The sequence below is a fragment of the Triturus cristatus genome, chromosome 1_1 (genome assembly GCF_964204655.1).
Source record: "Triturus cristatus chromosome 1_1, aTriCri1.1, whole genome shotgun sequence".
Classification (NCBI taxonomy): Eukaryota; Metazoa; Chordata; class Amphibia; order Caudata; family Salamandridae; genus Triturus; species Triturus cristatus.
The window spans coordinates 685,568,744-685,857,101 of record NC_140579.1 but is presented as its reverse complement, the minus strand read 5'-3'; the positions used below and the strand labels follow the sequence as shown (position 1 = coordinate 685,857,101).

General features: G+C 47.7%; 1 protein-coding gene across 1 annotated transcript; it reads right to left on the bottom strand.

The window, feature by feature from the left end:
• Window positions 1-136,374: 136,374 nt before the first annotated feature.
• LOC146870883 (uncharacterized) lies at window positions 136,375-265,146 on the bottom strand. The gene is made up of 10 exons (XM_085644966.1): window positions 265,092-265,146; window positions 253,749-253,900; window positions 252,501-252,545; window positions 252,340-252,408; window positions 251,963-252,028; window positions 246,791-246,879; window positions 246,489-246,597; window positions 245,423-245,531; window positions 244,089-244,156; window positions 136,375-136,527 (listed from the first exon to the last, which is right to left on the bottom strand). Exons 1-10 carry the CDS (start codon window positions 265,144-265,146, stop codon window positions 136,375-136,377), a joined length of 915 nt encoding a protein of 304 aa, XP_085501092.1.
• Window positions 265,147-288,358: the final 23,212 nt, after the last annotated feature.

Sequence of the window (288,358 nt, the reverse complement as noted above, 5' to 3'; positions counted from 1 at the left end):
ATTTAGATTTTTTGGTATTTACAAAATACATTTTTTAGATTATTAAGTATTATTTTGAAACTATTTTATTTTGTTTAAGTTAATTAGTCTGTTTTTAATTTTCCACTGGTGTGGGAATTAATACATTTTACAACTCTGCAATACAACTCCTTCTCTATTGTTGTGCTAAATGGAGTTTGAATAGTAAATTTTACCCGTACACCTTCTAACAATTTCCATACTGGTGCGCTGACTGGAATGGGAATACTTAATTTTACCACTACGCAATCCAACACTTTCACTAATGTTGCATTGACTGGAGTGGGTATAGTATATTTAACCCATCATGAGTATAACATTTTGCCTACTATTTTATACATTGCAGTGGGAATAGCATATGTTTCAATTGAAACATATTGGTGCCGATTACGATCCTGTAAAAAAATTCCCCGTACGACTCGTATCCGGTCTTTTTACCGTACGAATCGTACAAGTGCCGTACAAACTGCCAAGTACGATTCGCATGGGAAAAAGACCATACGAATCGCATTGGGAATTATTCCCCACACGTCCTCGGGTCGGAAAATGTGTCCGACACATCCTCGGACGATTTACCGTACAAATGTGAAAAGTGAAGTCCGACCGCGCTAGTACGATCCATCCCGTGCCTCCGATGTTACAACCGGATGGAAAAAACACCGTCCGCACCGAACTCCCATAGCAACCATGGAGACATGTGCCCGCATACGCGCCCAACACTCCCCCCAGCTCTCCTATGTACGAGTCGAATCCCCACCCATGTATGTACACCCGTGTATGTACGAGACGTACCCCCACCCGTGAATGTACACCCGTGTATGTACACCTGTGTATGTACGAGACGTACCCCCACCCATGAATGTACACCCGTGTATGTACGAGACGTACCCCCACCCGTGTATGTACACCCCCGTACGTACGGCCCGTACCCCCACCCGCATATGTATGGAGCGTACCCCCACCCCAACAGTGTATGTACGGCCCGTACCCTCACCCGCGTATGTATGGAGCGTACCCCCACCCCAACCGTGTATGTACGGACCGTACCCCCACCCGTGTATGCATGGAGCGTACCCACACCCGCTTACGCATGGAGCGTACCCCCACCCCAACCGTGTATGTACGACCCGTACCCTCACCTGCGTATGCATGGAGCGTACCCCCACCCCAACCGTGTATGTACGACCCGTACCCCCACCCCAACCGTGTATGTACGACCCGTACCCTCACCCGCGTATGTATGGAGCGTACCCACACCCCAACCATGTATGTACGACCCGTACCCTCACCCGCGTATGCATGGAGCGTACCCCCACCCCAACTGTGTATGTACGACCCGTACCCCCACCCCAACCGTGTATGTACGACCCGTACCCTCACCCGCGTATGTATGGAGCGTACCCCCACCCCAACCGTGTATGTACGACCCGTACCCCCACCCCAACCGTGTATGTACGACCCGTACCCTCACCCGCGTATGTATGGAGCGTACCCCCACCCCAACCATGTATGTATGAGCCGTACCCTCACCCGCGTATGCATGGAGCGTACCCCCACCCCAACCGTGTATGTACGACCCATACCCCCACCCCAACCGTGTATGTACGACCCGTACCCTCACCCGCGTATGTATGGAGCGTACCCCCCACCCCAACAGTGTAAGTACGACCCGTACCCTCACCCGCGTACGTATGGAGCGTACCCCCATGCCAACAGTGTACGTACGGACCGTACCCCCACCCCGTATGCATGGAGCGTACCCCCACCCCAACCGTGTATGTACGACCTGTACCCTCACCCGCGTATGTATGGAGCATACCCCCACCCCAACCATGTATGTACGAGCCGTACCCTCACCCGCGTATGCATGGAGCGTACCCCCACCCCAACCGTGTATGTACGACCCGTACCCCCACCCCAACCGTGTATGTATGACCTGTACCCTCACCCGTGTATGTATGGAGCGTACCCCCACCCCAACAGTGTAAGTACGACCCGTACCCTCACCCGCGTACGTATGGAGCGTACCCCCATGCCAACAGTGTACGTACGGACCGTGCCCCCACCCCGTATGCATGGAGCGTACCCCCACCCCAACCGTGTATGTACGACCCATACCCTCACCCGCGTATGTATGGAGCGTACCCCCACCCCAACCGTGTATGTACGACCCGTACACCCACCCCAACCGTGTATGTACGACCCGTACCCCCACCCCAACCGTGTATGTACGACCCGTACCCTCACCCGCGTATGTATGGAGCGTACCCCGACCCCAACCGTGTATGTACGGACCGTACCCCCACCCCAACCGTGTATGTACGACCCGTACCCTCACCCGCGTACGTATGGAGCTTACCCCCACCCCAACATTCTAAGTACGGAGCGCACCCCAGGCCCCAACACCAGCACCTTCCCCAACATCGCGCATGTACGAGTCGTACCAAGCCAGACACAAGGACAGCACTGTACAACAAAATTGCCGAAGTACACACCGTACACACGCTAAAAACGCACGTACACAACCAGGACAAAGCACAACAACACAAGAATACACTATTCGAATGGCACAAAGCCACAAAACATGTCCAACAAGCACAAATACAACACATTCACTGACCTGCAACTGCCAAAATCCCAAACAGAGGCCCAAAACACAACCACTCCTTATAACGCACCCACCCAAAGTTCAAACACAGCCACACCCACCAATGGACCAATAAAAAGGGCCCACAGACACAAACCATGAGCCTTTGCAACAGACTCACTGCTGCCAGACCCCACAGACAACCTACAGCACCATACTTGAACCTTTACTACACCTTACACTTGCACACCTTCACACACACACCTTCACAAACACCCCCTCATCACATTCACACACACACCTGCACAACCACACCCACACACCCACAACCATCCACACCCACACCCCCCACAACCATCCACACCCACACCCCTCACCATGCCCACTAACAAGAATCCAAAGTTCACTAGCCAAGAGTTGGAGGTCCTTGTCGACGAAATCCTCAGAGTCGAGCCACACCTCTTTGGAACATTGGTCAGACAGACCAGCATTTCCGAAAAAACAGCCATGTGGCAGAGGATTGTCGATGCTGTGAATGCTGTTGCGTCCACCAGAAGGACCAGGCTTGAATGCCAAGCCAGGTGGTACGATCTGCGGAGGAGGGTCCGAGCCAAAATGACCTACGACCACAACCAGGCCAACATCACTGGAGGAGGGCCGCCTCGCAGACCCGTACAATACCATCCCTGGGAGGAGAGGGTGATGGCCATACTGCCGGTGGTGGCAGTGGACGGATTAGAAGGACTCCGAGACCCGGGTGAGTACACAAACAACTCACCTCACATGGAGGGAACGTCATCCACAACCAAACTCACAATCAGTCACGCAACCACCCCAAGCTATCGCATGACTCAACCACACTCCATGAACACGCACATGCCACTAGCGCCACCATGCCCCATGCACCCAGCTGGACAATGCCAAGTCACAGGCCACAGAAAACACCAACACAAGACACGGTAAGCCGGATGGCGGGAGTGTGGGCCCCAAAAATCACATAGTGCAACTCAGAAGCAGACAACAATGCCCTCTGCCCATATGGCCTAGGTCACAGCCAGATAAACAGTGTGTCCCCACACAGGAAAGACTTGTCAGCAAATGGCGGACGCCTTGCATTAAGACATGGGGGTGAAGGCACGTTTTTGCACATGACAGCAGCTAATGAACAGCCAACACTGTGAAAGAGTGGCAGCACACACCACCACAGCAGGAGCGCAGACACAGACACTACACCCAATGGGTGCCTGGAGATCAGAAACAAACTCACATCAACAAGCCAAGGGCCATTCAAAGATCTGCTAAAAGTGTGTGCCTAGGAAGCTGGGCTGAGGTGACAGAGGGTGACACACAGAGGGAGGGAGAGGGGGAGAGAGAGGGAGGGAGACACAGGGAGACGGACAGAGGGAGGATGCTGACACAGGGAGGGAGGGAGAGGGGGACAGAGAGGGAGTGAGAAAGGGACACACAGGGAGACCAATTCAGCCTTGTGGGTGTGGGAATGTCTGCTCATCAGCAGGTGGACAGCGTGCATGTAGACAAGGGTGGCCAGTGCCTCAATCCCCCTCTCTTCTCCATGGCAAAACACAGGGCCATGTCTCAACCTGTGCACGAGCACAACGCCAGCTACCTGCATTATATAAGTGTGTGGAATAACTCCATGTGCTCACGTACAGTGCAACACGGAAGGCGCCAATGCATGGCTCGCCACACCTGCTCACTCCACTGCTGACTGCAGTCACAATTGACAAAGCAAGTAAGACTGTGCCACACATAGGTAAAGTCTCAAAAGCTGTGGCCAAGGGACATACCCATGCACAAGTGCACTGTGAGTGGAATGCAAGACATATCCAAATTCCCAGAGGAAATGTGCCAACTTTGAAACGAATGAAACATGGATGTTGCATGGAACATAAATAACATTGTCTCTCTCACACACAGGTCAACGTCGTGGATCACCCCCCAACACTGGGGGGGAAGACTCACAGGACCCGGCTCTGCGGGATGCCGATCCCACCGGCAGCGACGACTCTCACCACTCTGTGGACGACCCCGACCAACCTGGCCCCTCTGGTGTCCAACCACCTGCAGCACCTGCGTCAGGTACAACTGGGCCAACCACCACCCCCACTCCTGCCACATCCCAGGAGACACCCAGGATCCCTGCCCCACCACCACAATGCAGCCAGGCTCACCAGGAGGGACACGGTGTACCGAGCACCCAGGAGGAGGCAGGCGACAACGCTAATGCCACCCCTCAGGGGTCCCGGAGACCCGATGTGCCCACAAGGGCAGGCCAGGTGCAAGTGGGCAGGGGTGGTGGGAGTGGAGGACAGCGGAGGCGCGAGCCTGACCAGTTGGCTGCGGAACCGGTATATTCCCATGTCAGAAACATCCTGGATACATACCGGCAGGACACCACGGGCATGGCCCAGGTTGTGTCCATCCTCGAGGAGATCAAGACCCAGCAGGCCCAGCAACATGCGGAGCAACATGCCTGTCTACTGGGACACCAAGGGCGGATGGAGGACAGACAGGCTGAGCTCGTGACGGTGTTCACGGGAATTCACAGTACACTCCGTCGGATAGCCGACAACATGGGCAACCCTCCCTGTGCCGCCAAGCGTAGAACATCACCACCCACAGGGAGGGATCAGGAGGAGGAGGAGACATCCGACGGAGCATCCCAAACATCGTCACGGCCTGCTTCTGAGGGTTCCCGCAGGAGGGCGGGTCGTCCACGGAAAAGACCGTGAGGGTCGGCGCAACAGCACCATCTCCCAGGACACCTGGCCTGGCACCTGGCCCACTGGACCAACAGCAGCACATCAGCAAAAGACATTCTCTGCCACATGGACTTGCTGGTCACTGTCTGACCAATGTTGACAAAGACTGTGGCATGGACTCTGAGGATTTCCAATGGCAAGGACACCAACTCCCCTAGTGAACTTTGGATTCCACACACCCGGAAAGCCCCTCATGTCATACCCCCCCCCCCACGTACCCCAACAAAAATAAAAAGTTACACGATAAAGAGATGATGCCTACATTTTGCATTATTAACTTACATGTGTCTTGTTAAGTCTAACCATGCCTGAGTTCTCATATGACTCCAACCATCCACACCCTGGGGCCTGAGTCTGGCACAGGACACACATGGGTCACAATGTATTAGGCAAGACACACATGGAGCACCATACACACCCGTGATGGGCCCAACCAGCTGAGGGGGTGGCCGCACAACCGTGCCGACAGACATATTGAGTACAGCGACAGCCATGCGCAGAGGTCAGGGATCATGTGGAGTGTCCTGGGGGGCACCCAGGTATGTGTGGACAGGTGGCAGAACCATGTCCTGCAAGCTTGAGTCAGGTGGATGCAGAGAATGGTGGCCTGGCCAACGTTGGATGCATGGGGATGGCACATGTCACAATACCCACACAGTCATGGACATCATGCACAATACAGTCTAATCCCACACAAACAGTTGCATCTTGCTACTCGACACATAGACACATAGCCACTATCACGGAAAACCATGCCAGACATGCTGTATGCACCGTGGCAACACACCAGCATTGACTGAGAATAGGCACCTTGGAGGCATAGGGACACCTTTATTATTCATGTATTCGGGAATGCAGAGGCAACTCAGAGTACACATAAACAGGTCATGTGGAGTAACATTTGGGTCCAACACTGGAACCCCCCTTCTGCTGCACAAATGCGTGATAGCCATGGAACTGGCACACAAGTGTCGGCTAACAGCTAAACACCCCCTGCTGCTCACGGAGAGGCTGCCATACACCATTGATCCTCTGATGTGGAAGTCCCACACCATGTCAAGCCAATGCAAACCGTATGTGTCCGAGGGCAGTGTTACACACATTGAGGCCATCATCACAATCCACTATCCCATCACAGATGACTGTCAACAAGTCTGACCATCTATTCAGGTGTACCCAGCTACATGTCATGTGTACCATGGTGATGCGACATGTCTGCAGAGGAACCAAACATCGACAGGGGCAGTGTGCACACATCGGAAACAACAGCCACACCCAATACACCCCTGATGCATCCCTTACCCTAAGGAGACTTCCAAACTTGTCCGTGCGTGTAACGCTGAGTCAGCACACGATGACGTGTCCATGAGGAATAGCAGTGCCACAACAATGCAACCAGCAGACGGCATGCGCAAGTACCTGGGGATGAGAGACACACAAGAAGTCAGCCACAAAAAGCACAGCCACTTGCATGTGCATGTACTCGACACATGTAAGGATGACAACATGCTAGGTCACAATTATGACTGGGGAAATACACTCATCACTGGCACCATCACTCCAGTGACACATCCACACACACCTCTGACTCACGTGGCATACATGCAGATGGACACACACATCGCAACACATGCCACACGGGGACCAATGCGTGCACACACAGACACTGGTACTCACCACTAAGCAAAGAAGTCGCGTATGAGCCGACTCCGGATGTCCTCTTGCGGAACCACATCCTCCACATCACTAGCCCCATTGCCAAGCCCTTCGTCCTCCACGGGTGGATGGTCCTGATCATCTTGATCCAGGATGAGTGGCACAGCTTTCTCAACTGCCATGTTGTGCAGCATGCAGCAGACCATGAAGATTTTGCAGACCTTCGCCGGGGCATATGGGAGGGCGCCGCCGGTCTTGTGGAGGCATCTGAATCGGCTCTTCAGGAGGCCAAATGTCCTCTCTATCACTCGCCTTGTCCTGCCATGGCCGGTGTTGTAGCGGAGCTGGGCCGGCGTGATGGGGTTGCGGAGAGGTGTGATCAGCCATGGCATGTTGGGATAGCCAGCGTCCCCTACATGGAAACCACATGGACATAAGTAGGACAGGAGAAGCGGTCGTGCTGGAAGTCTACGCAAAATACAGGACAGACAGAGTGTACCCACCAACAACACATGCTCGTTCGTTGCGCAGCTGCGTCATCATTTCAGGCACCCTGCTACGCCTCATGATGTAGGCATCGTGTGCTGATCCTGGAAAACGAGCACAGACATGTGAAATCACCATGTTGGACAGACACACCACAAGGGCATTGATGGAGTGGTAGTGTTTGCGATTCCTGTACGCTACCTCCTGTGCCTGTGGTGGTACCAAAGCCACATGTGTCCTATCTATGGACCCAATGACATGGGGCATCCCTCCCAGGGCATAGAATCCACGCTTGACCCCAGTCAACAGTTCAGGAGTTGGGAAATGGATGAACTCATCCAGGTGAAGCAACATGGCCTCTAAGAAATCATGCAGCACACGGCTGAACATGCTCTGGGACATGCCACCAACATGAGCTATGGTATATTGAAAGGTACCCGTGGCAAGAAAATGTAGGGCAGCCATTACCTTCAGCTTGGGTGTCAGTGCCGTAGGATACCTGTGCAGTGGTTGCAGGTGTGGTGCCAGCCTTGCCGTCAACTCCTCAATCAACGGTTGGGGGAAGCGGTAGCACCGTATACAGTCATTCTCCCGCATATCAGCCAAGTCCGGAATTGGTCGGGGAAGAGGCGGCGCTCTGCAGTAATTTGGAAGTGACAAGGAAGAGTGAGTGCACTACAACAACAATTGATTTGTACTGAGCACATGTTAATCTGTCAATACACATATGCTACATACGGAGTCAGGTATGTGCCACATGCCCTGGACACGTATGGCTGCTAGGTGACACTCCTACCAAGACCCAGCTACACACGGAGATTGTGAACCTCCACATGCCATGGCATGGGATTAGCTGTGTCCCAGTGTAAGTGAACAGCCAGACGCAACACAGGAGTGACATACATCAACACATCAGCAGAAGTAGGATGTCGATTTCAGAGACAGGTAGCGGAACACTAGAGCCACAGGTCACATGACATTACACTAGGACAGCCCACACACCTTGCCAATAAGGTGTACATGTAATGACTCACCACACATACATTGAGAGGATGCAGACATGTCCTTGTTACGCTACTCCGTGTCCCATGCATACATACGCACCTCACATCCGATACCACATGTGGCCTGGTGTGCGTAACAGTGTGCCATGTCCATCTACACACAGACACATGTTGGATGCTGCAACAGCTGATGCTTTTGAGGGAGCACCAACATCAAGCTAATGGGAACACACAACACATACATGGCATAGACACATCGTGCACCGTGGGTCGTGACATGTCTGGTGTGGTAACCCCTGTAGTGGGCATCAGGGGACACTTGCATGTGTTGTTGACTGTGCCATGCCAGTGACGCTCATCCCAAGTGTGCAGTACGACATGCACACATGTCAAAGGAGTTAAGGGCATGCCTGGCACACATTGCACCGTCACACATAACATCTGTACACATCTCATCATACATCTGTTGCCTTCTCGACTCAGGAGTAATGTGCCACATTACAGCCTTTCACACCTGTGCCCCACACATGTAGTAATGCCCAGACAATGCCTTGATGTCCATCCATGGACAAGTATGTCAGCTCTATTCCTTCCTGTGTGCTGCCTGTCACCACTGTGATGTGTGAAAGGCACCGTACATTCGCTCAGAGGGCCTGTGTACGTTCCCTATCACTATGGGTGTGCTGGCGTATGCGTACCCATAGTGATACGGACCGTACACGCGCCTGTACGCTCACTATCACTATGGGTGTGCTCGCGTATGCGTACCCATAGTGATACGGACCGTACACACGCCTGTACGCTCACTATCACTATCAGTACGCATACGCGAGCACACCCATAGTGATACGGACCGTACACACGCGTGTACGGTCCGTATCACTATGGGTACGCATACGCGAGCACACCCATAGTGATAGTGAGCGTACAGGCGCGTGTATGGTCCGTATCACTATGGGTACGCATACGCGAGCACACCCATAGTGATAGTGAGCGTACAGGTGCGTGTACGGTCCGTATCACTATGGGTACGCATACGCCAGCACACCCATAGTGATAGTGAGCGTACAGGCGCGTGTACGGTCCGTATCACTATGGGTACGCATACGCCAGCACACCCATAGTGATAGTGAGCGTACAGGCGCGTGTACGGTCCGTATCACTATGGGTACGCATACGCCAGCACACCCATAGTGGTAGTGAGTGTACAGGCGTGTGTACGGTCCGTATCACTATGGGTGTGCTCGCGTATGCGTACCCATAGTGATACTGAGCGTACAGGCGTGTGTACGGTCCGTATCACTATGGGTGTGCTCGCGTATGCATACCCATAGTGATACGGACCGTACACACGCCTGTACGCTCACTATCACTATGGGTACGCATACGCGAGCACACCCATAGTGATACGGACCGTACACACGCCTGTACGCTCACTATCACTATGGGTACGCATACGCGAGCACACCCATAGTGATACGGACCGTACACACGCCTGTACGGGCCGTTGCTATGCATTTGGGGTGCCCTAGGGCCCCAGTACACACCGTACCTGTGTGTGAAACTCCAAATTACATAGGGGACACATGAGGGACAAGTATAAAGGCCTACATGCATGCTGGTTGTCATGGAGACCAAGTTTAAAGTTTGAATTTTTTTCAGCAGGTGCACAGCAGAAGTCAGTTTGAATGAATCTACTTTGTTGCAATGTGGTTCTGGAGTTGACATCATGCTCAAGAAAAAAACACAATAAGAACCCACTGACTGTGCTAGGTTTGAAGGGATTGGAGGAAACATAGGATGCAAATGTGAGTGACCAATCACTCTGTACTCCTGTGCATGAAACAGGCCAGCAAGGCAGATATAAGGCAGCCAGGTCCCATGAGGGAGCACTTGCCTGCACATCTTTGGATTCTACGACCCAGCTGCTGCTACTGATTCCCTGGAACCATGTCAAGGTCTGTGGAGAGGGCACAGCCTTTCACCCTGGAGGAGAACCTGGCATTGCTGGATGTGATCCTCCCACAGTACCCCCTGCTGTATGGGCGACCAGGGTATCAGGTGAGTACAGAGTCTACTAGCACAGACTGTGTCCCTTTTTTGTGACTGTGACTTCTGGCATTGTGTCCAGGTGTGACACACATGCTTTGTACTGTAGGGGGGGTCCCAGGGGGGGGAATGCCTGATGTCTCCCAGCCAGAGCATGCTGTGGTGCATGTCTGCCATCCTCACTTGCATTGTGTTTACTGTGACAATCACTGCATGGTGCATGCCACATTCTGCCTGTCTTGTCCTCCTGGGAATGTAGCCTCTACAGTCCTCATTTGATTATGTGGTCGGCCCAGTGTGACAGGTGACTGTACCCACAGATGTGTGTTAGTTCTGTGTACCTGTGCTGAGAGTGTCCACATGATGTGTTCGTACCCTGGACATCGGTGTGTGTGTAAGTCCCCTGTCATGTGGGTGGGTGCATATGTGGAGTGTGGCACCCGGGCTGCATGAGGGATGGATATACCCTGCCCATGTGATGTGAGCAGGGAGCAGTGCTGTGTGTCTGACGTGCAGAGCCAGCCCCACACCTGTGAGCCCCCCCCCGTCTAGTGGCACATGTGCAGTGAGGTTTGTCGCTGCATTTGGCAATGGCAGGTGAATGTCCTGTGCCTGTGTGTGTCTGTGTACTCTGCTGAGGTAGCGTCAGTGGCCTGTGGCATGTGACTGCTTAGAGGTGCTGCACATAATCCTGGTGTAGCTTGTGATGCACAGTGTGAGCCTGGATCATTGATTGTGTCGTTGCCCTCATTCCACCTGTGTACTTTCAATGGCACGTACTGCTTTTGCCCTTCCCCAGAGGATCATGTCCCTATGACAAAGGTGCCATGCGTTGGATGCATACTATGCCTTGTTGTAAACAGCAAATTTGTTCTAATATGTGTCTCTGTGACATGTGCCAGGTGTATTGATGTAGTGTCACTTGTTCATCCTCACAGGTCGGCGCCTCTGTCAAGAAGCAGATCTGGATGAACGCCGTCAGTGCCGTGAGGAGGACGGACGGTCGCAAGCGGCGCCTGGCCCAGGTGAGGAAACGCTGGCAGGATATCCGGTGCTGGACGCGGAGGATCGCACGGGTCCTGCTGGGGGACTCACCTGAGACCCATAAGAACCGCGGGCGCCGCCGTCTGACCCACATCCACAAGCGTGTGCTGGCGGTGGTATTTCCAGACTTGGACAGGCGCTTACAGGAGAAGCAGCAGCAGGAAGGGGGTAGGTACATGTGTGTTTCTTGTGTGTCACCAGCATTTGTAAGTGCACAGTTGCATGGATACACTGCCAGGGTTTAAAGGTGCTGTGCAGATCCTGTTACCCACAGTATAGCGGTGCTCTCCTGCCTCCCTTCCCCTCCTTGCAATGTGTTCCCTGGTCTGTGTGTAGCCATCCCTCACAAGGTTATGTAGGCTGGCACTTTATCCATGTGAACTATGCCTGTAGCATCATGTGTGGGGGTGGTGTGTAACAGGTTTTGGGACCTTGCCTGTGCCCTGTCCAGTTCAGTACTTGTGGGTTCCATGTCAGTTGGCACTGATGCTGAGTCCAGACATGGGAGTTAGTCTCTCAAGTGTCATGCCTTACAGCACGCATGTCCTATGTTGTGGCCTGTGACATGATGTGCATGAGTGTGCGATACTCATAGTGCAGGGATGGTGGCGTGTGTTGCAGTCATTCCCATTCAGGACCATGGAGTTGTGTGGCCACTACTGTCCCCTGGGGCATATTTGCCTAGGTGTCATGTGTGTCATCACAAAATGTGGACACTCTCAGTGTCTACAGCATAGGTTGTGCTCTGTGCCATTGTCCCCTGGCACCATGTATATTGACGTAAAATGTAGTACAAGTGTCCACTGTACAGCCTGACCTGATTTTCCTTGTTCATACTCACGGTGGCCAGTGCCTGTGTGTCTTGTTACGATCATCTGATGATGACCATTTGTACATGATTATTTGGACAGGCGCACCTTGGGTATTTGGTGTCCAATCTTGCATTTATCCAGCCCATGTGTATTTCACCCAGACTAAGAGATGTAAGTGCTTCCTGTGTCTCAACAAATTGTCTCATGTAGGGGGTGGTTGGTGCGGGCAAAGCCTACATGTCAAAACCTGATATCTCCTTGCTAGGTCTGGCCAGTGTGTGATGTTTGTCTGCACATACACTCAAGGTGCATTGAGCCAGTCATGGTGGGCATGTTTTCAGTATTACCTATGCAGCATGTGCCTCAAGTTCATGGATATGGTCCCTGCTCATCCCTATTTTCGGCAACGCTGTGTGGTGCAGATGCAGTGCTGGATTGTCCGCAGGGCCTGGCTCCTCTGTCAAACTCCATTTCATGTCATTTGCTATTGTGTCATGCTCTCCATAGTTTTTCCGTGGCATGGTGGGTCAACCAACTGTGTGTTGCATGCCCTACATCTGTACCTTGTTTTGTAGATGTTACTCATCTTTCTTTTCAGGCTATGCACTGTAACCTATGTAGATTGGACTCATGTGACATATGTATACAGGTGTATGATTAATTGCTGTCTCTTCACCTTGCCCACAGCATCGTCGGGGGACACGGAGGGAGACATCAGCACAGACGGAGCGGAGGGACCGAGCACCAGTGCCAGCGGTGACATCGTGGCTGGCACATCGAGTGGAACTGAGGCGGAGGAGAGTGAGGAAGAGGACCTGTCCACTGGCACGACAGAATATGAAGCTGACAGGTCCGAGGATGATCTCTCCGAGTGGGCGGAGGCTGCACCAGCAGCTGACAGCGGCACAACAACTCTCCCCGCCCCCTCCATTGCCATCAGCCGCCTCCCACTTGCTCGTGTCCCTTCCCAGCGTGCCCAGTCACCACATGTCTCCTTCCTGCCAGGCACCGCACCCCCTGCCCCTTTCTCCACTGCTGCCGCCAATGCCGAGTCTGTGGACATCCAGCGGCAGTTGCAGGTTGGTCAGGCCGTGATGCTTAATGTCCTCCATGGCCACAGCCAAGTGCTGAACAACATGGAGGCATACTTGGAGGGCATTTTCTCATCGCAGGCTGACCAACGCAACTTGCTGAGGTCCATTGACTCGACACTGACTGCAGCAGTGGGTCTCCTGCAGCGCTACGTCCAACCCCCTACCCCTGACCCATCCACACTTCCCACTCCCATGCCTGTCCCACGTACACCCAGATGTCAGCATGCACCCACCACAACAGACACTGGCACCACACCAGCAGGGAAGGTCAAACGCACACCTCCTGGCACGCACACACAGGGTGAAGTAGGCACACCCACTGGGTCGGGGGGCAAACGTAAGACACGCAGCCAGAGTGGGAGTCCGCATTCCACCAAATCCACTTCCTCCAAATCCCCTCCCCTCAGCTCTCCTGGCCACATATCCGGCAAAGACTCCTTCATGGCCGCTCTGTCCCTGAGCCCCACAGTGACACCACCCCGCAAGCGGTCAAGGGAGTCCCCGGTCAGGGTGGTTGAGTCCCCCCCCTGTCCACACCCTCCCCCAGTGGCGCTGCGACCCATCCCTCCAACCCCCCCCCCTCCTTGGGGCCTGTGGTTCCTTCGGGTGCAGGGGAGTCGCTGGAGGACCTTGCTAAGGTGTGCAGCGCCATCCTGGCCTCCGCCTTTGGCCCTGCCCCACCCCCTGCGGTGGAGTCCTCCATCCCTGCACCCACGACGCCTACCCTTCGCCCTCATGTCCCTGCGGTGCCTGGTCCTTCCCCCCCACATGATGCCCTCCCCCCTCTGGAAGACGAAGGAGTCTGACTGTGCAGGCAAGCTAGGGGACACGCGTCCCACTGTGTCCCCCACCTGGATTTGAACTTTGGATTGCCCTATGGGCATTGTACATTTTGAACTTTCAAGGGACAAACAGATTTTTGGATGCTGAATAAAGCAATTTCTTTTTCCTTAGTACACTACTGTCTGTCCGGTATTGCTGTTGGTGGACCTGCACCATTATTTTGGGTGGTGATTATGTGTTGAGTGTGTGGGAATTGTAGTCTTGTGCTGGTCATAGGGTGGATCCTGGTATCTGTGTGCCATCACAAGCTGTTGGCTACATAACTTTGTTCATGTAAGCAGTTACTGCATGGTGACATCGTCCCAAGGTGTGTTCCTTCCTCTGTGTAACCTGACATCTTCCCTGCAGGGTCTTTCCAATATGTGGTGCTGAGCTGTGTCTACATTGGCTGGGTGTGTGACGGACTCGTTAGACTTGGGCCATGCATGCTGAGCAATGTCTCCACCTGCATCATTCGTGGCGTCCTTGGTGGTCACTGTACTTGTGTATGTAGACTGTTGTCATGACTTCATGTGTACATGTTTTCTTTTTGGCGCTATGCATGTGTATACTCCCAGCCTCGCACACATGTGGTACATGTACTGCAGGATCTTTGTGCACCTGGCTGACATTTGTGGGCATTGGATCTGTGGGTACTCCACCCTTTTCTTTGCAGGGCACTGCTGTGAGTGTTAGGCACCCACCCCTCCTGTGTCTGGGCACTGCTGGGAGGACTCTGCACACACCCGTCTTGTGACTGGGCACTGCTTGGAGGCCTCTGCACACACCCCTCCTGTGACTGGGCACTGCTGTGAGTGTTAGGCACCCACCCCTCCTGTGACTGGGCACTGCTGGGAGGACTCTGCACACACCCCTCCTGTGTCTGGGCACTGCTGGGAGGACTCCACACACACCCCTCCTGTGACTGGGCACTGCTGTGAGTGTTAGGCACCCACCCCTCCTGTGTCTGGGCACTGCTGGGAGTGTTAGGCACCCACCCCTCCTGTGTCTGGGCACTGCTGGCAGGACTCTGCACACACCCCTATTGTGACTGGGCACTGCTGGGAGGCCTCTGCACACAGCCCTCCTGTGACTGGGCACTGCTGTGAGTGTTAGGCACCCACCCCTCCTGTGTCTGGGCACTGCTGGGAGGCCTCTGCACACACCCCTCCTGTGACTGGGCACTGCTGTGAGTGTTAGGCACCCACCCCTCCTGTGTCTGGGCACTGCTGGGAGGACTCTGCACACACCCCTCCTGTGTCTGGGAACTGCTGGGAGGACTCTGCACACACCCCTCTTCTGACTGGGCACTGCTGGGAGGACTCTGCACCCACCCCTCCTGTGTCTGGGCACTGCTGGGAGGACTCTGCACACACCCCTCTTCTGACTGGGCACTGCTGGGAGGACTCTGCACACACCCCTCCTGTGTCTGGGCACTGCTGGGAGGACTCTGCACACACCCCTCTTATGACTGGGCACTGCTGGGAGGACTCTGCACCCACCCCTCCTGTGTCTGGGCACTGCTGGGAGGACTCTGCACACACCCCTCCTGTGACTGGGCACTGCTGGGAGGACTCTGCACACACCCCTCCTGTGACTGGGCACTGCTGTGAGTGTTAGGCACCCACCCCTCCTGTGTCTGGGCACTGCTGGGAGGACTCTGCACACACCCCTCTTGTGACTGGGCACTGCTGGGAGGACTCTGCACACACCCCTCCTGTGACTGGGCACTGCTGTGAGTGTTAGGCACCCACCCCTCCTGTGTCTGGGCACTGCTGGGAGGACTCTGCACACACCCCCCTTGTGACTGGGCACTGCTGGGAGGCCTCTGCACACACCCCTCCTGTGACTGGGCACTGCTGTGAGTATTAGGCACCTACCCCTCCTGTGTCTGGGCACTGCTGGGAGGACTCTGCACACACCCCTCCTGTGCCTGGGCACTGCTGGGAGGACTCTGCACACACCCCTCTTCTGAATGGGCACTGCTGGGAGGACTCTGCACCCACCCCTCCTGTGTCTGGGCACTGCTGGGAGGACTCTGCACACACCCCTCTTCTGACTGGGCACTGCTGGGGGGACTCTGCACACACCCCTCCTGTGTCTGGGCACTGCTGGGAGGACTCTGCACACACCCCTCTTATGACTGGGCACTGCTGGGAGGACTCTGCACCCACCCCTCCTGTGTCTGGGCACTGCTGGGAGGACTCTGCACACACCCCTCCTGTGACTGGGCACTGCTGGGAGAACTCTGCACACACCCCTCCTGTGACTGGGCACTGCTGTGAGTGTTAGGCACCCACCCCTCCTGTGTCTGGGCACTGCTGGGAGGACTCTGCTTACACCCCTCTTGTGACTGGGCACTGCTGGGAGGACTCTGCACACACCCCTCCTGTGACTGGGCACTGCTGGGAGTGTTAGGCACCCACCCCTCCTGTGTCTGGGTACTGCTGGCAGGACTCTGCACACACCCCTATTGTGACTGGGCACTGCTGGGAGGCCTCTGCACACAGCCCTCCTGTGACTGGGCACTGCTGTGAGTGTTAGGCACCCACCCCTCCTGTGTCTGGGCACTGCTGGGAGGCCTCTGCACACACCCCTCCTGTGACTGGGCACTGCTGTGAGTGTTAGGCACCCACCCCTCCTGTGTCTGGGCACTGCTGGGAGGACTCTGCACACACCCCTCCTGTGTCTGGGAACTGCTGGGAGGACTCTGCACACACCCCTCTTCTGACTGGGCACTGCTGGGAGGACTCTGCACACACCCCTCCTGTGTCTGGGCACTGCTGGGAGGACTCTGCACACACCCCTCTTCTGACTGGGCACTGCTGGGAGGACTCTGCACACACCCCTCCTGTGTCTGGGCACTGCTGGGAGGACTCTGCACACACCCCTCTTATGACTGGGCACTGCTGGGAGGACTCTGCACCCACCCCTCCTGTGTCTGGGCACTGCTGGGAGGACTCTGCACACACCCCTCCTGTGACTGGGCACTGCTGGGAGGACTCTGCACACACCCCTCCTGTGACTGGGCACTGCTGTGAGTGTTAGGCACCCACCCCTCCTGTGTCTGGGCATTGCTGGGAGGACTCTGCACACACCCCTCTTGTGACTGGGCACTGCTGGGAGGCCTCTGCACACACCCCTCCTGTGACTGGGCACTGCTGGGAGTGTTAGGCACCCACCCCTCCTGTGTCTGGGCACTGCTGGGAGGCCTCTGCACCCAACCCTCCTATTTCAGGATATGTACGCTTAGAACATACACAGGTGTGGGTTCGCTCCATGCATACGAGGTGGGGGTACGGTCCGTACGTACACTGTTGGCATGGGTGGTACGCTCCATGCATACGTGGGTGAGGGTACGGGTCGTGCATACACGGTTGGGGTAGGGGTACACTCCATGCATACGCGGGTGAGGGTACGGGTCGTACATACACGGTTGGGGTGGGGGTACGCTCCATGCATACGCGGGTGAGGGTACGGGTCGTACATACAAGGTTGGGGTGGGGGTACGCTCCATGCATACGCGGGTGGGGGTACAGGTCGTACATACACGGTTGGGGTGGGGGTACGCTCCATGCATACGGGGTGGGGGTATGGTCCGTACGTACACTGTTGGCATGGGGGGTACGCTCCATACGTACGCGGGTGAGGGTACGGGTCGTACTTACACTGTTGGGGTGAGGGGTACGCTCCATACGTACGCGGGTGAGAGTACGGGTCGTACATACACAGTTGGGGTGGAGGTACGCTCCATGCATACGGGGTGGGGGTACGGTCTGTACGTACACTGTTGGCATGGGGGTACGCTCCATACGTACGCGGGTGAGGGTACGGGTCGTACTTACACTGTTGGGGTGGGGGGTACGCTCCATACGTACGCGGGTGAGGGTACGGGTCGTACATACACGGTTGGGGTGGAGGTACGCCCTATGCATACGCGGGTGAGGGCACGGGTCGTACTTACACTGTTGGGGTGGGGGGTATGCTCCATACGTACGTGGGTGAGGGTACGGGTCGTACTTACACTGTTGGGGTGGGGGGTACGCTCCATACGTACACGGGTGGGGGTACGGGTCGTACTTACACTGTTGGGGTGGGGGGTACCCTCCATACGTACGCGGGTGAGGGTACGGGTCATACTTACACTGTTGGGGTGGGGGGTACGCTCCATACGTATGCGGGTGAGGGTACGGGTCGTACATACATGGTTGTGGTCGAGGTACGCTCCATGCATACGCGGGTGAGGGTACGGGTCGTACTTACACTGTTGGGGTGGGGGGTACGCTCCATGCACACGGGGGTGGGGGTACAGTCCGTACATATCTGTACCCACGCTATGGAATGCTTGTGCGGGCCGTCCCCAGGCCTTTGCCACGTGGGTACAGCCGTCCCGCCATTGTTGGGGTGACGTAGGTGTGGGCGTGGTACGACTCGTACCCACGCTCTTAAGGCGTGGGTAGAGGACGTACCTGTATTGTTGTGTTGCCGGTTCGCGTCGTCAACCACTTCCGTTGTGGCGGACGCTGGCTTTGCTGGACACGCCCCCACCCCCTCGTAGTGACCAGGGCCTGGGGGTCAGGTATGTCCAGGGCATGTGTGCTGTGTGACTTTGGTGGGGGTTTTGTGGCCTGCCCCTGCTCCTGCCCCCCCCTTTCCCCCCTCCCTTTGTTGTTCTGACCTTCTGCGGCGTCTGTGTCGTAACCTGCAGAGGAGGTCGACTGCTATGAGGGCCGGGATGACACGTAGGTTCGGGTCCATGTCTGTCCGTCGCGTGCAGGTACTCCTTGTTCGCGTCGTCCTGATTTCCCGGCAGTTTTTCGCTGCCGGAAAATATTCTCCGTGCGGGATGACGTCGGTGCGAATCGTACTTCCTGGTTCGTGAATGGCAGGCTGCGTGCGTCCCGACGTCACGTCGGCGCTTTCCCGGATCACATTTGTATGTTTATTTTCGTCGGTCGGGGTTTTGTACGATTCGTACGGAAATAGTATTTCCGTGCGAATCGTACTTATATGTTTGTATATTGTTACGACCGGGTACGCTTCGGACGGAGAATATGCTCCGTCCGACGGCTCGTACCCGGTTTTTACAGGATCGTGATCGGCACCATTATAGTCTAATTTACATTGTTTACAATTATATTATTTATTTATGATTAATTAGAATTATATCTGAAATTATTATATTTAATATGTAATACATGTTTACTAAAGTGTAATTTTTTATTTAGTGTAATATATATTACTAATTTAAATGTTTTTTTAAAATGTTTTTGGTTATTGTGTATATATATATAAATATTATATTACATATATATATATATATAGGTTATATGATTTAAGCAAACTATACCATTATAATAGTAACTAAAATTAGTTTCAGAATATTTTAAATTAGATATTTCTCAACTAATAAATATATTAATTTATATGTTTGACTTTCTGAAAATAATTTTTAGCTTTTTAAAAAAAGCATTATATAACTTTTATTATTACATTAGTGTTGTCATTTGACTCATTTAATGCTTAATATTGAGATTTTTATATAAAAAAAAAATTGTATTCAATGCTGTTAGTGACAATGATAAATTATTCATTAATAATTTTGAAATTATAGCATGACGATATTTTTGGAAAAGATGTTTGTCATGATATTTTTGGATGGGGATATTTTGGGGGTCGATATTTTTTCCTTAAACTCTAGATTACCAACCAGTCTGAGAGAGAGCAGCAACTAGTTGATATGGGAACGTGTGCCATGGATGCATGAGCTGAAAGTGAAATCCCTAACGCTCGTATGTGTCAATTACCAGTGATCTGTCATGGCATAACAGGTATATTGTCAGATAGCAGTAATCTGATCCGAGGGTGTTGGTCCGCACGATTTCCAGAGTTGTCAAAGGTCAAGGTTACTAACCCCCCAGGACCTCCACCCATGTGCACCCTCGCCATTGCAAATAGCCGTTGCAAAAGAAAGCCGGAGATTGTTCAATGTGGGAAGGAAGTCCGCCTTGTCACCTACTAAAGCATATAAGGAACCTATGTTCAAGACCTTATTGTGTCTCCGGATTTTGCATAACACATACCTACCCATTCGTGTGGAGCACCAGTGATTTACAAAGCGGATGGACGCCCTCTGTACCATAGGGGTAGTCGGGTGGGGGGGGGAGTCAGTATCTTACTTGCATGTATCATAACACCCATCCAATCCCATCTAAGATGCCAATTCCGATCCGTTAAAAATTTTCCCCGTACGAATCGTATCCGGATTTTTTTCCGTACGAATCGTACAAGTGCCGTACAAACTGGCAAGTACGATTCGTATGTGAAAAAGTCCATACGAATCGCATTGGGAAAATTCCCCGACACGTCCTCGGGTCGGGAAAAGTGTCCGACACGTCCCCGGACATTTTTACGTACGAATCAGAAATGAAGTCCGAGCGCGCAAGTACGATCCGTCCGTCCGAATGTACAACCGTATGGAAAAAACACCGTATCGAGCGAACTTCAATAGCAACCATGGAGACGTCCGAACAAGTGCCCGCATATGCGCCGAACACCCCCCCAGCCCCACCCCGTACGTACGCGCCGTACCCCCAGTCCCCCCTATGTACGCGCCATACCCCCAGCCCCCCCCGTATGTACGCGCCGTACCCCCACCCCGTGTATGTACGGAGCGTACCCCCACCCCCGTGTATGTACGAAGCGTACCCCCACCCCGTGTATGTACGGAGCATACCCCCACCCCCCTATGTAAGGTGCCGACCCCCACCCCCCCTCCCCCGTGTATGTACGAAGCGAACCCCCACCCCCCCAGCTACGCGCTGGGGGTCCGCACCGTCCATACGGGTTGGGGGTATGTACCGTCCATACGGGTGGTGGGGGTACGCACTGTCCATAGGGGGGGGTGGGGGTACGCTCCATACATACACGGGGGTGGGGGTACGCTCCGTACATACACGGGGGTGGGGTACGCTCCTTACATGGGGGGACTGGGGGTACACCGCGTACATACGGGGGGCTGGGGGGTATGTTCCGGGTGTACGGTGCGTACATACGGGGGCTGGGGGTACGCACCGTCCACACGGAGGTGGGGGTACGCACCGTCCATACAGGGGTGGGGGTACACACCGTACCCCCAGCACCCTGTATGTATGAGCCGTACCCCCGTTTCCCGTGTGTACGGCCTGTACCCCCAGGCCCCTGCCCGTGCCTGTACGCACCCTACCCCAGGCCCCTACACCAGCACCCTCACCCAGCATCGCGCATGTACGAGTCATACCAAGCCATTGCAAATGTGAGCAATGTACAACAACATGGCCGATGTACGCACCTTACAGACGCGAAAAACACTCGTACTGAACCAGGACAATGCAAAACACCACACGGAGAGTCAATTCGAATTGCACAACACCAGAAAACACGTCCAACAAGCCCAAATACATCCAATACACTGACCTTCAACAGCCAAACAGCTAAACAGAGGCCCAAAACACAACCACTTTTTATAACACACCCACCCAAAGTTCAAACACAGCCACACCCACAAATGGACCAATAAAAAGGGCCCACACACACGAACCATGAGCCTTTGCAACAGACCCACTGCTGCCAGACCCCACAGAAAACCCACTGCACCATACTTCAACCTTGAATACACCTTACACTTGCACACCTTCACACAACCACTTTCACAAACACCCCCTCATCACATTCACACACACACCTTCATAACCACACCCACACACCCACAACCATCCACACCCACACCCCACACCATGCCCACAGACAAGAATCCAAAGTTCACAAGGGAGGAGCTGGACATCCTTGTCAACAAAATCATCAGAGTCAAGCCACAGCTCTTTGGAACATTGGTCAGACAGACCAGCGTAGCAGCAAAATCAGCCATGTGGCAGAGGATCGTTGAGAGGGTGAATGCTGTTGCGCCCATCAGGAGGACCAGGCATGAGTGCCAAGCCAGGTGGTACGATCTGCGGAGGACGGTCCGCCGAAAAATGACGGACGAATATAACCAGGGGAACATCACTGGAGGTGGCCTGCCCCGCAGACCGGTACACTACCATCCCTGGGAGGAGAAGGTGATGCGCACGCTGCCGCCGGTGGGAGTACAGGGAGTAGAAGGAGTCGCCGAGCCTGGTGAGTACACAAACAACTCACCTCACATGGGGGAAAACGCATCCACAACCCAACTCCCAATAATGCACGCAACTACCCCAAAGACAGCACCGGACACAACCACACTCCAAAAACCCACACATGCCCCTAGCGGCTCCATGCCCCATGCACCAAGCAAGGCCATGCAAAGTCACAGGCCACACAAAACACCAACACAAGACAGGATGTCCGTGATGCCGGGAGGGTGGGCCTCACAAAACACATTGCGCAACTCAGAAGCAGACACCAACGCCCTCAGCCCATATGGCCTAGGGCAGAAATATACAAACAGTGTGTCCCGACACTGTACTGTGTCGCCTGCAAATGGTGTCCGCGTCGCAGGAGGACATGGGTATGAAGGCCCAATTTTCACATAACAGCAGCTAATGAAGAGGCATCACTGTGAAAGAGTGTCAACACACACCGCCGTAGCAGCGCAGACTCTGACACACTCTGCCCAATGGGGGCCGGGAGATTCTAAACAAAGCCACATGAACAAGACAATGGCCTTTGAAAGACCTGCAAAGTGTGTGTGCCCAGGAAGCTGGGCTGAGGTGACAGAGGGTGACAGACAGACGGAGGGAGAGAGAGAGAGAGGGAGGGAGACAGAGGGCGACAGAGGGAGACAGACAGAGGGAGGAGGGTGACAGAGGGAGGGAGAGAGGGAGACAGAGGGAGACAAAATCACCCTTGGGTGGTGTGGGCATGTCCGCTCGTCAGCAGGTGGACTGTGTGCATGTTGACAAGGATTGGCAGTGCGTGAACCACCCCTTTTTCGCTTGGAAATCACTGGGACATGTGTCAAACTGTGCACGAGTAGATCCTTGCTGCAGGCACAAACCTAACCTTACACCCAGTGTTGGAAATGGCCATTTTTGCAGGGTCATCCCTAAGCTTTTTGCCTCCCTCCTGGATTTTTCCTAACCTGTTTTTGTTGGCTTTATGACTCTGGGCACTTTACCACTGCTGATCAGTGCTAAAGTGCATATGCTCTCCCTTTGTAAATATGACTATGTGAATTGGTATATCCCTGATTGGCTTATTCAGTTTACCTGTTAGTCCCTAGTAGCGTGGCCGGTGTGTGCCCAGGGCTGGTAAACCGAATGCTGCTGGTGGGCCTGCAGCACTGGTTTGTGCCACCCACAGAAGCAGCTTGTAAAGTGTGTCTCAGACCTGCCACTGCAGTGTCTGCGTGCAGTCCAGAACTGCCATCTTGGCTGTGAAGTGCACCCACTTCCCAGCCCCTAAACCTTCCCTTGGCATCATGTAAGCCCCCCCTTATGATAGGGTGCATTGTATGTGTAAGGTAGGACATGCCCTGTTGTATGTAGCACGTCCTAGTAGTGAATTACACCCAATTTCGTTTTTCACTACTGTAAGGCTACCTGTTCTCCATAGGCCAGAATGGGAGGTCTGGGCTATTACATCCTATAGTCCTAACTGACCCACAGAACATGGTAGAAAAACGAATTTAGTATGCCTGAGCTCAGAATATTAAAATACATCTTTTAGTGAAGGTTATTTTTATATTCTGTGTTTGAAACTACCACTTTTAAAGTATAGGTACTTTCTTGCCTAAGCCTTCCAGTGTGCTCTGCTATGATGTGTATTGGCTGTCTGGTTTTGGAGGGACAGGGCAGGCTGAGTCAGACCTGGGTTGAATAGAGTGACCTGCCTTGGTGTGAGGGGAGGGGTAGCTCCTGCACTTGAATAGGACTGTGCCTGGCAAAGTGAATGCTGGCTCCACCTCCCACTGTGCGTCTGAGGCAGACCCCCTCTTTCTGAAAGGAAGGATGCAGCCTGATCAACAAAGTGCTCCAGGGCTGAGCAGAACTGGTTCTGGCTGGGTTCAGAGACTTGGGACCCCTAAGAACAAAGACTTTGGGGGTATAAATATTTGTGCACAAACCCCTACAATTGGTATTGCTCCTGGATAACAAGAAGAACCTCTGTCCGTGTGGCTACAGGAATCTGCAAGAGAAGGACTGTCCTTGTGCCTTGTGTGCTGTTTCTGGGACTGGCCTGCAGCTGTTACTACTGGACTTCAAGAAGAGGAAAGGAACTTTGATTGGACTTTTATTTCTTTTGCTACAGCAACTACCCAAGGGCTAGGAGAGAGCTAGCCTCCTGCTGGAGTCTCAGGCACATCAGACTCCACCATCAGCCTCCTGTTTCCTCCCAGCGAGGATTACTATCTGCAGGTGAGGCTCCTGTGTGTTCCAGGACCTCTATTTCTACTGTTGAGAAGAGAGCGCTGAAAATCGTCGCTAACCTCCGTTAGCGAGCCGCTGCAGCTGGTGAGCGTGAGAAAAATCGCCGCTCCGCTGTCGCCGAGCGCTCGCTAACCTCGAAGATCGTCGCAGTATCTGTCTGCGGGCCTGAAAACGCCCGCTATCTGAAATCATCGCAACAAGATCATCGCAGCGCGGACGCCGAGCGTTCGCCATTTTCCCCGCATCGAATCCGGATCGTCGCTCCCTCGCGGAGCGCCATCTTTGTCAACGCAGCAAGATCGCACACGCAACAGGCTCGGTGCATCATCCTCCCTTCGCGGCAAGGATTTCATCGCATCACCGGCTTAGCGTGAGGAAGTTTGTCGCTTTGTCCTGCCCGCAACCCAGCGCATCATCCTCCCTCGTGGTAAGGATTCAACGCATCGCTGGTTAGCGTGAGGAAATTTCTCGCTACAACTCCTTAGCGACATTTTTGTTGCTTTGCTCCAGGAACCAGATACTTTGTGAGTAAAAGGGTCGCAGAGACCCCTGCCTTGAACTAAACATCATTTTGTGCATCCTGAACTATTTTTCCTTGCAGCATTTCTAAAGTAATTATATTTTTATAGTATTGTGGATTTTTACTGTTATTGGTCTTGTGATTAAGTCTATATAAAAATACCTATTTTTCATAACTACTTGAGTGGTGTCCATTTGTAGTGTTCCTCATTATATTACTGTGTATGGTCATAAATGCTTCACACACTGCCTCTGAGATAAGCCTAGCTGCTCGTGCTACGTTACCACAAGGTTGAGCAGGGGTTGTCAAAGGGTGTAGGCTGCTTACTCTGACTTAGGAAGAAGGGTCCCTACTTGGACAGTGGCCAGCCATTGCCAACTAGAGACCCCCATTTCTAACATTGGTGGTCAGCGGTGAGGATCTGGACTTGCATTTATGATTGCATACAGTAATTATAGTGTACACTACTAGTGAGTGCAGACCATAACATAACCACGTACGTTTTTGAGATTTTTGATTCTATTTTTGATCGATATTGCCAGTTATTGCTACAATGGGTCTTGCTGAAATGAGACCTACCTTTTACATAGATGACCTGTTGACATACAGTCTAGAGGAGCTAAGGGGGTTCTGTGAGGAGAGAGGTATAGCAGTGAGTAGGAAGGAGACTCAGCTATCCTTGCAGACATCCCTGAGGCTTTGGCAACAAGACAGATGGAGATTCTTGGAGTCCCAGTACACCTACCAAGAGGGTAGTTGGTCTGAGGGTGGCTCTGGAGAATTTGAAGAGGATGGAGAAAGTGCTATGGAATATCTCAGAGATGGGGAGTCCCTTGCTGAGTTTAGTGCCTATGGTGGTGATCGATTCCCTTTATGGTCCCCAGAGGAGTTGGTGGACAGGTGGGAGGGTCCCATAGGTAGGGAGTCCCTTGCTAGGTCTAGTGCTCAGAGTAGTGCCCAATCCCCTTCATGGTCCCCAGAGGAGTTGGACAGACAGAGGGAGAGGGAGAACCAGCTGGAATTAGAGAGGCTCCAAATGGAGATCGCCCAGCTGGAGGCACACCTAGCGCAGGTAGCAGTAAAGGAAAAGTTAGCGCTGGAGGGTAGGTTATCCCCTGAGCGCAGTTTTAATTGTCTGGATTCACCAGTGAGGGTGGGGTCCAGTGGTGGCAGCAAAATTGAGTTATGTAATGATGACAGTGTGGTACACCCACCCAGAGATGTGGCACCTGACTCGAAGAAGGGGGTTGATCCACACCAGGGGATTCAAGGATATGAGGTAGCTCCATTGGTGTGCAGTGTCCCTGAGGTGGATTGGGGAACTAGCGCAGGGGCCCATAGTCCTAGTGAGGGGAAGGACGCCGTACCGACTCTAGATGTGAGGTGCAGGGAGAGGGGTTCCCCCGTGGTAGAAGTCCTGGTGTATGAGTGTGAGAACCGCCCAGAAGAGTGTGGGTTGAGTGATAGAGACAGTCATGTAATGTCTCGCCCATTTCAGGAGAGTGGTGTGGGGTACGTATGTGAGGCACTGGATTGTGAGGTGAAGGTTAGCACCTGCGTGGAACTGTGTAATCCAATTGTGGGAGAGCATATTGTGAGTTCCTATTTTCCAGAGCTAAACCAACACCTGTTAGAGCGCAAGTTCTCTGGTCATAGGAAGCTTGCACAGGAGGCAGACCTCTGGGTGAGTACCAGAGGCTCTGTAGAGGCATTAGGGAATGACCCTAATAGGAGTGGTTCAGAGGTCTTCCAACCCAGAGTGGTGGGAGAGGTCCGGAGTGATGCAGCTAGGTCCCCTTGTTGTGAGGAGGTTGTAGGGCCTCACATCCTGTCTCGTGGGAGCAGGAGTGAGACTGGGATAGGTTCCGAAGTGCCCCCACCTCAGTCTCCAGTACTGGATGGTTCCATGAGGGAACGCCAGGTAGGGAATCTAGTCTGTCCGGATGGACCGTCAGTTGTGGGGAATATCCCTGTGTTAGGTGAGCTGGGAGTGCCTGTAGTCAGGCCTCCATCAGTTCTTGTGTCTGGCAGTTCCACTCCTAGGGGGAGGGTGCAGAAGTCCAGCTTGAGGGGTGAGAGGGGGAAGGAGCCCCCAGTGGGAGAACCAGTGGGTCAGGGGCCAGTCAGAAGGACTGAGCACCAGAGGAGTGACCATGGTGACACCATTTCTGTCCTGGGAGATCTTCGCGCCCTGTCAGGTGGGCAGGGACCGGGAGATCTGCGCCAGGCAGACTGTCACGCAACACCGGAGTTATGTGTTACCCTCGGGGAGGGTGTTAGTACTCCCCAAGAAGTCCTGGTTTGCCGGGCAATTGCTCAGCCGCAGGGGATGGTCCCTGGGTTGGAAGGCCAGGTACAGGCGATTCCTGACCTGGAGGGAAGGACATCGATGGGTGGTGTCTTGCCCGTGGGGTTGATGTTGTGTGCACCCCTTGAAGTCCTGGTTGGCCAGGCAGTTGTTCTGCCGCAGGGGTTGGTCCCTGGGTTGGCAAGTCAGGTCCAGGTGTTATCGGACCTGGAGGGAGGGACAACTGTAAGCAGTGTCCCAACAATTTTTTTTCTAAGGGCACCACTCCAGGTGGGAGGGTGCAGTATGCTGGAAGGGGGTGCAGAGGGAGGGAGTCCTCGCCTCTGACCCCGGTGCCACCTGAGGGGTTTTCCAGGTTGGTAGATCGGTTGCAGGATCAAGGCCCTGATCTGGTGGAGGGGTATGTTTCCCTCAAGGGGGGCCTGTGTGCTCCCCAGGAAGTCCTGGTGTGCCAGGCAGACTGTTGCACAACTCTAGAGGAGTGTGTTTTCCTTGGGGGGAATTGGAATACTCCCCCAGAAGTCCTGGGTTGCCAGGCACAGGCCCAGCCTAAGGGTACAGACCCTGGGTTGGAGGGCCAGGTTCAGGGTGTCCCCCCTGACCTGGAGGAAGGGGCCACTGCTAACAGTGCCCCTCCCAGTTTGTGTTATGGGGGCACCTCTCCAGGTGGGAGGGTGCAGGGCCCCAGTAAGGGGGGCAGGGAGAGGGCAGCCTCCCCCCTGACCTCCGCCCAGTCTAAGGGTACAGACCCTAGGCTGGTATGCCAGTTGCAGGATAGAACCCCTGAACTGGTGGGTGACTTGTGCAGGACACCCGCCACAGGTGCCCTGACAAGTCTGGAAGGGGGTACCGCTCCAGGTGGGAGGGTACCGAGCCCCAAGGAGGAGGACCGGGTGTGGGAAAGCCCACCCCAGTCTCTCACCCAGCTGCTGGATACAGGCCCAGGGCTGGTGGGTCCGAGTCAGGGTGATATGCCTGACCTGACAGGAGGGAGAGTGGACAAAAGGTGCCGGGCACCTGGGGCTACTGTCCCCCGTTCTCTGATGCCACAGAGGTTTGAGAGCCCTGAGAGGTATAGGGCCTGGGTCTTGTCGCTGACTACTGTCCGTGGGAACTGTGGCTTGCAGTATCTCTGTTGGGACACACCTGTGATCAAGCTAGGGTTAGGTGCTGCACAGGTGGTGTCCACAGGTGAGGGGAAGAGTTCCCCATTGGTTGTTTTAGTGGGCCCTGAGAGTGTGGACAGAGGGCTCCACCAGGATTCAGATTGGCGTAGAACTGGAATATGCCCCTGCAGTCGCGGGCCAGTTCCGTGTTCTATCGCCCAAAGCAAGGAATCCCATCAAGGTGGTGATTGGTCTCCCCTGCGTTTTGGCTGGAAGGGGGTTGTGTTGCAAATGGCCCTTTTTGCAGGGTCATCCCTAAGCTTTTTGCCTCCCTCCTGGATTTTTCCTAACCTGTTTTTGTTGGCTTTATGACTCTGGGCACTTTACCACTGCTGATCAGTGCTAAAGTGCATATGCTCTCCCTTTGTAAATATGACTATGTGAATTGGTATATCCCTGATTGGCTTATTCAGTTTACCTGTTAGTCCCTAGTAGCGTGGCCGGTGTGTGCCCAGGGCTGGTAAACCGAATGCTGCTGGTGGGCCTGCAGCACTGGTTTGTGCCACCCACAGAAGCAGCTTGTAAAGTGTGTCTCAGACCTGCCACTGCAGTGTCTGCGTGCAGTCCAGAACTGCCATCTTGGCTGTGAAGTGCACCCACTTCCCAGCCCCTAAACCTTCCCTTGGCATCATGTAAGCCCCCCTTATGATAGGGCGCATTGTATGTGTAAGGTAGGACATGCCCTGTTGTATGTAGCACGTCCTAGTAGTGAATTACACCCAATTTCGTTTTTCACTACTGTAAGGCTACCTGTTCTCCATAGGCCAGAATGGGAGGTCTGGGCTATTACATCCTATAGTCCTAACTGACCCACAGAACATGGTAGAAAAACGAATTTAGTATGCCTGAGCTCAGAATATTAAAATACATCTTTTAGTGAAGGTTATTTTTATATTCTGTGTTTGAAACTACCACTTTTAAAGTATAGGTACTTTCTTGCCTAAGCCTTCCAGTGTGCTCTGCTATGATGTGTATTGGCTGTCTGGTTTTGGAGGGACAGGGCAGGCTGAGTCAGACCTGGGTTGAATAGAGCGACCTGCCTTGGTGTGAGGGGAGGAGTAGCTCCTGCACTTGAATAGGACTGTGCCTGGCAAAGTGAATGCTGGCTCCACCTCCCACTGTGCGTCTGAGGCAGACCCCCTCTTTCTGCAAGGAAGGATGCAGCCTGATCAACAAAGTGCTCCAGGGCTGGGCAGAACTGGTTCTGGCTGGGTTCAGAGACTTGGGACCCCTAAGAACAAAGACTTTGGGGGTATAAATATTTGTGCACAAACCCCTACAATTGGTATTGCTCCTGGATAACAAGAAGAACCTCTGTCCGTGTGGCTACAGGAATCTGCAAGAGAAGGACTGTCCTTGTGCCTTGTGTGCTGTTTCTGGGACTGGCCTGCAGCTGTTACTACTGGACTTCAAGAAGAGGAAAGGAACTTTGATTGGACTTTTATTTCTTTTGCTACAGCAACTACCCAAGGGCTAGGAGAGAGCTAGCCTCCTGCTGGAGTCTCAGGCACATCAGACTCCACCATCAGCCTCCTGTTTCCTCCTAGCGAGGATTACTATCTGCAGGTGAGGCTCCTGTGTGTTCCAGGACCTCTATTTCTACTGTTGAGAAGAGAGCGCTGAAAATCGTCGCTAACCTCCGTTAGCGAGCCGCTGCAGCTGGTGAGCGTGAGAAAAATCGCCGCTCCGCTGTCGCCGAGCGCTCGCTAACCCCGAAGATCGTCGCAGCACCTATCTGCGGGCCTGAAAACGCCCGCTATCTGAAATCATCGCAACAGGATCATCGCAGCGCGGACGCCGAGCGTTCGCCATTTTCCCCGCATCGAATCCGGATCGTCGCTCCCTCGTGGAGCGCCATCTTTGTCAACGCAGCAAGATCGCACACGCAACAGGCTCGGTGCATCATCCTCCCTTCGCGGCAAGGATTTCATCACATCACCGGCTTAGCGTGAGGAAGTTTGTCGCTTTGTCCTGCCCGCAACCCAGCGCATCATCCTCCCTCGTGGTAAGGATTCAACGCATCGCTGGTTAGCGTGAGGAAATTTCTCGCTACAACTCCTTAGCGACATTTTTGTTGCTTTGCTCCAGGAACCAGATACTTTGTGAGTAAAAGGGTCGCAGAGACCCCTGCCTTGAACTAAACATCATTTTGTGCATCCTGAACTATTTTTCCTTGCAGCATTTCTAAAGTAATTATATTTTTATAGTATTGTGGATTTTTACTGTTATTGGTCTTGTGATTAAGTCTATATAAAAATACCTATTTTTCATAACTACTTGAGTGGTGTCCATTTGTAGTGTTCCTCATTATATTACTGTGTATGGTCATAAATGCTTCACACACTGCCTCTGAGATAAGCCTAGCTGCTCGTGCTACGTTACCACAGGGTTGAGCAGGGGTTGTCAAAGGGTGTAGGCTGCTTACTCTGACTTAGGAAGAAGGGTCCCTACTTGGACAGTGGCCAGCCATTGCCAACTAGAGACCCCCATTTCTAACACCCAGTATACCCACTCACTGTGTGTGTCAGAACCCAGTCACAAATGCATAAGTTACCTACCTGCATTCTCCTATAGATATGAAAAAGCACCATTTGCCCACGTACAGTGCAACACGTAAGCCGGTTCTGCAGCGCTCGCTACGCACGCTCGCTACACTGCATACTGCGTTCCAAAATGATGCAACAACAAAGAGTGGGTCACGCATAGGAAAAGTGTTGAAAGCTGTGGCCAAGGGACATACCCATGCACAAGTGCACTGTGAGAGGAATGCTAGACATAGCCAACTACCCAGAGGAACTGTGCCAACTTGAATATGTATGATACATGGATGTCGCATGAAACACCATTAACATTGTCTCTCTCACACACACAGGTCAACGTCGTCGATCTTCCCCCAACACTGGGGGGGAGAATCACAGGACCAGGCTCGGCGTCACGATGATACCACCGGCAGCGATGACTCTCACCACTCCGTGGATGACCCCGACCAACCTGGCCCCTCTGGTGCCCAAGCACCTGCAGCACCTGCGTCAGGTACAACTGTGCCAACCACCACCCCCCTTCCTGCCACATCCCAGGATACACCCAGGAGCCCTGCTCGCACACAACAACGCAGCCAGTCTGACCAGGAGGGACAAGGAACTCCGGGCACCAAGGAGGAGGCAGGCGACCCCGCAAATGCCATCCCTCAGGGGTCCCGGAGACCCGATGTGCCCACAACGGCAGGCCAGGCTCAAGTGGGCAGGGGTGATGGGAGTGGAGGACGGCGGAGGCGCGAACCAGACCAGACAGCTGAGGAACCGGTTATGTCACACATCCGCAACATCCTGGACACATACCGGCGTGACACCAGGGGCATCAGCCAGGTTGTGTCCACCCTCACAGACATCAAGGGGACCCTCGAGGAGATGAAGACCCTGCAGGCCGAGCAACATGCCAGTCAACAGCGACACCAAGGACGGATGGAGGCAAGACTGGCTGAGCTTGTGGCGGTGCAAACGGACATGAGCCGTTCACTCCGTCGGATTGCTGAAAACATGGGCAACCCTCCCTGTGCCACCAGGCGAAGATCACCACCAGCCACAGGGAGGGATCAGGAGGAGGAGGATTCATCCGACGGAGCATCACAGACATCGTCACAGCCTGCTTCTGAGGGTCCCCGGAGGAAGGTGGGTCGTCCACGCAAAAGACCGTGAGAGTCAGCGGAACATCACCATCTCCCAGGTCACCTGGCCTGGCACCTGGCCCTCTGGCGCAACAGCAGCACCTCATCCAATGACATTCTCTGCCACATGGACTTGCTGGTCACTGTCTGACCAATGTTGACAAAGACTGTGGCATGGAGTCTGATGACTTCCAATGGCAAGGATACCAACTCCCCCTGTGAACTTTGGATTCTAGACACCCGGCGAGCACCTCTTTTCATCCCCCCAAACACGTACCCCACCACTAATTAAAATCATCACAATCACGAGATGATGCCGTCATTTTGCATTATTCCATAACATGTGTGTGTTGTAAGGTCAAACCATGCCTGAGTTTTGAAGTAACTCCAACCATCCATACCCTGGGGTCTGAGTCTGGCACAGGACACACATGGGTCACAATGTATCATCCAATACAGACATGGAGCACCATACTCACTCGTGATGGGCCCAACCAGCTGAGGGGGAGCCTGCACAACTGTGCGGACAGACATATTTTGAAGAGCAACAGTCATGCGCAGAGGTCCGGGATCATGTGGAGTGTCCTGGGGTGGGAGTACCAGGTATGTGTAGCCAGGTGGGAGAACTATGTCCTGCATGCTGGAGTCAGGTGGATGTGGAGAATGGTGGCCAGGCCAAGCTTTGATGCATGGAAATGGCACAATGGGGTCTTGGATGACAGTGCCACAAGGTTGTGTTGGGGTAGTGGTCGTGGGCTGCATCCTGAGTGTGGGCGTGGATTGTGAAGGTCATCCTGCAGCTGACAGTGATCCATTGCAGCTATCTCTGTTGGACGGTGATGTGGCTTGGTCGCCAGATGTAGAAGCAGAGCTGTGCAGATGCACCCTGGATGTGGACAAGTATCATGGGAGTTGTAACGTACTTGTCCGTAGAGGGCAGGGTAGGATTTGAGACGGATGTTGTAGTTGACCTGGGGGATGGTCTGTCTTGCCTTGAGGTGGATCGAACTGTGGATTTTGTGCAGAATGCAGATTGTGCTGCAGCCTGAGGTACAGATGCTGGTGATCAGCATAGCACATGTGAGCAAGCAATCCATGATGAACACCAGCTCGTGTGCGTGGACACTGTGTGCCTGTGCAGGGCCCTTGCGGGTGGGACACAAGCAGTTGACCCAGCTGTAAGGTGACAATCCGCAGATGGACACCTCAGTCGTGTACAAGTCCAGCATCAGGTGGCCGATGTTCAGCCATCTGCCAATGGATACCATGCATTATTCAATATGAGAACTGGCAAGGACTGCGTCTTTGGGGAGGGTGAGGAGCACCTGGCTGTCAATGGGGCACCAGATGATGATGAGATGCAGTAAGCATGTCAGGGTGTAGAGGGGGATCCTGGACACATTGTAGACTGACACGCTGAGACATGATACCTGTGCCATGTGTCCCACAACGACACCATACTACATGCAGAGGCCTGGAGTACCACTCCCATGGCCTTGTTGGGGTACAGAGCTGGTGGGGAGTAGGAGGGACATGACCTGGTTGGTGTGACAGGGCCTGGAAGGCATGCCAGCGCTTTGTAGCCAGTTTGAGTTGCACACTCATTATGCAAAGGTGTTGTGTGGCCGATTAGTGCATGCCTGAGTGCATGCAACAGATGTATTGGATGGACATTGCTTGGTGGGTGGCATCAACATCATGGTGTAGCGTGATGTGGCACATGCAAGGACATGAGGCACGTGCAATGTGCATGTAGCATGTGCACACGGTCCATGCTTTGCCCCCGCAACTGTGTCACACACAAGCTGATTACACCCAAATGAATGGGTGGAGGGAGGAAGGGGGGTGCATCTTAGAGGCGTGTGTGTGAGGCCAAATATAGAAACTCTGTGTGACATTGCTGCAGGGCCTGCAGCAGCATGCGCCATGTCCTGAAAACCATGCCACAAGTTGCACACAAAGACAAGGATGTCAGAAAGGACAACTGCAAAAGGTGTATGTTAAGGAAGGAGTGTCTTGTTCAACATGGCACACACACAGACAATGGATGCACATGCAGCAAAGTGGCCGTTGTGGGGACTGACATGGCAAAATACCTACACAGCCATGGACATCATGCACAATACAGATTCTAATCCCTGACAAACAGCTTGCATCTTGTTACTCTACACATAGACTCATATGCACAATCTGTGATAACTATGCCAGACATGCCGCATGCACAGTGGCAAGAGACCTGCATTGACAGAGATGAGGCACCTTGGAGGCTGAGGGACACCTTTATTAGTCATGTTCGCACGAAGGCATATGCATCTACATTAACTGATGCACAGGTCATGTGGATGAACATGTGGGACCGATACTGGCACCCCCCTTTGCACCACAGATGCTGGAAATCCATAGAACTGGCACACAAGTGACGGCTTTGAGCTAAACACCCCCTGCTGCTCACGGAGAGGCTGCTATTCACCATTGAGCCTCTAATAGGGATGTCCCACACTATGTCAACCCGGTGCATCCCGTATGTTTCCGAGGGCAGTGTTACACACATTGATGCCTTCATCACAATCCACAATCCCATTACAGATGACTGTCACCAAGTGTGACTATCAATTCAGGTGAATCCAGCTCCATGTCATGTGGCCCATGGTGATTCTACATGTATGCAAAGTTACCAAACATGAACTGGAGCAGTGTACACACATTCCAAACAAATACCACACCCAAAAAGACGTGCTGCATCCCTTACCCTAAGGAGAATTCTCAACATGTCTGTGCATGTAACGCTGATTCAGCACACGTTGCTGTATTCATGAGGAATAGCAGGAGCACAACAATGCCACCAGCAGACAGCAAGCGCAAATACCTGGGGATGAGAGGCACACAAGAAGTCAGCCAAAATAAGCACATCCGCATGCATGGGCATGTACTCGACACGTATTAGGTTGTCAACATGCTAGGTTAAAATAGTGTCTCAGGAAAGACATTCTTCTATTGCACCATCACTCGAGTGACACATCCAAACACACCTCTGACTCACTTGACATACATGCAGATGGACCCACAACTTGCAACACATGCCACACAAGGCTCAATGCGTGCACACTCAGACACTGGAACTCACCACTAAGCAAAGAAGTTGCGTATGAGCCGACTCCGGATGTCCTCTTCCTCCTCCTCCTCCACATCACTTGCCTTGTAACCAAGCCCCTCATCCTCCACGGGTGGATGTTCCTGCTCATCCGGATCCAGGATGAGTGGCACAGCTTTCTCCACTGCCATGTTGTGCAGCATGCAGCACACGAGGAAGATTTTGCAGACCTTCACCGGTGCATATGGGAGTGCGCCGCCGGTCTTGTGGAGGCACCGGAATCAGCTCTTCAGGAGGCCAAAAGTCCTCTCTATCACTCGCCTGGTGTGCCCATGGGCGTTGTTGTAGTGGTGATCGGCAGCCGTTCTGGGGTTGCGGAGAGGCGTCATTAGCCATGGCATGTTGGGATAGCCAGAGTCCCCTACATGGAAACATCATGGACAGAAGTGGGTCAGGAGAAGCAGTAAGACATAAAGATGACGCTAAGTACAGGAGAAACAGAGTCTACCCACCAACAAGACATGCTCGTTCGTTGCGCAGCTGCAGCATCATTTCAGGCACCCTGCTACGCCTCATGATGTAGGCATCGTGTACTGATCCTGGATAACAAGCACAGACATGGGAAATCACCATGTTAGCAAGACACACCACAAGGGCATTAATGGAGTGGTAATGTTTACGGTTGCGAAAGGCTACCTCCTGTGCCTGTGGTGGTACCAAAGCCACATGTGTCCCATCAATAGACTCAAAGACATGGGGCATCCCTCCCAGGGCATAGAAGTCACCCTTGACACCTGTCAATTGCTCGGGAGTTGGGAAATGTATAAACTCATCCAGGTGAACCAACATGGCCTCTAAAAAATCATGCAGGACACGGCTGAACATGGTCTGGGACATGCCACCAACATGAGTTATGGTATATTGAAACGTACCCGTGGCAAAGAAATGTAGGGCTGCCATCACCTTCATCTTGGGTGTCAGTGCAGTAGGATACCTATGTAGCGGTTGAAGGTGTGGTGCCAGCCTTGCGGTCAAGTTCTCAATCAACCGTCGGGTGAAGCGGTAGCGGCGTATACAGTCACGTTCCCTCAGGGCAGCCAAGTCTGGCATTGGTCGGGGGAGAGGCGGAGCCCTGCAGTAATTTGGAAGGGACAACGAAGAGTGAGTACAGTACATCAACAATGTCAATGTACTGAGCACATGTTCAACAGCCAATACACATATGCTGCATACAGAGCCAGATCTGTGTAATATATCCTGGACACGTATGCCAGGCAGGTGACACTCCTACCAAGAGCCAGCTACAAACGTGGATTCTCAAGCTCAACATGACATGGCATGAAACTAGCTGTGGGCCAGTGTAAGTGAACAGGCAGACGCATTACAGGTGTGACAGACATCCACATATGTGCAGAAGAAGGATGTTTATGATACAGACAGGTTGCGGGACACTAGAGGCACAGGTCACATGTCCTTGAAAAAAGTACAGACCACACACCTTGCCATGAAGGGGTACATGTCAAGACTGATCACACATACATTGAGACTACGCAGATATGTCCTTGTCTTGCAAGTCCATGTCCGATGCATACATACACACGTTACGTCTGATTCCACATGTGTCCTGGTGCCACATGTGTCCTGGTGTGCATAATAGTGTGCCATGCCCATCTACACACAGACACATGTTGCATGCAGCAACTGCAGATGCATTTGACGGAACACCAACAGCAAGCTGATGGGAACACATGACACACACATGACATAGTCACATTGTGCAATGCCGGTAGTCACATGTCAGGTGTACTTATCCGTGTACCTGGCATCAGGGGACAGTTGCGGGTGTTGGTGACTGTGCCATGCCAGTGACGCATTGCTCAATGAGTCTGTGCTACATGCACACATGTCAAAGGTGTGAAGGGGATGTGTGGCACATAGTGCACCATCACACATGACATGTGTACACAGCTCATCACACATCTATTGGGTTCAAACGTGAGGAGATATGTGCCACATCACAGCCTGACACACCTATGCCCGAGACATGTAGGACTGCACTGACAATGACTTGATGTTCAGCCTTGGCCAAGTATGACAGCTCAATTACTTTCTGTGTGCCGCCTGTAACCAGTGTAAGGTGTGAAACGCACCGTACACACGCTCTGAGGGCGTGTGTAGGGTCCGTATTACTATGGCGTACGCCTACGGCCACACTAGCATAGTGATACGGTCCGTACACGCATGTGTAGGGTCCGTATCACTATGAGAGTGTTGCCGTAGGCATACGCCATAGTGATACGGTCCGTACACGCGTGTGTAGGGTCCGTATCACCATGGCGTATGCCTACGGCCACACTAGCATAGTGATATGGTCCGTACACGCGTGTGTAGGGTCCGTATCACTATGGGAGTGTTGCCGTAGGTGTACGCCATAGTGATACGGTCCGTACACGCGTGTGTAGGGTCCGTATCACCATGGCGTACGCCTACGGCCACACTAGCATAGTGATACGGTCCGTACACGTGTGTGTAGGGTCCGTATCACCATGGCGTACGCCTACAGCCACACTAGCATAGTGATACGGACCCTACACACGCGTGTACGGACCGTATCACTATGGCGTACGCCTACGGCAACACTCCCATAGTGATACGGACCCTACACACGTGTGTACGGACCGTATCACTATGCTAGTGTGGCCGTAGGCGTACGCCATGATGATACGGTCCGTCCATGCGTGTGTACGGACCGTATCACTATGCTAGTGTGGCTGTAGGCGTACGCCATGGTGATACGGACCCTACACACGCGTGTACGTACCGTATACCCGTGGCGTACGCCTACGGCAACACTTCCATAGTGATACGGACCCTACACACACGTGTAAGGACCGTATCACTGGAGTAGTGGTGCCCTAGGGGCATAGAATGCATCGTACCTGTGTGTGTATAGTGAAATTACATAGGGGACACATGAGGGACAAGTATAAGGGCCTAAATGCATGCTGGTTGTCATGGAGACCGAGTTTCAAGTTCAAATTTTTTCATCAGGTGGCCAGCAAAAGTCGGTTGGAGACAATATACTTTGTTGCAAAGTGGTTGTTGACTTGACATCAAGCTCATTTTTTAAACCATGCAAAGGCACCCACTGGGGTAGGTTTAAAGGGATTGGAGGAAACGTAGGATGCAAATGAGATTGACCAATCACTCTGTACTCCTGTACATGAAACAGGCCAGCAAGGCAGATATAAGGCAGCCTGGTCCCATGAGAGAGCACTTGCCTGCACAACCTTTCATTCCACACCACTGCTGCTGCTCGTGATTCCTCTGGCACCATGTCCAGGTCTGTGGAGAGGGCCCAGCCATTCACCCTGGAGGAGAATGTGGCGTCGCTGGACGTCATGCTCCCACAGTACCCCAGCCTGTATGGGAGACTAGGGGAGCAGGTGAGTGCTGACTCCACTAGCTTAGACTGTGCCCCTTTTTTGTGACTGTCACTTCTGGCATTGTGTCCAGGTGTGACAGACATGCAATGTTCTTTAGAGTGGGTCCCAGGGGGGGGAATGCCTCATGTCTCCCATGCAGAGCATGCTGTAGTGCATGTCTGCACTCCTCACTTGCATTGTGCTTACTGTGACAATCACTGCATGGTGCATGCCACATTCAGCCTGGCTAGTCCTCTTGGGAATGTTGTTTCTACAGTCCTGATGTGATTATGTGTTCCCCCCAGTGTGACAGGTGACTGTACCCACAGATGTGTGTGAGTTGAGTGTACCTTTAGTGAGAGTGTCCAAATGATGTGTTCATCCCCTGGACATTGGTGTGTGTGTAAGTCCCCTGTCATGTGGGTGAGTGTCTTTGTGGAGTGTTTCACCCCAGCTGCATGAGGGATGCATATTCCCTACCCATCAGATGTGAGCAGGGAGCAGTGCTGTGTGTCTGACGTGCAGAGCCAGCCCCACACCTGTGAGCCCCCCCAGTCTAGTGGCACATGTGCATAGTGAGGTTTGTACCCGCAGTTGGCAATGGCAGGTGATTGTCCTGTGCCTGTGTGTGTCTGTGTACTCTGCTGAGGTTGCGTGAGTGGCCTGGGACATGTGGCTGCTTTGAGGTGCTGTACACAATCCTGGTGTAGCTTGTGATGCACAGTGTGAGCCAGGATCATTGTTTGTGTCGCACCCCTCATTCCACCTGTGTACTTTCAATGCCACGTAGTGCATTTGGCCTTCTACAGAGGATAATGTCCCTATGACAAAGGTGCAATGAGTTTGCTGCATGCTCTGCCCTGTTCAAACCAGCCAAATTGTTCAAATGTGTGTCTCTGTGACATGTAGCAGGTGTATTGATGTTGTCTCACTTTTTCATCCTCACAGGTAGGTGCCTATGCCAAGGGGGAAATGTGGAAGCAAGCCGTCAGGGCCGTGAAGTCGGTGGAGGGTTGGAAGCGGTGCCTGGCCCAGGTGAGGAAACGCTGGCAGGATATCCGGTGCTGGACGAGGAGGATCGCCCGGGTCCTGCTGGGGGACTCACCAGAGAGCCATAAGAACCGTGGGCGCCGGCACCTGACCCACATCATGAAGCGCGTGCTGGCAGTGGTCTTCCCTGACTTGGATAGGCGGTTGCAGGAGAAGCAGCAGCAAGAAGGGGGTAGGTACATGTGTGTTTGTTGTGTGTCACCAGCTTTTGGAAGCGCGCAGTCGCATGGATACACTGCCAGGGTTTATATGTGCAGTGCATATCCTGTTCCCCAAAGTAAACCGGAGGAGGCATCGCCATCGCACACAAAAGCTCCATCCGCATCTCGATCCACACCGACGACTCACTCCCCGACGCCGAACATCTCCACTTCACGATCCACAGCGGCCCCAAGACCACCCTCAGAGGCACCCTCATGTACAGACCACCAGGACCTCGCACCAAGTTCAGCGAAGACATCGCAGACCTCGTCAACCCTCACGCACTCTCATCCACCGACTACATCCTCCTAGGAGACCTCAACTTTCACCTGGAGAACCTCACCGACAACAACCCCACCCACTACGCCGGACACACGCTCGACCCCATCTTCTCCTCCAGCAAACACATCACCTTCAGCCACACCACCGAACTCACCTGGTCGGACCACAGCTGTGTCCACTTCAGCTTCAAGAAGACCACCATGTACCACCACACCCAGCAACCACCAAGAAGACACTGGAATCGTATCACCACTGAACAGCTCGCATCAACCCTCTCCCAGAACCAACCCACCAACACCACCGACCCCAACGAAGCCGCCAACAACCTCACAAGCTGGATCTCCGACTGCGCCAACCTCCTGGCCCCCCTGAAGACTCAAGCCAACACCAACAACCACAAGAAAAACTCCTGGTTCACCCCCGACCTCAAGGACTCCAAGAAAGAATGCCGCGCCCGCAAGAAGAAGTGGCGCCTCAACCAGACCAAGGAGAACATGTCAGCTCTCAAGGACGCCACCCGCCAACACCACCAACACCTCCGCCCACAACAGCAAGGAACTATTTGGCATCGTCAAAGAGCTCTCCAACCCGGACTCAGAAAACAACCCCATCCCTCCCTCACAAGACCTCTGCGACTCCCTCGCAACCTTCTTCCACCACAAGATCACCGATATATACAACAGCTTCACGACCACCAACGCGAACCCCCCCCCGGAACCCGCCACCGACATCACCACCATCCTCACCTGGAGCCCAACCACCACCGAGGAGACCACCCGCGTCATGAACTCGATCCACTCCGGATCCCCATCGGACCCCTGCCCGCACCACATCTACAACAAGGCCGACAACATCATCGCACCGCACCTCCGAGACGTCATCAACGCCTCCCTCACCACCGCCACCTTCCCGGAGAGCTGGAAACACGCAGAGCTCAACGCCCTCTTGAAGAAACCCACAGCAGACCCCACCGAACTCAAAAACTTCCGTCCCATCTCTCTCCTACCGTTCCCCGCCAAAGTGATTGAGAAAATCGTCAACGCTCAACTCACCAGCGCCCTGGACACCAACGACTCCCTCGACCCCACACAGTTCGGTTTCAGGGCCAACCACAGCACCGAAACCGCCCTCATCGCAGCCACGGACGACATCAGAGCCCTGACCGACAAGGGAGAAACCGTGGCCCTCATACTCCTGGACCTCTCTGCAGCCTCACCGACAACCCCACCTCAGCAAGGACCAGACTACATGACGGCATGAAGGAAGTAGCGAACTGGATGACAGACAGCCGGCTGAAACTGAACACAGATAAGACGGAGGTCCTCATCCTCGGCCCTACTCCCACCGCATGGGACGACTCCTGGTGGCCCCCCGCCCTAGGCAGCACTCCCCAACCCACCGACCACGCACGCAACCTCGGCTTCATCCTGGACTCATCCCTCTCCATGACCAGACAGGTTAACTCGGTGACCTTGGCATGCTTCAACACCCTCCGCATGCTCCGCAAAATCTTCCGCTGGATCCCCACCGACACCAGGAAGACCGACACCCACGCCCTCGTCACCAGCCGCTTGGACTACGGGAACACTCTGTACGCCGGCATCACCACCAAGCTGCAGAGGAAACTTCAGCGGATCCAGAACGCTGCCGCACGACTCATCCTGGACATACCCCGCCACCACCACATCTCCGGACACCTGAAGAGACTCCATTGGCTCCCAGTCAACAAGAGGATCACCTTCAGACTCCTCACCCACGCACACAAAGCCCTTCACAACCTCGGACCCAAACTCATCAACAACCGCGTCTCCTTCTACACTCCTCCGCGCACTCTACGCTCTACCGGACAGGCCCTGGCAGCCGTACCCCGCATCCGCAAAGCCACCGCCGGAGAAAGATCCTTCTCTTTCCTGGCAGCGAAGACCTGGAACTCTCTACCCAGCCACCTTCGTGCCATACCTGATCACCTCTCCTTCAGAAGACAGCTCAATACCTGGCTCTTCGAGCACTGACCCCCCCCCACCAGCGCCTTGAGACCCTTTATGGGTGAGTAGCGCGCTTTATAAATGCGAATGATTGATTGATTGACTGTTCTTCCTCCCTTCCCCTCCTTGCCATGTGTTCCCTGGTCTGTGTGTAGTCACTCTTGCACAAGGTAATCTAGGCTGGCAGTTAATCCAAGTGCCCAATGCATGCAGCATCATGTGTGGGGGTGGTGTGTGACATGTGTTGGGACCTTGCCTGTGCCCTGGCCAGTTCAGTCATTGTGGGGTCCATGTCCGTTGGCACTGCAGCTGAGTCCCGACATGGGAGTGTGTCTTAAAAGTGTACTGCCTTACAGCATGCATGACCAATGTTGTGCCCTGAGACATGATGTGCATGAGTGGGAGATATGCATAGTGCAGGGACGGTCGCTTCTGTTGCAGTCCTATCCATACAGGACCATGGAGGAGTGTGGCCACTACAGTCCCCTGGGGCACCTTTTCCTAGGTATCATGTGTGTCATCCAACAATGTGGACATTCTCTGTTTCTGCAGCACAGGTTGGGCTCTGTGGCATTGTACCCTGGCCTAATTTGTATTTACGTGAAGTGTGCTACATGTGTCCACTGTACAGGGTGACCCAATTTTGCTTGTGCATACTCACAGTGGCCAGTGCCTGTGTGTCTTGGTACGACTATCTGATGATGGTTGTTTGTCAATTATATGTGTGGACAGGCGCACGAGGGGTAGTTTGTGTACAATCTTGATTTATTGAAGGGCATATTCTTTTATCCCAGAGTAAGAGGTGTAAGTACTTCCTCTGTCTCAATCACATTGTCTCAGGTAGGGGGGGGGTTTGTGCGGGCAAGGCCTACATGTCCAAACCTTATGTCTCCTTGCCAGGTCTGGCCTGTGTGTGATGATTGTCTGGACATACACTCAACATGCAGTGACCCAGTCATGTTGGGCATAGTTTAATGTATTTGCTAAGCAGCATGTGCCAAAAGTTAAAAGACATGGTTTATTTATTTATTTGAGATTTTTATAGAGCGCGGACAAGACCCTTGCGGGTATCAGAGCGCTTAACAGAAGTAAAGTTTTTATACATAAACAAAAGACGAGTTGAAGCATCAATACACAAAACATGTTACACAAGCAAGGTGAATAGGTACAACAGCACGCTATCCTCATGCGATAAGCAACAGGAATATGGAATGTCCAGATTGCTTAGCCGGTTCCTTGTCCTAGTCAGGGAAATGGCCGCGCTGTGGTAGTTCGTCACAAAACATTGGGCCTTATTCAGGTGAATTTGGCCATGAGGATTGATTTTACTTCCTTTTTGAATGAGACAGTAGAGGGATTAAGTCTGGTTTCAGCTGGTAAAGCATTCCAGATTCTTGGGGCCATTCCTGAGAAGGTTCGGTTGTATGTTTTTTTCTTGTTGAATCGCTGTGGTTTTAGTAATAGTTTTTCCGTGCTTCTGGAGGATCTGAGCCCACCAGAGATAGTCAGCTTCTGTGTTAGATATCTAGGTGCGTTGTGGTGCATGGCTTTGTGCGTCATACACGCTATCTTCAAGTGAATTCTGGCTTCCAGGGGGAGCCAGTTCAGTGAATTGAGGTCTGGTGAGATGTGTACATTTCTTTTCGAACCGGTGATAAGTCTCGCTGCGGCATTGATTGAGGCTCTTAGTGGTGCCGTAGTTGCTTTGGGAAGACCGCAGAGAGAGACGCTTCCGTAATCCACTCTGGGGATAACTAGTGCTTGTACTGCTTGCTTGAAGTCCTTGCTTGGTAGGAAAGGTTTCAGCTTCCTCAGTGTGTTGATCTGGTAGTTAGCTCCCTTTGTAGCATTGCTGATATGTTTTTGCATATTGAGGCTACTGTCAAGAGTTATTCCCAATGATTTAGCTGAGTCAACGATGGTAGGTTGAACATTGAGTGCCGTCAGGTGTTTTATCCACTCTTGCATTACAGGGACTTGGGTGGGTGGAGCTATAAGCAGGAATTCGTTTTTTTGGGCATTTAATTTTAGATGGTTTTTTGCCAGCCATATCTGAGTGTCCCCAAGCGTTGTGTTGAGCAGTTTGATGTCTTCTAAAGTGTTGATCTTGAGGTATAGTTGCGTGTCATCCGCGTACATGTGGTAGTGCACGTTAGATGCTTGAAGAAGTTTGGTGAGGGGTTCCATGAACAGGTTAAACAAGGTCGGGGATAAAGAGGACCCTTGCGGTACTCCTAGTGTAACTGGTACGGGTTTTGACATGGTGTTGTTGGCCTTGAGTTGTTGTATTCGATTTTGGAGAAATGAGGTAAACCAGTGTTACACTGCACCTGATAAACCCATTCTATGCTTCAGGAGATCCAGCAGGTTCTCGTGCTTGACCGTATCAAAAGCTGATGATAAGTCTAGCAGGATGAGTAGGCAGGCTCCGTTTTGATCCAGGATTTGTAGCGCGTCATCAATTATGTGTGTCATGGCTGATTCAGTACTGTAACCTACTCGGAATCCTGATTGGAATTTATTCAGCAAGTCAAAGTGGTCAATATGCCTTGTCAGTTGGAGGTGTACACATTTTTCCAAGAGTTTGGCTAGTGTAGGGATGTTGGAGATAGGGCGATAGTTGTTTAGGTCTGTCGGGTCCGCCGTGGGTTTCTTTAGAATGGGTGAGACCTGCCCCATCTTGAGGGTGTCCGGGATGCAGCCTTGTTGAAGTGAACTGTTTATGATCTTAGTCCAGAGGGGCAGAAGTAATGGTGTTAGGTCTTTAACGGCGTTTGCGGGTAGAGGATCGGCAAAGTGATTGGCAGGGTTCATGTCCCCAAGTATTTTACTTATGGCTTCTTTGGAGTATGTCGCAAAGGATGACCAGTTGGCGTCGTTTTTAGGGTTAGGCTGTGATGGGAAGTGGGCTAGTGCAATTGGTAATTCAGGGGAGGACTTTGAGTGCGATCCCATGTGTAGGGTTAGATCATTGATGAGGTCCATCTTGATATTATCTGTCTTCAGAGTGAAGAAGGCAGAGAAATCTTCGCAGTTGGGTTGCCGGCAGTCTAAGTGTTGTGGACGTTGAGGGGTGTCCTTACATTGGGTTTTAATTAGTTCGAAGAGTTTTTTGGGACGATTTCTCGCCTGGTCTAGTTGGTGGCTGAAGAATTCTGCTTTAGTGCGCTTGATCTTTCTGAAGTATGCATTTCTCTTTTGCCTTAGTGTATTTAGGTGGCTGGCTGAGGGAGATGACCTCCAGGTGCGCTCCGAGGCTCGGAGGGAGCGTCTGTCATTGTTGAGCATGCCATTGAACCACGGTTTGGAGTCCTTTATGGAGGCTCTCTTAAGTTGCAGGGGGGCTACCTCATTTATTATCCTGGTCATGGTATTCAGGTAGTGGTTGGTAAGGTCATGGACTTCCGACGATCCAGTGGGTGGCAGGAGTAGGTTGTAACTGGACGATGGGAGGGTGTTAGGGTTTATTTTTTTAGTATCTCTTTTCCAGACTTTAGGTCTTGTGGGTTGCGTCGGGTTCAATTTCATTACTTCCTTGATAAAGAAGGTGACGATATGATGATCTGACCAGTCGCAAGGTTGGATCGAGTCTAGCTGAGTGCAATCTCTTTTTGAGATTATTATATCCAGTATTGAGCCTTTGTCGTGTGTGGGGCTGTTGCATATTTGAGTAAGGTCTAGGTCCTCTAAGAAGTTTTTGAGGCTATTCACCATTACATCCTTGGAGTCGTTCCAATGGAGATTGAAGTCACCTAAGAATATTTGTGTATTTTGGCGCCCGGTGTTTGTTGATATCATGTCCATGACGTGTTCAATGAAGGCCAGGTTGTTACCTGGAGGATGATATATCGTGTGTAAGGAACAGAGTGGTTTGTCATTACTAGTGATGTTGAGGCATATGTATTCGCAGGAAGGGAATACCGGGGTAAGTGATCTGTTTACTGATATACTACTCCTGTGTATACAGGCGATGCCCCCACCTGTTTTGTCAGCTCTATCCAATCTGATGATGTCATAGTTAGGAGGTACTAGTATGTCAATGATAGGAGAAGAGGATTCATTTAGCCAAGTTTCAGTAAGCAGCTCGAGTGTCCCCAGAGACTGGCTCCTCTGTCTAATTTGTAATCAAGTTATTTGCTGTTGTATCATGCTCTCCATTGTTTCTCAGTGGCATGGTGGGTCAACCAACTGTGTGGTGCAGGGCCTACATATGTGCCTTGTATTGTAGATGTTACTCATGTTGCTTTTCATGCTATGCACTGTGACCTATGGCTCCTCTGTCTAATTTGTAATCAAGTTATTTGCTGTTGTATCATGCTCTCCATTGTTTCTCAGTGGCATGGTGGGTCAACCAACTGTGTGGTGCAGGGCCTACATATGTGCCTTGCATTGTAGATGTTACTCATGTTGCTTTTCATGCTATGCACTGTGACCTATGTATGTTTGAATCATGTGTCATATGTATACAGGTGTCTGATTATTTCCTGTCTCTTCACCTTGCCCACAGCATCGCTGGGGGAAACCGAGGGAGACACTGGCACGGACCTTGAGGAGGGATCCAGCACCAGTGCCAGCAGTGCTGTTGAGTCTGGCCAAGCGAGTGGCACGGAGGCCGAGGGGAGTGAGGCGGAGGACCTGTCCGGTCCCACCACCGACTATGACGCTGACGGGTCCGAGGCTGAGCTCCCAGAGGGGGCGGAGGCTGCTCCCAGAGCTGAAAGCAGCACTCCATCTCTCCCAACCCCCTCCATTCCCATCACCGGCCTCCCACTTGCTCGGTTCCCTTCCGTCCGTGCTAGGCGACAACATGTCTCCTTCGTGCCAGGCACCGCACCCCCTGCCCCTGTCTCCCCTGCTGCCGTCAATGCCGAGTCTGTGGACATTCTGCGGCAGTTGCAGGTTGGTCAGACATCGCAGCTTAATGTCCTCCATGGGCACACCAGAGTGCTGACACAGATGGTGTCGTACATGGAGGGCATGTCAGCAGCGATGTCTGACCAACGGATGTTGCTGAGGTCCATAGACTCGTCACTGACTGCAGCAGTGGGTCTCCTGCAGCGCTCCGTCCCCCCTACCCCTGCACCATACACACTTCCCACTCCCATGCCTGTCCCAAGCACACCCAGACGTACCCATGCACGCACCCCACCAGACACAGGCAGCACACCACCAGGGAAGGGCAAGCGCACACCTCCTGTCATGCAGCCACAGGGGGAAGTAGGCACACCCACTGGGTCGGGGGGCAAACGGAAGACACGCAGCCACAGTGGGAGTCCGCAGTCCTCACGCCCCACTTCCTCCAAAACCACTCCCCTTAGCTCTCCTACCAAAGAGTCGGACAAAGAGTCATTCCTGCCCAGTCTGTCCATCAGCCCCAGTGTGGTACCACCCCGCAAGCGGTGGAGGCAGGTCCCGGCCAGAGGAGTTGAGTCCCCCCCCCATCCACACCCTCCCCCAGTAGCGCTGCAACCCATCCCTCCGACCCCCCCTCCTTGGGGCCTGTCGTTCCTTCGGGTGCAGGGGAGACACTTGAAGAACTTGCGAGTGTGTGCAGCGCCGTGCTAACCACCACCTTTGGCGCTGCCCACCCCCTGTGGTGGAGTCGTCCGTCCCTGCACCCACAACACCTACCCTTGCCCCTCCTGTCCCTGGTCCTTCCCCCACACATGATGGCCCCCCCGTGGATGAACAGGAACTGTGAACTGTGCAGGCAAGCTAGGGGGCACGCGTCCCAATGTGTCCCCCCCAGGAATTAAAATATGGACTGGCCTATGGCCCTTGTAAATAGTGTACATTTCAAATACAATCATTTTGTATGCTGAATAAAGCATTTTGTTTTTCATTTGCACACTAATGCTTTTCTGGTCTTGCTGTTGGTGGTGCTGCTCCATGATTTGGGGTGGTGATAATGTGTTGGGTCTCTGGGAAATGTAGTAGTGTGCTGCTCATGGGATGTACCCTGGTATCTGTGTGCCATCACAAGGTCTATGCAAATAATCTTTGGTCATGTAAGCTCTTACTGTATGGTGACATTGTCCCAAGGTGTGTACCTTCCTCTGTGGACCCTGACATCTTCCCTGCAGGGTGTTTCCCAATTGTTGTGCTCAGCTGTGTCTACATTTCCTGGGTGTGTGACGATTCCCTTCAACTTTGGCCATGCATGCTCAGAACTGTCTCCACCTGCATCATTTGTGGTTTCTTTGGTGGTCACTGTACTTGTGTATGGAGTATATTGACATGACTTCATGTGGACATGTTCCCTTTTATGCACTATGCATGTGTGTACTCACAGCCTCACACACATGTGTTACGTGTTCTGCAGGGTCTTTGGGCACCTGCCTGACAATTGTGGGCATTGTATCTGTGGGTACTCCACCCTTTTCCTTCCATGGGAGGCAACAACTTGTTGGCTGCCCCAGCACCTGTACATTGCTATCAGTCCTGGAATGTGCGTGACAGTGTGTGTTCCCTTTGGGTCTCTTAGTTTAGTAGGGTGGCACATGAATATACAGTCTTGTTGCATGCTCTCAGTGTGTGTATTGTGCTGCCAGCGCCAGGGGTGGGAATGCATGTGTAATTTGTCATCACACCCACATATGGTTTGTCATGCAGTGGGGGATGGACATCCACCCTCATGGGAGTAGGACCCTGCTGTCAGTGATGTGTTGTCATGGCACTCTCAATATAGTCGCACTTTGTGGATGCCTTCATGCACCCATGGAGTTTTGCTAATTGTAGGATGGTGTACACACCACCATGGTGCCGATTACGATCCAGTAAAAAAATAGCCCGTACGACTCGTATCCGGTCTTTTTACCGTACGAATCGTACAAGTGCCGTACAAACTGGCAATCACGATTCGCATGGTAAAAAGTCCATACGAACCGCATTCGGAATATTTCCCCACACGTCCTCGGGTCGGAAAATGAGTCCGACACGTCCTTGGACGATTTACCGTACAAATGTGAAAAGTCAAGTCCGACCGAGGAATCACGATCCTACCCGTGCGTCCGATCTCACAACCGTATGGTAAAAACACCGTCCGCACCGACCTCCCATTGCAACCATGGAGACATGTCCCCGCATACGCGCCCAACACTCCCCCCAGCACCCATACGTTCGAGTCGCACTCCCCGTTAATGTACACCCCCCTGTATGTATACCCGTGTACGTGTCGAACCCCCACCCGTGCATGTACACCCCAGTTCGTTCGCGTCGTACCCCCACCCCTGTACGTGTCCTACCCCCGTGCATGTACACCCCAGTACGTTCGCGTCGTACCCCCACCCCTGTACGTGTCCTACCCCCGTGTATGTACACCCCAGTACGTCCAAGTCGTACCCCCACCCCTGTACGTGTCGTACCACCGTGTATGTACACCCCTGTACGTTCGCGTCGTACCCACACCCCTGTACGTGTCGTACCACCGTGTATGTACACCCCAGTACGTCCGAGTCGTACCCCCACCCCTGTACGTGTCGTACCACCGTGTATGCACACCCCAGTACGTCTGAGTCGTACCCACACCCCTGTACATGTCGTACCACCGTGCATGTACACCCCAGTACGTCCGAGTCGTACCCCCACCCCTGTACGTGTCGTACCACCGTGTATGTACACCCCAGTATGTCCGAGTCGTACCCCCACCCCTGTACGTGTCGTACCCCCGTGTACCTAAACCCGTGTACGTTTGAGTCGTACCCCCACCCCTGTACGTGTCGAGCCCCCACCCGTGCATGTACACCCCAGTACGTTCACGTCGTACCCACACCCCTGTACGTGTCCTACCCCCGTGCATGTACACCCCAGTACGTTCGCGTCGTACCCCCACCCCTGTACGTGTCCTACCCCCGTGCATGTACACCCCAGTACGTTTGCGTCGTATCCCCACCCCTGTACGTGTCGTACCACCGTGTATGTACACCCCAGTACGCCCGAGTCGTATCCCCACCCCTGTACGTGTCGTACCACCGTGTATGTACACCCCAGTACGCCCGAGTCGTACCCCCACCCCTGTACGTGTCGTACCACCGTGTATGTACACCCCTGTACGTTCGCGTCGTACCCACACCCCTGTATGTGTCGTACCACCGTGTATGTACACCCCAGTACGTCCGAGTCGTACCCCCACCCCTGTACGTGTCGTACCCCCGTGTACCTACACCCGTGTACGTTCGAGTCGTATCCCCACCCCTGTACGTGTCGAACCCCCACCCGTGCATGTACACCCCAGTACGTTTGCGTCGTACCCACACCCCTGTACGTGTCCTACCCCCGTGCATGTACACCCCAGTACATTCGCGTCGTACCCCCACCCCTGTATGTGTCCTACCCCCGTGCATGTACACCCCAGTACGTTCGCGTCGTATCCCCACCCCTGTACGTGTCGTACCACCGTGTATGTACACCCCAGTACGCCCGAGTCATACCCCCACCCCTGTACGTGTCGTACCACCGTGTATGTACACCCCAGTACGTCAGAGTCGCACCCACACCACAACCTCCTAAGTACGGAGCGCACCCCAGGCCCCAACATCACAACCGCATGTACGAGTCGTACCAAGCCACACACAAGGACAGCACCGTACAACCAAATGGCCCATGTACACACCGTACACACGCTAAAAACGCACGTACACAACCAGGACAAACCAAAACAACACAAGAATACACCATTCGAATGGCACAAAGCCACTAAACATGTCCAACAACCACTAAAATAACACATTCACTGACCTGCAACTGCCAAAAACAAACAGAGGCCCAATACACCACCACTCCTTATAACACACCCACCCAAACTTCAAACACAGCCACACCCACCAATGGACCAATAAAAAGGGCCCACACACACAAACCATGAGCCTTTGCAACAGACTCACTGCTGCCAGACCCCACAGACAACCTACAGCACCAAACTAGAAGCTTCACCACACCTTACACTTGCACACCTTCACACAACCACCTTCTCAAACACACCCTCATCACATTCACACACACACCTGCACAACCACACCCACACACCCACAACCATCCACACCCCCCCCCAACATCCACACCCACACCCCTCACCATGCCCACTACCAAGAATCCAAAGTTCAGTAACCGAGAGTTGGAGGTCCTTGTCGATGAAATCCTCAGAGTCGAGCCACAGCTCTTTGGAACATTGGTCAGACAGACCAGCATTGCAGCAAAATCAGCCATGTGGCAGACCATCATCGATGCTGTGAATGCTGTTGGGGACACCAGAAGGACCAGGCAGGAATGCCAAGCCAGGTGGTACGATCTGCGGAGGAGGGTCCGAGCCAAGATGCTGGAGGAACACAACCAGGCCAACGCCACTGGAGGAGGGCCCTCCCGCAGACCCGTACACTACCAGCCCTGGGAGGAGAGGGTGATGGCCATACTGCCGGTGGAGGCAGTGGACGGATTAGAAGGACTCCGAGACCCGGGTGAGTACACAAACAACGCACCTCACATGGGGGGAACGTCATCCACAACCAAAATCACAAACAGGCATGCAACCACCCCAAGATATCGCATGACTCAACCACACTCCATGAACACGCACATGCCACTGCCGCCACCATGCCCCATGCACCCAGCTGGACAATGTCAAGTCACAAGCCACAGAAGACACCAACACATGACACGGTAACCCGGATGGCGGGAGGGTGGGCCCCAAAATTCACATAGTGCAACTCAGAAGCAGACAACTATACCCTCTGCCCATATGGCCTAGGTCACAGCCAGACAAACAGTGTGTCCCCACACAGGAAAGACTCGCCAGCAAATGGCGGATGCCTTGCATCAACACATGGGGGTGAAGGCACTGTTTTGCACATGACAGCAGCTAATGAACAGCCAACATTGTGAAAGAGTGGCAGCACACACCACCACAGCAGCAGCGCAGAGACACACACTAAACCCAATGGGTGCCTGGAGATCAGAAACAAACTCACATCAACAAGCCAAGGGCCATTCAAAGGACTGGAAAAAGTGTGTGTCCAGGAAGCTGGGCTGAGGTGACAGAGGGTGACACACAGAGGGAGGGAGAGGGGGACAGAGAGGGAGGGAGAGGTGGACAGAGAGGGAGGAAGAGGGGGACAGGGAGGGAGGGAGACACAGGGAGACGGACAGAGGGAGGAGGCTGACACACGGAGGGAGGGAGAGGGGGACAGAGAGGGAGGGAGACACAGGAAGACGGACAGAGGGAGGAGGCTGACACACAGAGGGAGGGAGAGGGGGATAGAGAGGGAGGGAGACACAGGAAGACGGACAGAGGGAGGAGGCTGACACACAGAGGGAGGGAGAGGGGGACAGAGAGGGAGGGAGACACCGGAAGACGGACAGAGGGAGGAGGCTGACACACAGAGGGAGGGAGAGGGGGACAGAGAGGGAGGGAGACACAGGGAGAGCAAATCAGCCGTGTGTGGAAATGTCTGCTCGTCAGCAGGTAGACTGCGTGCATGTAGACAAGGGTGGCCAGTGCCAGAACCCCCCCTCTTCTCCATGGCAAAATACAGGGCCATGTCACAACCTGTTCACGAGCACAACGACAGCTACCTGCATTATATAAGTGTGTGGATCCACTCCATGTGCACATGTACAGTGCTACACGGAAGGCGCCAATGCATGGCTCGCCACACCTGCCCACTCCACTGCTGACTGCAGTCACACTTGACGCAGCAAGTAAGACTGTGCCACACATAGTTGAAGGGGCCAAAGTGGTGCCCAAGGGACACACCCATGCACAAGTGCACTGTGAGTGGAATGCAAGACAGATCCTAATTCCAAGAGGAAAAGTGCCAACTTTGAAACTGATGAAACATGGATGTTGCATGGACCAAAATTAACATTGTCTCTCTCACACACAGGTCAACGTAGTGGTTCACCCCCCAACACTGGGGGGGAAGACTCACAGGACCCGGATCTGCGGAAGCCCGATCCCACCGGCAGCGACGACTCTCACCAGTCTGTGGACGACCCCGACCGACCTGGCCCCTCTGGTGTCCAACCACCTGCAGCGCCTGCGTCAGGTACAACTGTGCCAACCACCACCCCCACTCCTGCCACATCCCAGGAGACACCCAGGATCCCTGCCCCACCACCACAATGCAGCCAGGCTGGCCAGGAGGGACACGGTGTCCCGGGCACCCAGGAGGAGGCAGGCGACAACGCCAATGCCACCCCTCAGGGGTCCCGGAGACCCGATGTACCCACAAGGGCAGGCCAGGTGCAAGTGGGCAGGGGTGGTGGGAGTGGAGGACGGCGGAGGCGCGAGCCTGACCAGTTGGCTGGGGAACCGGTATTTTCCCATGTCCGTAACATCCTGGACACATACCGGCAGGACACCACGGGCCTGGCCCAGGTTGTGTCCCTCCTCGAGGGGATCAAGACCCAGCAGGCCCAGCAACATGCGGAGCTACATGCCTGTCTACTGCAACACCAACGGAGGATGGAGGACGGACAGGCTGAGCTCGTGACGGCGTACACGGGAATTCACGATACACTCCGTCGGATGGCCGACAACATGGCCGACCCTCCCTGTGCCAGAAGGCGGAGAACATCACCACCCACAGGGAGGGATCAGGAGGAGGAGGAGGAAACATCCGATGGAGCATCCCAGACGTCGTCACGGCCTGCTTCTGAGGGTCCCCACAGGAGGGCGGGTCGTCCACGGAAAAGACCGTGAGGGTCGGCGCAACATCACCATCTCCCAGGACACCTGGCCTGGCACCTGCACCACTGGAGCAACAGCATCACAGCATCAAGAGACATTCTCTGCCACATGGCCTTGCTGGTCACTGTCTGACCAATGTAGACAAAGACTGTGGCATGGACTCTGAGGACTTCCAATGGCAAGGACACCAACTCCCCTACTGAACTCTGGATTCCAAACTCCCGGAAAGCCCCTCACGTCATACCCCCCCCCCCAAATAAAAATTCACACCATGAAGAGAAGATGCCTGCTGGTTGCATTATTACCTTACATGTGTCTTGTAAAGTCTAAACATGCCAGAGTTCTCTTTTGACTTCAACCATCCACACCCTGGGGCCTGAGTCTGACACAGGACACACGGGCCACAGTGTATTAGTCAAGACAGACATGGAGCACCACACACACCCGTGATGGGCCCAACCAGCTGAGGGGGTGGCCGAACAACCGTGCTGACAGACACATTGAGTACAGCAACAGTCATGCGCAGAGGTCAGGGATCCAGTCCAGTGTCCTGGGGGGCACCCAGGTATGTGTAGACAGGTGGCAGAACCATGTCCTGCAAGCTTGAGTCCGGTGGATGCAGAGAATGGGGGCCTGGTCAACGTTGGATGCATGGGGATGGCACATGTCACAATACCCACACAGTCATGGACATCATGCATAATACACAGTCTCAGCCCACACACACAGCTTGCATCTTGCTACTCAACACATAGACACATAGCCTCTATCAGGGGAAACCATGCCAAACATGCTGGATGCACCGTGGCAACATACCAGCATTGACTGAGAAGAGGCACCTTGGAGGCATAGGGACACCTTTATTAGTCATGTTTTCGGGATTGCAGAGGCAACTTGAAGTACACATGAACACTTCATGTGGAGTAACATGTGGGTCCAACACTGGCACCCCCCTTCTGCAGCACAAATGCGTGATAGCCATGGAACTGGCACACAATTGTCGGCCAACAGCTAAACACCCACAGCTGCTCACGGAGATCCTGCCATACACCATAGATCCGCTGATGTAGAAGTCCCACACCATGTCAAGACAATGCTAACCGTATGTGACCGAGGGCAGTGTTACACACATTGATGCCATCATCACAATCCACTATCCCATCACTGATGACTGTCAACAAGTGTGACCATCTATTCAGGTGTACCCAGCTGCATGTTATGTGTACCATGGTGATGCTACATGTCTGCAGAGGAACCAAACATCAACAGGGGCAGTGTGCATACATCGTGAACAACTGCCACACCCAATACACCCCTGATGCATCCCTTACCCTATGGAGACTCCCAAACGTGTCCGTGCATGTAACGCTAAGTCAGCCCACGATGACGTGCCCATGAGGAATAGCAGTGCCACAACAATGCAACCAGCAGACGGCATGCGCAAGTACCTGGGGAAGAGAGACACACAAGAAGTCAGCCACAAAAAGCACAGCCACTTGCATGTGCATTTACTCGACACATGTATGGATGACAACATGCTAGGTCACAATTATGACTGGGGAAATACAACCATCACTGGCACCATTACTCCAGTGACACACCCACACACACCTCTGACTCACGTGCCATACATGCAGGTGGAGACACACATCACAACACATGCCACACGGGGACCAATGCGTGCACACTCAGACACTGGTACTCACCACTAAGCAAAGAAGTCGCGTATGAGCCGAGTCCGGATGTCCTCTTGCGGCTCCACATCCTCCACATCACTAGCCCCATTGCCAAGACCTTCGTCCTCCACGGGTGGATGGTCCTCGTCAACTTGATCCAGGATGAGTGGCACAGCTTTCTCAACTGACATGTTGTGCAGCATGCAGCAGACCATGAAGATTTTGCAGACCTTCGCAGGGGCATATGGGAGCACGCCGCCGGTCTTGTGGAGGCACCGAAATCGGCTCTTCAGCAGGCCAAACGTCCTCTCTATCACTCGCCTTGTCCGGCCATGGGCGGTGTTGTAGCGGAGCTGGGCCGGCGTGATGGGGTTGCGGAGAGGTGTGAGCAGCCATGGCATGTTGGGATAGCCAGCGTCCCCTACATGGGAAGCACATGGACATCGTTAGAAGTGGTGAAGCGGTCGTGCTGGTAGGCTATGCAAAATACAGGACAGACAGACTGTACCCACCAACAACACATGCTCGTTCGTTGCGCAGCTGCATCATCATTTCAGGCATCCTGCTACGCCTCATGATGTAGGCATCGTGTGCTGATCCTGGAAAACGAGCACAGACATGTGAAATCACCATGTTGGACAGACACACCACAAGGGCATTGATGGAGTGGTAGTGCTTCCGATTGCGGTACGCTACCTCCCGTGTGTGTGGTGGTACCAAAGCTACATGTGTCCCATCTATGGACCCAATGACATGGGGCATCCCTCCCAGGGCATAGAATCCACGCTTGACCACAGTCATCTGTTCAGGGGTTGGGAACTTGATGAAGTCATCCAGGTGAATCAACATGGCCTCTAAGAAATCATGCAGCACACGGCAGAACATGCTCTGGGACATGCCACCAACATGAGCTATGGTATTTTGAAAGGTACCCGTGGCTAGAAAATGTAGGGCTGCCATTACCTTCAGCTTGGGTGTCAGTGCCGTAGGATACCTGTGCAGCGGTTGCAGGTGTGGTGCTAGTCTCGCCGTCAACTCCAGAATCAACCGTCGTGGGAAGCGGTAGCACCGAATCCGATCATTCTCCCGCATGGCAGCCAAGTCCGGCATTGCTCGGGGAAGAGGCGGCGCCCTGCAGTAATTTGGAAGTGACAAGGAAGAGTGAGTGCACCACAACAACAAATCATTTGTACTGCGCACATGTTATTCTGTCTATACACATATGCTACATACAGAGTGAGGTATGTGCCACATGCCCTGGACACGTATGCCTGCCAGGTGACACTCCTACCAAGAGCCAGCTACACACGGAGATTGAGAACCTCCCCATGCCATGCCATGGGATTAGCTTTGTCCCAGTGCAAGTGAACAGCCAGACGCAAGACAGGAGTGACATACACCCACACATCAGCAGAAGTAGGAGGCCGATTGCAGAGACTGGTAGCGGAACACTAGAGCCACAGGTCACATGACATTACACTAGGACAGCCCACACACCTTGCCATGAAGGTGCACATGTCATGACTCACCACACATTCATTGAGAGGATGCAGACATGTCCTTGTCATGCTACTCCGTGTCCCATGCATACATGCGCACCTCACATCCGAAACCACATGTGGCATGGTGTGCGGAACAGTGTGCGATGTCAATCTACACACAGACACATGTTGGTTGCTGCAACAGCTGCAGCTTTTGAGGGTGCTCCAACATCAACCAAATGGGAAGCCCCCACACATACATGACATAGTCACATCGTGCACCGTGGGTAGTGACAAGTCAGGTGTGGTAACCCCTGTAACGGGCATCAGGGGACACTTCCGTGTGTTGGTGTCCGTGCCATGCCAGTGTCGGTCATCCCAAGTGTGCAGTACGACATGCACACATGTCAAAGGAGTCAAGGGCATGCCTGGCACACATTGCACCGTCACACATTACATCTGTACACATCTCATCATACATCTGGTGCCTTCTCCACTCAGGAGTAATGTGCCACATCACAGCCTGTCACACCTGTGCCCCACACATGTAGTAATGCACAGACAATGCCTTGATGTCCATTCATGGACAAGTATGTCCATCCATGGACAAGTATGTCCATCCATGGACAAGTATGTCCGCCCTATTCCTTCCTGTGTGCTGCCTGTCACCACTGTGATGTGTGAAAACCATTACTGCTGCTAAGAGGGCCTGTGTACGTTCCCATATCACTATGGGAGTGCTGCCGTATGTGTACCCATCGTGATGGCGAGCATACAGGCATGTGTACGGTCCGTACCACTACGAGTACGCATACGCAAGAACCCCCATAGTGGTAGGGGCCGTACACACGCCTCTACTCTCCGTATCACTATGGGTGTCCTCGTGTATGCGTACACGTAGTTGTATGGGCCGTACACACGCCTGTACTCTCCCTATCACTATGGGTGTCCTCGCGTATGCGTACACGTAGTTGTACGGGCCGTACACACGCCTGTACTCTCCCTATCACTATGGGTGTCCTCGCATATGCGTACACGTAGTTGTACGGGCCGTACACACGCCTGTACTCTCCCTATCACTATGGGTGTCCTCGCGTATGCGTACACGTAGTGATAGTGAGCGTACAGGCGTGTGTACGGCCCGTACCACTACGAGTACGCATACGCGAGATCACCCATAGTGATAGTGAGCGTACAGGCGTGTGTACGGCCCGTACCACTACGAGTACGCATACGCGAGGACACCCATAGTGACAGTGAACATAGGCACGCGTGGCTATGCATTTGGGGTGCCCTAGGGCTCCGGAACGCACCGTACCTATGTGTGAAGCTCCAAATTACATAGGGGACACATGAGGGACAAGTATTAAGGCGTACATGCATGCTGGTTGTCATGGAGACCAAGTTCAAATTTTGATTTTGTTCAGGAAGGTGCACAGCAGAAGTCAGTTGGAATGAATCTACATTGTTGCAATGTGTTTGTGGGGCTGACATCATGCAGGAGAAAAAACTGATTGAGAACCCACAGACTGCTAGGTTTGAAGGGATTGGAGGAAACATAGGATGCATATGTGAGTGACCAATCACTCTGTACTCCTGTGCATGAGATGGACCAGCAAGGCAGATATAAGGCAGCCAGGTCCCATGAGGGAGCACTTGCCTGCACATCTCTGTATTCCACGACCCAGCTGCTGCTACTGATTCCCTGGAACCATGTCAAGGGCTGTGGAGAGGTCACAGCCATTCACCCTGGAGGAGAACATGGCTTTGGTGGATGTGATCCTCCCACGGTACCCCATGCTGTATGGGCGACCAGGTTATCAGGTGAGTTCAGTGTCCACTGGCACAGACTGTGTCCCTTTTTTGTGACTGTGACTTCTGCCATTGTGTCCAGATGTGACACACATGCTATGTACTGTAGGGGGGGTCCCAGGGGGGGGAATGCCTGATGTCTCCCAGCAGTGCCCTGAGACAGGAGGGGTGTGTGCAGAGTCCTCCCAGCAGTGCCCTGAGACAGGAGAGGTGGGGGCCTATCACTCCCAGCAGTGCCCTGAGACAGGAGGGGTGTGCGCAGAGTCCTCCCAGCAGTGCCCTGAGACAGGAGGGGTGTGTGCAGAGTCCTCCCAGCAGTGCCCTGAGACAGGAGGGGTGGGGGCCTATCACTCCCAGCAGTGCCCTGAGACAGGAGGGGTGTGTGCAGAGTCCTCCCAGCAGTGCCCTGAGACAGGAGGGGTGGGGGCCTATCACTCCCAGCAGTGCCCTGAGACAGGAGGGGTGGGGGCCTATCACTCCCAGCAGTGCCCTGAGACCGGAGGGGTGGGGGCCAATCACTCCCAGCAGTGCCCTGAGACAGGAGGGGTGGGGGCCTATCACTCCCAGCAGTGCCCTGAGACCGGAGGGGTGGGGGCCTATCACTCCCAGCAGTGCCCTGAGACAGGAGGGGTGGGGGCCTATCACTCCCAGCAGTGCCCTGAGACCGGAGGGGTGGGTGTGATGCACAATGTGAGCCTGGAGCATTGCTTGTGTAGTTGCCCTCATTCCACCTGTGTCCTTTAAATGGCACGTACTGCTTTTGGCCTTCCCCCAGAGGATCATGTCCCTATGACAAAGGTGCAATGCGTTGGATGCATACTATGCCTTGTTGGAAACAGCAAATGTGTTATGATCTGTGTCCCTGTGACATGTGCCAGGTGTATTGAGGTAGTGTCACTTGTCCATCCTCACAGGTAGACGCCTCTGCCAAGGAGAAGATATGGCTGGACGCCGTCAGCGCCGTGAGGAGTGCGGATGGTCGGAAGCGGCGCCTGCCCCAGGTGAGGAAACGCTGGCAGGATATCCGGTGCTGGACGCGGAGGATCGCACGGGTCCTGCTGGGGGACTCACCTGAGAGCCATAAGAACCGCGGGCACCGCCGTCTCTCCCACATCCAGAAACGTGTGCTGGCGGTGGTCTTTCCTGACTTGGACAGGCGCCTACAGGAGATGCAGCAGCCGGAAGGGGGTAGGTACATGTGTGTGTTTGTTGTGTTTCACCAGCATTTGTAAGTGCACTGTTCCATGGATACACTTCCAGGGTTTATGGTGCTGTGCAGATCCTGTTACCCACAGTGTTGCAGGCCTCTCCTGCCTCCCTTCCCCACCTTGCAATGTGTTCACTGGTCTCTGTGTAGTCACTCCATCACAAAGTTATGTAGCCTGACACATTCTCCAAGTGCCCAATGCCTGCAGCATCATGTGTGGGGGTGGTGTGTAACAGGTTTAGTGACCTTGCCTGTGCCCTGTCCAGTTCTGGACTTGTGGGTTGGTTCCATGTCAGTTGGCACTAATGCTGATTCCAGACATGGGAGTTAATCTCTCGAGTGCGAGGCCTTCCAGCAGGCATGTCCCATGTGGTGGCCTGTGACATGATGTGCATGAGTGTGCGTTACGCATAGTGCAGGGATGTTAGCGTGTGTTGCAGTCATTTCCATTCAGGAGCATGGAGTTGTGTGGCCACTACTGTCCCCAGGGGCATCTTTTCCTAGGTATCATGTGTGTAATCCGAGAATGTCGACAATCTCTGTGTCTACAGCATAGGTTGTGCTCTGTGCCATTGTCCCCTGGCACATGTTTATTGACGTGAGATGTATTACAAGTGTCCACTGTCCAGCCTGACCTGATTTTCCAAGTACATACTCACGGTGGCCATTGTCTGTGTGTCTTGTAGCAATCATCTGATGATGCCCATTTGTACATGATTCTTTGGACAGGCGCACCTTGGGTATTTGGTGTGCAATCTTGAATTATTGCATCCCATGTGTATTTCACCCAGACTAAGAGATGTAAGTGCTTCCTGTGTCTCCACAGATTTGTCTCATGTAGGGGGTGGGTGGGGCGGCCATGGCCTACATGTCAAGACCTGTCATCTCCTTGCTCGGACTGGCCAGTGTGTGATGTTTGTCTGGACATACACTCAAGGTGCAGCGTGCCACTCAGGGTGGGCATGTTATCAGTATTACCTATGCTGTATGTGCCTCTAGTTCCTGGATTTTGTCCCTGCTCATCCCAATTTCCTGCCACGCTGTGTGGTGCAGATGCAGTGCTGTATTGTCCCCAGGGCCTTGCTCCTCAGTCAGAATACCATGTCATCTCATTTGCTATTGTGTCATGCTCTCCATAGTTTTTCCATGGCATGGTGGGTCACACAACTGTGTCTTGCAGGGCCTACATATGTACCTTGTTTTGTAGTTGTAACTCATCCTTTGTTTCAGGCTATGCACTGTAACCTACGTAGATTTCACTCATGTGACATATGTATACAGGTGTATGATTGATTTCTGTCTCTTCACCCTGCCCACAGCATCGTCGGGGGACACGGAGGGAGACATGGACACAGACGGCGCGGAGGGACCGAGCACCAGTGCCAGCGGTGACATCGGGGCTGGCACTTCGAGTGGGACAGAGGCGGAGGAGAGTGAACCCGGGGACCTGTCGACTGGCACAACAGAGTATGAAGCTGACGGGTCCGAGGATGATCTCTCCGAGTGGGCGGTGGCTGCACCACCATCTGACAGCAGCCCTACATCTGGCACCGCCCCCTCCATTGGCATCAGCCGCCTCCCATGTGCTCGTGTCCCATCCCAATGTGCCCGGTCACCACATGTCTCCTTCCTGCCAGGCACCGAACCCCCTGCCCCTGTCTCCACTGCTGCCACCAATGCTGAGTCTGTGGACATCCAGCGGCAGTTGCAGATTGGTCAGACTGCGATCCTTAATGTCCTCCATGGCCACAGCCAGGTCCTCAACAACATGGAGGCATACTTGGAGGGCATTCATTCATCGCAGGCTGACCAACGCAACTTGCTGAGGTCCATAGACTCCACACTGACTGCAGCAGTGGGTCTCCTGCAGCGCTACGTCCTACCCCCTACCCCTGCTCCTTCTACAATTCCCACTCCCATGCCTGTCCCACATACACCCAGACGTAAGCATGCACCCACCACAACAGACACAGGCACCACACCAGCAGGGAAGGTCCGCCGCACACCTCCTGACACGCACACACAGGGTGCAGTAGGCACACCCACTGGGTCGGGGGGCAAACGTGTGACACGCAGCCAGAGTGGGAGTCCGCATTCCACCCAATCCACTCCCTCCAAATCCCCTCCCCTCAGCTCTCCTGACCACATCTCCCCCAAAGACTCGTTCATGGCCGCTCTGTCCCTGAGCCCCACATTGACACCACCCCGCAAGCGGTCAAGGAGGTCCCCGGTCAGGGTGCTTGAGTCCCCCCCCCCTGTCCACATCCTCCCCCAGTGGCGCTGCGACCCATCCCTCTGACCCCCCCCCCTCCTTGGGGCCTGTGGTTCCTTCGGGTGCAGGGGAGTCCCTGGAGGACCTTGCTAAGGTGTGCAGCGAGATCCTGGCCTCCGCCTTTGGCCCTGCCCCACCCCCTGTGGTGGAGTCCTCCATCCCTGCACCCACGACGCCTACCCTTCACCCTCCTGTCCCTGCGGTGCCTGTTTCTTCCCCCCCACATGATGCCCTCACCCCTGTGGAAGACAACGGATTGTAACTGTGCAGGCAAGCTAGGGGACACGCATCCCACTGTGTCCCCCATCCAGCTGGGACTCCTGGACTGCCCTATGGCCTTTGTTAATATTGGACTTACGTCATACTAGTTTTTTGCTCATGCTGAATAAAGCTATTTATTTTTTGCCCTTGGAACACTCCTGCATTGCTGGCATTGCTGTTGTTGGGGCTGCTACATGGTTGTGGGTGTTGGTCATGTGTTGGGTGTGTGGGAAATGTAGTAGTGTGCTGCTCATAGGGGGGACCCTGGGATCTGTGTGCCATCACACGGTGTTAGCTACCTTTCTCCATTCATGTAAGCAGTTGCTGCATGTTGGAATTGTCCCAAGGTGTTTTCCTTCCTCTGTGTACCCTGACTTCTTCCCTGCAGGGTGTCCCCTGACTTTAGCGCAGAGCTGTGTGTCCATTAGCTGGGTGTGTGACGTAGTCCTTCACCTTTGCACATGCATGCTGAGCGATGTCTCCACCTGCATCATTCGTGGCATCCTTGGTAGTCATTGTACTTGTGTATGTGGCCTATTGACATGACTTCATGTGTACATGTTTTCTTTTCTGCGCTATGCATGCGTATACTCCCAGCCTCGCACACATGTGGTACATGTACTGCAGGGTCTTTGTGCACCTGACTGACATTAGTGGGCATGGTATCTGTGGCTACTCCACCCTTTGCGTTCCATGGGCACTGCTGGGAGTGATGGGCACCCACCCCTCCTGTCTCAGGGCACTGCTGGGAGGACTCTGCACACACCCCTCCTGTCTCAGGGCACTGCTGGGAGTGATAGGCCCCCACCCCTCCTGTCTCAGGGCACTGCTGGGAGGACTCTGCACACACCCCTCCTGTCTCAGGGCACTGCTGGGAGGACTCTGCACACACCCCTCCTGTCTCAGGGCACTGCTGGGAGTGATAGGCACACACCCCTCCTGTCTCAGGGCACTGCTGGGAGGACTCTGCACACGCCCCTCCTGTCTCAGGGCACTGCTGGGAGTGATAGGCCCCCACCCCTCCTGTCTCAGGGCACTGCTGGGAGGACTCTGCACACACCCCTCCTGTCTCAGGGCACTGCTGGGAGGACTCTGCACACACCCCTCCTGTCTCAGGGCACTGCTGGGAGTGATGGGCACCCACCCCTCCTGTCTCAGGGCACTGCTGGGAGGACTCTGCACACACCCCTCCTGTCTCAGGGCACTGCTGGGAGTGATAGGCCCCCACCCCTCCTGTCTCAGGGCACTGCTGGGAGGACTCTGCACACACCCCTCCTGTCTCAGGGCACTGCTGGGAGTGATAGGCCCCCACCCCTCCTGTCTCAGGGCACTGCTGGGAGGACTCTGCACACACCCCTCCTGTCTCAGGGCACTGCTGGGAGTGATGGGCACCCACCCCTCCTGTCTCAGGGCACTGCTGGGAGGACTCTGCACACACCACTCCTGTCTCAGGGCACTGCTGGGAGGACTCTGCACACACCCCTCCTGTCTCAGGGCACTGCTGGGAGTGATAGGCCCCCACCCCTCCTGTCTCAGGGCACTGCTGGGAGGACTCTGCACACACCCCTCCTGTCTCAGGGCACTGCTGGGAGGACTCTGCACACACCCCTCCTGTCTCAGGGCACTGCTGGGAGTGATGGGCACCCACCCCTCCTGTCTCAGGGCACTGCTGGGAGGACTCTGCACACACCCCTCCTGTCTCAGGGCACTGCTGGGAGGACTCTGCACACACCCCTCCTGTCTCAGGGCACTGCTGGGAGTGATAGGCCCCCACCCCTCCTGTCTCAGGGCACTGCTGGGAGGATTCTGCACACACCCCTCCTGTCTCAGGGCACTGCTGGGAGTGATAGGCACACACCCCTCCTGTCTCAGGGCATTGCTGGGAGGACTCTGCACACACCCCTCCTGTCTCAGGGCACTGCTGGGAGTGATAGGCCCCCACCCCCCCTGTCTCAGGGCACTGCTGGGAGGACTCTGCACACACCCCTCCTGTCTCAGGGCACTGCTGGGAGGACTCTGCACACACCCCTCCTGTCTCAGGGCACTGCTGGGAGTGATAGGCCCCCACCCCTCCTGTCTCAGGGCACTGCTGGGAGGACTCTGCACACACCCCTCCTGCCTCAGGGCACTGCTGGGAGTGATAGGCACACACCCCCCCTGTCTCAGGGCACTGCTGGGAGGACTCTGCACACACCCCTCCTGTCTCAGGGCACTGCTGGGAGGACTCTGCACACACCCCTCCTGTCTCAGGGCACTGCTGGGAGTGATAGGCCCCCACCCCTCCTGTCTCAGGGCACTGCTGGGAGGACTCTGCACACACCCCTCCTGTCTCAGGGCACTGCTGGGAGTGATGGGTACCCACCCCTCCTGTCTCAGGGCACTGCTGGGAGGACTCAGCACACACCCCTCCTGTCTCAGGGCACTGCTGGGAGGACTCTGCACACACCCCTCCTGTCTCAGGGCACTGCTGGGAGTGATAGGCCCCCACCCCTCCTGTCTCAGGGCACTGCTGGGAGGACTCTGCACCCACCCCTCCTGTCTCAGGGCACTGCTGGGAGGACTCTGCACACACCCCTCCTGTCTCAGGGCACTGCTGGGAGGACTCTGCACACACCCCTCCTATTTCACAATATGTACGCTCATGGCATACACGGATGTGGGTACGCTCCATGCATTCGAGGTGGGGGTACGGGTCGTACTTACACTGTTGGGGTGGGGGTACGCTCCATACGTACGCGGGTGGGGGTACGTGTCGTACTTACACTGTTGGGGTGGGGGTACGCTCCATACGTACGCGGGTGGGGGTACGGGTCGTACTTACACTGTTGGGGTGGGGGTATGCTCCATACGTACGCGGGTGGGGGTACGGGTCGTACTTACACTGTTGGGGTGGGGGTACGCTCCATTCGTACGTGGGTGGGGGTACGGGTCGTACTTACACTGTTGGGGTGGGGGTAAGCTCCATACGTACGCGGGTGGGGGTACGGTCCGTACATATCCGTCCCCACGCTATGTGATGCTTGTGCGGCCCGTACCCAGGCCTTTGCCACGTGGGTACGTGCCGTCCCGCCATTGTTGGGGTGACGTAGGTGTGGGCGTGGTACGACTTGTACCCACGCTCTTCAGGCGTGGGTACGGGACGTACCTGTCTGGTTGTGTTGCCGGTTCGCGTCGTGACGGACTTCCGTTGTGGCGGTCGCTGGCTTAGCTGGACACGCCCCCACCCCCTCGTAGTGACCAGGGCCTGGGAGTCAGGTATGTCCAGGGCATGTGTGCTGTGTGACTTTGGTGGGGGGTTTGTGGCCTGCCCTGGTCCTGCCACCCCCTCCCCCACTTTCCCCCCTCCCTTAGTTGTTCTGACCTTCTGCGGCGTCTGCGTCGGAACCTGTAGAGGAGGTCGACTGCTATGAGGGCCGGGATGACACGTAGGTTCGGGTCCATGTCTGTCCGTCGCGTATGGGTCCTCCTTGTTCGCGTCGTCCTGTATGTCCGTCGCGTACTGGTCCTCCTTGTTCGCGTCGTCCTGTCTGTCCGTCGCGTACTGGTCCTCCTTGTTCGCGTCGTCCTGTCTGTCCGTCGCGTACTGGTAGTCCTTGTTAGCGTCGTCCTGATTTCCCGGCAGTTTTTGGCTGCCGGAAAATATTCACCGTGCGGGATGACGTCGGTGCGAATCGTAATTCCTGGTTCGTGAATGGCAGGCTGCGAGCGTCCCGACGTCAGGTCGGCGCTTTCCCGGATCGCATTTGTAGGTTTATTTTGTTCGGTCGTGGTTTTTTACGATTCGTACGGAAATCGTGTTTCCGTGCGAATCGTAATTCCATGTTTGTATATTTTGACGACCGGGTACGTGTCGGACGGAGAATATGCTCCGTCCGACGGTTCGTACCCGGTTTTTACAGGATCGTGATCGGCGCCCATGTCTCTGTCCACTGCTGGGAGGACTCTGCACCCACCCCTCTTATGTCTGGGCACTGCTGGGAGTGATAGGCACCCACCCCTTCTATGTCTGGGCACTGCTGGGAGGACTCTGCACCCACCCCTCCTATGTCTGGGCACTGCTGGGAAGCCTCTGCACCCACCACTCATATGTCTGGCCACTGCTGGGAGTGATAGGCACCCACCCCTCCTATGTTTGGGCACTAATAGGATGACTCTGCACCCACCCCTCCTATGTCTGGGCACTGCTGGGAGGCCTCTGCACCCACCCCTCATATGTCTGGGCACTGCTGGGAGTGATAGGCACCCACCCCTCATATGTCTGGGCACTGCTGGGAGAGCTCTGCACCCACCCCTCCTATGTCTGGGCACTGCTGGGAGGACTCTGCACCCACCCCTCATATGTCCGGGCACTGCTGGGAGGACTCTGTACCCACCCCTCATATGTCTGGGCACTGCTGGGAGGACTCTGCACCCACCCCTCCAGTGTCTGGGCACTGCTGGGAGGACTCTGTACCCACCCCTCCTGTGTCTGGGCACTCCTGGGAGGACTCTGCACCCACCCCTCCTATGTCTGGGCACTGCTGGGAGGACTCTGCACCCACCCCTCCTGTGTCTGGGCACTGCTGGGAGTGATAGGCACCCAGCCCTCATATGTCTGGGCACTGCTGGGAGGACTCTGCACCCACCCCTCCTGTGTCTGGGCACTGCTGGGAGGACTCTGCACCCCCCCCTCCTGTGTCTGGGCCCTGCTGGGACTGATGGCCACACACCCCTATGTGTCTGTCCACTGGCGTGGTACGACCCGTACCCACGTCGTAATGGGCTGGGTATGGCCAGTACCCCTACGTCACCCCACCAATGGCGGTACGGCCCGTAGCTACGCCCCTAAGGCATGGGTACGGGCCGTACCGCCATTGTTGGGGTGCCGTAGGGGTACGGCCGGAACCCATGCCTGTGGGACGTGGGTACGGGCCGTACCGCCATTGTTGGGGTGCCTTAGGGGTACGGCCCGTACCCATGCCTTTGGGACGTGGGTACGGGCCGTACCAGAATTGTTGTGTTGCCGGTTCGCGTCTACACCCACTTCCGTTGTGGTGGACGCAGGCCTTGGTGGACACGCCCCCACCCCCCGAAGTGACCAGGCCCTGGGGGTCAGGTAAGTAAAGGGCATGTATGATTTGTAACTTGGGTGGGGGTTATGTTTCCTGCCCCTGCACCCCCCTTTGGCCCTGGGTGTTGTTCTGACCTTCTGCGGCGTCTGCGTCGGTTCCTGTACACCAGGTGGACTGCTATGAGGGCCGGGATGACACGTAGGTTGGGGTCCATGGCTGTCCGTCGCGATCAGGTGCTCCTTCTGCGCGTCGTCCTGATTTCCTGGCAGTTTTTGGCAGCCATAAAATATTATCCGTGCGGAGTGACGTCGGCACGGAACATACTTGGTGGTTCGTGAAACGCTGCCTGACTCCGTCCGGACGTCACGTCCGCGGTGTCTCGGATCAGAATTGTGGGTATATTTTTGTCGGTCGGTGGTTTTTACGATTCGTACGGAAATGGTGTTTCAGGAAGAATCGTACTTGCATGTTTGTAAGCTTTTCTTCCCGGGTACGAGTCGGACGGAGAATACGCTCCGTCCGACGATTCGTACCCGGTTTCTCCAGGATCGTAATCGGCACTTAAGTGTCAAATACCGACCTCGTCAGGAAAGCCCTCCGGACGACTCCAATCCGGAGAGCTTTCCGAACGACTCGTTCTCCGGGAGTCCGTTTGAACAATTCTGATGTATCCGTATAGTGAAAGACAGGTTCGGTTGGACTCCCAGCCACTGGCTGCCTCATTCAAGACAAAAGAGTAAAGGTCCATAAATCGGATTGGAAGCCTAGCATTGAAATTAACACTTATGAAAAAGTAGAACCCATGTATAGTTTGCTATCAGAGCGCTCATTAAGCAGGTTGTCTATAGCCATATATTACAAAGATAATGGTGTCTGCACCATGTCTTCTTCCTCCGAAGCGTTGGGCAGAGTCACCATAGAGGCAGCCTCACAGAATGGGAGTTGGTGCATGGACTTCGAATTGGGCTTGGAATTGACGACAGTCAAGTCATCCATGTCGAGGTAAGAAGTTGCTGCCCTGGTGAATCAACGGTTCTGAATGGGAACCTCCACATACCAGCCCCTGGAAGTAGGAAGAGGGGTGCACCGCTGGCGTGGAACACCATGACTGGGCTTTAGGGGCGCTGGGGCAGCAGGGCACAGAAAGCACTAGGCCTGCGCATAGTGCTAGGAAGGAGGGAAGTGGGCCAACCTGGTATCACGAGAAGGGTGATTGACGTTGACGCTTGGCTCCGCTTTAATTCCAGCAACGTTGGGGTCTGTAATACATAAGCTGTACATCCCCGTTCCTGGAGCATAAACAGTGGTTGCTTGAAATGCTCATAGCATTGTGGCAGCACTGCTCTCGCTGTCCGCAGAAGAGTCCCTGGGGTGACTCTCACTGTGGGGACACACTCAGACCAGGCCTCATTGCCAATCCAATCTTAGGGACTCATTACAATGGCGTACGGACATCGTTGGGGTGCTGGGACCGCCTGCCAGATGTGCGGCAGTCCCACCACACATATTAGGATGCGCCCGCCATTCTGGCGGGTTCATTCCGGGGTCTTAACATTGCAGACGGTGTTGCTGCATGCAGCACCGTTCGCTATGTCATATTGGCATGCACGCATTTCCCTGCACTGCGTGCCAGGCACCATGCGGTGCCTGCGGTACTCATGGTGACCCCCCTGCAAACAAGGGGGTCCACAACGGGCCTCCAAACCCAATCCTAGCCAGCCTTTCCATGGCGGCATCACCTCCATGGAAAGGCCTTTTTCTACCCCATCCTAATTTGGTGGACGGTGCCTTCTAGGCACCACCACCATTTTAGGAGCCCTGCACCGTCCGCCAGGCAATCGGGACAATTGCCTTTGGCGGTGAAGCGGGGGACAGGCTTTGCGTCTGCCGTGGTACCCACCGCCATCCTAATTGGGCAGTGGGTAAAATGCTTATTGATGGTGGAAGGACCGCCTCCGCCGGCCCCACGGTGGCGGTACTTCTGCCATCATAATGAGCCACTTAGTTTGCAAAACAGACCTAAGGTGTCAGGGTCCGGGGCCACGCCCCTGCTGCTCTCAGCAAAACTGGACTTAGCAGGCTGTGGCCTCAGTCTTGGCCCAGCATTCGGGGTCACCTAGCGCCTTCCTCTAGGAAGCTGGCTCCTTATATACTATATCATAAAGATATATACTTTGCAAAGAGTCCAGGTATTCCTTTGAGTGGACAGGGGCTTGCTCTAGCAAACTCTAGGTGCTCTTCTAGGGGCTAGTGTGTTTGAGCACCCTTATGCTTATCAGAGAGGAGTGTTAGACATCTGCAAACACACGATAGTCAATAAATGATGCAGACGTCTCAAGGAGATCCACACCAATGTTTAGAAAGAATATGTATCTTTATATATGTATATATATATATATATTGGCCTGAGAATCAATACGATGAGGTAAGTACATTTTGCAATAGAAACATTTTTGTTTAAAAAGTCAACACTGCAGTTTTCAGAGGCTGCAATGTTGTCATATGGGAGGAGAAACAAATACGGCATACAAGTTCTTTGCTGGGACTTACAAGACCAACCTCCTGTCATTTAAAGCGAGTATAGGGCAAGATCCAAGGCAGAACCAGCAGGTCACCTCCAGCTCCACTAGGGCTCCCAGGTTCAAATGGTACAAAACAGTGTTGGGTGCTCAATGCAAGTTAATGGGGATCGATCATCATCAAAAGACGCTGCAGGTTTGAACTGGGAAGCCAGTAGGTTTGAACTAACGGTGGTTCAGGCTTCACGATGCTCAGGGATTTGAGGGCAACTTTGGTCCTCTTCTCTGCTGGCCACAGGTGACAGGTGCAGAGGTGCCCTTTTGCTTCAGGTTTTTGTCACCGGGAATGGTCACAGTAGAGGGGGCCTGCAAACAGAGGCTGCAGGCGGCTTTGAGTAGTCCACAGCGGGGAAACCCAAAGTAGGCTTCAAGTTGGTATTCAAACAAAATATTGAGTAACAGAAACATTGTGTTTAAAATATGGTAATGTAAAATATCACGATAGGTAATATTGAAGTCAAAAATATCGAAATTAGGTTTTGTATCGTATAAAATGTCAATTTATTTTTGAAAAAAAATATTTTGTATTAATATTTTTTTATGTATTCCTATACTAAAATAATATAAATCTATGTACATTTTTTGTGTAAATTACTATGTTGTAAATAATTTAAATTATAGAATTATTTGAATTTTGTGTTTATAAATAATTTTAGGAGTGGGATGTTGGGGTTATAGGTGGAAATGATGGGGAATAATTTTTAAAATTGTTAATAATTTTCAATTCTTTCATTAAATTTATTACATTTATATAGAATTTGTAGAAATATAGGAGTGGGATTTGGGGATTTCAGAGGATAAGGTTGAGAAGTAACTTTATAATTTGAAAAATTAATTGTATTTATTTTTTAGCATTTTAATATTTTAAAACTTTATTAACATTTTACTTAATTAATTTAGGAATGGAATGTTGGTAGTATAGGATAAAATGAGGGGTAATTCAAAAATATAAAAAAAAATTGTGTTAAAATTTAATTTTTTACATTATTTTTAAATGTGATATTTTGAAATTTAGGAACTGATGGTGGGTAATAGTAGAAAGGGATGGGAAGTATTTAAATACATTCCAATTGTTAATTTTTTTAAGGATAGTTATAAATGTAATTATTGTTATGATAGGCAGTAATATCAGATATGACATTTTTTTAAACATATTAAAAATTGTGTGAAAATTAAGGGCCTCATTATGATGGCTTATGTCCAACCGCCATCATATCGGAAACAGGACCGCCCAACTTGCTGTCAGTGGTCCCGCCAAACAAATCGCAATGTTTATGTTTTGTATTGCGGCGGATGCTGCGTGCTGCAGCACATGCCGCAGCACAAAAAATAAAGATGACATATCTCTGCACTACGTGGCAGGCACCATGCAGTGCCTGCTATGATGCCCCCCTAAACCTAAAACTGAGGGCCAGGGGAGAAGGGGGGTCCGCATTGTCCCTTTCCGCTAGCCTTTTCATAATACGTAAACCGCCATGAAACGGCCGACGGGGAGGGACATCATAATCCCTACGGCAGTGCCTGGCAGGCTCCACCACCATTGTAGTGATCTATAATCCCTCTGACGGTCCCAAGAGCTCTTTGAGCATGTTGGATCCATGGCGGTCCGTCTCTCCGACCACCACCCATCCACCCGCCACCCTAATGTGGCAGGCAGAAAACAATATTGCGATGACGGTGGGACCGCAACTGACAGGCTGTTGGAGGTGGTCGCACCGTTATCATAATCAGGCTCGAAGATTGTTTTTACGGCGATTCATAATATATTTGTTTAAAATAATTAAGTAGAGATATGTATTGTTTCAATGGAAAATATTGAGGTATATTAAATTATAATTTTTTCCAAAAATATTTTTTTTCAAAACATTTCGGAATTTATTTGTATACTTGTCAGTTAATTTATGTTTTTAGTTGTAAATTATTATTACATTATTTTATAAGAATCACAATCTTAATTTGTAAGAAAATGAAATTTGTGAAGAAATAAAGTAATTTTTAAATGTGGGTGTTATGTTTATATTTAAGAATTGTTGGTATTATTAATAATAGGGAGATGATGTGAAGTACATTTTGGGGCTCATTAGGATGTCGGTAGGAGGCTTTCCTAAGACATCCATGGTTTAAAGTATGACCGCCTAACCAGCCCGTAGGACCGACTGGTTTCCGACAGCTGCACATAATACCCTATGGACGACGTTTCCGCCGTTGTGATTACGATGTCATTTTCTGACAGGCTTCTCATGTTGGGCTTTCCAACATGAAAAGCATTTCGGAAAGTGACTTTGGGGGCACCTAGCAGGACCCCCATGCCTCTGAAGCCTCAGGTTGGGGGCCGGGAGGCAGGTGCCCTCCTGTAAATTCCTGCAAATTGTGGAAGGCACTGTAAGGGGTCTGCCACATGGTGCAGGGAATTTACACAATGTCACATTTCTCTATGGGAGCTTGGGATGCTAGCGGAAAAGGCCAGCAGCACAAGCTCCCATACAGAAATGGTAGTTTGTGACCGCACCATGTGTGGTCGCATCATAATACAGTGGCAGAACCACCGTCTTATGGTCGGTCAGTTTCAACAGCGAAACTGTGTCGGGTGGACTTTATGCGCCCAACATCATAAGGTCCTTTATTGTTTTTTGTTGAAACTTTATAATTTTTAATATTATTTTGTAAGTTTTCCAATTATTGTATATTTTCATATAATTGTTCTATTTTTTGGTTATTTTTGTCTTATTGTTTTGTAGAAAATATTTTATTTTATAATTAAATAATTCTGTTTGATATCTTTAATTATGTGTTGTATGAACTATTTCATAAAATGTTTGATTAGTTATATGTCAATAATATATAAAAACTAGGTGATTATTATGCATTAAGTTTTAATATTTAATTGTTAAAAAATTAATATTTAATTGTTTGTTTAATTTATAATAATGTCTTAGTTTTTGTTCATGAGGTGTGTAATAAATGTATATCAGTGAGGGCCCGTGCTGCGGTCTGAAACCTCCCGCAGCACAAGCTCCATTGTACAATGGAAGTTTTTGCACATCCCTGCAACGTGTGATGCCAGCCACACGGTGCAGGATTGTGTATGGTGCGCCCCAGGTCCCCTGCCGGAGTCTGCAGAGGCATTGGGATTCTGCTAGGGTTTCGCAGTTTGTTTACACTCCGACCGCCAACATTGTAATTCGACGGTCGGAATGTAAACCTTCCATGTTGCAGATATATTTTTAATTTGTTATACACAATATACATTTTAATATATAATAAAATAAATTATATATTTTTATTTGGACAATCACATTTTTCAAATGATTAACAGCATGAGACATTTATCCAGTATTTCATGGCATTTCCTCATATGTTAGCCTACATTGCATACAAATAAGTGATTTCAATCAGTCACAGCGCATAAACATTGCATTTGTGTACAGAGGTTAACATCGGTACAGTTAATCTAATTGATACGTCCATTTGCCCCAGACCTTTTTATACTTGTTTGGGCAGCCCCGGGCCTCAAAAAGGGTTGTTCCTGTGCAGCACACCCGTCTACCCCTTGGCCCCATTTGGTTATACTTAGGGGTTTAGAATGCGCCCAAGCAGCTGCAATTTCACGCCTGGCTACCGCGATGGCTGTACCAAGGAATATCCTGTGAGCTCGGGAACCATCTAGGCCGTCCGTTACTCCCAGGATGAGACGTACGGGATCATGGCGAACCTGCCAGCCCAGGACCAGTTTGAGTTCAGACTTTATTGCTGTCCAGTATGGGATAAGGCTAGGGCAGGACCAGATCATTTGGTAAAATTCATCCAGTACTTGGCAGCAGCGTGTGCAGTCTGGAGAGGGATGTAACCCTGCTCTATGCAGGCTTTCTGGGGTGAAGTAGGCGGCTTGCAAGTAGTATAGTTGAATTAGGCGGACTCTGGCTGAGGTTCTGATGGTTTTGGCGGCTGTAAGGGAGTCACGCCAGTCCTCCTCCAGGGGGCCCAGCCATCCCTCCCATCTGGTCCTCAGTGGATCGAGTGTTGTAGGGCCGTTATTGATAAGGGTACAATATATCCGGGATACCCATCCTCTCCCCAGGTTTCGCATCATAAACTGGGCTTCCAATGGGATAAATTCAGGAAAAAGACGTGCCTGTTGAGATGTGTGCATTAAGGGCATGATGCTGCCGGTATCTGTAAAATTGTGAGGCATGAAGGGTGTATTTCCCCTGCAGGTCTTGGAACGTCCTAATGTGGTTGCCTAACCATACATCACCCAGCAGTGATATGCCAATGTAATCCCATTGTTTCAACCCAAGTGCCGCCACTTCTTTTAACCACATGCCTTGCTAGAGAGGTGTGTGCTGGCTCAGTTGCATAGCAGAGGTGGTGGACTCTTCAAAGCCCCCTCTCACCCCCGTTTTGGAATATTATTCTGCAGGTCACCCTGTGGCATGGGGGTGAAAACACCCTCTGCACGAGCAGGCTTGGTTTCTGGCATTCTGAGAGCAAAGGGCCTCAGAAACTAGTCTATAATGGCAGGTTGGTGAAAAATAGCCCAGTGGCTGGTAGCAAATAGCTATCCTGCTCGATTAACTGTGAGGACATAGAACTATGGGGTGCAGAATACTCCCCCTTAGCAGTAAAGTAGACGAGTGGTGAACAAGGTGTTTTATTTGTGAACACCCCTTTTCTAAGCCCTAGCAGCTCAACCATTGGCCATCTCCATCTGCTGCAATCCTGCTATTGTGGGCATCTCCTTTGGTGGCTGAGATCATAAGGTTAACTTGTTTGCAGATCATCCCTTGCTTACTTCTTTTCGACCACTACCTCCCTACTGGCTATAGTTGACAGACGTGCCACATTTGCAGCGGTATCGGTTTTCAAAATCACCATTACTAAATCTTGCATGCTCAATCTAACTATAGCCAGGTAAGACCTCCCTACTCTGCAAGCCCTAGCGCAGTTACAATGGGCACCCAACGCGATTAGATATTCGGGTGATAATCTAGCCCTACGCTGTCCTCTTGGACACAGGCCAAATGGAAGCAAATCCGAAGGTCCATCCTAGCAGATTTAAGTCACTGGAAACCCTTCATTGTTTCTTAACTGGGTCACATTAATGTCATAAAAATCAATGTCATCACATGGGCCATATATCTATTTCCAGTCCCTGCCTACTCAGATCACCCAAGATTATAAAACTCGCATACAGAAGGGCCTTCACTCTTTTATCCAGAATGGGAAGCAGCCAAAGGATCTGTAACTCTTCCCTGATGCGGCCTAGAGAAAGTGGTAGACTGGTCTGCCCTAATATTCTCTAGCACTATTGGGCCACCCACTTACATCTCTTGGGTGGTCCGCTAGAGTGTGAAAAATGGGGTCCACATGGATCTGGCAGTGGCCTCCCGGCCACTCAGGGTTCTAGCATGGCTATGCCAGCACGCTCGACTGTGCAGCACCTATAGGTATGTGTGTGTATATATGTCTATGTTGGTAGCACCAAAACAGTCTGACCAGCTATGCCCACTAGGACAGTGCTCAACATATGGGACAGATTGGGAATCATGGAGGGGCTTACTATCTTCTCCTCCCCCTCAGTCGTATTGCATGCAAATTTGATCTTTGTGGGAGCCTCCATAACTTTTTTTGAGCAATTTAAGGCTGATTACCATCACCCCGAAACGACCACGCTTGAGTATTGCCAGCTGTATCATTGAGTGTTGCACCCCTCTTATTATTATAGGGCTACCAGATTGAATATTCCTTCAGAAAAATGAGTGTGAACATGACGGTTCTAAGGGACTAATTGCCAACATATACCGGACCATTCAACACTCCATACCCCCTCAAACCCACACATTTCAAACTTTCTTGCAGACTTCCAATATAGAGGGCATTTCGTCTAAGCAATAAGAAACCCTTTGGTGAGACTCCTAAAAACTTACCGCAGTTTATCCCACAGGTAAATGGCTTACAAGTTCATGGTTCAATGGTATTATACACCAGCTTATTTGTCCAGCATATACCCATCAACATCTTCCCTCTGCCATCAGTGTGTGCTAGTAGTGGGATATACTTACCACCTCCGGTGCTCCTGCAGCCTCATTACCACATATTGGAAAGTGATTCTGGAACAAGGTCACCATAGGGGAACCATTCCCTGCCTCTTACCTCACAGTTACACTAGGTGTGCAATACCTTGCCTTGGAAGCGATGACCCACGCTGACTGGAAGCTTATTAGCTACCTACTGAATGCTGCACAGCTGGTATTAATATAGTTGAAGAAGACAACTGCCCTCCCAATAACTTAATGTTTCACCGCCCATGGGGGGTGATGGTGATGCAACAACTTTCCCACAACTTACCTCGCATAGAAGTTACATTTCATTAGATTTGGCACCCGCTGATCTGCTATCTCACCCGCTTGGAGTTCACCTGTTTCAACCCAGCAAAGCTTGGAGCATTTCAGCATTTTAATAACTTTTCATCCATGCTTAGCTTCAATCGAAAGGCCATGTCCCCCATCCACCATGAGCGTCAATCCTGCGTTCTCTATTGCACGACTTTGCTTATATTGTGAAGCTGTATGTTAACAACATTGACCTGCAAACCTATGACGATTCCCCTCTCCCACCCCTCAAATGGGACTGGAGACACTGGTAGATGTTTCGCATGGGAGCCGGCAATTAGGACTTTGTGGGATGTGTTTGTTAGGACCTGCTCTGCAGTCAACAGCTAACACTTGACAGTTTTCATGCTGGCTTCAGTGTCTCACAGAGCCTCCACCTGTTAATGGTGTCCCACTGTCTATATCTGGAAGAATTTGAAAGCATGTTGGATTATGGTTCTTTTCCTCTATCATCCATGGAAACTAGGGTCACCTCTGCCTGTCAACCCCAAAAGTAACTGTGACTACCTCCTTCAAGATCACTAGACTCGACAACCCAGGTGTCTGCCCACAGGTAAAGGGGTGTGCCCTTATGGGACATTTGCGTTCACCCTTGTTGTGCCCATATTTGTAGCACACTGTACATTGGGGTGCAACCATCCTTTTCCTATGGTTAAGGAAGCCATTTCAGAGAGTAATCCTTTATTTTAGGTTTTTCTCCTCTGTCTTTATTTTGTTGGAAACCCTGAGCACCTGTGGATGTCACCACAATATACCTTATTTAATCTTTAAACTAAAATATATTTTTGAACTGATGAACATTCACCTTTAGGAAAGGGAATTCATTTTAATACCTGTGTACTAATTAATAGGCTTTTAACAGTAATTTTAAATAATTATTAAACATACATTTTTTTAAACCCAACTTTAACACTTTTAGGGACAAAGTGCAAATAATATTAGGGTAACGGAAGATGAAATTGTATTAATACCCAGGCATAACTTTTAATTCCAGAGTACTAATTACTAAGGGCACGATTACGATGTCAGACACCGCTATTACGATGAGACCGCACCATGCGTGGTCACACTCTCCGGTTTCGCTATGGGAGCTTGTGTTACGCCCGTAAACCGAGCATAACACTACATCCCAATCAGATATTGTGTTAATCCCTGCACTCCTTAGCAGGAACCTCAAGGTGGAGAAGCAAGGGCAAGGGGGCCCCCAAACTCCCTTTCCATCAGGCTTCCCATGTCAGAAAGACTGTGGGAAACCAAGAATCCTAATACTGAAGGTGGAAATGCCTTCCTATGGGACTACGGCCGGTCTCCGAATGGCCAATGGGCTCCTAGAGCCTGTCTCAATCCAGCTGTAATGACCAGCCAGTTTCAATTCTGACCGGCTGCATTGTAATCAGCTGGTCAGAACTGAAACAGGCGATATCGTCGTAAAGCCTCTGCCCTAAGGTCGGAGGGTTTACGATCGAGATCGTCATAGGCCCCTTGGTCTTTAAATACATTTCATTTTAGCATTAAACTTCAATAATTTAATTGCACTACTATATTCACCATTAGTGACAGGATATAAGGGATATAGGGGTAATGGGCAGGGTAGTACATTAATACCCAGGTAATAATTAATTTTTACATACTAACACATTTATTTTAAAGGGAAAAATGAATACAACAGTGAGATTTTAACAGACATTTAAATATTAAACCACAATCATTATGAATAAATAATAATTACAGAGAAACACCTTATTTTAGAGTGAGCAACAGGAAACAAATAAACACCACTTTTTTTTATTTCTTTGCAATTAGTTGATGAATTGACAATTTGCAAAAATAAATATATGTACACCTTTTAAGAAAAAAACCAAGCCTTTATTGCAATAAAAAAAATCTTTAAAAAATGGTAGTAGTAGCCCATGCATTTACATTATTTTAAATGTTGAAAATGGGCCTTTTTGCCGTTGTTACGCAAAGCCAGACTCTCTTTCTCAGTGATGACGAGGAAAATCACCTTGTCGTTGCATATAAAAAATTATTGACTCACCCAAGACAGTATAAATGAAAACCACAATTCACTTTTCAAAAGTTTACTGTAATCTTTTCACTTTTGTACAAAAACGGTGCTACAATTGGTAGATAAATATGAAACTAAACTTTTACTTATAAAACCAGAACAATGAGCACAACAAATATTTATATTATTGTAAACACATTAAGATTCTACCTCCTACGTATCATGATATTTGTATTCGATCCACTGAGAGCATAATGGGGTTATACTTCTGCATTCAATACTCCAAAGATTATTAATAACTACATTGAAAGCCTTATTGCTTTAGTAAGGTTGCCTCTTCTTTTTGAAAGCATTATAAATGTAACCATCTGAAGAATTAAATACATAGTACCTGCTGGGAAAAGGGAACAAATAAAACAAAAATATGTTAGACAGTTTGCTTATTATGCATAACAAAAGTTTTAGCTTTTCTAACTAAGGGCCTGATTACAAGTCTGGCTGTCTTGCGGTGGCACAGGAGGAGGGTGAGGGATGGGGACGGTTCACTGTACTGCAGATTACAACTTACAAAGTCGTAATGGTGCCGGTGGAACACCTGCTGCGCCAGGGAACAGTGGCGGTGGTGCTGCAGCACAGCAACAACGCAATATACTGAGCAGGGACTGGCGCAGTCCGACGCAGCATATTTTTAGTTCTTGCACCACCAGCATTTTCATGGCACAGCCCCACCATGAAAAAGCTGGTGCTGCAAGTACTACAGGTTGTACATTTGGGGGGCAAATCATGTCCCCCCCCCACTGTATTTCCCACAGTTCCAGCACAGCATGGAAGTCAACGCCCATGCCATGCTGGAACTTTTTGGCAGTTCCTATTGGGGTGCATCACCATGGAAAAGGCCAAAGAACTGCCGACCATATTACGAGCTGCACGTTTGCAACTCGTAGTACGGTCGGCGGTGCTTGTGCAGCAGAGGCTGCATTGTGCCGTTGCTGCTGCGCTAAAGTTGTAATCAGGCCCCTAGTCATGTTGAGGAGGTTTTTTTTTTAGAAATGCCTGTATGAAAGTGCCCCTTTTGGACATGGTTAGCCCCATGATTTGCATGATATCTGATGCATCTTTGACAGAAGAGCACTGGGTTCCTGCTAACCAGGTTCCCCAGTGCCGGTATTATTTCCCAAAAATTGATGTAAATGCTTAATTGTGCCACAATTGGCAAGGCCCTTTGCACCGCTGTAAGGGCTATCTTTTGGTATGTGGGGCATGGGTCCTGAGGAAGGCCCCTTATAGCTGCAGCATGTATTGTGCCGCTCTAAGGTTACTGGGTCTCTGAATTTACACAATAAATTACTTGCTAAACTCACGCATGTGCACAACACAGCAGTCAGCATTCCAGTCCACTGTACAGAACGGCTCTCCATAGCTGCTGCTGGTGAATCTGCGTACTAAATTACATGCCTAGACGCGCTTGCGTACCAGATAGCAGTTAGCATTTTAGTCACCGGCCGCTTTCCAGGCTTTTTGAACTATACTGTCAATACAAACCACTGCCAGGTTACCTGACCGGTACAAAAGGGGGTGGTGATGGACGGAGCATCAGAACCAATCAAACACTCACACCCAGTCAACAGATCTGGGTTTAATCCATCACCGTTCTTTAGCCCACTCTGCCACCCCAGTTCAGACACGGCCATATGCAAATCAGTCTGACCCTGTGCCTCATGGGAACAGTCCAGCCCGAACTGCCAAGCCATGCCTTCCCTGGACCGGAAACAAGCTTCCTAGGACCGGTTTCTGGCATTTCAGCCGTCTTCAGCCAGGCTTGCTTGAATCCAGTGGCAAAGTGAGCAAGGGACTCACGTCTGAGCATACCCTGCCAACTTATGGCGAACAAAGCGGTACAAAAGGGGGTGGTGATGGACGGAGCATCAGAACCAATCAAACACTCACACCCAGTCAAGAGATCTGGGTTTGATCCATCACCGTTCTTTAGCCTACTCTGCCACCCCAGTTCAGACACGGCCATATGCAAATCAGTCTGACCCTGTGCCTCATGGGAACAGTTCAGCCCGAACTGCCAAGCCATGCCTTCCCTGGACCGGAAACAAGCTTCCTAGGACCGGTTTCTGGCATTTCAGCCGTCTTCAGCCAGGCTTGCTTGAATCCAGTGGCAAAGTGAGCAAGGGACTCACGTCTGAGCATACCCTGCCAACTTATGGCGAACAGATCTGTTGACTGGGTGTGAGTGTTTGATTGGTTCTGATGCTCCGTCCAGGTGAAGTTCCCTCTGGGCTCCCACTGTTTCCCCCACACATTTCACCCTCTGTCCTACCTTGAAAGCCTCCCACTCTATCAGCGTATTGGAGGCAGTCTGTCTGTTGCTGTTGAAGTAGAAGTCTATAGCCGTGCCTATGGTCACTCTGAAACAAGTATCTTAAAGACCCAGAGTGTTCAACCGCCACACTGGAATTGGCGGGCGGTGTTCCTCCGGCTGGACTACGAGCAAAAGGGGACTATGGTCATAAAGCGTCCGCCCCAAATATTCTGTGTGTAACTAAGCGACTCAGGCCCAGTGTACCCAAGAAGAAGTTCAGTTTTGTTTGCAAGTGATGTAAGGGCGAGTAATGAGAAGTCTCGGTCTCTGGCATGTCCTCTCCAATCTCTGAACCCCGCCGCAGTTTTATGTATTTGGGTACTCGCCAGTGGGGGGTGAGAGCGATCTAGAACCATGTCAGCAACACAATTGAAGCCCCCTCCCAGTAGTACGCTTGTGGTTAGCACTGCAGTCAAGGAGCCTGAAAGCCTATGGAGGAACTGCACTTGATCTTGATTAAGGGCATGTATACTACCCAATGTGAGTTCATGTCCATAAATTGTGCACTTCAGCACTACATATCTACCCTCTCTACCAAACAGTACGTGCAAGGGATCGAATGGTATACCAGTTCTGATCCAAATCAATGTCCCTTTCGCGTATGCAGAATAAGAGGTCGCAAATACCTGCCCTCTCCATCGTCTGCGCAGCTTCTCACCCTACCCACAGGTAATGTGTGTTTCCTGGAGGAGTGCAATCTGCGCCCCCTCCTGCGCAGATATCTGTATATTGTGATGCTTGACGGTAGAGCCCATTCGACTAATGTTCTATGTTACACATTATATTGTAAGCCTTTCCATGGGCATTGTAAGAATCGAGGCATCCAGGTCTGCCTCCCCTCCCCCCCCCAGCCACAGAGGCGCTGGGCCAGGGCCCCACTTGCACATAAAAACCCAAAACATGGATATGAAAACTAAAATTCCCACAAACCAAAACTCCCTTCTCCCCGGAGCAGCCTGGCAACGGCCAGCCGCCCAACCTACAGGCCAATTGTCCAAAACTTCGGCAGGCTCCATCCATGGGTGGGTGGAGCTTTCCACAGGGGCAGGCTATTGATGGACAAAACACTGTTTATTTCACGAAGTCCTGTGTCCGACGTAGCCAATGCCAGGCTATGCATTCAACGTTTCCAGTAGTAGTGTCCTTTGTCATGGTGAGACGATTCATGATGTCTTCTCCTTTTGGTCCCCTAATGTGGAAGTTCTTCTTGGCTATAGGTCATCACCTGTTCTAGCGGTAACATCTCGCATTATGGCACTATTTGCTTCGGAACTGTCAGAATCTGAGCTATCATTTCATTTGAGGGATCTAGTTCCGGGCTCTGAGACAGTCAGTTGGTTTCATGAGGTCAGCCACCGCTTGTAGGGCTGCAGCTCTCTCCTTCACAGTTTGGGGAGGGCTCGGTCTTTTTGGTGGTTTCCGTCTTGAATGGGTCTGTGTTCTTTCCTGGTTACGCTATAGTTTGTGGGCGCACAGCAAAGACTGTACCTGGGTCTTTATCACCTTTGTAGGATTCGAACCATTCCCAGGCTGCTTCCGGTTGTTCGCAAAAGTAAGTTTTCCAATCCAGTACTATACGAAGCCGAGCTGGGAACTTCAAAGAGTATTGTAAGCCTTCATCTCAAAGTGTTTTCTTTTTTGCCAAATATGAGGCTCATCTTCTCTGTACTTCAGTGGTATAGTCGGGGAAACTTGAGACCCAGGAGTTGTCCACGGTGAATGGGCCATCCGTACATGCCTTCTGCAGGAGGATATCTATCTTTATAGTTAAGGGGTTTCGCTACCGAAGCCGGGGGGAGGGGAGGGGGGGGGGGTTGGAGGAGGGACCCTGTGCAAGGTAAGTTTGGTGTCCGCTATCGCTTCCAGGATTTTAGTTAGTCGCTCATGTACTGAGTCGGCCATTGATGGTGGTGCCTCCAAGATCTGTGGAGGGTCTGCTGGGTCTTCACCTTTATCCGCCTTCGTTCTGGGTTTACCCATGTTAGGGTCTTATCGTGTATTTAAGAGTGCCATCAAGCGGGGCTAGTCTCCACGCACCAAGGGGGCAGTGGTCGACCAAGGGGGGGGGGAGGGGGGAGGGCAATAACTCCAAACAAACAATATGTATCGTGGTCCCCAAGGGCTTATGCGAGTGGACGTGCCCCCAACAATTCAAGCTGACCCTCCTTCGCGGTGTATTCGAGGCAGGGCTAGTTCTCTGTCCTCTGAGCCCGCCCCCCAGTTTCACAGGTTGTGGGGGTCATGATGGAGATCGAGGTTGAGCAGTATGGAAGGCGCAGGCCTGCCCCTCCAGGCCACGCATGGGGTTGGATGAGTACTCTCACATTCCAGTTACTAGGTCCAATGAGGCACACCGTTCCTTTCCCCCACTAGTGGAGTCCAGTGATTTTTCCAGCTTGCAGGCCCCAGTATCTTGCATCTCCTTGAATTTGTGGAGGGCTGTCAGGTCTTGCCTCCCTCCACCTGGGCCAAATTGTCAACTGGGCGGTGAGGTTTGAAGTCTCTAGTGCAGGCCACCTCACCCGCCCCAAGTCCTACTTTCTTTCTGAGGTGTTTGGGGCAGGGCTCAACTTCTCACTCAGTTGAGGGTTGCAGACCAGTACAGGCCTCTCCCCTCAGGCAGATCGGACTGATGCCGTTTTGGGCGGTTGTGCGGCTCCCCAAGGTGCATCACCTTTTTCCGGTGCGGGCGGTGTCGCAGGAGCTAATCGGGTGGCTAATCTCTCCTCCCTCCTGTCGCAGATCCGGTGGTACGCACCAGCAGCAGGCCTCAGCCCTCCGCTCCCAAACTGGTTCTGGGCCGGTGTCCCATTCAGGTTCCCAACACTCACGGCGTGATCTTCGGCAAAGCGTGTGGGTCACGGGATCCAGGCAGTCAGCTCAGCAGTCCTTCAGGCCCTCAACAAGACAACCTCATGTTACCAGCAGGGAGGGAGGGAGGGCCGCATCTCTACATCCACACATCACTGCCACTATATTGTGATCAGTGGCGACGGGGCAGATGAAGCCTCGTAATAATGTGTCTCTTCCTCTCGCCCTGAATCAAAGCGTCTCAATTGATGCGGCAGACTTTCCCCTTCCTGCGCCACAGTTTCAATCTCAGGCGTCGCGGGCTAGGGCTTGATTACGGCATGAAAGTTGTGGGGCCGGCGCGGAGCTACAGGCTCACACGCCGCCATTCGTGGCTCCCAAGACACGCCTTCAACCATCTATTGCATGGATACTTAAACTGAAATATTCAATCCGTAATTCAACTAGTTGCGGCAGAATTAGCTTCAGAAATAGGTGTGTTAAACCTTATCCGTGACGATTAGCACCATGGCTCTCTAATTGGTAACAGGACGGGTGGAGGACTACTCAACGCTCCTCCCAGTTTTGATAAGCGATCAATTACAAGTAACAGCCTCATTACGATGTCAGGCGTAAAGCCTTCTCCCAACAGTTGGATTCCCCTAGACAGTGTCAGAAACCTTCCGACCACTTACAATGTTCACAGTGGGATTTCAAACCAAATGGTCTTTCCGAATCGGTTATGATCAGCTCTCTGAGCATTCATGTCGGTCAGACCCGCATCATACAACTCTACAGACTGCATTTACAGATGAGCAATTACGATGTTGGCTTCAAACAGCATGTCCGAGTCGGGCTGACACGAAAAGGCTGTGGTAAAATGACTAGTAGGGCCCCCCTCATCCTGAGTCCTCCGGTTTGGAGTCAAGGGGGTAGACAAGGGACCCCCCTGTAAAATAATGCCGTGTGGTCACCGCCACAGGGTGCAAGGTTTTCTGCAAACACCCATTTTCCCCATAAAGGCACCTGTGCTGTTGGTAGGAACACAGGCTGCCATTTAAGTCCATGGGAGTCCTTCCAAACGGTGTTCGGAAGCATCATAATCAGTCAGTCGTAACAGCTAACCAAGAGTCGGTTGGAACCGTATCAGACAAGAAGTCAGGTGGTTTAGTTTCCGACCGAGATCGTAATGTGGCCCCAATTAATAAATAAAATAAATTATTTTTAATTTAGCTGCTAAATAACTTCCCACCTTGTTCACCTACAACCACAAAAAAACACCAAAACGTACAATGTAAAAAGTGCAAATAGAAATTAGAAAATCATCACTAAATTGAATATTTCAATAAAGATTAATTACTAAATAAATTTAAGGCTCCCGGTTTTATGGTATTTATTTTTGGGCCATTTCTGTCTGTATTTATCCATATTTATTTTTAGGCCATTTTATCTGTATTTATCCATATTTATTTTGTACTTTACGTATAAATGAAGTTGTAAAACTGTACATTTCCATATCTATTTAACTGATAGACGCACACTCATACTATGATGTCTGTCGGTTTTTAGCTATTTAAGCAGCCAAATATTACATAACAGTACACCCACTGTAATATACTAGCATTATACCATAAATGTAAGTTGACATATGCTGTTATTTAAAGAAATGTCATCCTGTTTTTAATTTCACTTGCTGTCCATCTGCTCAGCTGCTGGCCTATAGTTCATGAAAGGCTGCACGGAGAATCACTTAAAAGAAGCACAATTTTCTGTATTTATCCACTTTAAAAAATAAATGCAGACAGAAAACACATTGCTTTCTGTCTGTATTTATCTGTAAAAATCCGTAAAAACGGAAAACAGGGAGCCTTCTAAATAATTATTTAACTACCTGCCAAGCCATGTTGCCCTACAAACTAAACCTGCAGCTAAAATGTAACTTTAAAAATATGATAGTTACACAATTTACATGTTATTCAATTAAAAATCAATAATTACTTAACTTCCAACCCAAAATCTCCATCACAACCCACATCTAATATAACTTAAAAAATATAATTTCAAAAATTACATAATTATTATTAAATGTTAAATATTTATAATTACAGTTTCACCCTGTACCCCTACAAAACCAAACAAGCTGCGTCTAAAATATAACTAGAAAAATAGATTACACAACTGACATAATGATCAATTAAAGAATACATCAATATTTAATTATTAATTATAGGCATTAACTTCCCACTGTTTACCCCTGGAAACCTCACAATCTGCTACCTTACCATAAATTACAATTAGCACTTAAATTAAAATTATAAATAACTTAAAAATACAAATAATATTTAATAAAAACTTAGTTTATAACCTACAATTAAAATGTAAACTATAATATATAAAAATAATTTTAAAACATTTTACAACTATATCATTGTAAACGATATTTACAACTCAGTTTTGACAACCATATTAGTTACCCTAAAGAATTTTTTTAATTTTTAATCAATATTTCAGCATCACAATATTTAAGTATCACAATATTAGAAACTTGACATTTGTGTAGCTTCATATTTTGGATTCAATATTTTGTCAAAATACTGATTGAATGATTGGCTGAGTACAGGGACGTAGTTGTAAATGAAAATGCCGGTTTCAGCACTGTACACAGATGAGGGTGCGATAGCAAGTTTGAGTCTGTGCAGAATCTTTATGGTGGAGGTGACTGAGTACAGAGGATAAGGCTTTCTTCCATTGGGAGCGCCTGTTGGTAAGCGTTTGTTGGTAAAAAACAAATTAGATCGTTGATTATCAATTCCTTATTTTTAGCAGAAATTTGAATCTATGAATAGTGCTTCTCTATTCAATTTGAGCATTTTTGTGAGATATTTTTTGCTGCATTTCTGGTAAAGTTAGGCGGAAAAATGATTCGGACCGAGATGTGCCCAGCGGGAGATAGTAACTGGTTCAACATAATGATGGGGAATGACTACATGGTGAGTTCACTGGGCAGGAAGGAGCTAGTGTAGTGAGTAAGGGAATAGTTGTAGGACCGTAATGGAAGAGGACTTGTTCCAGGATGTCTGCCTCCTAAGAGGAGTAGGGAGTTTAGTCCTCTATTTCTTTTAATGTCTATCCCAAAAGGAAAGGTCCTACCTAGGGAAGAAGCCCTCTTGATTTCTATGGCTCATTCATGTAAAAATACCTTAACCTGGGAGTCACAAAATGTCCACTACAAAGAGGACATCCCTGAACCCCAATCAAAGGAACATGCAAGACTGCACCAACTCGAGGCATTGGATGCAAATGGAGGATAACCCACAGCATCTATGTGGAAGGAGTGGCCCGTCGCAGCCACATCTCCGGACACCTGAGAGACCTGCACTGGCTCCCGGTCAGCAAGAGAATCACCTTCCGTCTCCTCACCCACGCACACAAAGCCCTACACAACCAAGGCCCAGGATACCTCAACAGCCGCCTCAACTTCTACGCTCCCAAACGCCAGCTTCGATCGATCAGCCACGCCCTCGCCGCCGTCCACCGCATCCGTAGAGCCACCACAGGGGGACGGTCCTTCTCCTACCTCGCCGCCAAGACATGGAACTCCCTCCCCACCCACCTCCGCCTGACCCAGGACCACCTCACCTTCAGGAAGCAACTCAAGACCTGGCTGTTCGAGCAGTAGCGGACCCCCCCAGCGCCTTGAGACCCTCCGGGTGAGTTGCGCGCTATATAAATGCGATGATTGATTGATTGATTGATCGGGTGTGAGAGGCCTGCAGACACCGTGCTCATATTCAGTCCTTCATAAAGTGAATCACTGTGATACTAGATTCTGGTAAAGTCTGGTGAGCACTGAGCTCTGCATTAGCCCTCTAGGAAGAACATAATACGTCGGGGCAAGGCTGAGCAGTAAAACATTGGAGATCTTGGCAGGGAGGGGTGGTGCTGGGTTACCCATTAGGCTACAGTTCGGGAATTCATGGGATGGCTGCATACTGCCTTCTGAACCTCAGCAGTCTAAGGACCGGATTACAATTTTGTTGCAGTTGCGCCGACTCTCCGCCAACACAGCAGCGCAAGGACCACCCACCTTATTACGAGTTTAAATTATGTAAGGCAGATGGTACTTCGACTTTCCCATGGCGGTGCCTATAAACGAAGCACCACAATGGGAATGGCAGAAGAGTTCCAGCACAGCATGGGGTGGTGATGTCCATGTTGTGTCGGAACTTCGGGGGAATAAGCAAGGGGGCACCTGTTGTGCCCCCCTAAATGTATCCCCATGGGGCTGTAGGATCCCCTTTGTTCCTCCACCCCCAACTTTTACATGGGGGGGGGGGGTCTCCTGCCATGTAATGGCTGGCGTAACTCACAATATGCTGAGTGGGACTTGCGCTAATTCTGCCCAACATGTTACACTGGGACGCAGCTCCACCACTGCCAGGCAACTATGGTTCCATGGCACAGCCGGTGGTCCTCCGCTGCAACTACTTTTGAAGTCGTAATGTGGCGGACGGACCAACGTGAGTCTGGGGCTCTTACGACCTCCATATTCGTAATCAGCCCCTAAGACCTCAGCAGGGTCGACTCTATAATGGATTGTTCATCACACAGATCCACTGCCTAAAGCAGAGCCCCACAGTGGGGGATATCGAGCTATGAATTTCTCTGTCGAGTCACAGAAGGAAGGACATGGGGCATTGCTGACATTCAAAATCATAACAAATAGGGGGTCCAAGAAAGGGGAGAAACAGGGATCATCATGCACTGTGCCCAATACCGTTCCATACTACCATGAACAGTTGCCGTGTGACAGCACTGCAAAGCAAAGTGTTGGTCAGATGCAGAAAACCGATGTCGGGCCACAGCCGCTCCCCACCATGCTGTTCCAGTGGGCAGCAGCCACCAGCCTGTTGGACCACCAGCATCGACCAATGGATTCTAGGACCTCTTAATCCGCCTGTAGAGTAGTGGTCTGCTTTGAGAAAGCCTATGCACAGGCAATCGGAATAAACAGATGTCGCTAGGGTGGGGTGAGGGGGCAGTGCATACTCTAGGGCACTTTATCTATGCCTCCGGGAGTACAATTCAGACCACTTGATGGACAACGTGGCGATCTTATAGGCGATCAGGTACTGTTGCAGATCTACATCAGGTCTATAAAACTGCTGAGCAGTTAGTAATTGGGTTGCAAAAGTGGGAGGGCACAAAAGGCTGACTTAGTGGGTATTTAATCAAAAAAGGTCATCCATAGCCCTGGAGCCTCTGAAAGTTACAGCCCTGTGGTGGCCATCTTGCCCCACGCCAGACCTTGGAGATGCATCCCCTGCTGTCTACATCCCCACCTAGCAGGATCACCTGATCCAACTTGGAAAGAACCTGGAGGGTCTGCAGGTTGCAGGCCTCACTATCAAGGTAAGCAAGTGCCAGATAGGGCAGGGCTATGTTGTATACTTCAGCCACCGTTTCTGCAACCAACGCTTGTTGAAATACCAGTCAGGACTCCAGCGACAGCACCGACAATCAATCTATGAGTGACATCGGCACCACAGAGGCCAGGACCAAAAGTGGCCCAGCTGTTCATTTTTATTCATTCCTACTGGTCTTATCCAAAACCAGCAAGCGCCTTGACAGACAAGTTCCAGCTGACAAAAACACGCTGCACCTCAGCTGTCCAGCCTAAAGAAACTGCCAGCTTCCCCCATGTGCCCAGACCCTCACGACTCCACCCGATCCCAAGGTGGGAGCTCTCGGAATTCTCCACTTGCAGCCTTTTTCCAGGTGGTCCCTCTTCCTTTCTAAAATATCGATGTGCAAGAATATTGATTCTAAAATATCGTGACATGGAACTATCTATGTCAAGAATATCGATTTTAAGTTGAGTAATGCTGATTTTTTTAAAATATCAAAGTCATTAATATCATTTGCAAAAATATAGTTTAAAATATTTGTTAAATTATTGTTATGCGATTTAGTTTATATGCATTATGTTGTCATTTTTGTATAATTGTTTATTTTTTAAAATATATTGGCTACATTTTTAGTAGTTATTCTATCAAATGTATTGAAATTAAATTGTTTTTAATACCGTAGCAGGTTTTGGGTTTTATAGGGAAGGAAGTAATTTAATTATTACACATTTATAATTTTTTTACAAAGAAAAATATTTATTTTATTGTTATTTATGTAAATTTTTTTTTTTTTAAACAGACTTTTATTGAACTTTACAGAGTAATACAAGCATATCTCTCGTCCCACAAGGCATCTGTGCCATAATGCAGATCGTCCATAAGAGTGGTCCATTAGCACAATGCAGTACAAGCAAAAGGCCCCCCACCCCGATCCCCAGTAAATCTCCCCCAACAATGCTTGTTATTTATGTTAATTGTGTTCTTTTTCTAATGTCAATTTTATGTGCAGGTATGTGGTTTTTTGGGGGTGAAGGGGGTGAAGGGGGAAAATAATTTATGTTTCAATTATTACTAATTGTTTAATAAATTATAATTATATTAACTGTTTATTTGTTGGGGTTGCAGGGTTATAGGGGTGATGGTTGGGAAGAGATTTTTGTTAATTTGAAATAAAAATTAATTATGTTTAATTAATGAAATATTTTTAGGTGAGAGTTGTGGGGTTTATAGGGGTAAAGGGTGGGGAGTAAATTAATGTTAATTATTAGTTAGATACTAAGAATTATTTAATTGAGAATTGTTTTAATTGTGTAAAAAAAAAAATCTTTGATTTTAGGTCTGGGTTATGAGGTTTGTATGCATAAATGGTGGGAAATATAATTCATGTTAATGAATTAATATTAAGGGGCTTATTAAGATGTCGGTTGGAGTTGCCTCCGACCAACACGGTCTCAGACTCGGGACCGACAGACCTCAGGTCGGCGGTTCCGACAGCCTGATTACGATGCGATCAAACACTGTTCGGTCGGATTTCCACAGTTCTCTATGGGAGCTTGTGTTACAGTTGTAAACGGGCCGTAATACAGTCTCCTACTGAGAAATGGGTGTGTATTTGAGAAACCGTGCACCCTGTCCCAGGCACCCAATGGTGCCTGTAACAGTGCGGGGTTTTACAGGTGTATTGTGCCTAGTAAAGTACATATAATTAATATTTTATTAATGATATTCATTTTTAAATTACATTTTATGGTGTAGGTTGAGTTTGGTGGGGTTGTATGGTGTGAAGTAAAAAAAATATATATATTTAAAAAAAGAATTTCTATAAAAATTATTTTACATTTTATTTCTAATGATATTTGTGATCTGAATGTAAAATTATAACATGTTTATTTTTTGGATTAATATTTGTATATTTTTTTAACATGTATATTTTTTAACATTTGTTTTTGAAGTAAATTAATTTTGTTGAAGATATTTGGTTTCTTTTTATTGTTGCACTAATTGAAGTGGGAATAGTAAATTTTACTCCTCCGCAATCCAACACTTTCCCTACTGGTGTTTTTATTGGACTATTAAAATTTTACCATTCTGTACTGCAACATTTTCCCTACTGTTGTAGTGTGTCAAATGGTAATAGCAAATAAAACCTATCTGCAATTAAACATTACCTCTACGTCCCTTTAGCTTATCTCCATTACGCAATGAGGTCCCTGTGCCTCGTAGACACACAGCCCTACCAAAATAAAGGCACCGCCCACTCCACAAAACCTGTTCTTTTGGTTCTAGACACAGTAGGATGTGTGCAGAGCACTCACTCCAGCGTGAGTTTGTTTGGCGGTGTCAGTTGCTAAATTTTTACCGCACTGGGTGGGGTGTGGCTCCTGCTGCAAGATGTTTATTCTGGGTTGAGCACGCATGACGTTCCTTGTGGCTTGGTTTCCTGCCGCTCTGTGCCGGTGGTGGTGTGGACCGGCTTCCGCGTTCTTCTCTTCTGGTTGTCATGTCTTGAGGCGTGCTGGGTGGAGGGGGGAGGGAGATGTCGTTCAGGTGAGGTGGGGCAGTGGGTCGGCTTGCGAGCGTGGGGCACCTCTCTCATTCCCTTTTCCTGCTGGGATGGAGGTCTGCAATGCTTACCTCCGTCTGGCTTGCGGTGGTGTGCAGGGACTCTGTTGTCCCGCTGTGTCGTCCTCACTTTCACATTTAAAAAAAAAAAAAAACACAAATGCCTGTTTTTCTTTCTTACATGGAGGTAGACTGCTTTCCTCCGGTCTAGGTGGCTTGTTGCCAGGGCTGGCCTGTGCCTCTCGTTTGGTCATCTTTTTTGTGGTGTGTATAGCTGTGCATTTTTTTGTGTGTTGTGTTTGGGTTGTTTCCTAACCCGTCCTTTTCCCCCTCGCCTGACGGTTTTCCTGTGCCTTGCCTCTGCGCCTACGGTGCAGTGCTTGCAGGCCTGGTGCTGCTTCTTCTTGGGCATCCCCCAGGCTGCTGGTTGCAGGGCAGAGTCTTGTGCCAGCCCTTTCCCTGCACTACCTATGTTTTCAGCTTCCTATGGGCTGTGGGTGCCTTTGGGGAGGGGTGCGCTCCTGCCAGGGTCCCTGTTTGTGGCTTTGGTATCTGTAAGAGCTGTTGCACGTCGTTTTCGGGGATTCTCTATTGTGCGATTTCTCCGCCCTTTGTATGGCGGTGATCATTTTCTTCGGCTTCCCCTGCGCGCTGCTTCATGGGTGCCGTGGCTGCTTCTTTCTGCGTGGTTCAGTCTTGATCCCGCCTGTTGGCTGCTTCTTGTACTGGAGCTCTTTGCCTGCTGTTCCGGTGGTTTGCCAGCGAGTGGTGGCTTGTGCTTCGTTTGCTGACCTCTGGTTTTGGCCTGGTCTGCTTTGTTGTGACAGTGGGGAGTGTGCTGGTCTCCCATGTGCTGTTGTCCCGCCCTGTGTTGGGGGTGTCTGTGTCCTTTGGCCATATAACCCTGCAAGCACCTGCCCTTGTATGTTCCCGGATGTTCTGCAACATCAGGCCTGGTTCGTTCCTGGTTGGGAATCTGCCTGGGATTGCCAGGGGCTGTAAGCTTCGCTGGCTCCTCTGCCCTCCTGGCCTGAGGGCTGCGTTTTGTGGTTTGGTTTGGGATTTGCCCTCTTCGGTTCCATGGTGGGGCAGGGGTCTCCAGCTCCTGCTTCTCCAGTTTCTGGGTGGTTGGGGAAGGTACTGTGGCCTTGTTCAATCAATCAGGGGTTTTAAAGCACGTGGGTAAGGGTCTCAAGGCACCAGGGGTGGGGGAGCAGCTCCGGTCAGTCGAAGAGCCAGGTCTTGAGGGCATTCCTGAAGATGTGCAGAGTGGGGGTGCGTCCGATGACATTCATCAGGATGTTGTTCCAGGCTTTGGCCATGATATAGAAGGTTCTGACACCCGTTCTTGTTCTATGGATGCGCAGGGGTTCGGTAAGGGTGAGGTCGGCTGTTCGGAGGTTCCTCTAGGGTACATGGAAGGAGATTCTGTAGTTGAGATTTTGGGGTTCGGTGTTCTGTAGGCATTAGTAGGCGTGGGTGAGCATCTTGAAAGTTACTCTTTCGTCAACGGGGAGCCAGTGGAGGTTGCACAGGTGATGGGTGATGTGTTGTTGTAGGGATGCCAAGGACGAGTCTGGCTGAGGTGTTCTGTATGGTTTGGAATTTGCGGAGGAGAGACTTGTTTATCCCAGCGTAGAGGGCTTTGCTGTAGTCCAGTCTGCTGGTTATGAGTGCGTGGGTGATGGTCTTCCTTGATTTGGGGGGAGATCCATTTGAAGGTCTTTTGGAGAATGCAGAGGGTGTTGAAGCAGGTGGTGGTGACATTGTTGACCTGCCGGGTCATGGAGAGAGAGGAGTCAAGTACGATGCAGAGGTTTCAGGCATGGCCTATCGGGGTGGGGGTGGGGGGCTGCCGTGAGCGGTGGCCCACCAGGTGTTGTCCCATGCAGAGGGGGAGGGTCTGAGGATGAGAACCTCGGTCTTCTCCAAGTTAAGCAGTCGCTGCCTGAAGCTCATCCAGGCTGCAACGTCCTTCATTCCTTCCTGGAAGTTGAGTCTTGGTGGTGATGGGGTCTTTGGTGAGGGAGGGATGAGCTGAGTGTCGTCGGCATAGGATACTATGTTGATGTGGGGGGCTGAGTGACGATCCCTGGGGTACAGTTGATTTCCGTGGGTTCTGAGAGGAAGGGTGGTAGTTGGACTCTTTGGGTTCTGCCGGTGAGGAAGGAGCGGAGCCAGTTGAGGGCGGTTCCCTGTATGCCGGCGTCGTGGAGTCTTGTTGTGAGAGTGCGGTGGTAGACGGTGTCGAAGGCTGCAGAGAGGTCGAGGAGGATTAGGGCTGCGGTGTGTCCCTGGTTGAGGAGGGTGCGGATGTAGTCTGTGGCGGCGAGTAGAGCGGTCTCCGTGCTTTGGTTGCTGCAGAATCCGAATTTGGAGGGGTCGAGGATGGAGTTTTCTTTGATTAATTTTGTGAGTTGGACGTTGACGGTCTTCTCGGTGACCTTGGCTGTGAATGGGAGGAGTGAGATGGGTCAGTAGTTTTTGAGGTCCGTGGGGTCTGCAGAGGGCTTCTTTAGTAGGGGTCTGACTTCTGCGCATTTCCAGTGGTCGGTGAAGTGGTCGGTGAAGTGGTCGGTTTCGAAGGTGGCGTTGATGCGTTGGAACAGGGCGATGTGCAGGGGAAGGGGTCCGTGGGTGCTCCTGAGTGGATACTTTTCATTGTCGACACAGTGTCTTCGGTGGTAATTGGGGTCCAGAAGGAGATGGTGGGCTGGTTGACATTGCTGGAGGAGGTATGGGGGGGCGTGGAGTGGTTATGGAGTCAGGTGTCTGGTCGTTGAAGTGGTCGTAGAAGCACTTGATTTTCAGATGGAAGTAGGAGCCGAGGTAGTTACCGAGGTCCTGAGAGGGGGTGATGTTTGGTTTTGCTGGGAGTTTTTGTGAATTCATGGATGACGATGACGCTTGGAGTTGGCGATGATCCTGTTTTAGATTAAGGTCCTTTTGGTGGATTTAATGTGTTGGCGGTATTCAGTCATGGCGTTCTTATATAGTGAGAGCGACATTCCGAGGATTTACTGTTTCTCCAAGTTTTTCCTTGAGACTTCTGCGGGTGCGTCTGGCTTCTTGTAGGTCAGCGGTGAACAAGGTGGCCTTTCTGGAGCGCTGTCGGTCAACGTTGCGAGCTCGTCAGTGCAGTTGGTGATCCATCTGTAGAGCTCTTTGGTTGCAAGGTTGGAGTCAGTTAGGGTGATGGGTGCATCGCACTTGAAGGTGGAGTTGAGCTGCTCCTCAGTGACCTTGCTCTAGTTTCTGCGTGGAGGGCGGGGTGCAGTTTTGGGTGGCATGGGTTTGTTGGCGAGGAAGTGTATGCATTGGTGGTCCATCCATGGGGCTTGCGTGGTGTTGTTCCCACTTGTGAAGAGGAGGTCGAGGGTGTATCCTGCCATGTTCGTGGGGGTGGTGATGAGCTGTCTCAGTCATATATTGGCTTGGTTGTCCAGGAGGGTGACAGAGTTGGTCGCTGGGGCTGTTGAGGTGGAAGTTCAGGTCTCCGATGAGTATGTAGTCCATGGAGGCGATGGCGTGGGGTGCGATGAGGTCGATGATGGTGGTAAATGAAGCTTGAGGTCCGGGGGGTCTGTAGACTAGGGTGCAGCGAAGTGTGGATTTGGGGCCAGTCTGAATCTCTAAGTGGAGGTGTTCAGTGGAGAGTCGGCGGGAGCTCGTGTGTGATATGGAGAGTCCTCCTCCTGGGCAGTTGAGGCAGTCCTTCCTCTGGATCTTGTATTTGTCAGGGTTGGCGGTTGTGATGTTGGGGGCGGAGGCAGTGTTGGTACTGGTTTCTGTTAAGAAGGCGACGCCTGGCGAAAGGGTGTCGAGAAGGTCCCAGATTTGTACGGGGTGACTGCAAGGAGCGCACGTTGAGGATGCACTTCAGGGCTTCGGGGGTGTTGGGGTCCGACGGGGGGGAGGAGACTGTGGGGTTGCGGAGGGTGGTGAAGGTCTGTCAGGAGTGACAGCAGGACTGGGTGTGTGTGATGTTCGGCGTAGGCAGCTGGCAGTTGTTTCTCCCAGGGAGTGCAAGGAGGGCTCCTGAGTCGTAGTGGCTCAAGTTCAGAGAAGCAGGGTTCCTGCCACTGGTCGCAGACGGGCTTGCCTTTGGAACACTTTTGGCACACCAGCAGCGGGCAGCAGTCATTAAACAGTGAAGGTGGAAGGGAAGCGCAGCTGGAAGGTGGGAGTCGTCAGGGAGGGGGGCTGCGGGGGCAGTTGCGGCAGGAAAGGGTGACAAACTGGCACGGGGGCACAAGGGCAAAAGCAGCATCGCAACAGAAAGATAATAAAATCACTCCTACAATTACAATACAGGAACAATTACAAATTCAGGCAGAACAACGTTCACCGGGCACAACACGGGAGGCAGGACTCGAACACCAACACACTAGGAGAGGCGGGGGCAGCGGCAGACGAGCAGAGCTGCTGGGGCAGGGGGCAGAGTCCCTTAATAGGAGGTCAGAGATCTTGCTTGCGCGCCCTAGCAGCGGCTGACATTAAATAGGGAAGTGGGGGGGGGGGAAGCGCAGCTGGGAGGCGGGAGTCTGCAGGGAGGAGGGGCTGCAGGGGCAGCAGCAGCAGGAAAGGGCAACAAACAGACACAATAATGGCAAAAGCAGCGAGGCAACAGAAAGATAACAACAAAACCACTATTACAATTACAATACAGGCACAATTACGAATCCAGGTGGATCAACGCTCACCAGGCACTACACCTACTCACTAGGCGAGGTGAGGGGGCAGCAGCAGCGACACACTAGCGGAGCTGCTGGGGAAGAGGGCAGAGTCCCTGAACAGGAGTTCAGAGGTCTTGCCCTGGTTTGTTCTGCCTGGTTCCTTCATGGCCCCTCTTGTTGCCACTGCTTCTTTTGGGTTCGTGGGGCATCGGTGACAGCCTCCTCTGCTGTCCTGGCCTGCTGGTTCCATGTTGGGTGTCCGGTTGTTTGGTTTACCAGGTTGCCAGGCTTGGTTGCCCTCCTGGTCCTGTTGGTCTTCTCTCTGCTCTTTTTCTAGCTTGGCTGCCTGCATCCCCTTGGTTTTTCCTGCATGCAGAACCCCATTTCTTTTCCTTCTGTGGGGCGGTTTCTGCCCAGATGAGATTGGCGTCTGTTTTTCCGCTGTGCTGCAAGGTCCCTCTGGCTGTGTGCCTAGTCTGGGGTGACCAGTGTGCACCTGTCCTGTGGCTGGTTGGTTGGTTGCCGTGGATAATACTGCTGGGGGCTTGCCTTTCCTTCTAGTGGGTGTGTTGGATTGTTCTGGTCTCCCGGCTTTTCCTCCAAACTAGTTTGTAGTGCCTCCCTGCTTCCGTACCCTGGCAGGCCGCCTTGGTTCCGCCGGCTTTGGGTCAGGGGAGGGACATTTGCCATTCGCACTTGGGTCTTCGTTCCTGCTTCTTTTTGCTGGTTACGTTCCTGCACGTCCCCGTTGGTCCATGTCTTCTGCGTTTTTTGGGGGTCCGCTGTGATCTCTGAGCCTTTCTGGTTCCTGCCAACCAGGCTATTTCCTGTGATCACCTGGGTGTGGGTTGCCCTAGGGGCTGTTCAGGCACCTCTTTTACATGGTTTACCGCTTTGGTTTGTGGATGTGGAGGGTTGCTCTGCGGTTTCCTTGACCTGCGGGCCTCTTGGTGGCTTCTCTCTCTAGGACTTGTTCCAGGGTTCTGTTTCAGTGGGATGGGAGTCCGGTTTTCTGGTGCCTCTGGCCTGTCCTGTTCCTTTAGTCCCTCTGTTATTGGAGTTGGTGGTGGGTCTGAAATCTCCGAGTCCGTTGGTGACTGTGGCCCTGTGGTTTCTTTTTTCCTGGTGCCCTCTCGGGTGTTTCCCAAGTGGGCGTCTTGCAGATGGAGCATGGTGGACGATGGTGCCCGATGGTGCCTTGGTCTCTCGGCTTTGGTCGCCTCTTCTGTGAGAGTGCCTTTTGGGGGTCTGTCTGGTCTTCAGGTGCTCTGCGTAGACTGTTGGCTGGGATGTGGTGTGCTCGTGGTTCCTTTCTGTTTCTCTGGCACTCCAGCTGGACTTTAGGGGCTTAGCGGTCCTCTTGCTGGGGTCTGTTGATCAGTCTGGGTCTGTTCTTCCGGTCCTTTTGTTGCTTTTATCTGTGGGGGTTGCACCTTCTGGTTCTGCTGGTTTTCTTCCTTTTGTTTTCGGGTTGCCTTTTGTGTCGGCTTGCAGGCTCGGGGGTCCTCGGCTCGTTATCTGTGGGTCTTCTTCTTTCCGGTGTTTGAGGCCGGGCGTACCTCCATGATTCGGTCCACTGTGTTGGGACTGGCCTATCTTTTCTGTTTGTTTGCCCTTCATTTGGGCATCTTTTGTGATGCTCTGGGATGATGCTTGGACCCTTGGCCTGGTTTTTTCCTTAGCTTGGTATGGCTCATTGCGTAATGGAGATAAGCAAGAGAGACGTGGAGGTAATGTTATTACTTACCGGTAATTACATTACTCTTAGTCCTGCTCTCGCTTATCTCCACTGCGGCTCACCCTCCCTACTGGTGGCCCGGCCAACTGTCTATGTTGGCTTGGTACATACAGGTATTGTGTACTGGGCGATGTCTTTTTATATTGGTAGGGGAGTGTGTCTACGAGGCACAAGGGCCTCATTGCATAATGGAGATAAATGAGAGTAGGACTAGGTGTAACGTGATTACCGGCAGGCAATATAAGCATTTTCACTATTATCGTATTTATTGGAGGGAGATTTGTAAAAAAAAAAAAATAAAAAAAAAAATGTGTTGCGTAAAGTTGGAATTGTACTTTTAACTATATTTATTATAATAGCTAGCGTAGTTTTAAATACATTTTAGTGTGAATAGTATATGTATTAAATGTTATATTTTATTATATATTTTTTCAATTTATGTTTTTTTATTCCTAATGATAATTTTAATTATTGTTTTTTCATGAGTGAAATATCTTTTACCAAGTTTTAAAAAAGTTGTTTTGTTTTTTAATTAGAATAGTGTTTTTTAAAGATTTTATTAGTATATGTTTTTTTTAGAATATATAATTATTTTTTAAATTGATCTAAATTAAAATTATTAGCTTAAAAAATGATATATAAATATATATTATATATGTGTTTCACTTTGTTGAATGTTTTTAACTTATTTTTTAAATGTCTATAAAATAAATAAATAATATTAAGTATAATGCTAGTAATTGCATCAATTTTTTGGGGGGAAATTTCTGTACTTCACATTATGAACATAGGATGAGAATATTTTTGTAATCGATATGTTGGTTGCAATATTTATGTATCGCAATATTTTGTTGTCGATATTCTGTCAGCGAACCCTCACCAGGGCAGATATGACCAACCGGATGATGAAACTTTGGTCCTGGTCCCTCCACCGTTTCAGGTACGAAATGGGTCCCACGGAAACGTATTACAAGTATCTGTATGCAGTAAATGTTATTCGTCTCATAGGAAAGCATCACACGTAAAGACGCAATGTATTTTATGTTTGACTTACCTGCTAAAATCAATAACACAAAGTACATACCTATATGCGAAGTTTGTGGTATCTAAATTGATATAAATGCTTAGCAATACCCTCTGATAAGCCTAAACTTCCCACCCACACTGCCACAAAATAGAGCATGTAGTGGTCGTCATTTGAGCCCTGTAAAGCAAGAAGGGCCATCTTCACTCTACACATTATACCTTACTTTGGTGCACTATATAGAGATCCAGGTTCCTACAATGCCAAATCAAAATAGGTTTAATATTTTCCTAATATTGACTTGTAGATTAATTAAGGCTCTTCACAAGGAGGAGGGAGCATGTCCGACTTCAAAAGCACCATAGGTAACACATCCAGAACCTTACGACGTCTGTGCGACATCCTTGAGTCAGCCAGAATAATCGCCCCTTCTTCAATAGTGATTTTACATGTAATTTCCAAAGCACAATTCCTTGATTTAATGATGGCTACATTGTGACATTGTGGCCATGACCTAATAGTAGTACAGAAATACTAGGTCTATTTGATTTTTAAATACATTTTTACACAGTCTAAGGAACAGCCGTGGACACTGATCATGTTGTCCTGTGGAGTGCGTTATTAACCCCCTAAGTAGTTATCCAGATGTCCTGGAACCCATCCTTGTTTGCCTGTACTTACAATGAAACCCTTTAAAACGTTTTTAACATCTGAACCCTTGGATGACCATGAAAAACATGCAAAGTATATTTGTAACATTATCATTACTATTGCTATACCACTAATCTACTTCAAGATGAAGTCCTTGAATGTGCTCCTTAATGCAAAAGAGAAAAACTTTTACAAAATGTAGAAAAATGTAATGCGGTAACACTGTACATTGGGCAATGAGTTTTACAATAAAGGGGCCGATTCCGATCCGGGTCGGACAGCACTCCGACCAAGCCAGATCCGGAGTGTTTTCCAAACGAGCCGGAGTCCTGCAGTCCGACCGAGCGAGTACAATGCGGCCGTATGCTGTCGGACTCGGTTCGGTCGAACTCCCATAGAAGTCAATGGGAGCCGGTTGTACGATGCGTACATGGGCTCCCATTGACTGAATGGGTACGTCGCAGACAAGTGCGCCCCCTACAGTGGGTACGCGTCGGTGCCATCCGCACCGTACATGCCTGTGTTGGGGAGACCCATGGATCTCTCCCTGTGTCCGAGTTGTAAGACTGCGGGTGATGGGGGGTCCGACGCGGACCCCTGAAGTCCAACTCCGGGAGCTATTGCGAGCCGGATGCTCAGACTCGATCCGTCTGTCCGAATCGAGCATCATACTAGCTCGGTCGTGTAACGTCTCCATTGCGCGCCACGGTTTGCTTGTGACCAAGTTGTACCGAGCGGTTCGGAACCGGAAAAGATTCGGACTGAGATTTCACACTTGTTCGCATCGTACTTCGACATCCGGACCCGTGTACGACTCGGACGGAAAATCAGCCATTCGAATCGAATCTGCTAATGCCGTAACCTGATTCGGTGCCCTTCCGACCGAGATCGGAATCGGCCCCTAAGTGGAATACCATATAAAGAGCAAGCTTCTGCCAACATCCAACTTTTTAAATAGGACCACACTCTGCTCTGGAGATTTTTCTAAATATACACTGGCGAAAAGCAAAAATACTGCTGTTCAGTTTCATATTGTCATGGGAACCCTAGGTCGTTTGGGCAGGTCATATGGTGCAGAGCCAGAACATCATGGAAAAAATATTGTTGGTCAAGGATATCAAAAGAAAAATATCGTGGTGCAGAATATCAATTTTGTGTATTTAATATAAATGTAAAACATATCTAAGTGTTTAATATAGTTTGCAAAAATATAGATGTTAAAAATATCTTTTTGTTTTATTAATGTTATGTATTTTAGTATATATGCTATGTTTGTGATGCATGTATTTTTTTGTATAAGAATTGTTTGTATTTTTATTATTTGTGTTAACATTTTAGTACTTATTTCATTATTTTTGGTTTGAATTTTGCAGTTTTTGTTCCGTTGCTGGTTGTGGGTTTATAGGAGAATAGGGTGGGAAGTAATTCAATTAATTAAGATTTATTGATTATTTATAGTAGTCATTTTTTTCAATTAGAATTTTGTGTTTTGTAGTACTGTAGCAGGTTCTGGGTTTATAGGGGAATAGGGTAGGAAGTAATTTAATTATAGTAAATGTATTGATTCACTCATATTTGTTGAATTTAGATGTGTTAAATGTGTAAATTACTTTATTAATTATTTAATCATTAGTTAATTTTAATTAATTGATTGGCAATGTATATTAATTGTATGAATATTTTGAGGTGTGTTGTGTTTATAGGCGAAAATGGTGAGAAGAGTGGGAAGTAGTTTAATTTTAATTGATAAATTAGTTAACTATTTTGAATTAATTAATTAGTAATTAATTATGGTAATTGTGCAATTAATGTTAGGTGTGTTGTGGTGTGGTGCTTATAGGTGTAAATGATGGGAAGGGTGAGAAGTAATTTATTTTTAATTTATGAATCAATAATTAGTTAATAAAAATTAATAAGTAATTTTGGTAATTGTTTAATTTATTTTCGGTGTGTTGTGCATATTATAATGTTAAAGAATGTGCATTCAACGAATGTTTATTAATCTTTTTTGATACTAATTTGTAAAATTATTAATTACGTTAAAATTTGAAAGACAAAAACACATTTAAAACATAAATGTATTTATTTTGTTCCCTACCATATACCACCACCACTTTCCCTATGGTTGCACTCACTGGAGTGAGAATAGTAATTTTTACCCCTCTGCTATCCAACATTTTCTCTACTGTTGCACTCGCTGGAGTTGGAATAGTAATTTTTTCCCTTACACTATCCAACACTTTCCCTACTGTTGCACTCACTGGAGTGGGAATAGTAAGTTTTACCCCTGTGTTTTCAAACACTTTTCCTACTGTTGCAGTCAATGGAGTGGGAATAGTAATTTTTACCCCTCCGCTATCCAACATTTTCCCTACTGTTGTATTTATTTTACTGTGAAATGTATGTTGTAATTATTTTTATAACAGTTAAATGTTAGAATTACTTATAAAATGGTATTTTTAAATTTAAAATTATTGATATTACAATTAATTTTGTTTATGTAATTTAAAAAAGTTTACAAATTCAATAAAGATAATTGTTAAATTATTTTTAAGTAAATATATGTATAAATTATTGTTTGTGTGTTTATATTTTTTAAATTAAGTTTATTTGTAATATTTAGTTAAAATGTAAATTAAATTTAATTAGCTTGGTTAAAAATAATATTCATATTTATTACATTATATTTTATGTTATATATATTATAAAAAAATCTATATTATTTCCATCTATATTTTTGTACTTACCTGTTCAAGTTTTTGGTAGTCGATATTTTTGTATTCAATATTTTTACTGCGATATTTGTTATCGATATTTTTTACATCGAATTTTTATCAGTGAACGGGTCATATTCTTCCTCCTTGGACCTTTCTGTAGCTTTCAGCTCCCTATGCAACAGCTTAAACATTCCGACATATAATCCTTGCCAGATCTTTTCTGTGGTGGACAACAGATTGTGTGTCCCCATCTGTTTTGTCACCATGTATGACAACTTTTTTCAAATCCTTTCTTTCTTTGAACTCCGCTATTTTGACCGTACCTTTCTACCTCTCCTCACAATCTGTCCCACAGCATCAGTTCCCGTGTTTGAACTTGCCCCCTCGTTGTTCTCCTGCTGACTTACCTGTCAGTGCACAAGATCCTCCATCTCTTTGTGCAGCCTCCTTTTTTTGTGTACCTTCTTCTTTTGTATCAGACCTTCGCTCCTCCGTGCCTAACCCAGTGTCCTTAACATACCAGTACATCTGTAGACATGTTTACTACTTTCCATTCCCAGCCTCCACCCCAATTGAAAACATAACAGTGGCAGAGAAAGTGGCACTTACATCCTTACCTGGCATTAAAGTCAGTACCCGCTCCGTAGTCTGCTGCCTTGCTTCTGTTGCCTTGCCAGTAGAAGTCACCTGCCCGCCAACCTTGTGTCAGTGGATCTGACCAATACTGTGTCTTAAACCTGTAAAACACTAGGTGGACACTGATTAACAAATCCAGCCCTCACCACCCACTGACCTTCCTGCCCCTTGCTGCCACCACCTCTGACACGCCTTATCAACTACATAACTGCCCAAGACCTCGTCCTCCTCCAGGCGCTCCTTCTCATAGACAAAGTCCATACAACCCACCAATTCATCTGCCCTTGGCGTAATCAGCGTGTGGTGGTACCTCCACCAGATATTGCACATTATACACCACCTCGGGTCTACCCGCCCCCAAGTCACCTCCACTGGCCATTGTACATGCAGACCTTGCAGCAACTTTCAAGCCACTCTTGCATCCTCAGATGTACCCTCCAACCACTGATCTTCACATCCTACTTTTCTGATATACCAATCCTCTTGGGAAGACCCTTCCACTACCACACATCTCTCATCTGACATCGCTACACTCAGTGCCTAAAACAGAGATCACCCTTTCCACTCCTGCTTGCTTCTGAATCACTATAATCCAAAGGAGGGACAAAGAGCAGATATAATTGGTCCAGCATCAGAGCTCCTAAATGGACATCTAGCACAAAAAGAAGGTGCAGTTCCTCATTGGGGGTGGGAGGGATGTGAAGGATGTCAGAAGGAACTGGCTGGTAGATAAGTGGGATTCTGGGGGGGAAGCGAGTGATCAGATCTGAATCCCCTCACACACCCAGAAGGGTCTCATGCTTCAGCATTGGTCTGCTCCGCGGCGGGCCGATCCAGCAATGCCTGACAGGCCCCTTAGTGGGGGCTCTTTAGCATCAATCTTTTGTTCTTAGCCATATTGATGAATTCAAGTGAGGGGCTGTAAGTGTATGGTGGTGTGTAGGTGACTAAGTCCAAAAAATTGCATCAATTCTTGGTACACCTTGGTTTAGGCTCTCATGAGGAGTTGGAGATAGAAGGCTAACCTTTGGATCAAAATTAGGGCGGTCCCAAAAGTCTCATGGTGGGAGTGAGCAAAAGAAAGAGTTTGCTATTCCCTCAACTAGAAAGATGTGGAACGGTCTAAGAAAAAAAAAGTAAAGAGTCTACTAAAGTTCCACAAAAAACCTGTTCCGGAGGGTGGGACCAGAGGCACGTCACAATCCCAGGGTGGGTACCATAGTAAGAACGGGGATTTCAAAAAGGCTGATGTTTCAATTCTAAAGGCCAACGGACACCTAACTTGGGGCTGTTCATGTTCCAAAAAGGCTTCCACTAGTGCACCCCCAATTACCAGTGAGGGATTCAGATGGGATTCTTGGTGTACACTGACCAGGTCAGAGAGCACACTGAAGCTACCTTAATCACAGAGGGCAGGGTTGAGGCAACTGCCCTGGCTGTCTGGCCCAGTAACATGGGGAAATGTAGACAACATCCACATGTCAATGGGGCTAGAGTAGAAGCCTTGAGGGATATAGGTAAAAGGGTCACCAAGGCGACTAAAAGAACTGCTATCCCCAGAGCAGTATTTGGCTGGACAAACTTAACCAGTCACCAATGCTGATAACTATACTAAAGTTCATGTCATGGCTATGGTGTCCTTAATGTGGGGAGGGGTTACTGGCCATAAAAAGGTAGTTGGGTACTCTGCCATCCCATTACAGTGTCTGCTAGGGAATGACCTGGAGCCCACAGACTGGGCCGAGGTAGAGCCAAGATTCCAAACAACTATGCTGGGAATACCTGAATGGGTGTGTGTAAAAACAAGGAGAACAGAGCAAAACCCAGGGCGTTGAAACGGGAGTTGTAGCCTGAAATAATGCCCCAACCGTCCAAGAGAAAAGGTAAAAATGTTTGGAAACCTAATTCAGAGCAGCCACAAGTTCAGTTCTCCTCTCCTCTCCTCTGGGAGAAGACCTGTCAGCCCTAGAGGGAACTGAGCCCTGGGTATCCAGGCCTTCCTTTAGGGAAGAGCAGTGCCATAGACAAAGAACCCGAGACTGCACGCTGCCTAACAGTGAAAGGAATATGTCAGTAGCTCCCACAAAACCTATTGGGAGAAGGGGCGGCCCCTCAGTAATACAGATTTCTCCCTCTCATTGGACCATGAAATCCCCTTAGCTGGGCATCTTGGCCAGGCAAAGACTTGGAGTAGGAAAGGTGCCCACTTATACTGCCCAAACATGCCCCAGAAAGTGAAGGAGTTTTGCAACACCTGTCTTACCCGTCAAGCCAGTGGCAAAACAGGTACCCCCCCAAAGAACCCCTTAATTCCACTTCCAGTGGTTGGGGTTCCCTTTGAAAAGGTAAATCATCAACAAACAGATTTATAATGTTGCTGGTGGATAATACCACCAGGTATCCTGAAGCAATTCCTTTTGGGACAGTTACTGCTCCTACTGGTGACAGGTCCCTAATCAGTATCTGTACTGGAGTGGGCTTTCCTAAGGAGGTGGTGTCAGACAGAGGTAGTAACTAATCTGGCCACATAAAACCCATGTGGGCTGAGACTGGGTTGACATAAGTTTACAACCCCATGTCACCCACAAACCAATGGTCTAGTTGAACGATTCAACAAGACCATGAAAGGTATGATCATGGGGGTGGGGGGGGGGGAGGGTTTGCCTGGTCTCAAGATGGCCGCTGTCTAGGTGTGCTCCGTATGCCATTCTAACTATCAGGCAGAAATCCGGCAACATCCAAGAAATTACATGCTCGCTGCCGCTCTGTAAAGCACTTGAGATTCATTGCCCATTGGCGTGCTGATCGTGTATGTCCGAGTTGCTGGTGTACGGGGCAGCGCTGCGGCCTCCAAGGGCCTAGTGAAGACGAGTGCTGCAGTCTATTACCGGCTGAGACGTGGCAGCACGGATACCAGTAGTCTCAGGGCCTGTGGCCTGTACTGACCTCCGCTGGTGAGCGGAGCACATACCTTGCTCTGATGGCATCCTTGGGGCTGGCAGCGTCTGGCTCGTTGCTGGCCGGTCTGGGCACGGACAAGCTGCTTGTGAGGCGAGGTGTGGCTTGCTTGTGCATGGCTGCCCTGTAGCCCAAAACCACAACCTTGTGCCCGCGTTGGACGTGAGCGATCTTTGTGCCTAACCGGTGGACGGCGGGTGGTGCTGGGTCCTGGTTGTCAGCGGCTGGGCAATATCCACGAGGGTGTGACGTTGTCCAGATCGAGCGCGCTCCTGCTGGCAGACAGGGAGTGCACTGCGAGTCGCCAGCGGACGGTCCCCAGCCGCCTCTCTGACAGCAATTGCAGCGATAACAACTTGGACCCTGTTATACTGCTTCCGGATTGCTGGGGAGGCCTGGTGAGACTGCTAGGGATCGGTGAGTGGGGACTTAAATTGCTGGCCGGCGGATGAGGGACATGTTTAGACGTTATCGCTGCACACAGAGGGTCTTGTTACTCTGTCCTGTCTGGCACCAGAAGATAGACTGGGGAGTTCCCATGCCCACTATCAACTGCTGTGATCTACTAACGACTCCGGGTTTGGTCTTTCCCCCTATGGTTTTCTCCTGTTTGTATCCCTGCTGTGCTACCCGTGTAGGCTTTTATTAAGCAGAGGACTCTTGCCTGGACCTGAAGATTGAGCTGATTGATTTGTGGACCCTTGCTGACGTGGGCAGAGTACTACGAGACTGGGAGCCTTGTGGCAGCTGTGGTGGGGCTTGGACATTTAAAGACTATTGGCAAGATGGACAAATCACAGTCCAAGCTGCAGTTTGAGCAGCGCAAGTAGAGACAGAGGGATATAGGTGCTGAAAAGTCTCCCGATGTGCAGAGTGGTAACACCAAGGAGTCTGAAGGTGATATCTGTCAAATTGTGAGGGCAAGGCAGAAAAGCTTGTCTACGATAAATGGCAAAAGGGACTCTCTGGCCTACAGGATGGACCGCATGTCTGGGCATAGTGAGCACCTAAATATGGTGGAGAGACTGGTGTTCGAAGCTGAAGACGCTGAGATGGAAACAATTAATGCCCAGAAACAGATGGGGAAGCTCATTACAGTCCTGCAGGACAAGGGAGAGGATTTGGAGGCTAGATCAAGGAGATGTAATATCCGCATCACAGGCCTTCCTGAATCTCCAGCAATGGGCAATATGGAGGCGTTAGTTGAGCAGCTCTTGGTGAAACTCCTGGGTCGCGACACATTTTCAGCCATATTTGTCGTCGAGTGTGCCCAAGGCTCCCTGGGTCCTAGGAAACCACCTGGTGCTCTCCCCACATGCTGTTATTGCTAAATTATTGAACTAAAGGGACAGGGATGCTGCGTTGAGGCAAGCTAGAGAGAGACTCGATATACAATTTGAGGGTTCCTCGATCTTGCTTTTCCCGGACTTCACCATGAGGGTGCATGAGGAAAGGCAACAGTTTGCTCCCTTGAAGACTTGCCTACGGGAGCATAATTGAGGGTCATCGTGGATGGCGGATCAAAGATTTTCACTGACCAAAAGTCACTGCAGAAGGCCAACAAGGAGTACATCAAGACTGATGGGCGGAGAAGAGACACTGAGGAGCCGGCCGGGGAGTTTGGGTTGATCTGGAGGGGCAAGTATAACACGGTTGTCCTCTGGTTTTCTTACATTTCTCTGAACAGGTATGTAACATATGGACTATTGTTTGAAGTGCACTGGAGGTGATTCATGGATGTCTCCTGCCCAGAGTTTGAGGGGATAACTTCATACGCTTGTTTGGGGATGCGGTCTGCGTTGATTGAGATCGACATTGAGACTTTATATCTGCCGCAGCTTGCGGATGGTCCTCTCTGGCCTGGCAGGAAGGCCTCTGAGTTGGCGGCAGTGAGACTACCTCAACTTTTAGGGGATCCAGTTAACTGTTGCTCGATGGATGTATAAACAGTGTTCAAATGGCCACGTCTTATTTCTGACTTTGTGGATTTCCAAGCGGTGAGCTGGTAACAGTGTGCATACAGTACTTACATAATTCTGGAGCAATGCACTATTATATGAGAGAGGGGCGGAGACGCATGGATCCTATAGATAGTGCAGATCCAGTTAATGTAGCTTGAAATGACGCAGAGCCAGGGCAATAGAGCTCGCTTCCTCACATGGAACATTTGGGGCCTTAATGATTTTAGAAAGACGCGAAAGGTGATAGCTCATCTTACTAGGCACGAGATTGATATCGCCTTATTACAGGAGACCCATTTGCCCATAGATAGTAAAATGCTTACACTTAGGCGTTTACATGGTCCCTTTCATACGGCGGGGTTCACTACGCATGCCATGGGGGTGCTCACCTGGGTCAACCACAGATCAGGGATACATTTGGAGGCGCTTGAGGCAGACCCAAGGGGGCAGGTTTGTGATCTCTAACTGTCTAGGGCAGGGAGCTGACCTACTTATAGTTAAGATCAATGGACCTAACTACGATAATCAGCAATTCTATCACAACTTGTTAGGGGGGTCTGGAAGGGGAGTCCTCTCTACCGCAAATATGGGGTGGGTGATCTCAACTGCGTGCTGCACCCGGCATTGGACCGATCCTGGGGACCTGCTCGTTGCCCTTCGGCTGCAGATAGTGATTACTGATGTGGGTTGAATATTGCTGGATCAATCAATCAATCATGGTATTTGTAAAGCGCGCTACTTACCTGTGAGGGTCTCAAGGCGCGGAGGGGGGGGCGGAAGTAGCGCTACTGCTCGAAGAGCCAGGTCTTGAGGAGTCTTATGAAAGCGAGTAAGTCTTCGGTCTGCCGTAGCTGGGTGGGTAGGGTGTTCCAGGTCTTGGCGGCGAGGTAGGAGAAGAATCTGCCGCCGGAGGTTGTTCGTTGGATGCGGGGGACGGCGGCGAGTGCGAGGCTGGCGGAGCGGAGCTGGCGGGTGGGGGTGTGGAAGCTGAGTCTGCTGTTCAGGTAGGCTGGTCCGGTGTCGTGGAGTGCTTTGTGTGCGTGGGTGAGGAGTTTGAAGGGGATCCTCTTGTCGACGGGGAGCCAGTGTAGGGGGACGTTGACGATCAGTTGGGCGGAAGCATTTTGGATGTCTGGCAGACATTCTCACCGGCTGCCGGGGGCCTTATCCACTACTCAGCCCTGCATGACCTCCATACCAGAATGGATTATTGGTTGGTCGCTAGACCTTTGTATCCTCAGATTTGCACCTGGTTGACTCACCCCCACTCCTTTTCAGATCACTCTTCAATAATGCTGGACATAGAGAGACCTCAGAAGAGGCCTGCTCCCTTCACATGGCGGTTTCCGCCATACTCGTTGTTAGACAGTGTCTTCAAATCCGAGATGGCTGCGGACATAGAGCTTCTTTGAAACAAATATTGGCTCCATTCGCCAGTTTTCTACGGTATGGGAGACTTTTAAAGTCTATATACAGGGGATAGCCATGCCCAAGCATTCTCGGGTCCTCTGTTCTCTTAGAGGGAGACTGGCCGTGAGAAAGTGCCCTCTTTCTGCATGGTTGTCCCCACTTTTTCTGAATAGATGATGTGCTTTGACTGAGTGTGCCCTGGGCTTCTGCTAATCAGGTACCCAGGGACTATGTTCTTTCCCTAAAACTGCATTGAAGCCTAAACCCAATTGGCATCTCTTGCCAAAGGTCAGCCCCTGGTAAATGGTACCACAGGTACCCAGGGCACTGTGACCAGAGAGGGCCTCTAAAGGCTGCAGCACTTATTGTGCCACCCTTAGAGGTCCTGTACCATTTCACTCACACACTGCCTTTGCAGGCTGTGTGTTTTGGTGCAGAACAAAGTGAAGAGTCGACATGACACACTTCTCTTTGTGCCATGCCTGCAACCCACTGCCCCGGCATAGGTCAATCTCCCCTCTAGCTGGGTGGACTATACCAGTGGTGAGGATACAGGTGCATGTGCCATGTACCCCTACAGTGTCCAAGTCCATTCTTAGACATTGTAAGTGCAGTGCTGCCATTAAGAGTATATGGTGCTGGGAGTTTGTCATTATGAACTCCAAAACGCCATAATGGCCTCACTGTAAACTGAAAAGTTTGGTATCAAACTTCTCAGCACATTAAGCACACACGGATGCCAGTGTGGGACTGAATGAAAAATGCACACAGAGGGCATCTTAAAGATGTCCACTGAAAACTAACCTACCACTAGTGTCCAGGCTGAGTGGCTGCTTTCAGCTGCCACCACCAGACATGTTTCTGGACCCCTGGGGCGAGAGCTTACTGCTCTCTGGGGCCTGAAACAATGCACATCCTGGGACGAGGTGCAAAGCCTTCTCCCCCAGGATTGGCAGGGTTCACGAAGAGGAAGTGTCAAAGGCTTGCCGCCTTTGTAAGCTTCCCTAGGCCAATTGCTGCTCTCAACAACTGGCCCCCACTGGTTTTGACCCCCACTTTGGGCGGGAAAACCGGCAGGAACAACAAGTGAGGAGAGAGGTGTGCCCACCTCTGCCAACTTCACCCCTCAGGTGGGGGAAGCGAGGTGAAGCACAAATCTCAGTCCCCGCCATCTTGCAGATGGGGGGACCCAGCTAACCAGGGATAGGCCTATGCCCCCTCCCACTGTAAGGTAGCATAATAGGGGGTGCACCCACCCCAGGGAAGGGAGCCATTGGTCCCAACCTTTTTACCAAACTGTAACGCCCCTGAATCTAGTATTTAGGGGCTCTCCTGAACCTTGCTTCCTCAGACAAGATGAAACTACAAGAAGAAGAAGGACTGAACAGCCTTGCAGAACCTCACAAGAGGAAGACGCCCACTGACTTGGCCCCAGCCCTACTGGCCTGTCTCCCCCTCGAACCTGCTCCTGCAAAATCCCGTTGTGTCCTGCAGCCAGCAACCTTGAAAACCCCGGAGGACCTACCTACCTTCAACCCCAAAGACTTTGTCTCCCCTGAACTCCAGATTTGTTAACCTGCAATCTCTGGCCTTGGCCAAAAATTGTGAATTCGCACAAGTTTGCACCCGCCGTCCACGGCCGGAGCTCGAGTGGGCAAACAGCACGAGGTGGTCCCCCTGGTGATCCTGACCCGAGATCCAGTGATGCCCGACCTGCCTCAAGCCTCCAGCCGACGCCTGAAACCTAAATCTAAAAGGACCCCTCAACCGCGACCAGGAACTGGTAAGATGACCCAACCCCAAAAGGGACCCCAAAAGGCATCCCTGCAACCGACGCCGCGTGGCCTTGGGTGGCCCAACCAACGGTGCCTACCCAACCCCCAACTTACCTTTTGAAGTGGTGGTCGCACCCAGAAGACCTTCTTCCCTGCAGTGCCTTTTCAAACCGGAGGTTCCCCATAGCAAACAACAGGGTGCCTGACGTCAAAACAGCACCCGGCCAGCCCAGTGCCGCTGAGGGTGCACCTTTGTTTCCCTATTTGCCCTGAGCTAAAGTTCAGGAGCTTTGCTCACACAGCCAAGTGGCCTGCTAGCCAGTAGCCACCAACCGGAGAACCCCCATCCCCCATAAGATAATATTGTGCCTCAGCACTCTTAACCCGGCCGCCCTAGTGCCGCTGAGGGTGTAACAAGAGTGAATCCTTGACCCTGGGGGAACATTTGTTCTAACCCAGAAGCTCAACTCCAAAGACCGATTACTTACCTGGTAACCATTAACTTAATTTCTCTCCATAGGAACCTATTGACTGTTTTTCTCTGAAAAATGTTCCAAGTGTGGAGTGGATTTGTATGGAAACCTGAAAAATAACAATTGTGCAAAACTGACTGAACTTACTTTTTCTCTTTGAAATGTCCCAGTGTGATAGCTAGGCATATCACACTGAGTAGAAAAATTAATTTAAAAAGTAATCTCAAAGTAACGTAAAAGTAACTTACCTGTAATTTTAACTGCAAGATCGATACAAAGTACATGTACAGCAGTTCCCAGTATTGCATAACCATTAGTTCAAACTGTAACCATTCCAAAGTACATTTGCAACGGCATTTCAAACTGTATATTTACTGCAAAGTAATTATCAACTTACCTGTGCCAGGCTTACTTGGTTCTAGGAAATAAAACAAAGAATATTTTTATACAAAACCAATTGGTCTGAAGTTCAGTCTTTGAGTGTGTGAATACATTTGCTGACTGGGTGTGTGCAACAAATGCTTAACATTGTCCTCTGATAATGCCTTCCTGCTTGACCACACTACCACAAATAGAGAGTGAGGTGCTATCTAACTTTACCTCTGCCTACCTTTGGGGTTCCACTGGACTGTGCACATTATACCTCACTTTGGTATAGTATATACAGAGCCAGTTTCCTACACTGGCTAGCCTTGAGAATAGTTTGGTTGATCGAGATGGAGCAAGAGGCTTTGGTGAGTTGGGATGCTGAGGTAGCGGAAGAATTAAATTCATTGGAGGAGTACCACGAAATCGCTGACATCGAGGTTAAACACATGGGGAAATACACAGTTGCCAAAACATATGGGGAGGGGAAAGGCCGGGCTCAGTGTAAGAAGCTGTGCTGAGAGATTGGTGGGAGTCGGGCTGTGTGTCTGAGTTGCGTGCAGAGAGTGGCGAGCTACTGAGAGACCCAACAGCAATAGCAGATAAGTTTGATCAGTACTGTTCCTATCTGTCCAACTCTAGAGTGACTGCTGATGATGCAGCGATCAAAGAATACTTAGAACATATTTGGATGCCCTGGTTGACTGATGAGCATAGGGAGCACCTAATGAAGCCGTTAGATGCAGGTGAAGTGCTTGTTGCGCTAAATGCAATGTGTGCTGGAAGCACCCCAGGGCAAGATGGCCTTACTGTTGCTTTCTTTAAGGAGTTGCTTACTCCACGCCTGATTACTCTTTTTGAGGAGATAGGTGGTGGGGGGAATGCCCCCTCAATGAGGGAAGCCTTAATAGTTACATTATTAAAGCCAGGCAAACTCCCTAATGAATGTTCATCCTTTAGGCCCCTGTTACTTTTTAATGTGGATACCAAGCTCTTCACTAAAATCTTAGCTAACCAGCTGGCCCGCTGGTTGCTTTATTTGTTGGTCCGGAACAATCAGGGTTTGTCCCAGGGCATACCTTGACATACAATCTACCGACTGAGTTTGGAACAAAACAGCATATTTGTGAGAAAGTGGCTCTGTATATACTGTTCCCTAATAGGTACAGGGTGTACAGAGTCCACAGTCCCCCAGAGGCTGATAGAGGTCAAAGTTAGTTATGACCTTACTCTCAAAAGTGGTAGCTTGGTCGAGCAGTAAGGCAGTACCAGAGGACAGTGTAAAGCATTTATTGTACACACTCAGTCAGCAAATGGTTTCACACACTCAATAACTGAACTCTAGGCCAATGGTTTATATATATATATAAAATATATGCTTGTTTTATTTTTAGAACCACAAAGGGGGTAAAAATATACTTTCTCAGAATGAGAGGTTGAATATAAATACTTTTGTCTTAAGCAATAAATTTGTGTAAACAGTCACAGTTGGTTGCAATAAACAATCCTATTTCCTAAACATAACAATGCATTGAGCTCAATGGTAAATTCAGGTTATTTGTAATAAATTACTTTTCAGATTACTTTTGGAATTCCAGGTCTGGCTCCTCGAACCAGCCTTGGGTCAGTATTCAGAATCAAGTGATGAAAGTCGACTTAATAACTGTAATGATTTTTAAATAATATTTAGCTATTTCAAAAGTTAGCACTTAGAAAATATTTCAAAGAAAACATTCAATGGATCTCTATGGCAAGAAATTCAAATTGCTGGTAGAGTACTTTATCGTTACTTTAGTAATCCAGGACTGGGTACCTAGACCCAGGACTGGGGTCCTTATCAAAAACAGGTAAGTAATTTCGTTTGCAGAAATGGTACGATTTTAAAAGAATATTTCAAATTTGCAAAAATAGACACTTAGAAGAAATTTCACAGAAAAGCAGACAATGGTTTCCAATGGGAGAAAAATGAGTTAGAGGTAAGTATAGTTGTGAACACTTTTCAGGGTCAGGGCTGGGCACCAAGATCCAGCACTGGGAGCTCACCTAGGAGCAGGTGAGTAAATTCGTTTTTGTCACTTGGCTGATTTTTGGTGAATTTTTGCAGTTTTGAAAAGTTCACACTTAGAAGATTTTTGAAGAAGAAGCCAGTCAATGTTACCCTATGAGGAAAATGAAGTTAGCGGTTTAAGGGTAAGTACTCGACTGGCAGAGTTGAAATTCCGGGCATGGACTCAGGGGTCCCCCAGTGTCAGGTAGGTACAGTTGGTTCACCCTCAGCGGTTTCAGGACGGCCGGGTGCAGAGAGAGTTAGGCCCAATGTTATCCTATGAGGGATAGGGGGGCCTTGGTTGGTGGCTGCTGTCTGGCAAGCCACGCGGCTGTGGGAGCTGGGCTCCTGGTCACTTACTCAGGGCAAGTGGGGAAGTAGGTTAGTGTAGAGAGGGCACTGCCAGGGCCACTCGGGCGGCTGGGTGCAGGGTGCTTTTGAGCCTTCGGGCGCTCAATGGAAATCAATGGGAATGTTCCGGTTTGGAAAAAGGCTGCAGGCTCGGGGACGAGGATGTTTCAGGTGCCACCACCACTTCGAGAGGTAAGTTGGGTAGTTGTAGGTTAGGTGGGTACCCCGGGATTGGGCACAGGGGGCCGCAGGGCGCCGGGTGCAGGGGTGCCTTTTGACGTCGGGAATCTTACCCTCTGGTTGATCGCGGTTGGGGTGGCACTTGGTTCTGAGGCTGCAGGCTTCTTCCGGGATGTCGAGGGGGGTCCTTGGGTGCCGGACTCGGGGTCACAGTCGCCGTGGGGTCGTCCTCAGGGTCTTTGTCCACTCCGGCACTGGCCAGGCTTGGCTGGTGCAGAGTGTGTTGGGTCCGCGGTTCCGGGCTGCTGCCAGGGGTTAAAAATAGGTTTCTTGAGTAGAGCCTCTACTCATGGGAGTCCCAGGGGCTTAGAGCCAAAAGGTAGCCAGGTCCTCCGGGGTTGGTGAGGTTGCTGGCCACGGGAGATGCCGCGCTGGTGCAGGTTCGAGAGTCGACAGGCCGGTAGGGCTGGGGCCTAAGCAGTTGGTGTCTTCTTCTCTTTTTAGCAGCTGCAGGGCAGGTCTTTGTTCTTCTTGCTCTTCTTGTAATTTTCTATCTGGAATCTAAGGAAGGAAGGTTCAGGGTGCCCCTAAATACTAGATTTAGGTGCGTTACAGGTAGGTGAAGGCCAGGGACCAATGGGTCCTTGTCCTGGGGTGGGTACACCCCCTATCCTGCCTCTCTCCTGTGGGAGGGGGGCAGTAGCCTAATCCTGATAGGGTAGGGCCTCCCATCTTCAAGATGGCGAGAGCCCGGAGATGTGCTTCACCTCGCCTCCCCCACCTGAGGGGTGGGGTGGGCAGGCTGGCACATCCCCTGTCCTTGTATGGGGTTTCCGGCCAAGCTTCCCGCCAGAGTGGGGGGTTGCAGTGGCCTGGGGAAACTCCAAATGGCGGCCTGCCATTGAAGCTTCCCTTTGCTCATCCTGGGGGAGGAGATTTCTCACCTCACCCAGGATGTGCATTGTTGCAGGCCCGGGAGAGCAGGGGCTCTCCCACCCAGGGGTCCAGCAACGTGTCTGCTGTGTGGCAGCCTGGGCAGCCTCAGAGCAGACGTGGATTGTAAGTTAGCTGTAAGGGGGCATCTCTAAGATGCCCTCTGGGGTGCTTAGTACATTAAATCCTACACTGGCATCAGTGTGGGTTCAATGTGCTGAGAAGTTTGATACCAAACTTCCCAGGCTTCAGTGTTGCCAATATGGTGCTGTGGAGCTCGTGTTTGACAAGCGCTCAGCACCATGTACTCTTAAATGACAGCACTGCACTTACAGTGCCCAGGAATGGACCCGGGTACTGTAGGGGCACAGGGCTCCTGCGCCCACACCATAGGCGTAATGCACCCAGCTAGAGGGGTGGCTGACATATGCCTTGGCAGTGTAGGTGATGGGCATGGTACACAGTGATGTGTGCCATGTCGACTCTTTGTTTTGTCCTGCACCCAGACACTCAGCCTGCAAGGGCAGTGTGTGTGTAAGGGTACAGGGCCTCTGAGGGTGGCACAATGAGTGCTGCAGCCCTTAGAGGCCTTCCCTGGCCACAAGGCCCTGGGTACCTAGGGTACCATTTACTAGGGGCTGACATGTGGCTAGGGTTTGCCAATTTGGAGTTTGTGTGGTTTAAGGAAGGAACATAGGCCCTGGGCACCTGATTGGCAGGAACCCAGGGTACACTCAATCGAAGTACATTCAGCAATTTAGCAAAAAGTGGGGGCATACCATGCAAGAAAGATGGCACTTTTTCACACAACCCCCCCCCAAACGAAAGGTGATGAGACTAACCTTGTCCTATGGAGTCTTCATTGTCTAAGTGGAAGAACCTGGAAAGTCCATCTGCATTGGCATGGGCAGTCCCTGGTCTGTGTTCCACTTCAAAGTCCATTCCCTGTAGGGAGATGGACCACCTCAGTAGTTTTGGATTTTCCCCTTTCATCTGCATTAGCCATCTGAGAGGTCTGTGGTCAGTTTGAACTAGGAAGTGAGTGCCAAACAAGTATGGCCTCAGCTTCTTCAGGGACCAAACCACAGCAAAGGCCTCCCTCTCAATGGCACTCCAACGCTGCTCTCTAGGGAGTAGTCTTCTGCTTATAAAAGCAACAGGTTGGTCTTGGCCTTCATCATTGGTCTGGGATAGGACCGCTCCTATCCCTAGCTCAGAGGTATCAGTCTACACTATGAACTGCTTGGCATAATCTGGAGCTTTTAGAATTGGTGCTGAGCACATTGCTTCTTTTAGGGTGTCAAAAGCCTTTTGACAACTAACTGTCCAGTTAACTTTCTTGGGCATTTTCTTGGAGGTGAGTTCTGTGAGGGGGGTCACAATGGACCCATACCCCTTCACAAACCTCCTGTAGTACCCAGTCAAGCCAAGGAATGCCCTGACTTGGGTCTGGGTTGTTGGAGCTATCCAGTCCATGATGGCCTGGATTTTGGGTTGTAAGGGCTGTACCTGGCCTCCACCTACAAGGTGGCCCAAGTACACCACAGTGCCCTGCCCTATCTGGCATTTGTATGCCTTGATAGTGAGACCTGCACTCTGCAGAGCCTCTAAAACCTTCCCAAGGTGGATCAGGTGATCCTGCCAGGTGGAGCTAAAGACAGCAATATCATCAAGATAAGCTGCACTAAAGGACTCCAACCCAGCCAGGACATGGTTCACCAACCTCTGGAAGGTGGCCGGGGCATTCTTTAACCCAAAGGGCATCACAGTAAACTGATAATGCCCATCAGGGGTGGAGAATGCTGTCTTTTCTTTTGCTCCTGGGGCCATGCCAATCTGCCAGTACCCTGCAGTTAAGTCAAAGGTACTGAGAAATTTGGCAGCCCCCAATTTGTCTATCAGTTCATCTGCTCTTGGGATAGGGTGAGCATCTGTCTTGGTGACAGAGTTGAGCCCTCTATAGTCCACACAGAACCTCATCTCTCTCTTTTCACCCTGTTGATGAGGTTTGGGGACCAGAACCACTGGGCTAGCCCAGGGGCTCTCTGAAGGCTCAATGACCCCTAACTCCAGCATCTTGCTGACCTCAGCTTTGATGCTTTCCTTGACTTGATCTGACTGTCGATAGATTTTGTTCTTGACAGGTGCACTGTCACCAGTGTCCACATCATGGGTACACCAGCTTGTCAGACCAGGGGTCAGGGAAAAGAGGCTAGCATATTGTTGCAAGACTTGCTTGCAGTCAGTCTGCTGTTGGGCAGAGAGGGTGTCTGAAAAAATCACACCATCTACTGACCCATCTTTTGGGCTTTAGGATAGGAGGTCAGGGAGTGGCTCACTCTCTGCTTCCTGTTCTTCATCAGTCACCATCAGCATGGTGATGTCAGCCCTATCATTGTAGAGTTTAAGGCGGTTCACATGGATGACCCTTTTGGGTGTCCTGCTAGTGCCCAGGTCAACTAGATAGAGTGAGGTCACCTTTCTCTCTAGGATAGGGTAAGGGCCACTCCATTTGTCTTGGAGAGCCCTTGGTGCCACGGGCTCCAAAACCCACACCTGTTGCCCTGGTTGAAATTCAACCAGTGCAGCTTTTTGGTCATACCAGTGCTTCTGGAGCTCCTGGCTGGCCTCAAGGTTCTTGGATGCCTTTTCCATATACTCAGCCATTCTGGACCTTAGGCCAAGCACATAGTCCACTATGTCCTGTTTGGGTTCTTGAAGAGGCCTCTCCCAGCCCTCCTTTACAAGACACAGTGGTCCCCTTACAGGATGACCAAACAGAAGTTCAAAGGGTGAGAAACCTACTCCCTTCTGTGGCACTTCCCTGTAAGCGAAAAGCAAGCATGGTAACAGGACATCCCACCTCCTTTTGAGTTTCTCAGGGAGCCCCATGATCATACCTTTCAATGTCTTGTTGAACCTCTCAACAAGACCATTGGTTTGTGGGTGGTAGGGTGTAGTAAACTTGTACTGCACTCCACACTCTTTCTACATGTGTGTTAGGTAAGCAGACATGAAGTTGGAACCTCTGTCTGAAACCACCTCCTTAGGAAAACCCACTCTGGTGAAGACACCCAGGAGGGCCTTGGCTACTGCAGGAGCTGTAGTAGTCATAAGTGGAATTGCTTCAGGGTACCTAGTAGCATGATCCACTACTACTAGAATGAATTTGTTCCCTGAGGCTGTGGGAGGTTCAAGTGGACCCACAATGTCCACACCTACCCTTTCAAAGGGGACCCCCACCACTGGTAGTGGAATGAGGGGGGCCTTTGGGTGGCCACCTGTCTTGCCACTGGCCTGACAGGTAACACAGGAGCTGACAAACTCCTTCACCTTTTGGTGCACCTGGGGCCAGTAAAAGTGACTCACTAACCTTTCCCAAGTTTTGGATTGCCCCAGATGTCCAGCTAGGGGGATGTCATGAGCCAAAGTTAGGAGGAACTCCCTGTACTTCTGTGGCACTACCACCCTCCTGGTGGCTCCAGGAGTGGGGTCTCTTGCCTCAGCATACAGTAATCCCTCTTCCCAATAAGCTCTGTGGGTACCACTGACATCTCCCCTGGCTTCTGAAGCAGCTTGTTGTCTCAGGCTTTCAAGAGTGGGACAGTCTCGCTGACCCTGGCACAGCTCTTCCCTAGAGGGTCCCCCTGGGCCCAAGAGTTCAACCTGGTAAGGGTCAAGCTCCATGGACTCAGTTCCCTCAGGGGTATCTACATCCTCTCCAGGGGGAGAGGGGTTCTGAGTGTTTGGCTGTACAGAAGCTGGTCCCCCAGTCTTCTTGCCCTTCCTCTTGGTTGGTTGGGCCATTATTCCAGGCTCCAAACCTACTTTTTCACCCTTCCTCTTGCTCTGTGCTCTGGTTTGCACACACACCAATTCAGGGATGCCCAGCATGGCTGCATGGGCCTTTAACTCAACCTCAGCCCAGGCTGAGGTTTCCAGATCATTTCCAAGCAGACATGCAGCTGGCAACTTTGGAGAGACCACTACCTGTTTCAGGCCAGTAACCCCCCCCCAGCCTAATGTTACCATGGCCATGGGATGACTAGTGGTGACACTGTCAGCGTTGGTGACTGGGTAAGACTTCCCAATCAAGTATTGCTCAGGGGAAACCAGTGTGTCTTTCACCATAGTGACACTGGCACCTGTATCCCTCAGAGCTTCTACCCTAGTTCCATTTACCTAGGGGTACTGTAAGTATTTCTTTAAGTTGGGGGGCCACACCGCCACAGTGGCAAACTCCACTTCTCCCAAGGAGACTAAACTTGCTTCAGTGTGTTCCCAGATTTGCTCAGGGTACACCTCTGATCCCATTTGTATACTTGCTGCCCCAGGAGTGGCTGTACTGGGTGCCTTAGGGGCTTTGTTTTGGGGGCAAGTTACAGTTAGGTGTCCCTGCTTCTTACAGGTATTACACCAGGCCTTTAAGGGATCAAAGTTCTTCCCCCTATATGGTTGGGGCACATAGGGAGTAGTTTGGGTCCCACCCACCTGAACAGGTTTTTGGGGCCCTTTGGAAGACTCAGACTTTTTATCTTGGGGATTCTCACCACCTTTCCCCTGGGGAGGTTTTGTGACCACCTTCTTTTGGTCACCCCCAGTGGTTGTCTTGGTCACCCTAGTCTTGACCCAGTGGTCCGCATTCTTTCCCAATTCTTGGGGAGAAATTAGACCTAGGTCTACCAAATGCTGATGCAACTTTTCATTTGTGCAGTTACTCAAAATATGTTCCTTCATGAATAAATTGTACAATCCAGTAAAATCCTGCACACCATGTCCAGCTAACCAACCATCCAGTGTCTTCACTGAGAAATCTACAAAATCAATCCAGGACTGGGTCTGGGTTTTGTGAGCCCCCCTGAATCTAATTCTATACTCCTCAGTGGTGAATCCAAATCCCTCAATCAGAGCTTTCTTCATGAGGTCATAGGATCCTGCTTCTGGCCCAGAGAGAGTCCGAAGCCTGTCCCTGCAGTTACCAGAGAACAGTTCCCACAGGAGTGCCCCCCAGAGAGGTTTCTTTACTTTCCTGATATCACAAGCCCTCTCAAAGGCTGTGAACCATTTGGTGATATCATCACCTTCCTCAAATTTAGGGACAATCCCTTTGGGGATTTTAGGGTCAGAAGTTTCCTCCCTATCCTTGTTTTTATTATTGCTGCCACCATTGATGGGTGCTAAACCCATCTCTCTCCTTTCCTTTTCTAGGGCCAGGAGTCTGGACTCTAGATCTATTCTTCTGGCCAGCCTCACAAGGCTGTCCTCTTCACTGGGGGGTCCCCCAGTGTTGTCTCTGGGACCAGAGCCACCTGTGTGGTCTCTAGGTGCCCAGATGCTATGTCTTGAGTTGGAGGGTATGGGTGCAATCTCCTCCCTAGGGAATAGTATGGGGAGGTTGCTGTCCACCTCCCCTGTTTCCCTTTCCTCATCTGACTGGCCATCACCATGTTCAGATGGGTGGTCTTTAGCATACTCAGCCAGGAGCTCCTGGAGCCCTTGTTTGGTTGGATGCTGACCCATTTGTAAGTTTTTGAGTTTACATAAGGACCTCAATTCCTTGAAAGACAAGTGTAAGTAAGGTGTGAGGTCGAGCTCCTCCACCAGGTCCATGTTATTATTATCACTAATAGCTGGGTTTGTTTGAGACATTCTAACCTGACAGTTCTAACCCTCTACCCTGACTATAGTGACTTTTATTTTTCTAAAATTCTAATGGGACTTAAGCAAGGCCCTAGCAAGACTTTTAGTAATTTTGGAAAAAACAATCAGAATTCTAAAGGCAATTTTTAAGAGTTCTGTCGTGTGATCAGATGGTAACCAAGTAGTCCAACAAATGCAAGTTTGTATCCCACCGCTGATCCACCAATGTGAGAAAGTGGCTCTGTATATACTGTTCCCTAATAGGTACAGGGTGTACAGAGTCCACAGTCCCCCAGAGGCTGATAGAGGTCAAAGTTAGGTATGACCTTACTCTCAAAAGTGGTAGCTTGGTCGAGCAGTAAGGCAGTACCAGAGGACAGTGTAAAGCATTTATTGTACACACTCAGTCAGCAAATGATTTCACACACTCAATAACTGAACTCTAGGCCAATGGTTTATATATATATAAAATATATGCTTGTTTTATTTTTAGAACCACAAAGGGGGTAAAAATATACTTTCTCAGAATGAGAGGTTGAATATAAATACTTTTGTCTTAAGCAATAAATGTGTGTAAACAGTCACAGTTGGTTGCAATAAACAATCCTATTTCCTAAACATAACAATGCATTGAGCTCAATGGTAAATTCAGGTTATTTGTAATAAATTACTTTTCAGATTACTTTTGGAATTCCAGGTCTGGCTCCTAGAACCAGCCTTGGGTCAGTATTCAGAATCAAGTGATGAAAGTCGACTTAATAACTGTAATGATTTTTAAATAATATTTAGCTATTTCAAAAGTTAGCACTTAGAAAATATTTCAAAGAAAACATTCAATGGATCTCTATGGCAAGAAATTCAAATTGCAGGTAGAGTACTTTATCGTTACTTTAGTAATCCAGGACTGGGTACCTAGATCCAGGACTGGGGTCCTTATCAAAAACAGGTAAGTAATTTCGTTTGCAGAAATGGTACGATTTTAAAAGAATATTTCAAATTTGCAAAAATAGACACTTAGAAGAAATTTCACAGAAAAGCAGACAATGGTTTCCTATGGGAGAAAAATGAGTTAGAGGTAAGTATAGTTGTGAACACTTTTCAGGGTCAGGGCTGGGCACCAAGATCCAGCACTGGGAGCTCACCTAGGAGCAGGTGAGTAAATTCGTTTTTGTCACTTGGCTGATTTTTGGTGAATTTTTGCAGTTTTGAAAAGTTCACACTTAGATTTTTGAAGAAAAAGCCAGTCAATGTTACCCTATGAGGAAAATGAAGTTAGCGGTTTAAGGGTAAGTACTCGACTGGCAGAGTTGAAATTCCGGGCATGGACTCAGGGGTCCCCCAGTGTCAGGTAGGTACAGTTGGTTCACCCTCAGCGGTTTCAGGACGGCCGGGTGCAGAGAGAGTTAGGCCCAATGTTATCCTATGAGGGATAGGGGGGCCTTGGTTGGTGGCTGCTGTCTGGCAAGCCACGCGGCTGTGGGAGCTGGGCTCCTGGTCACTTACTCAGGGCAAGTGGGGAAGTAGGTTAGTGTAGAGAGGGCACTGCCAGGGCCACTCGGGCGGCTGGGTGCAGGGTGCTTTTGAGCCTTCGGGCGCTCAATGGAAATCAATGGGAATGTTCCGGTTTGGAAAAAGGCTGCAGGCTCGGGGACGAGGATGTTTCAGGTGCCACCACCACTTCGAGAGGTAAGTTGGGTAGTTGTAGGTTAGGTGGGTACCCCGGGATTGGGCACAGGGGGCCGCAGGGCGCCGGGTGCAGGGGTGCCTTTTGACGTCGGGAATCTTACCCTCTGGTTGATCGCGGTTGGGGTGGCACTTGGTTCTGAGGCTGCAGGCTTCTTCTGGGATGTCGAGGGGGGTCCTTGGGTGCCGGACTCAGGGTCACAGTCGCCGTGGGGTCATCCTCAGGGTCTTTGTCCACTCCGGCACTGGCCAGGCTTGGCTGGTGCAGAGTGTGTTGGGTCCGCGGTTCCGGGCTGCTGCCAGGGGTTAAAAATAGGTTTCTTGAGTAGAGCCTCTACTCATGGGAGTCCCAGGGGCTTAGAGCCAAAAGGTAGCCAGGTCCTCCGGGGTTGGTGAGGTTGCTGGCCACGGGAGATGCCGCGCTGGTGCAGGTTCGAGAGTCGACAGGCCGGTAGGGCTGGGGCCTAAGCAGTTGGTGTCTTCTTCTCTTTTTAGCAGCTGCAGGGCAGGTCTTTGTTCTTCTTGCTCTTCTTGTAATTTTCTATCTGGAATCTAAGGAAGGAAGGTTCAGGGTGCCCCTAAATACTAGATTTAGGTGCGTTACAGGTAGGTGAAGGCCAGGGACCAATGGGTCCTTGTCCTGGGATGGGTACACCCCCTATCCTGCCTCTCTCCTGTGGGAGGGGGGCAGTAGCCTAATCCTGATAGGGTAGGGCCTCCCATCTTCAAGATGGCGAGAGCCCGGAGATGTGCTTCACCTCGCCTCCCCCACCTGAGGGGTGGGGTGGGCAGGCTGGCACATCCCCTGTCCTTGTATGGGGTTTCCGGCCAAGCTTCCCGCCAGAGTGGGGGGTTGCAGTGGCCTGGGGAAACTCCAAATGGCGGCCTGCCTTTGAAGCTTCCCTTTGCTCATCCTGGGGGAGGAGATTTCTCACCTCACCCAGGATGTGCATTGTTGCAGGCCCGGGAGAGCAGGGGCTCTCCCACCCAGGGGTCCAGCAACGTGTCTGCTGTGTGGCAGCCTGGGCAGCCTCAGAGCAGACGTGGATTGTAAGTTAGCTGTAAGGGGGCATCTCTAAGATGCCCTCTGGGGTGCTTAGTACATTAAATCCTACACTGGCATCAGTGTGGGTTCAATGTGCTGAGAAGTTTGATACCAAACTTCCCAGGCTTCAGTGTTGCCAATATGGTGCTGTGGAGCTCGTGTTTGACAAGCTCTCAGCACCATGTACTCTTAAATGACAGCACTGCACTTACAGTGCCCAGGAATGGACCCGGGTACTGTAGGGGCACAGGGCTCCTGCTCCTGTGCCCACACCATGGGCGTAATGCACCCAGCTAGAGGGGTGGCTGACATATGCCTTGGCAGTGTAGGTGATGGGCATGGTACACAGTGATGTGTGCCATGTCGACTCTTTGTTTTGTCCTGCACCCAGACACTCAGCCTGCAAGGGCAGTGTGTGTGTAAGGGTACAGGGCCTCTGAGGGTGGCACAATGAGTGCTGCAGCCCTTAGAGGCCTTCCCTGGCCACAAGGCCCTGGGTACCTAGGGTACCATTTACTAGGGGCTGACATGTGGCTAGGGTTTGCCAATTTGGAGTTTGTGTGGTTTAAGGAAGGAACATAGGCCCTGGGCACCTGATTGGCAGGAACCCAGGGTACACTCAATCGAAGTACATTCAGCAATTTAGCAAAAAGTGGGGGCATACCATGCAAGAAAGATGGCACTTTCTCACAATATTAAGCCGGAAAACAAAGCTGCTGAGGTCTTTCTCGACGCTGAGAAATCCTTTCATGCAGGTAGTGTTGAGGCAGATGGGTGTGGGAGAAGTTTCCCTGCAGTTAGTGGTGGTCCTATACAACTCCCACACAGCCAGGGTAAGAGTCGGGGATACTGTCACTGCCCCTTTCAAGATATCACGGGCACTCTTCAGGGCTGCCCCCTATCATCTTTGCTATACGCTCTGGTGGCGGAGCCCTTGGCACGTGCCTTAAGGGAATATCATGGGAACAGGGTGACCCGCTTCCCAAAATGTAATCTCTGTGTCGTCCTACGCGGATGATACTCTTCTGTACATTAGGGATCTGGTGTCTAATCTGTCCCCAGTGCTGGATAAGGTGGTAAGACAGTGAGCTATCATGCCTCAAGATTAATTGGGCTAAGTCAACTATTTTCCCATTGTCCCCAGCCATGGAGCCCATTGAATTAGTCTACCCCCTAACATGGACTACTGAGCCTGTGCGCTACTTGGGAGTAAAAGTTGATACAGACTCTGAGCTGGTTCTCAGCAAGGACTATGGCAAAGCGATTGCTAAATTAGAAGAGGTGGAATGCTGAATGCGCTTGCCTTGGTCTCTATTGGGTCGCATATATCTCATGAAGATGGTGGTGCTCCCAAGGTTTTTATTCCTGTTTTTGAATGTTCCGATGGTGCTCCCTGCACACATCTTCAGGATCATTTGTTCATTATTGGTGAAGTCACCCTGGGCCGGGAAACAGGCACGTGACAAATGGGATATTCTCACACTACCCTACTCCGGTTGGGGGGGTGGGGGGGGGGTGGGGGCTTGGGCCCCGGACTTAGAATTAGATTATTGTGTGGCGCAAGCTTCTCATGCGTACCACAGGTTACACCAGCAAGATGGCCTCCCACATGTACAGATTGAAAGGGTTGCGGCTGCGCCCCCTCCTCTCTCATTGTTGTTGTTTCAGGCGAGCTGGTATTTTGGACTCCATTAATTCGGGTACTCATGCATGTCAAAATTTGTTAAAAAGGCAGGCGGGCACTATCTGGTATTTCCCTTCAACCCCGCTGGAGTGATGCCATTGGCTGCTAGCATACCGTGAAAGAGAGGTGGTGCACGCACTGGTATCAATTAACATTGTTAAAATTGGGGAGCTACTTTCTGAAGGCATGGCTCGAGGATGAGCTGATATTGAGGCGGAAGGGCATGTTCACACACCGCTTGTGAAGTTTCACTTTCACAGGGTGAGGCATGCCCTTCGCAGAACACTTGGGGAGGACATGACGAAACTGCCCGAGATAGCCTCCTTTTCTTTCCTTCTGTGTACGGAATCACCTAGTAAGATAGTCTCCAGTATTTAGAACATATCACAGGACTATCATAGGAATCACTTCACCAAGGCTAGCTGGAATGGCAAAATGATCTTGAGGAGGCTCTCCATGACATCACCTGGCCATATTGCTGTGAGGTCACGCAGAATGTCTCCTTGAATGGGATACATGGTGTCATACATTTTAAGTTCCTTAATACATTTTATTATACGCCTGACAGGCTGCACAGATATGCCCTCCGTGACACTGCAGAATGTGAGCGGTGTAGAGTCCGGCCAGCTGTGTCGTGCCCAGTGATTGCGAACCACTGGAGATTAATTTTTCGCATGCTGAGCGAAATCACAGGGTTGCCACTGCCATTGGACCCACTATTGGCTTTGCCGGGTTGTACAAGGCGACTGCTGAAAGACACATGCCAATTAATAGACATGGGTCTACTGCTTGCAAAACGCAGGGTTGCGATGCGCTGGGCTCGAGGACCAGCTCCTACTGTCAAAGACTGATCAAAAGATATGGTTTAATGTACTACACAATCTGAATTGTATAGTGAATTACTATCGCCCTAGAATCACCCTAAACGTTTTTGGGGTCTGTATCAGCACTATATAGCTGGAAAAGAGATGGATGTGACTGAAGGGGATGGCCCTGCCTGATGGTGCAGACTGAGACAAGGGTTTCACCCTGTGGGATGATTTGACAACAACCCTGTTATTCACTGCATGTGTTGTAGCCCTGTGCGTACTAGATTCTGCTCGTCGTTGATCAAACATCGTGTCTATTTATGCACCTAATTGCATTGATGTATCTCCATGTAACATATTGAGTAGATGCTTTGCATTCTTTATATTACTGCGTCGTCTGCTCAACACTGATGTACTACTAGGATTGCTTTCTGTTATCGTATTCACGAAAATGTAAAAAAGGTATGATCACGAGACTCTCTGATGAACTCAGAAGGTTACGGATGTCCTTTTGCCATGTCTATTTTTTACCTACAGAGAAGTGCCACAGAAAGCAGTGGTATTTAGTCCCTTTGAGCTTCTGTTTGGTCATCCTGTGAGGGGACCACCATGTCTAGCAAAGGCTGGGAGACACCTCTCAAAGAGGCCCACCTAGCTATTGTGGACTATGTGCTTGGCCTACGTCAGGCAGATCCCACGTCACCCTTTTTGAAGCTATCTTGGTACATAATTACCCGTGACAGCTCCATTGTTTTTACTTTGTCAAGGGGACCACTTTAGTAAAAGTCTCCTCGGCACTCCTTAGGCTATTTTCGATCACCGAGACTCCACCCTTCTCTTACACCCCCTCACTTGAATTCATCAATACGGCTAAGATCAAAAGATCAAAGCTAAAGAACCCAACTGAGGAGCCGGTCAGGCACTGCAGCATCAGCCCAATGAGGAGCTGCTCAATGATGAAGCTGGACACCCTTCTGGGTGTTTGATGGCATTCAGATCTGATCACTTAGACCATCCCCCCTGCAACCGAATCCCAGTACACCCGCCCGTTCCTTCTTTCAGCCATATCACCCCCTCACCCTATATGAGGAACTGTAACCTTATTTTGTGCAACATTGCTTGTGAATTGCTTTAGCCTGCTTTCTTCTGTGGCCGCACAACAATGCATAAGTCTTTGTTTACTACCCTGGGCAAGACACCTCTCTGCCCGGGCTCGCTTTCCATGACTTTTGCCCGACCCCCACATGCGCTTCATTATGCTAGCTATCTCTGTTTCTCTGCGGGCCATGAGTCCAAGCGGGAAGCGTCTTGCACTGTAAGTGCCTTGAGTTATGCCACTTGTCTGCGATCCTGCCACCCTCACTTCACTCAGACATCTCCCTGCTTTCAGAGGCCCTCCCTGGACCCACAAGCGGCCCACCCAACTACCTAGGCTTCATAATGTCCACTGGCTCTGCCTTAGAGTGCATGCCAATACTGCGGCGGCTAGCCGGACGAACTGACACAGAGATCGCTCCCCTGTCCAGCAGGGAATCAAGGCACCCTGCTTCTCGCAATAAGCGTAGCAACTCCTGCACTCTGTCTTCTGCCATGAAGTCTGAAGAGGTCATGTGACAGACTGTAGTCAAAAAAGTCTAATAATAATCAACAGTAAATAGCACTAAGTTCAGATGTCAATCAATAAATCTTAAAAATAGAAATGTGGATTGCATTTTATCACACTGGAAGCGAAAACACTGGGTGAAGGGAGAGCAAGGGTCTGCCCTGCATTTCAAAAGGTAACTATCATTCGTAAGGAATCACTGGTCAAAGGAGGCCTGAGCACATCTGTCGAAGAATATAGGACTGATAAGGGAATCACAACAAGTGGGACCAATGTCACGGGTAACCTTTTAAACCACATATCACTGATGAAAACATCAAGGTGGCCTGTGTTGGGAGCTCCCAAATTTGAAGACTGTTCTTAGTGATAGATGACTTACAGTGTCATAAGATGTGGGCATTTCCAAATAGGCCACCCGTTACAGGAACATGAAAAGCAGAGAGACAAAATCTAACAGTGTATATGAAAAATGTTTAAATAGGAGGCTTGAGACGAAGACTTGGTCAAATGAAGCTGATCATCAGCATGTAAGAACTCAAGAGTTCAGCTTGTTGCAAACAGGATTGTGACCCAGAGGGTCGTCCAATCTCCCATGCTTGCTGAGGAAACATCACCCAAGAGGATCAAACATTCTCACCTAGTGCACAACCTTCTACCTAACCCAAGACCAGTGAACTCTGTGAGGTTCAGGACAGAGCTAGGCAGTAGCAAGATCTAGAAGTCATGGTGCAAGAATCTGAGAGGCAGAATGAATGATTAGGGTGCATCGGACCACTGCACCGATCGGACTACCTGTCTGCATGTGAGACATGACACCTGAATTAGAAAAGGGGGGACTGAAACTTTAGGGCCATCGCGTTTTAACAATACATCAGAGACTATAGGGCTGCCATAAATGTGAGAGACAACCACTGCACAAGAGTGAGCAACAGGAACTTAGGATGTTGAAATAATAGGGCTACAGCTTTGACCCCAAGCGGCTTGCCTCCTTAGGTGAGTAACACAACCTCTGTATACCAGGAAAGGCTCATGGGGATTCAAGGGCCATTGCCATTGGTACACTGCTGCTGGAGAAGACCGGTTTGTCACCCTAGGCAGTGATGTGACCAGAATTGGGACATCGTCTTGAGTTTGTGAAAGACACCTCAGATTTGCAAGAGGAGATCTTGAACACCAGCGTGGGTCGAGACTCACACAATAAGTGCATCTGCTCAATCAACTTTGTAAACACTGACGCACTCAAAATCTTTGTCAGAAACCAAAGGAACTTACTGTCAACTCTGAAGAGCAGCGTGAAGATCCAAGTCCAGAGATGGTTGCAAATAGGCGGGTATTCTTTTCCAGCACCAGCCGCTGTAGATTTGTAAGCCAGACGATGTTTCTGGGCCTGCTGCTAGGTCTCCTGGGGTGCGGGCAAGATAAAACTTTGTGGTGCACAGCCCATGGGTTGCAGCTACTTTAACTTTAGCACTGCCGGCACTAGGACACATTGTCCTTATCCAGAAAACTGTGGGACTTTAAAGCATCATTCTTTTTTTGATACCCAAGTTCTCAGATTTCGTCATTTTCCACAAAATTTTACAAGACTACAAAAAAATGCATTAGAGATATAGCCATAGTAAATACATTATCATCAACATCATTACCCATTCAGGCCATGATTTATCCACCACCCGCTCCACATCTTATAATTTCGGTGGCAAAATACGGCCTCGTAGATCGGCTTCTCATGGCTGGCACACCAGTCCACCCCCCCTCTACCCCTCGAATGAGGCATGGTTCCAGCGACTTCCAGTTACGGGCGATATCTTGTTTGCCCAACAATGTGGCCATGCCGATAAAGGTTCTCTCCAGTCTCAGTCAACCAACTTCCTCCAAAAGGCACAACCGGGCTGTCCTCGAAGGATTGTGTGATGGAAGTTCACAATGACATACAAAAAGCGGGAGGCACATCTTCTTAAATAAAGCTACCCGCCCCATAGCGCTTAAAGGCAGGAGGCCCCATTTCTACAGGTCCCTAGTCAAGGTTTTAGTAAAGGGGCTGAAAATTAAGAGTCCAGGCCAGGGCTGGGAGGTGTAGAATATACAGACATCAAACTATTTGAAGGAGTAAGCATATCGGGATCGCAGGGCACCAAGAATGTCCTCCTGTGTCTTCAACTGGTACCAACAGTGACTTGTTCATGTTTATCTGCAGACCAGAGGCTTCACCATATAGGTGGAGGTTTCTGGGGCCGAAAGACTGCATGTAAACCAGAAGTAATAGGATGTTATACACATACAGAGCTGTGCGCTCTTCAGGATCCTCCTCTTAAAGCCATCCAGAATTTGGGAGTCGCATCTGATAAGACGTGCCAAGAGTTCAATTACTAAGCCAAGAAATGAAGACAGAGGACAGCCCTGGTTGGAGCCTCTGACTACTGGGAAGGGCGGGTATAGGACTCAGTTTACCTGGACTTGGATGCAGGGGCATTGTATGGCAGGCTGATGAGCCCAAAGTAGTAAGTTTTAAAAACTGCATGCTTCAGCACAACTTCCAAGAAGGTCCACAAAACAGTGTCAAAGGCCGTTTCAAATTAAATTCGGTTGGGGGGGCTGCTCAAACGGCACGCCTGGGGCAGGGTAAGTTGTACCCTCCGTATGCAACAGAGGGTGCTCCTGCCCGGCATGAACCAACATTTGTTCTGGGTAGACTAGGTAACTCAGTGTCTGACAATGTAGTCACTAGGACATTCGAAAAAATGTGATGTCTGCGTTTTTGAGAGAGATAGGCATATACGAGGAGCAATGTTCCCCGGCCTGGTTTGCCTTAGAAATCACCACAATAATGGCAGTGCCAGGTCTGGGGGTGAATGATCAATGCTCTGCCCCCTCAGTTTAGAGGGCCAGTAGGTGAGGGAGCGAACGGGTCGGGTAACTTTTAAGGAATTCCATGCTGAACTAGTCTGTGCCAGGGGTCTTTCCCAAATTGAGATCTGAAATGGCCATGTTTATCTCCTCAGTTGTGATCGTTTGGTCAAGTTTTTTGGCTAGAAAAGGCAGGGAATCGAGTGCATGGGAAGTCTCCTTTAGCAGTGGGAATGCAGACTCCTGTGGGGGTACAGGGGTTGCACCATAGAAGTCTTTTTTACGCTGCAATGACATGAGCAACCTCGGGCATACTTTCATGAAGGGTTCCATGAAAATTGCGAATGGCCTGTACAGTTCTAGTCGAGGCAGCATAAGCTGCCAGCCAAAATAAGAGCTTGCTAGATTTGTATCTATGCTCGTAGACCAGCTGGGCCAACCCTCTCCACACTCCCTCTAGGAAGATCTGTTTCAGGGTGGGCAGTCCAGATCCTCTATCTAGAGTGGTGGACTTGCAGCTGTCGCTTAATGTCGCCGAGGTGCAGCCACAGGTCCACCACTCCAAGGAGAGGATATGGGCTCCTAAATCCATTACCTGTACCAGTTGGCGTGTATTCTTTCCCCCTACATATCCCTTGGTCAGACCCCCTCAGGGTGGGTTTACTGGACACCCATAGGGGTTCCAGCAGAGGGCACAGTATTACAGCTGAGATTAAAGAAGATCTTTAGTGCTCTATAAAGTCAATACAGTCTTGGTCTACTAGATGCCAGGCGTTGATGCGCTACATAGGTCATAAGGTGCACAAAAGGGTTTCCATTTTAAAGAGGAGGGGTGTGTGTTCTGAGATGCCTCAGGTCAGGATCTTTTTGCATTGTAATACAAGGGAGGTCACTGGCTGGGAGCCAAATCAGACGGATTAAATCAATCATGATTTGTAGAACACAGATGCTTCACCTCTGAGGGTCTCAAGGTCTTTGACCCAGTTTATGAGCTGCTGACACGCAAGTGTACAGCCCTTGTGAGGGGTTACAAAATCTCCAAGCATCGCATAGGCCAATTGAGTTGGCCTACAATGTAAGTTGTTCTGAGCGCGCCATTCGGCCTGGGCGAAGGGACTCGGAAATATCAAGACTGGGGTCTGGGACGGCATTAAAAATAACCCACACCCCCAATCAGATAGCCCAGGGGGTTGGGAGGCACCACAAGGTCCTGGAGAGCCTGTAGTGTCCAGTGCAACCTCTGTTGGAGAACGTAGGCCGATATGAAGTACTGGTGTCTAGTCTCTAGAGGGCCCTCCATCCCCATGTACCTCCCGTGCGGGTCAATGTATGAGGAGGACACCGCAACTAGGAAGGACATATGCAGCAGGATCACGACCCCTCGTGAACCTCTTAAGAAGCCAACATGAAAAACTAAGTCATAGCCAAACATGATGCGAAGGGACAGTGGGAACCTAAAAGATGCGTTTCTTAAGTCAGGACCACATCGTTGCTAAACCGGTTTATATAGCAAAGTACTGCCGATCTCTTATAAACTGAGGACATGGTTTACATTCCAGGAAATTACCGTAGCCATTTGGGGGCTGTACTGGAAAGTGGTGAACTGGCCCCTCTCCTCATGAGAGGCCTCCTGGTCCAAAGGGGGATAGACTTAGTGGAGCCGTAGAGCATTTGGTATGCGAGTGCCCGCAGTGGACGAAATTTGTTGTAAATGCCTGCAAAAGAAAGCCAGAATAAAAGGAAAACAGAGCAATATCCCATTTTTCCCAACAGCCCCACCTCCAACACATACTTACAACTATAAAGTATCTGTTGCCCAACATTTCAACATAAAGAAACTAGTAGGGTGGGTCAGGATCCATCAGAGGCCCCTGTTGCTCAATTGAAGGATCACACTGGCCGACAACAATTTCTAATTCATACAATAAAACAAAAGAACACAGGAAAACACTCCCTCCACCCCACATCCAAAACATTTTTATGCAATATAGCAATAGAATAGTTCACAGCGTCTGCAGCAATGGTTGGCTATCCATGACCGGGTCATTCTGCACCTCTCCACCTGCCAGGGTTCAACTGAGTGGCTCATGATCGCCATCTTAGTCTGAAAGAGAGTGGGGGTGCCCGAGAGCGACGCCTTTGGGTCCAGAGCTCCTGGTGGACTCCCAGCATGAGATTGGTTCAATAACCATAGTCACCTGTGCTGGTTCGGTCTGTCTCTGCTTGAGTGGGTTCTCTTTCCCCAGGGGGTACCTGAGAGAACTCACGGGGGACCCAGCTGTCCTAGAGTTTGCTGCCTCCCCAACTCTGGTGGGCCAGAGTACCCATTGCTCCATCGCCCACTTCCATGCTTGTTGGTGAATTTCAAAGAAATAGGTGGACGGGTTGAAAATAACTTTCAGATGGACCGAGAATAGGAGCATATATTGGATCTGAAGGGCCACGAGTTTATGTTTAACGACCTAAAGAAAGCATCTGCATTGCTGGGCTGCCCAGGTGTAGTCTGGGAAGACCATGAGCTTGGTGGTGAAGCGCAGATATTGGTGATTTGAGCCTCCTGGAAGATGACATACTGACAGTGGTGGTTGAAGGTGTGGTAGATAAGGAATGAGCAGTTCCTAGGGGTACTGTCTAGGACAGGGGAAAGGGGGGGAAGGGGAAGCACAGGTGTTTCTTCAAAATGCCCTCACACACCCCAAGGGATGTCATGCTTCATCATATGGGCATTTGCCCCTCGTCTGGCCGGCGCTGCAATGCCTGACGGGCTCCCGAAACCGGGGCTCTTTATCGGGGATCTTTTGAAGAAGCCGTATGGGTGCGTGTGGGTGTGAGGGCGGATTGGTGCACTAGGGGTGAGGTGGATAAAAAAGGTTATAAGAGCAATCCTGCCAATTACAGTTTTAATTCATGAGGTAGCTCCAACCTTATTAAAAATGTGAAGAAGCCCTGTATAGGAAATAATGTTCCCCAAGGGCTAAACTTGAGTGAGTGTGGTCAACATATTTCGTGCCCCATCTGCCCCAGAAGGGGTCAATGGCACTTCGTCAGGACCGATTGAATGAGAAATGAGTGCACCGCCGTATCGCAAGAGTCGCTGATTACGGCAGGAGGAGTTTGATGGAGAACTGGTACTTGGGATGTACCAAAACCCCCAATGGCCTAATTCGGGCTGACGGGGAGGTACAGAGCACTACAGTTGCTCCGGAGTAGCGGTAGACAAGCAACTTCGCCGGTGTCCTACCCTCGCTCTGGGCCCCGTTCTCCATCAAACTCCTCCTGGAGCTACCTCATGAATTAAAACTGTAATTGGCAGGATTGCTCTTATAACCTTTTTTATCCACCTCACCCCTAGTGCACCAATCCGCCCTCACACCCACACGCACCCATACGGCTTCTTCAAAAGATTCCCGATAAAGAGCCCCGGTTTCGGGAGCCCGTCAGGCATTGCAGCGCCGGCCAGACGAGGGGCAAATGCCCATATGATGAAGCATGACATCCCTTGGGGTGTGTGAGGGCATTTCGAAGAAACACCTGTGCTTCCCCTTCCCCCCCTTTCCCCTGTCCTAGACAGTACCCCTAGGAACTGCTCATTCCTTATCTACTGTTCCATTGGGGCCTATGAGCAGGACCTCACAAACTTGGCTCCGCGTCCCTCTTTTTGATCATAAGGTTGAAGGTGTGGCCCATCATGGGATGAGAAAACCCTTGGGGAAAGACACTTAGCCATTACCCGCTGCGCCCTCTCCTCCACGAAACTAAGAGACAGCTTATCCAATGGGACACAAGAATGGAACCATTGCTCCAGAAAGCAGTCTGTCACTGAGGTCTCAACTCCTTCTGCGAACCCAACGAGCCACAGGCTCTTTCTCAGGCATTGGTTTTCAGCACCCTCTGCTCGTTCTTCCAGTATATCCATTGTGGAGAGCAACTTGGAGGCCTGGAGTTTAAGGATCGTCACTTCATCTTCAACCGTTGAGACCCCGGCTTCAGCCTCAGTCAACCGGTCTGCTATTTTGTGAGTATATTGGCACAGGAGGCTGACATCCATCTAGACCTCATTCACTTTTGTCTCTACTGCTACCCGGCGCCTTGAATTGCTTTGAGAATGATGGGCATGTCTGTTTATTGTTATTGATGGGGAGGTGCTCTACGGTCCACCGGGTATCTACAGTAGGTTCAATGTACTGGTCCATTTGTCTTTGGGCCAGCTTCGGCTGTGGGAGCTAGTCACACCCCTCTCCAACAGCATAGCCATATTGACCTTGGGAGGGTATAGGCACACCCCAACCGGCCCGCTTGACTCGAGCAGCCCGAAAAGGCATCCAAGAGGTGTTCCACAGAGAGTCATTGCTGCTGTGCAAGGCTCTGAGTAGGTACAGAGCAGGATTCAGGCTTCTGCAGTTCCCTACACTTATCCAGGTGCCACAGAGCAATTGAGGGGACAGTCTACGACCTCTTAATCAATCAAGGATTTATAAAGCAAGGCATCTCACCTGTGAGGGTCTCAAGGCACTGGACTTGCGGAACTGCTTTGTGGTGCTCTTTTCATTTTAACAGTCAGGACTTGAGCCATTTTCTGAATTGCCGGAACGGCCAGAAGGTGCAGGGGAAGGTCATTCCAAGCTTTGGCCACCAGGTGTGAGGAGCGTCCTCGACTATTAACCATGGGGTATCAGAGGGCTTGTCTGCGAGGAAGAGGGAAGCCGATCGCAGGTGTCTGGTCTGTTAGTGGAAGGTTATGCTTTTGTTGATGTATACTGATCCTTCATTGTGCAGGACTTTGTACGAGTAGATCAGCATCTAGAACCGGAATCTCTTCCGAAACAGGAGCCAGTGTAGTTTCTTGATGTTGAGTGTAATGCTGGTCTGTCTGCGAGATGAGGAAGAGTCTTGCCGCTGAGTTTTGTATTGTCTATAGTCTCTTCAGAAGATGTGCGGTGACTCCTTTGTAGAGTGTGTTCCCGACTGCTGGTGACAAGGGCCTGCATGACGGTCCTTCTGGTGTTAAATGGGAGCCAACTGAAGACCTTGCCAAGCTGGGTAGGGTGTGGAAGCAGGTGGAGGAGACTGCGTTTACCTTTTTCTTCATAGATGGTTTGCTGTTCAAGATGACGCAGAGGTTGCGGGCATGGTCTGTCGGGGCGGGGCATGGGCCAAGTTAAGCACGCCACCATGCATTGTTTCATGGTGAGGTGGTGTCCACAAAGATGAAGACTTCAGTCTTATGCGTGCTGAGCTTGGGAGAGCTGCCATTCATCCAATCAGCGGAGTTTCTCATACATCTGTGGAAGTTGTCTCTGTGGGGGGAGAGGTCTTCGGACAGTGTGAAGATGATCTGGGTGTCAATGGCATAGGAGATGATGTGGAGTCTGGGCGATCTGACTGTGTTGGCTGGTGGGGGTGCGGGTCATATGCATGTTGAAGACAGTGGGGCTGATGAACGATCCAAGTGGGATGCTGCATATCTTCTCCGGCTCAGAGGTGACTGGTGGGAGAAGGATTCTCTGAGTTCTTCTGTGAGAGGTGATTCATTTAGGAGCGTCTCACTGGATTCTGATGTGGTGAAGTCTGTTGATCAAGATGTGATGGGTGACTGGGTTGAAGACAGCTGACACGCCCAAGAGAATGAGGGCCCGATGCCGTTGGTGGCTTCAATGAGGGCTGTCTCTGCTGTGTTTGATTCGTCATCCAGATTCAGAGGAGTCCAGGAGACTGTTGTGTTCTAGGTGTTTGGCGAGTAGCTGGTTGAATGTCTTTGAGATCCTTTGCTGGAAACGGGTGCAGAGAGATGGGCTGGTAGACCTTCAGTTCTGCTGGATCAACAGATGGTTTATTCTGGAGAGGCTGCACTTAAGTGTGTCTCCAGTCTTCAGGGAAGAATGCTGAGGTAATGAAGGTGTTCAGGACCTTCTTGAGCTTGTCGCCAATAGTCTTGCTCCTGAGGGTGAAGGTGGGGTGGTGACAGTGGTCTGTGGGTAAACCTTTTTACACAGAGTTCATAAGGGAGATTGTGGCTTGAATTGTGAAGGTCCCAATTGGTGATCAGGTGTTGGGGGTTTATGTTTGTGGGTGTGAGCAGGCTGATTATGTCGGCAGCTGGGGGTTAGGCTTTTGAAGTTTTCGTTATTGACTGATCTGGTCATGGAAGTAGTTAGTCAGGGTGTCACATTTCTATGGAGGGGGTGGTGTCGTTCTTGGTGGCTGGGGAGTTAGAGAACTCATTCACGATGTCGAAGAGCTCCTTGCTTCGTTTTTTACTGGCCTCTATGCGGTCAGCTAGAGCGTTCTTTTTTTTCTATCAGGAGGGGGTGGTACTGGTTTAGAGCTGTCTTGTAGGTGGTGCGATTCCCCATCTCTTTGCTGATGCGCCACTTCTTTCTACTTGCCAACAGTTGCATGTGGTGGATTTTAGCTCAGCGATTAACCAGCTATCTCTGACAAGTTATCTGGATCTGGCTTGCTTGGCAGTGGTAATTATGTAGACGGATTCTATGAACCACTGGGAGAAGTTTTTCACAGCTTATTGTGGCAGGTGAGAGTATTGTTCCACTGTTCTGCTATATTTTTCCAGTTTCTGCGCATGGAGTTGGGGAGCATGGTGCCAGTGTTGGTAAGTCTTGAGATGGTGAAGTGGATGCTGTAGTGGGTGACCCAGGTGAGCTGCAAGATGTGGTTGAACTTGACCAGGTCTTTGGACGTGAAAATGGGGTCAGGCGTGTGTCCGGCTATGTGGGTAGTGTGAGAAGATGGCCTGGTATATGCTGTCCACTAGTTCTAGTGGGCACCTTGCACCAGTCCAAACAACCCTTATTGATGCTAGGTTAAAGACAACCTTTATTGAAAGCTATCCTAGTGGTAGCTATGGTGTACAGCCTTCAAGCTAAATTTTGAAGGAATGTAAAGCAGCTTGTTTTACCAGTCTATAATCTCTTAAATAACCAAATGAAAGGAGATCTACACCAGGTGTGTGAGATTATATATGTATTTATTTCTGAACACTCCCTACTAATCTCTTTATGAGATTAGAGGTCAAAGCACATATGTTGCAATCAATATAACAAAGTAAATAAGCACAATATACTACAGGCCCCGGGGGGGGGGGGGGGCCGGGGGGAGAGACCATATCATAATAAAGTGGTACAAGAACCACGACTTGGCTAGACACATTGCCTAGAGCACGTAGACTTGCTGGGACCCCACGGAACCACCCAAGGTAGTGACACAGGAGACCCACAGGGGACAGGTGCAGTGTCTAAACACAGGTGCGAGCCCCGTACAATGCTATGACAAAGTTGCGGTTGAGAAATTAGAGTTTAAGGACACTTAGAGGAGGACTAGGAACAAACCCTTTTGGACTTAGAAGGTTCTAATGTCAACACCCACGGGAGCACCGGAGTACTCGTGTTAACTAACCCAGGGAAGCCGGGTGCATGGGTGTCAAATGGTGTCGGAAGTCGTCCTCGTTTTCAATGGCGAGATGCTGTAAAGTGCTGCTGCCGTGAAGAGGAGAAGTGTCCGAGGAGATCCAAGCTTGGATCCGAGATGGGAAGAACCTAAAAGCAGAGGGGACAGAGTCTGGGTCACTAGCCAGTGACCAGGGGCAAGATAGGCGAATGCCCACCGATGTCATGTGCTTCAGTTGAAGACAGGTGAAGCTGGACTCTGCTGCCACGAGGACCAGGAGAAGTTGACGATGACCAGGATCCGCAGGCGAGCTGTCCCACAAAGGATGTCCAGTGATGGGGTCTCAGTTACCAGATTGGAACCAACAAGCCTTGGCAGTGGCAACCCACGCGGTGAGAGAACAAAGGCTTCGGTGGGGACCAGCGAGGTCCAGAGGACTCCCCAAGCAATGGAGAGTCAGGGAACTTGTAGAGCAACCAGGAAAGCCTGCTAAAACTAAAATTGCCCTTCTCAAGGACCCACAAGTCGACGGACAAGAGATCTCGAAGGTGTGTTGAGAGAAAACACTTGGAACCAGTCCACGGAACACTCGGAGAGTGTAGGCCAGTGATCTTTAGTGCAATCGCTGCTCGGGGTCTGGACTACAAGTAGCCCAAAGCACAGCCTCGGGGAATGCCGGGAAGAGTGTGCAGCTGCAAATGGTCACAGTGTCCAGGGGTTCGGGTTGCACGGTCCCCACAAGGGCTACGGGTCTCAGGTTTGCTGAGGAATCATGTCAGCCTCATGGACGCTTGGAAACCCACCTCCTGTGTGGCAACAGTATTCTGTTGGCATCTCTGAAGCTCCTGAGGACTCCGAACAGATGCGTCTTTTTTGTGCCTGACAAGCAGGGGAGTAACTCCTTTACTTCAAGGGAGATTCTTCAGTTATCTAGTCTTGTAGATCGTCGAAGATCCAAGATTCAGTGTCAGAGTTTCTTCCAGGAATATCTAAAGTCCTGTAGCCAGGAGTTCCTACTTTATACCCAAAGGAAGGGATTGTACATACTCTGTGGACCCACCTATGGGAGGGTCAGGAAAGAGGGGTGGCTACACCTATTTCATTTGTCCAGTTTTGCGCCAGAGCAGGGGCTGGTAGCCCCTGGGACCGGTTTGAACTGGACTATGCACAGGGGCACCAAACGTGCCCCAGTGCAGACATCAAAGCACTCTTGGAGTGCACCCACCCAGCCCCAATACAATAAAGCCTGTCTGGGAGGTGGTCACACCTCTCTGTGACAGGGAACCGATCGTCAGGCCTTCCCCTGCCAGAGTTTCGTCCAGCAGCAGGAGGGCAGACTTGTGTCTGCAGCATCCATTTTGTGGTGCCCGGGTTCTGTTAAGCTGGTACCAGTGTAGTCATGTTTCTCCCTCGAGTAGGGTGGAATCATACCTCCCACGCCAGTTACTGGCAGGGAGGTATGATTCCAAAGTGTTTGACACCAAACACGACATGTTTCTGTGCAGCCATTCCAAAGTTAGCATTTACCACGAGGTTATAATGCACTTAAGAGTATATGGTCTGGCTGTATCACATACAACCCCGGGGAATAGATTCCGAAGGCTGCAGAGGGGATCTGCTCAAGCATGGGCACCCTCTCACATGAAAACCAAGCACCATGCCTTCAGGATTGTTAAGACTTATAGGTTTATATGTGTGTGATCAAAAGTTATATAGGTAACCTATACTACAGTAAGGGGTGAATGCACCACCTTACCCAGGCTGCAGTAGCAGACCTGTGGTGTCATTTTGGAAGGCTGGGGTGGCATAATATATGCTGCAGACCCTGGTAGACCTATGCCCTTGGTACATAGTGTACCATATACTAGGGACTCATAAGGGTACCCGAGTATCCAATCTGGAGCGTACCTAAAGTACATGGAATCAATTTAGAGGGAAATCAGATAGTCTGACTGGGATCCTGCCAATCAGGACCCCAGCATAAGTCAAAAAACAGTGAAACATCAGCAAAAGGTGGGGGTAACTATAAGAAGCAGATCTTACTCTCCTACAGGTAGAGTTGGTGACGAGGGAGGGAGGGAGGGGGAAGAGAGAGGGAGGGGTGAGAGAGAGAAATAATGAGGGGACACAATGTACCAGATTTTTAACAAACACAGTCTAACAATAAGGAGTGGAGAGGCCAAAGCACAATGAAAGGGTAAACAGTATTACCGTCAGGTCAGTAGGGAGACCACGGAACACTAGGATATCTAATAATCAGGCACGAGAAAACGCGGCACACTTGGGAGGTAACAGCAGTATAGCAAACAGGCAGAGGAAAGAGCGAGGCATAATGAGGATATGCGGTAGGGGGCAGCAGGAGCAGAACCTTGGCAAGGTAGCTGCGTTAGAGCTCAGAATAACTCCTAGAGGGGAGAAGAGACCTGGAGAAGAACAGGGATGGACGCACCAAAGCCCTAGCAAGATGACAAGAAAAGTGTCCTAGGTCTTACAGGGCCCTCTCTGGACCCGAGGCAGAGGTCGCTCCACGTAGCCTCAGTGGTGAATCGAAATCGGCAGCAACCGCCTACGCGTCCATGCTGGCCTGTGTCTGTGGGCGAAGATGTGCCGATAGAGTGGACCTGCAGGAGCCCACCAGGCATGAATTGCTGAATCAGAGTGCTGCACCCACCCAAGTCATGGCAGGTCTAGGCCCATGACTGCTTAGCTGTCAGTTGTGGCCATCCACCAGTCGGGCCACAATGCGAGGCTTGCCAAAATACAACAGGCTGCTAGGGGTCAATTACTAGGGCTCATCTGTGAGGCTGCATAGACCTGGTGATATCACTATATCGGGGGGAACACAAAGCAGCAACACAATATAAAACAGGCAAGAGAAAAATCTAAAACTCTTCATGTGGAATGGGCAAGAGAAAATCTAATGTAAAAAGTTGAAAATACCCATGTTTAAAAAATAAAGTTGGAGGAATTTTGAAGATCAATCATCTGCTGCATGTGGATTCTGAACCGTCATGCTCAAACACAAATAAGGTGCAACCGTGAATGTACAACGTGTATGAGAAAATCTAAGAATAAGGTGAAAATCTCCCGCATTTTAAAGAAATGCAGAGAGAAATACCAAAAAATACAAAATTGTTTTCCATGGAAAACAAAGCAACAAGAAGTGTGGTTATGTGAATTTTGAAGAGACTTCACCTGCTCCACATGGCTTCTGCCTGCCACACTCAAACCTCACAAAGCAGAATCCCTCAATGTTTATCAGGAGGATGGAAAGCCTGATGTACAAAGCTAAAAATAATATACAGGTTTAGGCCGCATGTTTTAGTACACATATTTACATACATGTTTGAACATCAAAGTAGCATCCTTCAATGTAACACTGGGGTACTGGACTAAGGCCAACTCTAAGACTGCGGAACTGATGGCCTCCAGCACATCAAGTGGCAAATGTGGGCTCTGGAGCGGGATCGGAAGTCTCAGTGGCCTTAATATCAAGGGGACATCTCAGACTAAATTGATATTTTGGAAGACACTGCAAAAGATCTTCAGTGATTCTTACTGAACTGTGATTGAGTCAGCAGTAGAGCCTTCTTGCCTTCCCTACCCAGAGCTGACAGTGACCAATGCGTTGATTCTGGTTTGAGGGTGGCCATCTGTGAAAGGTGAGGGGGGATCAGTGGCCTCTGGCGGAGTCCCAGCCCCACATCAACCTTCTGGAGTAGAGGGCCATCAATCAATCAAGGATGGTAAAGCGCAACTACTCATCCGAAGGGTCTCAAGGCACTCGGGAGGGGCAGGGGGTACGTACAGGTCCCGGATGTTCACTGAGTCGAAGAGACAGGTCTTGAGGTCCTGCTTGAACTTGGAGAGTGTTGGTGTCTGTTGGAGGTGAGGAGGGAGGATGTTCCATACCCTGGCCACATGGAAGGAGAAGGAACTGCCTCCTGTTCTAGTCTTCTGGATGAGCGGCACCATAGCAAGGGAGAGCTGAGCTGAGCGAAGGGATCTTTGGGGTGCGTAAAACAAGATAGGTAGGTCTGGTGTTGTGGAGGGCTTTGTGGGCGAAGCTTCAAGGGGATTCTATACTCAATGGGGAGCCAATGTAGTGTCCGCAGGTATTGGGTGATGTGGCGAGGTAGGTTGAGTAGTAGTCTAGCGCAGGCATTCTGGACGTTTTGTTTGGGGTAAGATTCTTGTTGATCTCAGCGTAGAGTGCATTGCCGTAGTCCAGACTGCTGCTAGGGAGGGCGTGGATGACAGTTTTCCTGTGCTCAAGAGGAATCCAGTTGAAGGTCTTTCGTAGGAAACGGTGGGTGTGGAAACAGGAGGAGAAGGCGTTTATTTGGCGGTTTTGAGTCCAGGATGATTCAGAGGTTCCGTGTGTGGTGGTTGGGGGGAGGGGGGGGAGGGAGGGTTCCAGAAGGTGGGGGCCACAAGGAGTCATTACAGGCATCTGGGTGTGGGCTTATGAGGAGTACTTCGCTTTTGTCCGCGTTGAGTTGTAGGCAGCTGTTCTTCATCCACCTGGCGACAGCTTCCATTACTTCTTGGAAGTTGTGTTTGGAGTTATTGGGTTTATTGGATAGTGAGTCCGTGGGATCCGACGATGGGTGCGAGCGGGGCCATGTAGATCTTGAACAGGGTGGGGCTGATGGGGGATACTTGGGAAACTCCGCAGGTGGTCGGTGTGGGATACGAGAGGAAGGGTGGGAGTCTGACCTGCTGCATACTGACAGATGGGAATGAGCGGATCCAGTAAAGGGACTTGTTCTGGATTTCTGCATTGTGTAGTGTTTGGGCTAGGGAGTGATGAGATACAGTGTGGAAGGCTGCGGAGAGGTCCAGGAGGATGAGGGCCACAGTCTCTTCTCTGTCGAGGAGGGAGAAGATGTCATCTGTCACAGCGAGAATGGCGGTTTCGGTGCTGTGATTTTACGTGAAGCCAGACTGGGAGGAGTCGAGGATGCTGTTTTCTTCTAGGAAGGAGGCAAGCTGGCTGTTGAAGACGTTTTCAATGACTTTTGCCGGGTAAGGGAGTAAGGAGATTGGTCTGAAGTTTTTGAGGTTGGTGGGGTCCGCCGAGGGTTTTTTAAAAGGAGAGAGTTGATATTGGCGTGTTTCTAGTCACCGGGGAGGGAGGTCTCGAAGGAGCGGTTAATGATTCGTAGAAGCTCAGTGGGTCAATGATGTTGGCAGCTTTGTGAGAGATGTGGTGGGGGCAAGGGTAGGTGGGGCCCCAGGGTGGACTGACTTCATAGTCTTCAGGGTGTCATTGATGGAGAGGGCGGTCCAGCTGTCGAGTGTAGGCCGCATGGGGTAGGGAATGGTGGGTGTAGGTTCCGTGTGTAGGTTGTCCTGGAGGTTGTCCTAATTTTGTGGTGGAAGAAGGCGTGGTTGGGTCGTCGTCCACGGTGGTGGGAGCAGAGCAGATGAGGGATGCGGTGAGCTGTTCATCGGGGATGTGGTTTCCAATTTCTGCATTGGAGCTGGTGTGGACATTTGCGAGTGATGTTGGGTTTGAAGGTGAAGTGGACGCAATGATGGTCCATCCATGGGAGTTGAGTGGTGGGGCTGAAGGGGATGGAGTTTCCTGCTGTGAAAATGGGGTCGAGGGTGTGTCCTGCTGAGGGCGTGGGTTCTGGTACGATCTGTTTAAATCCGATGTTGATGAGGTTGTCCAGGAGGGAGGAGGAGTTGGGGTCTTGGAGGTTGTCAACGTGGAAGTTGAGGTGTCCCTGCAAGGTGTAGGTTGGTGGAGGCGATGTCATGCGGGGTGATGTTGGTGATGGGAGTCGGAGAAAGGTGTGCGGGTCCTTAGAGGAGGGTGCCTCGGAAGATGGTGGTCGGGTTGGGCTGTATCTTTAAGTGAAGGTGTTCCATCATGTCTGTGGGCCCGTCAGTGTAGGTGCTCAGTCGGAAGTTGGATTTGTAAGCGATGGCGATGCCTCCTCTGTGGCGGTCCTTCCGGGTGATCTTGGAGCCTTCAGGGATTACGATCACGATGTCCGGTCCCAAGACTGCGCTCGTCCAGTTTTCTATGAGGAAGGCGACGTCAGTGGAACTGCTGTCACGGAGGTCAACAATATGTTTGTGGAGGGAGCCGCGTTGAGGAGGATTCATTGCATGGTTTGGGGTGCGGTGGAGTTGTGGCGGGTGGGTTGACGTGGGTCCTGGGTCTCAGTGAAGGCGAAGAAGTGTCGACAGTGGCAGCAGGTAAAAGGTCTGTGTGTGTCGATAAGTGAAGAATGCTTGTAGTTGTCTTGGCTGGCCTTGAGTGCGTAGAGGATAGGGGAGCTGTAGTGCTGGTGGGTCGAAGGACCAGGGTCCCTGGCACTGGTCGGGACGCGGACCGGCTTGCCTTTGGTGCGCCCGCTGCTCCCATTAAGTATTGGGACGGTGGGACAGCTGAGAGGCGGGAGCGCAAACACGTGGGGGCAGCAGCGAAGAAAAATGCAGGAAAAAAAGAAGAAGGAATTGGGAAGAATAAAGAAAGGAACAAGAAAAAGGCAAAAAAGAACATGAAAAGAAAAATTAAAAGACAAGAATAAGGAGGAAAGAATCAAGCACAGAAGCGGAGACTAGCGGGAGGAGGCACAGAAGCCTCGAGCACCAACCTTGCAGCGCTGGGGGCAGGCACTCAACGGGGGTGCTGCATGAGGGGAAAAGCAGTATTCTGACCAGGAGGCCAGAGGTCTTGGCGGATTGGCTCAGCAGACAGCGCCTAGTAGATCACGAGCGTCAATTACACCTGGAGGCAACAGCAGGTTCTCTTCCACGAATGGGGAGAAACGTGGCTTGATCTATTTGCCACCATCAAGAACGAGCAATGTCAGCACTTCTGCAGAACAATGTTTCCAAGGCATCTCTCACTCAGATGTGCGTTCCGCCTTATGTGGGACTCCTGTTTGCCTTCCTGTCAATACCACTCCTGTCTCACGCTCAAGAATATTAGGACCAACTTGGATAACTTGGACCCTGAGGACCCCAATTGGGCACGGAAGGTATGATAATCAGAATTCCTGGGTTTAAGTTTCTGTCCTCTGATGTGGCTGTGTCCACAGGAGAACCTGCTATTGCTTTAGCAAGGCTGGGTTCTCAGCCTAGGCATTTGCAAAATCCATGTCCATGCATGGAGATTGAGCGGCGACAGCTGAACACGTTTGATCTTACTCCAGAGGTGGTTGATATCCTCTTGGCAGCCAGGCATCCCTTAACTAAAATTAATAAAGCCAGTTGTTAGGACAAATGTGTCGCCTGGTGCAGTACTTGGAGCACAAGAGAGTGCGGACTTTCTATACAGATTGTACCAAAGACCATCTGGTGAGTTATCAGCTCTTTGTGGAGTTCACTGGAGTGAACAAGCATCAGCATAGCCAATAGGTTGCGCTTATGGGACCTTATAAGTGTTCAGTTGTGCAGCACATTATCCGGGGTGCTGTGCCGCCAGAGATTGAAGAGCTATACAATTATTACATACTGGGTCATGCAGTCTTGATTCAGGAACTCATGCTTGCCTCAGGAAACAATTATGGACACATTGGAAGGCTTTTTAATGCACTGACAGAAAGGCAAGTGCATTGATGCAAGTCAACCACTCAATAGAATCCTGTGTGCGACTGAATAACAAGAGTATTGAAGAGTTAATGATAGACTTTCCAATGAGGGAAACATCACATCCCTCCTTCCCCAGGCCCCTATTTATCAGTCGCCCTTCTCAAGAGTTTTCCATTTAAAAGAATGCACGCACCAGCCGCTTACCAGCAGGCCACACTCCCGCCCTGTGTCCCAATCCCCTCGGTACGGGAGCACTAAACATGGCAACAACATCAAAACGCTCCCATTTGTCAGGTACAGGACAAATAATAAATAAACAGGGGTGGCAATGGCTGGGAGTCCTAAACAATCCAAAGGAAAAGGGGAAAATGAACAACAATGAGAAAAATGGCTTAAAATACCGGACAATCTACAAACATTGCAAAGACCAAGAATTTAGGGAAGTAATGAATCATATCAGCAGACCACATAACTAAAGGGCGGTCTATGTGATCCTTCCCACAGTGGCAGGACCAGTATTTGTAGTTTCACTGCACCCAGTACACACCAGACTGTTCTAGGTGAGTGTTCCCTATAAAATCTGGTTTCCTGGCCTACTTTTCCCCTCACAAACAGGGAAGCTAATTAACTCTTTGGCAGTATCCACATTCCCACCGAGTGCAGGTGGTGTGAGATTAAACTAAAATGTGTGCGAGCCACTGAGAGCTTTGAGCCAGATCTCAAATAATCTGAGCTTCGTTGTGGCTTTTGGATGTCACACACGTTGTAAACTAAAGCGACACAAATTAAAGAAAAACACATTAAAATTAACCTTTAATGTAAAGTATAAGAGGGCAAGACATGATAATCTGGTAGCTGAATGAGGAATGTAAAAAACGGAAAACTTAGTATTTTTTCCTGGCTTCCCTGCTAGAACAATTAGTTAAAAGTGCTTGTGCCTGAAGCTTGCAAGCTTAGATTGGTGTGCGTGCAAATCCTGCATTGCCAATCCCTGGTGAGTTGCACTGCTGAAACAATGCCAATAGAGGTACCAAAGGGTGAGGCGGACTGGCATAAATGGTCCTGTGACCTCAGTGACAGTCACTGTTGCTCTAGGATGTGCTGCTTCGTAGGATTGCCCGGAAGACTGCAGGTCAACTGCAGTACGGATTTTAGTGGACAGGCCTTCAAGATTAACCCACAATCGCCAACGCTAGGGTCCACCTGTTGGTGCTATGAGACAGTAGCGCTTCTAAGGTGTAGTGGGGCCTTCTAAGGTCTAGCATAGGAATGTGCTCCCTGTGGGGAGTGGTCTGGTCATGAAGGCTGAACCATAATTCATCCGTTCCAAATTCAACAACTCTGGCCATAGTGCTACATCCTCTCCCCACTGAACACCATACTGCCCCACTGAGAGAAACTTGCAGTTCTTTTAGCTACAACCCTATTGTGCCCCGCTATAAACAACTAGATGAGACCCTATTCAAATTACGCACTAGACAAAAGTAATATGCTGCCTGAAAGAAAAAAAAAACAGCCTTCGGAAAATTAAACACTTATAATGAATGCAAGTTTAAGTAACGCGAGTGAAATGTAAGCAGGAACAACGTGGTGAACTTTTTTTTACATTATACAGAAATCAATGAGTATTCTTGCCTGAAAAGTTAACATGACAGCAGTATGGTTTAAAAGGACCACATCCCTGAACAGAGCAGCGGTACACATTTTATAAACTAAAGTACGAAAAACAGCTGACACAGATCACATTAAACAATTTCCACTCCACGCATCAACTAAGTATTTCAGTACCTCCAGGAATGGTGCGCTTCCCCATACGGGGAAAACAAACTGTTCAAACTAACATACCAGAAAACAAAAGTTGCGCTTCACTTGCAAATCCGTAAAGTGGCACTAATGTGTTTGGGTGTGAATAATAACCAATCTGGCCAGTTTGCGACCACTCTAACTTGCTTTACTTAATTATGTTGAACCTTTTTTTTCTATCCGTCGCCACGCTGCACTTTGGAATTCAAAACTGTCATAAAAGGACAACATTTCCAACAAGTGTTTTTCTTTTTTGGGTCCATTTCATAGGGGAAAGAATAGAGAGAATATAGGGTAAGAGTCGGCGGTTTTCACGAAGTAAGGAGCGAGACAGAATTATGGAGAGGGATGGCCAGCGGCAGAAGTGGAGACTGTCCTTGTGTGATCTGGGAGAAAAGGAAGAGACAGACCTTTTTGTTCTCAGCCCTCCCCGCCCGTCCTCGAACGGCCACAGCTCACCTGGGTACTGTGATCACTAGGGTGACAGACAGGTAACGCCATGGGCGTAGGAAGTGTGGGGGACGCGGGGGATATATCCCCCCCAGATTTTGGAGTGGGGGGGACACGGGGGACAAGGGTGGGGGGGACGAGGGGACAAAGGAATTTCCCCTCTCCCTTCTGTTATCGCAGGGCCATTAGCGCACGAAAGCGCTACCTAATGGCCCTGCACTGGACCTGCCTGGAGTCAGAGGCCACCCGCCCTCTGCCTTTTGTTATGCTGCAGGAAGGCTCAGCCGTTCTGGGAAGGGGAGAGAACGGAGAAAACGCTGTCTCTTTTCCTTCATGGCAAGGACCGTGTCCACTACTCCTGATCTGTCTCCGGCGGCTGCCCTCCTCTCTTTATTCCTCCATCTCTTTCTGTCTCTGTCTCGCTCCTGCTTACGTGCTGATTTCAAGAGGCAGCTCTTAAGGTACTCTCTCTTGCCTCTCCTTTTCTTTATTTGTTCCCCTGTGAAATTGATCCAAAAGAGGCTGAACACTTTGGCTGTAAATGTCCTCATTTTCTGACCGTTTTCTATTGAAAAGAAAAACCTCGGAATGGAGAGAAAAAATAGTTAAATACCTAAATAAAGCAATACAGAGTGGACAGCAGACAGGCCAGACTGTTATTTACACCCACTCACATTAGCGTCACTTTACAGAGTTTGCCAGTGAAAGCGCTACTTTCTTTTTATCTTCTTTCTTTGAACAACATTGTTTTCCCAGGGTGGGTAAGTGTGCCATTCCTAAAGGGACTGCAATACCTGGTTGATGGGTAGATTGAAAACGTTTAATATGATCGTTTTCAACTGTTTAATTATTTTAGCTTATAAAATGCGGCTCTGTGTTTGGGGATGTGGTCTTTTTTAAACCAAACTGCATACATTTTGAAAGGATATAAGCAATGGACATTGAAAGGGGTCCCTTCCTGGTCCTGTAGCCATGTCTTGAACTTTTCAGGCAAAATCACTTACTGATTTCTGAATAATGAGTTTAAAACCGTTAAGGTAACCATGTTTTTTTCTGATTAGAGTTCATATGCTTTGCTTATTCTTGCATTCCCTATGAGTGTTTGCTTTTTCCAGGGTGTTATTCATTTTTTTTCAGGCAGCATTTTACTGTTGTCTAGTGCATAATTTGAATTTAGTCGCAGCACAATTGAGTTGTGCTGAAGGCAGTGCGAGTTTCTCTCAGTGGGGCAGTATGGTGTTCAGTGTGGGAGAGAATGTGGCACTCTGGCCAGAGCTGCTGAATTTAGAACTGGAGACCTTCATGATCAGTTCATCATACCACACTCCTGACAGAGCTTATTCCGATGCTACACCTTAGAAGGCCCGACAGACCTTAGAAGCCCAGGTGTCTTAGCACCCGCAGGTGGACCTGTCTACCACAATCCATACTGCAGTTCACTTCCAGTCTTACGGGCAGGCATATGAAGAAGCACATCCTAGATCGACAGTGAATCTGTCAGTGAGGTCACAAGACCCTTGAGGCCAGTCCACCTCACCCATTAGTACCTCCATTGGCCTTTTTCCAGCACTAGCAGTGCAACTTGCCAGGGGTTGGCAATGTAGGATTTGCATGCACACCAAACTTAGGGGGTGATTATAATGGCAGTGGGACCGCCACGTCACCCCGTCGGTGGCGGTCCCACCGCCATTGGTGACTGCATTACAGCCCGCCATATTACAATGGCGGGTGGTTACCTGGCGGTCGGAAAGACCAACCACCACACACCCGACGGGCTTCTTGAGCCCGCCGGTGTGGTGGAGGGGCTCGTGGTTCCTACAATGCTGGTGGTGTCTACCATGCACCGCAGCAGGGATTATGATGTCCCTCACGCGGCAGCTTATCAATGGCGGTTCACCTGCCATGGAAATGCTGGCGAAAGGGACATTGGGGGCCCGTAGCAGGCCCCTTTACCCCTGGCCCCCAGACATGGGTCCTGGGGGGCATCTATGATGCCCCACAACATATCACTGCACCATGTGGCAGGCACCGATATATTTAACATGTTCCTTTTTTTTTTACTTTGCGGCGGATGATGCAGCCAGCAGCACCTCCTGCAATGTAAAAGATAGGCACTGCGAACACCGTAGTGGCAGTCGCCTTGTAATGCCTATCGCGGGGCCTCCACCTTGAAGGCAAGCGGTCCCATTCCACGATTCGATGGCAGTGGTACTGAAGTCCGCCTGCCATCGTAGTCAGCCCCTAAGTTTGCATTTTATGAATATGATTCAGCGGGAAATAAATTGATGTTTGCAATTTAATTGACTTTGGTTGGCCTCTTATCTATGAGATTTCCCTGTTGAATGTGCCTTTACATTATACATTTTCGGTTGTATGAATTGATTGCATACTACACTCTCCTACAGGTATTAATTTGAGTGTCATTAGGAGTGTCTGGGACCAATTGTTTTCTTAGGAATTGTTTTCTTTACTAACCTTTGCAAAGGGCCCTAAACTTCACAGCAACACAAGTCACATTTCTTTTAGTAATTTGGGACCCGTTTGAGCTACAAAATTGTTTTGGAGGAAATCGTTAGCTTATGCAGTAGATGATGTATTATGTGGCAAATATGATACAGCCATAGTTAAGTGGAAAACATTTTTCCACTTAATTTTGCCCCAACATTGTAGTTGATCAATTTGTAAGTTCCCCAAACCCAAAAGTCGAGTTTGGGCACAATTTGCATTTTAAAAGCAGCCCTATAACACAGGGCTACTTTTAAACTGACCTCAGGCTTCAGCAGTGCACACATGCAAGCGCAGAAAGGGCTGCTGGCCTCTAAACTGCCATGCCTTATTATATTCTAGGGACTTAAAAGTAGTTCTAATCCCCCTGCCCTATTATGTACTAGGGCCTTATAGGAGAGGTCATGCCAATCATAGGGGTACCCTAACCCATAGTGCACCCTAGTGTATGTAGGTGTTTTCACTGTATTTTTAAGTGCCTCTTTCAGAATAGCACTGGCTGTTTAGGCAGAGGCCAGGGTCAGTCAGTCAGGTACCACCAGTACCAGTCAGCAAAAAGTTGGGGAGTGCCCAGGGCAGCTTTGCAACACTAGAGAAACACAAACTCAGAATGTAAAACATAACACCATGGTTGGGGGGTTCTCTTCAACAATCAGAATTGATTTCTATCCTAATGAACCCATTTTCCAACATTAGGATAGGGAAAGACTGGGGAAAAATCATAACGTTCTAATCTATACATTGAAGTTTTTATGCAGATCTTTGATGACGGTTAATAGCTCACTGTTCAATGTTAGGATTTTAACTTATAAACTTCAAATACCAAAAGAATATCTCAGACAAAAGCAGTAACTCACTGACCTTTTGAATTAAAACTTTCACTAGACAAGCCTTCGATCTCTCTCAAAAAAAGAACATTAATCACCAAAGTTATCTTCACATTTTTATTGTTGCCTGAAAATTGCTGGAGACCAGGAATGCAGCAGCAGGTACTTTTCAAACCATAATGCACTTGCAAACACGACGCCCCCACCCTAAGTCAGCGGCCTTTGTTTGCTTTGTGCATTAAGATGCAAGATTCATGTATATAAGGTTTTTTTAAACATTTGGTCTCATTACTATATGAATGTAAATAACCATAAAGAACACATGCAAACTGTGACTACATGCCTGATTTTCTCAATATTTCACTTCGAAAGTATGCGATTGTATTTGTTTAACAGGCGGTGATTTGTATAGGGTCACTGGAAAGTGCACAAGGTTGTCCCTGTCCCCCCCAGAATTTTAGTGTCTCCTACGCCCCTGGGTAACGCTGCCACCACGCACCAACATCCACAATCACTGGTAGCGGTTAGGTAACGCTGCCTCCGGAGCTTCGAATGCATGACAAACGTAGTGCTCATGCGCACAATGACGAATGCGCAGTCGAAAGGCAGAAGACAGGGTGTTCTAAGGAGCTACGCTTCCCCATCGGTATGTGCTCCCCCTACATCATAGGGGAGCTGACAATTATAGCATAAATCTATCGAGCTGTGCTTCCCCTATCGGTATGTGCTCCCCCTACGTCTAATGCTTGTTGGTGCCTGGCCATAAGTCTATGCCTCCCCTAAAGCGCTGCAGCTATTTTACCTACCTGACCGAAAACTGTTATGGCATGGGTAAAGTAGTCAAACCTTTACATTTTTAAGCAATACTTTTGAATATATTTTCATATGTAGCATATGCATCAGGCATTTGAACTTTTTTTTCCCCCGAAATTTTTGTAATTTAAAGTATTTTTAGATTTTGAAAAAAGGAGTTTATTCGTGTTTGAATAATGCCATAATTTTTGCCAAAAATATGTATATATTTATACATAAATATAATAGGGCCTTTCCCCAACCCCCTGTGCTCATCCTTCTTTTTTTTATTTTTGTGTTATTTCGCACTTAGGCCCTTGTAACTTTTTGTCCACATAAGGTATCAATGTTAATTTTTTCCCCTTTTTCCCAACAACCGCAGTATTTGAAAGGTACGCAGTGTTTTTTTATTTCCCCTGGAAGGTACCCATAAATTTTCTATATATTTTAATTTTTTGCCTTTTTAAATAAAAAACTTCTACATTCGAAAGCGTCTGGTGTGTTTCCTTTAAATGGCATCAACAATGTGCTTGTGGTCATAAAATCCTCATCATCTCTGATTTCTGGGGCAATTAAACTTTTGACAGTAATTTACAATTTCTTTGCAGTTTTTAAATTTTACTGTGGTAGGATTTGTTTTTCATAACAAAAATTGAGCCCCGAAAACTAGACATTTCTGAAAAGTAGACAAAATTATGAATTAAGTAATGGGGACATTTGTCTAAATCGTTTAATGATTTCATATACAAATTTACATTTGATAATAGAAAATATTGCACTAATGTCGAAAAAAAAATAGCCATTTGTGTCAATGTTTTCACCTGTAATGTAAAGTATGCCAAATAATATAACATTTTAATCCGCCTAACCCTTCTTTTTTAGGGATATGTAGGACTTATAGGTTCACCAACAACCCGCGGAACACAGATCCAAAAACTGAGCTGCATCTTCTACTTGTTTCATTGTGTACTGTGTTTATCGCAATTCATTTGGTAAATATAAACACATAAATATAGGTACAAAAGAAAGCCTATTATTTCTTAAACAAAATATAGATTTTAGAAGCAGTGTGTTTTGCACATCTCCTGTAAGCAGCACAAAGTCACAAAGTCAAAGTGGCATGTCTTGCATTGCCATGCACAACTTAGCATGCACCTCGTTGTGCCTGCCACCTTGTAGTTGACAATGAGGGTGGTACCATAGGTAGCCCCCAAGTGCAGCCCCCCACCCCTCAAACCCCTAGACCCCCAAAGCAATTCCCGCCAGCCTTTTCATGGCGTTGAAGCCGCCATGGATTGGTCCTCTAATTACACAATCCTAATATGCATGGTGGTGCCTTCTAGTCACCTCCACCATATTAGGGGCCAATTCTGCCCAGTTGGCATTTGGAATGATTGCCTGACGGCGCAAAAGCGGCAGACGCACTTTGCATCTGCAGGGAACCCCCGCCATTGTAATATGACGGTTGGTTTAAGTTGTTACGATGTGGTGGTGGTCGCCACTGCAGGCTCGGCGGTGTCTAACGTTACGACATACTAATGAGCCCCCAAGTGAAATCCAGTATGGGGTCACTTCTGTGTCTCTCTTCATGTTCTATGTCCCAGAATCCCTTGCAAACCCTAAACTTTAAAAAAAATTAAACATATTTTCCTCTTATTACTGGGATGTAAAGTTATTGAATCTGCCTTGGCCCACAAAATTTTACCCACCCTGTATTCCACAATTCTCCTGATAAAAACGGTAGCTGACGTGCGTGTGTAGGCCTAGTGCCTGCAGCAGGAAATGTCCCAAAATGCAATGTAGACACACCACATTTTCAAAGTGAAAACTGACCCTTAGTTTTCCAAGTGCCAAGCTTTGGATTTTGAAACCTAGCTCTGTCTGCACCTAGCGAAACCTAGCAAATTTATACATTTATTAAAAGTAAACATGTCTCAAAACTAGACATCTGGGCGAATACAGGGAGGTATGGCTTGCGTGTATCCCCCAAAAATTTTTCCTGACCTTAATTCTGTGCAAACCTCAATTTTAGTTTTAAAAATCAAATTTTCCACATATTTTGTGTGTGATCACCATGCTGGCACAAATGTCTTGCCACACAGCGTCCTCTCAGTCTACCGAGTAAAATGATACCTCACTTTGTCGGGTGTCCAATACAGAATTAGCATAATTTTTTTTTTTTAGGCCTCTAAGTTAGCCTGAATGACCGTTTGAATTCCATTACGACTGCTATCATGAAAATGAGCCACTCGTAAAGTAATCTTACAGGCATATTACGATGCATCTTTAAAGGCTCTGATGAAGGGTTGGAGTCTTTTACAGCTGCATGCTAATCATCCCTTAAATTATGTTATATTTTTAAATAATTTTTTTTTTAATTTATATCTTGAACCTGAAATACAGCTTTATACATTATAATTTTTTTTTTCAGAAATTTTATTTTATATATATTTTTTTTTAAATAACTTTTGCAACATTTGGGTATCATTTTTGTTACAAATAATCAACAACCAATTAATCAAACCTTTTTGCTCTGAATCAGCATTACATGCACGGACATGGTGAAAAGTCTCCTTTGGGTAAGGGATGCAGCACGGCTTTTTTTGGTGTGGTATTTGTTTACAATGATTGTGCACTGCTCCTGTGCTTGTTTTGTTACTATGCATACATGTCGACTCAGCATGGGGCACATGACATGTCGCAGGATTCACATGAATTGATAGTCACACTTGGTGACAGTCATCTGTAATGGTACTGTGGATTTTGATGAAGGCATCAATGTGTTTTACACTGCCCTCGTAAACATACGGGATGCACCGGGTTGACATAGTGTGGGACATCCCCATTAGAGGCTCAATGGTGAATAGCAGCCTCTCCGTGAGCAGTAGGGGGTGTTTGGCTCAACCCCGTCACTTGTGTACAAGTTCAATGGATTTCCTGCATCTGAGGTGCAAAGGCGGGTGCCAGTGTAGGCCCCACATGTTCATCCACCTTACTTGTGCTTCTGTTCATATTGATGCATTTGCCTTCATGCGAGCATGAATAATAAAGGTGTCCCTCAGGCTCCAAGGTGCCACATCTCTGTCAATGCAGGTCTCTTGCCACTGTGCATGCTGCATCTCTGGCATCATTATCAGAGATTGTGCATATGAGTCTATGTGTAGAGTAGCAAGATGCAGGCTGTTTGTCAGGGATTAGAATCTGTATAGTGCATGAAGTCCGTGGCTGTGTAGGTATTTTTGCATCTCTGTCCCCACAACGGTCACTCAACACCTGCTGAGTGGTTTTTTTTCTGTGCGCAGCTCGCCCTTCAGTTTCCTGATCCAGTGTCAGTCATCTTTGCTGATTGTGCATCCATTGTCTCTGTGTGTGCCATGTTGAACCAGACACTCCTTCCTTAACATACACCTTTCGCAGTAGTCCTTTCTGACATCCTTGTCTTTGTGTGAGACTTGTGGCATGGTTTTCAGGACATGCCGCCTGCTGCTGCAGGCCCTGCAGCAAGGGCACACAGAGTTTCTATATTTTGCCTCACACACATGCCTCTAATATGCTCCTCCCTTCCTCCCTCCACCCATTCATTTGGGTGTAATCAGCTTGTGTGTCACACAGTTGTGGCCACGCGGTGCAAAAGGCTGGACCGTCTGCACATGCTACATGCACATTGCACGAGCCTCATGTCCTTGCATTAGCCACATCACGCTACAGTATGATGTTGCAGCCACCCTCCAAGCAATGTCCATCCAAAACATCTGTCGCCTGCACTCAGGCATGCACTAAGCGCCCACACGACACCTTTGCATAATGAGTGTGCAACTCCAACTGCCTACACAGCGCTGGCACGCCTTCCAGGCCCTGTCACACCAACCATGTCAAGTCCCTCCTACTACCCACTGGCTATGTACCCCAACAATGCCATGGGAGTGGTACTCCAGGCCTCTGCATGTAGTATGGTGTCGTTGTCAGACACATGGCAGAGTTATCATGTCTCAGCTTGTCAGTCTACAATGTGTCCAGGATCACCCTCTACACCATCACATGCGCACAGCACCTCATCATCATTTTGTGTGCCATTGACAGCCAGGTGCTCCTCACCCGCCCCAAAGACGCTGACCTTGCCAGTTCTCATATTCAATAATGCATGAGATCCATTGGCAGATGGCTGAACATCAGCCACCTGATGCTGGACTTGTACAGGACTGAGGTGATCTTCTGCAGATTGTCCCCTTACAGCTGGGTCAACTGCTTGTGTTCCACCCGCAAGGGCCCTGCACAAGCACACAGTGGCCATGCACACTATCTGGTGTGTATCATGGATTGCTTGCTCACATGTGCTATGCTGATCACCAGCATCTGTACCTCAGGCTGCAGCGCACTCTGCATTATTCACATGATCCCCAGTTCGATCCACCTCAAGGCAAGACAGACCATCCCCCAGGTCCACTACAACATCCGTGCCAAATCCTACCCTGCCCTCTACTGAGCAAGTACATTACAACTACTATTATACTTGTACACATCCAGGGTGCATCTGCATAGCTGTTCTTCAACATCCGGCGACCCAGCCACATCACCGTCCAGCAGAGATAGCTGCAATGGATCACTGTTTGCTGCAGGATGACCTTCACAATCCACGCCCACACTCAGTAGGCAGGCCACGACCACGATCCCAAAACAACCTTCTGGCACTGTCATCCAAGACCCCATTGTGCCATCTCCATGCTTCCAACCTTTGTCTGGCCACCATTCTCCACATCCACCTTACTCCAGCATGCAGGACACAGTTCTCCCACCTGGCTACCCATACCTGGGACTCCCACCCCAGGACACTCCACATGAGCCCTGACCTCTGTGCATGAGTGATGCTCTTCAAAATACATCTGTCCGCACAGTTGTGCAAGCCCCCCCTCAGCAGGTTGAGCCCATCACGGGTGAGTATAGTGCTCCATGTTTGTATTGAATTATATATTGTAACCCATGTGTGTCCTGTGCCAGACTCAGATCCCAGGGTATGGATGGTTGTAGTTACTTCAACATTCATGCATTGTTTGACATTACAACACACACATGTAATGGAATAATTCAAAATGACGGCATCATCTCATTATTGTGAGGATTATTATTTGTGGTGTGTTACGTGTTTTGGTGGATGAAAAGAGGTGCTCGCCGGGTGTCTAGAATCCAAAGTTCACAGGGGATGTTGGTATCCTTGGCATTGGAAGTCATCAGAGTCCATGGCACAGTCATCATTGGTCAGACTGTGACCAGCAAGTCCATGTGGCAGAGAATGTCATTGGATGAGGTGCTGCTGTTGCGCCAGAGGTCCAGGTAACATGCCAGGTGACCTGGGAGATGTTGATGGTCCGCTGACTCTCACGGTCTTTTCCGTGGACGACCCACCTTCCTCTGGGGACCCTTACATGCAGGCCGTGACGATGTTTGTGATGCTCCGTCGGACGAATCCTCCTCCTCCTCATCCCTCCCTGTGGCACAGGGAGGGTTGCCCATGTTGTCGGCAATCCGACGGAGTGAACGGCTCATGTCCGTTTGCACCGCCACGAGCTCAGCCACTCTTGCCTCCATCCGTCCTTGGTGTTGTCGTTGACTGGCATGTTGCTCGGCCTGCAGGGTCTTCATCTCCTCGAGGGTCCCCTTGATCTCTGTGAGGGTCGACACAACCTGGCTGATGCCCCTGGTGTCACGCCGGTATGTGTCGAGGATGTGGCGTACGTGTGCCATACCGGTTCCCTCAGCTGGCTGGTCAGGTTCTCGCCTCTGCCGTCCTCCACTCTTACCACCCCTGCCCACACGAGCCTGGACTGCCGTTGTGGGCACATCAGGTCTACGGGACCCCTGAGGGATGGCATTTGCGGGGTCGCCTGCCTCCTCCTGGGAGCCCGGAGAACCTTGTCCCTCCTGGTCAGACTGGCTGTGTTGTCCAGTGCGAGCAGGGCTCCTGGGTGTATCCTGGGGTGTGGCATGAATGGTGGTGGTGGTTGGCACAGTTGTACCCGAAGCAGGTGCTGCAGGGGCTTGGGCACCAGAGGGGCCAGGTTGGTCGGGGTCATCCACGGAGTGGTGAGAGTCGTCGCTGCTGGTGGGGTCTTCTTCACGCCGAGCCTGTTCCTGTGATTCTTTCCCCCCAGTGTCTGGTGGAGATCCATGACGTTGCCCTGTCTGTGAGAGAGAGACAATGTTAATGGTGTTTCATGCGACATCCATGTTTCATGCATATTCATGTTGGCACAGTTCCTCTAGGTAGTTGGATATTGCTAGCATTCCTCTCAAATTACACTTGTGCATGGGTATGTTGCGGGGGACAGATTGATATGTACTCCTTAGTCTTTGGCCTGTCTACTGAGTGCTTATTTGGCTATGGATTGGTCTGGTTGTGTCACATGTCCATTGTGGTAGTGTCAAAATCTGTTGCCTGCCACGGGGGTGTGTGCTTGTGTAAGGGGTTGGGGGGGTGTTTGACCGGGCATGCAGTTGGGTGTGGTGTGATTTGTCATTGGGTCTACCAGGTCATGCGTCTATCCCCTCATGGTGCATGCTGGCATGACAGTGAATGTGAGTTCCTGTGGTAGGTAGGAGGCATGTGGAGTTGGTGTTTGAGTGTACAGTGGTCACATGAGTGCCTTCTGCTGTCTACAGCAGGGCCAAGTGTCATCTACTTTGTCTGTACTTGGCAAGTCCCTGTGCATTGATCATGGTGCATGGGTAGGTCCCTAGGCCACTGCTTTCCACACTTTTCCTGTTGGTGACACACTTTTTGTAGATGCATCATTTTGGGACGCAGTAAGGCAGTCTAGTCAGCGAGCGTAGCGAGCGAGGGAGTACCGCCTGACGGTTTGCACTGTAAGTGGGCAAATGGTGCATTTTCAAGTCAATTAGAGAAAGCAGGAAGGTTACTAAAGCATTTATGAATCAGTTCTAACAAACACATTGAGTGGCAAAACTGGGTGTAAGGTTAGGTTTGTGCCTGAAGCAAGGATCTACTCATGCACAGATTGACACATGCCCCAGTGATTTACAACACAAGAAGGGCTGGTTCACGCACTGCCAAACCTTGTAACCATGCACACAGTCCACCTGCTGACGAGCGAGCAAGCCCAAACCACCCAAGGGGGATTTGGTATCCCTCTGTCTCCCTCTCTCCCTCCCTCTGTCACCCTCCTCCCTCTGTCTGTCTCCCTCTGTCTTCCTCTGTCTCCCTCACTCTCACTCTCTTTCCCTCTCCCTCCGTCTGTCTGTCACCCTCTGTCACCTCAGCCCAGCTTCCTGGGCACACACACTTTGCAGGTCTTTCACAGGCCATTTGCTTGTTCATGAGGCTTAGTTTTGAATCTCCTGGCCCCCATAGAGCAGAGTGTCTCTGAGTTTGCGCTGCTGCGGCGGTGTGTGCTGACACTCTTTCAAAGGGATGCCTCTTCATTAGCTGCCGTTATGTGCAAAATGGCCGTTCATACCAATGTCATCCTGCGACGCGCCCACCATTTGCAGGCGACACAGTACTGTGTCGGGACACACTGTTTGGAAAGCTCTGCCCTAGGCCATATGGGATGAGGGCATTGGTGTCTGCTTCTGAGTTGCACAATGTATTTTGTGAGGCCCACCATCCGGGCAATGCGGACATCCAGTCTTGTGTTGGTATTTTGTGTGGCCTGTGACTTTGCATGGCCTTGCTTGCTGAATGGGGCATGGACCCGTTAGTGGCATGTGCGTGTTTTTTGAGTGTGGTTGTGTCCGGTGTGTGCTTTGGGGTAGTTGCGTGCATTATTTGGAGTTGGCTTGTGGATGCGGTTCCCCCCATGTAACTTGAGTTGGTTGTGTACTCACCAGGCTCTGCGACTCCTTCAAGTCCATGTACTCCCACCGGCGGAAGCGTGCCCATCACCTTCTCCTCCCAGGGATGGTAATGTACTGGTCTGCGGGGGGGACCGCCTCCAGTGATTTTTGTCTGGCCGTGCTCTTCATTCATTTTTCTATTGACCACCCTCCTCAGATCGTACCACCTGGCTTTGCATTCATGCCTGGTCCTTCTGATGGGCGCAACAGCATTCACCCGATCGACGATCCTCTGCCACATGGCTCATTTCTCCACTATGCTGGTCTGTCTGACCAATGTTACAAAGAGCTGTGTCTCGACTCTGATGACTTCGTTGACAAGGATGTCCAGCTCCTCCCTTGTGAACTTTGGATTCTTGTCTGTGGGCATGGTGTGTGGTGTGGGTGTGGATGGTTGTGGGTGTGTGGGTGTGGATGTGACGGTGTGTGTGTGAATGTGATGAGGGGGTGTTTGTGAAAGTGGTTGTGTGAAGGTGTGCAAGTGTAAGGTGTATTCAAGGTTGAAGTATGGTGCAGTGGGTTTTCTGTGGGGTCTGGCAGCAGTGGGTCTGTTGCAAAGGCTCATGGTTCGTGTGTGTGGGACCTTTTTATTGGTCCATTTGTGGGTGTGGCTGTGTTGGAACTTTGGGTCTGTGTGTTAGAAGATGTGGTTGCGGTTTGGGCCTCTGTTTACCTGTTTTGATGTTGCAGGTCAGTGTATTCCATGTATTTGGGCTTGAAGGACGTGTTTTGTGGTGTTCTGCGATTCTAACTGACCCTCCTTGTGGTGTTTAGCAGTGTCCTGGTTCCGTATGAGTGGTTTTTGGGTCTTCAGCCATGTTGTTGTACAGTGCTCACATTTGCAATGGTTTGGTACGATTCGTAAACCTGCGATGCTGGGTGAGGGTGCTGTTGTAGGGGCCTGGGGTAGGGTGTCTACAGGCACGGGGATGGGGTACGGTGTTGGTGTACAGTGCGTACAGGCACGGGCATGGTGTAGGGGCCTGGGGGTACAGGCCGTAAATACGGGGTGCTGGGGGTACGGTGCGTACATACGGGGGACTGGGGGTATGGCGCGTACATACGGGGGCTGGGGGTACGGCGCATACATACGGGGGGGCTGGGGGTACGGCGCGTAAATACGGGGGTGGGCTGGGGGTACGGCGCGTACACCCGGGGGGTGTTCGGCGCGTATGCGGGCACATGTTTAGACGTCAAGATGGTTGCTATTGGAGTTCGCTCCATACGGTGTTTTTTCCATACGTTTGTACATTTGGACGGACGGGACGGATCTTACTTGCGCGGTTTGGCTTCAATTTTACGAATTGTACGTAAAAATGTACGTGGACGTGTCGTGGACTAGTTCCGATCTGACGACGTGTCGAGCAATTTTCCCAATGCGATTCGTATGTCGTTTTTCACATACGAATCGTACTTGCCAGTTTGTACGTGACTTGTACGAATTGTACTTAAAAAAATACGGATCCGATTTGTATGGGGAATATTTTTAACGGATTGGAATCGGCACCTAAAAGTATTAGGTAAGTACTATTTTTTTTAAATTTAGAGGTGGCTTTTCAATTTTGTAGTGTTATCGGGGAGGTAATAAAAATAAGTACGTTTAAGTAAAAATTTATATTTTTCTTTCTTTTTTTTGTGTCAAGCCAATTTCTTAAGTTTTTTAAATTCAATATAATATTTATATTCATGTGTTATATGCATTTATCCTTAGTATATGTTTTGCTCAATATGTAATATTAAATATATTTTAAATTGACTTTTGAATCAGATTTATATATATATATTTTTTGTGAATAAGTTTGCTGTTTTTTGATATTTTTATTCTTTTTAATTTGATACTGACTGTAGTGATAATATTAATTCTATTTATTGATTGCAGTGTTAATATTAACATTTAGCTTGCTACTATCCAACACTATCCCTACTGTTGCACTCATTGCATTTCTAATTGTAAATTTCTACCCCTCCGCTATCCAACACATTCACTACTGTTACACTCATTTTATTGTGAAGCTTAATTGTTACCCCTCTGCTTTCCAACACTTTCACTACTGTTTCAATTATTGTAGTGGGAATACTAAAGGTTATCCCTCGAAAATTCAATTTTTTCCCTACTGTTGCACTTATTTTGTTGGCAACAGTACATTTTACCACGCCACTATCCAACACTTTCACCACTGTTGCACCCACTTGGACTGGAAATATTAGTTTGTACACCTCCGATATCCAGCACTTTGCCAATTGTTGCACTCATTGTATTGTGAATATTTACTTTTTCGCCGTACGCTATCCAAGCCTTTCCTTATTGTTACACTGAGGGCCAGCTTCTGATGCTGTTATTAAAGCATTCCCAACCAGGGCCTGATTCTGATGCGGTTAGGAATGCCTCCTAATGGCATTTGCTCCTTCCAAATCGTATTGGGAAAGTTTTTTCCTGACCGAGGGTCCAATTATGATGCAGTTAGGAACATATCTCCCATTTAAGTCAAGGGGAGTCCAACCATATTGTATCTGGATGCATCCGGATGCATCGTACTCTGCCGGTTGGACTCTCCCGATCCGAGTGAGTAGTAAACTATTTCCAAAACGATTTGTTTGGGAAACTTTTCCAACCCGCATAAGAATCGCGCCTTTACTGGAGTGTGAACCGTAATTTCTACCCCTCCCCTATGTAACACTTTCACATTCTGATACACTTACTCGAGTGTGAAAAGTATTTTTAACTTCTCCGCTATCCAACACTTTTACTATTGTTGCAGTCACTTGAGTGTGAATAGTATTTTGAACTCCATTGTTATTCAACATTTTCCTCACTGTTGCACTGACTTTATTACTATATAAAAGTTAAAAGACTTTTATATTTATTGTTTAATTTTGTTATATTATTAATATGTCTATATATATATATATATCTATATGTGTGTGTGTGTTTATAGTTTGATAAAAAATTAAATTTAAAAAATCACAAATATAATTTTTTTTTAATGTAAAAACCTGTACAATTTTTGATTATGTATGTTTGTTTTACCTTAATTTTATAGCGGTATATTTGGTTAAGACTCTATAACTTTTATTATTTAATCAAAAAAATATTTTTTAAATATATATATATATACATATATGTTTGATTTATTTCACACACACACAGATATATATCTATATATATATTATATATCTATATAAAATATTATATATATATAAATATATATATAGAAAAAAATATATATAATTTTCAATTCTAATTACTTTTTTGACAACATTTCTTGAATGTACCTGTTAAGCTACAGCTAATTAATATGTTGCCATTTTATTTAAACTTTTTTTAAATAATCTATATTTCTTACATTAATTTTTTGATAGGCATCCAAATAAGGAAATAAGCCCCCTACTTAATAATGCACGATTATCTGGGATGCTGGATATACACAGTATCAGTTTGATCTAAAACAATGCTTTATAATGTGTTAAGTCTGTTCCGTGAATGCTTTTGGAAAAAAAAAAATTCCGGTGTCCTTCACAGTTGCCTTCTTGGAAATTTTATTTTGAAACTTCTTGAAACACTAGTTTTTTTTAAAGAAGGTTACTGCCTAGGTAAGTAGGCAAGTGCCTTGCTAATAATTGCATATGTACGCAATTTTTCGTGATTGCCAGTTACTGGCATATCACGTTTATTTTATTTCACACGACTGAGCATGGTAAAACTCTGCAGCTAATTAACATCCAGCGTTTATCCTTTTTTTAAAAGTCACATTTTGAAGAAAAAAGTTATTGTCTCTTTTAACTCCTTGCACTAAGTCATTCTATTGATCTTGGTTTTTCAAATTTAAATATGTATGACGTGGGTTGATAAACTGTTATGTGCCATACTCAGCCAAATGATCATGCCAGTGAACCACTTGCATTGTTTCAACCAACGTAGCTTGCAGGCTATTGATTTTCTCAACAAATTTTCTCTCACGGATTTATATCTGTCTGTAGAGAGTACCTGTCTAAAGCACATTAATACAGCATTCTAATACCAAATAGAATCTCAGTTAGTGGCACAACCAATGCTTGTCCTCTGGTGCCTTGTACTGTATATTGGTCCTAATCCAGGGCTTCTGGTCGGGTTACAGGAGACACAGTTCAAGTTACAGCAACAAACAGTCTTTCTCAGATCTATGCTTCACTACAAATCTAGGCATTTAATATATTTTGTTTTTTTAATACTATATGTTACATAAAATACTGCCATGCATAAACCTCTAGGATTACATATTGTAACATACAAATAATTTGTGCTAGAATATAAGAATCAGAATTATTCATTTTGTTGGAATTAATACAGTTGTTATTATTACTGAAATTATTTCTATATTTTACATAAATTTGAAATTTAAGAATATTAAAGATTTATTTTTAATATCTTTTCTTACTTTATCTGTTCTAAAATGTGTTTTCTTATTTTTATCTCTATTAGTCTTTTTAAAATATAATTCATGTTTTTAATTACATTTTATTATTTTTGTAATGTTAATATACACAATGGTTGTGTGGTTCCTAACCATTTATGGTGGTTATGAAATAAAGTACAATTCATCAGCAAACTGTTATTATATATTATTTATTACATATAAATAAACATTCATTTTTTCTAATATAATTACATGGTATTTCGGAATAAAGATTATTTAGCGGCATGTGTTTTTTAGGTGTATAGATAGTGAAGGTATGTAATGAATTGGAATTAATTATTATGTTTTGGTTAGTATTACTTATTTATTTTAGAACTATGTATGTAAATTGTATACTACAATTTTTCACAATGGGGGTCATTAGGATGCAGGTCGCAAAATCACCCCGACCTTCATGGGAGCGGGAAAAGACCGCCCACAAGGACCGCGGCATTACCGACGGTCCAATTTGTATGCTCCGCAGTACCAATCCAACCTCCGCGGTACAATCCTGGCCTTTAACATTGCTCTGGTTGCTGCTGCCAGCAGCACCGCCGCAATGTCAAAAGGAGCATGTCCTGATTTCCATGCACTGTGTGGCAGGCACTGCACAGTGCCTGCCACCTGGTACAGGTACATATTAGCCCCCCAGCGCACCCACACCCCCCCCCCAAAACATTTGGGGCACCCAATTGGCCCCCGGAACCTGTCTACGCCATCCTTTCAATGGAGGTTCCAATGCTGTGTAAAGGCTGGCTTCCACTGTCATCGTAATAGTGCCGGAAGAGCCTCCCCCTGCGTATGCACCATTTTAGCGGTCCATCTCTGCCCACCATGCAAGCGTGAGGACTTATAACTGCGGAAAAGTGGCCTGTGGAATTTATCACCGCCACTCCCATCACCGCAATGCTAATGTCACCATCCGTTTTTCGTGTTTCGCTCACAGACGTATGTCCGCCGCTGGCTTGGTGGCTGTGCTATCCTAATAGAACCCTATCTTTTTTCACAGTTTTTTGTGTAGTGCAGTTTCATATGATGTTTATTCAAAGATTATTATTAGTTGATTATTAATGTTAGCTTGAAAATGTATTGATTCTATTCTGTAATACGTACCCCAAGCAAACCCCAAGGATCATCCCTTAGCCAGACACTCTTTAACATCTACATGCCACCTCTCACCAACATCACCCTATCACACCACCTCAACATCGTCTCATACGCTGACGACACCCATCTGATCCTCTGATTCACCAAGGCCCCCACCACCGCCAAATCGACCAACACGAATGAATGAAGGCCAACTCCCACCGTACGACGAACATCCGCCTTAAACTGAAATCGGACAATACGGAGTTCCTCATCACCGGATCCACCCCCTCTGCCTGGGACGACTCATAGTGGCCGTCCGCACTGGGAGCTGCACTGAAGCCCTTTAACCACGGACACAACCAGGGAATCCTCCTCGACTTCTCATTGTCAATGACCCATCAAGTGTACGCCGTCTCCTCCTTATGTTTCAACACCATCCGCATGCTCCGCAAGATTTACAGTTGGATTCCCCCCGGTACCAGAAGGACAGTCACCCATGCCCTCGTCATCAGCAGACTGGACTACGGCAATGCTCTCTACGCAGGAACCTCACCTAAACTCCAGAAATGACTACAAAGCATACAGAACGCCTCTGCACGCCTCATCCTCAACAACCCACTCAACCGCCACATCACAGCCCACCTGAAAGATCTGCACTGGCTCCCTGTCAACAAAAGGATCACCTTCAGTCTCCTCACCAACCCTCACAAATTAATCCACAACTCTGGACTCAATGAACCACTCACCTTCTATACCCCGAACCGCCAGCTTCGCCATGCTGACCTCGCACTCGCCACAGTCCCTTCCATCTTTTGATCGACATTCAGTGGCAGATTGTTCTCCCACCTCGAGGCAAAAACCTTGAACACCTTCCACACACGCCTACGACACACCCTGGACCTGCTGGCCTTCAGCAGACTCCATAAGACATGGCTGTTGGAGCATTAGCAGCAACCCCGCCCCCCCCTAGCGTCTTGACACACTCACAGTTAAGTTGTGTGCTCTACAAATGTACTGATTGAATAACTCTAATACAGTAAGTTTTTCCTGTATGTTTCAAGCCTCTGAATTAATTTAATTTTAATAATTAAAAACAATGTTGATCCCTAATAAATAATGAAATGTTAAATGGTTATGCTTATTCTGTACTTGTGAAAATGTTTATTTGATATAATCGTTGTGACATTTTGCATTTGTCTGAACATTTTTTAAATTAAGTTAATGTAATATAATTCATTTTCTCTATTTAATCAATCATAATAATCATTTTACAGGTAATCAACTAAACAGCACTGAATATTATCTTAATTTTTATATTAGGTTTTGGTGGATTTTTATTCTATCCTCTACCTGTATGTATGTTCATAATTAGAAATAGTGGGTTATATTATTAGTTGCAATTAATATATTCACAATTACAATTTTCATAACATGTTTATATTACATCATTTGAATACTTTTTTAAAGATTCTTTTTGTGTACTTTGTATATGTAAAGTGTATACATTCTTTAAACTAATATTAAAGGTCTTTAGAATTATTTGTTTTTTTATAATTTTTGGTTATTTTATATTTTTATTGACGTCTGCTTTTGCATGAAAATAACATTATTTCTTCTTATGATTGCATTTGGAAGACTGTCCTGGCGCCATTGTTGCAAGAATGTGACGGACCAACAGTTACTCATTAGTCCCACCATACCAAATTTATAATCAGACTGCCTTTCAGTCAATCCTAAACATGTCTATTTTATAAAGGATTGTGCTGAATCATGGCAAAGTACCGCATCACCAGCTTCAAACCAAGGATGCCTGTTTTCAAACATCCCTGTACCACATGGCAGGCACGGCATGCAAGTATGTTTAGGTGTTGCACCATGGAAGGATTTAAACATTGCGGAGGGCCATTGGTGGCACAGCCCCCGATACGTACCCCCAAAAAAAATTTCCAACAGCCTTTTTAAGTCAGCACAAGCTAAGCGAAGTGGTTGGCAGAATGTTGCTTCATAATCCATTGTGCTGGAATTCAATTGTACCGTCCGCTGTTCTACTTGAGCCAATTGGAAGATTTTGCTTGGTTGATCCTTCGGCAATTCTTTCGGACTGCATCTGAATGTGGCTCGAGCCAGTGTGTAGAGATCAAAGTACTACAGATACTGACGGTCCTACCGATGTTATAATCATGCACATTATTTTTACAGTTATAACACATATATGTAATATCGTTTTTGACATATTTATATTTTCTGGTTATTATTGTTCGCTATAAATGCTTAACTTATTTTTTATTTCATTTTAAAACTTTTGTTTGATATTATGTATTTTCACATTTAACTTTTGTGTGTATTTAGTATTATTTCAAATCAGTATTTTTTTTAGGTAATTTACTCTGTTTATAATATTCCACTTACTGGAGTAGTAATTAATAATAGTTACCCCTAGTCAATACAACTATTACCTTGTTATTGCGCTTACTAGAGTCTCAATAGTACATTTTACCCCTTTGTCTAATAACTCTTTCTCTCCTTGTGTGCTTATTGAAATTGAAATACTTTTTTTATGCCTCGACAAATCCTACTTTGTTACTAATGTATGATTTTCTTTTGAGGTATGCGTACATTTTACACATTACAATTTTTAAATTATTACACCTTTTTGATACCTTTTAGTGGGAAATTTATATCGTTCGATTTACAGATTTTATACTATAATATACATTGATCAAAATTGTATTGTTACGTTTATGGCTAGAACGATTTTTCAATTCTTAAATTATTCTTTTAATATGTAATTTTTTTTTCTTATTATTTTTTTTGGTATTTCTTATACAATTCAAGATCAATCAAAATTGGCAAAATGTTTTACTGTATAATAGTTTTTATTTTGAATCTACATCCTTAATTCAAGTTTTAATTTATTGTTTTTTTGGTTGAAAAAAAAAATATATAGATATAAACATATATATATATATATATATTCAGTGAAAAAACCATAGGTTTCACACACGATATAGTTAGCGGACATTTCACTCATAAAAAACCATTGAAATTCCCCCGTTATAGTTAGTTAAGCTAACTATAACTCGCGCACCCGCAATCCACTGCTGATGACGTAACATATTACATCACTCATGACATGGTCAGTGACATCACTCATGACATCACTGATGACATCTCAAATGACATCACTGATGACATCATCCAGTGAATGTGTGTTTTTCTGAAAATTACATATGTTTTATATATGTATATCTCAAGGTCGATGGAAGAATAAATGGGTATATAAGTGTGTAAAAGGATGATTTGTTTTTGAAAAATTGATTGTGTAACTGACTGATTAAGTGTATCTTAGTGAATACATGGCTTAGTGAGTAATGTTTAAATATGTAAATATCTGTATCAGACTCTCACGTTGTGTATAAGTGGCTGCATGGGTGTGTGAGTAGCTACATGGGTGTTTATATTGGATTTTAGGTTGTTTTTTGAGTATCAGTCTGAGTGTCTGCATGGTTCGGTGGGGGGTATTACGTAGTGCATAGGTGCATGTATGATTGACTCTCTGGTTGTATGTGTTGAAGACAGCATTTGTGCATGACTGTATGGTTGGATGAGTGTGTGTATGGGTGTGTTAGTGAGTGAATGACTGTCTCAATAGTGTCTTTATGAGTTACTAAATATGTTTTAAAGAAGTATATTTGACTATTGGTGTATATAAGTGAGTATGTGTGAGAGTGAGAGATTGAAACAGTTCCTGTATGAGTAACTATGTGTTTTTTTAGTGATTATTTAAAAGAGTAAGTATGTGTAAGTTTCTGTAGAAGTACGTGTTGAGGTGTGTGTATAACTGAATATGCAAGTACATGGATGTTTGATTCTTTATTAGCATGAGTGACTATGTGTGTGAGTAACTCTATGGATGAGTGGCAATGTGTAACAGGATGTATAGCTGTATGAGTACATATGATGAGTGAGTACATGTATGAGTGACTGTACAGCACTGTTGGTGAATGAGTGGATGTGTATGTGCATCTAAGAATTACTGAAGAGGTTGTTGTAACTGGTATTGGTATGTCCATTGTTTTGAAAATTTTAGTTTCTATTTTTTAATGTTTGTATCAAAGGTTATATTAGGGTGAGAGGAGGTCTGTCACTCTATCACAAGGATGATGTCATCAGTGATGTCATTTGAGATGTCATCAGTGATGTCATGAGTGATGTCACTGACCATGTCATGAGTGATGTAATATGTTACGTCATCAGCAGTGGATTGCGGGTGCGCGAGTTATAGTTAGCTTAACTAACTATAACGGGGGAATTTCAATGGTTTTTTATGAGTGAAATGTCCGCTAACTATAACGTGTGTGAAACCTATGGTTTTTTCACTGAATTTGCAAGGTTTTTTAAATGCTAAATCCTAACTATAACGTGTGTGAAACCTATGGTTTTTTCAGTGAATTTGCAAGGTTTTTTAAATGCTAATTCCTAACTATAACGTGTGTGAAACCCATGGTTTTTTCAGTGAGTTTGTATGGTTTTTTAAATGCTAATTCTTACCTATAACATGTGTGAATCCCATGGTTTTTTCATTGATTTTTTATGATTTTTTTTATACAAATTCTTATATTATTTATTTATTTATTTTTTTTATTTGCAAGTTTTTTTTTTTTGTTTTTTTTTACTTTATATTCTCTTAATACACTATGCTTAATTTAAAAAAATTCTGCAATATATTATTTTTTTTCATTTTTTTTTTTACTAAACAGGTAAGATATATTAGTATAACATAGAGATTCTTTTTTTCCTTTTTATTTTTTTTTTTTTTTTTTTTAAGTGCGCGTACGGTAAGCTTACGGTAAGCGTACGGTTTGCGTAATGTACGTAATATTTCTACTCTTTTTGCGTATGGTTACGCAATTTACGTAGCCGTGCATACTGCGTATGGGGCGCGTAAGCGTGTACGCTACACGCACACGTTACGCGGAAGTGTTGGGGAGTGCCTGTTATGCGCATGCGCGCGAGCGCGTGTCTTTTTTACGCGCATGCGTACTTTTACTGTAAGCGCACCGTAAGCGCTCCGTAAGCGTAACGTAAGCGTAACGTACTCGCACGGTGGGTCATGTGATCATGAAACAAAACTTTTGATTGGTTCAAAGTAGTTTCAGTTCTAGAACTCTCCTACACCACACCCATTCCCCTCATTTCTGCTTGTGATCCCTTAGGAGAAGGAGCTGAGTTGTCTTTGGGATACGATGGCAGACCAGCACTCTTCTGCTGAGAGTGAGGCTAGCAGCACCACCATCAGGCAGAGAAAGAGGAAACAGAAGAGCTCTTTTATATGGGAGTATTTTACTTTTCCTGAGGGCGAGAAAAAAGTCAATGCTGCCTTGGTGACTTGCAAGCTGTGCCAGCGTGTACTTTGGAGAGGTAATCCCAACAAGAAGTATTCCTTCGGGAATCACACTATGTTGAGACACCTTGAGGATGTACATCCTAGGACACATGCACGACATACTAGAGGCAACCCTTCAGTAAGTCGAGCAAGCACATCCACAGCAGCTCAGCCGAGTCCTTCTTCGGAAGCTCAGCAGAGCCCTTCATCTGTGGGGGCAGATTCACCTTTTTCTGATCCTCTGGAAACGAACCATCGGTTTGCGAGGGTTACTATGCGGTGTTCATTTTGCCATGGTCTAATTGTTCATAGGGAGACCAGTCTTCCCCTCATTAACAACAAAATAGACCAGCACATTTGTCCTACCAGCTAATGTTCCCATTCTTCCTTTCCTCTGCCCCTGCATGAACACAACGGCTCTTTTAAGAGCCAACCTTACCTCTCAATTTTTTTTTATTTTTTCTTAAAAACCTTTTTTTTTTTTTTACCGTAGTGTTACCGTAAAAAAAAAACACTAAAAAACAATTACCACATTTCAAGATCCTTGAGGGATTAATAACTAAACACTGTAAATCTGTTTGAGGAGAAGTGGAAGAAAGGGACCATCTAATTTCTCACTTACCTGACCCACCCAACAATTTAATTTTTAATTAAAATTTAAATTGAAATTACTTGTAAAAATGGTTGTTTTTTTTCGAACATTTTCTTTCACAATCTGAAAAAAAAGAAAAAAGTATTAATATTTAATAAATCATTATATAACACAGTACACGTATTTACATATTTTCCAAAAACACTTTTTTGCCTTTTTTTTGCTGTTTTCAGAATATATTGCATTTCACTATAAATCGTGAAAGCAATTGCATTCATCACTTAACAGCGGGCAAAAAAAAAATAACAATCTCAAAGATTGTTTTAAAAAAGCCCAGAATCTATTCTCACTTAAACATAACATTATAGAAATGCAAAATATTCAAAAAAAATATCATCTAATAACAATAACTATTTCTTTAAAATACCGTCTGACAATTTTGTTACAGAAGCATAATCACAAAAATAATATATCTCAAATAACTCCACAATACATCTGGTTCCCTTTCATTTAGGCCAAATGGTAATTTTAAAATTCTTTTTTGATTAAATTTCCAATGGTAATCCAATAAAATTCCAAAATTTAAATTGGACAGATGTTACCGATTCTCTCTAAAATTTTGGTTTCCGAAAGATTAATTAGGAATTAAATAAGTCCACAATACAATTGATTACCTTTCCTTTAGGCCAAATGGTATTTTTAAAAATCTTTTTTGATGAAATTTCCAATGGTAATCCAATAAAATTCCAACATTTAAATTGTACAGGTGTTACCGATTCTCTCTAAAATTTTTGGTTTCTGAAAGATTAATTAGGAATTAAATAAGTCCACAATACAATTGGTTACCTTTCCTTTAGGCCAAATGGTAATTTGAAAAATCTTTTTTATTTGTAAATTCCAATGGTAATCCAATAAAATGGTAAAATTGTTTTGTACAGATCTTGCCAAGTCTGTCTAAAATTTAGGTTTCAGGAAGATTAGATAGGAATTTGCTAAATCAAAAGGCAAACGTTGCTTGAAAATCAATTGGGAATCATTACACAGTGTCCAGCCTTTTTCACATTTAAGATAAACTGTGTAATGTCCAGAAGTTACAGTAGGTCCTTCATGGAAAATTATTGCAACTGTTACAAAAGTTTTTCCTGAAATTGATAATTGCTGTCCTATAAACTTCTTTATTAAAGTATCCAATTTTGAACCATCAGCTTTACATCGTTGCATCATTAAAATTACATACTGTCCGTATTCCTTTAAAATTAACGTTGAAAACATGTCAGATTTACACTCACCGCATTCCATGCTATGATTAGCATCTTTAACTAATTTAGCAAAAGTGACTGTTTTACTGTCTGGCAATGTTAAATAAATAAACCTTTCAGAATCAACATTAGAGCCACATGTATTGAAACAGTTTTCACAACTATGTTCCCATTTATAAGAGACACCAAACATATTTTCAATTGGCACCCCTTCTCTTCCAGTACCTGAAGAAAATACATCAAGAATTCCTGTGCGTCTTGCTGTACATTTTGAGAAAACTGTGTTCGTCCTGTACATACATCTAAATGTTTTCTAATTTCAGTAGCACTTTCTATTTGAGTTTTATCATTACTCAGCTTTTGAAAAAGGAGACTCAACTCAGAACAGAATCTTTTTCTCTGATTTACTATTATCTGCTCTTGTAAACTTTCCAGATAAAATGCAACATTCAGCACTACATTAGCGTAGCAGTTGACACCAGAGCTATTTTCAAAATGGCAACCTACAACCTCTTCAACATTTTCCTTTTTCTTTTTGCTTGCAATTACATCACTCCTCTTTTTTTTCCTCCTCTCTACATCCTCATTACAGATATTCTCAATTCTCCTTTTTCGAGAAACTACACGTTTCTCCAACACAGGATACTGACCTAAATGAGGAGCATAGGTTCTCCTTAATCTATTATACTCCTTTACACAGTTTGTATCAGCACTAACTTTTGAATCATCAAAGTCTATCATGAATAAACCAGATAATGTTTTCACTCGTGACAAAGCTACATAAGCCATACCTTCTTTGAACACAGTTGAACCAATGTTTACAAATGCACAATCTACAGTCAATCCTTGAGACTTGTGAATAGTTACAGCATATGCTAGAGAAAACGGAAACTGTTTCCTTTGTACATATAAGTCTTTCACAAGCATGAAACGAACTGTACAACGACAAATGTCTATAACTTCTTCAATCTGATCAAATTTTATTTTTAAACATTCAATTCCATCTTTTTTCTGATAATTAATAAAACCCACAACTCTTCCCATAGCTCCATTTACTAAGCCTTTTTCAACATCCAAATTTCTCCTTAAAAATACTCTACAGTTCATGCAAACATATAGATTTTTTTCTAATCCAGCAGTTTTGGAAATGTTCTTCTCTAGTGAATCCAATTTATTTTTCAGTTTGCCTGTTAATGTGATAGTAATTCTTCCATCCTGAATTTTGTCAACTGCTTCCAATTTCCTAATCTCTTCCTTTTCCAATTTCAAAAGCTCCTCATTGAATATTGAGCATTCACGTAGAGTTGGCATTAAGCAGATGACACTTTTCTTTTCTGCAATGTTCTTGTATATCTTCTCTGCAACTATTTCTTCCTTTGGAAATAAATTATGTAGCAACCGACTCTGTAATGCTTTTGTGCCAGCTTCAGTGAGTAGTCCAATTCTGATATCTTTCAGAATACTTCCATATTCTTCATCGTTTGCTTGCCTCATATTAGTAGTAAGTTCCTTGTACTCAAAGAAGGACCAAATATTTGCATTACCAATGCTTCCCAATGACTTCTTTGTGTCTTCATGTGTCACAGTATTAAACACTGGTTGTCCTTTAACTGGAGTAAGCTGTAGAAGATCCCCAAAAACTATGACATGTTTTCCACCAAATAACATGTCATAGTCTGTCCTTAGAACTTGCTGCATTATTAAATGCACAAAGGCAAGCATTAAGTTTGATACCATGCTCACCTCATCAATAATGAGAACTTGCATCTTCTTCAATACTCTTGAAACTTCCAAGCATGCTTCTCCAGTTAGCTTGTGGTATTGTATTTTGTTCTCATGCTCCACTGGTAACATTAGCAAACGATGTAAGGTGATTCCTTTTATGTTATATGCTGCTAACCCAGTTGGAGCAGTAAACACACAAGACAAAGTTGAATCCGTTTTTTGCTGTAGGTAGCTTCTGATGACTTTTATTAAGAAACTTTTTCCAGTTCCAGCTTGTCCGCTTACATACATCCTGATTGGATGAAATGATGTGCATGAGCACTCTTTTTTTTCATGTAGTAATCCGTGATCAATTTTGTTTCTGATCTCTTCATAAATTTGATGCTGCTCTTCATTCAGTTGTCTTTCCAAATTTGGTAAGTCTATAAATTCTTCTTGAGCTTGATTCATAGCCGTTTCCACTTCATTCATGGCTATTGCAGCTTCATTTTCAACGATTGGTTGTCCTAGGGGATCTTGACTGAGTGTTCCTGAACTTTGGCTGTCTTGAGAACTGTCTCTAGCTACTTCAGCTGCAATTGTAGTTTCCTGTTCAATTTCTTCATTTAACATTTGCACATAATTTGTGAAAGTACTGCATTCTATGCTGTCTTTGCAAGCATTAAAGGAATCTTCATAGCTTTGAAATTCTCCCAGTAGTTCATCCTCTGTACGCCATGGTTTAAACAGCTGTAAAAGAGCCAAGTAGTAAAATTCCTTTTTGTCAGTAGTGTCGCAACTCAGCTTCCTGTGATTTATCAAACTTCCTTTTGTTTGCTTCACCAAACATCCTTCCTCACCAATGACTTTATATTTTCCATTGTTGATGTCTTCTGTGGCTTTCCGTGAATAAATGTAGTTCTGCAGCACTTCATAAAGACACATGTTCTCTAGATGAAGACTTCTCTTGGGATAATATGTGTCCAACATGTTTGATTTCAAAATATCTGTACTTTCTGGGTCACAGTATTAAACACTGGTTGTCCTTTAACTGGAGTAAGCTGTAGAAGATCCCCAAAAACTATGACATGCTTTCCACCAAATAACATGTCATAGTCTGTCCTTAGAACTTGCTGCATTCTTAAATGCACAAAGGCAAGCATTAAGTTTGATACCATGCTCACCTCATCAATAATGAGAACTTGCATCTTCTTCAATACTCTTGAAACTTCCAAGCATGCTTCTCCAGTTAGCTTGTGGTATTGTATTTTGTTCTCATGCTCCACTGGTAACATTAGCAAACGATGTAAGGTGATTCCTTTTATGTTATATGCTGCTAACCCAGTTGGAGCAGTAAACACACAAGACAAAGTTGAATCCGTTTTTTATTGTAGGTAGCTTCTGATGACTTTTATTAAGAAACTTTTTCCAGTTCCAGCTTGTCCGCTTACATACATCCTGATTGGATGAAATGATGTGCATGAGCACTCTTTTTTTTCATGTAGTAATCCGTGATCAATTTTGTTTCTGATCTCTTCATAAATTTGATGCTGCTCTTCATTCAGTTGTCTTTCCAAATTTGGTAAGTCTATAAATTCTTCTTGAGCTTGATTCATAGCCGTTTCCACTTCATTCATGGCTATTGCAGCTTCATTTTCAACGATTGGTTGTCCTAGGGGATCTTGACTGAGTGTTCCTGAACTTTGGCTGTCTTGAGAACTGTCTCTAGCTACTTCAGCTGCAATTGTAGTTTCCTGTTCAATTTCTTCATTTAACATTTGCACATAATTTGTGAAAGTACTGCATTCTATGCTGTCTTTGCAAGCATTAAAGGAATCTTCATAGCTTTGAAATTCTCCCAGTAGTTCATCCTCTGTACGCCATGGTTTAAACAGCTGTAAAAGAGCCAAGTAGTAAAATTCCTTTTTGTCAGTAGTGTCGCAACTCAGCTTCCTGTGATTTATCAAACTTCCTTTTGTTTGCTTCACCAAACATCCTTCCTCACCAATGACTTTATATTTTCCATTGTTGATGTCTTCTGTGGCTTTCCGTGAATAAATGTAGTTCTGCAGCACTTCATAAAGACATATTAGTAGTAAGTTCCTTGTACTCAAAGAAGGACCAAATATTTGCATTACCAATGCTTCCCAATGACTTCTTTGTGTCTTCATGTGTCACAGTATTAAACACTGGTTGTCCTTTAACTGGAGTAAGCTGTAGAAGATCCCCAAAAACTATGACATGTTTTCCACCAAATAACATGTCATAGTCTGTCCTTAGAACTTGCTGCATTCTTAAATGCACAAAGGCAAGCATTAAGTTTGATACCATGCTCACCTCATCAATAATGAGAACTTGCATCTTCTTCAATACTCTTGAAACTTCCAAGCATGCTTCTCCAGTTAGCTTGTGGTATTGTATTTTGTTCTCATGCTCCACTGGTAACATTAGCAAACGATGTAAGGTGATTCCTTTTATGTTATATGCTGCTAACCCAGTTGGAGCAGTAAACACACAAGACAAAGTTGAATCCGTTTTTTGCTGTAGGTAGCTTCTGATGACTTTTATTAAGAAACTTTTTCCAGTTCCAGCTTGTCCGCTTACATACATCCTGATTGGATGAAATGATGTGCATGAGCACTCTTTTTTTTCATGTAGTAATCCGTGATCAATTTTGTTTCTGATCTCTTCATAAATTTGATGCTGCTCTTCATTCAGTTGTCTTTCCAAATTTGGTAAGTCTATAAATTCTTCTTGAGCTTGATTCATAGCCGTTTCCACTTCATTCATGGCTATTGCAGCTTCATTTTCAACGATTGGTTGTCCTAGGGGATCTTGACTGAGTGTTCCTGAACTTTGGCTGTCTTGAGAACTGTCTCTAGCTACTTCAGCTGCAATTGTAGTTTCCTGTTCAATTTCTTCATTTAACATTTGCACATAATTTGTGAAAGTACTGCATTCTATGCTGTCTTTGCAAGCATTAAAGGAATCTTCATAGCTTTGAAATTCTCCCAGTAGTTCATCCTCTGTACGCCATGGTTTAAACAGCTGTAAAAGAGCCAAGTAGTAAAATTCCTTTTTGTCAGTAGTGTCGCAACTCAGCTTCCTGTGATTTATCAAACTTCCTTTTGTTTGCTTCACCAAACATCCTTCCTCACCAATGACTTTATATTTTCCATTGTTGATGTCTTCTGTGGCTTTCCGTGAATAAATGTAGTTCTGCAGCACTTCATAAAGACACATGTTCTCTAGATGAAGACTTCTCTTGGGATAATATGTGTCCAACATGTTTGATTTCAAAATATCTGTACTTTCTGGGTCATTCTCGGCCAAATATTCAATTTCTCCAACAGATTTCAGTACCCGATTTCTCATTGCTGCAAGGCCTAAACTTACCCAAATTATTCTTCTTGATTTCGAGTAGAGACTTGCAGAAGATAACCTATCTGAACATTCGTAGGATCCAATTTCTCGATGCGATAACATCTTTAAACTGAAACTGTACAGCTTCTTACTGACAGTCTTCTCGTGAGAAATCTCTTCCCACATTTCCTTCAATTCAGTTTTTTCTGATTTAGTAATGTAAGACGTTACATATCGAGCAACAGCAATAGAATTGTCAGCTACATACTGTATATCCATGTTAGCATTCCACATGGATAAAATGACGGGGTTGTAGTCATTTATATTTTTTGATTCTTCTTTTCTTTTAAGGTTGTAGGTATTCTTAGGTGATTTTCTTGTAATAGTATGTCTCACAGATGACATAAAACTGTTTACTCTTCCATTTGAAAGAACAGGTCTAGGAAATCCAAATCGACATTTAGTGTAGTATTTATCTTTGCTCTTGTATTTCCGTCGACAGTATTTTCCACACCGATGACTTTGGAAACGTAAAACTTGCTCCTTTAACTTTTTCTCTTCTGTGCTTTTTGGTATAGCACATGTTGCATATTCTTCAATGAAAGATAACACTGCTTCATCAGTATCTGTTCCAAACTTTGGGGCATCCTTGATCCACAACAGCATATGAATATGAGGAGCACCTCTTGCCTGGTACTCTTTTCTCCAAAAGAAATCCACTACTTCTCCAAGAGGTGGATTTTTTTTATTGCAGATGAAGGACATCATAGCCTCAAATCTATGATTGAAATATCTGCAAACATTAACCGGATCCAATGAGCACAGTTCTCCTGCTGTCTTGTATTCGATGTTTTTAATGTTTGAATTTGCCTCTCGTAGAAAATCCAGTAAATCATCCCAAGCGTACTCAGCACAGCTTAGGGTAAGGAACCATGTTGGTGTTCCTAAATTCCGTAACATGCATTTTAATTCACCATGGCGTCGGTACCAATATTCATTTGTCCCACGCTGACAAGCCATCAGATTGATCAGTTGTGTTTCCAAATGATCATCTCGGTGCTGCACTTTCTCCATAAAATCCTTAGCAGACACATTTTGTAAATGTACTCCACTTTTTAAAATGTGATTTACTGCATATGATATTGCAGACAAGTCGCTTTCAAACAAAAGATGGAACAAATAAGGAATACTTTGTCGAAATCTGGGATCTTCTGCATATAGTCTTGTAGTTCGATACTCAGAAGCTGGAATCTGTTCTGGACGTTCATCGTATCGTCCTCCTTTTCCTGTAGGAAACAGCTGGGGAAAACATCGAGCTTCCAAGCTCTCCTCCCATACACTCACGGGAGTTCCTTTTGCTTTCTTCATCTGAAACAGATCAATATTGTCTCCCATAACTTCTTTTGAGTGAAGAGGATGTATGCTAAAATGTTCATAAATTTCTTCTTCCTTTGACTTGTCCACTTTTTCAATTTGTCCAGTTGGTGTTTCTGTGTCTTCTTGTAAATCTTCTTCTTCTTCTTCTATATAAATTGATTCATACCATTTGTTATTCCTTTTCAAATACAAATTTGCTCTTTGTACTTTCCGTACATCTACCAGCTCCTGCCAAATCTTCTTATTCTTTGTAGGTACACCATTAACCAGAATAACTAATGGTTCAGTTTCCAAAGAATCTGCATCAATAGTTTCCATATTTTTTTTAAAATCCAAGGGCAAATACACTACTCTACCTTTTAAACCTCTCAGTAAATCTGAAGGAGGTAATTTACCAGTTTTGGGCTCCATACGTACTATGGTCTGGAAAGGATGAACACATTGAATAAGTATAGACTCATATGTATTTAATTCAGAAAGTTCGGCAGGAATAGCATCCAATTCTAAATTATTATGTACAGCTCTGGTCGGCATTCTATTTTCCTCTAACTTGTTGTAACAGTATTTACAAATACGCTGATCTTCACCCAATTCAAAACAATTTTCAAGAAATATATATGTGGCAAAATCTTTCCACTTATAATTATCTTCATTTTCACTTTTTCTGTAGAGATCAACATTCCTGGTTTGTTTTCTATAATGAGTTCTGCGGCAACAAATACAAGTAATATTTGGTCTTTCATTAGAGATTATTGCAAATTTTGTTATGTGATCATTAAATGCCTTACTTACAGAGGGTTCTACATTCTCTTCCACTTCTTCCTCATTTACTGTGTCCTTTTCTGCACTTTCTTGTTCTGGACCAAAGTAACAAAACTGAATTTCATCAGTAACCTTCTCTACATCTGATACCGATCCACGGAACAGAGCCCTATTCAATTCATCTAACTTTATTGCTGGACTTTTAGCAAAATACAACCGTCTCACAAACTTTCTCATTTCAGTATGATGAACAGCCAGCATCCTAAAATGATGACAAAACACTTTTACACACTTTTCTAGATAGACAAGCCAGAGAATGTCCCTGCAAACCAGTATTCTCTCTCACTCTGCATGGATCTAGACTTTGTAGCACCTTAATCTTCTGTTTAACACTTTTTTTTTACTATATTCTCTTAGAAACTCACGAAATTTATCAATAGATTCCTGACGCACAGTGCAAATACTACTACAATTCCAAGTGTACACTGGGGCTTTAGGACGTCTCCCCATAGCCTCATCCGCCATCACTTGTACCTCATCTCTTGGAACCATTTTCTCCTTCTCCATTATACAACCATTTTTCACTTCATAAGCACGACCTCTGGTGTCAACTGCATGCAGCAAACTATTACTTTGAAAATAACTCTCTTCATTAAAAAAAGGTTCACTACTTGAACTATGCATCCATTCTCCTAAAAACACTTTACAAAAGTTTGTTCTTTTCACTAGTCTTTTCCTTTTGCTTTGTGATTTCAGTACATTGACCATTTTATCTAATGTACGCATCCTGTTCAAAATTAAAATGAATAGTTTCCTTTTTAATTCTAAAGCCTTTGCTGCAATGGCTTCAATTTCTTTTTTTCTTTTATAAAATTTAGCTTATTTCTTATATTTCTTCACATCCTTTATCAAATTGGACATAACTCTTCTCAGAAACATTTTTCTACGAATCTCTTTAAACGCTGTTTTTCTTTTTAAGTTAATCTTTATTGTTTCTGAAGGTACATTTGCATTAACTAAATGCTCAATTTTTTCCTGTTGTTTTCTATTTAAAACATTCTTTCCAGTACAGACATTTTGTACATTTTTCCTTTTTTGGAAGATATTGCTTAAAAAATCTTTTGTCTGCTTACCAGAAGACTTTCTCTTTTTCCCAACATGAGCATCTCCAACTAACTTAGGTCCTCCAGTTGTCTTCAAATATAGTTTTTTTTGTGGTTTTTCCTTAGTCTGGATTTTGTAGGCATCTTAAATTTTGTTCACTGCTCTTCAGCAATACCTGAAAAAACTAAAAAAAAATTCCTTTATTTTATTTAAATATATTACTACATTTTTTATGATCTTTTCAAATCTTAAAATACTATGTACCCCTTTCCTACAAGTGAAAATCACAATAACACCATCACAAATTAAATATCTAAAAACAATTCCTGTGTGCACACAGAGTCATGGTTTGAAATTAGGCAGAAAACGAAATTTCTTTGCCAATTTGAAAGCACACTTACTACTCTTTTTTTGGCAAGTGATATGTACTTTTACAGTCTGACACATTTTGAATCCACTTTTCAGATTCTGCAAAACATCACATGTCCAAACCGCTTTTTGAGACCAGAAACATGTGTAACCTGGGTGACTGACTACACTCCAGCAAGGGCAACCAGCCTTAGTGATGCTGAATGTATTTGCATTACTGACTGCAACCTCAAACCCCACTCGGTTGTGAATACTATGCATGATTCCACAGGATAAGCAGCTGGGTGTGTGCTAAGAGTCTGCTTCTGCAGAAAAAATAGCTCCCCCTTTCCTACTAATGCAACTGTAAAATTACCAGAGTAATACGCAATACATCTCTGTCTATAATTCCTCTTTGCACACAGAGTCATGGTTTGATATTAGTCAGAAAACGAAATTTCTTTGCCAATTTGAAAGCACACTTACTACTCTTTTTTTGGCAAGTGATATGTACTTTTACAGTCTGACACATTTTGAATCCACTTTTCAGATTCTGCAAAACATCACATGTCCAAACCGCTTTTTGAGACCAGAAACATGTGTAACCTGGGTGACTGACTACACTCCAGCAAGGGCAACCAGCCTTAGTGTTGCTGAATGTATTTGCATTACTGACTGCAACCTCAAACCCCACTCGGTTGTGAATACTATGCATGATTCCACAGGATAAGCAGCTGGGTGTGTGCTAAGAGTCTGCTTCTGCAGAAAAAATAGCTCCCCCTTTCCTACTAATGCAACTGTAAAATTACCAGAGTAATACGCAATAAATCTCTGTCTATAATTCCTCTTTGTACACAGAGTCATGGTTTGATATTAGTCAGAAAACGAAATTTCTTTGCCAATTTGAAAGCACACTTACTACTCTTTTTTTGGCAAGTGATATGTACTTTTACAGTCTGACACATTTTGAATCCACTTTTCAGATTCTGAAAAAAGCACATGTCCAAACAGCTTTTTGAGACCAGAAACATGTGTAACCTGGGTGACTGACTACACTCCAGCAAGGGCAACCAGCCATAGTGTTGCTGAATGTATTTGCATTACTGACTGCAACCTCAAACCCCACTCGGTTGTGAATACTATGCATGATTCCACACGATAAGCAGCTGGGTGTGTGCTAAGAGTCTGCTTCTGCAGAAAAAATAGCTCCCCCTTTCCATCTAATGCAAATGTAAAATTACCAGAGTAATACGCAATAAATCTCTGTCTATAATTCCTCTTTGCACACAGAGTCATGGTTTGATATTAGTCAGAAAACGAAATTTCTTTGCCAATTTGAAAGCACACTTACTACTCTTTTTTTGGCAAGTGAGATGTACTTTTACAGTCTGACACATTTTGAATCCACTTTTCAGATTCTGCAAAAAATCACATGTCCAAACCGCTTTTTGAGACCAGAAACATGTGTAACCTGGGTGACTGACTACACTCCAGCAAGGGCAACCAGCCTTAGTGTTGCTGAATGTATTTGCATTACTGACTGCAACCTCAAACCCCACTCGGTTGTGAATACTATGCATGATTCCACAGGATAATTAGCTGGGTGCGTGCTAAGAGTCTGCTTCTGCAGAAAAAATAGCTCCCCCTTTCCTACTAATGCAACTGTAAAATTACCAGAGTAATACGCAATAAATCTCTGTCTATAATTCCTCTTTGCACACAGAGTCATGGTTTGATATTAGTCAGAAAACGAAATTTCTTTGCCAATTGGAAAGCACACTTCCTACTGGTTTTTTTGGCAAGTGATAAGTACTTTTACAGTCTGACACATTTTGAATCCACTTTTCATATTCTGAAAAAAGCACATGTCCAAACAGCTTTTTGAGACCAGAAAGATGTGTAACCTGGGTGACTGACTACACTCCAGCAAGGGCAACCAGCCTTAGTGATGCTGAATGTATTTGCATTAATGATTGCAACCTCAAACCCCACTCGGTTGTGAATACTATGCATGATTCCAGAGGATAAGCAGCTGGGTGTGTGCTAAGAGTCTGCTTCTGCAGAAAAAAATTGCTCCCCCTTTCCATCTAATGCAAATGTAAAATTACCAGAGTAATACGCAATAAATCTCTGTCTATAATTCCTCTTTGCACACAGAGTCATGGTTTGATATTAGTCAGAAAACGAAATTTCTTTGCCAATTTGAAAGCACACTTACTACTCTTTTTTTGGCAAGTGATATGTACTTTTACAGTCTGACACATTTTGAATCCACTTTTCAGATTCTGAAAAAAGCACATGTCCAAACCGCTTTTTGAGACCAGAAACATGTGTAACCTGGGTGACTGACTACACTCCAGCAAGGGCAACCAGCCTTAGTGTTGCTGAATGTATTTGCATTACTGACTGCAACCTCAAACCCCACTCGGTTGTGAATACTATGCATGATTCCACAGGATAAGCAGCTGGGTATGTGCTAAGAGTCTGCTTCTGCAGAAAAAATAGCTCCCCCTTTCCATCTAATGCAAATGTAAAATTACCAGAGTAATACGCAATAAATCTCTGTCTATAATTCCTCTTTGCACACAGAGTCATGGTTTGATATTAGTCAGAAAACGAAATTTCTTTGCCAATTGGAAAGCACACTTCCTACTGTTTTTCTTGGCAAGTGATAAGTACTTTTACAGTCTGACACATTTTGAATCCACTTTTCAGATTCTGCAAAAAAGAACATGTCCAAACAGCTTTTTGAGACCAGAAACATGTGTAACCTGGGTGACTGACTACACTCCAGCAAGGGCAACCAGCCTTAGTGATGCTGAATGTATTTGCATTACTGACTGCAACCTCAAACCCTAAAAGTATTCCTCATTTATAACAATACACCTTATTTTATGGTGAAAACATAGTCCATATTATTTTACATGTTCCTTACATTTAAATTTCTCCCAAAACACAAAACGATAAACACAACTTCAACAAAAGGAATTCCAATTCTATTATTCATTTCTTAATTTACCATATACATCCCCTCTCAAACTCATAACTCACCTTTAAAATTAGTTAGTTGTGAAAGAAATGTGGCACTCAAACAGCAGATTATCAGAGCCAGGATCTCTGTTCTGTACACCTCTCTCCTCTCAGCAGAACCAGATAATGGCAATGTTTCCCTCTCTTTTTCCACACATATACATGTTCATTTCAAATCTCAGTGCTTCCCCCTTTTTTCAAATGTAATCACACATTTCTATTGGTTGAAAACCAACCCTTTTCCAAAAGTACCCTTCCCCCAACTTGACTTCAGCCTAGTACCCTTCCCCCAACTTGACTTCTGCCTGCTACCATAGCAACAGCTCTTGAAACACTGCTGTGTAGAGTTAGGTCAGAAGTTCACCACACAATGTTTCATTTCCAAAGAGCAAGAGTGCTTGACTTTTCAAACCTAACAGCAAATCCATAGTACTGTTCTTTGGTAACACATTTTTCTGTACCAATACAAAACATGCTTCTATATATTGACACATACAGCCTAGTTTTTAGTGTAGATTGGTATGAAACAGCCAATGAGTTATTTTTATTTTTAAAAAATATGTATGCCTCCATTTCCAAACTGTCTTTCATTACTTTTTCCCATTCTACTGAAATACACCTCCTGAGTGCATCCCGATCTCCTTGGAAGATGTTCACAGTGTGGATTGTAGGGCACAGCTATGTCTTCTGGAGTGAAAAGTATGCAGAGAAAACAGGTATGGTGAGAGACCTTGCTTTGCCAAATGTAGACATTAAATGGATTGGTCAGAGAGGGTTAAAGTGGCACCAATTGATGCCATTGGTGAAATCCTTCATGCAAATCCAACACCCTGACCTCATAATAGTGCACTGTGGTGGCAATGACCTAGGCACTTTGACTGGGGTAGGTCTGGAAATGCTTATGAAGGAGACCTTTGCACAACTGTTTTCACTTTTCCCTAAAACTGCCTTTGTGTATTCTAACATATGCCAAAGGCAAAAATGGAACTGGTCCAATCATTTTTGTCCGCAGATTGACAAAGCAAGAAAGCACGTCAACAAATCTGTTTCTGCTTTCCTCCGAGACTATGGTATGGGTTCCATTTACCACAACAACTTGCGTTCGACATGCAAGACATTTATAGAGGAGATGGTGTACACTTCACTGATGAAGGGAACAGAGTCTTCCTCTTGAACCTTAGACTCTGCATCGGTACTTACTTGTAGGTACCACTAAAAAATCAAATCACTTCATAAACACAACGGCTCTTTTTAGAGCCCCCTAATATCTAAACACTTAAATCTGAATTTTATTTCTTTTGTTATTTTTTTTTTCTACCGTACGCGTACGGTAAGCTCACCGTAAGCTTACCGTACGCGTACCCCGCGATTTTTTTTTAAAATTATTAAATGTTTTTTTTGTACTTTTCTGTCCTTCTTTGACCCCCTTTCAAATGTTAGGGGGTCTGTAACTCTCTTCCTTGCCCCCTTTTCAAGTTATCTCCCTTTTTTTTTCTGTTTGAAAACACGAAATGGCGGCCGACACTTCCTCATTTCGTCCGATTCGAATGTTTACAGTCATGTGACAACCAATCAGACTCGCGCTCGCGCACGGCACCGTACGCGTACGGTAAGCTTACGGTAAGCGCACGGTAAGCGCACCGTAAGCTGCCACAGATATATATATTGATTTAAATGCTATTTTCTCAGGAACTACTGAACAGATTTACACCAGACCTACAAAAGGCACTTCCTTGACCTGTAGACTACCTCTCTGCCAAATTTCAAGTAACTCTGTTCAGCCGTTCGGGCTGTAGCTGTGTCTAAAGGTCCTATGGAAAAATGCATGGGAAAAACGCGTTTTGGGACCCCCCTTTTTTCTCAGCCCCTGCTTGACGAATCCCCCCGAGACTTTCAGGGTAGGAGCGGAGCGTAGCGCCCCATTAGTTTTGAAAATTTCGCGAGGATTCGTCGACCGGCGCCAAAGTTATTCCAAATAGAATGTTGCGGTTTTCCTATGGAAACAGGGTCCTAACTATAACTACCTACTGGCGACTGCCAGTAGGTAATATATATATATATATATATATATATATATATATATATATATATATAAAAAAATCTATAAATATACACATGTATACACACATATTTATATTTACACATAAATATATATGCTTATATATATATTTTTCTAGAATTATAGATATATATATTTATAAATATGTGTGTGTTTCTGTGACGTTCTATAATTGATGATATTTAATAGATATTTATATAATATAATATGCATGGTATTTAAATTTGTGTTCTTATTTGACTTACAATTGAGATTTTCAGATAAACTGAAATATATATTTGCTCAAATGCTATTATTAGCAACAAACAATTAACTTCAATCATTCTCTGATTTTCTGTGCTAATATATATTAGGAATAGTTTTTACATATATAAATTTTTTTGATGAGATGTTTATGTGAGGATATATTGGTTTTTGGTATTTTTTCTGTAAAATCTACCTTAACAAGCAGCGCGCTAGGGAGTAAAAGGAAGTCGGTATCGGAACCTGTGCATTAACAGCTCTAATGTCAGATAACTGGAATCTGTTCCGCTGGGGTAGCACTATTAAATTACCATCTGTGTTAATGTCCCTCCCACACAGAAACACACAACCATCAGCACTCTAGCCATTGCAAATAGCTCTTGCCAAAAACAAAGAGGTAGTTTGTGAATTTTGGCAAGGAATCCCACTTTTTCACATTAGAAAGCAGAAAAATTACAATTTTTTCAGGACCTTATTTGTTTTCCAGATTTTTACTTAGACATATCTACCCATTGGTTCTATCCGTGTCCACAATGAGCTGAGCACCAGGGATTCATAAAACAGGATGGTCACACCTCTTTTTTTCTGTGCCAAGTGGCTAATCGTGTTCTGGGATTTGTCTTAATTGCATGTATCACAGCACCCACACAATCCTGTGTGACGTGCATAGTCCGATGCCTGACAGACCATAGACCATCACACATTGGTTATGAACAGTAACTGAATGACCTTCTGGATTTTGTTACAGCTTCGCAAGTACAATGCCATTCAACTTTTGTTCGGTCGAAATCCATTGCATTACAATTAGAGCTTGCATTAATTAAGCAATGCATGCTCTCATTGTAAAGATCATGGGTGCATTTCATTTCTGCACCCGGTCGCAGGTACCTTAAGTTACCCCCAATTGTATCCATAGATCTCAACTAGTGAGTCACAGGTATCGCCTAGGTTGCCAATCTGCATCCTTTCACTCATATTGTACATCCTGGGGGGCACCCAAACAGAGATTCCCAATGATTTTCAGTGTCAGAAAGGCCTGCACAGAATGGCAGTGGTAATCCTCCATTGTAATTTCTCTAAAGTAATATAGCATGGGGTGTGATTACTGCAGGACTTCTCAATGGCTGACGGGCTATCGATGCCCGTTGTTAGTTATTCTCAAAAACAAATTGTACTCACTTTCAAAATAATTTATTGAAATGGGTCTCTTTACTGAATCAAAACTGAGAATACTATCTGGGCTGTAGTTCTTTGCTCGATGTTCGCAGCCCTGACAGGCCGCATCGTAATTGGTCCCTGGGTTAGTCATGCTCTGTGTGGGACAGGTAACCGCTAGCAAGGCCACATCAAGGAGGTGCATCCAATGAACAGAGAGTATTATCAACAAAGTGCTGGTTACACCATGTTTTGAGGATAACATATGCAAGGATTCTGTGTTAGGGAAGGGATAGTTTACGCTTACAAGGGAAAAAAGTACCTCAATTCAGTGACCTGTGGAGAACTAATGACTATACAAAATTTCGTATCCAGTTCCCCTGCCAGTGTGTATTATAACTAATCTAGAATACTGTCAAGTGTATGCCTACCAACGTAAAGACCTCTACTGGTATCAAGAAAGCTACAGACTAGATACATAATAAAAATGCTGGTCAGCGGGTTTTAGTCCCTGGCTCATAAATTGACATATTCATCAAACGAAAGAGGTTCAACACCAGCATATTTGCTGTATAGGTAAAGGGGAAAAATACGTCTAAAACACATGTAAGTGTCCACCGCATCCAAAACAAAAGAACTAATGTATATAGCTCACCTTTGAAGCCAATTTAAAGAATTTACACTTATCTCACTTTTAAACACATGTATTATTTCATATCACTGTGTTTACAAAGCAGGTTTTCTACAACCAACAATGAAAAAATGGTGCTGCCAGAAGCATGTGTTCTGCTTTTGAGTCCGTGTGCATAGTCACACAGGAGACAGCTTCACATAATCAGAGTTTGTGTATGTACTTCGACTTGAGCTTGGACATCAACGACAGTCAAGTCACATCTAGGGGTAAGAAGTAGCTCACCTGGTGAATCATATGTTCCGAAATGGAATCTCCACTTCCAAACCAACAGAATTAGGTTTATGGGTGCACTCCTGGCATAGAACACCAGTGCGTGACTCCAGGGGCAGAAAAGCACTGTCAGCAGGGTACAGAAACCACTGTGCTTGCCCTCAATCTAAGGAACGAGAGCATGTATGCCAATCAAGTTTCAAGTGAAGAGTGGTTGACATTGACATTTGACTTGGTTTTGATTCAAGCATGTCAGAAGACTGTAATATATAAGCTGTTGTTCACCCTACGTGGACTTTAAAATGCTTTTTTTTTCAATTTCCCTGACATTGTGGCTGGACTGCTCTTGTCTAGTGTCAATGACCGTCCACAGTAGCAGCTTACCTGGAGCGATCCTTCCTGTGACAGGCACACTGAAATCCATAGCTAATTGCTAATCAAATCTGCAAGACCTTTAGGGCAATGCAACGTGTTGGTTTAGAAGAGAGTTAAACACTATTCATAAAATCAACTTACATGTTGGGTCTGAGGGTGATGGGCATCTAACTAGCCCAAAGACTCCAGCTGCGGTCTACAACTGTCCTCAGAGCCCCTAGTCGCTCCACATGCTGTTTGGACACAATAGCTGGTGCCCCTAAGCAAAGTGCAACATTTTTTTATGTGCCCCCAAATGTTTGAAAGAATTAGCCACATTGTTAAGTTTGGCATGTCTTCGTGTTTCAGAAGTCTATATTATAATAATATTGACAAAACAGATGTTGTCACTTAGATGCTGGGTTGTGTCCACGCCGCTCGCATGCAACTTGGACTTGTTGTGCTTCTGGTCTTGCTCTTGACTTACAATTTTAGATGGCCTTGCCCCTTCCTTTAGGAAGCTGGCTTTTTAAATAGTATTTCATAAATAGATGTTCTTTACAAAGTGTCCTAGTATTCAAAAATAAATGGCCATGGCTTGCTCTATCAATCACAAGTTTTCTTTTATGTGGTAGTGTCGTACAGTATCCTTATGCTCATAACCGAGTAGTGTTAAACAATTGCAAACACACACAATATTCAAAAATGTATTTATACGACTCAAGGAGATCGTTAAAAATGTTTAAAAAACATGTACCTTTATATATATTTTGGCACAAAAACAAATAAGATCAGTTAAGTACGGTTAGCAAGATAAACATTTTTACGTTTACAATGTTGCCAATGCATTTTTCACAGGTTGCAAAGTTGTCCTATGGCAGGAGAAACACATATTCAATATAATGTCTTTGATGCAACTTACTACAGAACCCACTTTCTGTTAAGTTTAATATGGGCAAGTTCAATAGCAGCAACATCGGTTTACTTCCAGTGCCAGTAGGCTTCAAAGAAGAAATTCTTCAAATTAAAATTTGATTTACTATGCAAGTCATTGATTTTGGGACACCTTTGGTCCTCTTCTCCACAGTCCAGAGTAGACAAGTCCAGACTTCTCATAAGGCATGGGGTTGTTTGTCACTGTGAATGCCCACGGTAGAGGGGGCATGCAAACAAAGGCTAAATGCTAAAAGCTGCGTCGGTAACTGCACTGCGTAGAAACACAATTGGTCATGAAGTTGGCATGTTAACAAACTTAACAGTAACACATTTTTATAACCTAAATATCTTCTAAATAATATTGCAATGTTAAAATATCCTGAAATCCAATAACTAGTTAAAAATAATCAAGATTAAGTTCATCATTATTTTCTTCTTCTAAAAGCATCTGACATACAGTCTCGTTCCCATCGCCTGACTCATAACCCATCTGCCCGAGTAGGCCCTAATATAATCTTCATAACCTATTCAAATGCTCACGGTCGGAAGGGAAACTGTTTGGTCATTCTAAATTGTTCATGGATGTAAATCGAAGATACTGACTTGGTAAGAGGTGATCCGTACAGTTCTGCATATACAGTTTACGACTGCCCCATTACGATTTGTTATTCAAACAGCCATTCTTACTTGGTATGTCCAACACGTACAAAGGATGTTGGAAACTGACTTTTGGGACTCCTATAAGTACACTTGTCATAGTCTATGGTTTTGCACAGATATTTATTTCACCTACAGTAGTTTGTGTTGTTGTTGGGAACACAGGCTCCCTTAGAAGCGAACGGGAGTCCTTCTAAATTTTTGGGGATGCATTGTATTATGTCATGTTCGACCGCCGACCCGTAGTCGGTCTAATCCGTATCATATATTGGTTTTGTTTGCAAAATTCCAAACTGACATTTTAATGAACTCATTGATGTTATGTCAAATAAGTCTGTTAAAAATAAAATATAAGGAAAATGAGATTTAAAAATGTAATAATAGTCATAGTTTTGTTATGTTTTCATATTGATTTTAAATTTATCATAATATTTTTTATATTTTGGGGTAAATTTATATGTATTTATAAATTTTAATTCTACTGTTATTGGTTTTTCGGAGTTTTATTTGTTTTTTTCTCAATTTTTTTTGGGGGTTATAACATTATTGAGTTAGTAAAAAAAAAGTGGGATAAGATATATATTTCTTTAACATTATAAATAGATTATGAGAACTTTTTCTGAAGGTTTTTTTTTTTTAATGGTGGATAAACAAGGGGACTAATTAAATACACTATAAACATGTTTGTTATAAAGAAAATACATTTCAATTCACATTTTTCCATTTAGCTACATTTAGTTTATATATATCATAGTGGGATGTTTGCTGTTTGAGGTTCATTGAGTATTTTTTTTTTTATTTAACATTTGGAGGTTATTTACATTAAACTTTTTTTTATGTATTGTTCAAAATACGGTTTTAATATTTTTTAGCTTTCAAAACTTAGTTCAAATTATTTATATTATTTGTCGAATAATTAAAAAATTGTAATTTACTTTTTCAATCTATTGCAATTTTAACAAATTTAATAACTTATTTTTTGTTTGCATATGTTATTTAGAGAAGTCTGATTAGGTGACATTAATATTTGGTTTTGGACTGGTTGATCACATATTTTATTCAAAAATATTTGTTTTTAAAAATATAAAGAGAAAGTTAATTAATGTTAGATTAGTATTGTCATAATATACATTTTTTTCAGTGACAATTACTACCTCAAAGACAATATTTTCATTTTTAAAAAATGACCTACTTTCCAATAGTGATTTTGCTTTTATTTCTTTGCCAATAATTCTTTTGCATTGAATTATATGGCACAAAAATGTATACCGTCTTACATTTACTATTTAAAACAAATGTTATTTTTGAATAATTATATGTTACTTATATATTAACTAAAGGTGAATACTAGGATTTTTGCTTTCAGATTTAGGGGATTATTACAATCTCGGGTTGACCATACCTGAATCTGGACAGAGCTCCAGTCGCTGCTCCTGACACTGTCATCTGGATGCAAGTGCACATGGTGTGGTCTCAAACTACCATTTCCCTATGGAAAATTGTGCTGCATTTGGAAACAGATCGCAGCACTACCTCCTATATAGAAATAGAAGTTTGTCTAAATCCATGCAGGGTGTGACATGCACCTCATACATGCATAGGGATATGGGAGAACAGGGTCTTGATAGGTGCCCCTAAAGATGCTCTTTAACACCAAAGGCATGCCTGAAAGTCCTACATGCTTTTCACGTTGGAAACAAACATCTTAATTACAAAAGTGTAAATGCCTTCTCTAAGGAATCATTAGGCCTTTCCAACTGGACATCATTCTACTTGACACCTTAGGATTCCATTCTGATCTCCATGCCACTATCAATTTCCATTTTCCAACTTTGTTATGTGGCGTTTGAAATTTAAGACATGCAATGTCCTTCGAACAGCCTCCCCACCAATGGGAGGAGACTCTACCAATTGGATGGTAATCAGTCCCGAAATTTCGGAAATTTGAAATCTGGACTTTATTTTTTTAAATTTTTTATATGTTTAAAATGTTAACTATATAAACGGTAGATTTATTATATATCAGACAGTAATGAATACATATATTAAATAAACATGTTTTTGGAATTCATACAGTAATTTACAATTTTCATTAATATTAACATGTGGTTACGTTACTGATTTTGTTTTACGACAAGTTAAAGTTTCTTTTTAGGGACTACTACTTTATTTTAATTTATGTTAATTGAAGGGGGAAATACATACTTTGGTTTGCATCTGGACTTTTCATCAATGGTGTTAGATTGCGGTTGGGATTATTGAATTCTTTTGATGTTTAATGATAAAAACTTTTAGTAAATATTTGTTGTTTTAAATGACGAAAATTATTTAACAAATTACAGCCTGCACATTCAGTGCATTTAATTATATTTTTTGTGTGACTACTATTCCTTTAAGTACTGTACAGCTGCTTCCCACGGTAAGGTTATACTGGAGAGAGAATGCAAATTATTTAATTTTGACTGTCCATCACATTTGTTACATTAATTTATGTAAGTTAACTACTTAAATTTAGTTTTCCAAAACCGTCAATAATTTTGTTACTTTCCTAATGGGAAAAGTTTTCTTGGTTTGTTAATTTTTTAATAACTTCATCTGGATTAGATTAAGTATCCAATGTAATTTTGTTATTTACAGTTTTTAATAACAAACACGCTATATGACTTTGCAAAAATATATGATTTGGAATTTAGAAATATTTAGGCAGATTAACAACTAATTAACCTTACTTACTTTAGTTGTGCATTGGGGTTAGTTAATTCTTTGGTTTTAAGTGTCTAGTAGCTTCACTCAATAATGTTACATTGGAATGGAAAGACTATATTCTATATGTTTATTCTGAACTGTTTTATATATATTAATTTATTTTCGGAATGCCCCAAAAAAATTTACAAATAGTTACTTTAACACACCTTTCTAGATTTAATTAATATTGTTTTGTAAATAATACATTTTTGTGCCGATTCGGATCCGGGAAAAACCGGGTACGAACCGTTGGTCGGAGCGTCTTCTCCGTCTGACTCGTACCCGGTCAAAAAACATTACAAAAATGCAAGTACGATTCGTATGGAAACACTATTTCCATACGAATCGTACAAAACACCAACCGACGAAAATATACATACAAATGTGATCCGGGAAAGCGCCGACGTGACGTCGGGACGCATTCAGGCTGCGTTTCACGAACCAGGAAGTACGATCCGTACCGACGTCACCCCGCACGGATTATATTTTCCGACTGCCAAAAACTGCCGGGAAATCAGGATGACGCGCACAAGGAGCACCTGTACGCGACGGACAGCCATGGACCCGAACCTACGTGTCATCCCAGCCCTCATAGCAGTCCACCTGCTCTACAGGAACCGACGCAGACGCCGCAGAAGGTCAGAACAACACCCAGGGGCAAAGGGGGGGTCAGTGGCAGGACACATAACCCCCACCCAAGTCACAAATCATACATGCCCTGGACATACCTGACCTTCAGGGCCTGGTCACTTCGAGGGGGTGGGGGCGTGTCCAGCAACGCATGCATCCGCCACAACGGAAGTGGATGATGACGCAAACCGGCAACACAACAATTCCGGTACGTACCGTACCCACGCCTTAAGAGTGAGGGTACGGGTCGTACCACGTCCACCCCTACGTCACCCCAACAATGGCGGTACGACCCGTACCCACGTTCTGAAGGCCTGGGTACAGGCCGTACCAGCATTGTTGGGATGATGTAGGGGTATGCGTGGTACGACCCGTACCCACGCAGTGAAGGCTTGGGTACGGTGCGTACCCCTACGGTACCCCATTGGGGTCCGCATCGTACCCAGGCCTTAAGAGCGTGGGCACGGGCCATACCACCATTGTTGGAGTGACGTAGGGGTACGCGTGGTACGACCCGTACCCACGCTCAGAAGGCCTGGGTACGATGCGGACCCCTACGGCACCCCAACAATGGGGGTACGCACCGTACCCACGTTCCAAAGGCATGGGTACGGGCCGTACCCAGGCCTGCAGAGTGTGGGTACGGGTATGTACGGAGCATACCCCCACCCATCTATGTATGGAGCGTACCCACACCCCACCAGTGTATGTTCGGAGCGTACCCCCACCCGTGTATGTCCCGAGAGTACATGGCCAGACATAGGAGGGGTGGGTGCCTATCACTCCCAGCAGTGCCCAGACACAGGAGGGGTGGGTGCAGAGTCCTCCCAGCAGTGCCCAGACATACGAGGGGTGGGTGCAGAGTCCTCCCAGCAGTGCCCAGACACAGGAGTGGTGGGTGCAGAGTCCTCCCAGCAGTGCCCAGACATAGGAGGGGTGGGTGCCTATCACTCCCAGCAGTGCCCAGACACAGGAGGGGTGGGTGCAGAGTCCTCCCAGCAGTGCCCAGACACAGGAGGGGTGGGTGCCTATTACTCCCAGCAGTGCCCAGACATAGGAGGGGTGGGTGCAGAGTCCCCCCAGCAGTGCCAACGGAAAGAAAAGGGTGCAGTACCCACAGATACAATGCCCACAATTGTCATTCAGGTGCTCAAAGACCCTGCAGAACACGTAACACATGTGTGCGAGGCTGGGATTACACACATGCATAGTGTGTAAAAGGGAACATGTCCACATGATGTCATGTCAATATACTCCATACACAAGTACAGTGACCACCAAGGATGCCACTAATGATGCAGGTGGAGACATTGCCCAGCATGTATGGGCAAAGTTTAACAGATCCGTCACACACCAAGGATATGCAGACACAGCTCAGCACAACATTTAGGAAACACACTGCAGGGAAGATGTCAGGGTCCACAGAGGAAGGAACACACCTTGGGACAATGTCACCATGCAGTAAGAGCTTACATGAACAAAGTTATTTCGCAAATACCTTGTGATGGTACACAGATACCAGGGTCCACCCCATGAGCAGCACACTACTACATTTCCCAGACACCTATCACATTATCCCCACCCCAAATCATGGAGCAGCACCACCAACAGCAATACCAGAAAAGCAGTAGTGTGCAAATGGAAAAAAACATTGCTTTATTCAGCATGAAAAAAAAACGGTTATTAAAAGTTCAATATTTACAAGGCCCATAGGGCAGTCCATAGTCCAAATCCTGGTGGGTGACACATAGGGACGCGTGTCCCCTAGCTTGCCTGCACAAAGTTCATACCTCCTTTGCTTCCACAGGGGGGGCATCATGTGGGGGGGAAGGACCAGGCACCGCAGGGACAGGAGGGGCAAGGGTAGGCGTTGTGGGTGCAGGGACGGAGGGCTCCACCCCAGGGGGTGGGGCAGCGCCAAAGGTGGAGGTGAGAATGGCGCTGCACACGGTTGCAAGGTCCTCCAGCGTCTCCCCTGCACCCGAAGGAACCACAGGCCCCAAGGAGGGGAGGGGGCGGAGGGATGGGTCGCAGTGCTACTGGGGGAGGGTGTGGACAGGGGGGGGACTCAACTACCCTGCCCGGGGACTCCTTCGACCGCTTGCGGGGTGGTGTCACACTGGGGCTCAGGGACAGAGCGGCCAGGAAGGATTCTTTGTTGCAATCTTGGCCAGGAGAGCTGAGGGGAGTGGATTTGGAGGGAGTGGGTTGTGAGAAATGTGGACTCCCACTGTGGCTGCGTGTCTTCCGTTTGCCCCCCGACCCAGTGGGTGTGCCGACTTCACCATGTGTGTGCGTGACAGGAGGTGTGCGCTTGGCCTTCCCTGGTGGTGTGGTGCCTGTGTCTGGTGGGGTGCGTGCATGGGTACGTCTGGGTGTGCTTGGGACAGGCATGGGAGTGGGAAGTGTGGATGGTGCAGAGGTAGGGGGGGACGTAGCGTTGCAGGAGACCCACTGCTGCAGTCAGTGTCGAGTCTATGGACCTCAGCAACTGGCGTTAGTCAGACTGCGCAGCTGAGATGCCCTCCATGTATGCCTCCATCTGGGTGAGCACTCGGGTGTGGCCATGGAGGACATTAAGCATCGCAGTCTGACCAACCTGCAACTGGCGCAGGATGTCCACAGACTCGGCATTCACGGCAGCAGTGGAGACAGGGGCAGGGGGTGCGGTGCCTGGGAAGAAGGAGACACGTGGTGACCTAGCACGGCGTGAAGGGACCAGAGCAAGTGGGAGGCCGGTGATGGGAATGGAGGGGGCGGGTAGAGATGGAGTGCTGCTTTCAGCTGTGGTAGCAGCCTCCACCCCTCTGGGAGCTCAGCCTCGGACCCGTCAGCGTCATAGTCGGTGGTGGGACTGGACAGGTCCTCCGCCTTACTCCTTTCAGCCTCCGTGCCACTCGATGCGCCAGACAAGACAGCACTGCTGCCACTGGTGCTTGCTCCCTCCTCACGGTCCGTGCCAGTGTCTCCCTCGGAGTCCCCCGACGATGCTGTGGGCAAGGTGAATAGACAGGAAATAATCAGACACCTGTATACATATGTCACATGAGTCAAATCTACATAGGTCACAGTGCATAGCCTGAAAAGCAACATGAGTAACATCTACAATACAAGGTGCATATGTAGGCCCTGCAACACACAGCTGGTTGACCCACCATGCCACTGAGAAACAATGGAGAGCATGACACAACAGCAAATTACTTGATATCACAGCGTTGCCAAAAGAGGGATGGGCAGGAACCATGTCTATTAACTTTTTGCACATGCTGCAAAGCTAATACATTAAAACATGCCCAACATGACTGGGTCGCTGCACCTTGAGTGTATGTCCAGACAAACATCACACACAGGCCAGACCTAGCAAGGAGACTTCAGATTTGGACATGTAGGCCTTGCCCGCACAAACCACCCCCTACCTGAGACAATGTGATTGAGACAGAGGAAGGACTTACACCTCTTACTCTGGGATAAAAACACATGGCCTGCACTAAATCCTGATGGCAGACAAACTACCCCTGGTGCGCCTGTCCACATATATCATTGACAATCAACCATCATCAGATGTACAATGGACACATGTAGCACAGTTTACGTAAATACAGATGAGGCCAGGGTACAATGCCACCGAGCCCAACCTATGCCGAAGACACAGAGAATGTCCACATTGTTGGATGACACACATGATACCTAGGAAAAGGTGCCCCAGGGCACGGTAGTGGCCACACTCCTCCATGGTCCTGGATGGATATGACTGCAACTGAAGCAACCGTCCCTGCACTATGCATTACTCCCACTCATGCACATCATGTCAGAGGGCACAACATTGGACATGCATGCTGTAAGGCAGTACACTTTTAAGACACACTCCTATGTCGGGACTCAGCATCACTGCCAACTGACATGGACCCCACAATGACTGAACTGGCCAGGGCACAGGCAAGGTCCCAAAACCTGTTACACACCACCCCCACACATAATGCTGCAAGCATTGGGCAGTTGGATTAACTGCCAGCCTAGATTACCTTGTGCAAGAGTGACTACACACAGACCAGGGAACACATGGCAAGGAGGGGAAGGGAGGAAGAACAGCACCGGTTTACTTTGGGGAACTGATTATGCACTGCACATTTAAACCCTGGCAGTGTATCCATGCAACTGCGCACTTCCAAAAGCTGTTGACACACAACAAACACACATGTACCTACCCCCTTCCTGCTGCTGCTTCTCCTGTAAGCGCCTATACAAGTCGACAAAGACCCCTGCCAGCACACGCTTATGGATGTGGGTCACACGCCGGCGCCCACGGTTCTTGTGGCTCTCAGGTGAGTCCCCCAGCAGGACCCGTGCGATCCTCCTCGTCTAGCACCGGATATCCTGCTAGCGTTTCCTCACCTGGGCTAGGCACCGCTTCCGACCCTCCGTCTTCCTCACGGCACTGACGGCTTGCTTCCATATCTCCCCCTTGGCATGGACGCCTACCTGTGAGGATGTAAAAGTGAGAATACTTTAATACACCTGAGCAATGACACAGAGACACACATATTAATAATTTGTCTTGTTTGAACAGGCCATGGTATGCAGGCAACTCATTGCACCTTTGTCATAGGGACATTCTCCTCTGGGGAAGGCAAAATGCACTACGTGGCATTGAAAGTACACAGGTGGCATGAGGGGTGCCACACAATCAATGATTCTGGATCACACTGTGCATCACAAGCTACACCAGGATTATGTCCAGCACCTCAAAGCAGTCACATGCCCCAGCCCACTGACGCAACCTCAGCAGAGTACACAGACACACACAGGCACAGGACAATCACCTGCCATTGCCAACTGCGGGTACAAACCTCATTGCCCATGTGCCACTAGACTGGGGGGTGTCACAGGTGTGGGGCTGGCTCATCACGGCAGTCACACAGCACTGCTCCCTGCTCACATCACATGGGCAGGGTAGATCCATCCCTCATGCAGCTGGTGTGCAACACTCCCCATATGCACTCACCCACATGACAGGGGACTTACACACACACACCAATGTCCAGGGGACGAACACATCATTTGGACACTCACAGCACAGGTACACTAAACAAACACACATCTATGGGTACTGTCACCTGTCACACTGGGGGGACCACAGAATCACATCATGACTGTAGCAACAACATTCCCAGGAGGAGTAGCCAGGCAGAATGTGGCATGCACCATGCATTGAATGTCACAGTAAGCACTATGCAAGTGAGGAGTGCACACTGGAACTACATCATGCTCTGCATGGGAGACATGAGGCCTTCCCCACCGTGGCACTCACTCTAAACAACATTGCATGTCTGTCACACAGGGACACAATGCCAGAAGTCACAGTCACAAAAAAGGGGCACAGTCTATGCTAGTGGAATCAGCACTCACCTGCTCCCCTGGTCGACCATACAGCATGGTGTACTGTGGGAGGATCACATCCACCAACGCCATATTCTCCTCCATGGTGAATGGCTGGGCCCTCTCAACAGATCTGGACATGGTGCCAGAGGAATCACGAGCAGCAGCAGTGTTGTGGAATGAAAGGATGTGCAGGCAAGTGCTCTCACTTGGGACCTGGCTGCCTTATATCTGCCTTGCTGGCCTGTTTCATTTACAGGAGTACAGAGTGATTGGTCAGTCACATTAGCATCCTACGTTTCCTACAATCCCTTTAAACCTACCCCAGTGAGTGGCTTTGCATGGTTTAAAAATTGAGCATGATGTCAAGTCAACAACAACTTTGCAACAAAGTATATTGTTTCCAACCGACTTCTGCTGGCCACCTGATGCAAAAATTCAAACTTTAAACTCGGTCTCCATGACAACCAGCATGCATTTAGGCCCTTATACTTGTCCCTCATGTGTCCACTATGTAATTTCAATATTTACACACAGGTACGGTGCGTTCCATGGCCCTAGGGCACCCCAAATGCAGTGAAACAGACCGTACAGGCGTGTGTACAGTCCCTATCACTATGGGAGTTCTCGCATATGCGTACGCCATAGTATTACAGACCGTACACACGCGTGTACGGGTCGTATTTCTATGGCGAACGCATATGCCAGCACTCCCATAGTGATAGGGACCCTACACACGCGTGTACGGTCCGTATCACTATCGCGTACGCATACGCCAGCACTCCCATAGTGATAGGGACCCTACACACGCATGTACGGTCCATATCACTATGGCGTGCATACGCCAGCACTCCCATAGTGATAGGGACCCTACACACGCCCTCAGAGCGTATGTACGGTGTGTTTAACACCTGACAGTGGTGACAGGCGGCACACAGACAGGAATAGAGCTGTCATACTTGGCCAAGGCTGGACATCAAGGCATTGTCTGTGCAGTGCTACATGTGTTGGGCACAGGTTTGTCAGGCTGTGATGTGGCACATTACTCCTGAGGTGTGAAGCAAATAAATGTATGATGAGCTGTGTACACATGTCATGTGTGATGGTGCACTATGTGCCACACATCCCCTTCACTTCTTTGACATGTGTGCATGTAGTACAGACTTGTTGAGCCATGTGTCACTGGCATGGCACAGTCACTGACACCCCCAACTGTCCCCTGATGCCAGGTACACGGAATATTACACCTGACATGTGCATGCCCGCGTTGCACGCTGTAACTATGTCATGTGTGTGTCATGTGTTCCCATAGGTTTGCTGTAGGTGTTTGGTCAAATGCATCTGCAGTTGCTGCAACCAACATGTGTCTGTGTGTAGATGGGCATGGCACACTGTTACGCACACCAGCCCACATGTGTAATCCGACGTAAGGTGTGTATGTATGCATCGACACGGAGTTTCAAAACAAGGACATATCTGCATACTCTCAATGTATGTGTGATCAGTCTTGACATGTACTCCTTCATGGCAAGGTGTGTGGTCTGTCCTTTTTCTATGACATGTGACCTGTGCATCTAGTGTTCCGCAACCTGTCTGTACAATAAACATCCTTCTTCTGCACATATGTGGATGTCTGTAACTCCTGTAATGCGTCTGCCTGTTCACTTACACTAGCCCACAGCTAGTTTCATGGCATGGCATATTGAGGTTGAGAATCGACGTTTGTAGCTGGCTCTTGGTAGGAGTGTCACCTGCCTGGCATACGTGTCCAGGGCATATTGCGCAGACCTGACTCTGTATGTAGCATATGTGTATTGCCTGTTGAACATGTGCTCAGTACATTGACATTGGTGGTGTACTGTACTCACTCTTCGTTGTCCCTTCAAATTTACTTGAGTGCTCCGCCTCTCCCTCGACCAATTCCGGACTTGGCTGACCTGAGGGAACATTACTGTATACGCCGCTACCGCTTCCCCCAACAGTTGATTGAGGACTTGACGACACGTCTGGCACCACACCTCCAACCGCTACACAGGTATCCTACTGCACTGACACCCAAGATGAAGGTGATGGCAGCCCTACATTTCTTTGCCACGGGTACGTTTCAATATACCATTGCTCATGTTGGTGGCATGTCCCAAACCATGTTAAGCTGTGTTCTGCATGATTTTTTAGAGGCCATGTTGGCTCACCTGGATGAGTTCATTAAATTCCCAACTCCTGAGCAGTTGACAGGTGTCAAGCGTGGGTTCTATGCCCTGGGAGGGATGCCCCATGTCATTGGGTCCATAGATGGAACACATGTGGCTTTGGTACCACCACAGGCACAGTAGGTAGCGTATAGGAACCGCAAGCATTACCACTCCATTAATGCCCTTGTGGTGTGTCTTGCCAACATGGTGATTTCACATGTCTGTGCTCGTTTTCCAGGATCAGCACACGATGCCTACATCATGAGGCGTAGCAGGGTGCCTGAAATGATGCTGCAGCTGCGCAACGAAGAGCATGTATTGTTGGTGGGTATACTCTGTCAGTCCTGTATTTAGTGTCATCTTCCTGTCTTACTGCTTCTCCTGACCCACTTTTGTCCATGATGTTTTCATGTAGGGGACGTAGGCTATCCCAACATGCCATGGCTGATCATGCCTCTCCGCAACACCAGCACGGCTGCCGAGCACCGCTACAACAACGCCCATGGGCGGACCAGGCGAGTGATAGAGAGGACGTTTGGCCTCCTGAAGAGCCGATTCCGTTGCCTCCACAAGACCGGTGGCGCACTCCCATATGCACCGGTGAAGGTCTGCAAGATCTTCCTCGTGTGCTGCATGCTGCACAACATGGCAGTGGAGAAAGCTGTGCCTCTCATCCTGGATCCGGATGAGCAGGACCATCCACCCGTGGAGGATGAAGGGCTTGGTCACGAGGCAAGTGATGTGGAGGAGGCGGTAGAGGACATCCGGAGTCGGCTCATACGCAACTTCTTTGCTTAGTGGTGAGTTCCAGTGTCTGAGTGTGCACGCATTGGGCCGTGTGTGGCATGTGTTGCAATGTGTGTGTCCATCTGCATGTCTGCCAAGTGAGTCAGAGGTGTGTTTGGATGTGTCACTCGAGTGATGGTGCAATTGAACAATGTTTTTCCAGAGTCATCATTGTCACCTAGCATGTTGACAACCTTATACGTGTCGAGTACATGCACATGCATGCGGATGTGCTTCTTTTGGCTGACTTCTGGTGTGTCTCTCATCCACAGGTACTTGCGCATGCTGTCTGCTGGTGGCATTGTTGTGCTCCTGCTATTCCTCATGAACACAGCAACATGTGCTGAATCAGCGTTTCATGCACGGACAAGTTAGAAAATCTCCTTAGGGTAAGGGATGCAGCACAGCTTTTTGGGTGTGGTATTTGTTTTGAATGTGTGTGCACTGCTCCTGTTCATGTTTGGATACTTTGCATACATGTAGAATCACCATGGGGCACATGGCATGGAGCTGAATTCACCTGAATTGATGGTCAGACTTGGTGACAGTCATCTGTAATGGGATTGTGGATTGTGATGAAGCCATCAATGTGTGTAACACTGCCCTCGGAAACATACGGGTTGCACCGGGTTGGCATGGTGTGTGAATTCCCCATTAGAGGCTCAATGGTGTATAGCAGCCTCTCCGTGAGCAGCAGGGGGTGTTTAGCTGTAACCCGTCACTTGTGTGCCAGTTCTATGGATTTCCAGCATCTGTGGTGCAAAGGGGTGTGCCAGTGTCGGTCCCACATGTTCATCCACATGACCTGTCTATGTGTTGACAGAGTTGCATTAGCATTCCGACACACATGACTAATAAAGGTGTGCCTCTGCCTCCAAGGTGCCTCATCTTTGTCAATGGTGGTCTGTTGCCACTGTGCATGCGGCATGTCTGGCATAGTTATCAGAGATAGTGCATATGAGTCTATGTGTACATTAGCAAGATGCAAGCTGTTTGTCAGGGATTAGAATCTGTATTGTGCATGATGTCCATGGCTGTGTAGGTATTGTGGCATGTCAGTCTCCACGACGCCCACTGTGCTGCATGTGCATCCATTGTGTGTGTGTGTGCCATGTTGAACCAGACATTCCTTCCTTGACATACACCTTTTGCATAGTTCCTTCCTGAGATCCTTGTCTTTGTGGGCAACTTGTGGCATTGTTTTCTTGACATGGCGCATGCTGCTGCAGGCCCTGCAGCAAGGGCACCCAGTGTCCACGCAAACGAGCTGGTGTTCATCATGGATTGCTTGCTGACATGTGCTATGCTGATCAGCAGCATCTGTGCCTCATGCTGCAGCACACTCTGCATTATGCACAAGATCCACAGTTCCATCCACCTCAAGGCAAGAGTGACCATCCCCCAGGTCAACTACGACATCCGTGTCTAATCCTACCCTGCACTCTACGGACATGTGCGTTACAACTCCCATGATACTTGTCCACATCCAGGGTGCATCTGCACAGCTCTGCTTCTACATCCGGCGACCAGGCCACATCAACGTCCAACAGAGATGGGGGGAATGGATCACTGCCAGCTGCAGGATGACCTTCTCAATCCACGCACACACTCAGGATGCAGCCCACAACCACAACACAAGCTTGTGGCACTGTTATCCAAGACCCCATTGTGCCATCTCCATGCATCCAACCTTGGCCGGCCCACCATTCTCCACATCCACCTGACTCAAGCATGCAGGACATGGTTCTGCCACCTGTCTACACATACCTGCGAGTAGCACCCCAGGACACTCCACATGATCCCTGACCTCTGCGCATGACTATTGCTCTTCTAAATAGGTCTGTAGGCACAGTTGTGCGGGCACCCCCTCAGCTGGTTGGGCCCATCATGGGCGAGTATGGTGCTCCGTGTCTGTATTGGATGATACATTGTGACCCATGTGTGTCCTGTGCCAGACTCAGACACCAGGGTATGGATGGTCGGAGTTACTTCTGAAATCAGGCATGGTTTGACTTTACAACACACACATGTAGTGGAATAATGCAAAATGAGGGCATCATCTCGTGATTGTGATGAATTTTATTTGTGGTGGGGTACGTGTTTGGGGGGATGACAAGAGGTGCTTGGCGGGAGTGTAGAATCCAAAGTTCACTGGGGGAGTTGGTCTCCTTGCCATTGGAAGTCATCAGAGTCTATGCCACAGTCTTTGTCAACATTGGTCAGACAGTGACCAGCAAGTCCATGTGGCAGAGAATGTCATGTGATGATGTGCTGCTGTTGGGCCAAAGGGCCAGGTGCCAGGCCAGGTGACCTGGGAGATGGTGATGTTCCCCTGACTCTCACGGTCTTTTGTGTGGACGACCCACCTTCCTGCGGGGACCCTCACAAGCAGGCCGTGACGATGCTTGTGATGCTCCGTCAGATGAATCCTCCTCCTCCTGATCCCTCCCTGTGGGTGGTGATGTTCTTCACCTGGTGGCACAGGGAGGGTTGCCCAGGTTTTCGGCAATCCGATGGAGTACACGGGTCATGTCTGTTTGCACCGCCACGAGCTCAGCCTGTCTTGCCTCCATCCGTCCTTGGTGTCGCTGTTGACAGGCATGTTGCTCGGCCTGCAGGGTCTTCATCTCCTCGAGGGTCGCCTTGATGTCTGTGAGGGTGGACGCAATATGGACCATCCCCCTGGTGTCACGCCGGTATGTGTCGAGGATGTTGCTGACGTGTGACATTACCGGTTCCTGAGCCAACTGTTCAGGTTCGCTCCTCCGCCGTCCTCCACTCCCACCACCCCTGCCCACTTGCGCCTGGCCTGCCGTTGTGGGCACATCGGGTCTCCTGGACCCCTGAGGGATGGCATTGTGGTGTCTCCTGCCTCCTCCTGGGTGCCCGGAGAACCTTGTCCCTCCTGGACAGACTGGCTGTGTTGTTGTGTGCGGGCAGGGCTCCTGGGTGTCTCCTGGGATATGGCAGGAGTGGGGGTGGTGGTTGGCACAGTTGTACCTGACGCAGGTGCTGCAGGTGGTTGGACACCAGAGGGGCCAGGTTGGTCTGGGTCATCCACGGAGTGGTGAGATTCGTCGCTGCCGGTGGGGTCCTCATCACGCAGAGCCTGGTCCTGTGAGTCTTCCCCCACAGTGTTGGGGGGAGATCGACGACGTTGACCTGTGTGTGAGAGAGACAATGTTAATTGTGTTACATGCGACATCCATGTTTCATTCATTTTTGAGTTGGCACAGTTCCTCTGGGTGGTTGGATATGGCTTGCATTCCTCTCACAGTGCACTTGTGCATGGGTATGTCCCTTGGTCACAGCTTTCGACACTTTACCTATGTGTGACACAATCTTAGTTGATGCATCTTTTTGGAACGCAGTCAGCAGTGTAGTGAGCGGGCGTAGCAAGCCATGTAGAGCCGCCTTACGTGTTGCACTGTACATGGCCAAATGGTGTTTTTTCCATGCTATTTGAGAATGCAGGTAGGTAACTTAAGCATTTGTGACAGGGTTCTAACAAACACAGTGGGTGGGTATACTGGGTGTAAGGTTAGGTTTGTGCCGGCAGCACGGATGTACTCATGCACAGATTGACACATGGCCCAGTGTTTATCAAAGGAAAAAGGGGGGGTTCACGCACTGACAAACCTTGTCTACATGCACACTGTCCGCCTGCTGACGAGTGGACATGGCCACACCACCCAAGGATGATTTGGTCTCCCTCCGTCTCCCTTTCTCCCTCCCTCTGTCAGCCTCCTCCCTCTGTCCGTCTCCCTCTATCTCCCTTTCTCCCTCCCTCTGTCACCCTCCTCCCTCTGTCCGTCTCCCTCTGTCAGCCTCCTCCCTCTGTCCGTCTCCCTCTGTCTCCCTTTCTCCCTCCCTCTGTCACCCTCCTCCCTCTGTCCGTCTCCCTCTGTCTCCCTTTCTCCCTCCCTCTGTCAGCCTCCTCCCTCTGTCCGTCTACCTCTGTCAGCCTCTTCCCTCTGTCCGTCTCCCTCTGTCTCCCTTTCTCCCTCCCTCTGTCACCCTCCTCACTCTGTCCGTCTCCCTCTGTCTCCCTTTCTCCCTCCCTCTGTCACCCTCCTCCCTCCATCTGTGTGTCACCCTCTGTCACCTCAGCCCAGCTTCCTGGTCACACACAGTTTGCAGGTCTTTCAAAGGCCATTGGCTTGTTCATGTGGGTTTGTTTCTAATCTCCGGGCACCCATTGGGCGGAGTGTCTGAGTCTGCGCTGCTGCTGTGGCGGTGTTTGCTGACACTCTTTCAGAGTTATGCGTCTTCATTAGCTGCTGTTATGTGCAAATTGTGCCTTCATACCCATGTCATCTTGCAATGCGGCCACCATTTGCAGGCAACACAGTACTGTGTGGGGACACACTGTTTGTATGGCTGTGCCCTAGGCCATATGGGCTGAGGGCATTGTTGTGTGCTTCTGAGTTGCTCAATGTTAGTTTTGAGGCCCACCCTCCTGGCATCGGGGACATCCTGTCTTGTGTTGGTGTTTTGTGTGGCCTGTGACTTGGCATGGCCTTGCTTGTTGCATGGGGCATGGAGGCGCTAGTGGCATGTGTGTGTTTTTGGAGTGTGGTTGTGTCCGGTGCTGGCTTTGGGGTGGTTGCGTGCATGATTGAGATTTTTGTTGTGTATGGCGTTCCCCCCATGTAAGGTGAGTTGTTTGTGTACTCACCAGGGTCTGGGACTCCTTGTACTCCGTCTACTCCCACCAGCGGCAGCGTGGCCATCACCTTCTCCTCCCAGGGATGGTAGTATACCGGTCTGCGGGGCGGCCCTCCTCCACTGATGTTCCCCTGGTTGTGATCGTCCGTCATTTTGCGGCAGACCGTCCTCCGCAGATCGTACCACTTGGCTTGGCACTCATGCATGGTCCTTCTGGTGGCCCCAACAGCATTCACAGAATTGACAATCCTCTGCCACATGGCTGATTTTTCGGATATGCTGGTCCGTCTGACCAATGTTCCAAAGAGCTGTGGCTCGACTCTGACGATTTCGTCGACAAGGACCTCCAGCTCATCCTTTGTGAACTTTGGATTCTTGTTAGTGGGCATGGTGTGGGGTGTGGGTGTGGATGGTTGTGGGGGTGTGGGTGTAGATGGTTGTGGGTGTGTGAGTGTGGTTGTGAAGGTGTGTGTGTGTGAATGTGATGAGGGGGTGTTTGTGATGGTGGTTGTGTGAAGGAGTGCAAGTCTAAGGTGTATTGATGGATGTAGTATGGTGCAGTGCGTTGTCTCTGGTCTGGCAGTAGTGGATCTGTTGCAAAGGATCATGGTTTGTGTGTGTTGGGCCTTTTTATTGGTCCATTTGTGGGTGTGGCTGTGTTTGAACATTGGGTGGGTGTGTTATAAGGAGTGGTTGTGCTTTGGGCCTCTGTTTAGCTGTTTGGCAGTTGCAGGTCAGTATATAGGATGTATTTGGGCTTGTTGGACATGTTTTGTGGTGTTGTGTGGATCGAATTGACTCTCCTTGTGTTGTTTTGGTTTGTCCTGGTTCAGTATGAGTGTTTTTGGCGTCTGTACGGTACGTACATGGGCCATGTTGTTGTACAGTGCTGTCCTTTGCTATGGCTTAGTACGACTCGTACATGCGCGATGTTGGGTGAGGGTGCTGGTGTAGGGGCCTGGGGTAGGGTGCGTACAGACACGGACAGGGTGTTGGTCGGTGGTGGTGTTTCGCACCATACATACAGGGGGGCTGGTTGTACGCTCCGTACATACATGGGTGGGGGTACGCTCCATACATACACTGGTGGGTGTACGCTCCAGTCATACACGGGTGGAGGTACGCTCCGTACATACACTGGTGGGGTGGGGGTATGCTCCATTCATACACGGGTGGGGGTACGCTCCGTACATACACTGGTGGGGTGTTGGTACGCTCCATACATACACAGGTGGGGGTACGCTCTGTACATACACGGGTGGGGGTACGCTCCATTCATACACGGGTGGGGGTACGCTCCGTACATACACGGGTGGGGGTACGCTCCGTACATACACGGGTGGGGTTACGCTCCGTACATACACTGGTGGTGTGTTTGTATGCTCCAATCATACACGGGTGTGGGTACGCTCTGTACATACACTGGTGGGGTGTTGGTACGCTCCATACATACACGGGTGGGGGTACGCTCCGTACATACACGGGTGGGGGTACGCTCCATTCATACACGGGTGGGGGTACGCTCCATACATACACTGGTGGGGTGTGGGTACGCTCCATTCATACACGGGTGGGGTTACGCTCCGTACACTGGTGGGGGTTTGGCGCGTACATCCGCGGCCGGGGGGGCGTTTGGCACGTACATACGGGGGCTGGGGGGGTGTTCGGCACGTACATACGAGGGCTGGGGGGGTGTTCTCCGCGTACATACGGGGTCTGGGGTGGGGTGTTCGGCGCGTATGCGAGCACATGTCTCCATGGTTGCTATTGGAGTTCGGTCCGTACGGTGTTTTTTCCATACGGTTGTACAATCGGAGGGACGGGACGGATCGTACTTGTGCGGTCGGACTTCATTTTTCAGACTCGTACGGTAAATCGTCCGGGGATGTGTCGGACACATTTTCCGACCCGAGGACGTGTGGGGAAATTTTCCCAATGCGATTCGTATGGACTTTTTCCCATACGAATCGTACTTGGCAGTTTGTACGCTACTTGTACGATTCGTACGGTAAAAAATCCGGATACAATTCTTTCGGGGAAAATTTTTCCAGGATCGGAATCGGCACCAATGTTTATTGATCAACACTTTTTAAAATTTTTGGGATTAGTAGGGAGTGGAAATTTTACATTACTTAACTATGGGCCTATTTACAATGTCAATTTGTAAGCGTTGGATTGAAGGTCTGAGTCATTCAGAGTCACATCGTAGGTTTCAATGCCGCACTACAATGCTGGTTATCGAAAGTGAAACAGGAAGGTTATTCAGGGAGTATTCCATCCGGGTTTAAGTAGCCCTTGTGCCAGTCAGAGTCCTTACCTTATTCCCTAAGCTCCATGTTTCTGCTGTTGTTTTTACAATGTTGTTTTCCATTATGCTTTTTATGGTGGGCTTTGCTAAATCCTTTTGAAACCTTTCTCTGTCTGCCGCTACCTGTTCCCTCCATTCTCCATGCGGCCTATGTTTGTGTTTCTCATAATTCCTGCACTGTGTGGCAGGTACCCTGATCCGGACACAGAATCCACAGTTTGGGGAAGGGAGTGGGATCTTCCATTGACTCAATGTCGGTACATGAGACAACACTTCAATTGTTGGGCTGTGCCCTCCGAGATTTGGACGTAATCGTACAGGTTGCCCTGATGCTGCGCCCACTGGAACTTCAGGTCCCACTTCAGAGCCTGCATATACAATCTGGCATTTTTGATCAGCAGGATGCAGGCCACGAGCCCCAGCAGCCTCAGGCTCATCCTGACAGCGTGACAAGGGCTGAAACATCGGAATTATAGCCAGAATATCCCGGACTCGCTGTTCACTAGGAGAGAGCCTAAAACACATTGTGTCCATAAGTGCTCCCATGAAGAGGAGCTTCTGAAAGCAAATAAGGTGCGAGTTCGGCATGCTGATGGACAGCCACAGCAAATGCAGGAGGTCAGCCGTAGTATGGAGGGGGTGGACTATTGTCTGGGGCAAGCCCGGCTTCAACAGCCAGTCGTTGAGATAGGGGAAGACTTAAACCCCAAATCTGCGCAGATGGGCTGCAAACACCGCCATCACTTTTGTGAACAGAGGGCTGGTGGTAAGGCCAAAAGAGAGCACGGTCAAATGAAAGTGCTCGTGGACCACCATGAAACGCAGATAACGCCGTTGGACCAGCAGGAATATGAAAATAAGCGTCCTGCTTGTCAAACACCACCATCCAGTCTTGCAGGTCAAGGGCAGATAAGACTTGGGCTAGCGTCAACATTTTTAACTTCTCCTTCTGGATGAAGCGATGATGTTCCGGAGGTCCAAACTAGGCCACAGTCCCTGGTTCAACTTTGGAACTAGAAAGTATTGTGAATAACATTCACAAATTAATGCTGGCGTCGTAACGCGCACGATGGCCCTATTGGCTAAGAGGGCCACAAATTCCTGTTGAAGTGCGTTGTGATTTCCGACATGCAGTGAAACTGAGGTGGCATGGCTGGAGGGGTAGTCTCGAAGTGGAGTGAGTAGCCACCCTTGGACTATTTGTAAAACACCACCTGTCCAAAGTAAAGGGACACCAGTGTGGGAGTTGACAGCGAATCCTGCCGCACACTGTACTTTGGTGGGCATGAAAGAACAGAATCCGAAGGTTTGGAGGCAGTGGTGGCTTTGGTGGAGGTGAACTGACACGCTCACTGTACCCCTGACACGTCGCGCCAGATCCAACGTCCGCGGACGCGTTGAGACTGTTGCTGCGCATGCCTGTGGCTCGGAAGCAAACATTTCGGGCACACTTCCAGCGGCCGTAAAATGATTGAAAAGCCAATTTTTCTGGAGGGCGCTTGGCCAAAAGGATCAAGGACTTGGCCGTAGGCTGCGAGTTTTTAAACTGCTCCAAAACACTATCTGCTTTGTTGTCAAAAATGCGAATGCTATCAAAGTACATGTCCATCTGAGAGTTCTGGACATCAACAGAAAAAACTGTAGTCCTCATCCGGGTGTTATGACGGACCACCAGTGTCGTTGAAATTGCTCTGCACATCTTCTCTGCTGTGTCTAGGCCAAAAATAATAGTGAACTTGTCTGCAACCCTCCATTCAACTTATGTGCGAACTGTCCAAGCCTCCTCCGTACAGTCAGGCAGCACTTGCGCCACTGTATCACACAGAGTGGAAATAACGGCACAAGAGGCATGCACAGTTCACAGACTGCATCCCTTAACTTGCAAAAGAAAAATTCTTCTTACCCAATTTCTCAATTTGCTAGTATTCTCTGTCCGGGATGGTGGAAGGGAAGGTTCTTGTGTACGCAGAGGTTTGGAAGACCAAGCTCTCAGGGGTAGTGTGTTGGTAGAGGAAAATGGGTTCGCCCAGGGCTATGCGATGGCGTTTTGCCACATTCCTAGCTACAGGAGCACATGTGTTGGGCTTGGACCAGGTGCCCAAAATAACGTCCCAAGGTGCATCATTAAAACGCCGCAGCGGCACTTTGGTCGTGGGTTAGTCCTGACGGCCACTGTAAGTAGCTCATGGTGGAGGGCCTCGTACGCCATACACAACAAAACTGCATAACTTGTACCCTCCTACGTAGCCAAGGTATGAGGATACAGCATGCCAAGCTCTTGAGAGATGTTCATACCACTGGCGTCCCCCAAATCCTCGGCCCAGTCTGTGTCAAACTCACATTGTGCTGTGAGAGGGTCCTCAGACCACTCCCAGGCCTCCCCTTCCTCCAATAGGCTGATGGACAGGCCAAAAATAAGGAGGATGGACAAAGGGATAGAAATTCAACATCTGCGTCGGAATCAACGTCGAGCAATGCCGTTCCGGCCACTTATCCACTTCCAGGCTTAACCACAGCCACACATAATCCGGCATTGCGGTGCAACGTCTGAAGTAGTGCTGGTGTTGTCGACATCAGTGGAGGTGTCACGAGGTACACCGCCGTGATCAAGCCCTGGATCCATGGTGGCCCTGCAGCTCAGAAGCCGGAGCCGACGCCTATTCCGGGGACGTAGCCACCTGTGGAAAAGTGCTACGGCCCCCATTCTTGCCCGCAGTGACAGAATGCGCACAGGCTGGACGCAACGACCAAAAGAGCAAGCCATGGCTTACAGTAATTACTTAAATCTATGCAGGAGTCGCCAACAGACCCGGGAAAAGCAGGTAGGCATCCAGCGACTGTGTATGCTCCGCCAGATACAAGAGGGAAGCACCACCTGCACACCCAGCTGTGTTGCGCAACCGGTGATAGTAAGTCAGAGAGCAACGGCGCTTCTTCGACTACTTGGAATGCTTCGTCTTACTTTACCACGATTGTGAATACTTGATCCCGTTGAACGATGGTGTTGGCTAATTGACTGATCCCTTGACCTCACACAGGACCAGGACATGCAACGGTGCGTAGCCGACTGCCGGACTTCTGGCTTCTTTTGGTGCCGTTCCCACTAAGTCTTCGTCGCCATGGCCTGGCAGTCGGGGCACGAAGTGGGGTCGTTGTCGTGTCACAGGATTCAAAGACACATGCAGTGCTGGTCAGTCAACGACATCATGCGATGACAGTCCCCGCAGGACTTGAAGCCTGTCATCCCTACTGCACCAGGAGTCCATACACTTGAAAAATAGATACAAAAATCCTTGAAAAAACTCAAGTTAATAAGTGACTGGGGGGGCCAATCGCTCCAAATCTGCGGTGTCTTGAAAAAGAAAGAGTTGATGTCAGTGCGCAAGTGCGGCGTATAAGTAGCATACGCTACGTCATCACTGCGACCACAACCACACTGACTGACGCGGAGCCGCTGGACGCCACCTGACGCGCAGTGTTACTGATGATGAAAATTAGCCATATCCAGACTGACGCTGTGCGTAATTCCAAGGGAAAGAATCTATCACTAAGGTTTTTATTTTACTTATTACATTTAAAAAAAAATATATATTATTTTAAATTTTGAAAACCATAAATATAATACTAAAAGTCTGATTTGTAAATTACACAAACATTAAAAACTGTTTAAAAATTGGTAAAGGAAATATTGTATGTATAATAGTGCTTACTTTTACGTGCTTCTATACTATGGGCCTCACTTAGATGTCGGGCGTAATCTTTCTTCCAGACATTGTCTTGGATTCAGGAAGCAACATAATGCCGGTCAAACAACATCAATTACAAAGTTTCCAAACAACGTTTGTAGGGACTACCATTCAATACTATCGGATCCCCTTTTTCCACCATCAATACTGGCTCATATGGGTGAAATAATCTCTTGAAAACCTTGCACCCTGTCGTGGAACTTTTCGTGTTCGTACAGAGCAATTTGTAAATGCTGTCTCAATCTTACATCCTTTTATCTCAGCTGGAAACGCAGGACATTGCCTGCTACCATTCGGCTTTCAACGATTTGGATAATACCAGTGCCTTTCGGAACATACTTTGACAGTTCGTACGCTTTCCAGCCGTCGTAATATGTTGCTTTTCAAAACTGTTTGAGTAATTTTACAATGCAGGTTGCGAATGGGATTCAAGGTAATCAGATGAAGTTCTGAGACTTTGCGTACAGCATGGTAATCGGTGACTTAGTGACATGATGTTAGTGAAAGAGCAGAAATGGCAGCGAGAGTGCATCAACAATCAGCTATTACTAAAAACAGTTTGTTTCTAATTGTATTAGATTAATATTTATTATAATATAAGTTTGTTCTTTACATTTTTGAACGTTTGGACATGCTCATGACTGTCGTCGTGAAGCAAGGTTAACTGAGTTACTTCGTGGTGTCTATTTGTAATAGCCATGTTTTAGTATAACTAAATTGGCATTAATTCATATTTTTATTTATTTCATGCTTATTCATTGTAGAATATTTTAATATAAAAATCTAAAAAAAACAATGTGGGAAACCGCTACAAAACTATTATTTTGTGACGATATTTAAGTTATAAATGACTAGTGGGTGAATTTGCGTATTAATATTTACAAATTATTTTTACAACATGCTTATTTGTAGAATGTTTTGTAAAGTAATTGAAAATTAACATCAGATTTACTACAGATTTCTAAATACATGCTAATCTCAAAATCCGCTATAGCATTCAAATAATATAAGCTTCATGATTAGGGGCATAATGCAAAGGCTGGTGTTACCCCTGTTATGGGCACACAAACTCACTTTTCAACAGTTTATGATGTAGTTGGACCACTGGTAAAAGGCTATGGGGCATGGATGTTAGAAATAATATGACTGCTACTGCACATGCACCAACTTCATTGTATATATTCATGTACATATGCCTTACCAATTGGTAGCTTGTTCCTGGTGGAGCCAGAGGTATTTTACAAAAACCTTTGCCCTCAGGACCGTGGTATAAAAATCTAGCAGTCTGAACGTTCATCCTGATTTCTGTTGGACCACCACCGATGGCAAGTTGTAGTAGGTCCACATGACATCAAAATGAGGCTCACAGAATTTAATAACTTAGAATGTGATCATGACATAGAACTGTTTCTTTTTAAAATACTGCTACATTACTTTTTCAATATAGTATGCTAGTGATAGGAGCAAATTGTTGTTGTATTCTTTTTTTAAACAGGTAATAATTTAAATACTTGTGTCATGAGATATTTCATTTTTTTACAATATATTGTGAGTAAAAAAAAAAAATTAATAGTGACTTTATGTAAAAAAGACTGTAAAGAAACCATCAGTTTGCATGCTTCACAGTGTATTAAAATCAATTGAGTTGTTAATTCTTTTGCAGATTTGAAATCATGTTCAATTTTTAATTGTAGATGGAATTAGATTGAGAGATGTTGTGTCGTGGATTGGAGTTTCTATTTTGTACTGTGTTTATGTGGCTACTTTGAATATGGCGATTATTCCATAGGGGTGGGTGATAAAGCATACAGGGTTTTAGTGGGGCCATGGGTTGTACTGAGAGTTAATTTTACCAGATTGTGGGGAAGGTAGGTGAGCTAAGGAGTGGTTGTTGTATGGTTATCACTATGAGGGCTACTGGATTCTCAATGAGTGTTTTTGTAGTTAAATTAATACAAAACTTCGCTTCAAGGTCGTTTATCACTGTGTCAAACATCTCCATATTGATATTTGCTTCGATAAGTGACATAATATTAAGAACAGACAAAAGAAGATACATAAATATTGATTCTAAAATAATAAATATGAAAAATAAAAATGCAAACAGATAGTGATGTTTAAAAGTATGTGACCAAAACAACATTTAAGCATAATAACTTTAATATAGATAAATACACATACACACATAACAAAAGATAATAAAGATAAATAAATACAACATAAATTAACTAAATTAAAAATAGTTATATATTCATTAAAAAATAACACTTATAAAATTACAAATATTTAACATTACAACACATGTCGTAGCAATTATAGAAATGATGAAACATCTGTGAGTAAACCAGATACTACTTCAAGTAGGTAGTATACAAAATTAGGAACAACATTTAATCACTGGGGTTTAGTAAGTTGGATTCTCACCTCACTCTGGGCAACATTACTGAAAGGGTAAATAAAAAGAAACTAACACTATTTTGGAACTCTATTGAATTTGCAATTATATAAGAATAATTGATTAAAAATTATTTGGTGAAATTTTAAAAAGAAAAGAATACATTTTATCATCATAATTAATACATTTAGCAATCTGTATTTCATAATTCTTTTTAAAATTAATTCAACACTAATTTTCAATGATCATAAAAGCAAAAAACAAAAATAATATATATACATATATATATATATATATAAAATCAAAAGATTCCAATAATTTCTTATCAAAAATTTAAATAAATTCAAACAAGATTCTCAAACAAATGATATAGCTAAAAAATATTTGAAAAAAGATTTTGGTGTTGGTCTAAATTGCCTCCAACACACACCATCTCAATGTGTGACCCAGCCATCAAAAGACCTTTGGTTATAAACAATGAAATAGGATGTGACCACACATGGTGCGTTTCCAAACTCACAAGTAGGGGGCAGATTCCGATCTCGTTGTGAACGGCTGAGAACGACGGTCGTAGCCCTATAGACAGATTGTGTCGGGCCGATTTTTTTCCCGACCGAGCCATTCTGATGGGCTCCATTGGAAAGGAATCCCACACGGATTTTAAAATTGTGGTCAACAGCCTCTGCCTGTATGCCGTCCGGAAATCCCTCAGTAATCCCCCTGCCGCCTCTTTGCGACCAAGGCATTTCAATGGTATTTTTTCATAGACTTTTCGTGTTGGTATTTCAGGCACAAAAAAGCAGTCGAGAACTGTGTTTGTGTGTCAGGCTGCCGAATGGCAGCCTGGGGGCACATAAAGTGCACCTCAGTGGATCCCTGCAACTGGTGGCATGCACCTTGGGTTGCCGTCCACATGGCGCATGGATGAACTGCGCCCCTGCTTTTAACGATGCATGCATGCATTCCATTCCGCTCGGAATGCATGCATGCATTGTGTTGTATACGATTGCGACCGAACTCTGTTCTGCCGCATCCTACTAGTAGTGCCGTAATTGACAACAGCAGGTTGGTCGTTTACGGCTCATGACCAATGTCGGACGTACCTGAGTACGTCCGACATTGGAATATGCCCCTAGGTATGTGACTTTATTCTACGTGCTTAAACATTATGCAGCACAAGCACACATAGTGAAATGTGAATTTGTGTAAATTAATGCACTATGGGGAGAGAGGTGCTTGCAGCCCATCGATTGAGACAAGTGTTCCAGTCTTCACTCATCTCGAAGATTGCTTGTTGAAGATGGGATAATCCATAGCTGTCTCCAAACTTCCGACAAAGCCGTACTTCCTGCATTTTGTCTGGTTCGTTATAAACGTGCTGAAGTCCCAACTGCTTCCCTCTCAGACGCTTCCTTTCATCGTAGCCGTTCTGCACACTGTGCATTTTAAGGCTTATCATTACAAATCAGCAATTACAGGATATTTCAGCTATGATACTGATGTTTGAACATTGATCTTATATTTCAAAGATAATGATTCTCGTGCTGTTCATTCTCCTGCATCCAGCTTGTGTACAATGCCGAATGCCACAATTAGGTTCAGCAATGTGACCTTAAGTTCAAAATGGAACAGCTTCTGTGTAAAAACACCAACCTGACTCACATCTTTGATGTTATTGCTTAAGCTGTTCAGTCTGTTAAAAAAATGCTATTTGGTCAGACGCAGAACACTTTTGTTTCACAAACCATATGTCACAGTAGTTAGGGATGAATACCTTATGGGATGTGGAGGCCATGTGTGAGAGGTGGTTTGCAGAGGATGCTTATCCCCGGTGGAAGCCAACCTCCATATCACCCTGTTGGATCATCTGAAAATATGGTTGTTAATAAAAGCCTTTTTGCAATTGCTCATGGTAGGCTGGTTCTTGTATTCACATACAACTTGACCGTCATGTTGTACTGCAATAATTATTTTGATTTGGGGCTGTGAACCCTGTGTGGAAAGGCCATGTGCCTTTGGATTTGGCTTTGACAACATGGCATGTCCCTGTAGACCTAACATCTGGATAGTTTCCGTAAATGCCACAGGGGACAGACGTAGCTGACGGTGCCTTGAAAATCACCATTGCCTTCACCATCCGTATGTTGCACAAGGACTCTTTCAGCGTATGGCAGAGAATTAGTTAGATCATTTTGCCTCAGATCACTAATATCAATGTCATTATTTTGGAAGATTGGATATTTATTTTGAAGAACATTTGGCTGCAAAGTGTTTCGTTGGTGGTATAGTTCACGCCTCCTTTAATCATTAACGGGCATGCCACTTCTGGCAAGAGTGTTACAAATTCTCCAGAATAAATGGCCAAAAGTCATTTTAGGGGCCCGGAAATCTTTAGATATTCTGGTACCACAAACTGATGTCAATAAACACAGATCCTGCAATCCGACTGCCACTCAGGGAGGATGTTCTGTCGTTGCAGCAGAGGTTGCAGGTATTTTTAACCTCTGCCAGAACCAGTACACCCTTCGCCTCCTTGCGTGGTGATTTGTCATTGACAGATGTCAAGTTTCAAACTTATTATCAGATTTTTTGAAATTATTCTGGCAACATGAGATCCCGCAACTAAATCGGTATATGACTGCCAATGGAAAAACAATACTAAAGATTGTACACAATGGGCTGTCAATCACCTATCTTACTGTATTCCAGCAATTGTCTTATGAATTATTTCTTTGTCCATCCAGTGTTCTTATACTTAAAATCTGAATGTCTACTTTTTTTGCCCTCTCATCTTCCCTTCACAGCACGACCAGTCACCCCTTTTAAGTGTACTTTGGAAAAAATATTTTTGAATGTGTTAAGCCAGTATTTAATCTTTTCAACCTTTAGTATACCTTATTTGTACATTATTTTGGTTCTCAGTTACTTTCTTATCAACACCATATTTAAAAATGCGCAACTTTCCTCTTTGGTTTCTCACTATCAAATGATCTATTTTAATGGTAATAAACCAATGCAAGTAGGATGAGTCAGCTGCAGACACCTAGCTTTGCAGATAAGGTAGTTCTCAACAAAACGTCATCAGTGCGTTGTAAGGTGTTAACACATTTTCAATTTGGAATTTTAAAAAATATGCACCTCTACACCCTTCCATATTATTGTGACGTCACCACTGTTTGTAACCTAAACTTGCATTGTCTGTCTCAATTTCAATAAATTATTCATGGATAATCTTCAAAATCTATATAGTGTAGCCTGTAGCAAAGAAGGGGCTAGATGTTCTAAAAGATGACCTAATCCTGCAGGCTCATCCTCTGGATCAATATCGTTTAAGACTTAGTGTAGATAAAAACTTAGGACGGTCTTACAGACAATTATGACAGGGCAAAGGCAGCCACCACAAGTATCATGCATGGTCTTCTCATTAAAGAACACTACTAAGTTGCCACTTCAACATCCTAGTACACGTCCTTTAGACATTATATTCTTGATGTTTCATGTTTGCATGGATGGCCATTTTGACAGGTCTTTTTGGCACGATTTATTGTTTTTAACTTTCCTTGGTACCACCACAGTGGAAGGTATTGCTTGTGTGTCTGTTCAAAAGTTAAGTAATCTCTGAGCTATCTGTCTCAATCATGCAAGACAAGTTACCTTCACTTCGGTAATGCATGATCTGTAAGACATTATGTTGCACCAGATTCCTAACAGACCCACTTTTCACTCTCAGCACTGTCGATTTGTTTAGGGTTCAAAGGCAAGACCCTTCAGGGCAATAGTTTTATTTAGTAACACTCCACGGCCATTCACTTCATTACTCTGCGCTTAATGCATGGAAAGAAGTGAAAAGTCATGAGAAAGGCGCAAATGAGTGGTGGCAACATAGACAATGCAAATGTCACAATGATGCTGGACAAAAATCTTGAGATGACACGCGTAGTAGACTGGCAACCCGGTACGTCACACAGGGGTTCCATTAACAATTATCTTAAAGATCTATCATGACGTCCGGAAATTGAAAATTAATGAATATTTTGATAGGTCATGTCTCTATCACAATATGCATAACATAAGGTAGGTAACTTAACCTTTATATTGTTTTTTTTTAAATTTCGCAATTTCATATTTCTTAATAGTTTAGATTTGGACTTTAATATATCTTTATTGATTATCATGCATTGGACATCGATGCAGTTACACCTGTAACTGCATTAACAATCTTAGTTTATGAACACATATACTCTATTTCTCCGACAAAATTTTAGATTTAAATCATGCATTTTATTTCCAGACCACACTAACAATAATGTAACGAAAGAAGAAAGTTCACACATAATTCATAAAGTCTTTACCCCCAAAACAAATTAAAACAAACACTATGGTGCTGATTACGATCCTGTAAAAACCGGGTACGAACCGTCGGACGGAGCATATTCTCCGTCCGACGCGTACCCGGTCGTCAAAATATACAACCATGGAATTACGATTCGCACGGAAACACCATTTCCATACGAATCGTACAAAACCCCGACCGACGAAAATAAACATACAAATGCGATCCGGGAAAGCGCCGACGTGACGTCGGGACGCACGCAGCCTGCCATTCACGAACCAGGAATTACGATTCGCACCGACGTCATCCCGCACGGACAATATTTTCCGGCTGCCAAAAACTGCCAGGAAATCAGTACGACGCGAACAAGGAGTACCTGTACGCGACGGACAGACATGGACCCGAACCTACGTGTCATCCCGGCCCTCATAGCAGTCGACCTCCTCTACAGGTTCGGACGCAGACGCCGCAGAAGGTCAGAACAACAAAGGGAGGGGGGAAAGGGGAGGGGGGGTGGCAGGACCAGGGGCAGGCCACAAAACCCCCACCAAGTCACACAGCACACATGCCCTGGACATACCTGACCCTCAGGCCCTGGTCACTACGAGGGGGTGGGGGCGTGTCCAGCAAAGCCAGCGATGGCCACAACGGAAGTGCTTGACGACGCGAACCGGCAACACAACAATACAGGTACGTCCCGTACCCACGCCTTAAGAGCATGGGTACGAGTCGTACCACGCCCACACCTACGTCACCCCAACAATGGCGGGACGGCTCGTACCCACGTGGCAAAGGCCTGGGTACGGCCCGCACAAGCATTCCACAGCGTGGGTACGGATATGTACGGACCGTACCCCCACCCGCGTATGCATGGAGCGTACCCCCCATCCCAACAGTGTAAGTACGACCCGTACCCTCACCCGCGTATGCATGGAGCGTACCCCCACCCCAACCGTGTATGTATGACCCGTACCCTCACCCGCATACGTATGGAGCGTACCCCCATGCCAACAGTGTACGTACGGACCGTACCCCCACTCCGTATGCATGGAGCGTACCCCCCACCCCAACAGTGTACGTACGACCCGTACCCCACCCGCGTACGTATGGAGCGTACCCCCATGCCAACAGTGTATGTACGTACCGTACCCCCACCCCAACAGTGTAAGTACGACCCATACCCCACCTGCGTACGTATGGAGCGTACTCCCACCCCAACAGTGTAAGTACGACCCGTACCCCCACCCGCGTATGCATGGAGCGTACCCCCACCCCAACCGTGTATGTACGACCCGTACCCTCACCCGCGTACGTATGGAGCGTACCCCCCATGCCAACAGTGTACGTACGGACCGTACCCCCACCCCGTATGCATGGAGCGTACCCCCCACCGCAACAGTGTAAGTACGACCCGTACCCCACCCGTGTACGTATGGAGCATACCCCCCATGCCAACAGTGTATGTACGTACCGTACCCCCACCCCAACAGTGTAAGTACGACCCGTACCCCACCCGCGTACGTATGGAGCGTACTCCCACCCCAACAGTGTAAGTACGACCCGTACCCCTACCCGTGTATGCATGGAGCGTACCCCCACCCCAACCGTCTATGTACGACCCGTACCCTCACCCGCGTATGTATGGAGCGTACCCCCACCCCAACCGTGTATGTACGACCCGTACCCTCACCCGCGTATGAATGGAGCGTACCCCCACCCCAACCGTGTATGTATGACCCATACCCTCACCCGCGGACGTATGGAGCGTACCCCCACCCCAACAGTATAAATACGACCCGTACCCTCACCCGCGTACGTATGGAGCGTACCCCCACCCCAACAGTGTAAGTACGACCCGTACCCTCACCCGCAGACGTATGGAGCGTACCCCCACCCCAACCGTGTATGTACGACCCGTGCCCCCATGGAGCGAACCCACACACGTGTATGTTCTAAGCGTACATATTGTTAAATAGGAGGGGTGTGTGCAGAGTCCTCCCAGCAGTGCCCAGACACAGGAGGGGTGTGTGCAGAGTCCTCCCAGCAGTGCCCAGACACAGGAGGGGTGGGTGCAGAGTCCTCCCAGCCGTGCCCAGACGCAGGAGGGGTGTGTGCCTATCACTCCCAGCAGTGCCCAGAGACAGGAGGGGTGTGTGCAGAGTCCTCCCAGCAGTGCCCAGACACAGGAGGGGTGTGTGCAGAGTCCTCCCAGCAGTGCCCAGACACAGGAGGGGTGTGTGCAGAGTCCTCCCAGCAGTGCCCAGACACAGGAGGGGTGGGTGCAGATTCCTCCCAGCAGTGCCCAGAGACAGGAGGGGTGTGTGCAGAGTCCTCCCAGCAGTGCCCAGAGACAGGAGGGGTGTGTGCAGAGTCCTCCCAGCAGTGCCCACAGACAGGAGGGGTGTGTGCAGAGTCCTCCCAGCAGTGCCCAGAGACAGGAGGGGTGTGTGCAGAGTCCTCCCAGCAGTGCCCAGACACAGGAGGGGTGTGTGCAGAGTCCTCCCAGCAGTGCCCAGACACAGGAGGGGTGTGTGCAGAGTCCTCCCAGCAGTGCCCAGACACAGGAGGGGTGGGTGCCTAACACTCACAGCAGTGCCCATGGAACGCAAAGGGTGGAGTAGCCCCAGATACCATGCCCACAAATTTAAGTCAGGTGCACAAAGACCCTGCAGTACATGTACCACATGTGTGCGAGGCTGGGAGTATACGCATGCATAGCGCTGAAAAGAAAACATGTCCACATGAAGTCATGTCAATAGTCCACATACACAAGTACAATGACTACCAAGGATGCCACGAATGATGCAGGTGGAGACATTGCTCAGCATGCATGTGCAAAGTTGAAGGAGTCCATCACACACCCAGCTAATGTACACACAGCTCAGCGCTAAATATTGGGAACACCCTGCAGGGAAGATGTCAGGGTACACAGAGGAAGGAATACACCTGTGGACAATGTCACCATGCAGCAACTGCTTACATGAACAGAGAAACCTAGCTAACACCGTGTGATGGCACACAGATCCCAGGGTCCCCCCTATGAGCAGTACACTACTACATTTCCCACACACCCAACACATAAACACCACCCAAAACCATGTAGCAGCCCCACCAACAGCAATACCAGCAAAGCAGTAGTGTTCCAAGGGGAAAAAAATAAATTGCTTTATTCAGCATGAACCAAAAAATCTTGTCTGTAGGAAGTTCAATATTTACAAAGCCCATAGGGCAGTCCACAAGTCACAGCTGGATGGGGGACACAGTGGGATGCGTGTCCCCTAGCTTGCCTGCACAGTTAGATTCCGTTGTCTTCCACAGGGGTGAGGGCATCATGTGGGGGGGAAGAACCAGGCACCGCAGGGACAGGAGGGCGAAGGGTAGGCGTTGTGGGTGCAGGGATGGAGGACTCCACCACAGGGGGTGGGGCAGGGCCAAAGGTGGAGGCCAGGATCTCGCTGCACACCTTAGCAAGGTCCTCCAGGGAATCCCCTGCACCCGAAGGAACCACAGGCCCCAAGGAGGGGGGGTCAGAGGGATGGGTCGCAGCGCCACTGGGGGAGGGTGTAGACAGGGAGGGGGACCCAACCACCCTGACCGGGGACTCCCTTGACCGCTTGCGGGGTGGTGTCACTGTGGGGCTCAGGGACAGAGCGGCCATGAAGGAGTCTTTGTGTGAGATGTGGCCAGGAGAGCTGAGGGGAGGGGATTTGGAGGGAGTCGATTTTGTGGAATGCGGACTCCCACTCTGGCTGCGTGTCTTACGTTTGCCCCCCGACCCAGTGGGTGTGCCTACTTCACCCTGTGTGTGCGTGCCAGGAGGTGTGCGGGTGACCTTCCCTGCTGGTGTGGTGCCTGTGTCCGTCGTGGTGGGTGCATGCTGACGTCTGGGTGTACGTGGGACAGGCATGGGAGTGGGAGGTGTGGATGGGGCAGGGGTAGGGGGTTGGACGTAGCGCTGCAGGAGACCCACTGCTGCAGTCAGTGTCGAGTCTATCGACCTCAGCAAGCTGCGTTGGTCAGCCTGCGATGAGTGAATGCCCTCCTAGTATGCCTCCATGTTGTTGAGGACCTGGCTGTGGCCATGGAGGACATTAAGGATCGCAGCCTGACCAACCTGCAACTGCCGCTGGATGTCCACAGACTCGGCATTGGTGGCAGCAGTGGAGACAGGGGCAGGGGGTGCGGTGCCTGGCAGGAAGGAGACATGTGGTGACCGGGCACGTTGGGAAGGGACACGAGCAAGTGGGAGGCGGCTGATGGCAATGGAGGGGGCGGGGTGCGATGTTGTGCCGCTGTCAGATGGTGGTGCAGCCTCCGCCCACTCGGAGAGATCATCCTCGGACCCGTCCGCTTCATATTCGGTGGTGCCAGCGAACAGGTCCTCGGCCTTACTCTCCTCCGCCTCTGTACCACTCAATGTGCCAGCCACGATGTCAACCCTGGCACTGGTGCTCGGTCCCTCCGCTCCGTCTGTGCTCATGTCTCCCTCCGTGTCCCCCGACGATGCTGTGGGCAAGGTGAAGAGACAGCAATTAATCACACACCTGTATACATATGTCACATGAGTCCAATCTACATAGGTTACAGTGCATAGCCTGAAAAGAAAGATCAGTAACATCTACAAAACAAGGTACATATGTAGGGCATGCAACACACAGTTGGTTGACCCACCATGCCACTGAAAAACTATGGAGAGCATGACACAATATCAAATGACATGAAATGGATTTTGACAGAGGAGCCAGGCCCTGGGGACAATCCAGCACTGCATCTGCACCACACAGCGTTGCCGAAAATAGGGATGAGCAGGGACCATATCCATGAACTTGAGGCACATGCTGCATTGGTAATACTGAAAACATGCCCAACATGACTGGCTCACTGCACCTTGAGTGTATGTCCAGACAAACATCACACACTGGCCAGACCTAGCAAGGAGACATCAGGATTTGACATGTAGGCTTTGCCCGCACCAACCACCCCCTACATGAGACAATTTGTTGAGACACAGGAAGCACTTACATCTCTTAGTCTGGGTGAAATACACAGGGGCTGCATAAATGCAAGATTGGACACCAAATACCCAAGGTGCGCCTGTCCAAATAATCATGTACAAATCGTCATCATCAGATGATTGTAACAAGACACACAGGCACTGGCCAACGTGAGTATGAACCAGGAAAATCAGGTCAGGCTATACAGTGGACACTTGTACTACATTTCACGTCAATATACATGGTGCCAGGGGACAATGGCACAGAGCACAACCTATGCTGTAGACACTGAGAGTGTCCACGTTTTGTGATGACACACATGACACCTAGGAAAATATGCCCCAGGGGACAGTAGTGGCAACACAGCTCCATGGTCCTGAATGGGAATGACTGCAACACAAGCCACCATCCCTGCACTATGCGTATCGCACACTCATGCACATCATGTCACAAGCCACATCATAGGACATGCACACTGTAAGGCATGACACTTGTGAGACTAACTCCCATGTCTGGACTCTGCATCAGTGCCAATTGACAAGGAAGCCACATGTACTGAACTGGACAGGGCACAGGCAAGGTCCCAAAACCTGTTACACACCACCCCCACACATGATGCTACAGGCATAGTTCACGTGGAGAAAGTGCCAACCTAGATAACCTTGTGAAGGAGTGACTACACACAGACCAGGGAACACATTGCAAGGAGGGGAAGGAAGGCAGGAGAGCACAGCTATACAGTGGGTAACTGGATCTGCACAGCACCTTTAAACCCTGGCAGTGTATCCATGCAACTGTGCACTTACAAATGCTGGTGAAACACAACAAGCACACATGTACCTACCCCCTTCCTGCTGCTGCATCTCCTGTAAGCGCCTCTCCAAGTCTGGAAAGACCACCGGCAGCACACGCTTGTGGATGTGGCTCAGTCGGCGGCGCCTGCAGTTCTTATGGCTCTCAGGTGAGTCCCCCAGCAGGACCCGTGCGATCCTCTGCGTCCAGCACCGGATATCCTGCCAGCGTTTTCTCACCTGGGACAGGCGCCGCTTCCGACCATCCGCACTCCTCACGGCGCTGACGGCGGTCAGCCATATCTGCTCCTTGGCAGAGGCGCCTACCTGTGAGGAGGAACAAGTGACACTACATCAATACACCTGGCACATGTCACAGAGACACATATTCAAACACATTTGCTGTTTACAACAAGGCATAGTATGCATCCAACGCATTGCACCTTTGTCATAGGGACATGATCCTCAGGGGAAGGGCAAAAGCAGTACGTGCCATTGAAAGGACACAGGTGGAATGAGGGCAACTACACAATCAATGATCCAGGCTCACACTGTGCATCACAAGCTACACCAGGATCATGTGCAGCACCTCTAAGCAGTCACATGCCACAGGCCACTGACGCTACCGCAGCAGAGTACACAGACACACACAGGCACAAGACATTCACCTGCCATTGCCAAATGCAGCGACAAACCTCACTCTGCACATGTGCCACTAGACTGGGGGGGCTCACAGGTGTGGGGCTGGCTCTGCACGTCAGACACACAGCACTGCTCCCTGCTCACATCACATGTCCAGGGTATATCCATCCCTCATGCAGCTGGGGTGCTACACTCCACATATGCACCCACCCACATGACAGGGGAATTACACACACACCGATGTCCAGGGTACGAACACATCATGTGGACACTCTCAGCACAGGTACACAGAACTAACACACATCTGTGGGTACAGTCACCTGTCACACTGGGCTGACCACATAATCACATGAGGACTGTAGAGGCAACATTCCCAAGAGGATAAGACAGGCAGAATGTGGCATGCACCATGCAGTGATTGTCACAGTAAACACGATGCAAGTGAGGACGGCAGACATGCACCACTGCATGCTCTGGCTGGGAGACATCAGGCATTCCCCCCCCTGGGACCCCCCCCTACAGTACATAGCATGTGTGAGACACCTGGACACAATGCCAGAAGTCACAATCACAAAAAAGGGACACAGTCTGTGCCAGTGGACTCTGCACTCACCTGATACCCTGATCGCCCATACAGCAGGGGGTACTGTGGGAGGATCACATCCAGCAAAGCCAGGTTCTCCTCCAGGGTGAAGGGCTGTGACCTCTCCACAGACCTTGACATGGTTCCAGGGAATCAGTAGCAGCAGCTGGGTTGTGGAATCCAGAGATGTGCAGGCAAGTGCTCCCTCATGGGACCTGGCTGCCTTATATCTGCCTTGCTGGCCTGTTTCATGCACAGGAGTACAGAGTGATTGGTCACTCACATTTGCATCCTATGTTTCCTCCAATCCCTTCAAACCTAGCACAGTCAGTGGGTTCTTATTCTGTTTTTTTCTTCAGCATGATGTCAACCCCACAAACACATTGCAACAAAGTAGATTCATTCCAACTGACTTCTGCTGTGCACCTTCCAGAACAAATTCAAACTTTAAACTTGGTCTCCATGACAACCAGCATGCATGTAGGCCTTAATACTTGTCCTTCATGTGTCCCCTATGTAATTTGGAGCTTCACACACAGGTACGGTGCGTTCCGGGGCCCTAGGGCACCCCAAATGCATAGCAACGGGCCGTACAGGCGTGTGTATGCTCCGCACCACTATGAGTACGCATACGCAAGAACACCCATAGTGGTACGGCCCGTACACGCGTGCGTACGTTCACTATCACTATGGGTGTCCGCGCGTATGCGTACTCGTAGTGGTACGGCCCGTACACACGCCTGTACGTTCACTATCACTATGGGTGTCCTCGCGTATGCGTATTCGTAGTGGTACGGCCCGTACACACGCCTGTACGTTCACTATCACTATGGGTGTCCACGCGTATGCGTATTCGTAGTGGTACGGCCCGTACACACGCCTGTACGCTCACTATCACTATGGGTGTCCTCGCGTATGCGTACTCATAGTGGTACGGCCCATACATGCGTGCGTACGTTCACTATCACTATGGGTGTCCGTGCGTATGCGTACTCGTAGTGGTACGGCCCGTACACACGCCTGTACGTTCACTATCACTATGGGTGTCCTCGCGTATGCGTATTCGTAGTGGTACGGCCCGTACACACGCCTGTACGCTCACTATCACTATGGGTGTCCTCGCATATGCATACTCGTAGTGGTACGACCCGTACACATGCCTGTACGCTCACTATCACTATGGGTGTCCTCGCGTATGCGTATCCGTACCACTACGAGTACGCATACGCGACGACACCCATAGTGATAGTGAGCGTACAGGCGTGTGTACGGGCCGTACCACTACGAGTACGCATACGCGAGGACACCCATAGTGATAGTGAGCGTACAGGCGTGTGTACGGGCCGTACCACTACGAATACGCATACGCGAGGACACCCATAGTGATAGTGAACGTACAGGCGTGTGTACGGGCCGTACCACTACGAGTACGCATACGCGCGGACACCCATAGTGATAGTGAGCGTACAGGCGTGTGTACGGGCCGTACCACTACGAGTACGCATACTTCATTTTCCTACCCCTGAAATGTTGACTGGGGTCAAGCGTGGATTCTATGCCCTGGGAGGGATGCCCCATGTCATTGGGTCCATAGATGGGACACATGTGGCTTTGGTACCACCACAGGCACAGGAGGTAGCGTACCGGAATCGCAAGCACTACCACTCCATCAATGCCCTTGTTGTGTGTCTGTCCAACATGGTGATTTCACATGTCTGTGCTCGTTTTCCAGGATCAGCACACGATGCCTACATCATGAGGCGTAGCAGGGTGCCTGAAATGATGACGCAGCTGCGCAACGAACGAGCATGTGTTGTTGGTGGGTACACTCTGTCTGTCCTGTATTTTGCGTAGACTTCCAGCACGACCGCTTCTCCTGTCCTACTTATGTCCATGTGCTTTCCATGTAGGGGACGCTGGCTATCCCAACATGCCATGGCTGATCACACCTCTCCGCAACCCCATCACGCCGGCCCAGCTCCGCTACAACACCGCCCATGGCCGGACAAGGCGAGTGATAGAGAGGACGTTTGGCCTCCTGAAGAGCCGATTCCGATGCCTCCACAAGACCGGCGGCGCCCTCCTATATGCCCCGGCGAAGGTCTGCAAAATCTTCATGGTTTGCTGCATGCTGCACAACATGGCAGTTGAGAAAGCTGTGCCACTCATCCTGGATCAAGATGACCAGGACCATCCACCCGTGGAGGACGAAGGGCTTGGCAATGGGGCTAGTGATGTGGAGGATGTGAAGCCGCAAGAGGACATCCGGACTCGGCTCATACGCAACTTCTTTGCTTAGTTGTGAGTACCAGTGTCTGAGTGTGCACGCATTGGTCCCCGTGTGGCATGTGTTGCGATGTGTGTCTCCACCTGCATGTATGGCACGTGAGTCAGAGGTGTGTGTGGATGTGTCACTGGAGTGATGGTGCCAGTGATGGGTGTATTTCCCCAGTCATAATTGTGACCTAGCATGTTGTCATCCATACATGTGTCGAGTACATGCACATGCAAGTGACTGTGCTTTTTGTGGCTGACTTCTTGTGTGTCTCTCTTCCCCAGGTACTTGCGCATGCCGTCTGCTGGTTGCATTGTTGTGGCACTGCTATTCCTCATGGACACGTCATCGTGTGCTGACTCAGCGTTACAGGCACGGACACGTTTGGAAGTCTCCTTAGGGTAAGGGATGCATCAGGGGTGTATTGGGTGTGGCAGTTGTTCACGATGTATGCACACTGCCCCTGTCGATGTTTGGTTCTTCTGCAGACATGTTGCATCACCATGGTACACATTACATGCAGCTGGGTACACCTGAATAGATGGTCAGACTTGTTGACAGTCATCAGTGATGGGATTGTGGAATGTGATGATGGCATCAATGTGTGTAACATTTCCCTCGGACACATACGGTTTGCATTGGCTTGACATGCTGTGGGACTTCCACATCAGCGGATCAATGGTGTATGGCAGGCTCTCCGTGAGCAGCAGGGGGTGTTTAGCTGTTAGCCAACACTTGTGTGCCAGTTCCATGGCTATCACACATTTGTGCTGCAGAAGGGGGGTGCCAGTGTTGGACCCACATGTTACTCCACATGAACTGTTCATGTGTACTTCGAGTTGCCTCTGCAATCCCGAATACATGACTAATAAAGGTGTCCCTATGCCTCCAAGGTGCCTCTTCTCAGTCAATGCTGGTGTGTTGCCACGGTGCATCCGGCATGTCTGGCATGGTTTTCCGTGATAGTGGCTATGTGTCTATGTGTAGAGTAGCAAGATGCAAGCTGTTTGTGTGGGATTAGACTGTGTATTGTGCATGATGTCCATGACTGTGTGGGTATTGTGACATGTGCCATCCCCATGCATCCAACGTTGGCCAGGCCACCATTCTCTGCATCCACCTGACTCAAGCTTGCAGGACATGGTTCTGCCACCTGTCTACACATACCTGGGTGCCCCCCAGGACACTCGACATGATCCCTGACCTCTGCGCATGACTGTTGCTGTACTCAATATGTCTGTCGGCACGGTTGTGCGGCCACCCCCTCAGCTGGTTGGGCCCATCACGGGTGTGTATGGTGTTCCATGTCTGTCTTGCCTAATACACTGTGACCCGTGTGTCCTGTGCCAGACTCAGGCCCCAGGGTGTGGATGGTTGAAGTCAAAAGAGAACTCAGGCATGTTTAGACTTTACAAGACACATGTAAGGTAATAATGCAACCAGCAGGCATCTTCTCTTCATGGTGTGACTTTTTATTTTAGTGGGGGGGGGGTTTGACATGGGGGGCTTTCCGGGTGTGTGGAATCCAAAGTTCACTAGGGGAGTTGGTGTCCTTGCCATTAGAAATCCTCAGAGTCCATGCCACAGTCTTTGTCAACATTGGTCAGACAGTGACCAGCAAGGCCATGTGGCAGAGAATGTCTTTTGATGCTGTGCTGCTGTTGCTCCAGTGGGCCAGGTGCCAGGCCAGGTGTCCTGGGAGATGGTGCTGCTGCGCCGACCCTCACGGTCTTTTCCGTGGACGACCCGCCCTCCTGCGGGGACCCTCAGAAGCAGGCCGTGACGATGTTTGGGATGTTCCATCGGATGTTTCCTCCTCCTCCTCCTGATCCCTCCCTGTGGGTGGTGATGTTCTACGCCTTCTGGCACAGGGAGGGTTGCCCATGTTGTCGGCCATCCGACGGAGTGTACTGTGAATTCCCGTGAACACCGTCACGAGCTCAGCCTGTCTGTCCTCCATCCTCCATTGGTGTTGCAGTAGACAGGCATGTTGCTCTGCATGTTGCTGGGCCTGCTGGGTCTTGATCTCATCGAGGGTCCCCTTCATATCGTTGAGGGTGGACACAACCTGGGCCATGCCCGTGGTGTCCTGCCGGTATGTGTCCAGGATGTTTTGGACATGGGAATATACCGGTTCCCCAGCCAACTGGTCAGGCTGGCGCCTCCGCTGTCCTCCACTCCCACCACCCCTACCCACTAGCACCTGGCCTGCCCTTGTGGGCACATCGGGTCTCCGGGACCCCTGAGGGGTGGCATTGGCGTTGTGGCCTGCCTCCTCCTGGGTGCCCGGGACACCGTGTCCCTCCTGGCCAGCCTGGCTGCTTTGTGGTGGTGGGGCAGGGATCCTGGGTGTCTCCTGGGATGTGGCAGGAGTGGGGGTGGTGGTTGGCCCCGTTGTACCTGACGCAGGTGCTGCAGGTCGTTGGACACCAGAGGGGCCAGGTTGGTCGGGGTCGTCCACAGAGTGGTGAGAGTCGTCGCTGCCGGTGGGATTGGCATCCCGCCGAGCCGGGTCCTGTGAGTCTTCCCCCCCAGTGTTGGGGGGTGATCCACGACGTTGACCTGTGTGTGAGAGAGACAATGTTAATTTTGTTCCATGCAACATCCATGTTTCATTAGTTTCAAAGTTGGAACATTTCCTGTGGGAATTTGGATCTGTCTTCACAGTGCACTTGTGCATGGGTATGTCCCTTGGGCACAGCTTTGGCGACTTTACCTATGTGTGGCACAGTCTTACTTGCTGCGTCAAGTGTGACTGCAGTCAGCAGTGGAGTGGGCAGGTGTGGCGAGCCGTGCATTGGCGCCTTCCGTGTAGCACTGTACGTGGGCACATGAAGTTGTTCCACACACTTATATGATGCAGGTAGCTGTCGTTGTGCTCGTGCACAGGTTGTGACATGGCCCTGTGTTTTGCCATGGAGGAGAGGGGGGGTGCTGGCACTGGCCACCCTTGTCTACATTCACGCAGTCCACCTGCTGACGAGCAGACATTCCCACACACCACAAGGCTGATTTGCTCTCCCTGTGTGTCCCTTTCTCGCTCCCTCTCTGTCCCCCTCTCCCTCCCTCTGTGTGTCAGCCTCCTCCCTCTGTCCGTCTTCCTGTGTCTCCCTCCCTCTCTGTCCCCCTCTCCCTCCCTCTGTGTGTCAGCCTCCTCCCTCTGTCCGTCTTCCTGTGTCTTGCTCCCTCTCTGTCCCCCTCTCCCTCCCTCTGTGTGTCGGCCTCCTCCCTCTGTCCGTCTTCCTGTGTCTCCCTCCCTCTCTGTCCCCCTCTCCCTCCCTCTGTGTGTCGGCCTCCTCCCTCTGTCCGTCTTCCTGTGTCTCCCTCCCTCTCTGTCCCCCTCTCCCTCCCTCTGTGTGTCAGCCTCCTCCCTCTGTCCGTCTTCCTGTGTCTCGCTCCCTCTCTGTCCCCCTCTCCCTCCCTCTGTGTGTCAGCCTCCTCCCTCTGTCCGTCTTCCTGTGTCTCCCTCCCTCTCTGTCCCCCTCTACCTCCCTCTGTGTGTCAGCCTCCTCCCTCTGTCCATCTTCCTGTGTCTCGCTCCCTCTCTGTTCCCCTCTCCCTCCCTCTGTGTGTCGGCCTCCTCCCTCTGTCCGTCTTCCTGTGTCTCCCTCCCTCTCTGTCCCCCTCTCCCTCCCTCTGTGTGTCAGCCTCCTCCCTCTGTCCGTCTTCCTGTGTCTCCCTCCCTCTCTCTCCCCCTCTCCCTCCCTCTGTGTGTCGGCCTCCTCCCTCTGTCCGCCTCCCTGTGTCGCCCTCCCTCTCTGTCCCCCTCTCCCTCCCTCTGTGTGTCAGCCTCCTCCCTCTGTCCGTCTCCCTGTGTCTCCCTCCCTCTCTCTCCCCCTCTCCCTCCATCTGTGTGTCACCCTCTGTCACCTCAGCCCAGCTTCCTAGGCACACACTTTTTGCAGATCTTTGACTGGCCCTTGGCTTGTTGATGTGAGTTTGTTTCTGACCAGCAGGCACCCATTGGGTGTAGTGTCTGTCTCTGCGCTGCTGCTGTGGTGGTGTGTGCTGCCACTCTTTCACAGTGTTGGCTGTTCATTAGCTGCTGTCATGTGCAAAAAAGTGCCTTCACCCCCATGTCTTAATGCAAGGCATCCGCCATTTGCTGGCAAGTCTTTCCTGTGTGGGGACACACTGTTTGTCTGGCTGTGACCTAGGCCATATGGACAGAGGGCATTGTTGTCTGCTTCTGAGTTGCACTATGTGATTTTTGGGGCCCACACTACCGCCATCCGGGTTACCGTGTCTTGTGTTGGTGTTTTCTGTGGCCTGTGACTTGACATTGTCCAGCTGGGTGCATGGGGCATGGTGGCGCCAGTGGCATGTGCGTGTTCATGGAGTGTGGTTGAGTCATGCAATAGCTTGGGGTGGTTGCGTGCCTGTTTGTGAGTTTGGTTGTGGATGACGTTCCCCCCATGTGAGGTGAGTTGTTTGTGTACTCACCCGGGTCTCGGAGTCCGTCTAATCCGTCCACTGCCTCCACCGGCAGTATGGCCATCACCCTCTCCTCCCAGGGATGGTAGTGTACGGGTCTGCGGGACGGCCCTCCTCCAGTGACGTTGGCCTGCTGTGTTCATCCGTCATCTTGGCTCGGACCCTCCTCCGCAGATCGTACCACCTGGCTTGGCATTCCTGCTTGTTCCTTCTGGTGTCCGCAACAGCATTCACAGCATCGACGATGGTCTGCCACATGGCTGTTTTTGCTGAAATGCAGGTCTGTCTGACCAATGTTCCAAAGAGGTGTGGCTCGACTCTGAGGATTTCATCGACAAGGACCTCCAACTCTCGGCTAGTGAACTTTGGATTCTTGTTAGTGGGCATGGTGAGGGGTGTGGGTGTGGATGGTGAGGGGGTGTGTGTGGATGGTTGTGGGTGTGTGGGTGTGGTTGTGCAGGTGTGTGTGTGAATGTGATGAGGGGGTGTTTGTGAAGGTGTGTGTGTGAAGGTGTGCAAGTGTAAGGTGTGGTTAAGGTTCTAGTATGGTGCTGTAGGTTGTCTGTGGGGTCTGGCAGCAGTGAGTCTGTTGCAAAGGCTCATGGTTTGTGTGTGTGGGCCCTTTTTATTGGTCCATTGGTGGGTGTGGCTGTGTTTGAACTTTGGGTGGGTGTGTTATAAGGAGTGGTTGTGTTTTGGGCCTCTATTTTGGGTTTTGGCAGTTGCAGGTCAGTGATTGTGTTGTTTTTGAGCTTGTTGGACATGTTTAGTGGCTTTGTGCCATTCGAATGGTGTATTCTTGTGTTGTTTTGCTTTGTCCTGGTTGTGTCCGTGCGTTTTTAACGTGTGTACGGTGTGTACTTCGGGCATTTTGTTGTACAGTGCTGTCCTTGTGTCTGGCTTGGTATGACTCATACATGCGCGATGTTGTGTGAAGGTGCTGGTGTTGGGGCCTGGGGTACGCTCCATACGTCCGCGGCTGAGAGTACGGGTCGTACATACACGGTTGGGGGTACGACACGTACACAGGTGTACATACACGGGGGGTACGACACGTACACGGGTGTACATACACGGGGGTAGGACACGTACACGGGGGTACATACACGGGGGGGTACGACACGTACCCGGGGGTACATACACGGGGGGGTACGACACGTACACGGGTGTACATACACGGGGGGTACGACACGTACACGGCTGTCCATACCGGGGGGACGACACGAACGTACACGGGTGTAAATACGGGGGGGGTACGACACGAACATACACGGGGGGTACGACACGTACACGGGTGTACATACACGGGGGTACGACACGTACACGGGTGTACATACACGGGGGTACGACACGTACACAGGTGTACATACACGGGGGTAGGACACGTACACGGGGGTACATACACGGGGGGGTATGACACGTACACGGGTGTACATACACGGGGGGGTACGACACGTACACGGCTGTCCATACCCGGGGGGACAACACGAACGTACACGGGTGTAAATACGGGGGGGTATGACACGAACGTACACGGGGGGTACGACACGTACACGGGTGTACATACACGGGGGTACGACACGTACACGGGTGTACATACAGGGGGTGTACGACACGTACACGGGTGTACATACACGGGGGTACGACACGTACACGGGTGTACATACACGGGGGGTACGACACGTACACGGGGGTGCATACACGGGGGGGTATGACACGTACACGGGTGTACATACACGGGGGGTACGACACGTACACGGCTGTCCATACCCGGGGGGACGACACAAACGTACACGGGTGTAAATACGGGGGGGGTACGACACGAACGTACACGGGGGGTACGACACGTACACGGGTGTACATACATGGGGGGTATGACACGTACACGGGTGTACATACACGGGGGTACGACACGTACACGGGTGTACATACAGGGGGGGGTACGACACGTACACGGCTGTCCATACCCGGGGGGACGACACGAACGTACACGGGTGTAAATACGGGGGGGTACGACACAAACGTACATGGGGGTACGACACGTACACGGGTGTACATACACGGGGGTACGACACGTACACGGGTGTACATACACGGGGGTACGACACATACACGGGTGTACATACACGGGGGGTACGACACGTACACGGGTGTACATACACGGGGGTAGGACACGTACACGGGGGTACATACACGGGGGTACGACACGTACACGGGTGTACATACACGGGGGTACGACACGTACACGGGTGTACATACAGGGGGGGGTACGACACGTACACGGCTGTCCATACCCGGGGGGACGACACGAACGTACACGGGTGTAAATACGGGGGGGGTACGACACGAACGTACACGGGGGGTACGACACGTACACAGGTGTACATACACGGGGGTACGACACATACACGGGTGTACATACACGGGGGTACGACACGTACACGGGTGTACATACACGGGGGGTACGACACATACACGGGTGTACATACACAGGGGGTACGACACGTACACGGGTGTACATACAGGGGGGGTACGACACGTACACGGCTGTCCATACCCGGGGGGACGACACGAATGTACACGGGTGTAAATACGGGGGGGGGTACGACATGAACATACACGGGGGGTACAACACGTACATGGGTGTACATACACGGGGGTACGACACGTACATGGGTGTACATACACGGGGGTACGACACGTACATGGGTGTACATACACGGGGGGTACGACACGTACACGGGTGTACGTACAGGGGGGTACGACACGTACACGGGTGTACATACACGGGGGTACGACACGTACACGGGTGTACATACACGGGGGGTAGGACACGTACACGGGGGTACATACATGGGGGGTACGACTCGAACGTTAGGGGGCTGGGGGGAGTGTTGGGCGCGTATGCGGGCACATGTCTCCATGGTTGCTATGGGAGTTCGGTGCGGACGGTGTTTTTTCCATACGGCTGTAACATCGGACGCACGGGATGGACCGTGATTCCGCGGTCGAACTTCACTTTTCACATTTGTACGGTAAATCGTCCGAGGACATGTCGGACACATTTTCCGACCCGAGGACGTGTGGGGAATAATTCCCAATGCGATTCGTATGGTCTTTTTCCCATGCGAATCGTAATTGCCAGTTTGTACGGCACTTGTACGATTCGTACGGTAAAAAGACCGGATACGAGTCGTACGGGGAAAATTTTTACCGGATCGTGATCGCCACCTGTGTCTTTATTGCTTATGATGCATTATGACAAGTATGGTTATAACACTATCTCGCCCAACAATCTTAGCATTTGTACATAGCTATTGTATCTCTCACACACAAAGTAGATTCAGGTGATGGATTACATTAACAAACTACACTGGGAATATAGTTAACAAAGAAAGTTGCAACATGTGTTATATAACATTGATCTTTTGTAACTCTTAAGTCAGTGTCCAAATAAGCAATAATTCCACAAATGTTTTTTTAGGAATTATGTATGATTGCATATGCCATAGCTACATGTTCTCAAAAAAGATGTTTGTCATGTTATGACAAGGAAAGAGACTTTGTCCATGCCTGCTTGGAATAATGCATCGAAGACTATAAATAGTCAAACCATCAAATTTTTATTTTTCAAATGTTGTCAAAAATATTTACACTCAAGTACAAAACATTGTTCTGCTTATGAAAAATAAATATTAAATATAATTTAACAGAATACATTATGTGAACAGCTTAAACGCCTATATTACTATTAAATTTTTTTTAAAAATAGATTCAATGCATCTAAAAATCTCACATCACATCACAGAGGTAGTATTTGTAATACTCTGACAGCACTGCTCAAATGAATAGCATTATAAGCATTTGCGGCATCTAAAACCTTCAATCGCCAATAAGGATGATGCATCTGTTTCAATGCATTCAAGATGAATCCAACGACCGCATTCATCACAAAACGGCTGTTGGAAAAGGAAATAAATAAATAAATGTTATTCACCTTTAAATTGTATGCTGGTCAATATGTTATAGCTTTGCTAACCTTTTTTAAAAAAAATTGAGTTTGTAAACAATATGCATAGGAACCGGGCCAAATTTTAAAAGGAAAACAATTCTTTTTTAATGGATACGTGATGCAACTTTTCCAGATAATCACTATGTTCATCAAAACAAGTTCCATAGTGCTATTGTGGTTTTCAAAAAACATGGCCAATGCATGCTTTTTTTCACATTGGCGCTGCACCTCTCCAAGTTTCCATTAATTATAAAACCTGGTTGTGAGAGCATTGGTATTAAGAAGGGTCCCTTTTAACTACAGCTTGCATTGTGCAACCATAATGGTAGTCTGGAATCAACTCACACAAACTCCCAATAGAGGAGGCATTAAATATTGCAAACAAAATTAAAGATTTTAAAAGCATCAGGAAAAATACCTTGTTTAATCTTTGCATAAAAAGCAAACGGAAATATTGTTAAAACAGCCGTACCACATGCCTTATATCACATACGGCAGGTATCATTACAGTCCAGGGCATAGCATATTAAAATTCGCACATCTGACAATGCACTGTACATTTGAATTAAGGACAGTACAAGTGAACATTGAAATTGTACTGCCACTATTAACTTTCCCAGGGTCATGATGCTTTCACAGAAACCGATGATGTTTGCTCTTAAAGAACAAGTTACTTACATTCTGTAACGATGTATCAGCAAGAAACATTATTTAGTTATATTCCTCACCTTACATATAGCCCCAGGCATCAGACTGGAGCCGGAAATATTTTTGTAGCAATACCCCTTGCGCGTCGATAGGCGTCTTCTGCGGCTCCTTGTCCGTTGTTGGCGTCCTGCGCCGGAATGACGTCGTCAGAGTACTTAGACGCCGCCCTCGCGCTCTGATGGAAGTTCTTGTACATAGATTTCCATGCCAGGAACACATAGCCATTCAAGAGCCCGACACTGGTGCAAAAGAAGTCTAGGGGCCTGAAAAGGATAACCTTAACCCTATGTGTCTGTTCCCAGAACGGGGAGGCAGGATGGGTCGGTGAGGAATCTAAATAACTAATGTTTCTTACAGATACATCGTTACCAAAGGTAAGTAACTTGTTCATCTGAAAGAATCACGTTAGTTTTATTCCTCACCTTAGAATAGATACCCCAGCAATACCAACCCCGGTGGTGGGTCTGCGAACAAAGATCACACCAGAAAGTCCAGGAGAACAGAGCGGCCAAAGAAGCCATCTCTCCTTACTTCGCTATCTAGGCAATAATGCCTGGCAAACGTGTGCAGTGAAGCCCACGTCGCCCCAGGACAGATGTCCTTCAAGGGGACTCCCAGTCCCAGGGCAGTAGTAGCCGCTGTGGCCCGGGTGGAATGGGCTCTCAGCCCAACAGGAGGGTCCTTTTTAGCCAAACAGTAGCAGATCTTTATACACAAAACGACCCACCGTGACATGGTCCGCTTGTGTACAGCTTTCCCCTTCTTAGCACCTACGTATCCAACGAAAAGTTAGTCCTCCACCCGGAACTGTTTGGTCCGGTCCAAATAAAAGGAGAGCGCACATTTTGGGTCCAGACGGTGGAGCCTCTCTCCCTCTTTGGAAGGATGCGGAGCCGGAAAGAAGGTGGGCAAGGTGACAGATTGCCCGATGTTAAAGGGGGTCACCACTTTACGGAGAAAAGAAGGACGAGTCCGGAGGACAACCTTGTCCGTATGAACAGACAGGAAAGGAGGCTTAGATGAAAGAGACTGGAGCTCACTCACCCGTCTAGGCCAGGTGACATCTACCAGGAAAGCAGTCTTAAGAGACAGAAGACGAAGGGGACAATTGTGAAGAGGCTCAAAGGGAGCGCACATCAGAAATGTCAGGACAAGATTCAAATCCCACTGAGGCATTACGAAAGGGACAGGAGTGAACATGTGGGTAATGCTTTTAAGAAAACGTGAAACTACAGGGGACTTGAAAAGAGAAGGCTGATCAGGAAGCTTCAAGAATGCAGAGATTCCAGAAAGATAACCTTTCAAGGTCCCCAGAGCAGAGCGCTGCTGGGCCAAAGAGAGAAGAAAGAGGAGAACCTGAGAAACAGGGGCGTAAAGGGGATCCACAGCCTTTGCTGTGCACCATGCCACAAATTTGTTCCACCTGCAGGCGTATAACGTTTATGTGGAGGGACGCCTTGTGGCCAGAATGACATCACAGACTTCAGGAGGCAAGTCAAATGGCATCAACTGCCGTCGCTCAATCTCCACGCATGGAGGTGGAGGCTGGACAGGTTCGGGTGAAGGACCGCCCCCTGTTGCTGCGACATAAGGTCCTCCTGAAGAGGCATACGTATAGGAGGATCGGTTAACATATTGAGTATCTCTGGATACCAGTACCTTCGTGCCCAATCCGGAGACACTAAGATGACTTGGGCCCGGGCGTGCCTTATCTCCTTCAAAACTCTGGGCAGAAGTGGTATAGGCGGAAAGGCGTACAACAGACCGCAACTCCGATCGCGACGAAAAGCGTCTCCGAGCGAGTGCCTTTTTGGAAATTCCAACGCGCAGAACTGCTGACATTGCGCGTTCTCTTTGTTGGCGAATAGATCTAAACAAGGGTCTCCCCACTGTAGAAAGAGACCTTGCGCCAAGTCCGGTTTCTGACGTTATTCGTGATCCATCATGCACCGGCGGCTGAGTTCGTCTGCTCTGGCGTTCAGAGAGCCCGCCAGATGTTGAACCACCAGGGTGATGCCCTTGTGTTCCAGCCATGTCCAGAGGCGCAGAGCCTCCTGACAAAGGGTCCACGACTCCACCCCACCCTGTTTGTTGCAATACCACATGGCGGTGGTGTTGTCCGTGAACACCTGTTAGACACTTCCCCGGAAAGAGGGAAGGAAAGCTTTCAGTGCTAGTTGGATTGCTCTCAGCTACAACAAGTTGATATGGAGTCGAGACTCCGACGGAGACCATAGGCCACTGATCTCCGCCTCTCCCATATGGCCCCCCCAAAACAGGAGGGACGCATCCGTCACTACTACATGCTCCGGTTGGGGTAGGGAGAGGCATCTGCCCTTGACCCAATCGCTGTCCGTGAGCCACCACTGCAACTGTTTCGCAGTGCCATCCGAGATCAAGACATGGTCGGACAGGTTGCCTCGATGCTGGGCCCACAGAAAATTCAGGTCCCACTGCAGAGCCCGCATGCGCTGCCTGGCTTCATTCACTAACAGGATGCAGGAGGCCATCAGCCACAGAAGCCGCAGCACCAATCTGACCGAAACCCAGGATAGAGGCCGAAAGATGGGAATCAGAGCCTGAATAGCCCGGACCCGCTGCTCCGGTGGATAGACCCGGAAATGTGCCGAATCGAGAACCGCTCCGATGAAAAGGAGCTTCTGGGAGGGACTCTGGTGCGACTTCGGCACATTGATGGAGAACCCCAGCGAATGCAGGAGGTCGGCCGTAGTCTGGAGGTGGGAGACGACTTGCTGGGGCGAGCCCGCCTTCAACAACCAGTCGTCTAGATAGGGGAAGACTGGCACCCCTGATCTGTGCAGATGAGCAGCAAACACCGCCATCACTTTCGTGAACACCAGAGTGGCACTGGTGAGGCCGAAGGGCAGCACGGTGAACTCAAAGCGCTCCTGACCCACAGTGAACCGCAGGTAACGCCGATGGGACGGCAGGACGGGGATGTGAAAGTAAGCGTCCTCCAAGTCTAACGCTACCATCCAGTCTCCAGGATTGAGGGCAGCCAGAACCTGAGCTAGCGTGAGCATCTTGAACCGCTCCTTCATAAGCAAGGCGTTGACGCTCCTGAGGTCCAAGATAGGGCGTAGGCCCCCTTTGCCCTTCTTGGGAACCAGAAAATAGTGGGAATAGCAACCACGACCTACTTCAGGCTCAGGAACGCGCTCGACGGCCTCTTTGGCCAAGAGGGCCGTAAATTCCTAACGCAGCAGATTCAAGTGATCCTCCGACATTTGGTGGTACTGCGGTGACATGGCTGGAGGGGTCATCTCGAAGAGGAGGGAGTAGGCCCCTTGGACTATTTGCAGCACCCACCTGTCCGAAGTAATGGACCACCAGTGGAGCAGGTGATGGCGAACCCTGCCGCCCACTGTGGTGGGATGGTCCAGAAATCTCGTACTGGGAGGGCTTTGAGGCGGATGCTGCCGGGGTGGATGTGGACTGACCGGCACGTTGTCCTCCCATACCGCCTCGGCCAAAACCACATCCCTCACCGCATGCAGGTTGGTTTGGCGGCCGGTGGCTCGGCGGACGTGAGGAGGCGCCCCTTCCTTGGCCACAAAAGGGGCGAAAGGCGGAACTTTGCGGCCGTGGGTCCGAGACACCTAAGGACTTGGCCGTAGCCCGGGAGTCCATAAAACGAGCCAGCGCACTATCCGCCTTCTCACCAAAAAGACCCTTTGGCTTCGTTATTGTTAACATTTTAAAGGTTTTTCTATTTTTTTCTTCATATTTGCTCTCAAACATATGACGTTATATTTAATTACTTCCTAATTTCATACGTTTATCTTGAAACATGTGTGGACACTATCATACGTCAATGGTTGAGAACACACTCTGTAGAAACACGTACTCCAAAAAGGACTTTTGTTTACTGCAGCTCACAAATAAACTAATTATATGTGACTCTCTCTCTCTCCCCATTTTTGGCATGCTGCTGCCTCCATCACATAAAAACCTCCTATTACATGATGTGGTGAGGTATGCTCTATCCAGTTTTTAGATTTAGATTTTCTAAAATTGGGTATTGTTAGATAATTTTAAGGTTACGCTATTGAATCTTCCACCCACTCCACATCTGGGATCTGCTTCCCAATGTCTTATTCTCACTGTAATTTCCGACCCGGACTTTGCATTTCTTGCCTCATTGCTTTGGAGAACCAGGAGACAGTCTTCATCCTCAAAGCAGATACAGCAACATATCTAAATACGGCTGAGACTTGCGGCTCAATGCCTCTCAATCCCCACTGTTTTCTAATTCTTCTGGCATGGGCCACATGCGTCAGGAAGTTTCATTCCCGTAAGTATTATTCTGCTTGTATTACATTGATTGTGAGCAGTGTACAATATTGGTATTAGTCCCCTCGTTAAATTCTGACCCGTCCCTACCCAGTACTCCAACACCGTCCACTATTCTCACTTTGTCAGACCACTTAGTATTGAGATAGGTAGGTCCATGGAGTATGGTGTCTTTACCAATCTAATCGATTGAGCGCAGAAGCTCTCCATCAACATGGTTTACATTGTGTTTTCAAATATGTTCCGCCGCACCAGTAAAATGATCTTTGCTAGAGCTATGGCATCTGGAGCAGCCGTGTACCGTTACCTTTTTTTTTTTTTTCCACCAACAAAAACACTGCATCAGCCGGGACATGTGGCAAACAATATAACTTACATCTTAGTCATGGACCGCTAGTCTACCACCGCTTTGGAGCTCTCTAAGGACTACTATTGGACTGAGGGGACGCGTTACACTTCAAATCTATGGAAAACCATTCCTGCTAAATTTGCAGAGAGTACCCACGGAGGTGCCTCTTTGGAATGGAACTGCACTACATGTTTCATGCACATCATTAACTCTAAAACCATGTGGTCCATGAACCAATGAACATGCGCACAGGTGGGCAAAAGTTATGACACCCGGTGTACATGCACATGCATTTTAAGCACGGGGCATCTGCACTGCCTCATTCATTTCCTTTATACCATAGTTTTCATGGTGGTGGAAGAGCTGACAGTAACAGTGATGCTCGACTGACAAAGTTGTAATTTGTTGTTCGCACTGCCTGAGTGGCATTGGGTAGATCAGCCACCCCCAAGCTGTGTGCCGGTCATCCAATTACCAGTAGCCTTAACAAGTTACCACATTTATCAAAATCTATTTGTGGGAACAAATACTGTACATCTGTTAGCAACTTATTTGGAGCATTATGTAAAATGTTATTTATAAAATTTGCTTCTTTAAAAATACGTTTATTCTGCTTTCCAAGTTAGTTTTATTCACATATTTACAAATATTATTACTATAAAAAAAAAAAGATTTACCATAAATTGTTGGGCATCTTCAGGTGACTTCTTTTTGTTGCAGACCGCGCAGAACTGGTCAACCGAATCTAGAAGTAATATTAAGGTAAATTAGCACACATCTTAATATTAAAATAAAATAGAAATTACTCTTATCTGATGTTTCAATAACATGTTATTAACTTTATAATAATGACGATTTTTTTGATGGTATCTATAGAAGCAAGGAAATTATGAATATTACAGTTAAAAAAAAATTGCATCTTTAAACACATATTAAGGAATTCTATGATGGCAGATAATGTGCATGTTGAAATGCATACCAAGTAATACATGTAAAGAGATAAGCATGCCAGTTGATACATTAAAGGATTCATTGCTACAAGTCTATTCAACCTTTGATTAAAAAAGTGGCTCATTATGATGGCAGCTGAATCACCACCCCCGTGCCGGCGGTGTCGATCCTCCCACCATCACAATGTGATTCACCCACCGCAAAATTTGGATGGCGGTGGGAATCACATTGTTTACGCGGTGGGTCTTGCAAGTCGGTCCTTTTCTGACTGACTTGTGTAACCCGGAAAAAAGTCTTCATTGCTACGGTGCTGTACACGCACCGCCCTAGTGATTAGGATGAGCCCGTCCATATGTCTTTTTGCGGCGGATATCCAGCCTCAAAAGAGACAGACTGATAATCTCTTTTGGTGCACGTTTATTAAGCACTCTTTGTGGGCGCACTGTGCCTTTGGGGTGTACGGGTACACTCAAACATTTTCCATGCACAGGTGGCATGCACCACCTTGTGCCTGCCACGTTGTACGTTTAAAATGCACATAAGGGCCTTTTAACATTGCGGAATGTGCTGTAGCCAGCAGCACCGTCCTCAATGTTAAATGGCCAGTATTCACCCGCCATAATGGCGTGCGCATCCTAATTGGGCTGTTGGGACTGCCGAACATCTGGCTGGCGGTCCCATCACCATTATGATGGCGGGTTGACTGATGTCCGACTGCCATCTAAATCAGCCCCTATGTACGGATCATATAGGTAATATTCAATAATTAAAATAAAAATATATATTATAAATTCGAAAAATGACTGCAAACAATACACACTTCTTTGACGGTGTAACAATTTTTCATAAATCTTTTCAATAGCAAGACAAATGACATTTTTTAACATACTCAAACATCATTTCCATTAAATTTTAATTTTCAATACTATTCACACTCTTTATATTTTTTATAAAAAAAAATTAAATAAATAATAATAATTAGCAATGGAATCAAAACATTCAGTTGCCACAATGGCATTACCTATAACCAAAAAAGAAACATAAAATTTTAAACTCAAACCTGATGACTCCATTAGATCAAGCGCAATCTTGAATCTTAACTCATCTATAATTTTAGGATTTTGTGGAATGTCTGTTAGCGACTGCTGTCTGAGGTAGTGATCTGCAAACTAAGAAAACATTGGAAATTCTTACTTTCCTTAATTAAGTGTAGAGTAAACTGTCTATGTTATTAAAATGATCACGTTTAAGATTATTGTGCATAAAAACAAATATTGTGTTAATAGGATGTCATTTGGAAAGCCATACAACATCTCATTTCCGTTATTCGGGACCACATCTTATGTGTCCATCCAACAGCATTATTACACTACTATTGGTTTGGTTGATACCCAAGCTGGAATCCCAACCTGCTTCCACTGGGCAATTTGACATAGTCTGTGCCGCGCTCAGCAATGTAATCCCTGAAAGGTAGCCGATACAGCCTCGCATCCACTTTTAAGGCACATTTTTGCTTTTGGCCAGCCCTTTCACAATGGCCAGACACCAATTAAAAGGCTGGTGAAAAATGACTTTGGTAACCACTAACAGGGCCGCATACTCCCCTTGTCCTCCACATTGTGCAGTTGCGGGCACATGTAGTGCCCCATCAAATACAAGCCACATGTGGCTGCCACCTCAAGAAGCCTGCAAGACTGTGCAGTGATCATTAAGCTATGCATTTTTTTAATGTGGCTTGTGCTGCGAAGATCAGCATAAGGTGCAATTGAAAAAATTCAGGATCAAACAGCAAACTCAGATATCAGATTGTAATTTGGAAAATATGAACTCGGACTCCTTGTTGGCAGTTCTGCTTACGCAATGATGAAGTTTGTATGCGATTCAAACCGACATCGTAATCAGGATCAATGTGTCTTTAAGTGTTTTAACATGACGCTGGCTTTTTATCATCAGTGAACTCTCCCTCTCCTGCAAATTTTTTCAGAAAAAGCCCTTGTAAACATTTTATTAAATTGTTTTCAAGAATTAAAAAAATCAATGCAATACTTTATTATTGTATTTGCAATTATCCACTATTACATTTGATAACACCAATGAAGGTTCATAATATCTTGAAATTTCGTTACCATCATGCAAAAAACTCCGCAATTGAAGACGTCTTTTTGCTTTTGGGTACATTGTACCACCAATTCCCATAGATGGTAGTCTGGACTCTTCACATCCTGTAGGAATTTGCTTTTGAGACATATGAATTAAGATGTTACAAATGTACTGGTTTTTCATCTGAAGTAATCTTTAAAAAACAATAATACAACATTGTCCCCAATAATGTTACAATGGAAAAACAACATTAAATCATTATTTATTATTTACCAGAAATCTTACAAATACAAAATAGATAATGCAAATATTTTTTTGGAAAGGGTACCTCCAATTAGACAATAACTTTTTGTAAGTATGAAGATTTGTTGTCAATGAGTCATAGAGTAAAATTTTCTTTGTAAGAGGTTTCAATACCTGGGGGAAATTAAGTAAAACTTGTTGTAAAAACATCCTCAGCAAGACAAACGCAATAACTAAATGTTACTTTTACTATAAAGGATCTGTTCGTATCAATATAGGTATAGAAAATTCAAGTAAATTCAATTCTATAGAAATAATTAAATATACACTGATATGAATTGTAAAACTAACACAAGTACTAACAAAAATATTCACAATAGTCCTTATGCCTCATTATGAAATTAGAATATAATGTTTCCTTTTAGAATATTTACTATTCCTTATTATAGTATGTTTATAGGGGTGTAAGGTCGTGCCACAGGGCAAAACCCAGTACTAACGACAATAAAAAGTTTTTTGTATGAATTATATTAAAATCCACCCTTTTATAAACTGGCTTTGTATATTGTTCTTATTTATGTAAGTGTAGCATCGTGCACAAATCCAGATAACACTTTTGGTGATTCCAGTTTTCAAAATCAACCTTAAAAAGCTCTATAAGTGGTAGATTTGCAGAACAGCTTTCGTGCTTAGTCCAGAAGGACTATAAAGCACTTTTGTTCACAGTTCAAAATGGTATGGTATAGGTTAAGTGACAAAAAAAATCACACAGAGGGGCCATATCATATTCCGTCCACAAAATGTACCGACTGACACTGACCCGGACCAGACACAAACCAACATGGACCTGCGCCGTATGACCCGTGCTGTACAATGCAACGCGTGTGAATTACAAACGTCATGTACGGAATACAAGCCGTACACCCGAGCCGTAGGGAAATCAATGATCTGGCTGGAAAACCAACGCAAGTTGCACCAACCGACACAATCCTGGAATGAACCTGACCTACACTTAACCGCGATGTCCGATCCGTGCAGTACGATGCAATGTGTGTAAACCCAGATCAACTCGCACGAAGCCCAAGCAGCATATCCGACACGCACAGAAAACTGGGAACACAAGTAATGGAGATCTCCGCAACCGACACGTATGAAACACAGAATAAAGTCTGCGTGAATGAGGCGGAGAAGCCCACACGAGTGAACATCAGAGGCCAGATTGCGGGTAAGTGTCATTTGTTTGTGTGGTAGGTGTCTGACTTAACGCATGCGCCGTTGGCGTCGGTTCATGATCCGGTCATAGATGTAGAGTACTTCTTTAACCTGTGCGATGGGATTCATGATGTGTTTTTGTCGTACACGCTGCTTCTTGCTCCGTCTCGTACCCGTTGCAAGCTGGTGCGTCTCGTACCCGTGGATTGAGTTGTGAAGAGAATCGTAGCGGATATGCTTCTTTTCAGGATACTGTGACGTGCCGCTTTTAAAAAGGCATAGAACAAAAATGAATGACTTAAAAAGAGAAGACTGGATAAGACAATGAAGGAGACCGGTGGAACCCAAAGCTGATAGAAAGTTGAGAGTAACCTGCAAGCAAAGGTTACAGACTCCAATACACTCAAAAGTGAACATGAGGCACTGAAGACGAATGTCCACCAATGTCAGAATGCAGGAGATGTTGATGGTGTCCTTTAGGTAGCAGCTGTGTGGACCAGGAGACGCCTTAGATGACCAGGAGCCGGATACGAGCTGTCCCAATCTCTGATGTTGAGCACAAAGGGGTCACTGTGCGACAGGAACATAAACATGCCTTTACAGTTGAAAACAATGAGGTTAACAAAAACGAAGGAAGCAGTGTCAAGAACAGCAAGGTCAAAGGGAGTCAGCGCATGCATGTGAGTCGGAGGAGGCAACATGGAAGTGTTGGAGCCCACAGGTGCGAAACCTGACCCTTGATACAAGTCACGGACCGAATGAACTCGAGTAGCACGAGGACCTCTAGCCAAGAGATGCAGGCACACCTATTGCAGATAATGTGATGGAGTTGGAGATCTTGGCACAAGAGAATGCTGGAGGTAGGAACTCATTTGAGCCTGAAGATCTATGGAGGAGAGAGCCAAGAAGCCTATGCAAGTCCACTCATTGGACAGGAGTTCTGTTAAAGGCTTTCCAATGGGTGAAACTGGCCGCAAAGTTATTGTCAAGACTGCGCACGCCTCGATAGTGATGCTGAACTATAAACTGTGTTACTCAGCATGTCGGAGTGCATGGGAGCCCACAATTGGAAAAATTTGCAGCAGCGTTAATGTTTTGGGAGATGCAGTGAAGTGACTCCTTCACTCCAAGGGATATTCCTTCTGGTGTCTTTGATAACCACAGGCATGTTGAATAACCTGTATAGAGCACAGACACAGACTTTGCAGAAAAAAGACAAGCAAGATGACGATACCAGGAGCAGCAGGAATCTCCCCTCTTCTATTTTGTATTCCTTAAGTGATGTCCAACGAAGTTCAGAGTGTACAGATGGTCGAACTTGAAATAGTATGTGATTTGAATCTTTCCCATGAAGATTCTAGGGACCCACCGACCAAAAAGTCTTTAAGTACCGCCGATAAATGGTTGTGATGAAGACAGTGTCCCTCAAAAAAACAAGCATTTGCAATGGAACAGGTTTTGCCTTTGGGACCTTTAACGTTTTTAGAAATGCATCATATCATCTTGGGTGCTAAAAAAGAAAGAGCTGTGTATGTATCCGATGTGGTGGAATGGTTATGGGCAGCCAATTTGCATGTTGTTGTGAAAGAGGTCACATGCCACAGAAGTGCACAAGTCTTGTGACGATGATGCGACGTTGCTGTAAGTTTGGTTACTGACCACCAGGCCTGTCACAAGGGGAGGAGCCCACCCTCACAAAGCAACATGTTTCAATTTTGAAAACGAAGATTGAATGCTTTCTTCTTAACGGAGCTAACGCAGCAACACTATGCAGACCTTTCAATGTGGATAAATGCCTGTTGACACAAAATGATTTGTGCCGCTACTGGTTCGAGCGTGAAAACGTAGGGTATCTCTATGTCACGACAGAGGTGAGTTGCAAATGCCAGGGCAGAATGTGCCCCGGCAATGTTAGGAGGTCTTTTGGCTCAATATATCTGTGCCCCGAGCGCTGCATTTGGTTGTACAAGAACTCACATACTATTGTGTATTTCACAGAATTTTTTCATTTTCAAAATGATTTAATTTGAGAAAGGTTGTGCTGTGCAGAGTAATATCTGCATTGGTGTGCCAGGCCAACTTTGTTCTCTGCAGGAAACGGCTTTTGTGCCTTATGTTGTGTGTGTGAAGCTGCTCTGGGAAAACAAGAAGCTCAAAATGTGAGGAGTATTAGGGGAAGGAGACAGCCGCTCCAGCCGCATGTCTCCTCTAACTTTTGCTGCGCAGCTAAAACCGCAGAGCACGCGTAGGCAAAGCATACTACCTCCAAAGCTCACCGACCTCGTCATCCTTATCGACAAATGCACGCGCTCGCCCCATGACAAAGCACCCATCCCTCAACTACAGAATATACGCGCAGTGAAAAATCCCACAAGAGATTCTCCTCACTAAAACACCCACACAACACACTTTAAAATATACTAAGCATGCACTCAATCCACCGGATAACACAGTAAACACAAACAACACACATACCCCAAAATACAAAGAACAACACACCCCACAAAATGTAGTGCAAAGTCACCAACCAATCACAAGACTAACAAGGATTGAAAATGCAATAGGACTTGAATTTTCCATGAGTCCTATTGCATTTTCAATGGAAGTGCCAGCATGAAAGAAGGCACAGACTTGAGGTTGTGGGGGGGAAGGTGGGAGGGGGGGTAGTTGTTCTACAAAAAATTTCAGATTGCGGAAGTGACCAAGGAGAGACAGAGAAGCAAAATGGTTTTAGTAGTAAAGGGGCTGATTTCCTTTGTAGAGGGCAAATGACGCCATGGCAGTCAGGAGGCGGTCCTAAGACAGCAATTGGAAAACAAAAAGCATGAATTTTCATTACAGGCAATCAAATTTATGGCTAGAAAGTGGGCGGAGCTTCACCCGGTACACTGTATAAAGCATCTCTCGCAGAGCCAGTGCATGAGGTGCCTAGGCAAAACATAAAAAGATGGGGTAGACAGTCGGGAAGAAAACTCCCATGTCCTGTGTACAGTTTTACGGCAGAGTGGGAGGCAAGGTCACCATGAAGTAGTTGCAAATTGGAGTATGCTGGAAAGGCAACAATTGTGTTGTTTAATTAGTCTCAGTGTTTTTGCCATGCGCACCCACCGTAACGCATTACAATAAATAATATCTGGTGGTGTTCATACCTCACTGTGACAGGATATGTTCGGTTCTGCCCTACCCTTAAGAAATCTAGGCTCTACAGCAGGAGGGCAGAAACATGTGTTTGGGCGGGAGATGTTCTAGCTTGCTGTACACGTCTAGAACAAAGATCCTGGGAGGAGCTTTAACGTGCATGTAAAGATATATCACACAATGTTTACATGTGTTGATTTATGATTCGGACATGTTTGGTAGCAAAAAATTACATGGATTATTAAATACTGTTTTGAGTTGTTGAGGCATGGTCACTCTATATGTCGTAATGACTGATTCACTTGACACACGGGTGAATAGACTAGATAGGCTGTAGGGGAGTCCGGTTCATACAATGGCACCCTCCAATTTCTAATGGAGAACGACTTTAGGATTTGAAGAGCCTGCACTATGGGTAACTTACATTTTTAAAGTGTATTGACTTTATAAATATGGGACCTTAATTAGGTTGTAAGTGGTGCTAACACCAACTTACACATGCTACAATGGCAGGCTTTTAAAAAAAAATTATTAGTTTTTTTTCTTGTGTGGCATATTACATGCTTCAGCCCTTTGGAGACTGCTGGTGTACCTATGCCCTGGGTATCTTCTTGTTACAGTATAGTTTGGAATTTCAATGCTAACCCAGTAGCCAATTATGAGTGTACCTAAGTGCTCACTATGTCAAATGTGTTTAGGGACCACAGAGACTGTGCTTCTGAATTGCTGTAACCTAATAAGAATTGTCATAAATACATAATAACAACTGCAAACAGTAGGGTAGACCATGAAATCAGATACTACTTTCCTACATGGACTCTATAACGACTGCAAGCCCTCTCATATTATTCATCTATAATGTTCAAATCTATGTCTTAGAAGTAAAAGAAAACAAAGTTGCACTTACTAAAAGAATCCAATGAGCACCAGTATTTGTAGGACACACAACGGTTTCCATAGTCTCAAAAGGTACCTGCACATAATCAAATGTGGTCATAAATAAATTTACGTGTCTCCTGAACAAAAAACTTGAACACTAACATTATTACTAAGGTATAAATGCCTTTTCTATAATCTTTCCAAAATTACATTCTTTTCTTTGAACACAAGCAAATAGTGTTACAGCCTTTAGACATGTGAAATGTTTACTATTGTGTAAATTTTGTAATTTTGTAATTTCGTATTTGTATGCCGCTTGGACACTTTGCGGTAATTCATAGTTATATTGCTAAATCATTACAGCCTCACAGTGTGACAAGTAACATAAGAAATAAAAATAGTTACCCGAAAAACAGATGATCGATATTTGCCCATGAAGATTGAGGACGAGACTGTCGCCGAAAGTGCTAAACACTAAGGTTAAAAGAAAAAGACATCAATAAACATATTCTGAAAAATGATTTTTGCTTTGTGTTCTTTTTCAAAGTAGATGTAACTATACGTACATTGTGACTTGACAAGCATAACTTCGCAAGGTATGCATCTATTACCTAATAAAAAAAGATAAAAAAATTAGACATAGTATTTCACTACTGCTTGATTACAACTCCGGCGGAGTGAAGAACACCAGTCTGACTAAAGGTTACCAGTGGTGGCTCAGACACCGCAACACCAGCAGTACAGCAAGCACACTCAGAGGATGCAATATGGTTTGCGGACTCACCGCAGTACATCAAAGCATGTTATGAGTTTCCTTAAAAACAACGGGTACATGGAGGTTTCAACTTCATGTACACTGTGTTGGAGAGGAAACCAAGGGCTACCTACAGGGCCACTTGTACTTACTCCACATGTGGATGCACAAAGGTTGTCAAAACTTGTGTACTTTTGTGTGCATGCACAGTAACTGTTGAACGATTTTGAATTTTCAGTCAATGTTTTGCAGGAACATTGTGAGGCATTTCCAAATGTTGTGCATTTTGGAAAATTAATGCTACCTTTTGAAAAGTAACCTCCCTGGAATTACACGATGTTCAACTGACTACAAATAAACTATAATCTGGCAGGCATGCATGATCGTTGGTGGCTATGGGCAGGGGCAGGGGCGTGCATTAGAGCAACACACCTGACCTTGCATGGATACAATTCTTAATCAAGCCCTTAGTGTACAAAAACATCTTTTTAATATTCCTATTTTATGTTTTTCAATTTGTAAAATAGTTTGTATATAGAACATAAAAAAATTGTAGTTAAAATTGAAATTACACCAAAAACTAAAATTAACTTTTTGATTACAAAATCTAATAGATGTAATTTTTTACAGCTTACAGTACCTATTATTTGGAGGTTTTTACTTTTAAAATACTTATTCTCGAGGAATTCAATGTGTTTTTGGTATGCTGAAGATTAAAGAAAAGACGTATTAGTTTTTAAGATGTATTTTTTTTTAGAGATAAGTCATCATTGAAAAAAATTTTGGAGAAAATTAAATGAAAAACATGCTTACTTTTGACAATTGTAGAGAAAATCTCAAATCAGTTATTGCAACATTTAACCAAAACAACGATTTTTAAACATTTTTTTTTAAAAAGAACACAATCTATCCTCTTACTTAGGGTCAATTACTATTATTTTATTGCCAAAACAGATTCTTAAACGCTTGTTGATTTGTGATTAATTTTGTTTAACAGGAGGATAGCTCTTTATTAATAATTTTATGACATGTGCTGTGTAAAAATGATATAAAAACAAACCTCATCAACTATCCATTGTGGGGATTTTAAAGAATGGAAGGAGGAATCGTACAATTTTATGTTTGAAACTATTGCTTCCAAACGTCCAATTGCAGGTTTATTCCATATAGCCAAAAGTTTTTCAACGTCAGTAGATACTTTTTGTTTCAAATCTGTGGATACATAAGTGATCAACATAATTGTAAAATACTTTACAAGACTTCTGCTTGGAATTAGATTTTTTTTTAAAACTATGTAAAAAGTATTTCACTAAACATTAATTTTTTTTTTTTTTTTTTTTTAAATGTAGTTATCAAGAGTAAAACTATTTTTAAACATAAAATACATATATATTATTCTGGCAATATTGATATTTCATTTTGAAATCCACCAACCCCTGGTTGGAGACTTTAACACAGAAATGGTATCCTTTGAATGTGACCGCCGAATCACAATGTACACTGTCAGGTTAATATGACTCCTTTACGATCATACACATAAACAATGCAGTCACATCCTTCGTGTTTATGATGTTGATTTTTGAAACTAAATCCATGTTGGTCTCTCAAACATGAATTTGTTGTTGGAAAGCAAGTTTGGTGTAGGCCAGCAGGGTCAAATTCCACTGTGGCACTCCGCATTTGTCCACAAATACCCTGCACAACGGTGCAGAGATGTTGGAAAACATTCAATTACCATTGAGAGACTAACATGCGGGCAGATTCAGCTCGCAGCACCAAATTACATTAAAAAAATGTACATTTGCAAATGCCCCATTTGCGGGCAGAATCTAATAGCAGTGTTCCATACGCTGACCTGAGGGCTGTTGGTCCAACAACTGCAGCAATGTCAATTTGAGGCAAGTAAATAAATGTATTAGCTTAAATAATATAAAGCACTTTTAAAAACTACATTGAAACATTGTGAAATCGATTTTATAATTGTAATTTCAATATAAGTTTAACATAAAAAGGTAAACATGAAACAAGATGAGTGGCAAAAATAAAATTATAATGAGGTGGTGTTACTTAGGCCCTTGCCTAGGGAGTCTGATGGATCGGGTTGCATCCCCACACATACTCAATTTCCTAGGAGAGCAATGTCGGAACCTCTGCCGGTCAATTCGAACGCACCTTTGACACTGTACCCTACACAGAGGGCGAATAGCGGCGCAGAGGCCACTCAGGGAGACAGAGACCTGGACAACCTGACACTGTAGCTATGTGTGTTGTGTGATGTAACCGGGTTTGCCTGGTATAAACAGGTGCCCCCGTGGTTGGAGTACGTGCTCAACAGAACGAATGTGAGATAGCCGTCAAGGTCCAGCAGTGACTCTTTGGAGGAGGTCGCAGGCTGAATCACTGTAGTAAGGAGTGTCCTGATAGGCACCGTTTGGAATTTGAGGGGAAGAACCTCTCCTACGCAACAACATAAAATGAACCACCTACTCCCGTAGGCAAGGATGTAGGGGACAGCGTCCAATGGTTTTGGAGATAATTTCAGCTGTACTGGACGCCCAAGAATATTAAACCAGTGCGGTTACATCATCACACTGAGCTGTGAGAGGGTATTCAGACTCCTAAAAAGTATTACCCATCGTCTACCGGTCAGTATAGAAGTTGAGCTCGATATAGACCAGCCCTGGAGGGAACTACACTGTGTGACGCCAAGGCCGGGGCTGAGGACGGAGCTAGCGGCGTAGCCGTGGTATGACCCAAAGACGATGCAGTGTCCGTAGCCAAAGGAGATTTTGAGTCCGAGCCATTGAACTAATGCCGGAGTCGTCAAGATCGAAGCCAACGGCTGCACCAAGGCCGGATCCGTACTGTTGCCGAGGTGGGATCCAACAGCAGTGCCAAGGCCGGCTCCATAGTGTCGCCAAGACGGGATCGAACGGAGGCTACGAGGACGGATCTGCGGGGGCACCGAGTCCTGATCCATAGCGGCGCAGAGGCAGGATCCACTGCGGCGCAGAGGCCGGATCCACGGTGGCACCAAAGCCAGATCCATGGCCTGAGCCACATTGCCGAGGTTGGAGCCATCGGCCGTGCCTAGGCCGACGACAACGGCGGTGGAGCCGAGGATGGAGCAAACCGCTGTGCTGAGGCCATAGCCAATGGACCAGATGGGGCAAGTAAACGGACAATGGCTGAGTGAAGTACCTGTACTTTGCCGGATTCGCGTACAATCCAGAAAAATGCGGGTAGGCCGCAGGCAACAACGGAGGCCCCAAAGGAGCCGTGGGGGAGGGACCCCCCGCCCCATCCACCGAGGCTCGCCAGCAGTGAGGGAAGACGAAGAGCCACGCAGCTTCTTCGAATTTAAATGGCGTTTGGACTTACCTGTCCCAAATTCTAATGACGGATGGTGTGGTCGGAGCCAGCGATACCTCGAACACCTACAGGAGCGGGATCTTGAGTGGCGCGGTACAGAATGCCTGGCTTCCAATAACTTCCGGAAACACTCCCGCAAGTCTTCTGCCCCATGGCCCGACAATCAGGGCACGTCTCGGGTTGATGGCGTGCCCGAAGCAGAAGAGAAACACATTGTGGGGATCCGTCACCGACATGGTCCGACACCATTCCTGGCCATCCATAATGCTCGGCCCCGAGTGGCAGCAGCATACAAGCACAACAAGTCCCATCATAATGATGCGCACGGGCAAAGTCCGGGCCAAGGGCGGGCCTGTCCTGCACCCGTCAAAGCCAGGAAGATGAAGAGCAGGGCCAGCTCAATTACATTGCTGCTGTGCCATCGGAGGGACCCATGTGATTCAAATTAAGGTACTGTGCCGATTTGTGCTGCATACTATTTTTCTGAGTGACTCTATGGTTTAAAGACATTCAAGTAGTGATACTTGGGACTGACTTTGCTGTGACACTGTTTTACTTGTCAAACATTATTTCCCATGCTCTTACTCCACCTTACAGCATTTAATTAGCTTATTGCTAGAGTAAGCATGGGCAAAAGTAAAGCTATGGAAGGTTTGGGGGGGCAAATGGAGCATCGAGTGGGATGGGTAAGGTTAAAAATGCAAGGAAAACTTCCAAGCACAGCGCTAATAATTGTGTGATCGACAGAATAGAGACCCTAATAACAGAATGTGAAGGGATTCTCGTGGGTGAGTTACCTGTGGCCGCTAGCGTTGAGAGAAACCCATTATGAAGTGACCATGAGCAACCCTGTTGCACCACAATACCGCCTATGTTTCTGAAATCTTTTCTAAGATGTACTTAACCTAGTAGCGAGACCAAACATACTGTGTTAGCACAGGTGGGAATTGCCTCCACACAGTGCAAGATTAATCAACTGGTCAGAGATCCTGTAATCGATTTAGAGGCTACTGCTATTTTCAGCTTGAACCGGTTTGCGTCGTTGCCCGAGGCCTCTGATCTGCGGGAGTAGCTAGTGCAAAAATCCAAAATCATAAGCCCTACCACCATCGCAGCTTTGTCTAAGCCAGTAGGGACTGTTGCCACAGTACTTGAAGCTCTTCTGCAGATTGTTAATGAGCTTAGGCTAGAAATAGGTGTGATGAGAGTGATGATTGTGGAGTTAGTGGCAGTAGTTAAACTAATAGCTCCAAGTGGCATGTCACACCAGCTGGCTGGTTGTAACACACCTACCCCACACCTCCATAGGGCACACATGAATGCACAAAAAGAACAATCTATTGCACATCATGGCTCTCTCTCCTCTATCAAACCACTTGCTACTCAGGCCATTAATACACCTCATTGTCAACAGACAGCTCCCTCCCAAATCTCTTTGGTCACTGACCAGGAAGCACATCTGCCTCTACAATGTATTACAAAAAACGCTAGACCTTTTAAAACACCAGTAGATCCTTGTCAGCACTCTAAAGATTATTCTTATTTGGAAAAACGTTTGTATGATCCCCCTGTAGAGACGCGAACAGTCTATATGGTCAGTTTTAAAAAGCTTAAATCGCGTGGTGACCACAAAAACGAAGACTCCTTTAAAAATAAGACCATACATTTGATTCGCCATGTAAGGGGCTGTTGGTCGTTGGTACGGGATGACATAGCCAGAGCTCGGCGATGTACAATTCATAAACGTTCTCTTGACGACATTGAACTTACCTTTACAAAGCCAGATCAGGCTGCAAATTTTTGTGCACTAGAATTTCGAAGTTGCCATCCAGGCTCTTTAGACATTCTAAACAGAAGTTAACCAATACTTACTCCTATTGGGGCCCAGGGCAAAGTAATTGAGCAGAGTGTCGAGGGTGGGTCTACATTAGATGTCAAAGACTGACTGAGAGCAGCCGACAGGGCTTACAGAGACCGGTCATAATAGGAAAACTGGACCTCAACACCACCCTCGCTACATCCCAGTGTCACTCCACACACTCGACAAAGGACGAAACAACTACTGTGGTCCAGCATCGCCAGCAGACACACAGGGAACCTTCAGCTGTCAGTGCTGCCGGTACTCCTTCAGCTACGCCAGGAATGCTTATCCAGCACAACACGCTCTCAAGAACACACCTTGGAAGAGCTTGCAATCCTAGCTACTCAACGTCAGTGGACTGTATATACATGCCAACTAAGTATGTGACCTCCTGAACAGCAAAACCATGGATGTAGCATTCTTCACCGAAACCTGAAACAACACCACCTCGGGCCTGCATATAGCCATCGCCATTCACAAAGGATACAAGATCTCCAGGATGGACAGCCACACCCCCACCGAGTAGTAATCGCCATCGCCCACAATTCCAACATCCACCTAAGCACACTACCCGAAGACACGACAGACCTGATAGAACACCGGCACCTACAGATACTGGCCACCTCTACCACCCCACTCCGTGTACCTTCATTTAACAAACCCCATGTATCCACGGACCTTCCGTCAAATTAATAACGAACATCATCTCCACACACGCCATCCCATCTAACAACTACTGCCTGCTTGGAGACATAAACTTCAACCTCAAAAAAAAAGTACAACGCAAGAACACATCCCTCATGGACAACCTCCACAACATTGGACTTTGCAAGATTGTGCCTGAACCCACGCATTCACACACCCTCACCCCATCTTCATATTTAGAAACTACATTGTGTTCAGCCTCACCACCAAACTCACGTGACAGAACATAGATGCATCCACTGCTCCTTCCAGACAACCACCACCCACAGACACCATCACTTGCTCCCACAGAGATAGTGGACCAAAAGCAACGAAGACCAGCTGACCTCCTCAAGGAGGAAATCCACAGGACCACCGTTGAAGAAGATGACCCAAACACCACCGCAAAACTATTTACAGATAGATCCCCAAAAGAGTCAACACCATAGCTCCCCTCAAGCAGAACAACAATGCACATGCCAAGAATGACAGATTGTTCAGCCCGAATTACATGAGTCGAGGCACCCTGGTTGCCGCATCAAAAAGACATGTCTGAATTCCAAGTCCACGGAGGCAGAAAACTTAAAATATGACAACACCGCCCACCACCAGCTCATCATAAAAACAACAAATACTGGAATTTAAAACAAAATTCCCACACACCCACCAAACAACAAAAAACGCGTCCACATCGTCTGGGAATTTGACCAACACACCATCGATTTGACCGATATTGCTCCCTCACAAGATCTCTGAAACAAACCCAGCACCTTCTTACAAAACAAAACAAGAAGATCAACAATAACTTCAACAACTTCGTCAGAAGTTGCCACCAATAAACTTGTCCATAAAAATATGTGATATTTTAATCATTTTACATGTAGTGGGAGCCCGGATGTGGTAGGGAGATCTCACTTTATAATTCATGTTTGTAGATGATGATAAGGGAACCTAAGGAAGAAAATTCTCATTTTGGTTATCTCTGTTTTATAAAAATCTTCTATTAAGAGGTCAGTGTGAATATGACAATATGTAAACAACACAACACTGTTGCAACAATCTTCGTTTCAGTTTGAAATGACAGTATTTAAGATTCAAATGCTTCTAATGTATGTGGATCCGGGGTCCGTGCTGGCGTGAATATCGCTCAGTGCCGCCAACTCCATCACACCCATGCTTCAACACACCATCAACCGCTACCTGGAGAACGCCACCTTCACTGACAAATGGAAACACGCCGAGAAAAGCCCCCTCCTGAAGAAGCCCTTGGTGGACCCCACCAAACCTTAACAACCACCGACCCATCTCCCTGATCCCATTCCCTGCAAAAGTATTTTATAAAGCAATCAAAAGCAAATTCACCACATTCATAAAAAAACACAACATTCCCGACCCGTTCAAATCCTGCTTCGGAAAAAACAACATCACAGAAATCGCCCTCCATTTAAAAAACAACAACATCTGCATCATCCGGGAATAAAGAGAAACGGTAACCCTCATCCTTCTTGGCCATCTCACAGGCCTTCGACATGTTATCCCGCAGCACCATAATACACACACTACACGACGCAAGGATAATGGACAAGTCCTATAATAGATTAATAGATCTATCCAGCAGAACACAACAAGTAAGTCTACCACCCATTCTCTCGGGCCCTACACCTACCACCTGCAGAATCACCAACGGGTCCGAACTCAGTACAACACTCTTTAACTTATACATGTCTATACTCGCCACCATCGTCTTAGAATACGTACTCAGCATTGACTCATACGCAGACAACACCCACCTCATCCTCTCCCTATACATCAAAGCCAACGGAGCCAAACAAAAGGCAAACAAAACTTAAAACAAGGAACAAAAATGTTGCAAAATTGATGAAAAAAAGATGGCTATAAATCAACACCGACAAAACATAAGTATTCATGATAGGGCCACACCCCGAGGCATGTAACGACACATGGTGGCTCCCCACACTCACTAGCCCACCCACCCACTCTGACCGTGCATTTAAACATGGATTCATTCGACATCCCAAGATCAAACCGGACTGACACATCAACATAGTCACATGCTCCTTCTTTCCCATGCTCCGCCTCCTACTGAAGACCTTCAATTTGATCTCTATCGAGCACACAAAAACCGCAACACACACACTCGTCACCAGCAGACTAGACTACAGCAAAGCACTCTATTCCAGAATAAACAAAATCCTCACACGTAAGCTACGAAACATCCACAAAGCCGCCGCTAAACCGGTTCTCAACATACTGCAAAACAGCCACATATCACAACACCTGCACACACTCCACTGGCTCTCTATCGAGTCTATAATCACCTTGCATATCCTGACCCAAGGACACAAAGCTCTAAACAACACCAACCCAGCATACCTAAAAAGCCGTCTAAACTTTCACGCCCCACAAAGAACACTAACAGCAGAACAGCTTTCCTATGCCGTGGTTCACCGCACCAGAAAAAACAGATCAGGAGGACGCTGATTCTCCTTCATCACAGCAAGAGCATGGCACAATCTCATGCTCCATAGCACATAGGCAAACTCATTCCACATCTTTGCGAGAAACTTTAAAAACATGTCCATGATGGATTAGAACCTACACCGTCCCCTGCTTACCCACCGGCTTGAGAAGCCTTACGGGTGAGTAGTCGCGATGTAGCCAACCCCGGATTGATTGATTTCATTGTTTGGTATGCCGTCAGGAGGAGGGAGTTTAAGGAAAGCAATTGATGGGAAACAGAGAGCTAACTGTATCAGCAAGGCTCCGCATCATATACATTTAATAGATAAATTGTGCATATCCTACCCAATGTAGTGGGAAACATAGCGTGCTTCTTCACGATGCCTAAATGCATGCTTTGAGAGGTGTAAAGAGTTTACTTTTATCACATGGTGTGTTCCTGCGTCATGATCTCAATATATTGTGCGTCAATTGTCGTTTAACTAAGGGAAATATTGGGCTTGCCGGTCCACCTTAGTCGTCTTGACCTTGTCTTGTTGTTGAAAGCGGTGATGGATGGTTGACGTACAGATAGATTGTTTCGATATACTGTCATCTTGGTGGCCCAAAGAGACATTGCAGCAGGCGGTAGGGACACGGCATAAAAATATATAATTAAGTCTCAAAAAAATGGTGGAGTGCTGATCCGTTAGATTGAGAATAGTATATGAGTTAAAAGGCTGTTCAGCTAAATGTGAGATGATAATGATCAGAGGTTTGTGCTTGAAAGAATGAGGAAACAGAAACGACAAGGGAGAAGCTTTCGAGGGTCAATATAATTATTTCATGTTACATGGTCATAGTTGAAAAACAAGAAAAATATATTTGACTGTCTTATATGTAATAACATGAATCTGTATTAAAAGTGAATTTTTGAAAGCATGCGGCATGTTTTTTTTAATTATTAAATTCTACAATGGCATTGAAAAATTATTACAATAGTAAATATATTAAAACCCACATGCATGGGTGAAAACAAGTACAACATGATTTTCAAGGTTTTATAAACATTTTTAAAACTGAAAATTGCATTTTAAATAGATTAAAAGAAACCTCACCCCCGATCAGTACAGTTGTTTCTTTTTCTACAGAAACATCAATCTCCTCTGAAAGTGTTTCCATTGAATGAAATTCTTGATATTCTTGACTTGTCATGCTTGCTGGAAAATATTTTTTTAAACTTTATTAAAGGACTATAAATTAATGTTAACTATTTCCCAAAATGCACGCATTGCAAAAAAGAATGTTAAATAAGGAGTTGAAGTTTAAGTTAGTAACAACTCATTTTAGAAAAACAACCACTATTCACCAAAACAACCACAGTCCATTTTGATAACAAACATTATTCCAAAATCATTTAATTAACATACATTTTTTCCCCAAAAAATTTGGGGAGAAAAAATGTTTCACGGTCTTTGTGTTAAATAAGTACCTTAACAACCAAGCGGGTGCACTTTATCAAGGGTGATGTTATATATTTAAAAAAATCATATCCAAATTATTCCAAATGGAGAAAAAAAACCATACCTTTCTTTGGTTCACTGCTGCCACTTGATGTATACGGCCTCAACATGTCCAGATTGTGTGTTCTACGTAGAGCAATCTTGGAAGCATTAATCAATGTAACACGCATTCCTTTTATTTCTGAAATGGTGTATGGTCCGGTAAATTCAGGTTGTAAAACCCCTCCTTTTCTAGTACCTAGCCTGGAATTTTTCAGGAGCACTAACTGTCCTTCTGTAAAGGCGCAAGGCTTAAATTTTTGGGTTACTCTCTTTTTAAATTTTTCTTTTTGTTTTTCCTGTGCCAGCTCAATGTTCTTTTTGGTCTGGTTCTGCAACTCTGCTCTTTTTTTTTTTCTTTTGGTCGACAATGCCCGCATATTCAGCTTCAGTTGGTAGTATAAAGTCAATCTATTAAAAGAAACATCTAACTCAATATATAGTGCTAATCATAATCATGATGTTTAACTTTTTTTGAATAATTCTTCAATAAAATAAAAAAATGAAAATGTATAAAGAAAAACATGCATTTATAAATAGAATTAAACACTCTATTTATAAAAAAAATTTAACAAACATAATTACAAAATATTTTTGATCAATCAATGTGAAATTCCACAAAAAATGGAAAGTGATAATTAATTGTCAATAGTTATCAACACTTCAACACTATCCTGCAAGTAAATCTCTGTATCACTACACAACATATTTGAAACATAAAAATTAGATATGTGTAAGAACTCAGAAAATAATAGAACATGTTAACATTTATTCTAATTCAAAACAAAAAAAAAAAATCATACCAGATCATCTGCTACCTCACTCGGAAATCTGGCTTCACGGCCATACATTAGCAGAAAAGGGGACACTTTTGTTGTTGAATGCGGCTTCGATCTTAACGAAAACAATGCATGGTCCAAAAACAAATCCCAATCATTTTGATGTTTGTTGACATATTTAGACAATATGCTGCAAAATTACAAAAACAATAGCGCATAGCATGATTGAAACAGACAATATATAATCAAGTGTGATATCTTTTTAGTCAAATAAATTAGTTACAATTATGTAATGTATTCTTTAATATTGAAAATCACTTTTAAAAAATGTTATTCAGCACAGTGGTCATAATTAAGATGCTGGTGGGACTATTGTTCCACCAGCACAATAGAGGAAGTGTGACGAAGTGACACTGACCCGCAGTACTGCTGCCCTCATTCTGATGCATACGACTGTGACAGAAATGGCGAAGACTGTTATCTATTGTGCTTCATGCTGAAGCACACAACGCAATAGAAAACATAAAACTTAAAAACATTCCTGCACCTAGTGCGAAACATGGTGCAGGGATGTTGGTGCCTCAGGCCACATTGTGGGCAGACAGGGGGTAAAGGGGCCATGCTATGGACTACCATAGCAGCGGTTTGACAGCCATTTCCTGTGGTGAGAAAATCTCTGAAAGGACAAGCAGAAAGGAATTTTGCAATTCTAATGGCGATTTTCTAGGGATTACCGACCAAGCAATGGTAGGATTGGCTTAATAACTAATATTTTGCATGCTTAATTTTAACGCACAATTATTATTTTTTTTTAAAATAAATTATTTGTCAGAAGCACCCAAATCTTGACAATATTCACAACATTAAAATGATTTTTTTTTTAAATAAAGTTACCGGTTAAATTAATTTAAAATTAAAGATTCTTAAATAGCATTACCTTTTAATGTTAGCATTAGTACGCTCATCTAAACCATTTGTCTGTGGGTGATATGCTGCACTCACAGAACGTTGTATTTCTAATAGTTTAGATAACTCAAAATGAACCTGAAAAATAAAAACATATATATTTTATTTAACGAGGTTAAAATTGACAATAGAAATTATCAAGAAAGTGAGAAGAATGTAATTATATAGTGGACAAAACTCTTAAACACATCTAAAAGCACAATACATAAAATAAGGGAAGATAAATAATACCTATCAAATAAAGAAAGCCTTTTACTATACAAGGTTCAAAATCAAACATTAAACTTCAGCATAACATGATATTGCATATTTTGAGTTGTTTATTTTAAAGTCTATTTTGTTCCTAAATATCAAAAACTAGCAAATTAGAGTTAAAATGTCACAGTTTAAAAAAGAAAAAAGGATAAAAAAAATACATGACTTTTAATTTTGTTCCGCACCGATGAGTGTTTAGCAATTGGTAGGGACCTGATCCCTAACTGAATAACAAATGAATATGACACAAAGGGTGCAACCATGCACTGAATTAAACTGTGCATACCAATTTTTACGTTAGAAATGTAATTAAATCACACAGACTCCCGGTTACATACGTTAGCGACTACCTTGGGATGGGCCGATTCCTGGCGTGCACTACATCCAACAACACAGGGATACACCTACATCTCCGCGGTTCACCCCACTATGTCTAGACTGGACTACATCTTCATTGCACATACCTATCTCCACAGGGTGTCCCAGGTGGCGATCCTGCCCAGAGGCCTCTCGGACCATTCGCCGACACAGGTGCACCTGCGCCTGCTGACACGTAGGACGCCGTATAGATGGCGTATGTCGCCATGGCTCCTTAGGGACGCTGAATATAGTGACGCACTAGGCCAAGCAGTCACAGACTACATACAGCATAACGCGGGTACTGCGCCTTCACCAGCGATTCTCTGGGAAACCATGAAGCCCGTGCTCCGGGGTGTCGATATTAGTTTTCGAACGCACGCCAAGGCGGCCCGGCGGTCAGATATAGTGGAACTAGAGGTCAGAAAGACGCAGCTGCAGACGCAGCTCCTCCGGACTTCGGATCCCAACACTCAGCGGAATCTGCTACATGTCCAGCGCCAGCTAGGCCAGCTGCTGACTGATAATGCTAAGGAGGCGTGGCTCGCCACCCAGCACCGGATATATCAATGGGGCGATAAGTCCAGCCAGATGCTACACCGGCTGTGCCAGTCCCGGGATGCCCAAACACAGGTCCCGCTCCTCCGCGCAGGCGACGGTCGAATCCACACCTCCCCAGAGGCAGTAGCGCAGACATTCGCTGCCTTCTACCGGGATTTATATGCGAAGCGGGAGCCCCTCGACGAGGCACTCATAGATGAGTTCCTCTTCGATATTCCCCCCGCGCGTTTGACGGATGCCCAGAGGGATGCACTTGATGAGCCCATCACGCTGGACGAGCTCCGCACCGCGATGACAAACATGCGCCCGGGCCGGGCCCCCGGCCCCAACGGCTTTCCGGGAGACTTCTTTAGGCCCCATGTGGCGGCACTGGGCCCGCACCTTCTTGCGGCTCTGGAAGACGCAGTTGACCACAACATACTTCCCCTCGACTGGCGACACGCCGAGATTGTAGTTTTTCTGAAACCTGGCAGGTCTCCGGAAGACCCAGGCTCATACCGGCCTATCTCGTTATTAGTTATTAAACGTTGAGCCGAAACTGCTAGGGAAGGTCCTGGCGGATCGGCTGCGGACCTGCATATCCACCTTGGTCCACCCCGATCAATCCGGGTTCATGCCTCATAGGTCGACCAGACACAATATACGCAGGCTTCATAATGTTATCGCCGAGGCCAGGCAACTGGAACGGCCCTCAGCCATGATCCAAGCTGATATAGATAAAGCCTTCGACTCCCTCAGCTGGACCTACTTGTTCAAGCTGCTTGGGGCGGTGAACCTGGGGCCCCGCTTCCTGACGTATACGAGATTGCTATACACGGACATCTCGGCGTCGGTCCGGGTGGCAGGCGCCTGCTCCCCTACTTTCCTGATAAAACGGGGAACGCGGCAGGGATGCCCGCTGTCCCCCTTGCTGTTCGCGTTGGCGATCGAGCCGCTGGCGGCATGGACCCGCTCAGATCCGGTCATTCGGGGTATGGACTGGCCCTCGGGCCACTCCGACCGCATCGCGTTATATGCAGACGATGTTATCTTCTTCGTAACGGACTCTTGGGCCTCCGGGCCAAGGGTGCTCCAGATACTGCGGGTGTTCGGCGTGACTTCGGGCCTATTGGCCAACCCAGCTAAGTCTTCTCTATTCCCACTGTATGGAGACTAGAGAAACCAGGCTTGGGCCTCCCAGTTGGTACTGGCCCCAGATCACATCAAATACCTGGGAGTGGAGGTCACACGTACACCGGATCTCGCTTGGACCCTAAACATTGCACCCCTGCTGACTCAGGTCCGCAATGAAACTACGGTGTGGTCACACCTTCCACTCTCCCTATACGGCCGATCCGCCATCTTTAAGAGGGTGACACTGCCGCGTCTTTTGTACCGTCTTCAACATTACCCATTCCAGGTGCCCCAGGCGTGGTTCCGTCAGATTAATGCACTATTGAATGGATTCTTATGGCACGGCGGGCTGGTGAGGGTCGCCCTGGCGACGTGTGTGCAATCCACTTACTGCGGGGGAATAGCAGTGGCGGACGTTCAGGCGTATTACAGGGCCGCGCATCTCCTAGTTATCAACGAATGGTGGTACGCCTCCCCCACGGATACGGCCTATGCGTTGGACCGGGCCGCGTTGGCAAGGACGCCCCTGTTGCATCTCCTCTACAGCGGCTCATCGTTAGGGCAGTTGCCCCAGGCATGTGCCACGGTGGTCCGGATCTGGCGGCAATCGGTCAACTCCATCGGATGGCGAGGCAGGCTTACACGGGCCACCCCACTGTGGCAGGGTACCATGCTCAAGGAGACGGCACAATTGGAGGGTTTTCGCTATTGGGACACAATTGGGATTTCCACGCTGGGGGACGTAATGAGGGGGGTGTCGCTCAAATCCTTCCAGATGTTGCAGGCTGAGTTTGAGCTGCATAAATCCCAGTTTCACAGATTCCTACAATTGAGACATGCTCTTACGCCTAGCATCCAACATCTGGACACTCTGCCAGAGTTCCATCCGCTAGAAGGCAAACTCTTGATGGGGGACCTCGGGGATCACAAAATCCGTAAAATTTATCAGACATTAACAACATACACGAAAACCACCCTAGCTAACACCAAGGAAGCGTGGCAGAAAGATATCCCCACACTCACGGAGGACGACTGGGCTGAGGCTATAGCAAGTCCGCGATATGCGACGGTGGCCACCAAATACCGTTTTATACAATTCAAGTACCTACACAGGGCATATTACACCCGGCACAGCCTCTGGTGCATGAACTTAATTGAGTCCCCCACATGTCTCAGATGCGGCGACAGCGACGGCACCTTCATACACACGGTGTGGGACTGTGGTCGGTTGCGCCCGTTCTGGGCTGAGGTCCTGTCGTGCTTGGGGGGGGGGGGTGCTGGGCTGGGAGCTACCCCTCGATCCCCGGTTAACACTATTACACAGTACTGAGGAGATAGGGGGCAATATCTATAAGCGGCACCTCCTGTTTCTGGGTTTGACGCTGGCCAAGCGAGATATTGCCCAGCACTGGAAGTCATCTACCCCGCCCCCAGTTCTGGCCTGGAGGAAGGCATTGGATCGCTGCATGTCTGCAGAAGAGGCAGTATTCTTGGCAAGGGGCTGTCCGCACAAGCATAGTAAAGTATGGGAGAGATGGGCACGATATCAAGGCATCGTATTATCCATGCGTATGGGCGCAGAGACATTGGACCCGATAGAAAGACTGATCAGAGCCCCGGTAGTCACTCATCCGAGGCCCCAAGAACTTTGAGCTGCATGAGGGTAACCAGAATATGGAAAAGAAACTGATGGGAAATGTTAAATGTACATGCTGGGCAGTGGGTTGGTGTGATGTGCGAGAGGGGGGGAGGGGTCGTGGGTCTGATGTTCCGCAGACCAGGGGGGGGACGAACAGGGATACCAATTCTCACTCTTCCGATATCCGTTTTGGTACCATGTATGGGGACGAGTTCCCCGGAGTCCTTAAAATGCCAATAAAGTCTGTTGTCAAAAAAGAAATGTAATTAAATATGACCGATTGTTAATTCCTGTAGTTAATTTTAAATTCATATCCTTTTAAAATATATTTGCTATTTTTAAAATACAATTTAGTTTGCTTAAATTATAGAAAGATATGACAGATGTAATTACAATTATTTATATAACAAGAATTCAATAATTGTAATGTAGTACGTGACAAAAAAATGAGGAAACATTGATTTTTCTTAATGAAATATTTTGCATTCACCATTTTTTTCTATTACATTCATAAAACATACAGCTGAATAATATTTTTTAAACCTTTATAAATCAAAATCTTTAAAAATAATTAATCATTCTTTTACATTTTTACCTAATTAAAATTTAAAAATTTGTAATAACAATAATTAGAAATGTATTAGGTTTGTATTGTACACTCACTTCATTTACAAATTCACGTCCTTGATCTGATAAAACCCTTTTTGGACTTCCGTGGCGCAGGAATATTTGAACTAGTCTGGAAGCCACCTCGGCAGCACTCTTTGTTTTGAGTGGGAATGCCTCAACCCATTTTGAAAAATAATCAGTTGCGGTCAAAATGTATTTGTATCCAGAATGTGTGGTTGGTAAAGGTCCCATTAAATCGACTCCTAAAAGTTCCCAAACTTCTTGGACCTGTAAATTTACATATTTGAAAGCAAGATAAAAAAAAAAAGTTTTTTATTCTTTCATTAAAATGTAATATTTAAATAAAGTGTAAATCCTTTTCAATTGAAATTATAAATCATACATACAGTAAAGGTCATAAAGAAATAAATAAGACATATAGTACCTACTTTAATTGGTTTTAATTCAGCTGAAATCTCGAGTGCAGGTTGTTCTTTTTGGCAAGTATCACACTCCTTTATCTATAAATCAATAGAAATCTATTAAATAACAATTCCCAAATCGTTTGAACAAATAACAAATTAACAAAAACTTTTTGACTTATGATCTCTAATAAGTGTACGTAGTATTTTTGAAAATATAAAACCCTCAAACTTACAGTGCCTGCCTCACTTCAGTTCAGTTCAGAAAACTTTATTCGATCATTTTAGAAAACAATCATAAAAGCACAATAAAATTCATGACAATGGGAAGACGGAAACCAATGGGTTTGACTAAAACAGATTAAACACATTAAGATAAAAAGGACATACTTTTTCTTGCAGATACAGATTTTAAAATATATACAGCAGTAAAGTAACACACATCAGGTTAATCGAGTGCAAATAGAAGGCTCATAGCGGATTTCGCAGTGAGCACAAAGTATTTTTTAAAAAGTGGTTTCAGGTAAGTGATACGAAAACACAAATATAATGGGCAAATCAACAAAAAATGCTCAGAACTTTGTTTTGAAATCCCATCACACGGGCATGGGGCAGAGGTATGTTTCTTAATTTGAGGGTAAGCCACCAGTTTATGAACTATCCCTAGTCGCAGTTTAGTAAGGACATGCTGATGAGAGTGTTTAGCGACCACTTTTAGATACTTTGAGAAGCCAAATTCAGCCAAATTATAAGAATAGTAATATATATGGGTAGAGAACTGGCATGTGGCATCACTACGTAGTTTAGCTTTACCCCCCAAATAAACATGTTTTAACTCCTTCTTCGGTATATCACTTATTTTTGAAAAATGTAATTATTTCAAGAACAACCGCAAATTCATTAAATTTAAAATAAAAATATCCTTAACATAAAGCGTGTTTAAAATGGTATAAACAATGGTATAGTTGTTAGATTGCTTAAAAATCACTTAATTACACTTTCAAATTAAGGCAGCACAGCACTCTTAAATAAATATGCATTAGAATTACTCAATATCCCAAAAAATTAATGTATGTGGCAAAAGAACCTTGTTTTAGATAAAAAACAGCTACTGTAAATTGTGAAATTCTTTTAGAATAATAAATTATTACAAATGCCATATACGACATTAATTATAGTATGAATTTTTGTTCTCCAAAAAATTATTGTTAAATGACTAGAAAATTCCTAACTCACGGGGGGCGCTAGGTAGCGCGCAAACGGAATGGCTGCTTTACAGTGAGGTTCCCGTAGCCCGGTACTTTCATCCTTAAATTATCCTGCTCGAATGCTGATGCAGCAGGTTTAGACTTTCTCAAAAGCAGCGGGAACCATTCAGGCTGCCTCGATGAAATTCAGGTGAAGTTTGGTCCGCGACATCCGAAGTTAGACGGCCGGGAGGTGAGGCAGGGACGCTGCGGATGAATACACGGAGGACTGCCGACGGCTGCCGGGAGTACTTGAGGCCGCGGCTGCACATGAGGCATTAGGCCTCGGGGAGCGCCCTGTACGCCGGACGTTCCGGAGGCGGAGGACAGCGGTGCGGGCTTGCACCCAGGCAGCGGCTATTGCGGATATTCAAGAGTGAGGGAGGAGTTGCTGGCACACCCGGGCAAGGAGAAGGGAGGACCTGAATAGCGGGGGACCTGTCACGCGATCGGTGCTGGGAAGCGGCTGAGGTGCGGAGATCAAAGGACGTGCGGGGCGGAGAAGGAGCCCCTCTCCCCCAGCTGCAGAGTCGAGTACCGGTACAGGGCAGAGCTGAGACCCGGGAGCAGTTCGGAGACGGGGCATTTGAAGACATTGAGCTGCGGACCTGTGGGGACCCCCAATAATAACAGGCTGCTTTCAACAAGGAGTCTGGGATGTATGCGCTGCTGGGGTCACTGCCTTAACTGCGGAAGGGACAAGGTTTCGCAGACATTGATTGGCATCACACGCTTCAGACACCCGCGTTCACCGGTGCAGCCCGCCTGGGAGCGGGATCTGGATTGTCAAAGGCGGAGATAGTGCTGAGGTGGCAGCGTATCTGAAAGGGTGACCGTTGGGACCCGAAGAGCTGACATGCGATTATATCACCGAGGGGCGATATCAGAACGGATTGCCAGGAGGGCTGAGATACTAGCGTGAGCGGAGAACGAAGAGCGCGGCAAGGACTGGAGAGTTTAATGAGCAGCAGGGAGAGGCTGCTGGACGGGAGACAGGAGTGTGACCTGGTGCATGGTGAGGTAGGTGTGGGTCGACACTAGGCCTATACCACCGATACAGAGACAGTATGGGGAAGACGGATGCCAGGCAACCGAAACTGAATTTTGAGACGGCGCCGCGCGGAACACAGGCCCCACAAAGAGGTCCACCCCACGAGGGACGGAATGGGGCGCAGGAAGGAGCTGCCGCACCAGATACAGACGTCCAAAGTATCCTGCAGGAGATCTGCCATGGCTTCGCCACAGTTGTTGAGAAGGTAGACCGCGTGTCGACCAGAATGGATGCCATAGTCCACAAACTCGAAGGGCATGAGGAAAGGCTAATAGAAGCGGAACGACGCATATCAGACGTGGATAATGTGACCTCCAGCCATGCCACGTGGCTTGCCCGGATGGATAATCTGTTGAGGGTAATTGCTGCAAAGAATGAGGACTTGGAAGTGCGCAGTCGGCGCAACAATATACGCGTACTGGCAAATCCGGAATACACCAATGTTGGACGGATGGAGGAATATATAGAAAAGTTTCATTTATCCTCGGTTGCCACGGAAGCATTCTCCAGCCAGTTCATTGTAGAACGTGCCCATAGAGCTCTTGGCCCGCGGCCGCCGCCGTTGGGCGGGAAGTCCACGTCCGATTATTGCGAGACTATTAAACTACAGATACTGCGATGTGACTCTGCGTGCTGCCAGAGGCAAACAGACTCTGACGTATGATGGGAATTCCTTTTCCATATATCCTAACTTTACGCCCATGGTACAAGAGGAGAGGCATAAATTTATGGAGGTCAAGGCTAAACTGCGAAAGGCACAAATTGACTATGCGTTGCTCTTTCCGGCGAGCCTCAGGGTGACATATTAGGGAAAACAGCACTTTTTCACCGCGCCGAATCAAGTGGAAGACTTTCTCAAGCCCCTGAAAAGATCGAATCGTACTGGTGGCGGAGGTCCAGCTGCGAAGCGGTTGGTGTCGGAGAGAGAGGCAGAGGACTCTCTGGAGGCTACTGCAAACGGACCCGAAGGGGTCACCCTCAAGACTTGATGTACACTGTTATCGAAGAGGCAACCGTCGAGACTGAGGCTGAGTACTATTGCTACCTGCTGATCTAAGCGAGCAAATGATCTGGAGTGCCGGGCACCCCTCTGGCCCCTGGAGCCCAAATGTTTCCTTGGGGGGGAGCTTCGGCTTGTTTTGGGGGCGAGAGGTGATTGTGCGTGTACCTAGTGGAAGCCCCCAGCGGGTATTACCCTGGGGCGGTTCGCTACGCATCGAGATGGGTGTTGTGGCATATACGATTGTCATATTGGGATTGGGGAGGGCAGGGGGGACTACATTGCTGGCAAGTTGGGGCTGCTTCAGTGGGAGGGGGTGGGAACCAATGGGGAAGTTGATGGTTACAATATGTTTACCTCCAAGAAGGATGCTAATGGACATGGTCTAGGGAGGATTTTGGATGAGTTCAAAGTTGTGCATCTCGGATTGTCAAAGAGCCTATATCATATAATAGGACGGTTGGCACCCTACCATGCTGGAATAATACTTGGGGGCATGTATGTTGATCAGGAGTATGGCTGATTGTACGGTAGGCAGTTTGAATATTGTCACATGGAATGTTCGGGGGCTGGGGGACGCGCGGAAGAGGCGACATTTGCTTGCGTATCTAGACAGGCATCACACACACATTGCCATGTTACAGGAAACACATTTTACTCCACAGGGGGCTGGAGGCTTTGCCACCAAGTGGGCAGAACACAGGATTTTCTCCTCCTATTATTCTGATGTGCGTGGGACGGCTATACTTATAAAAAGACAGGTGCCCTTTCATCTCGTGGGTTCAGTCGGGGATGCAAAAGGGCGATATTGTATATCGTGGGGGAGATTGTGCTCGCTGTCGGTTACACTGGCCTGTTGTTATGGGCCAAATGTGGATGACCCGTTGTTTTTCACTGCGCTTTGGGCCAAGATAATTGAGACGGGCTCCCAACACATTATTTGGGGTGGGGACTTCAACGTCACCTATAATCCAGGGTGTGATAGATCTCACCCGGCCTCCCTCCATTACAACAAGGTGGCTGGGGTCCTCAGGGACACAATTGATGCATATCAATTGCTAGACGCTTGGAGGCATGTACAACCGGGCTTGCAAGAAGGCACACATTACACGGCGAAGGCAGCCTCATGGGCGAGACTTGATTATTGGTTGGTGTCTAGGGGGCTTGGCCCCGTGATCTCGAAGGTGCAACATCTGGCCAGAACATACTCTGATCATGCCCCAGTTCTTCTCACGCTGTCCTCCACGGACCTCAGGGTGCCGAGAGGTGCCTGGCGGTGAGGAATTCCTGGAGGAAATACAGGACTTCTTTGCCCGTAATAAAGGCTCATTCGACAATGTAGAAATTATTTGGGAAGACGTTTAAAGTAACGATGCGAGGGTTCTGCATGTCCAAGGGGTTCGGGGTGCTGAAGGATCTCACTAACACATTAAACAGGCAGGAGAGGGAGCTAAAATGGATGGAGGAGGAGATGGCTCCAAAACCATCTGCCACGATTCAAGCACGTTTCAGAGACACACTCACGGAATATATGGCTACAGCGGAAAGGGAGACACGCTTTCGAGGTAAATACTGGAGGGCCCGCTGCTATGGAGAGGGTGACAGACCGGGGAGGTTCATGGCAACCTCAGTTAGGAAACCTCGCTATTAAAATTATATCCTGGAGATTGAAGAACTTGAGGGTGAGGTGTACCGGGATACAGCTAACATTCTTAGCGCAATCACGAGGCATTACGGGCAAATGTATACCACCACCAGAAAGGATGAGTTAGATCTGGAGCGTTTATAGGGGGATGTAGCGCTGGGGTGGCTTAGTGATGTGCAAAGAGAGTTTTTATGTTCACCGTTTGAGTTGGACGAGGTTCGGGAAGCTATTATGGGTATGCAATCCTGGAAAGCCACTGGAACGGATGGCATCCCTATTGAATTTTATAAGACATATATAGATATTATGGCCCCCGTTCTGAGAGAAGTCTACTAGGAATTGCTGGAGGTGGGCACCCTTCCTGCGTCTATGAGGGAAGCACTTATAGTCTCGCTGCTGAAGCCGGGGAAATTGCCGCGGGAATGTGATTCCTATAGACCACTATCCCTCCTAAATTGCAATGCTAAAATACTAGCCAAATTAATTGCCAATCGGCTGAATTTGCTCCTGGAAAATTTGGGACTCCCGGACCAGTCTGGCTTTGTGCAGGGAAGGGCAACAACTCATAACTTACGGACACTGTTTGCGATTCTTATCAATGTCTCACCTGACTTGCCTCTAGCGGCCGTTTTCCTTGGCGCCACTAAAGCGTGCAATTTGGTAGAGTGTGAATATATATTTGGAGTAATGCTACAAATGGGCTTTCACCCCCTATTTTTGTCCTGTATCAGACTACTGTATAATGTACCAGTAGCCAAGATACTTATAAATGGACACGCGTCGCCGCCACTTACCATCACGAGGGGTACCTGACAGGGGTGTCCACTCTCTCCTCTTCTCTTTGCCATTGCAGTCGAACCGCTAGCAGCAAAACTGCGGAACCATCATAATGTTAAGGTATTGAGATGCAATCTGCAGCAGATCCTTATATCCTTATACGCAGACAATATTACATTATATATCCGGAATCCTCACGATAAATTGAACCCAATACTGCGGGAGTTTCTAGTGTTAGGGAAGCTGTCGGGGATTCATATCAACTGGAACAAATCCAGTATATTCCCAATAACGCAGGCAACGCATAAATTTACGTTGGATTACCCCTTGGAGTGGTGTGATGAGGAGCTGTGCTACTTGGGGATAAGAGTGACGAGGGACAAAGACAAGCTTTTGAGATTGAATTATGGTACTGCAATAACACGAATTGCAGACTGTGTGACCCGATGGGTCGTGCTCCCCTTGTCCATGGGGGGGTGGGTCTCTTTGATTAAAATGGTGCTCCTGCCTCAATTACTCTACTTATTTCTAAATATCCCGTTTTATCCAGGGAGAAATTTCTTTGCGACGCTCAGGTCGGAGGTAACGCGACTGGTCTGGGGAGGTCGGCAGCAGAGGCTGCAATGGGAGGTGCTTACTAGGCCATACTCACAAGGACGATTTGGGGTGCCACATTTTGAACTATACTACCTCAGCGCGCAGGCCCACTACGCTTGGTACTGGGTGACACAGCCCAAGTATATGCCACAAGTGTTGGCTGAGCATTGGCTATCACATCCGATACCAATAGATGGAGTGCTCTTTGAACCGGTTGCACCTACGGATAAGACACCAAATACGGACACTTGCACGATCGAGGCTTGGCGTCAAATTGGGCGCATTTTACAGACACCCATGCAGTACGCGGCTTTGTTGCCACTCACGTACCACCAAAATATGCCTTTACTGCAGGAGACACTGTTCCATAAGTTCAGGGAACGAATGAATATTCAGAAATGGGGGGACTTGTATCACGAGGGAAGGTTTTGCACTGCAGGGCAGATGTTGCGGGGTCCGCACCAAACCCCACTTGATCTTTTTCTGTATATCAGGTTGAGACAGGGGATTCAAGCTATTACTCCGAACTTCCCGAGTGAACCAGTGGCGTGTGCTCCGCTGCAGTTAATGTTGAAGTGCAAGACGGCCACACGCTTGGTCTCAATAATTTACAGAACAGTACACAGTAAAAGGGAAATTGCTGACCCGCTCTCTCGGGCTCGATGGGATGCGGAGCTTACTGAGAAGCTTTCAGATGAGCAGTGGGAGTATTGCTGTCTGTAGACTAAAAGAGAGGTGGCCAGCAGTAGACTCCAAATGATACACTACCATTACCTGCATAGACTATAATACATACAGGTTGAAATGTATAGGTATCGGCTGAGCGAGACGGATAGCTGTGCAAGATGTGGGGACCCTGGGGCAGATTTTCTGCACCTGGTGTGGGTGTGCACAGAGGTAAAGGGCTATTGGCGACAGGTCTTCGAGGAGCTGACTCATATGGTGCATACGCAGGTTGACCCCACAACTTTGATGGCGTTGCTTGGGTATGTCAGGCCGATACAGCCAGCACATAGGAAATATGTGGCAATGGGGCTCTTGATGGCAAAGAGGAGGGTGGCTTGTCGATGGAGCAGGGGCCGAGCCCCGAAATTCAAGGATTGGATTACTGATCTTGTGACATGCTGAGAGCAGCTTGATACATACTCTGCGTTATTGCCTAGTGCTTCTGGGCCGCGAAACATATGGGCCCCCTTGACCTGTTATTTGCTTGAGTATGCGCAGGTGGCATTGGGACCGAAGACAGGAGGGTTGTCACAGTAGAAGGCCGGAGGCTGCGTGTATGGGTATGGAAGAGTACTGGAGCACAGAGATGAGGAGTTGCTGTGTTCTCTGGTGTCGGCCGCACCCCACTGTGGATAGTAGACTGGAAGGTGTACTGTGAAAAAATATTAGGAGGCTGACCTACGTGGTTCTAATTGATGATTACAGTGAGGGTGGTGTCATTTAGTACAGTACTTTTGCTACTCGGCCCTCGAAGGTCTCACTGAGTTACTGCCATGTTGAGAAAGTGTATATTTTTATGGCGACTATGCTTCTGAAGACATTATGGATGTATTGCTAAAGCATTGTGTATTTATGCGACATTTCTGATGATGCAACTGTTTGTAAAAAATAAATAAAAAATAAATACATTTTTTTAAAAAATCCTAACTCACCCATTGTTCAATATCAACGGTCATATTTGGCCAATAAAATCTGCTGGTAATACTTTTTGAAGTTTTATTGATCCCAGTATGGCCACCAATACGGGAGGAATGAAATTCAAAAAAAATCATTTTTGCTGCTTCTACACCATTGATCACTTTTGTGCTTTTTCCTCTACCATTGTACACCAAACTGCCATCTATTTGAAAAAGCAAAAGTACAAAGCATTAACAAAGTAGGCATGTGAAATAGGAAATAAATATAAAATGTATAATACTTATCTCTAAACATACTCAAACATATGTAAGTAATTAAAATATGTTTACAAAAAAGTTGATTCATGTAACCCATATTTTTTAACAGGGATTTGGTTATTATGCCATGTAATAGAAGCAATATTTACAATATATCTATGTGTTAAAAAATGTCATTTAAAAAATAAAATAAAAAATATTGACCAATTACAAATTGTCCGTAAAGGGCTATGAACAAGGGTCGGAGCCTTAATGGCCACATTGTAACAGGCTGGTTGTTTTAGTTTGTGAACTGCTTATTCCAATGGAGGCAGTCATAAATTAAACATGAAAGTTTTTGCGGCTGGCTTTTGACGGGCTTGGAGAGTCTATTGGTCATTTGGAATTTAGCATGCAATATCAAAGGCATGCATATCCTCCCTTGCGATTAAAATGTTGTGTTTTAAACCACCTTTCCGTGACGACGTTTGTGAAACCAAAAGGCTTTCGGAAATGGAGTAAGGGGGGGAACCAGCATTGATTACTTGGGTTGACGGCCTCTGGTTGGAGACCAAGGGTGAACACAAATATGGGGCCCCCCTGTGGATTCCTGTTCACCATCGCAGGCACCTCGATGTGGCCGCCACAGGGTGCATGGCTGAAGAACAAATGTTACTTACCTGTAAACTGTGGTTCTCCAGTATTGCTGTCTTTCTTAGATTCATATGCTTGAATATTCCCCGTCGTCGAAGTGGGAGTCACACGGTACATAAAAAAAGCAATAAGCCTCATCTATATAAATATATAAGAATAACATACATATATAAATCAACCTTATATATTTAAAAATAACATACAAACTCAAAATTACCATAGGATAAGATTGACACATAGGAATGGATTGAAAAAGAAATCACTTTACTGATATATCCATGAAGTTTTTATAGTCCAAACTTCAGGCAATCAGGAGCAAACACCCTCTAGAACCTTCTCCTCAGAGGCTCCGGCCCTCAGATTTTAGTAGCACAAGAGTGACAAAAAAGTCTTAGGAGGAGAAGAGAGCCTCTGAGGGGAGGAGGGTGGGTCGCATGTGAATCTATGAAATACAGCAATACTGGAGAACCACAGTTTACAGATAAGTAACATTTGTTCTTCTCCAGTAGTGCGGTGTCTTTCATAGATTCACATGCTTGAATAGACTAGTGAACAGTAATCCGGAACCATGAAGTTGCAGTATCAAAGTAGTTGCATGAAATACAATGACATAGCATCATAGAATCACAAAACTGATAACAACCCAAGGAGGAGGGAAGTAACAGAGGCTCACCTTATTAGAAAAGATTACGAAGAACTGCTTGGCCCACTGCTGTATCGGTTTCGTTGATTGCCTCCAGGCAGTAGTGCCTTGTGAAAGTGTGCCTGCTGGACCACGTAGCTGCCCGGCAGATCTGATGAATGGGCACACCAGCGAATAAGGCAGTTGTGGAGGACATCGCCCGAGTAGAATGCGCCCTCACTCATGATGGAAGAGGCTTGCCAGCATTCTGATGGCATAAAAATATCGCTGAAGAAATCCAACGTGCAATTGTTTGTTTGGTAACAGAATGTCCCTTACAGGTTTGCCCATAGGCAACGAACAGTTAGTCAGATTGGTGCCGTTCTGCTAATATAAAAGTTGAGGCACCTCTTTAAGTGCAAGAATGCAGACTCTGTTCCGCTGGAGATTGTGGATGAGGAAAAAAGGTTTTTAAAATCACAGGCTCCTTAAGATGAAAGTCGGACGGCACCTTCGGCATAAAAGCTGGGTTTGTTCGAAGGATAACACAGTCTGATTTAAATTGGAGGAAAGGAGGCTGGATTGTGAAATCGTGAATGTCACTCACTCGACGTGAGGAAGTCAGAGCAAGCAGGAGGGCAACCATCCAGATTAAGAATTTAAAATCTACTGAGTGGATTGTCTCAAAGGGCGCATTCATAAGTTGCGCCAATACGATCTTAAGACGCCATGTGGGTGGAGGAGTCCGAATGGGTGGAAATATCCGGAACTATCCCTTATAGAACTGTTCATTCACTCTAGAGCAACAGAGAGAGGAAGAGCCGTGATGGCAAAAACTAGAACTTTCTGCCAAAAAGACTTTTAGAGTGGAATGAGAAAGTCCAGACTGTGCCAAATTCAAAAAGAAAGGCAGATTTTGTGCCGGAGAGGCGTGGACTGGGTGGATGTTAGCAGACGAACACCATTGGCAGAAGCGTTTCCACTTTAGTTTGTAGGTATTCACCGTTGAAGGCGCACGCGCCCTGGCAAGAACCTCTCTGCAGACAGGCAAAATATTTAAGTGAACAAATTCAAGGCACTCAGGTTCCAGGCCAACAATTTGAGGAAACTGGGATTCGGGTGGCAGATACGAACGTTGATAATCGTGAGAAGGTACGGCCGGGGGCGAAGAAGGATGGGCTCGCATTGTGAGAGGAGCAGTAACTGAGAACCATGCCTGCCGAGGCCACCGGGGAGCAATCAGGAGAATGTGACATGGCTGTCTCCGCATTTTCCACAACACTCGAGGTACCAGCGGGATTGGCGGAAAAGCGTAGGCCAATATCTTGCACCAGTCCATCTAAAGTGTATTCCCGCACGACCCGCTGTGGGTAAGCCAACTTGTGTAATGCTGGCATTTGCTGTTCTGTGGAGTTGAAAAGAGATCCAAGCACGGGTGACACCAGAGGATGAAGACGAAGTCCAGAGTCGGCTGATGCAACTCCCACTCGTGGGTCGATGACGTGGACCGGCTGAGAGAATCAGCCAGAATGTTGGAAAGGTCTGGTAGGTGGTCTGCTGTGAGCGTGATCTGATGGAGTATGGACCAAACCCAGGTATTCTGAAAAAGCTGGGAAAGCATCAGAGATTTGGTACCGCCCTGCTTGTTTAGTGCATGCTGGTGGTGTTGTACGTTTGAATGAGCACTGATTGCTCTTGACGCAGAAGTTGGAACAATTTGAGTGCACAGAATGTCGCCATCAGTTCTAGCCTGTTGATGTGCCAAGAACGTTGGGACAGATTCCACTTGCCTTTGATGGACAATACTAGAAGGTGACCGCCCCACCCTTCCAGGGAGGCATACGTGGTAAGGACGAGTTCTGGAGCCTTAGCCAAGAAAGAAGTGACATCTGCGAGGTTGCGTCCACCAGCGCAGAGCTTGTTCGATGAGAGAGGTTACGAATATACGGTCACTGAATTAACCGGAGACATGGCGCCACTGCTTGTCTAGTTCTTACTGAATTGGACGTCTCTTCAGTCTGCAATGCGGGATCAAAGAAATGCAGGAGGACGCCATCCACAGAAAGGACTTCAAGATGCGGACTGAAAGAGACAGCTTTGATCTGATGTGAGCTGCGAGCTGCAGGATCCGTTTCTGACGGTCGTCAGAAACAAAAGCCATGGCCATGGAGGTATTGAGAGTAGCGCCTATGAAAGCTGTGTGAAGAGCTGGCGTGAATTTATTTTTTGTGTGTTGACTGACATTCCCAGAGAGTGGAACAGAGTCCAACAAAACTGAGTGTCTAAGGATGCCTGATGGTAAGACTGAAACTTGATGAGACAATCGTCAAAATATGGGAAGATTTTAATGCACCGTAATCGTAGACAGGCCACCACCGGGGCGAGGACCTTCGTAAAGACCCGGGGGGTGTAGCGGAGACCAAAGTGCATGACTCTGAATTTAAAGTCTATTTGGCCTACACGCAAGCGCAGGTATTTTCTGTGACGTGGTAGAATCGGGAAATGGAAATAGGCATCCTGTAGATGGATTGTCGACATAAAGTCGTCGAGAGAGGAGCTGAATAATTTCCCTCAAGGTGTAAGGATGCGTAAAGTCTGATCCTTTAGAAACTTGTTCAGAGCCCTCAGGTAGAGGATAGGGCGCCACTGTCCAGACTTCTTTAGCACGAGGAAAAAACGTGAATAGAAACCCAGCCACTTGTGAGTCTTTGGAACCACTTCGATGGACAATTTTTGGAGCATGAGTTTGATCTGATGGAAAAGCTCCTTGAGATGAGCGGGAGGAGGACTGATTGGGGGGCTGTTCCGCGGAAATTTGACAAATTCCAGAGCATGGCCTTTTGAAACAATGTCCAACACCAAACGTTCTGAAGTTATTAGTGACCAATTTGAAAATAATTTCGAGATTCGTCCTCCAACTCCGATAGGGGGGGCCTTTAGTCTGTTGTCGATAAGACTGGACTCTGGGAGGAAAAACGCTGATTTCCTTGATTGTATGAGCGGTATTGTGTTGATCTGCCACAAAAGGAGGAGGTGGTGCTGCGTCCACGAGCACCCCAAAAAAGGCTGTGTTTTAAACTGCAGCGTGCCAAAGGGAACGAGCTGTGTCTGTGTCCTTTTTTATTGTTTGGAGCGCCTCATCTACGTGCTGGCAAAACAGCAACTCCCCATCAAAGGGCATATCAAGGATTTTCGCATGGAATTCATGGCGAAAACAAGTAGTGCGAAGCCATCCCTGCATCCTTAGAACAGCTGCCCCAGCTAGCAGGCGAAAAGCAGTTGAGGCAATATCCACAGAGCAATCGATGATCTCTGAAGATGCTCTTTCTCCCTCCTGACGAATCTTGAGAGCGTCCTCTCTAGAGTGCTCTGGGATGAGGTTAATGAAAGCAGCCTTGTCGTACAACATTTGGTGGTCGTATAGACCCAAGATGGCCAGGGTATTCGCTGCTCTGACAGTTGTAGAGGCCTTGGTTGAATTTTTTTTTCAAATGGCATCCAAGCGACTACCATCAAGGTCAGGTGGAGAGGTAAGCAGAGAAGAGTGATTCTTTGAGCGACGTTGTGCCGCCTGGGTGATCACAAAATCCGTCTTTGCCTGGGATACCAGGCAAGCAGGAGAAGAGTCTGGAGCCTTATATTTTTTCTCAAACCACGTGAGATCAACTATGGGCACAGCCCGAACATGCTTCTGCGGCTGAGATTTATAATCATATCGAAAGCAATCCTCCTCTCTCACTACCATTGGAAGATGAAAACGCTGTGCAGCCCTTTCCATCAATTGATGGAAACCTGTAATATCAACAGGAGGAGAATTCACTGGTGACCCCGGAGGCGGAGCCGGCGAATAGATCTGGAAATAGTCCCAGTCAGCCATAGTATCATCATCATCATCACCCAGGAGTTCACCGTCTTCTGTAAGCGGAAGGACGTCAGCGTCAACCTCTATAGGAGGTACTTGTAAAGGGACAGATTGTGTTGGTTCCGCCGGCGGCCACGTAGGAGCTGGAGTATTCGGAGGCGATTCTCGTTGAGAGCCGTGGAAAGAAAATGAGAAACGGCGGTTGTAATCCTGCAGCATAAATTTGAGATTAAAAATTAGGGATAATGGCAACTGTGCAATCGGAATCTGCGCAGGAGGTTCCTCCTCTTGCTGCTGAGACTAATGTTAATCCTGGTCGTCATCGTCAAAATCTTGACATGTTATGAAAAGGTCAGATGGACTGTGAACAGCCCCGAATGTTGTATTTATGTCATCATCCAAGGAAGAATCATCCTCATTGGCAGAAGGAAACAGTTGCGCCGGTGGTTGAGTGGCTGGTGGCACTGTAATGTAATCCAGAACAGCATTGACGACGCCGCAGGAGCGAATCGTCGACAGCAGCAGGCGTTGGCGTAGAAACAGGCACCAATGGAAGAGATGAAAAATTTGTCGTTGACGAGAGACCTGCCGTCAACGAAAGAGACAACGCCGTCGACGAAGCCACCGTGGACGAACCCACCACCGTCAACTAAGCCACCACTGTCAACAAAGCCACCAGCGTCGACGAAGCAGCGGTCGACAAAGCCGCCTTCGACGAAGCCGCCGTCGACGAACCCTCAGTCACCGTCGACCATGAGGAGGATATATTCTTCAAGATCGTCGATGAAGATTTAGATGTTAACGAGACAGCAACAGGTTTCTTGGTTGTCGACGAAGATATAGTAATCGTCGACAAGACAGCTTTCAAGAAGACAAAAACCAACGTCGACAAAGATAGTGTCGACGAAGCCGCCGTCGACGGCATAGGGAACCTGCTGAAATCCGTCGTTGACAAAGTAGTAGAAGCTGCAGATTTACACAACAGAGGGACCGGTGACGGTCTGGCACATTTATGAGAGGAAACATGCGCTGGGAGAGCCACAGACGCCTGAGAGTGTAATCTCGGGGGCGTGGGAGTAGCAGCAGAGTGTATGGGCTTTTTTGCAACCTCCAAAACTTGAAGCTTTCTCTTTTTAAGAAAGGGGGAGGGCAAGTCATGCTCACTGCTATGCTTAGAGGAGGCTCCAGTGCGCCCAGAAGCCACACTTTCGCCGTCAGAGAGAGGATTATATGAGACTTTCAACTTCTGTAGCCACAGAAGGAGGTGGCCCTCTCTATCCTTTATAGTCTTCTGAGAAAAAGTCCTGCAAATTATGGAGTTTCCTACCAGATGTTCAGGGTAGAGGCAGTATATACACTTCTCGTGAGGGTCCTCTGAATAGAGACTCTACTTGCCACAAGAAGCGCAAGGACGGAAAAGAGACTTCTTACTTGAAGACATCAGGAAAAATTGAAGATATACAAAACTTGTGGAAAAAAAACTGAGCAGAGCTCAGGGAGACTACCTTCACACGACGTGCGTTAGAATACCGGAGGGCCAGAGCCTCTGAGGAGAAGGTTACAGAGTGTGTTGGTGCAAGATTGTCTTGTAATTGTACTATAAAAACGACCTGGTTATGTCACTAAAGTGCTTTCTTTTTCAATCCATTCCTATGAGTCAATCTTATCCTATGGTACTTTTGAGTTTGTATGTTATTTTGAAATATATAATGTTTATTTATATATGTATTTTATTCTTATATATTTTTACATATTTAAATAGATGAGGCTTATTGCCTTTTTTATGTACCGTGGGACTCCCACTTTGACGACGGGGGAAATTAAAGCATGTGAATCTATGAAAGACACCCCAATACTGTAGCACTGGTTTCCCTTCCCGCAAAAAAAGCTCACATTGAGAACAATGAAAGGCGAACAGACAGTGTTAGTTGGCATTGTAATATGCCGTTTGGGACAAACGACAAGGTGTTATTGCAAGCCTGTAACGAGTCTGTGCCAGGCGGAAGGATTTGTGCTAGATATCAAATTAATGACCATCAGATATTTATAAATAAAGATAAATAATATGCAATACGTCTTAGCACAAAAGTAGCTATTTTAATATAAGTTACAGGATACCAAAATAAGTATTTTTTTTTAAAACAATTCCTTAAAATGCATGTCTAGCATCAAATTGTAATATCGAAACCAATATTTACAAAAATGTAAATACCGTCTATGGTGAATTTTTTAGACAGTCTACGTAAGCCCTGCTTCTGGATTTTACTGAAACCTTCCGGATACACATTACTGTGCAAATATCCAAGAAGCTCCTTGTATTTGGGAGAATCCATTGCTCCCTAAAAGAATTAGAAAAATTTTTAGTTAGGAGGACATCATAGATGGCAGTACACAATTTTTCCCTGATAAAATTGGTATTAAAAACGCATACATTTTTACACTTGTGTTACAAACTTACGCTTGAAAAAACTGGCAAAGACTTGGAGCCTGAATTTCATTTTTCCAAACACGCACCAGGAGGCCAAGCAACTATCAAATAACCGTTAAACAGCACAGCAGCAGACCAGACATATTAAGAATAATTTCATGGTCTGCCGGGCAGCGTGACAGTCAAGCAGAGTGGGTATTTAAAGGCTGAAATGTGAGCCTGCAATTGCAACTCAACAGGACCAGAAGTGCACGTCATGGACTGTTAAGTGCAGTGCCACCTCTAGGGGTACAACACCCATGATTATGCGTGCTTGAGCGTGTCTTTACACCCGGGGGGGCTAGCTAGTCTCATTTCTACCTGACTCCGAAGCAGGGGACACACACATGAAAATGTACTCTGATGTTAACAGAAGGGGAAAGATTACTCGTTAAATTACTTGAGAGCTTGAAAGCTTTGACAAAGGTAAGGATATTGATTTAAAAGTAAGGGAACAATCACAGCTTGGATAACACCCTCATTAACAGTAGGTAGCAGTGGTGCAAGGGATCATGCCTACTATTGTACCCTGAGAATCTGTGATATAATAGAGGATAGACACCTACATGAACACCTTTCTGACTATAGTCCTTAATTTTTTTACACATCACTTGGAAGAATATTATTGACAAGGAGAAGGTAACTTACCTGACCAATGATGGACACTTCAGCCATGTTAACGACAACTCCATCATCAAAGCAGTTTTCCAAGTATTAGGACCCCTCGAGAGTTTAAAAAAGTCAACTTCTGGCCCAGTGCCATCAACTCCTTGATCGGTATGAATACCTTTTTGGTACTCAGAACACCAAAACTTCAGGTCTGCCATCCAGCACTCCTGTAGACCCTAAAAGGAAGCACATTGAAGACTCTTGCGTAGATACCAACGCTGTTGTGCATTGAAAGAAAGGTTTTAGTGATGCCCAGTCACCCTCAACCCATCAAACAAAATTGATGATCTGGCGGTTACCATCAGGATAAAACAATTCTTTAATTACAGGAGATCCATACGAGTCGCACAGACTGCAGACAGAGATGGTGACTCAAGCAGGGCATTGCGCCCGGCAGAGGTAGTTCAGGCTGCAGATCACTAGGCAGTGAGCGATATATTGTACCCTGATCACCTCTTACAACCCCAGGTCACCATAATTGACAAAGGACCGTAGGTTAGCAACTTTTATGGCTACCAGAATTTGTAAACGTCTTGACTAGAAGGTTAGAAGCTGGTAATGAGTGGAATTCAGAAGATGGCCAAGGAGGGGAAATTCTCCATCACGACAGAAGTGTAGCCTTATATGGCAACGTTGGTATCAAAATGTATCCGTGATCCTTAAAAGGGCATGGACCGTTACTGGAGGTTGTGACTGGAAATACTAATGGACAAGGCGGGACATCACGCGAAAAAAACTAGATATGGGGGATGTTGCCAAATCATAGTTACCGCATATGTTTGCAGAGACCCTATCGAGCTCTGCATGCTGAGGAGACATTTTTCTTATGAATGCTATTGAAGCAATTTCTACAGAATGTCGCCAAACGTAGATGAACGAAGTGAAACCATTGTTAGAGGAGCAGGCCAAGTCTGAAGCAGGCACCGTGGTTGTAGGCATTTTTTTAAAAAAAATATTAGTACAGGAATTGTGTAAATTGTTAACAAGTTCACCTATGTTGAGAAGCAAACGCTTCTCCATCCAGCGTGTTTTTGGCACAGCCAGGCTTGGCAGGGGGTGCTAGAGAGTCCGTCACAACAAACAAGCCTCCTCCCGGTCTGCAGGATCAGGCAGAAGACAGTGTCAAGACCACAATAATTTTTGGATTTTAAACACTACCACATCGTACAACTAACAGATTGTACACATACCGCTGGGGCGGTAGATGAACAGGAAACAGTTCCTAGAAAAACCAACAAGGTGTGAGTTCAGAGGTCACAAGATATATAAAAAGTGGCAGACTACGATTTTTTCAACACTATTGTGATTTTTTTAAACTAGTATGCATGATTATTTAAAAAAAATCTAAAATGCTTTAAGTTAGAGTTTAGAGATTACCCTACTGATTTGGTACGTAAAAGAAAACTTTCCTTCCTGAGGGAAGACTTTAAATTAATAGACAGAAGATTTAAGGTCTCATGCAGAAAAAGACCATGTTGACCACTACACTCCACCCAGGGTGTTTCATCATCAACATGTACACGATGAACAAGAGGGATATGTTTTATCGCCCAGTGATGCAGTGGTTCACTTACCGCCACTTCAACATAGAAGGTATACGTGTTCTCAGGGACCTTGAACCGTGCCAGTACTGGATGGTCTGCCTGGAACTCAAGGATCCATACCTTAAAATCATGATCTTTATCCCCTTCATGGATGTTTTTTTCAGTTACAGTGGAAAGCACATCTATTTGTGTTCTCCTCGGCCCATTTCTGTCTCTGCTCCCTTCCTTGGTGCTTCACAAAGTTGATGAAGTTGGTGGTGGAGCAGCTCCGATATAAAGGATTCAGAATGATAGCATCTCAAAAAAATATCTTTATAATGAACCCATGTCCTCAAAACTTGCACGCTTCACTGCAACAAACTGTGAACCAGCTATAGTACCTGATGTTTGCGGTCTACTAATCCAAGTAAGATCTCATCTGCTCTATGTAGATGCAATTCAAAGAAGACTGAGTCCGCGCAACTGTGAACCTTCCTTATCGCAAAATGAAAAAGAGCATAGACAAACCGCAACGTACAGTAGCAAAATTACAATATCTGTTCGTCATCTGGCAAAAGTGGTGGAAGTCCTAACGTTATCAATACAGGTCATATTTCTGGGTCAGATCCATTAAAGGGCCCTTCTGCGCCTCAAGTGATCACACCTACTTAGAGGCCAAACTTATTCACAATTAAATGCCCCTTTGGAGGAAGCCATGACAGAGCTGAAATGCTGATTCTCTCACATGTAGGCGTGGATCTGTTTGGTCATTTTCAGCTCCCAACCAGACATTTTGATAGAATCACACACCAGTGTTTCAGACAGGGATGATCGGTGCTGGGCTATATTTACCAGTGGAAAATGTTGTTCAGAAGAACAGTCTGGACAAAAATTGCCTAAATTAACTACAGGATTGTTTGTGGTGAAGTGTTGGAGTTGGGTCAAGGAAAAATTCTGTGTATTACTCAAAGTAGACAACGTGACAGCTAACCGATACATAAATCATCAAGATCGTACAAGATCAAAAGCCCTATAG

What these genes read in the sequence shown, in the direction of transcription:
- LOC146870883 (XM_085644966.1), bottom strand. Translation starts at nt 265,146, where the DNA reads ATGGTCCGAGAGGCCTCTGGGCAGGATCGCCACCTGGGACACCCTGTG. An exon ending in TGATCTAATGGAGTCATCAG is followed by an intron (nt 244,157 to 245,422) that starts GTTTGAGTTTAA and finishes TATTACTTCTAG; the next exon opens with ATTCGGTTGACCAGTTCTGC. An exon ending in AAGATGCCCAACAATTTATG is followed by an intron (nt 136,528 to 244,088) that starts GTAAATCTTTTT and finishes ATTGACACCCAG; the next exon opens with ATCATCTTCACACTGTCCGA.